General features: G+C 42.6%; 10 protein-coding genes and 1 pseudogene across 33 annotated transcripts; 4 read left to right on the top strand and 7 right to left on the bottom strand.

The window, feature by feature from the left end:
- Window positions 1-889: 889 nt before the first annotated feature.
- LMNB2 (lamin B2) lies at window positions 890-43,355 on the top strand. Its single transcript, XM_030032175.1, has 12 exons — window positions 890-1,236; window positions 13,948-14,084; window positions 25,695-25,851; window positions 26,512-26,637; window positions 29,105-29,275; window positions 32,130-32,255; window positions 32,454-32,674; window positions 33,306-33,594; window positions 34,117-34,224; window positions 35,115-35,234; window positions 36,635-36,736; window positions 37,987-43,355. Exons 1-12 carry the CDS (start codon window positions 1,036-1,038, stop codon window positions 38,026-38,028), a joined length of 1,800 nt encoding a protein of 599 aa, XP_029888035.1. The 5' UTR covers window positions 890-1,035; the 3' UTR covers window positions 38,029-43,355.
- Window positions 25,860-46,252, bottom strand: LOC115348828 (translation initiation factor IF-2-like). Of its 6 annotated transcripts, none has more exons than XR_003925939.2 (3): window positions 45,843-46,252; window positions 35,593-35,743; window positions 33,510-33,613 (listed from the first exon to the last, which is right to left on the bottom strand). XR_003925939.2 is itself a non-coding variant. In XM_030032178.2 (3 exons), the coding sequence occupies exons 1-2, from the start codon at window positions 46,250-46,252 to the stop codon at window positions 42,359-42,361; spliced, it is 435 nt and encodes a 144-aa protein (XP_029888038.1). In that variant the 3' UTR covers window positions 33,569-33,613; window positions 42,322-42,358. The 6 variants fall into 6 exon arrangements, 5 of the variants coding, with proteins under 5 accessions (XP_029888037.1, XP_029888038.1, XP_029888036.1 ...); XM_030032178.2 differs by lacking the exon at window positions 35,593-35,743 and adding an exon at window positions 42,322-42,383 and having other exon boundaries at window positions 33,569-33,613; XM_030032177.2 differs by lacking the exons at window positions 33,510-33,613; window positions 35,593-35,743 and adding an exon at window positions 25,860-26,019.
- TIMM13 (translocase of inner mitochondrial membrane 13) lies at window positions 46,172-48,041 on the top strand. Of its 2 annotated transcripts, XR_003925940.1 has the most exons (4): window positions 46,172-46,388; window positions 46,571-46,639; window positions 46,717-46,876; window positions 46,971-48,041. XR_003925940.1 is itself a non-coding variant. In XM_030032180.2 (3 exons), the coding sequence occupies exons 1-3, from the start codon at window positions 46,251-46,253 to the stop codon at window positions 46,813-46,815; spliced, it is 306 nt and encodes a 101-aa protein (XP_029888040.1). In that variant the 5' UTR covers window positions 46,172-46,250; the 3' UTR covers window positions 46,816-47,487. The 2 variants fall into 2 exon arrangements, 1 of the variants encoding a protein (XP_029888040.1); XM_030032180.2 differs by having other exon boundaries at window positions 46,717-47,487.
- Window positions 48,042-48,489: 448 nt separating this feature from the next.
- On the bottom strand, window positions 48,490-75,671 carry TMPRSS9 (transmembrane serine protease 9). 4 transcript variants are annotated; one of them, XM_041127705.1, is made up of 20 exons: window positions 68,600-68,880; window positions 66,430-68,161; window positions 65,318-65,469; window positions 63,692-63,819; window positions 63,158-63,225; window positions 62,557-62,735; window positions 61,362-61,403; window positions 60,202-60,373; window positions 59,671-59,945; window positions 59,367-59,503; window positions 57,847-58,165; window positions 56,818-56,989; window positions 53,983-54,254; window positions 53,152-53,288; window positions 52,215-52,575; window positions 52,004-52,120; window positions 51,174-51,345; window positions 50,581-50,846; window positions 49,909-50,045; window positions 48,490-49,418 (listed from the first exon to the last, which is right to left on the bottom strand). In XM_041127705.1, the coding sequence occupies exons 3-20, from the start codon at window positions 65,439-65,441 to the stop codon at window positions 49,257-49,259; spliced, it is 3,240 nt and encodes a 1,079-aa protein (XP_040983639.1). In that variant the 5' UTR covers window positions 65,442-65,469; window positions 66,430-68,161; window positions 68,600-68,880; the 3' UTR covers window positions 48,490-49,256. The 4 variants fall into 4 exon arrangements, with proteins under 4 accessions (XP_040983639.1, XP_040983640.1, XP_029888034.1 ...); XM_041127706.1 differs by adding an exon at window positions 60,916-61,029 and having other exon boundaries at window positions 66,430-68,880; XM_030032174.2 differs by lacking the exons at window positions 66,430-68,161; window positions 68,600-68,880 and adding an exon at window positions 74,259-75,671 and having other exon boundaries at window positions 62,557-62,732.
- A 4,084-nt stretch (window positions 75,672-79,755) lies between these two features.
- On the bottom strand, window positions 79,756-115,305 carry SPPL2B (signal peptide peptidase like 2B). Of its 3 annotated transcripts, XR_005933646.1 has the most exons (16): window positions 115,149-115,304; window positions 105,205-105,324; window positions 102,642-102,824; window positions 101,842-101,931; window positions 101,340-101,479; window positions 100,364-100,506; window positions 99,401-99,497; window positions 99,128-99,244; window positions 97,535-97,616; window positions 96,589-96,663; window positions 96,392-96,454; window positions 95,230-95,329; window positions 94,183-94,260; window positions 90,095-90,255; window positions 88,598-89,099; window positions 79,756-88,191 (listed from the first exon to the last, which is right to left on the bottom strand). XR_005933646.1 is itself a non-coding variant. In XM_030031962.2 (15 exons), exons 1-15 carry the CDS (start codon window positions 115,203-115,205, stop codon window positions 88,812-88,814), a joined length of 1,794 nt encoding a protein of 597 aa, XP_029887822.1. In that variant the 5' UTR covers window positions 115,206-115,304; the 3' UTR covers window positions 79,756-88,811. The 3 variants fall into 3 exon arrangements, 2 of the variants coding, with proteins under 2 accessions (XP_029887822.1, XP_029887823.1); XM_030031962.2 differs by having other exon boundaries at window positions 79,756-89,099; XM_030031963.2 differs by lacking the exon at window positions 79,756-88,191 and having other exon boundaries at window positions 88,865-89,099; window positions 90,027-90,255; window positions 115,149-115,305.
- Window positions 115,306-115,307: 2 nt separating this feature from the next.
- LSM7 (LSM7 homolog, U6 small nuclear RNA and mRNA degradation associated) lies at window positions 115,308-120,419 on the top strand. 3 transcript variants are annotated; one of them, XM_030031968.2, is made up of 4 exons: window positions 115,309-115,417; window positions 115,790-115,880; window positions 118,066-118,137; window positions 119,324-120,419. In XM_030031968.2, exons 1-4 carry the CDS (start codon window positions 115,373-115,375, stop codon window positions 119,464-119,466), a joined length of 351 nt encoding a protein of 116 aa, XP_029887828.1. In that variant the 5' UTR covers window positions 115,309-115,372; the 3' UTR covers window positions 119,467-120,419. The 3 variants fall into 3 exon arrangements, with proteins under 3 accessions (XP_040983597.1, XP_029887828.1, XP_029887827.1); XM_030031967.2 differs by having other exon boundaries at window positions 115,358-115,453; XM_041127663.1 differs by lacking the exon at window positions 119,324-120,419 and having other exon boundaries at window positions 115,308-115,453; window positions 117,950-118,137.
- Window positions 120,385-125,690, top strand: LOC115348764 (kelch-like protein 23). Of its 3 annotated transcripts, none has more exons than XM_030031966.1 (4): window positions 120,385-120,513; window positions 123,098-123,722; window positions 124,464-124,875; window positions 125,097-125,690. In XM_030031966.1, exons 1-4 carry the CDS (start codon window positions 120,496-120,498, stop codon window positions 125,407-125,409), a joined length of 1,368 nt encoding a protein of 455 aa, XP_029887826.1. In that variant the 5' UTR covers window positions 120,385-120,495; the 3' UTR covers window positions 125,410-125,690. The 3 variants fall into 3 exon arrangements, with proteins under 3 accessions (XP_029887826.1, XP_029887825.1, XP_029887824.1); XM_030031965.1 differs by lacking the exon at window positions 120,385-120,513 and adding an exon at window positions 121,753-122,890; XM_030031964.1 differs by lacking the exon at window positions 120,385-120,513 and having other exon boundaries at window positions 121,753-123,722.
- A 1,812-nt stretch (window positions 125,691-127,502) lies between these two features.
- On the bottom strand, window positions 127,503-140,397 carry LOC115349211 (annotated as a pseudogene).
- A 3,159-nt stretch (window positions 140,398-143,556) lies between these two features.
- LOC115349332 (ceramide synthase 4-like) lies at window positions 143,557-190,376 on the bottom strand. 7 transcript variants are annotated; one of them, XM_030033440.2, is made up of 12 exons: window positions 190,246-190,376; window positions 186,789-186,843; window positions 172,132-172,305; window positions 163,816-163,933; window positions 161,095-161,213; window positions 159,075-159,132; window positions 156,534-156,584; window positions 152,521-152,613; window positions 151,514-151,642; window positions 151,127-151,233; window positions 150,548-150,704; window positions 143,557-145,543 (listed from the first exon to the last, which is right to left on the bottom strand). In XM_030033440.2, exons 2-12 carry the CDS (start codon window positions 186,806-186,808, stop codon window positions 145,352-145,354), a joined length of 1,218 nt encoding a protein of 405 aa, XP_029889300.1. In that variant the 5' UTR covers window positions 186,809-186,843; window positions 190,246-190,376; the 3' UTR covers window positions 143,557-145,351. The 7 variants fall into 7 exon arrangements, with proteins under 7 accessions (XP_029889300.1, XP_029889301.1, XP_029889303.1 ...); XM_030033441.2 differs by lacking the exon at window positions 190,246-190,376 and adding an exon at window positions 189,686-189,887; XM_030033443.2 differs by lacking the exon at window positions 190,246-190,376 and adding an exon at window positions 173,915-174,060.
- Window positions 190,377-225,737: 35,361 nt separating this feature from the next.
- Window positions 225,738-229,411, bottom strand: RGS1 (regulator of G protein signaling 1). The gene is made up of 5 exons (XM_030034176.2): window positions 229,228-229,411; window positions 228,765-228,848; window positions 228,063-228,124; window positions 227,323-227,486; window positions 225,738-226,621 (listed from the first exon to the last, which is right to left on the bottom strand). The coding sequence occupies exons 1-5, from the start codon at window positions 229,329-229,331 to the stop codon at window positions 226,436-226,438; spliced, it is 600 nt and encodes a 199-aa protein (XP_029890036.1). The 5' UTR covers window positions 229,332-229,411; the 3' UTR covers window positions 225,738-226,435.
- A 37,145-nt stretch (window positions 229,412-266,556) lies between these two features.
- RGS21 (regulator of G protein signaling 21) lies at window positions 266,557-277,894 on the bottom strand. Of its 3 annotated transcripts, none has more exons than XM_030033264.2 (6): window positions 277,258-277,894; window positions 274,405-274,598; window positions 273,211-273,285; window positions 269,729-269,790; window positions 268,301-268,467; window positions 266,557-267,328 (listed from the first exon to the last, which is right to left on the bottom strand). In XM_030033264.2, exons 3-6 carry the CDS (start codon window positions 273,219-273,221, stop codon window positions 267,125-267,127), a joined length of 444 nt encoding a protein of 147 aa, XP_029889124.1. In that variant the 5' UTR covers window positions 273,222-273,285; window positions 274,405-274,598; window positions 277,258-277,894; the 3' UTR covers window positions 266,557-267,124. The 3 variants fall into 3 exon arrangements, with proteins under 3 accessions (XP_029889124.1, XP_040983838.1, XP_040983839.1); XM_041127904.1 differs by having other exon boundaries at window positions 269,729-269,805; XM_041127905.1 differs by lacking the exon at window positions 273,211-273,285 and having other exon boundaries at window positions 269,729-269,805.
- Window positions 277,895-281,521: the final 3,627 nt, after the last annotated feature.

Here is a 281,521-nt window from a genome sequence, read left to right on the forward strand (position 1 = left end):
TTTGGGAAAAATAATAATCCAAACCTTTAGGAAGGGACAACTTCTCAGTGGATTTTAGTTTGTACAAAACTTGGCTGCATTCTCTCGGACTGCAAAAGGATTTCAGGATAAGTTCCTTCTCGAATGGCCTGACTGGAGACTGGGAGGCATTGCAACCTCCCAGTAAAACTTTGAAATTTCTAAAATCTACAAAACAGCACTCCTAAAAATTCACCCTTGGAAATAGCTGTTCAGTATTTTTTCTGAGACTCTCCACCCCCAATTTCATCAAAGAGCAGGTCCCTGGCCTATAAAACTTCAGCGCTAACAGCAAAGCATGGCAAATTCATAAACAGCTCAAAGCAGGGTTATGTAACAATGCCTTAGATAACTAGTGTGGAAATATATCTGGTAAGTGAAATACAACACAGGTTTCAATACAATTGTGGCAATGAGCAGCACAGCATCACTTCTGATCGGCGGGATGGCGGTCGATGTTTCAGGTGGGTTTGGTGAGCGCAGGGCGTGACGGACAGAAGGCCACGGGAGCTCCTGGCAGGGTGGGTGCGTGCTGTGGAGGGGGGACCCGTGGGGTGACCCGCACCCACCAACACCCGAACGGCTGCTGGGGCTGTGAGCAGGACCGGGAGCAGCCGCTGGCAGCTGAGGAGCAGGTGAGGAACAATCCTGGTCAGTAGCTCTGGTCCCTCCAGGTTTTATTGAAGAAAAAAAAAAAATCTTGCCTTCAAGACTGGCCCCTCGCTCCCTGCGCTTTACTCGCTCTCACGGCCGCCTAATTTTGTCTTTTAATACGCGGCACAAGCCACGCTTCTGAACGAAGAGCAGACTCGGGCTCGCCGGGCGTCCCGCAACGCACAAAATGGAGGGCGGCCGGGACTGCACCTCCCAGCGCGCCCTGCGGCGCGGCGCCGAGACTTCATTTCCCAGGCGGCGCGGCGGCGGGGGAGGCGATGTCCGCCATCTTACCGCTCCCTCCTCCCCCGGTGCGGCTGGATTGAATGAGCCCGCTGCCCGCCTGCCCGCGAATTGAGCGCCATGTCAGGCACCCCGAGCCGCGGCACCCCCGGCGGGACCCCGCTGTCGCCGACTCGCATCTCCCGCCTGCAGGAGAAGGAGGAGCTGCGGCAGCTCAATGACCGCCTGGCGATTTATATCGACCGTGTGCGGGCGCTGGAGCTGGAGAATGACCGGCTGCTGCTGAAGATCTCCGAGAAAGAGGAGGTCACCACCCGGGAGGTACGGCCCGAGGCGGCCTGCTGGCCCCCGCCCGCGGCTCTGGGGCGGGAGGGCGAGCGGCGGCGGCCCGTTGGAGGCGTTTGCGCCGCTCCGTCCCGGGCCGAAGGTCCGCGGCCCAGGGGTTCGGCCGACCCGTTCCCGCGCGGCGCCTCCGCCCGCCCAGCGCGGGGCGCGCTGTGGCGGCTCCGCGCGGCCGCGGGCTCGGCGGCGCCATGCGCGTCCCGCCGCGCCGTTCCCGCCCGGCTCTGGCCGCGGGGCGAGGGTCGCCCCGGGGCAGTGGGTTCTGTCAGTGCCCGGCCGTGGGGCTCGGGGCTGAGGGCGAGAGCTGGGGGGGGGGGCGGGCGGAGTTGTGCGTGTGTAGGGGGGGGGGGTGTTGTGGAGATCCAGTTCCCGCCTGTTTCTGTGTGGTCCCTCGGGGGCTTGTCAGGAGCTCTCGGGCCGCGACGTTGGGCAAAGAGGCTGCCGGTAACACGTTAGAGGCGGCTCAGGCCGAGATCGTCACCCAGTGAAAATTCGACACCTGGAAGGACCCCGGTGGCGGGAGCGGGCCGGCGTGGCTGGCGGCGGCCGGCCGTGCCGGGAAGCGGCTCTGGGCGGCGGGGCGGGCGCGGCTCTCCTCTGGCGGTAGGGTGGCGGTTGAAGTCGCACGGTCCCCTTCAAGTTTCCTCCAGGTGGGGCTTGCAGCACTGAATACCGTTCTCGGGCTCCTCTGGGTCTGCGTGTAGGTCTCACCCGCTGCGGGCTGGTTCTTTGCTGGAGTTTGTAGTCTGTCCCCCGTGCAGGCTGAGCCTTCTCGGTGTACTGGACCCCATGCTGAGCACATGCGTCCTGTGAATTGTGCCAACCTGCATGTTACTTTTTCTTTACGGTCCCTATCCTGACGGCTGATGTGATGAGATGAAAAATTTGAAAGGGTTTAGACTAACTTTGCTTCTCACCAGAGGAAATCTTTCTTAGTCCCCGGAAATGCTGGGAATCAAATCATTGTAGTGTGAGCTACTCTGATCTGCCTCCTGTGATCTTGGAGGCAAAACTGATTGATCCTTTTTCCTAAGCCATGTTTTGCTTTTCCCTCTTCTGTCGTATCTGCTTTCCCCCAGGACTCTCCTTCCTATATGGAGGAAGGATGTAGTCAGTGACACAGCTGGGGACAGTCCCACCCATCCTGTACCAGTCCAAACCCCCTTTACTCCATCTGTTGGAGGCAATCTACAAAGGTGTCCCACCTCTGAGATGAAGTTAAACTTATGTGGAAAGCCTGAAGATAACAGCCTTTACTGTAACTTGTGTGATGCAATGGATTGCTATGCCACTGTGTAGGCTCCCCCCACCCCCTTAAGGGTCTGGTTTGAGGATGCTAGGGGTGGTAGGAGGAGGGTTTGAATTAATTTAGTTTAAGCACACCAGATATGATAGTGTCTTGTTTGGGGAGTGGTTGGTCTACCTGCGGTCAGTATACATCTGGGATTGAAGTACCTTTAAAGTCCCTTTGTACCACTTAATGATATAACTTTAATGTTTTCAAAATAACTAGATATTTCTAAACATAAAACATGGCTACATCACTTGTCCTGCGTGAAATCATGCTATAAACAAAATAACCATGTCTGGTTCAGGGAGCTTCTAAGTTGTAGATTGCTGGAGGCTAGAAGGAGTATATGTTTTAAATGTAAGAGGCAGAATGTAATTCTATTGACAGCACACATGTAAAAAGAGTAAGAACAGGACAAGCAGGCAACATAGATATAATCTCATATTTTTTAATATGAACATAAACCAACTCATAATAGCAGTTCTGTGTGTTATCATTTCTGGAAAAATACTCTGATGCAGTAATCGGAAAATAAACTTGAGGATTTTGATACAAATATTTTGCTTACTTTGCTCTTGAGCTTTCCTTCTTAACTTTTCTTCTAGACTTCAAAAAAGTCCTAATTTTTAGGAAAAACTGTCAGGATTCCTCAAGCTGCTCTTTGACACTTCAGAGACAATATAAGATGCTTCAGCTAGTCTCTGGACCACGCTTGTTAAGTGCTTCCTCCATTGCTTTAAGACAGCTTTTTTAATTCTTTACATATGTCCAGAAAAGGAGACTTTGTAGTCTTATTGTTTTGATGCAGGATAGTGGACTGGTTTAGGACTCTGGGAGCAGTAAAACTTAAGATGACTGTCACATTTTCGGTTTACTGGAATGGGAGAATCCTGTCCTTTCACTTTCAGGACCAATCTAGTAAACTGGATTTTCTGCTGACAGTTCAGTTTTCTTGTTACGCTGTTAGAATTTTTGTTCATTAAATGATTAGGCTTAGCATGAAATAAGATATTAATTAAAAATAAACACTTCAAACCCCACAAAAAGCCAAACAAACCCCAAAGCAACTCTAACTTCTGTGTAGAAGCATGGTTAAGTGTAGTCCAGTGATATTGGCTTAACTGTTCTGGCTACATCATCATATCTTTATATTAGCTCTACATGCTTAAAATAGACTATTTTCTTTTCCCTGGGTGTTCAAGATGAAAATTCCCCTTGGTTATCCTCAACTGTTTGTAAATTTGAGACAGATTTTTTTTTTTTAATTTTTTTTTTTTAGCTGTCTATATATTCTAATATTTTTGGCTTATCTCTGGTAGTGGCAGGGAACACCATCTGCCACTGTGGTAGATGGAATGATGCATGTTGTGGGATGGCAAGCAGGAGTGACTGCTCACCAGTGGGCTCTATGTTAACACCTGAGACTTTTGCCTTGAGAGCAGGTGATGGGTCCATAATCTAAGGCAAATGGGAGGTTGAGGATTGCTATGGCAAGCAGTAGACAAGAGTATGTATCATGAGAGAGATGTTTGTCCATTGCTTGTCACTCCAGTATCCCACAGTGACCATGTCTGAGAAAGGGGCTGGGGTGAGACCATTACTGACATCCCCTCCCCTCATCCCTGTATGCGTGGGAACAAAGGGTTGGCATTTCTGATCTTTTCAAAGCTCTGGTTTAGGGGAATATCTTCTAGATGAGAGAAGGTCTGCTGATGCTGTTCAGGCAAGGACCATAGTCACTGTTGTGCCAGAGACTCTTTAATCATTAGCTGATCAGGATGTTCTTTTTTCCTTGTTTTAATCGCCAATCTGCATAAGATAGAAGAAAGCAGCCGCTTTCTCCTCCTCTGTTGGGCAATCTCCTTAGTTTTACAGACCACGGCTGTATCATGGCCTTGGAACAAAATAACTCCCGTAGCTCTTTTTGAGGAACACAGGGCTGCCACCTCTTAACAGTAGAGATAAGGAACTTTGCAGAACTTGAGATTCATCTTTAGCCCTCTACTAATTATAGCCCTTTTCCCTGCTTTTCCTAACCCTGTCCAATGCTGTTCTACCTTTACTTGTTTGCAACAGGCCTCTAGAGAAGTAAAAATGTATACAGTAAGCCCTCAGAAAACTACAAAAAAATATTTTGCCTCTGTAGCTGGGGGAATCTATAATTGTCCTCATTCTTTGTTTGCTGTCTTGCATGAATCCCCTTGTGTAGCTTAGCTTATGACAGAAGAGAAATTTAGCTCATCCCCTTGTTTGTCTGCCTCCCTAGTGTATGACTGATGCTATTCTCACTGTGTTGGGGTCACTACTACAGTAACCTAATTTGTGAGGCTGGGAGGGGGAATACTGGAAGGACTAAGAGTAAGAGAGTCCTAGAGCTCTCCTCAATTCCCTTTCTACTAACTCCCTGCCCTCCCCTGCAGTGCTTATGATTGCAGCCTTCTAGAAAAGATGTTTTGATGGGCATGGGAGGGGTTACTACATTGTTCTAAGGACATCCCACTGTTCTCACCCACAGAAAGAGGTGTGGGGGGGGGGAAGATAAGATCCCTGGGAGCCTCACCCACTGACAGCAATTGCCCTTGTGAGAAAAGCAGTATCTACAAGGAGTACCCTCTTCACCTATGTCTTTCCCAGCTCTGTGGGTGTGATTGCAGGTGGCTGCAATCTCGTATGTCACAGCCATCAGAACTTTCACTGTGGTCTCACCTGGTCTCCACTTACCTGCCAGTACTGCAGCTACTGTGCCCTTCATGTGCACTGTGTGTAGTAACCAGAGCTACTGTTGTGACCAGGGTATGTGGGTCTAGTGTTGCCTAGTTGGCATCTGCAAAATACATGTTCAGATGCTCCTGTGGATGGTGGGTCACTCGAGTTGTAGCCCCCAAGACATGGGGTTAAATGGTCTTCTGGCACTATAGACATCATCTGGGAGGTGATATGCAACACACATCTTCATTGGTCTTGAGAATTTGACCGATGGTCTTGGCAAGTCTGAGCCAAGGCTTACTGGCAGTCCTTCGTCAGTCCACATCTGGTTGAATAAGAACATATTGAGCCACACCTGGTGGGAATACACTTATGTTTTGCACGGTAATGAGATTAACGGTTGTCGTGGTTTAACCATGTGAGCAGCCGCTCACTCACTCCACCCCCCACAGTGGGATGGGAGAGAGAATTGGGGGAAAAAAAAAAGGTAACACTCGTGGGTTGAGATAAGGACAGTTTAATACAACAGAAAGGAAGAAACTAATAATGATAATAATAACAATAATAAAATGACAATAATAATAATAAAAGGATTGGAATATACAAGTGATGCACAATGCAATTGCTCACCACCCACTGACCAATGCCCAGTTAGTCCCTGAGCGGTGATCCCCCCATCCCCACTCCCCCCAGTTTATATACTAGATGTGACATCACATGCTATGGAATATCCCTCTGGCCAGTTTGGGTCAGCTGCCCTGGCTGTGTGCCCTCCCAGCTTCTTGTGCCCCTCCAGCCTTCTTGCTGGCTGGGCATGAGAAGCTGAAAAATCCTTGACTTTAGACGAAACATTACTTAGCAATAACTGAAAACATCAGTGTGTTATCAACATTCTTATAGTACTGAACCCAAAACATAACACTATACCAGCTACTAGGAAGGCAATTGACTATCCCAGCCAAAACCAGGACAATGTTTCATCATCAAATTTGTCTAGATTCACTTGTGGTTGGACAGGCATGCTTCTTGCCTAGCGTGTAGGTTAATTGCCTTCTTGGCGTGTTCCCTGTGTCTTCATTGAGTGAAGTCCTGCAGCTTTTCTCAAGTGATTGCTGTGGGAGGGTCTGTGTTCATGTGTCTATCCTTGAACTGCTGCACAGGGGACTTTGTTGAGTGCTTGTAGCCCAGGTTGGTAGGTTAAAGAGCATCCAGCAGTCCTGCCTGCCTTTCAGACTGTGGTATGGAAACATCTCTGTTTTATTGTTCTCCACATGCTCCCTTTCCTTGTCCCCTGTGTTGCCCAATTACAAACTTGCAGGCTCTTTTGCCAGCACAAGAGGAAAAAAAGTGAAAGCACATTCATAGTGCAATTTGTAGGGTATCCAACTTGGGTCTGTGCAGGAAGAGTTAGGCTTGGGTGCACATTGACATGTAGTGGGTCAGGCTGCAGCCTGTTTTCTGGTTCCTGCTGAACTCCGTTTTGAGGTTTTAGCTTTATTTCTTCCATTGCCTTCAGATGGGGGGAACGATGCACTACGTTTTCAGAGTGGAGGGACCCATTTGCTGGCCTAACTTGTTATCTGGGGAGGTTTGCTGCTTCCCGGGGGCTTCCATCGTGGACATTGTAGAGAGGCTACTGAGGCTTACTTGGCTGTAGGACTATTATCCCTGGTGCTCTTCCATGTAGGCACCAGCAATACTGGCAGGGGTGATCTGAAAAGTATCAAATGTGACTGCATGGCTCTGGATGATTGTTAATGGCATGGGGGCCTAGGGGGTGTGGGGAGGAGGAAGGGTTTGGGGATGGCTGAGCAGGTCCTGCAGAGCAACTCTGGATTGCACAACTGCTGTTGGCAACAGGATTTTGGTTTCTATGGCCATGGAAGCGCCTTTCAGGATTGAAGACTGCTTCAAAGAGACAGGATCCACCTGGCTAAGCAGGGCAAATGTATCTTTGCCAACAGGGCTGATCAACCTGCTAAGGAGAACTTTAAACTGGGAATGATGAGGCAGGGAGAGATTCCTCTCAGGTAAGATCAGGTGAGGAAGTGGTGGATGGGGTAAACAACCAAAAGGCCTGGGGTTCCGTGAACAGAAGAGAAAGCAACAGAAAAAGGATTAACTGGAAACACCCCAAGCATAGGTGCATAAAGAAGGAAGTGCCTACAGGACAGCCTTATGGGGAAGGCCCTCCTGCCCTTCCTGGGGAATCATCATGCTTGGGTGCCTCTCTGAAATGCCTGTAACACTAATATGTGCAGCATGGGGAACAAATGGGGAATGAGAAGTCTGTGGGCAGTTACAGAACTGTGACCTTATTGGGATCAGGGATGGCTCACATGACTAGAGTGGTATGATGGATGGATACAAGCTTTTCAGGAAGGTGAGGAGGGGGAGTTGCTGTTTACATGAGAGAGCAGTGGGAATGCCTGGAGCTCAGCCTAAGGACAGGTTATGAGCTAGCTGAGAGCTTGTTGGTCAGGATTAGTGGGCAGACCAAGATGGGTGACATTGTGGTATTTGTCTGCTACTGACCTGATCAAGAAGAAGAGGTAAACAAGGCCTCCTTTAGTCAACTGGAAGAAGCCTCATATGCCCTTGTCTTTGTGCTCTGCTGGACCTAATACTTAATAAATAAGGAAGAACTGGTCAGGGATGTTAAGGTCAGGGCAGTGACTATGAGGCGGTGGAGTTCGGGATCTTTAGAGGATGGAGCAGAGCAAAAAGCAGGACCACAACCCTGGATATTGGGAGAGTAGACTAGCCTCTTCAGGGCTCTGCTTGGAAGAATCCCATGGGTTACAGCCCTGGAGAGAAAAGGGGTCCATGAGAGCTGAGTTGATATTCAAGGATGACCCCTTCCAAGCTCACGAGTCGTCCATCCCAACAATCAGGAAATGGAACAAAGGTGGCAGGAGACCTGTATGGATGAGCAAGGAGGTCCTGACTAAACTCGGATATAAGGAAGGCTGATGTACTCAATGCCTTCTTGTGGTCAGACCAGCCTTCAGGAATCCCAGGCCCCTGAGACCAGAGGGAAAGTCTGGAGCAAGGAAGACTTACTCTTGGTAGAGGAGGATCAGGATAGGGAACATCTAAACAAACTGGACATAATTCCATGGGACCTGACGGGTTGCACCCGTGAGTGCTGAGGGAACTGGCTGATATAGTTGTGAGGCCACCCTCAGTTATCTTTGAAAGATTGTGATGATTAGGAGAGGTTCCTGAAGACTGGAAGAAAGCTAATGTCATCTTCAGGAGGGGCAAGAAGGAAGATCCAGGGAACTACAGGCCAATCAACCTCACCTCAGTTCCTGGAAGGTGATGTCTCTGTGTCTTTTTTTCTTCTTCATGCCTGCTTGGACTCTGCATGGCCTCTGTAGGGGCCTTTCATGGCGGATGTTGTTCAAACCTTTTGGGAGTCCAGGCAGACTGACTTAGCTCAATCTTCCCTTTCTGAATGCTTGTTGACTTGTCAAACCCTTGTTCATGTGCTTGTTCCCTTGTCCACTGCTTCCCTTTAAAGAAAGCCATACTGTGTGACTGTTTTTTCTCCACTATGTTGTGCTTATACGTGTACCTGCTACTTCTCTTCTTTTGTTTACTGGATCTGTCATGAATACCTGCTCACTGGTTGACTGAGCAAGTCCAGTAGGTTGCAAAACTTTTATTTTACACAAGTAATATTGATTCTTTATCAGTATGACTCTTAGTTGTGTGCCGTGTAATTCTGTTCTTCAGGTCAATCTCTACTGTACTGCCATGGACTTCAGAGTTTAGTGATAAGTAGTTTCTGTTTTAGAAACTTGTATCACATGAGCCATCTTCTAATTTTCTAGTAAAAAGTGAACTCTAAATGAGAGCTTAAATAACATACTGATTGATTTAGTTCAAAAAGTGGGCTTTAGAAAGCTGATAATACTTTCTAAACATGATGGTTTGTTACTGCTTGTTTTGTTGATCTGTTCTATGATACTTTCAACTGATGGTGAAGTGCAGAAATCTCTTGAAGACTTCTCTAGTGCAAATGTAAGTAAAAAAGAAAACACCAGAGGTTATGTTTTCACTGCATTATTTTAGGTGGTGGTTCTACATAAACTAATCGACTTAGGGCCATAGACTCTCATGTATGCCTTTTTCATGAGCAGAGCAAGAGTAATTACTTTCTACACCATTCATGAGTTGTTCTTCAAACTTTATTTTTTGGCTTGCCATGTTGTATTGTGATTAACAGAAGTCACAATCAATTTTATTTTTCTCATCTGTACATGACCAGCTTTTTCAAAAATGCTTTACTATGTCTCATATCCTCCTTGTTTTGACCATTTTAAAATATTTTGTATATGTAGTCTTTTTAGCCTATGATGATGTGTTTATACAATATCTTGCTTTCTAGAAGGATTTTATTAACTGCTTTTTGTACTTGTTTTAACAAATACCTCAGTGTTCCCTAATTGCCATGCTGAAACAATTGCAAGTCTTAGATTTTTTTTTTTATTTTTTTTTTTCTTCTTCTTTTAGCTTCTCTTGCTTCTGCAAGGATGCTGAAACCAAGTCAGCTGAGGTTCTTGAAAATATCTTGGTAAATCTGCTCCTATGTGCTGCTGAGAACCAGGTGAAGAGTTGCTTTCTCTCTTGTGGCTTCCTGGATTAGCCACTCCATGGCACTCACTACTTAGCATATGAAAATATAGCTCAGGTATCACCTCCTGGATTACAGCTTGGGCTAATTGAAACCTGTTAGAATTGCTGCATTTTCTGCCTCTCGGATCTCCTGTAATGTCCCAGTTTTCCTTTGTAGCTGATGGTCAATAATCACTGTGTAAATCAATGCTGTTTCTGTGTTCTGAATACTGCTTGCAGTTCTCTTAACCCATTTTAAAACATCTAGAGCCTGGAAAAATTGTGTAAGCAAAAGATGACAAAGGTAAGCAGAGCAGCAGAATAATTTCTGACCAGGAGCAAATCTGGAAAAGAGGTGAGAAGAAACCTGTGGTCTCGTAAGTCATGAGTCCAAACAAAGACATTTGTTCAGGAAGCAAATATGCAGCACTTCTCACAACACAAAAGTTAAAGGCATGAAATGAAATTATCAAGCAGTAGGTCTTAATCCACCAGTTGTGCTTGTATGATGCTCTCTGATGTTGTGGAAACCAAAAGCTAAAGAGATTTACAAAAGGATTAGACAAATTAACAGTATTTGGTGACTACTGGGTTTTGGTGCCTGGAAGCAATTTTTGGCTCAGGATTTTTTTTTAATTTTTTTTTTTAATTTTCAGAAGCTGGGAGTATATGTGAGTGAAGAATCATTGTATGTTTGCCTCGTTCTCTGTACTTGTTCCCTTCACCATTTGCTACCAGCTGCTCTTCTTACTGCCTTACACTGGAAGGATTGGCATAGGCTTCAAAGATGAGTTTGTATCTTTGTCTCCTGGTCCCCACATCTGAGAATGGGTTGTGGTAACCCAAGCAAAATGATGAGAAACAACAAATGAAGGAAGGAATTTGAATTGATAGATTCTACTGATAGAAGATGGCAAAAAATGGAAGACATAGACAGGTTATCTCTTGCCTCCAGTATTCTTTGGGAGTGTTCAAGGGCAGGTAGACAGTGTCTGGTGGCACTCTGCTCAGAAGTATGATGAGACAAAGAACCAGAGACAGGCTTCACAGTTGTCAGATACATTCGTTCAACTTCTGTTGTTGCTGTGGATACTGGCTGTTGTTCCTATTGACTTTTTTTTTTTTTTTTTTTTTTTTTTTTGTCCAGAAGGGGTATGTTGGCTTATCCCAGGAGGTCCTGCTTTAGTTTAGCAGCATCTTTTTAAGAATGGCTGGAAGTGTCACTGTACTAGAGACCAAACTGAGTAGCAAATGTAAAGTGATTAAAAAAGGGAGTGGGCAGAAGAGTGTCTGTAGAGTCAAAACAAAGCAAAATCATATGTGTACACAGAACAGAGGCACTTTTGGGACTGTACTTCTCTGGAGATTTTCAGAGAGTCAGTAGACTAAGTTAAGACTAAGTTACGTTCCTTCCACCAGAACAGAGTTTGAGGGGTGACGGTTTCAGGGAACAGAAACACTTTCCAGAATTTCTCTCAGTGCTGGGGTAGAAGGGTGCTTTCAATGAGTAACTGTCTTGGGCTAGAGTATTGTCAGGCACATAATACCAGAATAGTTCAGCTGAGCTGGCACTACTTGCTTTCCTTTGAGTCTACTGCTGCATTTGGTTCTCTCTTCTCTGCTTGACCAGTGCTGAAAATAAACAGGATCTTATTTTTTATGATCTAGAAAGACCATCTTGAACTGTCCTCCAGTTCAGTTTGATCATCTAAAACTTTTATCAATGTTAGCATGAATCCATATTCTCTTTGCCTCCTGTTGTTAGAGTTCTGGTGAGGTTGGCTTTTTGTTGGGTTTTAGGGTTTTTGTGTCTGTGGTGGTGTTTGGCTTTTGTGGTGTTTTTTTTTTATTCCCCCCCCCCCCCCCCCCCCCAATTGAAGGTGTTACAGCTCCCAGCTGTCTGCTGCCTCCCTGTGCTGGAATCTGCAGTGTGTCCTTACGTCTCAGTTATTTCTGTCTGCTTAGTGCATTAGCTTAAAATTCTAGTGGAAGTGCTTTTTGACTAACACTTTGGATTGTGAATTGGACCTGTGTGTTTCCTTCTCATGTTTGTTACTGGAGTAAGAGCAGAGAAGAGGTTAACATGCTGCAGGAGAAAAATACATACTAAGCTACCACAACTGGTTATGCCATGAATGAATCTGTCCTTTCTAATTAAGAAGCACAATCTCTGGTTATCTTTTTACCAACAGGTTCTGAAACGGCTTTCATCATGCAATTTATCATGCAATTTTTAGTTCCATCTAGCTATATTCTCTACACAGGAATTGTATTAAGTATTTATTCTCTGTTCAGAATATTGTTGTTTTGGTGGTGTTAAACTCTGTATTGTCTGTAATGCCTCAAAAGCATAAATTATTTTCTGCCTGTTGTATCACACCAGCAACACCTTTTTGTGACAGTATTCGCAAAAACCTAGGGAAAAAGGCTTTCTTCTTTGTACCTTGGCGTGCAATTCCAGTTTATGCCCTGGAATACTGGGAAGGGATTTGTCCTTGTGTCCTGCACTGTGATTTAGTGTGTGTCTCTGAACCTGCAGCTATACAGCCCCAAGTTCCTGGTACATGTCCTAGGGCAAGGTTTTTAGCATATTTAAGAGTTGAAGGGCAGATTGTCTAAAGAAGGGCCAGCATTAGAGAAGGAGTGTTGCAGGTGTAGTACCTGATGGTGCAGAATCAGTGCTTGACCTTTGGGCAATTGTATTTTATATTGCAATTTGCAAATACTGTAGTTTCACTCAAGGATCATCCATGATGAAAGGCTTTACAGACTTAAAGTCTCCAATTTTTTTTCTTGGCATTGTAGAGTGCTGTATGAAAGAGTTTAGCATAGTCATGGTACACTTCTTTGTAGAACTTCCTAAATTTTGTAACTGATAACATAGAGTTGTGTTGGCTTGTCCTGTAGACAGCCTCTGGCTATCGGCTATGGAGAAGAAACAAAACAAGTTGAGTAAAGCTTGAAAGAATTAATTCTATAAAGAAAAGCAGTAAGATTGCATGGATAGACAGCCAAGTTGTTTCTGGTATGTGGTATGCTTGTAAACTAAGGCTTCTCAACCCTCATACTGTCATTTTATTTAATCTCAGAAGTTTTATGAGAATATAGTCTTATCAGGAACTTAATTATATCCTGACTGCTTTTAATCAGTCTTTTTGAAGACCAGATGGTTGAGTCTGTCATTGGTGCTACTCCAATGTTGAAATAGGCGCTCCTAGAAATAGCACAGTTTGCTTTCTTGTTTCTACATTTTACGCTTTCTTAGGAAATTTCTCTTCCTAAAGTTGGTACATTCTGCTTTTGGCTCTTCTCACTCCCTGATTGCTCTGTTTCTGAATTTACATTAGTAATAGTTGTTCTGGTATTCTTTCATAGAAGCAATAGCAGCTATCTTATATGGTCTTGACATTTTAGCTATCTGATATACCTTTCAAATAATCTTGCATTCTAAAAAAAAAATAAAGGTCTGGAAGACGTTGAGGTGCCTTGCTGCAGTCTGAATGGCTGATTATGTAATATATTGAGTTGAGACAGGGAGAGGTCTGTAGATCCTTGTCCTCTGAGGTAGGGGACAGGAGTGGAAGCTCATCTGAGCAGTTCACATTTCTGTAGTTCATCTAGTTTCAGATTCTTTTTAGCTCTTTAGTGCAAGAGCAGCAGAGTCAAATTGGGCTTTGGACCTATATTCCACAAAAGAAGTCTTTAAGTGTTTAAAAAAATCTCCCAAAGCAGCAGTATTGGAAATGAAGGCAAATAATTTAAGATGGGATTGTAGGGCGTACTGATCTGCTTCAGTTTATCTCTTTGGAAGACTTGCACACTTCAAATGTAGTATGTTTTGTTATGTCCTACTGGGAATAAAAATTAAATCTTGTCTTTGAGACTAGATCGTATCTAATTGTACGTGCATATTAATTGAAAATATTCAATATAGAACATTCTTAAACAACAGAAATCATATCATACACCCTTTTTTCAAAGAAAGCTATGTGAAACCTGGTGCTGTGTTTCAGTTCTTTGATAGTTAGTCTTTGGGGTGTTCTTATATCTGAATGCTTTTTTCCCCTTAGGTGAGTGGAATCAAGAGTCTCTACGAGTCTGAACTGGCTGATGCTCGAAGAGTTCTGGATGAAACTGCCAAAGAGAGGGCTAGGTTACAGATTGAAATAGGAAAACTGAGAGCGGAACTTGAGGAGTTCAATAAAAGGTAAGGGAAGTTTATGAGGCTTTTTTTTTTTTTTTTTAATCAGAATGGGCAGTGGGAATGATACTATCGATGCTTCTTAAAAATGCATTTTGGAAGCATTGAGGTCAATGAGAAGATACAGGCTTGTCAGAGGGAAATTCCTCAGCTTTCTGGTACAGCTAGTCAGAGCAGATAATCTGACCAGTATATACACAAATGTATTTGTACATATAACATTAATATACTGTGATTTGAGCAATTCAGACATCTAGAGGCTGAAACGATTGGTTGTGCCTGCTTCTGTCCTGTTGTACCTCTCCTTATGTGAGCATGCACACGTGCAGCTGGTTGGTCAACTAGATTGAGAAACTGATTTAGATTAGAGTTGACCCATCCAAGGAAGGTTAGTTTTTAAACACTATCAGTTTTACTGTCTGGTTCACTGTATTGAATGATGGCAGAAATAAAGGAAAATGAAAAGGGTGGCCCTGAGCAATTTGGGAATATGGAAGCAGTGTTGCCTTGAAAACACATGAAGCTACAATGTAAGTGTGCTGGAAAAAAAACCTTGTATCAACTACATTTTTAAAACTGCTGTTCAGTCTGCATCAAAGAGAATTGGCCTAATAAACTGGCTACTGAAGCCAAGTGTAATTCATTATTTCTGTTCCCACTAGGGAGTTTTTGTAATCAAACACAGTTGAAACTTAATTTTAAAATTAATATATGTGGTGGCAAAATTATTTTATTGCTTCTGATTGAATTTTGGTACCTATTTTAGTAGATAAGATTTGGGAGTTAACAGATTTTTGCTGAGCATGTCAGTATGTACATCACCTGTATATGAACAGTATTGGCCATAAAATTACTTCTAATCCAGCAGTGCCAGTAGAGGCCTACTGTAAGTCTCCCATCTCCCTTCATTTGCATTTAAGTGGTTATAAAAGGAATGAAGTGTTTCTCTCTCTCGTGGTTTTTTTCTGACTAGCTAGTTGATTTATGATGAAGTATTTCTTGTTTTCTCTCTAAACTTTGCTATATCACTGGATCTTAATTTTCTGTGCTGGGCCCTCTTGTTAAAGTCAGCCTTTGGAGGTATTTTGTGGACTTTGCCCCCAAAATAACTGTCCAAATACGAAATAGCTATAGTGTAAGCATCTCTATTTGAGTAAGTCACTGTAAAGCCTATTGAACTTGGTGCACAGTTCATACCAGAAGATATGCCTGCATGTGGTCAGGAAACCTGTGCGCTAAAATTTACGGACTCAGTTATTTTTTTGGTTTTCTGAGGCAAACTAAATATGAGGAAAATGTATCTGGTTTTCTGTCTGTTCTTGCAGAACAGAGAAAGGAGTATACAGGAGTAGAATTGAATTCTTCCTTGGCTCGAAAGTTTCTTCTACCAGATTGCTTCCAGTCCCTTGAGATGCTTGAAATATGTACTTGGAGTGTTCTCAGGGTGCCTGGCTTGGGCCATGTGAAAAGTTATGCTTGTGATGTGGCCAGATTTTAAATGTGATTCTTGCAAATGCAGCTTTTAAAAGTCTGTTTGCCAGGTTTGCATAATGTCCACTTGACACCTAGCTCATGACTGAAGTCCTCCCTGCCCATGCTGACAGTCAGATGGTGCTTCTTGTAGGCCAAGCTTACTTCAGTGCTTTGAGAACTGTGTATAGTGGAAGAGTAGGTTAGTGTGTAATTTTATGTTGACTATGACTACCTCAGTCTCTCTCTCAAGCTCATGACAGAGGGGCTTAAGGATGCCAGCACAGTCTGGCCAGGAGGGATCCCAGACATTGCCACTTCATTGTTTGCTTGGAATAGGTTGGGTTGCTGGGACAGGAGATGTTCTTGAGACATCTCTCCTCTAGTCTCCCGTGTGAGAAGAAAAGGGATAGTTGGAGTAGGCAGAATAGAAGAAAACATTAGCTTGAAAGGATATCTGGGAAATGTTTCCTCAGTATTAGACTGAACTGAATTTTAGATGCTGAGCCACAGGCTAGCAGCGCTTTTTTAGCTATAGGATCCGAATATAGCTAACCTACTGCTTCAAGAGTTGACTTCCCCTTTCTTTTTTCTCCTAAAGCCTGGGTTTGTGACCATGGAAAGCCCTGAAGGCACTGACTATGCTCCAGGGAGGCCAGAGGGTGTGGTTGGGTCTGGTGACATCAGGCCTAGTTTGTGTCCAAAGGAGCCTGAGGCTTACCCTGCTCTTAGTTTGTTCCTGAGGCTGTCTACTTGCACAACTCCAATGGATTTGGGAAGCAGCTGACCAACCTGCAGCAAGACCCTTGGTTGGTACACAAGGATTTGTGATGGGGTCTATGGTTTAGGAAAGAATGTGGTTTGTCTATCAGTGTACCGGACTTCAGAGCAAGCACTTATGCTTAGGTCTTTCTGCAACTTGTTCAGATACTGACAAATGATACTACCCCAGTATTCTGTGTGAGTACAAATTCAACTCTTGGGGTTTGGATCCCCTGGCACATATTTTGGTTATGTTGGATTTTTTTTTTACTTACCACGTTACTGATGTTCTAACATTTTCTGGGTTTTTTAGTGCTTGGGATAATTGGACATTATCTTGCCTAGTAAGTCAACAAGAAGCATCCCAAGGCATTTTCTAGAGCAGTTTGTATTGGATTGGACCAAAGGTCCATCTAGCCTGGTAATCTATCCAGAGGCTTCTAGAGAAGAGTATAAGAACAGAGCATGCATAACAACGCTTCTCTGGAATACTCTTCCAGTCTTCAGCAATTCCCTTCAGCTAAGGGACTTCCTGAGGTCCAGCTGGATGCTGTGTAGTAAGCCTTCATGGGTTTTCATTTCATAGTGTGACCAGTATCCTGAGACCATCTGTAGTGTTCTTAGACTTAGCAAGGGGATTCTGAGCTTACCTACATTTTGCATGAAGAAAAACATGTTTTTGAATGTCCCAGCCCAGTTCTGTTTGTTCATTTGTCTCCTAATTTTTGTATTCTCCTTCTTCATATCTCCTAAGATTTTCTGTTTAATGATGTCCTTTTTCAAGTGGAAACATCTTAGTTGCTGCTTCCACAGTAGCTGCTCTGTGCCTTCAGTCAACACTTCCCTCTCTGTTATTATTCAACCTCCCCTCTCTGTTATTTTTCCCATTTTCGTGTATCTTCTTGGGGACAAAGGCTGCAGAATTGGAAGTTCAGCCAGTATTCAAGATGTGGTTGTACCGTAACAGTGTTCAATGTCTCGTTCTGTATTTTATTTAATAGTAATTTCTTAAATACAGTTGCATTTTGAGTGCTCCTGAGCTGCTGATGTGTGAAGAAGGGTAAGCTCCACGTAGTCTTTTACATCAGACTCGGAGATGTCTCCCAAGGCCCCTCTGAGCTGCATGGGTGCTACAGAACCTAGAGTGTTTTGTGGTAATCAGATCTGCCATGGCCTTTTTGGGCAGAGGCGAGGTAAGGCCCTCAAAGAGCCCTGCTATGAAGGGTTCTTACTCCTGCTTACCCCCCTTACCTTCTCTTTACAAAAGCCAAACTGACTCTGAATCTCCAAATTCTTTTGTGTTTATGCATATGCCCGCTACTTCTCTTCATTGATGCCTTTGTCTAATTCTACCCATACAAATATCAGGGCCTGAGTTCTCCATTTGAAAAATTGGTATTTCGTTCGTCATTTTCCTTCTTTTAACATATTGTCATTCTGGTCAGGTCCTGCTGAAGCTCCCTTATCTCCAGGCCGGTCAGACTTGGTTCTGTCAGCCTCTTTTACAGGGCATGTACTCCAACTTTGACCACCCTGGTGGTCTCTGCTGAACTTGCTCCAATTTATCAACGTCTTTATTGCATGGGGGGGTCCATAACTGGATGCAATAATGGACACGGAACTGATCTGCCGAATGCTGATCAGAAGGGGATAATCGCTTCCTGTGATTTACCAGCCATGTTCCTATTAATACAGTCCAGGATGCCTTTAGCCGCCTTCGCTTCTGTGCCCTGCTGGTTCATAGAATGGTTTGGGTTCAAACGGACTTCTAAAGGTCATCTAGGCCAATGCCCCTGCAATAAGCAGGGACATCTTCAACTAGATCAGGTTGCTCAGAGCCTGTCTAACCTGACCATGAATGTTTCCAGGGATGGGGCAAAAAATTTCTTCCTTATATGTAGCCTGAATCTACCCTCTTTCAGTTTAAAGCCATCACCCCTTGTCCTATTGCTACAGGCCCTACTAAAAAGCGTGTCCCCATCTTTCTTATAAGCTCCCCTTAAGTATTCAAAGGCTGCAATAAAGCCTCCCTGGAGCCTTCTCTTCTCCAAGCTGAACAACCCCAACTCTCTCAGCCTGTCCTCATAGGAGAGGCTCTGATCCATCCCTCTGATCGTTTCTGTGGTCCTCTGCTGGACCCACTCCATGTCTTTCCTGTGCTGAGGGCCCCAGAGCTGGATGCAGTACTCAAGGTGGGGTCACACCAGAGCAGAGTAGAGGGGCAGAATCACCTCCCTCGACCTACTGGCCATGCTTCTTTTTATACAGCTCAGGATACAGACAGCTTTCTGGGCTGCGAGTGCACATTGCCGACTCATGTCCAGCTTTTCATCCACCAGTACCCCCAAGTCCTTCTCCACTGGGCTGCTCTCAACCCTTTCATCCCTCAGCCTGTATTGATACCAGGGGTTGCCCCAACCCAGGTGCAAGACCTTGCACTTGGCCTTGTTGAACCTCATGAAGTTCACATGCGCCCACTTTTTGAGCTTGTCCAGGTCTCTTTGGATGGCATCCTATCCCTCAGGTGTGTCAACCACACCACTCAACATGTTGTCACCTGCAAACTTGCTGAGGGTGTGCTTGATCCCACTGTCTATGTCACTGATGAAGATATTAAACAGTACTGGTCCCAGTACAGACCCCTGAGGGACACCACTTGTCACTGATCTCCATCCAGACACTGAGCCGTTGACCAATTCCTCATCCACCGAACAGTCCATCCATGAAATTAATCTCTCTCCAGTTTAGAGAGAAGGATGTTGCGGGGGACTCTGTCAAAGGCCTTACAGAAGTCCAGACAGATGACATCCATAGCTCTTCCCTTGTCCACTGATGTAGTCACTCCATCATAGAAGGCCACTAGGTTGCTCAGGCAAGACTTGCCCTTGGTGAAGCCATGCTGGCTGTCTTGAATCACCCCCCTGTCCAACATGTGCCTTAGCATAGTTTCTAGGAGGATCTGTTCTGTGATCTTCCCAGGCTCAGAGGTGAGCCTGACAGGTCGGTAGTTCCCAGGGTCCTCCTTTCTACCCTTTTTAAAAATGGGTGCAATGTTTCCGTTTTTCCAGTCACTGGGGACTGCACTTGACTGCCATGACTTTTCAACTATGGTGGAGAGTGGCTTGGCAACTACATTAGCCAGTTCCCTCAGGACTCTGGGATGCATCTCGTCAGGTCCCATAGACTTCTGTATGTTCAGATTCCTCAGGTGGTCATGAACCTGATTTTCTCTTATAGTTCCCACTATAAGACTGTGGGGACTTTGCTTCCCCAGTCGCTGTCTTGCAGTCTATCCAATCCAGAGGTGTCGGAATACAGGTTGCCAGTGAAGACTGAGGCAAAAAAGTTGTTGAGTACCTCAGCCTTCTTGTCTGTTGTTACCAGTTTGCCAGTCGTGTTGATCGGGGGGGTACACTTTCTTTGACCTTCCTTTTCTGGCTGACATACCTGTAGAAGCCCTTCTTATTATTCTTTGTGTCCCTTGCCAAGTTCAGCTCCAGCTGCACCTTGGCCTTCCTGACCCCATCCCTACACAACTGGGCAGTATCCCTATATTCTTCCCAGGACACCTGTCCTTACTTCCACTGCCTGTACATTTCCTTCTTGTCCTTTAGTTTGACCAGCAGGTCTCAACTCATCCATGCCAGTCTCTTGCCTTCATTTCCTGACTTCTTACACCTGGGGATCGAGAGCTCTTGTGCTCTATGGAAAGCATCCTTAAAGATTTGCCAGCTCTGTTCTGCTCCCTTGTCCATGAGGACAGTTTCCCAGCGAGTGCTATTGACTAACTCCTTGAACAGCTGGAAGTTTGCTTTCCTAAAATTCAGGGTCCTGATTTTACTCTACTCTTCACCTGATCCATACCCCTCAAGACTGCAAACTTTACCAGTGCATGATCACTGCAGCCCAGGCTGCCTCTAATCATGACATCACCAATTAGCTCACTTGCATTGGTGACCATCAGGTCCAGTATCGCGTCTCCTCTGATAGGGCTGTCTTTTATCTGGCTTAAGAAGTTATCCCCAATGCACTGCAGGAGTCTCCTGGATTGCCTGCAGCTCACCACGCTACTTTTCCAGCAAATGTCGGGGTGGTTGAAGTCCCCCAGCAGGACAAGAGCCTGCGAGCATGATGCCTCCTGTAGCTGGAGTAAGAAGGCTTCATCAGTAGCTCCCCTTGATCGGGCGGCCTGTAGTAAACACTAACCACAAGGTTCTCTTTGTTGCCTCTGTTTCTAATTCTTACCCATAAGCTTTCAACCTGCTTGTAGTTATTCTTCAGAGACAGCTCTTCACGATCTATCCATTTCTTGATGTAGAGGGCAACCCCTCTGCCCCCTCCTTCCTTGCCTGTCCCTTCTCAACAGCCTGTAGCCATTGATAACTGCACTCCAGACACGGAATTCATCCCACCAAGTTTCAGTAATGGCAACTAGGTTGTAGCTTTCTAGCAGCATGGTGGCTTCCAACTCCTCCTGTTTGTTGCCCACGCTGCGTGCATTGGTGTAGAGGTACTTCAGCTGGGCTGTTGGCCATGTCACCTTCTTAGAGGAACACACCTTAATGCCTTTGAGGTATTTCACCTGTGTTTCCCTGTTGGGTCCTGTTACCTCAGGAGCCCCTGGCTCATCTCCATAAGACTTCCAGAGTGCTCCAGTGTACCCAGCAGGTGTCAGAGCAACAGGCTGAAGGCCCTTGCTGGCACCCCATCCCTCTAACCTTGGTGCGTCATCCCACAGCTTGTTATCGGCAAGCCTGATATTATCTCCTTCCCCCTTAAAGTCTCGTTTAACTTTAAGTCATGTTCAACTGTAATTTCTTTTGAGGGCGCTTTGTCATAGAGTTAAACTAGTTTTGGTTCCAAATTACAGATTCATCTGCAGAAGATAGGGAGGAGTTGTTTGTTAAGATGTTAGCATCCATATACATTTCAATTCAGTTTGCAAATGAATAAAGGGATATATGATTTCCTGACATTACAAGTAGGATTCAGATGGCTGAACAATGTCTCTTGTACTGTAGACAGTACAAGTTATCCTGTGCTATGGTATGAACCTCCCACAGGCCCTTTTTGTGTGATGTGTGCCAGTACAACGTGGATGTTGCAGATATCCCAGTTGAAGCATCTAAATCTTATCTTAACTAAACTTAGAAGGGTTTCCTGTGAGGGACGTCTTCTGGGAAAATATCTTAATTTTTCAATCATTGCCTTCATTGTTGTCATAAAACTGCCTGTGTTTTTTATTTGTTTTGGGGGGGGGGGGGTGTTATTCACAATACACATATTTGTCATTATCCTTTACCATGTTATTTGATCAGCAGTCAAGTTACAATCAAGGATCAGGTTTCAAATGTAAATTAAGAAACAGAAACCACGTTGAGGTAGGGGCCTTCACACTGCTTGGGACAATTATTTTGCAATGAAACCCAGTAGATGGAATTGTATGTGTTTGTTATTTACAGCTTTTACTTTTGTTGCAAGATGCCAGTAAAATAAGAAAGAAACATCCTGAAAAGAAATTGAACATCAGACTTGTTGCGGGGGGGGGGGGGGGGGGTGGTGTGGTGTGTGTGTGTGTGCCTTTTTTGTTTGTTTGTTTCTAATGTGAAAAACCAACCAACCTAAACATGTATGGTGTGATTGATACTCTAGAGGGAAGGGGTGCCATCCAGAAGGACCTTGACAGGCTAGAGAGGTGGGCCTGTGCAAACCTCATGAAGTTCAACAAGGCCAAGTGTAAGGTCCTGCACCTGGGTTGGGGCAATCCCAAACATGGATACAGGCTGGGCAATGAGTGGATTGAGAGCAGCCCTGCAGAGAAGGACTTTGGGGTAGGTATTGGTGGATGAAAAGCTGAATATGAGCTGGCAATATGTGCTAGCAGCCCAGAAAGCTGATCGCATCCTGGGCTGCATCAAAAGAAGTGTAGCCAGCAGGTTGAGGGAGGTGATTCTCCCCCTCAGCTCTGGTGAGACCCCCACCTGCAGTACTGCATTCAGCTCTGGAGCCCCCAGCATAAGAAGGACATGGACCTGTTGGAGCAAGTCCAGAGGAGGGACATGAAGAAGATCAGAGGGCTGGAGAACCTCTCCTATGAGGACAGGCTGAGAGAGTTGGGGTTTTTCAGCCTGGAGTAGAAAAGGCTCTGGGGAGGTCTTATAGCAGCCTTCCAGTACCCTAAAGGGGGCCTACAGGAAAGATGGGGAGGGGACTCTATCAGGGAGTGTAGTGATAGGACAAAGGGTAACAGTTTTAAACTGAAAGAGGGCAGATTTAGATTAGATATTAGGAAGAAATTCTTTACCGTGAGGGTGGTGAGACGCTGGAACAGGTTGCCCAGAGAAGTTGTGGATGCCCCATCCGTGGAAGTGTTCAAGGCCAGGTTGGATGGGGCTTTGAGTAACCTGATCTAGTGGAAGATGTCGCTGCCCATGGGAGAGGTGTTGGAACTAGATGATCTTGAAGGGACCTTCCAACCCAAACCATTCTAGGATTCTATGTATTTTACAACATGTAAAATGCATACATGTATGTACAATTAGTACCTTGAACACAACTCATGAATTTAGAATTTCTTCTATTGAGCCAAGTTTCTAGCTAGGTTCATAAAGCAGTTGGATAGTTTCACTTTATAAAAAGTGAAATATCTTTAGGATATTCTTAACACTGTTTATATGATATAAGGAACAGCTTAACTTTTTAGTTGAAAGATGTTTGTATCAGGAGTAGGGACATATTTTTAGATCTAGGATTAAAATATTGTAAAAATAAACATTCTGATATCATTCTGAAGCAAGTGTGGTTCTTTCCTATATGTTATGGAACAGCTTCCACTGCTTTTGTGCGCATCTTTATCTGCTTGACAAAACTTTTGACTGCTTGACAGAGGGAGGGGATGAGTGGAGGAGGTATAGATGGGAACATTTAATTTACTAGTGAGGTGCACAAGACTGCTGAACCAGACCTGTGTAGTGATCAGGGTGCATTCAGTCATAGCAGAAGTAACTTTGATGGCCTGGTTAAGGAAAGTCTCCTGTCCTGATGTTCATGAAGTGTCTGTTCATATCTTTACTAGTGTCACAGGTCCCCAGGTCAAGCAAAGCCTGGAGGTAGATACATGTAGGCCTCATCCATCTGCTGCTTTTAGCGGTATTCCTGCTCGAGCCGCAAGATCCCAGCTCTGAGTTGTGTGACTGTCTTGCTGCGGCTTCCTCTGCCTGCTACCCCACATGGTCACTGAAATATTTCCCTTGAGCAAACTTGGCTGCTTTCTAGAAAAAAGAGCTCTAGAGGGTTACCCTAACCTGGTGTCTTCAAAGAACATTGGCACACCTCAACAGGCACATTGACTGCTGTTTGTAGCTTCCAGGCATCTCTGAGACCCCCAAAAGCAGGTTGCACCTTTGTAAAAACTTCTGTCAATTTTTTGCACGAAGACAATAAACTGGGCTGAAGTTATACATGCAAATAAAAATGCGAATGAAGGCAGCTTGGAGTGTCTTCCAGTGTCAGTGTTCATGAAGGAGCAGAAGTTACTTAACACTGTCAGGAATTCTTTATGGTGCTTTGTCAAGCTGTACGTTGAACGGTTCTGTTAATTCCCGTCTCCCTGGGAATACTTGCATGCTGCCTGGTTTCTGCAGGTGGGAGGAATCTATGGGCTGTGTAAGCATACACTGCTGATCATACTTGATGTGAAGTGGCATTTGACCTTTAGGTACTGCACAGACAGAAGGTTTCCAGATCTGATTGTCTGTGACACATGCATAATGGCTTGTTTTACTATGCGACACATGTGATGCAGGGGCATGTGTCTGGAGTCTATTTTGAAGACTTTCTAGTTGCTGATAAATAACTGTCTTTTAAGTAGAAGTCATGTTTTGTCTATATGTCTCCTGCAAGCTGCTGAGCTTGAAGACACTGCACATATGTTGCAGAACAGGATTCACAGTGACAGATTGGATAAATGATTAAGAAAAATTGGTTACAGTTAAATGAAAACAAATTCAAAGATCTACACCAAGGAATGCAGAGAAAACGCATGAGCCTCGTAGCTAGAGCATATTACAAAATAAGTGTGTCTATTTATTCTGTAGTTAGAAAAAGATGCACATCATGCTGAAGCATGTAAAGAAATACTGTCTGTAGGGCACACCAATAGCCCATAAAGCAGGATTTTGTAAAATAATTCTGGGCATTGCATTTTGTTAGAGTTATGGGCAAATTTGAAATTCAAGAGGACGGTACAAGTGATCAGAAGTTTGGGAACCAAGACTCAGGATTTGGGCAGGGATGCAAAGTTTGTATAATCTACAGCAGTGGTTTTTAGCTTTATTTTCCTTTGCAAACGTTTTTTCCATGTTTGGAGTTGCAGATGAAATAGAGATCTTTTTTAAGCCTATAGGTAGTGGGACTCCTCTTCAAAGTTATTTCTGTGGGCCCTTAAAAACAGCTCACTTGACGACAGGTTGAAAACTTCAGATTTATGGAAGAGAAGTTTGAGGAAAGGGATGGAGAAAAATGAATTTGAAGATGGTTTAAGAGAAGACGACAAAAAGTCATTCCCTGCATTCTTAGTGGTGTGAGACTAGAGTAGTGAGCTTAAACTGCAGCAAGGAAGGATTACTTCACGTAAAACAGTTTTCTAATAACATAACAACATACACCTAGAGAAGCTGCAGAAAGTCAGTATGTTGGAAGAAAAGGTAGACAAATACTTGGTGGGCAGGAGGAAGATGACCTTGATGATTTCTGTGAATTGGATATAACAGCTGAAATGACCATATTTAAAGTGACGAGAGTTGCTTTGCTCGTAATGAATACTGCTGAAGACATACTGGTTTATTCCTGAAAAGTGACCACATTTCCATGGTGGATTACTTTACTACTTTGTGTGGGAATACATCCTAGACAATGGGCTTGGCCATGTCAAGTACAAAACACTGGGGTTGCTTATGGGCATCTTTGGGAGATGCATATGCTCTGCTTCTCGGGGGCTGTAGTCCAAAGTGATAGATCTCAGCAATTAATGTGCTGTGCAGCAGTGAGATGAACAAATACCCTTTACGCCTTGTGTGTAAAGCAGCTTTATTGACATCTCTTAGCTGTCAGAGTTGCCTTCTTGTTTTTCCCTTGCCTGCCCATGATGTATGTTCTTCTTTATTAGGCAATGCATTTAAAACACATTGGTACAAGCTGTGAGTTTCAAGAAGTGTTTATGATTACTTTTATTAGCTGCATTTGCAGGTTACTCTAGGAGCCACCTAGTGATACACTAATCCTAATAAAATGTGTATAAAACCAAAATATCTGTAGTTGTAACTGGGACATGCTCAAGATGTGTGTGCACCCACGTATAAATATAATTAACTTTTGTTTTTTCAGCTACAAGAAGAAAGATGGAGATTTGTCTGTGGCTCAGGGTCGCATTAAGGATCTTGAAGTGCTGTTCCACAGAAGCGAAGCAGAACTCAATACTGTCCTGAATGAAAAACGCAGTCTGGAAGCAGAGGTGGCCGATTTGCGTGCCCAACTTGCTAAGGTATGGCAGCAAATGCTTCCTTGCTTTAGCACAGGAGAGGCTGCATATTGTGAAACTTGTTATTTTTCTTTGCAATTAGTTTATAGTCTGAACACCATTGATCCAGCTTGCTTACTGCTGAAGCTTTGCTTGCCACTCTTGGATATGAAACTAAATCGTAAGAAATTTCTGTAAAACAACCAAAGCAACATGGTGTTTTAGAAATTTTGCTAGTCAAAAGCTTTTATTTAAACATTTCTGGTAAGTATTTCTATATTCATGAGATACCAGGTTACTAAATGTTGTCCTTTGTAAGGTCCTGCATAATTTTAAACTTATGCTGGAGTACCCAGTGGGGACTATGCTAGCAAGAAAAAGAACATGTAACATATTGTGCTTGAGGAATTAATAATCCTTAGCTCCATTATCATACTGTACTGAAATAATACTATGTTTTAAATAACTGGTGTACAAACATGAAAGCTTGTTTTAAATATTCGTAAGCACACACACACTTTTTTCTTTTTTGTTGTTTTTTTAGGAAAATCAGTGGCTTGACATTAGATTTGTTGTTGTGAACAATTGGTCCAAAGATGTCAAATGAAGACCATAAAGGGATTATGGATGGAAAATAGGGATCCAGACAAAATTAAATCTTTTATCTTTAAAATTCTTTACTAGGCTGAAGATGGTCATGCTGTGGCTAAGAAGCAGTTGGAGAAGGAGACACTTATGCGTGTGGACCTGGAGAATCGGTGCCAGAGCTTGCAAGAGGATCTGGATTTCAGGAAAAATGTGTTTGAGGAGGTATTATCAACCTAGTAATGTTATAGTCTGAGGCTTATGTAGCTTTTATTCAAACTGACTAGAAGCAATTACTAACTAGTCCAGGTAGGGAAAATCAGTATTATCGTTGCTATAAATGGATTGAGTAATAAAATAGTTAAACGTTTTGCAAGAGTTACATGGTAAATCAGTGGCGGAGCTGGCATGAGAGCCGAGTGACAAGGGTATTGTTCTATGGGCAGGTGAGCTAATGTAGCAGCTGACTGCTGTGGGAAAGGAAAAGTCTCGTTCCCTCTCTCTGGACCCGGTTGCATGGCCCTGCTCCTTACTTGAACCAACTTTGGTGATTGTTGGACATGACTGTAACCTGTTTTCATTGACAAGAACAGTATGCAATTACCTTGCTTTTTGGAGGGGTAGTTTTCTGCCTGTTTAGTGAGTTGAGTTGGCTCATGGTGGTTCTAGTAAGGCCCAAAGTTTTTATAAAGTAAATAGTGGGAAAGCACAGGTGGCTATTAGGAAAGGGAAACGTGACCTTCTCTCTGTACCAGATGAAAAGTGTTATGTCAGTTTATTCCATCTTGGGAAAACCAACTTGGACCTTTGGTTCTTCTGCAAGCTCATTCAATTAGTGGCTGCTGAGCAATTGCTACATGCTTCTGCCCTCCATCTCACCTATGCTTGTTGTGATGTTTGGCTCACCATGTGCCAAGCCATATCAGCCTGATTAACTAGTAAAATACTTAAGGTTTTTTTGTTGAGTTTCATTTTTGCTAGCTTAGTGGCTGAGTTATGTCTTACCACGGAATCAAATGAGTGCCCAGGCTGGATTAAGGGATGACGCAGGGCTGTGTGGCTAAGGACAGGGGCTGGACCAGGGCAAAGAAACCAACCAGGTAGGTTACCCTGAGTTGTACTGACCATTGTCTCACTTCCATGCCCTGGAGTAGTTGGATTGCTGCACAGGACTGCAATGACAGACCCTTGCTTGGTTGTAGGGCCTTAAAATAACTTTGCTTCCTGAGGAGAATTGTGTTGCTACTGACTAAAGGTGAAGGTAAATGAGACAGCAGAAGCTAATCTTAAAGCTTGCTATGCTGAAGTGGGGGTGTTCCTTTAGCCATCCCTGTAGCTCTTCAATCCTTGTATGAACCAATTCAACACACGAAGGAAAAAAGGAACTGGTTTCCTTTAGGTTAGTGAATTCATTTGGTTCACTGAAGGATCCAAAGCTCCATTAGAGTTAGAACATCGTGATTGGGAGTGTGGCAAGTGCTTATTCTAGTGGTGTTGAACTGCTCATCCCTTCACCTGATACTTTGTAGTCCCCCATGATATTTTTGTGGCCTAGGGGTGGGGGGTCATTGTCTGCAGTTACTGAGAGACTGCTGCTTGCTAGTTTTCTTGGTGTAAAAATTCACCACAGAAGGGAAAGCTTCTTCCAGATCACATCAGGGCACGTTGCTGTGAGTAGAAGGGCATGTTTCTAAGAGTCTCTTTTTAGATGTATAGCATTTCTGCAAAGCAACTAGTAAAATCACTCTGAATTTGTGTTAGTCTGCTATGACTCTAGTGTAGGCATGCAAAGTGAGCCTTGCTTCACTTGTCTGGTATTCCTTCTCATGGCCTTGCTGCTACCTTCAGGCTTCCTCCCAGTACTCAGAACTGCTCCCTTGTTGTTTGTCCTGCCCTGAAGGGAGAAATGGTTTGTTTCTCATGCCATGCATTCAGACCTGGCCAGGTCTCTGTAGGGCTCAACATGAATAAGTGCATGAGTAAGTCTTACCTCACTAGTTTGGGACCAGTGTTCTAGGCACAGAGGACTCGTACTTCTCTAAAAATGAAAATTTCTTAGTACAAACTCTGACCAGAAAAAATCGTATTTGTGTCTTCAGGATTGCTTGGGTTGCTGCTTTATTACTAACATAATCAAAATCTAATGAGTAGAGGTCATCCAGTATATAGAAAAACAAAGATCTGCATATGTTTAAAAGTGAAATTTGAAGATGCAGTTTTTCTTCTATAATGATTATTTTTTCAATATATATGAAGATCAAAAAGGTGTTCATTTTTATCTGACTCCTTGTAGACTGCTATTGTAATATAGGGATGTATATTGAGAAGGAAAGGGTTTGTAGTGCAGCAGATGGAATCCCTCTTTGCTATGTAAAAATTAATGTTTTCTTCTCTCCCCCGCTTTTGACTTTTGTAGCATAAACCAGGTCCTTACTTAAACTGTATATGGATATTTCTAAACCTGTTTTTTAAGTCAGATCACTTTTAAGAATTGTATCCTGCCAAATGAGAATGGTAACTTGCATCTGTTAGTACGTGCAGCAATTCTTAGGCTTAAATGCCTTTAGTACTGCAGCTCCTATACACTACATAATTAGTACTGAAATAGTTAATTGTTGTCTGAATGTAATTGCTTGTACTGTTTACCCTGAAGTGGGAATTTGTCCCCTTTTTTTCCTCTGTGTGTGTGTAGGAAATAAGGGAAACAAGAAGACGACATGAACATCGTTTGGTTGAGGTGGACACTACTCGCCAACAGGAGTACGAATCCAAAATGACTCAGGCTCTGGAGGATCTGCGAAATCAACATGAGGAGCAAGTCAAACTGTACAAAATGGAGCTTGAGCAGACCTATCAGGCTAAGGTAACGACTGCTATCCACAGCACTGTCTGACAGGAAGTCCAGTTGGTGAGATAAAACCATTTCCATCAGCCCTACTGTCTTTAAGGAGACAAGTAATTATAATTTGAAGAAGCTTTCTCCCAGCGTTCAAATGCTGCCTCTGGTGCTTGTGCGCAGATGCTTTTATAGGGAGGTTACAGCCAGAGGTAATAGCTAGGAACAGCTTTAGCGAAGAAAGGCCAGTTTGTGAGAAAACACAGGGAACTGTTGGTCACTGCAGAGGGGACAGTGGGAATAGTGGATGTCACACAATAGCTGATTAGACAATGTCTTCTGCTCTAAGGGAGTTTTTTTCTACATGTCAGTAGATCCAGTTCTTCCTCCAAAATGGAGATGGTGGAGGAGGCTTGCAATAGGTGCAATATATTGGCTCTAGGAAGCTGGAGGGATGGGTGGGAGAGCTTGGGGAACAGGTGCATTTCAATATGGGCTTTTGCCTGGATGCAGTGAGCTTGCAAACTAGCATGCACATACTGAGAGGGGCTCCATGTCCAAGGTTGCACTGTCATTTTACTCCTACTGTGGCCTTTACAATGTTCTTACTAGCCCCAATACTCTTTGAAATGTGCGTAAGCCTTATCACATTTCAATGATCTAAGTTAGTTCTGGATTGGAAAATTACTAGATGCAGTTGTTGTTTCATTGGTGGCTGGGAAACTTCAGGAAAGGTATTGGACCTTTCCTGACCAGCTTTGGTGATGAAAACCATGGTATATAAATTGGCAACTACAGAATCATGGAATGGTTTGGATTGCATGGGACCTTTCAAGGTCATCTAGTCCAACCCCCCTGCAATGGGCAGGGTCGTCTCCAACTAGATCAGGTTGCTCAGAGCCCGTCTAACCTGACCGTGAATGTTTCCAGGGATGGGGCATTGACCACCTCTCTGGGCAACCCGTGCCCGTGTTTCACCACCCTTGTCGTAAAAAATTTCTTCCTTATATGTAGCCTGACTCTACCCTCTTTCAGTTTAAAGCCATCACCCCTTGTCCTATTGCTACAGGCCCTACTAAAAAGCGTGTCCCCATCTTTCTTATAAGCCCCCTTTAAGTATTCAAAGGCTGCAATAAGGCCTCCCTGGAGCCTTCTCTCCTCCAACCTGAACAACCCCAACTCTCTCAGCCTGTCCTCATAGGAGAGGCTCTGATCCATCCCTCTGATCGTTTCTGTGGTCCTCCTCTGGACCTGCTCCATGTCTTTCCTGTGCTGAGGGCTCCAGAGCTGGACACAGTACTGCAGGTGGGGTCTCACCCCTAGAGCAGAGTAGAGGGGAAATGTGAACATAGGAGTAATTTAATCCAGGAGAATGCTTCTTCAACTTCTTAAAACTATTTGCACTGTTTTGGTCTACCTGCCTGTTGTTGTGGTTGAGTGGAATGCACCTCATCAAAAGAGAGAAGCAGCAACATTGTTTTATTGAGGTAAAGCAATAATTTGACAGAGTTCAGTAAGTTCGATGGAATCTAACAAAGTTTAACAGCGGTTTGACAAGGTTTAGTAAGTTTGATGGCAAGGTTCATCTTATTAATTACTGTATGAAAGGAACATGCAAAGGAAGATTGCATTAGAATGATTCACGCAGAGACTGGAGACTCAAAGAGTAAGGAGAACCCTCCTGTTGAGTCATGAGGTTCAGAGTGGACCCCCTTGCTTTCTAAACTCTTTTTTGGAGCCTAGGTGCGGGTGGATCCGATTTTAGCCTCAGACTTGGTCAACGGTTTATGTCTAATGGAATTATCCATACAATGTTTTTAATAGGATTGAATAGCTACATGAATTAGTAATATTTCATAGTATTAATTCAGCATGCTTTCAGTCACTGGATCTGTCATGTGTAAGGGATCTCTCTGTCTTAGGTAAGGAAGGATCTCTTAGTCTCAGGTAGGGAATCTCTAACCTTGAGAGGCATCCCTGCTCAAGGGGAGAGTCACCTGGTGTGCAGTCCAGCTGCCATTCAGGGAGAGCTCAAATTGGGCCCATCCTGATGGTAATATTTACAGGATGAAGTAGTTGGCTGCTAGTCAGTAGTATAGACAAGATAGATGTCTTCATTTTAGCTCTGATATCCTGTTCTGTACTTTGGTTAGCTTGCACTTTTTGGTTTCGAAACCACCTTTCAAAATTTTTCAAGACACCTTCATTCCCTTGTACGTGAGGCAGGGGCTTTCCAGCTAGCAAGTTCATCCCAAGGATGTGAGGCCTATTGTGCTCCTTAGTCAGCCTGAACCAAAGTACAGCTAGTAGTCAAGTGTATCTATCACACCTGTGCAAACACCGAGTTAGCAAATCCCAGTTCATCCAGCAGTGGAGACATCGGAGGAGTAGCAGCTTTGATAGTAAGCATCAAAATACTGTCTCTGGCTTAGGAAGTCCCCGAGTTGCAGATGGCCAGCTGAGACATAATACCCATGAAATATTTTATTGAGGTTAGTCCCTGGGCATCCAGGGAACTGTTAGACCAGGATGTGAACTAGGTAGCCTTTGCTCTGACCCAGTGTGATTGTTCTTATGACAAACAGGCAGATAGTGTGAACACATGAACCTCCATTTTTGGAAACTATAAGGCTGCTTGTGTAACGGAAAGGCTAATAGACTATTTTTTTTTAATAGCATAAGCAAATCCTGTCGGGATAGGACTGAAATAGATTTCCCTGGTCCTTAGGGCATTTCCTTAATGTTATGGAATTCTTATCATAAACTTACCAGATTTCCATCTAAAATTATTTAACATGAAATAGCTTCTATTTTTTACCAAAAGGATATTTGCAGGATATCTAACTCAATGCAAGTGACTTATATAAAACTTGCCTTCCAGCTGGAGAATGCCAAACTGTCCTCTGACCAAAATGACAAAGCTGCTGGTGCAGCTCGAGAGGAGTTGAAGGAAGCTCGCATGAGAATAGAAGCTCTCAGCTACCAGCTTTCTGGCCTTCAGAAACAGGTAAAGGGACTAAATTTTCTTTCATCTCTAAAACAGAGCACTGTATTGTTTGTATATATTAACATTTCTGTCCCTTCATATTTTCTGAATTTTACGGAGAGAAATCTTTGTGTTCATTTGGGAGGGAGATGAATTTTTAACTTTTTTACTGTACCCACATAGATGCCAACTGGGTTTTCCATTGTGATGTCTACCTAGGCTAGTGCAGCAGAAGATCGCATTCGTGAATTGGAGGAAATGATGGCTGGTGAGCGGGAAAAGTTTAGGAAGATGCTAGATGCAAAGGAGAGGGAAATGACAGAAATGAGGGACCAGATGCAGCAGCAGCTTACAGAATACCAGGAACTGCTTGATGTTAAATTAGCACTGGACATGGAGATCAGTGCTTACCGAAAACTCCTGGAAGGAGAAGAGGAAAGGTATGTACAGATTCCACATTCTTTTCTTAGGACTAGCAGGTGTTATTTTCATTTCTTATCTTTTTTTCTTTTTTTTTTTTTTTTTTTTTTTTTTTTTTTTTTTTTTAAACCATTTGTGCAGGAATGCCCAGATTTTGTTTCACTGAAGTCATACTGGCTTCACACCATAATATGTTGCATGGAACACTTGCAAGTGTTCTCATCTGAACCCTGTCTTTATTTTGGTTTTTATAATGGTCTCAGGGTACAGTGGAATATATCATTCTGTGCTTGACATTCATCTCCTCTTTTTATTTAAGTGCTTATACTTCTGCATTTTCCTGTTTTTAAATGATGTGGCCCAAGAATAGTGTGTTTAGCAGTAGATATACTGGAGGGGAGTGTTAAGTGATCTGTGTTGCTCTCATGAGCACTGCTTTCCATGTCGCATAATCATACTATCAGAAAATTTCTCAGGGATGGGTAGTCCCCCCCACCTTCTGTTCTAAGCAGTCCTCCCGACACACACAGTGAGGCTGCTTTCAGCCTTGGGGCATATTACAGTCTGGTTACTGAGCATATTGTAGCATTATTGCTTTGCGTATAGTTCCTTGGATGAGTTTAATTAAAATGCTTGCTTCATTGTGTTAAGGTTGAAGCTCTCTCCAAGTCCCTCCCGTGTTACAGTCTCTCGGGCTACCTCCAGCAGTAGCAGTAGCAGTACTTCACTTGTTCGCTCTTCCCGAGGCAAGAGAAAACGTATTGAAGCAGAGGAGCTTTCAGGCAGTGGAACAAGTGGAATTGGCACTGGAAGTATTAGCGGCAGCAGTAGTAGCAGTAGCTTCCAAATGTCCCAGCAAGCTTCAGCTACAGGAAGTATCAGCATAGAAGAGATAGACCTGGAGGGCAAATACGTTCAACTGAAGAACAACTCGGAGAAGGTAAGAGTCAGCAGAACTCCTAGAAAACAAGGAGGAGGAGCTAAATTGAAATGTTACACAGCATTTTGTAGCACAAGTAGGTGGAGTCACTTGGAGAGCAGGAGCAACATCTCAAGGTGCAGCATCCTGCAGTAATTAACAGGGGCATTTGAAAGTTGAATGTTACAGTGTGCTAGCATGAGTGTAATGTTTGCTGCAGGAAGAGAACATAGTTTGTGTCCCAAATGTCTAAACAAGTGTGCTGGTACCTTGCTCATGTAAATAGCCTTGCTGGCTCTAGCAAAACTTTTTTGTGTGCAATTTGTATCTTTGTAAATTTTGCTGAATGACCTCATGGGATTTACATTTTAGACTATTCATGGGTCTAGAAAAATACTTTCAGGTTAGAATGCAGATGTCTAACCACCATGTAAATAAATTCATATTCACATTATTTTAATAACAAAGAGACCTAGAGAAAGCTCTGATGCCTGTTTGCTCTGTTTTGCTCACCCTAAATAACTTTATGACTCTCTCCATTAGGATCAGTCTTTGGGTAACTGGAGACTGAAAAGACAAATTGGAGATGGAGAAGAAATTGCTTACAAGTTTACTCCTAAGTATGTCCTCAGAGCTGGGCAGACCGTAACAGTAAGTTATACTTAGAGTATGTCAACAACATACTCTTTTTTTGATGCTGTGGCAGTTGTAAATCTGACGTTTGGTGCAGCCTGATTTGGTGTATAACTTTTGGTTTCTTGGATCTCACTTTAGAGGAGCAGGATTTCAGCTATAAAAATGCAGAACAGAAATTGAATTTCTATATTAGCACTTAAGTATTTAAGACCATTCCAGGCCCAGAGAAAGTTGAAGAAAAAGGTATTTTGGGGGGTGGGTCAAGGGCTGTTTTTTTTCAAACACCTTTGCCCAGGTTTGGAACACTAATCCTGCTCAACCTCTTAATAAAATAAATAATATTTCAGAGCATTTGTTCAGTCTAGTAGACCTGAGTTAAGACTAGACGTTCTCAGCCTTAACTGTAGTAGAACAGCTGCTTTTCTATAATTTTGTATTTTATTTTCCATCTGCAGCAGATGTTATTTCAGAGGAAAAAAATGGCTTTCTTTTAATCAGTTCCAGCTATTTCTACCTAAGTATCAATTGCTCTGATACATATAAAAGATTGAATTGATAAAATACAGCTTGCAGCGTATGTCTTGACTCCATACAGTATAGTCATTGAGACAGTGGTAGGAGAAATATGTATATTTCTCAGAAATAAATTCAGAAAAGAATTGATGACTGCAGTATTAGACAATTTTTTTAATCTTTTGTTTTGTTTTATGGCTAGTGTTACTTTTTGTTGTAGACTGAGAATAATATCTTACTACAGGTAATGGTGTAGGTAAAAGCAGGGTAAAAGTGCCATTGGAATTCAGAAACAACTGGTATGTAGAGAGGAGTAGAAGAATTAGGGGGTTCTGTGTATTTAAAAATAAAATGTGCATAAGTAGCTAATTACAGAATGTCTTTCTCACTAGATTTGGGGTGCAGATGCAGGTGTATCTCACAGCCCCCCTTCTGTTCTCGTGTGGAAGAATCAAGGCAGCTGGGGCACCGGAGGAAATATCCGCACATACCTCGTAAACTCTGAAGGAGAGGTAGGCTGTATCTGTAGAAAAAAGGCTGTGGGCTGGGTTATCTCCCAAACTCTTTAATTTGGGGGGTAGGGAATGGCAATGAAATCCTGATTTTAAGATGTCCCCAACTGTCTTCTAAAATAAGACAGTTTATAACACTGAAATAATTAAATATCTGTATGTATCTCTGAGATTTCTGGGAAATTTTGGAAAACTGTGATGATCATCCTGATTACATCCATAGACTTTTTTTTTTTTCCTATTTTAGAAAAATAACCTGCTAGTAGGATTTTTGTTTGGAATTTGAGTATGTATTTTCAGAAGAGACAAAGAAAATAAATATTGCTGGCAATTCAAAGTTACATTATTTAGTACCTACAATATTCCGGGGTGCAGTGTAGGAAGATAGCTGTCCTTTCAATGTTGGAAGTATATCAGGAGTTTTCATTTGGCACAGGTTCCTGTGTATTCTGCATTGTCCTACATCCGCCCACAAGTGATTTTTTTAAAACTATGCCTGCAGAAAACTCCTGTAAGGGAGGATTGTGCTTTGGCTGTTATTCATAAATATGCCATTATCCCAGTGATCTGATAGAAATAGGAAAGTGAAACAGACCACAGTTGTATCAGTTTTCATGCTGCCTTTCTTGTTGGCAATTCTGTGGAAGCACTTTGTGCAGGAAGAGCAGCACAAGACAAGGTAGGAGGGAGGGTAATTTGTACAAGTAGAAAGCTAAGTGGCTTAGTATTCAAATAGAAACAGTTAAACTAGTGTCTGAAAAAATTTTCAAATCCATGTCTGTTACCACTGTGGTTACCTTAGTATCCCCACTTAGAAGTGTATGTTTAGTGTGACTTTTTCCACAAGTAGAAAGTTGCATATATGATTTCAAGGGTGTAAGTGTACAGAAGAATTTCTTACTACTAAGAAGTGTTAAAAATAATTCAGTAATAAAGGAAGCTTCCTGGGGTTTTAGAATTCTTTTTGGTCCCTGGTTTGGAAGACTGTCCTGAATATGCAATTAATATAGAATATTTAGTAGAAATTAGGAATATTCTTAATGCTATGTAATCATACTGAGAAACTTTAGTTTCTCAGGGTATATCTCAGACAGCTCCTAGCTGAGTCTGCTGTAAGCTTGTATAAAATGGACTAATGACCATGGCTGCTTCCTCTCAGATCCCTAGGTAATGAAAGAAAATTCCTGAAGCTAAATTACATTACCATGCCCTTTAGTGGATAGAAATAGGAATGTTGTTGTGGTTTGCAGGATATTACCAGTATTTGCTTGCATAGCTAATGTTAAATCTAGCGCAAGTTGCTTTAAACCCTCCAAAATTTAATAGGGGTATTATATTGATGGTATAGCAAAAACTTGAGAGAGACTACTGGCCATCTCCTTATTTGTCATTTTGTGTAGGAAGTTGCAGTGAGAAGTGTTACTAAATCAGTAGTCGTGCGAGAGAACGAAGAGGAAGAGGATGAAGCAGAGTTTGGAGAGGAAGACCTTTTCAACCAACAGGTAATAAGATGCGAACCAGATGTTTAACTTGTGCCTCATTGGCTAGATTAATCAGGCATAAGACTTAGGGGGTTGCCTTCAACTTTTGCTAGCTCTGAGCTTCCTGGTCCATTTCTCCAACGGATGCTTGCAGAGGATGATCTCAGAATGGCTTGCAACCCTGCAGCATTGCTACAATGCACAGAGAGTAAAATGTGAGTGATTCTTCCAGGAATTGCTGCTTGAATCAATAGTGGTACAGCTCAAGCAGTGGCCAACGTCAGGTCAGGATGGCAGGGTATCTATGGAAGCATGCAACAGATCACAGATTTACAGCACTGCAATGACATAGACTATTTTTAGGGTTAGTAAGATTAGTTTTAGCAGTCGGTGTTCCTCCCATTCCAGTATTTGCTTCTCTATAAAAAAGAGTCTGTGGGCTTCTTGCTGTAAGCAGAATATAACCATTGGGTATAACCATTGGGAAATACAACCACTAAAAACCAGGAAAGAGGGAGTGCTTCTGTTGCTGCAAGCTTCAGCTTATTGGTTTATTTCTGATAGTATATACCTGCTACATCTGAAATAAACTTGGCTTTTCTTAATAATACCACCTGTATGTTTTCATAACCCTTAGTTAAGTACTGTGAAATAACTGACCAGCAGTCGGCAGAGTGAAATGGAGAAAGATACTTCATATAGGTGATAGCAGAAAATATTTAAAATTTATTTCAAACTCAAGCGATTTGTTCTCCTGATCAGTGACCATTAGTAGCTCTTTTCACAAAGAACTCATTCTGTGCAGGCTTGAAGTTGAGTTCTGAAAGTTTTTTTTGGTCTCCAGGAGATTGAGCAGTGTATTTGTAGTATAAAGCAACTGAAACAGAAACTGTTTTGTTTTTTTTACCCAAAGAAGGAGCTGCGCAGCATAGATCTCTCTCAAATGGAAACATCATTTGAAATGAAGGAAGGAACTTCCTGTTCTAAAGCTAATGACATCATGATTTTAATTTTGTCATCTGCATCAGTGTTGAAAGTATGGAGATTATAACCACTCAACCCACCATAGAAAACCAGAACTAGAGTAGCAGTGTCTTAATCCTGGCAGTGAACTGTGACGTGTGCTATGCTTTCTCTATAGTTTTGATGTTCCCCGAGTATAACTAAACTACAAAAAAAATGCTTTTAACAACTGAGATGATAACTAGAGTCTAGGCTTACAATATGAAAAGCTAGTAAGATTGAGTTCAACTATGTCTGTCTTATTTTAGGGGGATCCCAGAACAACCTCTAGAGGATGCTCAGTGATGTGAAGAAAGAAAAAAGAAACTATTACTTGCTATTTTTTTTTTCATTTATTTCCTTTTATTTTTGCTGTTTTTTTCCCTCCAGAGCCACTGAAAACTATTTTTATATGCATCATCTGATTTCTTTGAAGCTTATTCCTTGGTACCTTTTTATAAAAAAAATTCAAAAAAAAAAACCTTTACTGAACAAAACTGCCAGAATTTTTAATAGATTTCTTTATTTTTCCCTCTTTGTTGAAACACTATATTGGAATACAGTATTTTTCCCCATACAGAGTTTAAAGTCTTATGTACAAACCTGCAGCAGAAAAGAAATTTTTAGCTAAAATGGGATGAGACTCCTTGAGTATATGGTAAATCTGTAATTGCATAAATAACCAGGATAACTTAAAAAAAAAAAGTTTAAGAAGCGTGTTCATCTGCACGTCCCCAGGAGAGACTCACAGTAGTGTTTCTTCCATACTTTTAAGAAACGGTAGTATCTTGCCTGGTATCCTCAGCAGTGCCCAGCTTAGGAAAATTAGACCCCAAGTTCATGAAGAATGCTACTCCACCAATGGAAGTAACAAAGGGAAGCTGCATTTTGGACATTCTTGGCTCAGGACCATGGCATCTTGTCCTACTCCAGGGTTTGACAGCCTAGTGGTAAAAACATCTGAGTCTGTCAACACCTTAGCTCCATATCATTATTTCAGAAGATGGAGAATAATAGGTTCTGCTTACTGAATATATACACCATCTTAAGGTATGGAAGTGTCAAAACCAGAGGTTTAGCTGTTTTGTTTTCAGGGGATTTTGACATTGTTGCAAATGAGACCTTATTAAATCATGGAAGCAAGTTGTGATATACAGTATTTATGATGTTAAACATCATGATTTAATGCTTTTGACATATCTAGCGTTAAACAGAATGATTAAGATTTTAGATGTTAAAAATATTTTCACTTTTGGCAGTGATAAATATTGGGGATTTTAAAGGTTATCCTGTGTAAATGTTGACTTTTAAAATCAGAGCTAGATGCAGCTTGTTCATACTTCTCTTATATTCAAAGGGGTATTGTCAGATATCTTAAGGAGCAGTATTTGCAAAATACTACAGAAATAGTTTAATGGCTTTTTAAAAAAGTTAAAAGGAACTGCTGCTGTTCAGGACATAAGCATTACTTTGCAATGTTCAAATGCTCAAAGTAAAGTCTAAGAGTGAGTGAAGGGAGAATCATGCTTTTTATAAAAAATGCTTTGTATGAGTAGCAGGTGATTTTTATTTCAGTATGATCCATTTCGTACCTGACAATGTCCTTTTAGCTTAAGGTTTCTTCTGCTGCATTTCTGTGAAGGTAACTCTGACTCCCATAAGGCTTAGTATTCATATAGTAGTGCATCTTTAAGCACTAGGAAAAATACTTGACTGCTCCAAAGAATGTATTGGCTACTGTACAAGCAAATGTTTTTTCCACTGATTATTAGTTTGGATACAAAATTTGGATACCGTTTGATGCCAGCATAGAATCCTGTTTTTACCTGCACTCTTGAACTCTGATCTTGTCATTCAAATAGTTTAGACTCATCAAACAAGCTACAAGGTTTGGATGTTTTCGGTGGCTTTTGGACATTATGTTCTCTGAACAGTATTGTGACTGACAGATGTAACCTAGAAAGTCAGTATAGTGGCTTTGACTGATGGCTTTGTAATGCAAGCAGGGTGGGAACAAATGGGGTTTTTTTAGGCTTCTGGATTTATTTTGCCATTTAAAAATAAATCAAAGATGCTACTTTTCTCTATTTGAGTGGGATGTCTGAATTACTGAATAGAAATTTAGAATTATGTTTTTAGTCCATTATCAGAAGATCCATTACAAAAAAGCAGTTTGAAGATTTGGCTATTTGGGCTAATGGGATAACTTTTTTGATGTACTTGGCCGTTTTTCTAACGTAATTTTCCCACTCTGCTTGAGTAGAAGGTTAAATATGTAGTAAATCATGTCTATCTCTCTGTAAAATGTATCTAGTGAAATTATGTTTCTCAGACATACTGTTATCAATTACCTTTTCTAAATTTGTTGTTATGCAAATGAATGCAATCAATGTGAAAGTGTTTTTGCAATGCACCTTCCAACCACTGGATAGCATTTCCCTTTCTGACCCACAGCTTCTATAATATACTTACGTAATGTTTAAGGGCTTTTTGCTTTTTTTCTAAGGATCTGTATTTATTTTTTTTTTTACATTGGCCAGTTTTCAGATTGCTTATTCCTCTTTAAGATTGTCCTGTAAATGTAAGATTGTTCTGTGATCTTAAATACTAAAGTAATGAGTGTGTAGTTAATTTGCATTTTTTCTGTGTTTTTTTTTTTTTTTTTTTTTTTTTTTTCTGTAAAGAATGGGCTAGGAAAGGCAGCTTGAATGAGGAAAAACCTCTTGCTACTTGAGCCATAGTTTTCTTAACAGCTACTGTATGGGGAATGTATCTTCTTGTAGCCTTAAGGACTGGTGCTTGCAGATCTTCTGTGATGAGCATTGTGCCCTTCAGTAAGTCAGCAGAATTTGTCCTTAGATTTGGAACTGTGTCCTTTTAACTTTGGAAACAGTTTATTTTATTCTTCAGTACCAGTTTAGGTATAAACAGGTGTTTATATAAAACAGTGATTGACATAGTGGGAAAAGCTGAATGCCAACAGTCTAAATCTGGGTGATTCTGTTGCCACAGTGCTTCTAAAAGGCTACTAAAAATATGAGAATTCCTAGCTGTAAATTACAAGACACAGAAAAACTACTGTATTCCACTTACCTTCTTCTTGTGTGTGCGTCTTCTCTAGACGCCATCCTTTCCTCTTGCTTTTGCTGCTGAGCTTCAGTGTAACAGCACTATCCCTTTAAAGTTGGTGTTCCATACTGGGAGGATTTTTGGCTTTACCAAACCAAAAAGCATTGTTTCTTTTTTTTTTTTTTTTCCCCTGTCTTTCAAGGATTTTTTTTTTTTCTTCAGGATAATTAAAGCTTTTTGTTTAAATAAAATCCAGTGTCCCCTTGCCCTCTTTTCCTTTTTGATCCTGTATGTGAACCATTCTTGAAGAAACTGGAGGATAGTCAGCATTTCTACTCCAGTGTCTGATATCAGGTGTAGACCTTGAAGGAGAAATAGATTTGACTTGTCAGGAGAAAACTGATTTTAAGGCTTCTCTGATTAGGGAAATTAACCAGTACAGCTTTTATCAAAGTAGTTACTTGAGTGTAACTACCTGTATGGATGTCCTTATTCCAGAAAAATAACCAAGCAACTTTATTCTGGATGAAACAGTAAAAATGATTCATAAATGATTCTCACTGGTTAAGATGGAGAAGGAATAACGGCATAACTGCAGCAGAATACTTAAGCCAATCATTTCATTGTATAGATCATAACATAATTTCATATAAAATATGATGAATGCATACTACCTACTCCTAAGTTTGTACCATGTGAAAATGTGTGTGTCAGACCACGTCCATCCATCTGCAGAAGTGCCAGTAACGTGGCGTCCTGCAGACTGAGATATGGTTACAGAGAGCCTCTGACATTTCATGCCACTTCTTTCTTCCTTGCTTCTGTATTTGTTACTTTTATCTGTTGTGTTGCAGTGACTTATTCCAAGTAATAGAGTGGCTATGATTCCTTTGTTGCTGCACAGCTTTATTTCCCAGTGTGTCTACTTAGGCTAGTTCGGGACTCTAGATTTTCCCTGACAAAAACAATAGTTTACACTGATGGATCGATCACTTGCTTTCAGCACCATTTTGCCATTAGATGGGAGTTGGCTGGCATATTTTGTGTTTGTAGCAGGAACCAAAAGTCTCAGGAAGAAAATAAACATCTGCTTCCCATGACCTGCAATGTAAAAGCCAGACGAGCTTGTCTGCAGCTTGCATTAGTCATGAAAATAGTATTGCAGCGTGAAGCAGACTGTACTGTGAAAGGAGATCACTTAATGTGCATGTTTATCCTTGAGCAACAGGACACCTCATGTTCAGTTCAGGGATCTTACTGTTTTTTATACTCTCTTTTTTCTTCTTTTCAGTGGTCATCCTGTATAAAGGCCCTTTAACTGCAACCTGAACAGAGGTTAGTTAGAAGAGGCTTGTAGAAACCCTCTCTATACCCCAGAACATTTGAGAATCTGTTTCTTTTGTATGCATCAGAAAGATTTTGATGCTGTATGAAAACATGAGTGCTGTTTTATATCTCTTGTAGCCACTTCTCTCACTTCCTCACTGTTAAGCCATTCTGTCTCTTCTTTCTGTATCTTCTTTTGAAAGTCTTACCTCTAAAGAAAGGCATATCCATATTTGATACTGGATTTTATTGCCACTGTTGGGTCCAAACCCTGTGTGAGCAGGAAACAAAGCCTTGTTGTAAACCAGTGAGTGGAAGGTGAGATAGTGATTGCATTTTTCAAAGCATTGTTTTAGCTGAATGTCAAGACAAATTATATTGGAGAGTTTCTTTTCTCACTTAAAATGGCCTGGGAAACAGAATTTTTATTTGCCCTTCAATATGCTTAGCTTTAAACCAGTTTAAAATAATTTAAAAGTGGTTTGTTTTTTTTAATACAAGACCATATTTACATGCAATTATTACTTGTAAACATAATGCCTTTCTTGAAATGCTAAGGTCTAGAGAGTGAAAAGGATGCTTAATATTGAAAGACTCTGTTCAGAGTAGCACAAGCAGTGAATCGACTTGGAGTTCAGGAAAATAAAATGTGTTCTATTGAACTTCCAAATTTTCTAGTTAGCCTTTAATGAAGTGATGATTCCGTGTTGGTAAGATAGATGTTATTGTGTGTTACAGCTACCCAGATCATCATTACACTAAAATTACAAGCAATAAGCTATTTTAAACAAGTTTAAGCCAAAATGCTTTCCATTTGGGCACAAAATACAGTTGAACTCTATTTTCATAACAGTGATGCCTTGTGACTTGAACTGTGATTTATTTTTTTATTTTTCTTTTTTAACACAATCTTTATTTGGATAGCTCTGGTTCTAGGTCACTGGTCAGTTTAACTGACCACCTCCGGTCAGCTGCTGCAGATGAGTTTTTGGAAGGTTGAAGTTTTTAAAATAAGGAATTGTGGAAAAGGTTGCAAATTGAAATACAAAGACAAAGTTATGAAAATGTTCACATGGAACTTATGAAAACTACATAATGATCTAGACTTTATCATTTCAAAGTGGGTTTTTTTCTTTTTAGAATATGCATGCCAAATGTCTTGTCTTTTTCAATGATTTGTAATATACATTTTATGACTGGAAACTTTTTGTACAACACACTCAAATAAATGTTTTGCATTTTGCTTCCTTCTTTCATTTAACCAACACAGAGGCCACATGGGCCGTCTGAGATGATTCATCCCAGGGGACCTTCCTGTGTGTAGAGAGATAGGGGACAATGAGCTATCTGCACTCCTAAAAGAGGTCAGCTGAATTGTGTGGTGTGCTCCAGAAGCAAATGAATGCTTTTCTTTAAACTGTACTCAGACACAGTGCTCACGGAAAGTGCTGTCCCCTCTGATCAATAGCACTGCTAGCAAGAAAGGCAGAGGGAAGAACTTGAGTAGCTGGAGCAGATAAACAAACGTCCCCTTCCTTTCTTGTCACCCCACTTACCTCTACAGCCCCTGCGCTGAAGGGGTTGTTTCCATTTAGCCCACTTGATCCTGACTTGAGAGAACAAGAGCAGATACTGAGCCCTGGCAGTGATTGCTTCTTAGGAACTAGGAAATGGGCAGAAGCATTGCTCCGAGTTGCCATGTTCATTGCTAGTCTAGCTCAATTTTCAGTCCACTTCTTTTCGCTACTCTGTACTCACTATAAAATTGTACCATTGCCAGCTACCACATCTTTAGCACTAGTTGATGATAATTCTGTGAGGTGTAGGAATGGTTTCTTTTTCTAATGGACAGACCCACAGACAGGACAATATGGTTTACAATATTCTGTCTTCTGAGTGTGGGCTCTAGCTAGTGAAGATGAGAGTAGTTTTGGCTCTAGCTCTGATGTAATGTAATCCATTCCTTGTCTCACATAGAGATAAGCACTGATCTCCTTTCTGCACATAACATCTCCTGAAAAAAGCTCCGTAGCTGTGTTGTCTCCCATGTGCTTCTACCAACTCCCACAGCATTCTTACATTTTTACTTAATGGGGGATATACCATCCTGGAATCAATGTGGGCTTTAAAGGTATGAGCCTCTTACTTGAGTCATCTAAGGCAGAGGGAACCATCGTCATATTCTCAAAGAGAAAATTCACTAGGGAGTTGCTCTGTGGAGGGAGCCCATATCATAATGCTTGTATTTCATGTCAGGATGTAGTTATGCAGCATTTTTCTCTGTGGTAAACCCGGTTTAAGTCCCTTCCCGTTGCCTCAGTGTGTGGGGCTGTGCTTAAAACATGATACTCAAATGCTGTGCTGTATTTAACCAGCAAAATACAGACATCACAGGTCTGGCAGACACTCCAGCCCAATGCCCAGCCACCTGCATTCTGGAGGGAGGGGTGGGAGAGCTTGGGGAACGGGTGCATTTCAATATGGGCTTTTGCTTGGATGCAGTGAGCTTGCAAACTAGCATGCACATACTGAGAGGGGCTCCATGTCCAAGGTTGCACTGTCATTTTACTCCTACTGTGGCCTTTACAATGTTCTTACTAGCCCCAATACTCTTTGAAATGTGCATAAGCCTTATCACATTTCAATGATCTAAGTTAGTTCTGGATTAGAAAATTACTAGATGCAGTTGTGGTTTCATTGGTGGCCAGGAAACTTCAGGAAAGGTATTGTGACCTTTCCTGATCAGCTTTGGTGATGAAAACCATGGTATATAAATTGGCAACTACAGAATCATGGAATGGTTTGGATTGCATGGGACCTTTCAAGGTCATCTAGTCCAACCCCCCTGCAATGGGCAGGGTTGTCTCCAACTAGATCAGGTTGCTCAGAGCCCGTCTAACCTGACCGTGAATGTTTCCAGGGATGGGGCATTGACCACCTCTCTGGGCAACCCGTGCCCGTGTTTCACCACCCTTGTCGTAAAAAATTTCTTCCTTATATGTAGCCTGACTCTACCCTCTTTCAGTTTAAAGCCATCACCCCTTGTCCTATTGCTACAGGCCCTACTAAAAAGCGTGTCCCCATCTTTCTTATAAGCCCCCTTTAAGTATTCAAAGGCTGCAATAAGGCCTCCCTGGAGCCTTCTCTCCTCCAACCTGAACAACCCCAACTCTCTCAGCCTGTCCTCATAGGAGAGGCTCTGATCCATCCCTCTGATCGTTTCTGTGGTCCTCCTCTGGACCTGCTCCATGTCTTTCCTGTGCTGAGGGCTCCAGAGCTGGACACAGTACTGCAGGTGGGGTCTCACCCCTAGAGCAGAGTAGAGGGGAAATGTGAACATAGGAGTAATTTAATCCAGGAGAATGCTTCTTCAACTTCTTAAAACTATTTGCACTGTTTTGGTCTACCTGCCTGTTGTTGTGGTTGAGTGGAATGCACCTCATCAAAAGAGAGAAGCAGCAACATTGTTTTATTGAGGTAAAGCAATAATTTGACAGAGTTCAGTAAGTTCGATGGAATCTAACAAAGTTTAACAGCGGTTTGACAAGGTTTAGTAAGTTTGATGGCAAGGTTCGCCCTATTAATTACTGCATGGAAGGAACCATTCGCACTGCTGGGGAAGACGAAGCTGGGGAGTTACTTGGCGGTCCGGGAAACCAGCCCCCCCAAAGCTGCCCCGGTGCACTACCACTGCAAGCCCTGCAGGCGCGTTTCCCGCCCCAGGACTTACCGTTCTTCCTCAGGGCCACCTCCACCACAGCCGCCGGTGACACCAAAACTCATCCCCACACGGGACATCGGCCACTGCCCTCGCCCCGGCGGCGTCCCCGGGCGCCTCAGGTGCAGGCGCGGGGCACCGCGGCGGGCAGGCCGGCCTCCGGGGGCCCCGGCCCGCCCTCGCCGCCCCGGCTGCGGCTCCGCTGAGGCGACACCAGCGGCCCGAGCCCCGCCGCCGCCCGCAGCAGCCGAGCCCCCCGCCCGCAGCTGAGGGGAGCGCGGCGCGGTGCACTCCGGGAGCGGCGAGGCGGGCTGGCGGCCGCGCCGCCCGCCGGGCGTGGTGCACGCCGGGAGCCGTAGTCCCGGCGAGCCGCCATTTCGCCGGCAGCGTGGGGGCCGCCGCCCGCGGTGACTTTGCGGCATGGAGAGCGGCTTCGGCTCCGACTTCGGCTCCGACTTCGCCTCCGGGGGTGGCGGTGGCGGGAAGCTGGACCCGGGGCTCATCATGGAGCAGGTGAAGGTGCAGATCGCCGTGGCCAACGCACAGGAGCTCTTGCAGGTCAGGACGGGCCGAGGCGGGGGGCGGGCGGGGGCTGCCCTGCGGCCCGGGGGAGCCCGGCCCTGCCGCTGCCCCTCAGCAGTGCGGGGACGGGGGGCGCGGTAGCGGCGGGGGCTGCCGGCCCGGCGCGGCGGCTGGCCCCGGCCGGGGCCCGCGGCCCCTCTCACGACCTCTCTCCGCAGCGCATGACGGACAAGTGCTTTCGGAAGTGCATCGGGAAGCCCGGCGGTGCGCTCGACAACTCGGAGCAGGTGAGCGCGGCCGGGGAGACGCGGGGACCCGCGGGCCACCCCGCGGGGCGACCGCTGAGGGCTCTCTTGTCCCGCAGAAGTGCATCGCCATGTGCATGGACCGGTACATGGACGCCTGGAACACGGTTTCCCGAGCCTACAACTCTCGGCTGCAGCGGGAGAGAGCCAACATGTGATGCGCCCCGGCTCCTGGAGCGGGGAGGGACCACGTGGGGAAGAGACGAGCGGCCAGTCCAGGTGGTTGGGGTGAAATCCTGCTGCCTTTCCAGCCCCTGCCGTGGCAGAGCAATAAACCCTCGCTGAACCTTTTGCATCCATTGGCTTTTATTAGCACCAGCCCCAGGAGCGAGTGAATTTTCCAGCCTTGAGAGCCACCGTGAGCTGCTTGGTTTGCTTCATGCCCTTCCCAACGGTCCGGACTGGCCAAGGCATATAGCAGCTTATTAATGCCTGCTGAAAGGGCTGCGAGAGGCAAGGAGCCTTCTGTGGAAAAGGGGGGCCAAGCCAGCAACACAGTCCCCTTGCCCAGGAAGCAAGCATGGACCCAGGCATCAGGTAGTTACCCAGTCCCTTTTCATCAGTGGAAAAGCAGCTGTAAGATGCTCCATGTGCCACTGTGCCACACTTGGCTCTTTCTTCCCTTGTATTTGTATAGCTGTGTGTGGGTCTCACTTTTGGGGTCGCAGGCTTTGACTCAGCTCGAGCGGTGTGTTGGGGGGCGGGGGTGCTCTTACTAGGTTTGCAGCACAGCCTTGCAAATAGTTGTACAAGCACAGCTGGGGATGAAAAGGGTTGGGAAGTACTTAGGTTGATTTCTTTATAGAATAAAACATGTTGTGTGGCTGTGATGTTCTGTAACTTCTGGTTTGGCTCTGGCACAGACGTTCCATCTTGCAGCCTACCTTCTAGGCCTCATTTTTTTGAGGAAGGAGTACTTCTGCAACAGAGGACTTGGGTCTGCTTTGGGGCTGAGCTTTGTATTGTTCTCAGCTTACACACCTCTCCTGGAAAGGTCAGTTTATGCTGTGTCAGCAGTGTACACAGCAGCTGGAAGAGGAGAGTGTTGGAGGTTAAAAGCACCCATGCCCCTCTAGTGAGATTTTTGAAATCCCTTCTTTTGAAGCTCTTCTATGTTTTATAAAATATTTCACTGTTTGCTGGGACAGGGAGAGAGACTGGAAGGACGGTGCCTCCTTACCTGCTAGGACATTCAAAGGGATGTGGGAGAACCTGATTTCATTTAATCTCCCAATGTGGTAGCCTCTATGAAGGGACTAAAGTGTTCTCACACAAGGTAAACTATTAGCAGATAACTGTATATTTGGACTAATTGAAACTGAACTGGAGTTTCCCATCCATATTGGGCAGAATGACTACTTGAAAATAAAGTGCTTTCCAGCCACGTTTTCTTAGGAGCTTTTTTACTTTTCTTTATGGCTGTATGAATTTTGTGGTACTGGCTGTGCAGCAGTCTAGTCTCATTGATGGGAGCATCCTACAAGTGTTCCAGCCATGGATCTGAACCCATCTTGAGCTGAGCCATGCCTGGAAGCAAGTCTTCCACCTTGCTAGTGCTCTAGCTGGAAAAGTGGTGGATCTCACTGCCAGCTGGGTTGGGAAAGAAGAAACCTCTTGCTATACCAAAATGCAGAGCTTAAGTGCCAAAGACTAGGAAGGGGTTTGGGGTACTAGCTGCTGTTCTGTTTTTGTGGTCGAATCTATGAGGAGATGTCTAAGTCTGCTTAAGATTTGACACGTGAGATCTGCAGCAGTTTTTTCTTGTGAACAGAGGTGTCTGTGTGCCTTATGCTGGCTAGTGGGACCTGACTTCCCACTGAAGAAGTTGTATCCTTGGGCCACTATCTCAGCACTTTGAAATTTTCCCACCTAGCTTAACCAGAACAGTGGTCTGTGTGGCTATGCCTTAATCTTTGTCAATTTAACTACCAGTTCCCTTATGCAAAGGGACCTGGGAGCTTGGCGCAGGGGTGAGAAGCCTGTCCTGATTCTCTAATACAGATGAGGGCCTGTGTGGTCTAAGTGTTTTAGTCCTACCTTCTCGTGTGATCAAATGGTGAGCCAGGGGATCATCACTGAGCTTACTAGTACCAAGCATTGAGTGGAAACAGTAGCATACCCTTTCCAAAAGCCATTGCACAACATAACAGCTCCATCAAGGCAGTGAGGTCTGAGGCTTCTGCAAGGGCATAACTCAGCTGGGGCAAAGTTCACTTGTCTCCTGGCTTGGCTTTAGAATGACAGCTCATAGACAGAGGTCAGCCAAACTACATGAATCTCTGGCAGTGCTTCAGGCACCTCTCCAACTAGAAAGGCCACATTTTAATGCGAAGGGTGTTTGGCCAGGTCTTAAGATGGGACAGGCCTCATTTATTTATAGAAAATGTCTAGAATTGTACCTGTCTATGCAAAGCAGTTATCAAATGCCCTGATGTCACAACTGCAGTGGGTCACACAACACTGGCATTTGCTTAATACCTGCAGGCCATCTTCACCACTTTGCAGCAACAAAAAAAATGTACAATAGCTGAGGGGTTAGTGCATCCTCTGGCAATTACTCCTCTCATTCATCGCCTTCCCTGAGTGGTGAAATGCAGCTTCAGAGCTTGAGGTTCTGTGCAATCCAGCCTTGGACAGCTGTGACTTTGGTGTAGACACCAGGGAAGTATGGCCTGGCACAGCCATAGCCCCAGCTTGTGATTCCTGCTAGAAACCACTTTCCTGAGGGTTCTTTACATGCCAGGGGCCCACCTGCATCACCCTGCAGAGAGAGGAAAAGGGTCCTGTATCAAGCCAAAGAGGCAGCCCAGCCCCATCAGCCGTGAGATGTTCTTTCTCTCTGGGACATACATAGGAGCATTTGCTGTCTTGTTCCCCACCTTCCCAGGAGCCTGCTTGCAAGCTGGAGGACTGCTTAGTGATGTACTTGCATGCACAATCTGAGGTTGGGGTTCTAGAACATGGCAGAGTACGTTTGGAGGCACAATAGGGTCATGAAACGCGCTCCATGGTATCCCTGTGGTCTCTTGCTTGGCACTACCTCTCTGCATGTTTCCCTGACCTGTCACAGGTTGGTGGGGCAAGCAGAATGAGGTGTGTGGACTTGGATAAGGGCAACAGCCAGTGGAGATGGATGGACAGACAGCTGAGCTAGGGGAGGCAGGGCAAGGCTGTCCAGAGAGAATATAGCCCGGGGACTTTGCACAAGTTTGCTCTGTCCCAGCCACAGCATTTGCTGCTCTCGCACTCACTGAACAACTGTCGACGGTGCCGTGTGGGAAACCGGCACACACCATCCTGCTGCTGATCTGGACAGGGTAGAACTTTTTGCAGGCCTGGTCTCCGATGATGTTCACTGCTGCTTTTTGCAGATGCTTTGACATGACACCTGAGAAGGCAAGTATCACTGTTAGCTTGGTGCAGAGCACGTGAGAAGCAGCAGCATGAGTAGGGTTTCTGCAGCCTTACTTGCTTGCCAATGGGAGCGACCTGCACTGGGACAGTGAATCAGGCCTGGTTCCTCCCCAGCAGAGCAAGCACAGGAAGGTCCCTTTGGCGTGTTGTTTGTCAGGCAGCTCAGCTGACCAGACAGAAATGGTATCAGGGTGGTCCTTGTACTGCAGGAGCACAGCTGGAGCAGCTGCTACAGGGATGGGGAGCACAGTGGCTGGCATGCAGAAAGCTTGGGAAGGCTGCAAGAGGGCAGAGGTGTAACCAAATGGAGGAGGAGTACAGTGCATGACTGCTGGGGAGGAAATTGTGGTGACACCAGGCCTTGCCCAGGTTGGTATCCCCTGCAGGGTCCAGCCTGGCATGGGGAGTGCTAGGGGCAGTGGAGTGGGAATTGTGTATGTTTGGGCTCACAGGGTAGGCGGCACTTAGCTTGGCCAACATGGATGTGAGGGAGCCCTCTCAGCCAGTACCTCCTTCCTTCGTGGAGCCCCAGCCTGTGATGAAGCATCTGGCTCCTTCGTGGAAGATGTGTGAATTGTCTGGGAGACATATAGGTTTGATCGTGTTGCTGAACTTGATGGGCATGTTCAGCTCTAGCAGTGCCACATCGTAGTCCAGGCTATAGACGTTGTAAAAAGGGTGCTTGTAGATACGGAATATTTTCTCCATTTTGCCATCGATGCCACTCAGGAAGAGTGTTCCTAGAAAGGCCACCCACATTTTGGGGTCACTGTAACTGCAGAAAGAGAGCAAACCTGGCTGTTAGGAGCATGGCCCCACAAGGAGGGCTGTTCCTCCAGTTGTGGGGCTGGGATGCACTATGGCCACACCTTGTGAGGCCAGGACCCCTGTCTCCATCACACTGTGGACATGCCCAGGCTTTGCTCCACTCCTTCCTCTTCATGCTTACCTGTAGGGGCACATCTGTAGCAGGGAGTGCGTGCTTCCAGTGAGGCACAGCATCCCAGCCATGGTGCCGGACTGCGAGGAAGCAGAAGGGCTGGTGGGCTGACGGGAGTGAGGCCAAGAGCCGGCTGGCTTCACTAGCCCATCTCAGACTTACATATCGAAGCAGTGAGCCGCAGAGAGCAGCCATCGGTCAGCAATGAGGACAGCCCCACACTTGTGCTCCTTCTGCCGAAGCCAGAGACTGACTTGCCAGGGCCATTCTCCTCGAGCCGCAGTGCTGCCACCCACGATCTTGCTGAAGGCCAGAGCAGTTGTTAAGCCACAGTCTGGGACAGAAGAAGAGGCACCACGGTTTTAAGTAACCATAAGTGAAAGGGATATCTGCCCTCCTTCCATAGCCCGTGCCATGGGGCAGCCTTCTGGGGAGACATACACAGGGCAGTAGGATGTGATGAATTTCATTCACCAATCTGAGATGAGGCTGGGCAGACATGGTAAGGTTTGGGAACTTTTACTTGTTACCGCAGATCACACCTTCCCTTCTAGGGATGTGATATGTGAGGAGGGGATGTTTGGATGGACTGGCTGAGCTGTCACACAGCAAGGAATGTGCAGTCCAAGGAGCAGTCCCAGAGATGACAGGACATCTGGGCTGCCCTGTTGTGCAGAGCTGTCTTGCCATCTTGTACTAGCAGACTGACTGGCCGGAAGGCCTGTGTGCTGGGAAATGTGTTCTAATGTTTATAGCAGAGGAGAAGAGGCCACATTTTCTGGCAGAAAATTTGGACCCTGCTCATCCAGCTTCATCTTGTTATAGACTCTGGCAGACCAAGTAGGACCTGGTCCACAAGGGGCTGGCCCAGACCCCCAATGTACAACGTGGGGCCCAAGACAGCCCATGTGAAGTTGGTGGGTTGCATTGGAGAGTCTGGGTAATGTAGAATAAGGCTGGGCGGCAGTCACAGGCTGCAAAGCAGTACTCACCGCAGTTGTGCTCATCAAAGCCGTTGCTGCAGTCAACAATGCCATCACATTCAGGATTTTCTTTTCCAATACAGACCTTGCTGGAACACTTGAAGGTGAGGCTAGTACAAGGCACCACTGGAAGGCAATAAGCCATGGCCTGCTCAGTACCCTCTATTCTGGGGCTGGAGTTCTCCCACCAACATGTCAATAAATCTGTCATCAATTTTACCTGGGGTTTGGGTGGGCTTGGCAGGCTCAGTGGTTTCCAGAGCTGTGGAGGTTTCTTTCATGGTTGTGATTGTCTTCATCCCCAGGGTGGTTCTGTTGATTGGACTTGCAGGTGTTGTGCTGGGCTGGCGAGTAAGGATGGCTGCAGTAGAAGTTCTCATGATGGCTGAACTGGAAGGGGTGCCTGTGCCAGGACTGGGCAACTGTGAGATGGTATCCAGGATCCAGTCTTTGAGTTTGGTAATTCTGGAGTACACACCAGGTTTCGTAGCCTGGGCGCAACCAATTCCCCAGCTCACGATGCCAGCCAGATAAAACACTCCCGGGGTCATCTCACAGGCCAAGGGTCCACCTGAATCTCCCTGAGGAGGAAGCAAGGCAATGGCTGCTCAGCCCAGTCTCCCCAAGACAGGTCTACATGGAGCTGCCCCTCAGCCACATTGGGATGACTTAGCTGGCCCCAAACTCTTCTTTCTCCAGCCCTGTAGGGCTGTCTGCTGCTATGCAGTGTGTGTGCAAGATATGAGAGTGCAGAGGCTGAAACTGGGGTCAATGGCTCAACCTGGCTGCACACATACAAGTAGCATTTGTCATGAAAGTTAATAGCTCCTGACAATACCTTTCCACAAATGAAGGACAGCCACCACCACCTACCACTGTCTCGCTGCCACAGGAGGAGACCTGCTTCATCCAGGACTCCACTCTGGCCAGACAGAGCAGTGGGATATTGGTTTAAGTCATGCTCAACTTGATGGAGCTGTATTTACTTTTCTAAAGCTCCAAGGCAGTGGGGTGGGTTTTTTGAGCTAAGGGTACATGTGGATTACAGCCTGGCCACAGCAGCTCGGTAAATATATCCCAAGGATGTGCTGAGGCTGTGAGTTAGCCCAGCTTTCTGGAGCAATCCACAGAGGAGCAGAGAAATCCCAGACTCTTACCTGGCATGAGTCTATCTTCCCCTCTAGGAAGCCAGCACAGATCATTCGGTCAGTGAGGGAGAAGTTGTAGAGGAAGTTGCAGGTCTTCTGGTCTATAATGCCCACAGAGGCTTTCTGTAGGATCTCAGGCTTGGTGACTGCATGAAAACCATGGCATTAGTGAGTCCAGCAAGGGGAACTGGGAACTAATGGCTTTTAGACTGACCCAACACATATTTCAGGAAAACAGGCTCTAATCCCACACAGGAGTTGAATCCCATATGAGCTACTCTCAGCAACCTTGAAGCTCCTGGCTCACCCCAGGGTGTAGTTTCATACCTGTGGAAAGGCTACTGCACACAGGCAGCAAGTTTCTGTTGTCCTGACAGCTTGTGGGCTCTTGGTCAACTGTTACAGGGACAGTAGGGCTTTGGTAGCACATGTGCCACCCTCAGGGCTTCTCCCTACAATGGGATCTTTGCTTTTTCTAATTGCTTGGAACATCTTTGCAACTGAGCGTGGTTGCTGAGGCTGACATACTGTCCTGCCAGAGCTACAGCAGATCACTGAGGCAATGCCCTACTCTTGCTTAACATGGGAGAACTCCCGAGGGGACCCCAGCTGGTTTCTACTGGTTCCTGCCAAGCTGCTCTCTCCATTTTCTTGTTTGCTGCTGGCTCCTAAATAACTACATTTTAAGGTAGCGCCTTATGTGCCCTTATTCTTGCGTTTCTGTCAGTTCTGACTGTCCGTTACACTCCCAGGACTGTCTGGGTGGCAGTGGCACAGGCTTTACTGCTGAGTCTTGTCAGTGCTCCAGAGCAAATCAACTGGTAATGCATTACTACTTACCGTTCCCTTCTTGGAGGTTACCCCACCCAGAAATTATGCATTTCTTGCCAACAGGAAACTTCTGCACAGCAAGTGGGAGACAGACAGGCTGGATGTATTTGCTGAAGACAAGAGGTCTTGCCAGCTCAAGTATAGCCACATCAAAGTCCAGAATAATAGGGTCGAAGAGGGGATGCTGGATCACTCTTGTTACATTGACTTTCACTGCATTCCCGTCTGTTCCATTTAGTGATGTTGTTCCCACATAGGCTTCGATCTCTTCTGGATTTGTCCTGCAAATACATAATCCTAAACATGCATGCTCACACACATATGCCTAGCATGAATTCTGACATTTAAATTGCAGACAACTTTAAATGATCAGTGTTTGAAACCTTACTTTACCAAAGGAGACCCCAGCACACAGAAGAGTAGCTCTGCTAAGTCAGGCCCAAAGAACTGTTTCCAGCAGTGGCACCTGTTTGATGTCTCCTGAAGAGCAGGTACACATGTAGTAATCCTCTCCTCACCTCCAGAAATTTGTTATTTCAGGATTGTTCTGGCACACAGATGGTGTCTCTATATTCAGTAGGTCTTGATGGATATGGGGTTTTGTTTGGATTTTTCTAGAGCTGTGTTTTATTCTTTTTTTTTTTTAAACCCCGTATGAATTTTAAACATTCGGTTTAATGACATGTATGAACTGCTTCCTTTTGATTGTTTTCCACCTGCTCTTGGTGGTTATTTGATAACTCAGAGAAACAGTAAGAAGGCATTCCCTAAACACTTCCTCTGTACCCTTCATAATTGTGTAGTCCTTATCACACGCTCCCTTCCCACCCAGTTGTCTCTTTACCCAAGTCTAGTCTGATCTATTTTGTCATGCTTGTTATGGATGCTGTTCCACACCCAGTTCATCCTTGTGTCGTCTTGTGTTAGCCTTTTTACAATGTTATTCTAGCACTGCATGCAATGTTTGAGAAGTCGGAATGCTGTGGATTACCAGCAACATACCGGTAATCTCAGTTGTTTTTCTAATAATTACTAGCATTCACTTGCTCTTTAATTGCCACTGCCCACAGAACTGCTGTTCTCATGGCAATATCCACAGTATTTCTGACCTCTTTTTCTGAATGGTAAAAGCTGATGGACACCCATCATCATCTGCAGACAGACAGCACTGCTTTTTTGCTATGTACATCACTTATCATAGAATCATTTGGGTTGGAAAAGACCTTTAAAAGATCATCGAGTCCAACCGTCAACAATGCCTACTAAACCATGTCCTGAAGTGCCTTGTCTACATGTTTTTGAACACCTTCAGGGATGGTGACTCAAGCACTTCCCTGGGCAGCCTGTTCCAATGCCTGACAACCCTTTCAGTAAAGAAATTTTTTCTAATATCCAATCTAAACCTCCCCTGGTGCAGCTTGAGGCCATTTCCTCTTGTCCTATCACTAGTTACTTGATAGAAGAGACCAGCACCCGCCTCACTACAACCTCCCTTCAGGCAGTTGTAGAGAGCGATAAGGTCTCCCCTCAGCCTCCTTTTCTCCAGACTAAACAGCCCCAGTCCCCTCAGCCGCTCCTCGTAAGACTTGTGCTCCAGGCCCCTCACCAGCTCGGTTGCCCTTCTCTGGACACGCTCCAGCACCTCAACGTCTTTCCCATAGCGAGGGGCCCAAAACTGAACACGGCGTTCAAGGTGCGGCCTCACCAGTGCCCAGTACAGGGGGACGATCACCTCCCTGCTCCTGCTGGCCACACTATTTCTGATACGGGCCAGGATGCCGTTGGCCTTCTCGGCCACCTGGGCACACTGCTGGCTCATATCCAGCCGGCTGCCAACCAGCACCCCCAGGTCCTTTTCCACCGGGCAGCTTTCCAGTCACTCTTCCCCAAGCCTGTAGCGCTGCATGGGGTTGCTGTGACCCAAGTGCAGGACCTGGTACTTGGCCTTGTACAGCCTCATACGATTGGCCTCGGCCCATCGATCCAGCCTGTCCAGATCCCTCCGTAGAGACTTTCTACCTTTGAGCAGATCGACCCTTCCCCCCAACTTGGTGTCATCTGCAAACTTGCTGAGGGTGCACTTGATCCCCTCATCCAGATCATTAATAAAGATATTAAACAGAACTGGCCTCAATACTGAGCCCTGGGGAACGCCACTTGTGACGCACTGCCAACTAGATTTAACTCCATTCACCACAACTCTCTGGGCTTGTCCATCCAGCCAGCTTTTTACCCACACTTTTTTTTTTACTTCACGCTTGTCTACCTTGCATTTCACTTGCTGCTTTATTGCCTAGCTAAACACATAAGGTTGTCTTGAAACTCTTCATAGTTAGTCCTCCACCTTTTCTGCCTTCAGGAATTTTTATTCTTGACAAACATTATCCTCTTGCTACTCATTTCTTTATCTGGGTTATTTATAAATCTGGGCTTGGGCTCTTGCTGTTTAACAGAACTATGCAGGATTGAAACTGACCGTCCTCCCTTTAACAGCTGACCATGTGTCTCTATTTCCTATATTATAGCCAAATTTTAAGGTTAAATTTCTTGAAGAAACTCTCTTGTGGCACCTGTCCTTTTCCACCCCTGTTGCATGTGTTGTCCTTGCTCCCTGCCCAGGCTACTTTAACCTTTCCCTGCCTCATCTCAGCCTCCCCACAACACCCTTTTACTATGAATCTCTAGCTATAACAAAAATTAATGTCCAGTGTCTGTTCTTGTTTTTCCCCAGTGACTCCAGTGCCACAGCTATGGGTTTGGCTACACGGCTATGTAAAGCTGCACAGCTTTATGCTGGTGAGCAGGTGAGCTGGAACAGCAGTGCTAGCAGGGATAGACTCTTACTCATTGAAGCAGTGAGCTGCTGACAGCAGCCAGCGGTCCCCAATGATGGTGCCTCCACAGAAATGGCTTGAGTCTTCTTTCAGGCTGACTTGCCAGGGGATCTCTCCTCTGGAAGCATCTGTTCCTCCCACGATCTTGCTGGGTTTAGAGAACCCAGGTCGTCCTCCACACTCTGAACAAAAGCCAAAGCATGACTTGTGAGTACGCCTAGCAGAAGACAAGCGAGGAGAGAATTTTGCTCTCTCTAACCAGTAAGCGTGAGCAGGGACAGGTCAGGGCTGAAGCGTGAGGCATCTGCCCAAGCCCTGCCTGCTGATCGTGGCGGTCCCTGATGGTGGCCGTGCACAGCTATACATGGGCTTTCACCCTAACTGCTGCTTTGCATCTTGCCCTTGGCAAGTCCTTAATCCTGTGCCTTTCTCAAAGGCAGAGTAACCAGCAGCTCTGTGCCTCTTAGCCTTGCCATTCCAGATAAAAAGTTAATCCTAAATTTAGAAAAATACCCTACATCTGTATCTCCCTGCAGATCTGCTGGGAGGGCTCCTTGGAGCTGACAGGTCATCCTAGAGACACCTGCCCTCCTTCCCTTCAGGGAGAAGATGCCTGCTGCTGTGAAGTTGCAGCCATCAATTTTGAACTACTGGAAGATCCTTAAGTGGCAAACAAAAGTGAGCGGTTGACAGGTTAAACAGTGTCAGACGCTGCTGTGTCTCAGTACCCTGTCCTGGGCCTGCTGGTGCAGACCAGTTACACAGACAGCAGACAAAATTACACATTCAGTTGCATAATCAAAGGAGGAACTCATGGAACTCATGTGCACAGGTACTGAGTGACTCTGCCAGGCTGCTCTGGGTGAGCCGGGGTAGCCAGATAATGTAACTTGTGCCTTGGCCCTTAGCAGTTAGGCAAGGGTTGTGTGGGTCACCCTACTGAAGGTCATTTCAGCTCAGCAGAAAAACAAACCTGACATTTGGACCTGTACCAGCCATTCTTCCTGCCAAGGTGCACCCACCCTGTAGGTGCTCATACCTTGTGGTCTTGATGCAGTCACTGGGTTGCTGGCAGCTGGGTCTGGTGAAGTGGTGGGGATTGCTCCGGTAGTGGTGGTGTTTATCTTTTCAGAGCTGACCATGTTACTATTAGTACTGGTGTGTTTTAGAGGGACAGTATGGGCTATGGAGCTGGGGAAGGCAGAAATAGCATCCAAGATCCAGTTTCTGAGTTTGGTAACACGTGTGTAAACCCCGGGCCGCCTGGCTTCAGCACATCCAATTCCCCAACTCACAATTCCTGCCAGGAAAAACTTGCCAGATGGTTCTTGGCAAACCAGGGGCCCACCGGAGTCACCCTGCAAGAGAAGCCAGATGGTGAGCTTTCACTGGGGACGCTCCAAGCTTGCCCTGGCCACCCTCAGCATACCTCTGCCAGACTGGGTCTCTCTGTCCCTGTGTATCCCAGCTCACCTCTGCTTATTTGCTCCAGCCTAGCGGTGAGTGAAGCATCTCCTGTGCTGGCCTTTGGATGCTCCTCTGTGTCCTCTATTAAGCAGTAGCATTGTGCCCTTGATATGCCAAAAGAGCACAAGGCCATCCTCCATAAAATCTAGGGTAAGCATTTCTACTGGTTTAATCATTTGTTAAACTGCTGCTCTTAAAGGTTAATCCCAGCAGCTCCTAAACAGCCAGATGATGGGTGTTCATTGCATGATATGCAACCCAGGGAGACCGTGCTAATCTTTGCATGTTTTCTTGATTTGGCCTATGGTTTCCTGGTCAATTCTTTGGTGTTGGGGGGCCATGAGTGTTGCTGATGTAGGACATGTGGTGTCTGTGATGCTGGCAGTGCCTTCTGGGGGTTGGATTGCTATAGGTGAGTAATGAATAACCAGATGGGTCACGTTCATCATCCAACCTTGAATCTTCCATTCTTGGCCCCTTCTCTGGTGTTTGTGCTGCATTTGGTGCAGAAATGTGAAGCACTACCACCAAAGAAGTGCAGTTTTGCTCAGCTGGTGGCTGTGGCTATGAAGGGCCCTGCCAAATCACAGGGACAGCCATGGAAATCACAGTCCTCCTCTCACAACACATTGTGAAAGGCAGGATTTTCTCCAGCTGGCCACTTGCAATTCTAGGCTGGATAAAAGCTAACTAGGGATAACACCAAGTTGTTCACCAACAACTGTTGTGTATGTTTTAGTTTTCACTGCTGCCCTTTGCCATCTGGATTTTGATCTGAGGACCTGCCAGGTACATTGGTAGTGCCAGCCCTGATTACAGCTCAGGAAGTAGAGAAAAGTAGTTAAATAGCCGAAAGAGCACTTTAAACAGCTGTGCCCTGCTCTAAGCACTAGGGAACATATCCTCATTTTTGTCTTCTGCAGTCCCTGCAGATCCATGCTTGGTTCCAAGGCATGGCCTCAAACCTTGCAGGGGGAACCATGACCATGGTGTCAGATCCTGCCTCTTGAAGTGCTGCTTGGTGCATACTGGGAGGGAAAAGACTCATGCAGGGAGCAGGGAGATGTGCCGGCTTCCCTGGGCAAAGCTTACCTGGCAGGAGTCGATTTTCCCCTCCAGGTAGCCAGCACACAGCATCCTGTCTGTGAGGACATGGCTGTAGAGGCTGGAGCACAGTGTCTGGTCCAGCAGCTCCACTGTTGCTTTCTGCAGGAACTCAGGTTTCACTACTAAACGAGAAAGATGCAACTGTGAGCTCACCACAGGGACCCTTGCACGGGACCAGTTGCCCATGCTAGAGCTCACCCCAGCTGGCCAGAACACGGCCTGAGTTCCCTTCCCTGATGCCTCCTGCACCGCTCACACCCCACCATGCCGCCTGCCATGCTTTGCTTACAGAAATCCTCCTTGAGGTAGCCCCAGCCAGAGATAAGGCACTTCTTGCTGGTGGGGAAGTGATGCCCAGCATCTGGCAGGCACACGGGCTGGATGTACGTAGTGAAGGTCACAGGTCTCTTCAGCTCCAGCACGGCCACATCATAGTCAGCTGTGTCAGGATTGTAGGAGGGGTGTGGGATGATGCGTGCGATGTCCATTTTCACTGTGCTGCTGTCTGAGCCTCTGAGGGAGGTGGTCCCCGTGTAAGCTGCCCACATGGCTGGATCCTGAAACCTGGAAGAGAGACAGCAGGGACCGTGTGACCCTGCAGCCACAGCATCGCCCTGCAAACCAGAGCCGCCAGTTGCGGGTGATGCTGCCTCCTGACCGTCCTGCCATCCCTGTGGACGAGAGCTCCCCGTGGCTTAATCTGATAGGGGAAGGAAACCAGGCGTGATGGGGCAGTGTGGTACAGCGGGAGCTTCAGCCAGAAGATACGGCAGCTTTTGGAAACAGGGCGGGGGGGCAAGCTAGCGTGGCTAGAGCTTACTCAGTAAAGCAGTGAGCGGCAGACACCAGCCACTTCTCTGCGAGGATTGCAGCACCGCAGAAGTGCTCGTTGTTCTCTCGCAGGCTGACTTGCCACGGGAACTCCCCTCTGGATGCCTCTGAGCCTCCAACTATCCTGCTGGCAGTCTGCATGGCAGGGCGGCTCCCGCAGTCTGAAAGGGAGGAGAGAGCCAGTGCATCAGGATCCTGCCGGCTATGCCCCACCAAAGTGCTCTTGGGGACAAGTGGGAAAAGTTGCTTCAGCTTTGTGCGTGCTCCCAGCACATGCTCAAGCAGCAGGACTTTGCCAGGGATGTCACAGGGCAGACTTTAACCGGCAGGCTTGGAAAAGAGTGCTGCAAAGCACTGGCCCATCACAGCATCCTCCCTGAAACTTCTAAAGCAAGAAATTCTGGAGATATCTTGGCTAGTTCCACAAGCTCAGCCACTGCCTCATGGTCTGCTCCCAGCAGGTCGTGGGCATGCGGGACTTTCCCAGCATGCCAGCCCACCAGGAAGGTAGGCCTTGTCATGACTCTTTGAAGTTGGTGGTGGGACCAAGGTGTTTCTAGGGTACAATTCTGCTCATCCTGATGCACACATCTACTATTGGCCTATGTCTTTGGCTCTCTTCAGTGCCCAGAAGCCCAGTGGTCTGCAACAGTGGGTTGTGGCCTGTCCCCCATGTCCAGGAGACATGCTGCAAGAGACTCACCACAGCCCCTTTCATCAGGGGCATCGGCACAGTCTTTTTGGCCATCGCATTCAGGGTTTTCTTTCCACACACACTGGGTATTGCAGCAAGTGAACGTGTCTCCAGGGCAGCTCCCTGGGGCCAGCAAGGCTTGAGTCACTTGTGTCTTCTGCAGCCCTCCCAGCAATGAACCCCCGGCTTCCCTAGGGGCAGCCACCACAGTGTCCTTGTCCCTCTGCTCCCTGGCAGTGCCGGAGTCCCTGCGGGATGGAGCCGGGAGCAGAGCTGCAGCCCTTGTTCCAGCAAAGTGGTGCAGGGCCCTGGACCACCAGGTTATGAACAAGATGGGGTACAAACACCTCTTGTATCTGCAGCCAGGCCACTGGTGAGGAGGAGGCTACAGCCCAGCTGCAGAGTGCAGCCGAGGGAGCTGGGGCAGGTGGCTCTTCCTGCTGCCTGGCTCTTACCTGATTTCAGTCCAGGTCTGTAGGGAGAAACCTCACTGGGACCTGTGACAAAGTGGAAAGAATGGGGATCAGTGAGGGCGTCCCAGCCGGGCGCACAGGAGCTGCATGTTCCCATGGACTGTGCTGCTCCCACGCCAGGGCTGGCAGAGGCTTTGCTTCATCTTTTCCTCTTGCCTGGCCATCACTTTTCCTGCCCCACGGCCAGCAGTGAGCTCCTGGCCTTGAGCTCACCGGGACCCTTCTTCAGTTTGCTCCACCATGGGCACAGTGCGCAGTGGAGGAACAGCTGTCTACAGCCCTGCAGGCTTTTGGGGTGATCCCAGGTGCAGGGAGAAATTCCCAAGAGCTGTGGCACTGAGCTGCCTCCCAGGAGCAGGCTCCGAGGCTGAAGCTATGCAGGGCTGTTGCCTAAACCCAAGGGGTGTCTGTGCACCCTCCAGTTGGGCTGCACAAGGCTCCCAAAGGTCCAGGGACCATCATTGCAGGGAGTGCAGAGGGAGCTGCAGAGGAACCCACACCTTTGTGTTTTCCAGGCATATGGTTTTTTTAATCCCCTGGACCTGGAGTCCTACGGTCACATGCAACTCCACAGTCACTGATGGAAAGAATTTCTAGTCAGGTGGTTTCAGAGAATAATTAAAATATGAGAAATATCTACCTAAGCAGGAATTATTGCTACAACTCTGAGGACTGCCTAAGGGCTGCTGTGCACCTGTAGGTACAGTCAACCCAGCAATTAACCTCCTGAAGCTTGATCTCTTGTCCCTCAAGCTGGTTCCAGGTGCTGCAAGAAAAGCCAAAGAAGCTGTTGTTTATGCTTTAGGCTCTGTTGGTGCAGGGCAGAGCGGAACAGGACAGCATTAGCATTGGAGGTGGACCTGGGGACTCCCCCACAAATGTCTGTTGAGCAACCGCCAAGATCTAGGCATGTTTCTGCTGCTGTCTTGTGAAGCTGGTAGCACCTGGGAGCCAGGCAGAGCATCTTTTGTTGGTTTGCTTGGGTGCCTGGCAGCACCTCCATTTCTAACAGTGCTGCTGGGCACGAAGCCTTGACTGGACATCCAGAGCTAAAGCCTTGTGGCAGTTCGGCTATCTGAGACACAGTTTGTGGTTTTGCTAGTGTGACCTTCGGTGCTAGCAGCACCAGCACAAGGCACCTTGCTCTGGCTGCCCAGCAGTTGCAGGAGGAGCATACCTGTAAGAGAAGCTGAGGATATCGTCCCATAGGCAGCCAGGGAGAGACCCTGCTTGTGCAGGGCAGCTGCCAGCCCGTGCCTGAGCGCTTCCTTCTCCATGGTAGAGCTCAGGGGCTGGGAATCCTGGGGGGCAAAGCGGAGGCGAAAGTGGACGATGACACTTGAGTTTCCATTCCTGCTGGAAGACAGAGAAGTAATGGGTACATTGGCTCTGTGGTCAGTACAAGGGACAGGCTCTTGTGCTAGCTGCCTACAGGGAACTCGAGGGAAACAAAACTAATTCTTAATAATTTAAGGTGCAAGTTTCTCTGGAGATGTGCTCTGGTTGAAATGGTCATTTGCATTTTTGTCTTTGGCCCAGAGTTCAGCTTTGGTTGAACAAAGCTGTTTTCCTCTGCCTTTCTGACTGCATTTCCAAATAGAAGAATCCAGAACATTGGTGCGAACCCAGAAGAAAATCCAGCCTTGACCAAAAAGCACTTTCTCTTTGTACTAGTTTTGAACAAGAACACAGGTGTGAGCTCACCTTCTTGGTGGAGTTTGTCAGAATGCCCTGAAACATGAGCTGCACAGTCTGCAGAGAGAGCTGCCTACACTCACCTGTAGCCCAGGATGGTGCAACCAGTGCAGCTCCAGTCCAGCTGGGAGTCCTGGAAACTGGACAGAAACTGCAAAGCAAAGAACGATGATCACACACTTACTGGGCAGAAGATCCCAGGGAGGTGGGACTAGATGATGCATGGGATTTTGCAGGAAACTGGAGCTAGCTGAAGCATCATCTCTTGTCTCTAGGCAGCAGGAGCACCTGTGTCCAGCTCCTGTGAAACCCTTTTCCCACCCTGGCTCAGGGCACAAGGCAGCACATCCTTTCTTTATGCCTTCCTACCAGCTCTCTTGTGAAAGGAACAGACCTGAGCACACATTTCCCACTCTGCAAATGTCTCTTAGGGCCCTGATGGGGCCTCTCAAAGTGCAGCTCAGCCCTGTGGTATACCCTGCTGATGTTTAAGAAATTCCTGTTTTCCCCCTGCCCTTGGCATCCAGATTCTCCTGAATAAGGACTGTTGAGCTGGGCCCTGGGGAGCCGCCACAGTCTTTCCCAAGTCTTCTCCTGCCAAGCCCAGATCAACTCACCAGCCTCTCAAGAGCAGGCGTCAGCACCCTGTAGTAATCCGAGTTCTCCATCTGTAAGCTGCTATTGAATGCGATTCCTTGCAGCTCCACTGTGTGCTCAAAGCTGGTCTCTCCCGCAGGATGACAGGCTGCCAGAGAGGGAAGGTGTCTGTCAGGGGCACAAAGGACACACGGAGGTTTGGGGCCATGGCTGGACCCAGCTTTCCTCGCTGTTCACTTTGGAACATGGGTCTCATCATGTCCTTTAGACCCCCCTGGTCTGAACAGCTTGACTGTCCCTGACCACCCCTGGCTGCCTTGGGGGTGCCCCATGGCCGTGCTGGGCTACCCTGCACACATGCAATAGGAAAATCTAATTTGAACTTGAAAAAGGTGGATTTTTGTCAAGCCTGAGACAAAAGTTCATGGTCAGATGGGTACAACCTGGCAGTGCAATCCCAGATTGGCCCCATCCTTGCAGGAACAGGCTGGGGAAGGGCATGCTGGGTACCAAAGCCAGCTTAGAAAGTGGTACTGTACAGTAGAGCTGTGCTGGTGGGATGTCAGTCATGTCAGCCTGGGGTCCACACCAGGGGGCTGGCCTGAGGTGGCGTCTAGCCATGGGACACCAGAGGCAGCAGGAGGAAGGTGGGAGAGGCAATGAGACAGTGGTCATGCTCTTGAGTGGGACAGTAAAACAGGCAATGGTCAGTGGCTACTAGAGGTTGTGACAGGAGGTGGCTGGGGCGGCAAGGTACAGCGACACAAAATTTGAGAGTCACAGGGAGAGATTAGAGGAGAGGAATAGAGGATACATGTCATGCGACACTGAAGATAAAGTGCTTTAAAGTCAGACATTCAGAACATGAGTTGTCTAGAGCCCTTGCAGTTTGTGTGTATATATGGGGAGAGCTGACCGCATTTTGTCCTCAGCAGAAGGCTTTTGAGGGGATTTGCTGTGAGGACTGTGAGCTGTTGTCATGGTGTAACCCCAGCAGGTAACTAAGCACCACGCAGCTGCTCACTCACTCTCCCCCACCACCCCCCACAGTGGGTTAGGGTTAGGGTTAGGGGAGAGAATCAGGAAAAAAAAGTAAAACTCATGGGTTGAGATAAGAACAGTTTAACAGAACAGAAAGGAAGACACTAATAATGATAATAATAACAATAACAAAATGACAATAATAATAAAAGGATTGGAATATACAAAACAAGTGATGCACAAAGCAGTTGCTCACCACTTGCTGACCGATGCCCAGTTAGTTCCCAAGCCGCGATCCCCCCCAGGCCAGCTCCCCCCAGTTTATATACTAGACATGACATCACATGCTATGGAATATCCCTCAGGCCAGTTTGGGTCAGCTGCCCTGGCTGTGTCCCCTCCCAACTTCTTGTGCCCCTCCAGCCTTCTCGCTGGCTGGGCATGAGAAGCTGAAAAATCCTTGACTTAGTATAAACACTACTTAGCAACAACTAAAACCATCAGTGTGTTATCAACATTCTTCTCATACTGAACCCAAAACATAACACTATACCAGCAACTAGAAGGAAAATTAACTCTATCTCAGCTGAAACCAGGACAGCTTTGCAAGCCATTTCTTTTCTGGAGCAGATAAACTGAAAGAACGTACCCAGCTTCGCACTTACCCAGCAGGATCCCCAGGTAGAGAGCTGTCACGCTGCCCACCACGGCAGCAGCAATGGTTACCTTCCAGCAGCTGGCCCTCAGTCCTCTTCTCTGGGTGCCTAGCACTGCCTTTATCTGGTCCATGGTTTCTGAGCAGCTCTACAGATGGCCTCTGTGATTAAAAAGAAGAGGAGGAAAGGGACAAGACTGGGATGAAATGTGACATGCCAGCTATGGTTACCCCAGGAGCTCCAAGCAGCGCCTTATCACAAGAAGTAAAAGGATGGATACACAGTCCGTCCCCTGAATATGCCTTAGGCTACAGTCAGGAGATTTTACTAATACGTCCAGGTTGTAGGACCTGAACACATCAACCATGGTGGCCCCTCCCTGCCTAGTTCCCCTTCCCTTTCTTCCTAGGAGGCTACCACTGAGCATGGCCGTGTCCGTTGTGAGTACAAACCAGCCTGATGCCTCCATCTCCATGCTCCGCACGGGCGCTTTTGGTGACACAAGCTCTGGGGGAGCGCTGAACCAGTGTCCCAGCATCACAGGCCCTGCCTCGGGGTCCAACCGGGACAGCACACAGTACCTGCTCTTCAGCAGGCAGTCCCCCAGGTTTGCTTTAGCAGCAGGGTTTCAAGGTCCTACCGCCTATGATGCCAGGGTGAACTGATACACCAGCTCATAGCAAGGGGTGAGTATGGACCGGGCTTGGCATCTTGGCTTGCTCTTTCTGCCTCAGACATCACCCTTAGTAAAGATCCTAAAACTGACCAGTGTCACTAGCAAATGCTTTGGTGCTGCTCAGGAGTCACAGAGCTGCAGTAGTAGGTGGAACAGTTAAGTTGGAAAGTACAACATTTATCTCAGAGTAATCTTATAGGCCTGCAAATAACAAGACTAGACTGCAGTCATATCCTTAAATATGAAACTCTGCAGTCTGAATAGGCAGCTATGGAGAGAGACCTGCCTGGGAAATGTACCAAAGCCAATTGGTATTGGAAACCCTTAAGAATCATTGGCTGCTTCTACTGGACCATTCTGACCTGACTACTGAAATCCTGACACTAGGCTACTTATATCCCTGTAGTATACGTTACGTGGATTAAAACTGGCTAATAAACCTCACCCTGTAGTTGTTTATGAGGCAGGTTCCAGGGTGAGGTTTCATATATAGCCCAATGCTATTCCATATTTTTGCAAGAATTGTGAAGGAAATACAAAATTACCATCAGTAAATTCAGTGGATGACAAAACTCACCACAGTGTTTAGCAGAGAGCTCCCAGTGCCTAGTGATGCAGAGCAATTAAAACGTGCTTTAATTACAGCTATGCTACTATCCTGATGAGTGGTTTCTCCTTTCCTGTGGTCACCACTGGCACTGGTGCTTCCAGTATTTTGCTTCAAGTGGTACAACCATCCTGCACTGGAACCAAAGCCCTTTCATATGATCTTTCCTGCCTCCTGAGGTCAACTCAGTGGCCTCTGCTGGACTTGTTTCAGTATGTCAATGCTTTTCATGCACTGAAGATACTCAGACGGGATACGGTACTCTGAATGTGATCTCAAAAATGCCAAAAATAGGGCACTTACCTTGTTTTTCTGTCTGCACTCTTGCTAGTACAAGCCAGCCTGTGGTTGTCCTTCTTTTGCACATCATCAACAGCTGGATATCGGTAGGAATGAAACAGCCTGGAATATCCTGCTTTATCTACAGTCATTCGATCAGCCATACTTCAGTCATGTTAGTTTTTGCAAGAAGCCTAACAAGACAAGAAGGGGCACTGATTTCCTCTGGCCCTAAAATGTATTACTGGATTAATATTCCTCCCTCACAGGTAGGAAGAAGACACACAACCCTTCCCTTCAGACTGGCACACAGAAGTCTGTCTAAGACAATTTGGTTGGTCAGAGTTGAAATACATGGAAGTCCAACCTTCTTGGCCAAAGGTCCAAAGTTCCTCAGCTTCAGAATGAGTTTTCTGAGGACACAACCTCTAGCTGCTGGGAAACTTCAGATCTACGGGTCACACCAGAAGAGTCTTGGCAAGGCAAATGAATCCCTCAAACTTACTCTGCCTAGATATTGACAGCTTCAAGAACATGAAACCCACTCAGCTTTTCCTTCCTCAGTCCCAAATTCTGTCCTGCTGAGGGACATCTTGTCCGGTCACTTCTGCACTGGCCATCCTACCAGTTCAGAAGATGCTGTGAGTGGTTGGGCTGCAACAACAGCTATTTACTGATGCTATAAATCAGGCTGTGACTTCAGCAAACGAGAAGCTGCAGACAAACTGCCTTTTCTAATGCAAATGTATCTAGCAATGAAAGAGAAAGAGGGAAGAAAGGGACCCAGGACACAGGGAGCAGCAGCACTGTTTCAGAAGAGCTTTTCAGTGTTTTCCAAGAGACGTCAGCAGCTCTTTAAACTGAAGCTTCTAGATAAGAAATTTTAAAAGGTCACTTCTTTGTGAGGTGACAGAGAGAAAGGGGAGAGGAAGAGAGAGTCTGTCCAAGATGCCTCTTTTTTTCTAACAGACCTCCCAATATTCTTTTCCAGCTGTAACTGAGCCTGGCAGAGATAGGCACTTTGGGCCCCTGTGTTTTGCTAACAGTATCTCCATTTGACAATCCAGCTCTGGCTAAGAGGAGACAGGTAGGAAACATTTTTTTCCAGTGGTCCTAGTGACCTGAATACATACAGATGAGCGATCCCTCCTCAGCTCTTTCAATAGGTTTTGGAGTCACCAGCTTTCTTGCAGTATGCTGAATGTGGAAGCTCAAAAATCTAGTCCAGATATGCTGACCAGTGCAACAGTGGTCTTACTACCAATGGACTTCAAAGGTAGGACAACCACATCTGAGAAAAAAATTAACAACACAGACAAAATTGGCTATGGCTGGGTGTTATTTTGACAATAGAAGTTAGATTGAACTAATCTTGGCTGCATATAAAAAGTCATACTAGAATAACAGGTACCTGGGACCCTAGAAAGAAGTTAATATTATTGATTGCACTGGCATTTGAACTGGAAAAAATAGAGTATTTAGAGACAGATAGAGAAGCCTTCTACATCCCAAAACAATCAAAAGTTGTCTTCTTTGCTCTCCCTTTTAGCATAAGGAAAGTTTATTTTCTTTTGGTGTGCGTGGTGCAAGTTAAAAATGAATTAAAAACACATGTAAATGGAAGGCCCATCTTGCAAGAGCAAAATAGAGATTGGAATTTTTTTTAGTGAAAGAAGATAAGGACCGTCTATAAATACATAATGGAGATGAGTAGCAAGGAGCTATATACATTGAAAAACATCGTTGCATAAAATCAGATGAGTGAAAAGTAAATTTTGTTCGTGGGGGCAGAAATTAGGAGAGTATTAACAGTCAGAGGAGCATGAGTTTCCGGTAGAAATGTTGAGAAGAAAAAGCACATTTATGTTTTTTTGACAGATTATAAATTGTAAGCGGTTGTAAAACATGATGCCTCTGATAGCAGGTTGGGGGGGAACTTGGTGATCTAAGAGTATTTCCAGTCCTATCTTAGTGGGGTTTCTTCTCACTGCTCCATTTTAGCAGAGAAGGCATGTTAGATGTGCTACAGAGAAAGTCAACAAGAGCTGTCCTGTGAAAATAACCGTCTCTGGCTGTCCCTAAGGATCTGCTGAGATTCCTGGGAGATGGCCACCATCTCTGCTCCTCTGCTTCTTGGCAGCTCACGGTTTGTTTTCTCCATGGGAATCTGGATTTTGCTCCAGGGCAACCTTGCGTCATTCCATCGGATTTCCTTGGAAGAGGTATTTTATTTCTCAACTGGTTCAGATAGGGAAATTTCAAAATGTAAAGTGGAATGGTACAAATATCCATTTATCCGTAATATTTCTTTTAATTAGCCAAACTGTCATTAACACCCGCTCTTCTCGTCAAGGAGGACAAGAAAGTAGCACGTGTGTGTGTGAGCACACGTGTGCATGTGTGAGCACATGTGTGAGCACGTGTGAGCACTCGTGCAGCACGTCAGGGGCACATCACGTGCCGGAGCAATGAGGGGACAAGGCAGGGCCACAGGAGGGAGATCCTGGGTGTCTGTCCATCCGTTGGGCACAGATCCCAGTCTGCCCGTGGCAGGGGTCTCTGTTTCAGTCTGGTGAGCCCCGTGGCACGCACACCTGTAAGACTGGTCCGGAGCACACAACTGTTCAGCACAAATTGTGGTGGTTCCTGTTTTTAGGTAGAAACTGGCTTCTTGCAAAACATGACAGCACCTGAGATTGAAGAGCGATGGTGACCTCGCAGCACTCTGCTGATGGCTACCCAGCAAAAGGGCTTGTTTTTTCTTCGTTTACCTCCATGTTCCCCAGTCTCTTGTCTACCGCTACTTGGTATTTCTCTTCCTTTGCTTCTGCTGTGTCTTTCCCTTCCTGTTTTCACCTCCTGAGGCCTTCCCTTCTGCCTTCCCAGCCCTCTCCAGCTCTTCATGCTTAGTCTCTCTCCCTTCAGAACAGGAATGCACACACCCGTCTCACACTGCTTTGCCCCAGGCTCCCTCCTGCTCTTCTGCAGCTTCTCCTGTTCCCAGTCTGCCAGCTCCTAGCAGCAGCCCTCCACCACGAGGACACGAGCCAAGCCTCTCCTCTGATCTGTTGACCAGAGGAAAGAAACAGGGAAAGAAACACAGGGAAGAAACAGTGGTACCTGTGTCTTCAAAAGTCAACTTCATTTACAGATAACAAATGCAAGAAAACCCTAATGTCCCCAGATGGCAGAGTTCAGGCTGCTCTGGAGCCTTCGTGCTGCATTTCTGTATTCTAGTTTGGATGGTTTTCTCCAACACTATGATTATAAAGGGCAGCCGATATGCAGCAACCATTTGAATAACCAAGCATTAATAAAACATTTGCTTTATCCCACGTTAAGTTGGTACCACTACAGGGTAGTCTGGCTCTCAGCACAGCAATACAGTGTCTGCTGAGCCTTCAGACATAAGGGTTGTAAAACTGCCTCATGGTCTAAGGTCATGCCTGTAAGCCCTCACCCAGACAGAGCCTTTGCAAAATGCTGGCATTGGTATGAAAAATATGTGACTTGCTCAAGGCAGACAACAAGATCAGCAGCAGATCCACCTGCAACCTCAGGAAGTAATGAGCATTTGGTCAAAGGTGGGTGAAGGACTAATGATTTTATCCCCGAGATAAGACTTGTGGCACTTCAGAGGAGGAATGCAGCGGAAGGAGAATCAGCTTTCTCCAGAGGGAGAACGCCCAAAATGAAAAAAGCAGACTCCAACTTGCCTCACTTAGTGGGTTCACCATTCAAATCACAGGCACCAGAACCACAAACCACATCCGAGCCACCAAACCATGAGCTTGAACAGAAGAGAGAAAATGGTCACTTGCGGTAAGTGAAAGCAGAAGCATGACCAGATGAGATGAAGAGATATGGGTGTGCAAACAGGTCTGCTGGCAGAGCCTGGTGGCGAGAACAGCAAAACTCAAATATCTCAGTTAAAATGGGGTCAAGCCTTGTGATTTTTTCCTTACAGTTGGGAATTTAATTGTATGCAAATGGGGCTCAGCAATTTGTGGCAGCAGCTACTGATAGACGGTAGAATATTTTCCTCAGGGAGCGGATTTATAACCAGAGGTATCTGTTGGGTGGTGGTGTGATGCCAGGACGTGTCAGCCTGGAAAGGCCAAGAACCGTGTGCCAGTTCCCCCTTATGGCTTGAGGGCACCCCAGGGCTGCACCGTGAGTGGGGGTCCAGAGAAGGAAGGGAGTATGGAATAAAACTTGCTTCCTAGTGAGCCCATATGTCTTCCCTTAAATCTTCTGATGACATGATGATATGCCATGAAAAAAAGCCTATGCCGAAACAGCAGCCAGCTGGTAGAACACATAAAGAAAGGACAGAGCTGCTCAGCATCACACTAGCTGGAGCAGACGGTACCTTCATAAGCAAGACAAACCGCCCACATCATCAGCAGACACAGTCAAGCCAGGTTTGGCTAACATGGCCTTTTTGTTTCAGGTGGCATGAGCATCTCCTGCCACCAGACTGGTTCCTTGAACCACTCAACACCGTATTTCTCTAATCCTTTTGCTTTAACCCATGTCCAACTTCTGTAACTGGACATGTGGAGCTGTGCAGGTCCCCCACCTCTCTGTAGGTTAACATTTAGTGGGGTTGTGCTGCATTTGAAAGGCTATACCCTACTTCCAAGCAGAAAGAAACACTGTCATCTAAGAGGCTGCAGACCCTGGGCTGAGGACACATCTTTCCTATTGAGGTAAGTGAGCAAAGACCCCCCCAGAACTGTCAGCCTCCAGGCCACAAGGAGCCTGCAAGTGAACAAATCTGTTCTGGGTGTTACCAGTCCCCGCCATTCAGTTCAGTAAATGATCCCAAATGCCTGCTCCCTTGCAGCACTCCTCTTGGAGGTTCATCTGGTTCAGCTGTAGTCCTGCTCTCAGCAAGCCCAATGACATTGTGCAGGCCTTGTTTATTTTCCCTCTTGGATTTCAAATGTCTCTCAATTTACAAGTAAGAAGATCCTCTCCCTGCCTGCCAGCTCTGCAGTCTCAGCTGGGACATGACAGACAGGCTGAGCTCCCTGGTGCTTGTATTATCACCGGTAACAAAGGCTCTAACATCATTTCCACCTTGGAAACACTCAGCTCCAAGCTCTCCCTTTGGTAACAGAGTACGGGGCAGATTTGTACCTGCAATTACTTTTTAAACTTCTAGCCATGGATTACACAGTAAATAAAGGCTGCCTTCCTTCCCCCCAACTGTGCTGGCTTGACAACTCGGTACAGATAGTAAATACTGAATACACATGGGGAGTATCCAGTAAGCAAGGAAGTGCAATTTTTGTCCAGTTACTTTTCACAATAGGAGCACTATATAATTTGATACTTTTCAGCTCATGAATGGCCAAGAAAAACTCACATGCTTAACTCTGGCATTTCCTTTAGTGACAATCATCCTCCTCCCTTGGACACCGTGTCTGGCCCATTGCAAAGGCTGTGGGAGAAATCTTGGTCCTGATGAAGTTGGTGGACATAGTGGGACCAGAGGTTCTTGGAGGAACAGGGGCTAAAGTAGGTGTCTTCATTTTGCAGATAATCACATTTTATTCTTTCTTACCAACTTACATACATTAGAAGCAATGTGTAAATTACATTTTTTTGTACCTAGCTTCAGCCATTATTACAGTTTGACAGGTAGGCATTAACGTTCATGGGCACGAAACCCCCATGCCACCCTGAAACCAGTCATCTGCAATGCATGCTCCCTCAAAGGAAGAATTCACATAGAGAAACCAGCCAGTGATGAAAGCTATCAGCCAAGCAGAGAAATCGCAGCATCCGAGTCAATGGGATTTTTGTCATTGACTTCAGAGGCTGCAGAATAAAACTCGACACATATCGATACGGGATAGTGTCATCTGCTAAACTCGTGCTGAGGCTGTGTGACCATGTACAGCTTCGGTCAGCCCCTCCTGCCGGAGGAGACCATCCCCAAGCACAGGCCACAGGATGCTGGCACACACCGACTGCTCAAATCCTGCACTGCCCTGTGCTACCTTGCTTGGCACCTTCACCCACAGGGACCCCCCTTGAGCGGGATACAGGGGGATATGCCTGAAATCTCTGCAGGGCAGCCTCAGGACTGGAAGGCAAGTGGGTGCAAAGCAGCGTGACAGCACTCTCAAGCCCTTTCCTTCATTTGTGGGAACAAAGCACCATCCAGCTGCAGAAACGTTTCCTTTAGCTCAAATGATGCTGCTATTCCAAGCCCATGGAGGTTGCTACAAGATTTGTCTCATGCCAAGGTCAAAACTGCTCACAGCCATGGCTGTGCCACAAGCATATTTCATACAGTGATAATATTGCTTATTTTAGCATTTAGGTCTGCATTATTGCTAAAGCTGTGCTTTTTATTTCCCATTAAGTACCCTCAACTTTCTTTCTAGAATATTTCATAATTCGCTATAACATTTAAATAATGTAGAGAATTCTCTGCGTTTGGTTTCCAGAATGTTAAAGAAACTAAGACATTCGTTCTTAACCAGTACTTTCAGAGAAGAGGGTCCAGAGATCACTTTCCACCAAGGCTCATCCATTAGATCACACATTTGGTGTAACTGAAGATTCGCTGGTTAACAGACAAAAGATGAAGTGTCCTACAGAAATACAACCTGCAGGGCACAACTGGCAGAAGTGTCAAACTTCCACAGACATTCAACGGAGAGCCCATTTCTGTTACCAGTGTTGGTTCCTTTGGTCTGAGGAGCAGAACAAATCCCCTCCAGCATCACCAATTCATTTGTGCAAAGTGCTCCCGACCTCCCTCGAATCATTTTAGAGTCACATGGACTCGAAAAACACTTAAAAAGCACTCCAGAATCACATAAGGGAAATTATTTAGCCATAAGGGACTAAAAAGGAAGCCCTGAAGTTATTTGCATCTATTAGTTGAAATAAAAGGTTAGATGTTTCCTCTAACAGGCAATAAATTCATAAACAAGCAGTTTCCTTAGAGCCAGCAAAGCAAGAGGAATTTCCCCAAGCACGGAGGGGAAATTCAGCCGGGAGGACCACTTTCAAATTCCCACTTGGCTGGAAATCGAGTGCAGGCAGCAAACCCTGCCCGGCGCCGCTGGAGAAGCGAGGAGGGACTGCCCGAGCCCTCCGGCCAGCCGTCCCCAAAGCGGGCTGCAGGAGGGATGGATCGCTGTGCCTGCGCTGCCCACCTTTGCCGCGCTGTAAATTTGGGTTGGGTGCTATGTGCAGGCGTGGGACCACGGCGGGGGCAAGAAACACCCGTGGTGGTGATGGTGGGACCACGGGTGGGTGCAGTTATCAGAGCAGCTGCAGGTTTTTCTCTTCCCACCCGAGCCAAGAGAGCCCGACTCCTTGAAGGAAATGAAAAGGACTGTTAAGAAAGAGCAGGAACTCACCTGATTTGCTTTTCCCGTTGCCACCAAGGTGTTTTTCCCTAGAAACCTTCTCCCCCCGGAGCCGTGCCTGCCGTGAGCTCGCTTCCCGCAGGGACTGCCCGGCCACACCGGCCGCGGGAGAGGGAGGGAGGGAGGCACACGGGGAGTTTGCATACGGAGCTTAAAGGCACAGGCTGAGAAGCAGAAACGATTCACCCTGAAAAGCTGGTTTGGTTCTTCACTGGGCGTTGGGTTTAAGCACTTCCCCCCCCCCCCCCCTCCAGCTGCCTGCGTTGGAAACTCGAGCAGGGATGCCCCAGCTCTCGCCTCTCCCCAGCCCGTAGTACAGTTTCTGCAGTTCACTGTACAACTCCCGTTCACTTCAGTAGCGTTCCACCAGCAGGACAGACAGCAAAACCGCTGCCTGAAGTGCTGGTGATTCGTGCCAGCTGCACTGAATTCACTCCACTCACCAGAACTTGTCAGTCATGCCCCCGCCAGTAAAACCGTGTGGGTGAGCGGTTAACAAGCACTGTCCCATGCACACAGAAAACAGTCAAGTGAAGCACTTTTACATAAAAACCCACTCATTTTCTCAGTCAGACACCCATAGCCCTTACAGTCCATCCTCTGTTTGTCATCATAACAATATCCGCATGAGGAAAATGGCCTAACTGCTGCACAGGGACAGGCAGGGATTATCTAGCATCACACACCCCTACAGCAGAGGCCAAAACTGGACAGGGTTCTTTGTGCTGGAGTTGATGTTTGAGCCCACAAATGAGCCTTCTGCCATCTCGAAAAGATGAAAAACACATGAAAAACTGAGAACTCATTTTGCTTTAATCTGAATTTTTGCCTGCTGCTTGACAGTCAGCTTTCACCCAATGGCCAATTCTGATCCCAAGTAGCTTCAACATTAATGGCAAACTTTAGCAGTTAGCGTGTTTAAAGAGCAAAGCAAGGAAAGAATGCAACATTTTTGAATTATAAAATGATCTTAGAGACTTCTCTGAAGTTGGTTTTGATAAGAGCTCATTCTTTCATTCCTAACATCTACTATTCCCACAGATCTCTCCAGACCGAGCAGCAACCACTGAAAACTGTTTTAGGTTTCCTCCTGAGCATCAGTAATGAAGACTTGGCTGGTTAAAATTCCTCCTGCAGGTTGAAAGAACCAGGAAAATGCACCAGTCTCTGACTATAAACACATTTGGCTGTAAGTGAGCCAGTGAATGCCACAAATAGCTCCTGTCCTTACTGACAGACTGCATGTACCGTACGTACATCCCCATGAAAGAGCTGAGCAGAAGACTGATATGCTCCTAAAAGTTCAGCAGATAAAGAACAACCTGCACATATCTTTGTGGGTCTGGGGAAGACAAAACTGCTTGACCAAACCCCAAAAGCAATAAGGGGAGGAGGGGAGATATGGCTGCAATAAGAGAAGAAACCAGCAAAATCTAGTAGGTGCATTAGTGGTAGAATAGGTTAAAAATGAGGAGTGGCAGGAGCAAACACACAAACATTAAACAAGGCGGCAATCGCTATGAATGTGGTCACTGGCAACCAAACTCAACGGGGGCAGTTGGATCCACTCTGCTCATTGCAGGTTTGCTGCACACACTATGACAGTGTACAGATAAAATAAACACTGCACTAAGGCAACATAATACTCAAAATTCAACACAACCATTGGGAAAACATCATGATGCACCAGGAGGATTTAAACACCTTTAACAGTATTTAGCTGGTTTGCCACATTACACGTTGGAGTGCTGAGAAATGCTTTGCACAGGATACATAATTATTTCAATGGCCAAAAATTTCTGGGTGCAAAGTACACAGCAAGGAGGGATTTACATGACAGGATTTCAAAGATCATTTGTTTCATTCTGCTTCCTGGGAAAGGCTTTTTACTGAGGGCATGGGAAAAACGAAGGTGAGATTCAATGGTTGTGTCTCCTGGTTCTCTTCCTGTGATACAACAGCTAAGAAATGGAACAGGGACAGAAACTAACAGCTTATGGCAACTTATCAGAAATTAAGAGTTATTTTATCATCAGAATCCCATTCTGATACATCAAGGATGGGCATCACACACTCTGCAGCACCAGCCCCAAGCCACATTTTCAGTGCAGATTTCCTTTTTTCATGTTCTTTTTCTGCACTGGGAAGAGACATTTCTTAGACCTGAAGGGAACAACAAAAGTATCCATTGATTTAATTTCATTTTAAATCTTGATTTCAGAGCAATAAACCAATCCAAATAGAAAACAGTATAGGAAAGGAAGAAATACTCATATATAACTTTATGAGGAAATTTGAGAAGAAAAACTTTTTTTTTCCATAAAATCCAATTCTGCAGTAGTGATTTTTAGAAATACAAAAAACTGATGGTTATACAGCTTTTTCCTGCTAGAAGTTTCCCCTTCTTTTTTTCCACAGAAATATTATAGAAATACTGATTGACTTGTTTACTTCTTATTAATGAAAGTTATTTGAACTTTTATAGAATTGTTTTTAGTGTATGGCAGCTACTGAACAACTCTGTAATGGCCATAGCTTTGTGTCCCTTTGCTAACCTCCATCCTAGGTAAGGTACAAAATAAATATACTCTTGATATGGACTTCTGGAGGTCTCTAAACCAACTTCCCACTTGGAATAGGACTATCACCCTAGTCACTGTAGTAGGTACTGTGGATCTTTTTGCCAGCTTTAAAGAGCTACTGCCTATGGCTAACATGACAGTAATAAGGAAATAGAGTGCAGTAGGCAGGACAAAAGAAACCTCCTGAAGTTCAACAAGACAAAAATTCTGCCCCTGGGATGGGCTAACCCCATGCCAGACAGCCCATGCAGCTCCTTAATGCTCTCTGCCTTACTAGTCCATCCCCATGTTGGGAGGCAAACAGATCTAGGAAGAGGCACCAGGCCAAGGCTTGCTGCTTAGGTGGTATTTCCTTGTATCCTCCAGGGAAAAGAGGATTTCCCCTGCCCCACACAGAGGAAAACATGGAACATTTGAACAGCTGGACTAAACGGCTATGCGCTAGCGGAGGACGCGTACATACTTGACCATGATGAGGCTAAAGACCATAAGAACATTTTGATGGATACCTGGGAGGCCATTTGCGCTCCTAACTTTTTTTTCCCTAAAGCATCTAGATTTTTTATGGAAACCTTTTATGCAAGAACTAGTGACAGCTGTCCTGATCTGATGCATCAACCCCAAAATAAGATATAACAGTAGATTACTGCTTCTGCTCCACTGCAGTTAACCAGTGAGGTGAAAGTGAAAAAAGCAGTCCTTTAAAAATATCTGAGAAGATTGGAAGGTTCCCCTGGGCTAGAGCCAGGGGTTGTTTTGGACTTGCTCAGGAGCACCTGCTGGGAACAGGATGATTCCTAGGAGCTACTGGAGACCCATAGCACACCTCATCCCAAAGCTGCATCTCTCTCCAAGGAACTCTTTTACTGAAAGCAGTATGCAAAGGTGATGTAGAGAGTCAAGTCTGTCTTGGAGGTGATACTGAAGAGAAGGAATGTAGAGACTGACAACCCATGAATAAGCAAATTGTATTTAAACAGAAAAGCCTGAGATCAAAATTCAAAATACTGCATTTGCCTGAATACAGTTCCCACAAAAAGAAAAATACCACAGATTCATACCTAATATTATGCTTAAAGGCTAAAGAAGTTCAGGGCTTTGCATTTTCACTCATCATCGCTATTTTTCTGTTCCAGTAATTTTCTTCCACCTCCTACTACACAACAGCACTGGGCCTGTGAATGCTGGAAATCTGGGCTGCTGCAGTTAATTATGGTGAGTGAAAAGCTCTCTCTTATTTGATATGTATGATATGCAATCTTCATTCCCTTCTAAAACAGAAAAAAAAAATTAAAATAATTTGGGATACGTGGCAAGAGCTATGGAACTTGTTACCCGTGACCTGTGAGTATACAACTCAAGTGTGTCTTTCAGTTGGGGTATAGCTGGGGATCAAGGTTGTCCCTGTGTGCACAGCCAGTGCAGCTAAGTCATCAAGTCCCTAGGTGGTCCAGGAACTCCCCACTTAATCATCTGCACAGGTGAGATAATGAACTAATCTGAGACAAGGAACTGACTTGAAACTAGGCAATTGACTGAAAATCTTCACGAGAAAGTATTTGAGCAATTGGTGCAGGACGTCTCCAGGTGGGAATTTCGGTGTGCCCTGAAGACAACCTTCAGGCAGTACCTGTGCATAGACCAATTCCTGTGCTTAATGAGCCATCATCCTGGGTGGAGAATCCAGCCTTCCCTTCCAGAGACTCTGCCAGGGGCTTCCTGCTGCAAAACTGAGCAAGTTGTACATAGGTAAGATGCTTGTAAATAGTTGTTCCTGTAGATGCAGAAATGGTCACGTAGGACAGACCTTTAGTAAATATGTGAGATAGTTGGGAGATGCTTTGAATGTAATTAAGATAATCAATAGTGATAGATCATGCAGGTGTGGTACTAGTGGTAGAACCAATTCAGCAGAACAGCACTTTAGGGTCTCACCTGATTTAAATCCCCCCCATTAGAGCATTAGTCTGTGCCAAGACCAGTAATTTAGGTTTGGGTTGGGTTTTTTGTTTTAAGACAAATGCTGTGTCCATGTCTATGCAATGGATATAGTAATATAGAAGTCACACAACTTGTTCATTATGCTAATTTTGTTCTACTACACAGGTGTATGTTTAAATCTAGAATACTAGTTACTGTTTCAACTAATATAGGATGAGGTTTAGGATGAGCTTTGTGGCCAGACTGTATTTTACTATTTACTACCCTTTATTTAACACAAAACCAGTCTTTCTGGTTTTGAACCTTCTTTGTTTGAATGGAAGTAGCTGTCTCTTGATTCCCCAGCAACAGCCCAAAGAGAAAGGCTGTCTCGCTGCTGCAACTTTTTTTTTTTTTTTTTCCAAAGCCAGGCAACAGGAGAAATTTCTCAATTTTTGTCTTCCTGGCTGTATTTGCATATCTAAAAGTGATATGCAGGGCATACTGAAAACCATGGGCACAAAACCAGGGTGGAAACACACCTGTTTTCAGTTTGTACCATTCTTGGATACATCCATGACTTCCCCTGTAATTCAATAGAAATTTACTATTTTTTAAAAAGAGGGACTGTTAGTAACCACCTTCCTTCCCAAGCAATAGCACTACAACAGGCAACAGATTTGTCAAAACTGATTGTATCAGTACAACCATCACATCAGGGTTATAAAAGCAGGGAAAAGAGATGACTTGCATGGACTGCTTGGTGACGTGAAACACTGTTTCTTGTATTGAGTCTTGTGCATTAACCGAAAACTTGAAAAGCCATGGGGAAGTTTTAAGAATTTTGTGTGGAATCCAGCCCAAGATGGAAGCTGTGCACAGCGATCTTTTAAATCACAAAAGATATTTTATCGCATCCTGGTGCAAACAATAAAAAGAAGTAAACAACTGGATTTCAAATGTAAAGGTGATACAAAATAGCAAAATTCTGTTCAAAAATTAAGTATCTTTATTTTACAGTTTTAGAAAACTTTTACAGCTTTGGACTAAAACAGGTTAAAAGAAAGTAAATTCCAGTGTTTTTTGAAAGCAAAACAGAAGAAAAAAAAACCCACTGCAATTTCAGTTGACCGGTCATTTTCAATTTTGTTTTGTTTCAACGTATCTATGTATGCCTTAAATAGGCTTAATTACTCCATGGAAAATTCACTCTGCAGAAACCCTTCGGATATTTCTCATCTCTTGTCCTAAGATTCTGTTCCCCCCACAGTTAATTTTGAAGTACGATTTTTCCCATGTTACATCACAGAAGGAAGAAGCAAATCTACATTTGGTCACTGGAAATGCTATGTATTACAATGTATTTACAAATATAAAAATATATATATTATGATATGCTGTGCAATTGGATACAAGACTGTAATTCAGTCAGGGGAGGGCTGATATCAAAACCATGAAGAGCTATATAGACATAGGGTGGAAAGAACCCACCCAGACTGAATTGAAAATCTGATGCACGTATTACAATAAGACCTACAGTTTTGGAAAAACAGAAATGTTTACCAAAAAGGTCTTTTACTACTTGGAAGTGACATTGCTTTTTCTCTTGGTCTTCGCAATGGCTCTATCCTATTGTGAGCACAGGAAGATGCAAGTAAGGTGATATATTCAGTTGTTATTACTTGCAAAAAATAACAACAAAAAAATCTTGCTTGTACCATAGATATAAGATACTTATATCATAGATAAAAGTCACAAAATCACTGATTTATCTATCCTTGTAGATACCATGCGCCAATTTTGCAAGTCATCACCTAGCAAATACTACACTTTCTACAGTCTGTGTGAAAGGAGAGTTACCCTCTTCACACAAGGGTTTCTACAATTCAGCAATCCAGTGAACTAGAACTATGAAAACTAATAGTGTATATGATTAACTGACTAACTGACAAGGTAAATGAAATGCAAGATAAAAATCAGGAGAGGATATTCATTTTATCAGCATCCCTGACACAGCTGTTGATGACTAACTAGGTCCTTACAGAGAACTAAATCCCTCATTCTTTACATCCCAGCTGCACTTCATTTCCACAGCTTCAGTTTGTTTGGCAATAGTAGCCCCTGTGCAGGAAAAATACTTGAATTGAGTTTTCACACAAGTCTTCCTACATCGGCCAACTTTCTTAGCTGGTTTTTTTGAGTTGTTGTCTTTTGGTGGTTTGGTTGTGTGTTGATGTTTGGGTTGGTTTTGGTTTGGGTTTGGTTTTTTTTTGTTGTTGTTGTTGTTGGTTTTTTTTTTGTTTTGTTTTTTTTTTTAAATTAAGGGGCCAAACTGCATAGAAGATCTTAATAGCAAAAATATATCATAGGCTTTGGATCACAAGAAAATCCTTCCTTCAGCACCATATGAAATGAGCTTAAATTTTATTCCTCACGTGTACATATGCAGAGTTAAACGTATGCATTTGCAAGCGCTAAAATTAACAACCTTTAGAGTTTGCACTCTCCATAACACTAGCCTATATACTATTATTTGAACATTACAAAGTCCTTCCACAGACATCAGATATTTAAAACTGTTCTACTTATAATGTTACCTCCCAAGAATAAACTTCCTCACTAAAAGCAGCTACTATCAAGCATCCAAGAAACTAGCATTAAGCAAATAGGTATCTTAATAAAGTAACACTAGCATCATTCAAACGGGAATTGCACATTGCTAGGATGTTATTAGAGCCCCAGTTCCTCCAGCACTGGATGGAGAAACTGAAGGAACATGGTTAAAAATAATGAGCAGACCATCCATGGTCAGGGCTGTAAATCCTATTTTTCTTTAAACAGTTAGGTTTTGCTTTCATATGTTGCCAGACTGAAAGTACTGGAGCTCATATTTACTGTCAGTGACTTCTAGGATCAGAAAAGATTACTTTTTAGTGTTAAAAAGTGACACCCACCCTGTGATGAATGCAACACACAATCCAGGCATCAGGCTGGGCTATGGTGACCAGTTCCCAGTTGCACACTTTTCAGACAGCGCTAGAGTGCACTATGAAACAGAGATTTCTTTTTGCTCTCCCACAGCCTGTGCTGGCTCTATGAAAGTTTGAGAATCAAAAGGTTGTCGAAGAGGACAAGTGACAAAGCATGAGTTGAAGACAAACAGGCAATAGATGTTCACACCAGCACATGCAGACCATTGCCATTAACTGAAAATTAGAGAGAAATAAGGCTACCTTCCTAACACAGGCTTGCTGCCATGTTAGAGTCTGTGGTAACATCTGTGACACACTCAATTTTTTTAAGTCTCTACTGCCAGCTATGAAAAAACCAGATTCTGACCCAAACCATATTGAACTGCACCACTGCGGGTTTTTTTGGCAAGCTAAACCTGAACCACTGTTCTGAAGTTTTTGTTCAATGTGAAACGGAACAGTCAGAGCAGAATAATAAAAAAAAAGAAATGTACTGGTTTATTGCTGTGGAAAATTCATGCCAAGGATCATGCTCCTCCCAAAACATCATCATCTTCCTACCATCCCAGCCATTTAAAGCTTGGATCCGCAATGGAGAAGTGGCAGGTTTATGGCATTTTCCTGACTACAGCTATACCTTTAAGATGAAAAGAGCTATATCTAGCCTTAACAAACTTCCAGCTTAAGGAAAAAGTTATTGGATAGGAAACAGTATCAGCTATGACTCTTGTGTACAATCCAAAACTGAAGGGCTGGTCCCCTGGAAGGACCACTGAACTAACTGCACAGACTGAATAAGGTATTGCTGTTCATAAAGAGCATCACAGTCTCAGTACTGGAAATCTTTCAGTAGTTCATGACTATCAGGTGTTGTTTATCTGCTACTGCAAGGCACCCTACCAGCTCAAGTCACTAATTTTTTTTACGAGCTAGGATGAACTTGTTTACTTCGAGACCATGTCTCTGCATATTTTCAGCTAACCAACATTTACATTATACACCCAAAGAAAGTTCACAACATACAGTGCATGTGCATCAGCAGTAAGCAGTCCTCAACCTAAAATTTCTAGTCTACAGATCATCTCAAAGATTTCTCAGAGATAAACACCTGGATGAAATTTGCCATCTGGATCTAAACTTGCATGCTAACATGCAGGAAAATATTGTGAGAAACTTGATAAACTGTAATGCCGCTTTCAGCAAAGGAAGGTGGCTCCAAATTACGCCAGGAGCATGTGCACTTGTAACCCTTGGCTACCAACAGATCGACAACAGGACCAACAGTTGCAATATTCCCAACAGCTGCTGGGAAAACAGAACCGAAACTGAGCCACTGCATCACACGAAGTTAAGTCCTCTACTAGTTCCTGAATTTACAGATGACTCTGTGCACAATATACTAGTTCCCAATTGAAGAAAATCCAATTTAAGCACATTATTTATCATCTATCACTAACCTACAAATGGCAAAACCTCATCTTTACTCCACATAATTTGAATATTTACCTGCAAAACTGGAAGAGGAAAAGGTAAAGGTGAACCACTCACAGAAGAGCACATAATTGATAAATGCAGAAGATACAGAGGATCAGTGAAGAGACAATACTCTTGTGCCAGTGCCAAAGGAAGCTTCTGGTAGCACACAAGGCTGTCCTGTTCCAAAAACGTTCCAGGGTGCCAGAAACAGTCAATGCAATTCACCAAATCAAATGTACATTTAAAAAAAATAGAAAGAGCAGTAGAAAGCGCACTGCATCCATTTAACGTGTGCTTTGATGTTGTTTCTTTCCAGAGGATTTATCATCTTTAAATTAGCAAAACAAAACCAAAAGTCTTTGTAATACAAGATCTGAATTGTCAGTCACAATGCTTGCAAAACTCCATTACAGCACTCATAAAATGACTGCTACGTGATAAAGTTCATGCTATGATGGCATTAAATTATAAAAAGCCTGACCCTCAGACTACATGAGGACTAAAGCGGGCCAGGGCTTGTTCAGCGGCCCCTAACGCAAGTGGAATGACATGGCTCTTGTCTATGTGGTTAAATTCTTTACTCTCAGAACAAGAGAACAAGATGAGCTCAGCAATAGTATGCATTGGAAATAGCCCTACCCCAGAGAGGTTTACATATGCTTCCCATGGGTAACCACTTAAGTTGTTAGCCATTCTTAGAGATTTTTCTACCACCAGCCCCAAAATTCCCTTACTATAATTTAAGTCTATTAATTCTAATGCCACCCCTACTTGAAAAAGAAAAAAAAAATTTGTTTGTTTTTCCACTTTGCAGTAGCATTTCAGATTTTTCGATATTTGTCATATATGCCCTTAGGTCTTCTCTTTGTAGTAGTTGTTTTGGACATCTCTGGAGTAAATTCTTCCACTGGCATTCTTTTTCAGTGTCTCCTCATGCTTTCTGAGCCACCTTCACTTTTTTTCTTATCCTTTCCCTCTCCATCCTACCTAGCACCATTGGCCTAGAGCCTAAACTGAAAAGGCAAAGAGCTTGGTAGTGCAACTCTGTGCTTCACGTCCTGCCAGCCAGCTGGGAAGCCACACTCTAGATAAAATACCTGAAGATTAATCTTGCCTTGTTGCTGATGTTTTCTGGACCTCTGATCATAGTTCCTGTTCTCTTCTGGACTCTCTAATAATAATGTCCTAATTTTCCTGAAGATGCAGCCCTTACAGATTTTATTTTAAAAAGTCAGAGATTATATTTGTCATGGAAACAGGCACCATCTCTGCAGGCTTTGGACAAATATTTGGATCTGCTGGTATGTCTATATTTCAAGCACTTACTTGTGTCAATGTGATGCGTGTCAAGTGTCAATATGCACTAGTTGCACATTACTGCTTAGCCAGCTTATTTACCTATGAATGTACTACAAATAACATGTCAAACGATGAAAGCATATACAAAATACTGTTTTGTTAATTGATACTCCACAAAGTTGCCATTAAAAAGAAATATTACAGGGCTTTACATCCTAAACAGCCAGCGTAGTGCAAGAGACCAGAAATATATGCACTACCCAACCATGGGGCTAAAGAGAAGACAAGAACAAAACTGCAGGATCTTGCACAAAAATAGCAGCATGTAAGAATTTACTTCAAGGCAACACTGTTACTGAACACTTTTTTTTTTTTTTTTTTTTTTTTAATTGCCTAGCCAGGAAAAGTTCTACGAACTGTAGGGTGAGATATCCTGGAGATACTGAGCATATATATGGACCAGAGTATTGCATTTTGAAAGAGCTTTCAAAGCAAGAACCTACAGGAGAACATCAAGACTCACAAGGCATTCTTAACAAAAGGCATACTGAGAGCTACTGTAAGAAAAGAACAGCTTCTGAAGGAAAAGCTTGACTGATTATCTGAGATCAAGACATCCCATAAAGAGTTCAAGAAATTTGGTATGGTCAATATAAAAGAAGGAGGAAAAAAGAAATCAACAGTTTTCTAAATGAAGCTTTCTATTAGACATGTTAATAAACCTATTGGAAAATATGCTGTGCTGCAGATTTTGTGTCTTCTGGCATTTGTCCAAGTTTAGAGAAAACATTAAATATTTTCACAAGTATAATTCTTACATATGTGGATGTGCTCTTTTTTACTGCCACTGGTAAAAACAGAATATGTTTTTGAATATTTTTTTTCTGTTTCTTTTTTATATATTTCATTTAAAATGCTCTTCATTTGTGACAAGAAAAAAAACATCCCCAAAATTAAGAGGGTTTGAGATACTTCTCCCTTACTCATCACACTTAAAGTCTTTCAGGTTGCATTCTACCTTCAGCTGCATTTGTGCAGCCCTTCAGGAGGACGCATTCAAAACCAAACACTTGGTCCAACACACTGATATTTAGTAATTTCAGACCCCGAAAAGAATCTGATCCTCACTACTGTGATCCAAAGAGTTTTTTGGGTTGTGGGTTGTTTTTTTTTTTTTTTTTCCATTTTTTTTTTAGTGGGGTTGGTTATTGTTGTTTTGATTTTTGGTTTTGTTTGGTGTTTTGTTTTTTTTTTTACTAAAACAACTGCTTCCGCTGAACATATACAAATTTTCAGAAATAGAATCCTTATTATTGGTTTTTTAGATAGCTAGCTAATGGCTTAGTATGTGAAACATGTAAACAAGAAGCACATCAACATTACTTTTAACATTACTTTCATTACTTTGAGCATTTTAACTCAAGTTTGGTGTGGGATGTATATCTGCAATCATCAAATAAAATCAGAGTCAGCTACACTGAACATATCTTCACATTTTCCTATACAACATTAAGTTTTACATTAAGCTGGTCAGGGAGGTTTTTGAAAGACAAAAAGCCAGAGCCTTGGTTTTTGATGGAAGTGATTGAACTGCCCAAGATCAGGGTCCGAACAGTCACAGCCAAACTGGTGCACCAGGGTCACCTGATTTGTACAGTACTGGAATAGTCAAAGTATGTAACTCATTGCCAGTTTACATACTTTAACTGAAGATATTGCATTGAGTAGCTATTCGTTTTTTTTTTCCTGCATTGATCTTTGTAGTTTGGAGAAAAAAACCACACAAAACCAAACCACACCACACTTAAAAATAGAGGGAAAGCCTCCAGAAACATAAGGTGAAGCACGTGCTCCAAGCAGACCTATCTAGAATACAATGTGAGCAAAGCAACTGTTAAATGCCTACAAGTTAAGTGTTATGAATTCTTCCATTTTAATTGAGTTATAAACAATTTGAGAAATAAACTGTTTCCTAACCCACAACATGAGAACAAATGTTAAAATACACTTTCAAGTAGATGATAAAACTTAATGCTTCATCATCAGAAAGCTACTGGCTTTTAAGTATATACAAAGCTATTCTAAATAACATTATGACTGAAAGACAATCAAGGCAAAAAAACATAGAACTTTGAGTCAGTCTCCAAACTTGTTTTCTTGCTATTTGTCAAGTTCATTATTTAAACACAAGATTGTTTTCTTAATTTAATATACGTACTTATACAATGGCTTAAATTAAGGCATAATCCAGCTGGCTGAAGTTTTCAATAAAATGTCTCTGTTGCTTTTTATTAGTAGTAATTGGTTCTGATTACTGCTGGCAAAAGTAACATAGTCCATTAAAGAGGAGGTTAAAAAACAGTTCTCTTTAGTACTACTATCTTCCATTAGGGTGATTTGTAAATTAAAGGTAGTGCAGGCCTTTGGACTCAGGAAGCCTTTCAAGAAACTCACCATTAAATCAACTTACCAGACAGTGCTTGAGGCTTTAAGCAGAAGCTGGTAAAACTCTGAAGCCATAGTGTGGTTTTACAGAAAGCCTTTCACATTCTAGAGAAAGAATACCATCCACCCAATGTGAAACAGATTAAAACAGAAGTTATCATCGAAAAAGCACAGGGCAAACTTTTGGAAGACCTAGCCAAAAAGACAGTGGCTGAAATTTAAGAGACAGACAGACATTAAAAGAGAGAGCTTCAGAATTCAACTCAACATGCCAACTGGAGACTCTTAATTTAAAAGCATTGCCTCTGATCGCGTCACTGTGATGATACTTTTGTAAATGACATTTCAGGCTCTCAAATACTCTTAAGAGTATTTCTTCCGTGCAATTTGGAACCATATTCTAGGATCCTAGAATACTTCCATTTTCTATTTCAGTTTTAATGGGAAGTGTTTGAGGCTTTCTGGGATTGTCATTTAAGTGTAAAACAGACAACTTTGATAAAACCAAATGTTCTTAGATGGAATAAATAATATGCAAATCACATCATCCCTCTATGTGTACTAAAGTTGATACATAAAAGACTCAATCGTGTTATACAGGAAAACACACAATTTCAGGAATACTAAGTAAGACCAGCTGCACCCCAAAGAGTTTTAAATTCATACATTTAGTCCTCACAATGTCATGTAGCAAGGGGTGCAAAATAATAGACTAGATCACAGCCTCATTCCAGAACCTGACAGGCCATGCTTTGGCTCCTCTTGTGACAAAGACAAAACATGACTGAGGCAGTTGATTAGTTACTGAGCAGCAAGTAGCTTTAAACCACAACTGACTATAGCACCATATGTGCTCCCTTGGGAATGAAAACAGCAGATTACTTTCTTCAGAATTAGAAATCACAAGTATATTCCTTAAACGAATAACAAGTAGAAGCTCAAAACCACAAACATATGAACTTTTACTGCTTTACTTTGACATTTTCCCAATGAAAATACTGCCTATTAAGCTTAGCATAGTGCTACTACCTATTTTCTTACTTATTTGGCTTGTATTTTATTTCTAAAACATTAAACATTCTTAATATGCTTTTGCTTCCAGACAGTGTTGTGTGACAAACACTGTTTATCTTCAAAGACAGCCCCTAGAGTTCATATGAGTGCTTAGAAAGCTTCCTGTAGCTCTGTTCATCCTGCCTTTTAAACTAGACTAGTAGCCAACCCAGGTACCTGGAAGTAAAAACAAAGACAAAAAAGTTAAGAGATGCATTTAATGCACCACGGTAGTATAAATCCTTTCAGAGGCTGGTAATTTAACCATTCTCTGCATTTCCTGAATGTCAGTTTATACTAAAGCATTCCCTTGTATCAATGGCTTTGACAAGTAGGGAAAAGTAAAGTAAAAGGTGACAATAGGGAAAGTGCTAAAAAAACCTATGATGTTTCTCTCAACTAAGCATTGTAGCAGACTTGTTCAATGCTTTTCCTCCACATTAACCTACACTATGCTAAAGCAGCAAAATAGCCACACAAGCACAGAGTACTGTGTAAATAAACACTCTTAATACTACCCCGGTAAAATGAAAATGGAATGGTCAAAGGCATTCACTATTAAAATGATCATTGAAATCCATACATCAGAACCCTTGTAGAGCACCATATTTCAGAAAGATGTTTGAAGTGTATAGCTGTACCAAAGCTGGAGGCAGAACATTCATTGTTGGATTTGATGATCAGACTCCCAGTGAGGTTCCTCAGTGAATGCAAACACTACTAAACCAGTCCTAAATACATACTGGTTTTATATGGATATGTTTGTGAGGGGAAATAAGGAGTTCTTATCACATCATTTATTCCAGCTGTTTTTGCTCTCCATTGAGGCATTTGCTTTCAAGGTCATCCTTATTCTGACCAGCTGGTTCCTCGCTCTGCGTGACCGAAATCTCTGACTGGTCCATCTTTGTGTCAGTATCAGCCAGCTCCTCTGCAGCTGAGGTGGGGCCATGCAGCTCCTTCACATGGAGGGTAGGATTGGTCATTTGCTCTGTGTCTTGTTGAGAGGCTGGCACATTGCTCTCTTTGGGAAGCTCAGGGCAGCTGACAGGAGCTATCACCAAGGGAGGCTGAGGTAGGTCTTTCTGTAAATAGAAGATCACAGTCAGAATGATGGAAAGCAAGAACTACCATGTCCAGTTATTAGGAGTGATGGTCATGCAAGATGAAGATTAAAGGTCCACCATCTCTATTCTTCTCCAGTACGGGACACATGCATACATCCTGTCTGTGTTTTATAGTACACTAGGGGATTTTTCTTCCAGAAATGTGTTTAATTGCTTTCTGCCTGATTGTTCCTTGTCGATTTTAGATGTGCTCTGCTGATTACGCAGCAACAGGCAAACAGCACTTTGGCACTTCATCATTCTCTGGTTTTGCCCACCTTTACTATCAGTGTACAACAACTGGCAACTTTTCCATCACATTTCAGATGATCTCAAATATTTTTCCAACAATTAAATTCAGTTCTCTAGCGGAAAGTTGTGAAGGTTATCACAAATAGTTGAATAACAAAACTCACGGGGAGAACCTCTAGCTTGATAGATTTGCCCTTCAAGTAATTATTCAAATCTATAATCATGCATCATGATAGAAATTATTCCTTTTGGAACCAAATTGATTTCACTTCTACCACAGTGAAACAAAGTAATAATTTACTATATTGAGCTAGATTTCTAACTTCATAAGCTGTAGGCTATTGAAAAAATATGAAGAAAAATATTTTTAAGGATATATTTTATGTAATACTATAAAACATTACATTTTATATACTATTTTAATATTTTACCCATAATAAATAATAATACTTTCAACAGAGATCAAAAGAGTAAAATTATGGCAGAATCAAGAAGGACAGACAAGGTCTACTTTACTTTTCATTAGCCAGTTTAAGTGGCCATAGACATTAAAAAAAGAAAATGTTACTGAGGCAAAAAAGTATGTAAAAAAAGCAAACAAGCAAAACAAAAATCTTTGGTTTTGTTTGATAATACTGCAATATTTTACTCAACTTTAATTCTAGTTAGGTTTTTATAATATTAGTATTTCTTGAAGACACTCATATCAAACTGGTATTCACCGCAAAGCCGCTGCCCGTCCAGAACATTGCAAGCTCCTTTCTCCAAAGAGCCACAGCAAAGCTTGTGAGAAGAGTACAGGGCACCAAGTAGAGGAGAGCGGGCTGGCCCATCTGCATCAATGCCAAGGCAACAAAGGTCACAAGAAGGCCTATGCCATATGCTGGAAGGAAACAAAACGAGCAAAACCCAGTTATTCAGATACAGCTCTGCTCAAGAACAACTAAATAATTAGCTAGATGAGCATTCTAACAGGAACTTTTTTCAAGTAGTATGTAAAACAACATCTCCGGAATTTTTTCATGCTTCTTTAGACACAATGTATTATATACACAATGTAAGCTTGGAATAGTGCTTTACTTAGAGATACTACGGACTTTCTACCTATAATAACATGTTGTGAAAGTAGTGCGATCGGCCTAGTCCACACTGTGCAATTAAATCATTACCTTAAGCAGTTTGAGAAAGGCAAAACAAACAAGTGAAATATTGTGCTGCGTATTTACGAATTCAAATACAGACAATTATTTTGACCATTATAACATGTGCTTCTTGTTTTTTTGCAGGTTTTTTAGGGGTGCTGCAGGATAGTAAGAAACAGCCAAAGCCAAGCCAAACAACAATCCAGCTGTATGTTATAATTTGTTATTACTTTCTATTTAATTTCTGCATATATTCTGCAAAAATTATTACATCAAACAGAAGCAGCTAGGATCTCATAATGTAATTAATTTCAATTACTTTCAGAACAATGAAGCTAAAACCAACTGATTTTTATTCAGGAACCAGATGAAGAAGGATATTGAGGTGCTGGAGAGCGTCCAAAGAAGAGCAACGAAGCTGGTGAAGGGTCTACAGAACAAGATTTATGAGGAGCGGCTGAGGGAACTGGGGTCATTTAGCCTGGAGAAAAGGAAGCTTGGGAGAGTCCTCATCGCTCTCTACAACTACCTGAAAGGAGGTTGTAGCGAGGTGGGGGTCGGTCTCTTTTCCTTGGTAACAAGCGATAGGACAAGAGGAAACAGCCTCAAGTTGCACCAGGGGAGGTTTGGATTGGAAAAATTTCTTCACTGAAAGGTTCATCAAGCATTGGAACAGGCTGCCCAGGGAAGTGGCTGAGTCACCATCCCTGGAGGTGTTTAAAAGATACAGATGTGGTGCTTAGGGACATGGTTTAGTGGGGGACTTGTGTGACAGATGCACTCCCTGCCCCCCCTCCCCTTAACCAAACTAGCAGTAGTTTGGTACAGGCTCCAAAGGAGGTAAAGGCCTGAGCCGTAGCCAGGCAAGTCCTCTAGGAAATCCACAAAAGGAGCAGAGAGACACAGTGAGCACTGATCATGCAATTAACACATGAATAGCAGGTGGTTTTTCCAAGCCTCATTTATTGAGGAACAAAGAAAATTGTGGGTACAAGGAGTCTCGCGCATACCTCTCCCATGGTATGCAATTTGACTACGAGCCAACCAACTGCTTTATCCCATACATATGGCAGCCTAAGTGAGCCTTCTTTGAGCTCTCCCTGCTAGACAGCATGGCTACATGCTGGTGATCTCCCCTTGAGTTCAGACACCTCGTGGGGTTACTCCTCAAAGCAATGAGATCCTTTTACCAATGACAGATTGCTGGATGAGCCCACTTTGAGTTCTCCCTGGACATCAACTGGACTGCATGCCAGGCAACTCTCCCCTTGAGCAGGGACACCTCTCAGTGTTAGGAGATATTAGTTGTTTAGCTTAAATAAGTAAGTTTTAAAATAGAATGAACCACTTAAAGGTATAACATTGTGTGATTTAGTATGCTGTTTGCTTAGCTTTACTTAGCATGAGTAGCTAGATTTGCTGAAGCCTTAGGCCTCAAGCTGTAAACTTTCACCTAGATTTGCTGAACTTACTGAACTTGTACCTACTCAAGCAAAACAAGGTCTCCAGAGCCAGCGCAAACCAGGAGATAAGGAGGCTACAACTGTCAACAGCACCTGCAACCTGACAAGATAACAGCCTGTCTGGAGACAGTGAAGGAATCCAATAAGGGGTCAGAAGATCTCAGACCAGAATCACTATTGGAGTGTGAAGAATGCGTGAGGGGCAGGTGAATAGTCTGTAAGGGTATAATTGCCCAGGGATTTCTTTGTTCAGGTCCCACCCTGGAGGCACCCAGCTCAAGCCGATCCTGCTGCTGTACCACTCTATAAAATTATTTATTTTTTTAAAATTCGATGCTTGAGTCTGCTTCAGGAAACCTAGGGTTCTATGGAGCAAACTAACATCAGACTCCTGGATGGAAGGTGCTTCTTTAACATCAAGGTTTGAGATTACTTACTTGAGACTAAGAGACCCCTTATTTGCAACAGATTCTCGGTAAGTGACTGATAGCATGCTGAATGAATGTCTAATGAAATCCATGTAGCTAATTCCATTAGCCATAAACTGTTAACCAAGTCTGGGACTAAGTCTGGATCCAGCCGCACCTAGACTCCTCTCTGAAATGGAGTTTAGAAAGCAAGGGGGTCCACTCTGAACCTCATGACTCAATGGGAGGGTCTCCCTTACCTTTTTGCATCTCTGGTCTCTGTGTAAATCATCCTAAATCAATTCTAACTTGATTTTCCTTTGTATGTTTCTTCCATGTAGTAAGTAATAGTGAATCTTGCCATCAAATTCTGTTAAGTTGCACTTTTACAAATTTATGTTAAAATCACCTTTGTTAATACCTTTGACAGTGATTCTTTAAGTGATCTAAAACACTTGTCTGTGACAACTTGGTAGTGTTAGCTTTACAGTTGGACTTGATGATCTTAAGGGTCTTTTCCAACCTAAATGATTCTGTGATTAGAATACTTGATAACTTTTTGCAATTCTTCAAAAGTGTTTTTTTCAGGGCACATTATGTTATTACTGAGAGTTCCTTATATCTAGTTGAAATATTTCTTCTTGTGACTTAAGTCCATTGCCTCACATCTTATCCTTGTGCACCCGTAAGAAAAGTCTGTCTTTCTTCTCTGCATCCTCACATGAGGTAGCTGTGGACAACAACAGAATGTCCTCTTTGCCTTCTCTTCTTTTAAAATCATGTGCTCCAGCCCTCAGCCATCTTGATGGCCTCCACCGGATTTACTCCCGTATGTCAGTCTGTCTTGCACCAGGGATCCTGGTTAAGACTCAGTCTTAACTGCCAAATTGAGAGGAATAATCACTTCTCTCATACTGCTGACTCAATCTTGCTAACACAACCCTGTACGTGGTTAGTGTTCATTGCTGCAATAGTACACTGCTGACTCTTCATCGATGCAATATTTTTCTATCAATTTCTGTAAATGTGTTTTGAAAGTACCAGGTAAGACAACAGTTTCATTTAAGTATATATGAGAGGAAATTATGTAAGATTTGGTACATTGAAATAAAAGCATCTCTCTAACCCTGCTATAAGTCTCCAAGAACCCAGCTATTTTTTCAAAAGAATTTCTAAAGCAGATTTTCATGAAAATTTTTCGTGACATTAACTGCAAGCATCTTAAGTCTAGCTAGCATAAATACTTTGTAACAAAGCCAACAGAAATCTGTAGGATCCTATTCATCAGTTGTCTTTTAAGTCCATGGCGTGTAACTCTGTGGATTCTACAAACTAAAGGAAAACTAATTTAGAGGTGTTACAGCCACCATAATACAACTCGTTGCATCATAGGTCACAGAGTTTTAGAATACACAAAAAGTTAAGAACAAAGTCAAAGGAAGACATGCCTAACCTGAATTCTCATATGCAATAAACTCAAAGATTCATGAATCAAGAAACCAGAATGAGTAGCTAAGCATGTATAAAGATAGTGTAAATGTAAGGGTTATAGTGAGACAAGCCATGGTAACAAGAAGCTCCCCTTATATATGGCAGACAAAACAGCTCAGGAAAATAACATCAGATAACTTGGTGATGGAACATCTAGCCTCAAAAGTACTTAGCTAAAATATTTGTTTAATAATGAAAGGAGGAGAAGAATAAAAACACCCAAACTACATAATAGAAGATCAATGGTACGCTTTTAAAGGGAGCAACCCCTGTAGGTATTGTGTTCAGGTTTCACACTTATACGTACCTATTGTGCAGGCTACAAAATAGACTCTGGATGACTGCACCTGAATATCAAATCTATGGCAATAGGCTACTAGTAAGCCTAGGAAAGGAAAGAACAATTACAACATGCTTTCAACCATTCACACATTAAAATACTCAAGTTCCTAGATAATTTGATGGGTTTAAGATTTTTTTTTTTTTTCCCCCTCAACATTTACTTAAACACAGGGTTGCCCAAGTACTATGACAGCATCACTCAGGAGGCTGCACAGCTTACAAAACAGTTACATGATAACACAAGCCCAGTACAACAGAATCACTCCAATAATAAAATTAACATCTACAAATACACAGATCCTAGATACAAAACGTCATCCCATCCCTAATAAACAGCTGTAAAAATACAGTGTTCACCACAAGAATAAGAGTAAGTTCATCCCTTCCAGCTCCTAGTAAAGACAGTAGAAATTTATTGTTAATAACTATGCCTATTATAGGTCGCCGGGAGGAGGGGACATGGACAGGGATGACACAGTTCCTAGTTCCCAAAATATAAGAAAATACACAAATGATTTCTCAGAAGAAATCTGACAATCAGAAGATGCATACTTGTTTTCACCTGCAGTGGTGCCAGGCATACTTTCACATACTATCTAAAGTCAAATTTGAGAGAAGTTGTGGCAGAAACACTGGATGTTGCATGACTGACAAAATTAGGAAGTTTTGAATGGTCAGGTACACGTGTACTCAAATAATGTGCAAATGGACAAATAATTTCCTCTATTAAAGATGTTTTATACTATAAAATTAGTTGCTAAATCAACTCTTGAGATTTCTCTACATTTGACATTACTGCATGTGAAACTGAACTGTAAGATTAATTTAATGCATTTAATTTCTTATGGAAAAAGTGAATAGTGCAGAAAAAAAACCCATAAAAGATAAATTTATACGTATATCAGCTTTATAGTAGTCAAATCAAACTTCCCACTTGAAGCAGAAGTCCAAGCAGAATAAACTAATATGAGTGTGCAACAAGTAAAATTCTTAACATGCTAAACAAAAATACCTGGAACTAAAATGTCTCCAAATCCTAGGAGAGAAAAAGGCCTGTCACACAGAGCCAACGGTGAAGAGTTCAGTCGTGGAACCTTCAGGACCATTGGGAGCTTGGAATGAGAGAGACACATGCCTTATGAAAAGCTGTTTTCTCTACATACTGACACCATCTACCAGAACTTGTTCCTGTTGTACTGAAACTGTAGACTTCAAATACAGCAAATGTATCTTTTTTAATATTATAGATCCTTAAAATCTTTCATTAATATTACTGACAACAAAATGTATTTGAGATAGGAGTGATGAAATACTTTCTAAATCAAACAGCCAAGACAACTCCCTGTGACAGACATCTCAAAACACTATATTAATTTCAAAGTCCTCACATGCAACTGGGTACACCAACTCTCCTTTAACTGCAGGAACGTAAAAAAATTAGGTAAACTGCTACATGCGTAAGAAATAACCATTTCTATTTCAATCTACTGGTTGCAATGAAAGTCTCAAAAGAGTAAAGACTTGAATAATTTTAAAGACTTTCCCCCCGCCAAGCTTTCCTATTTATTACATAATTTGCAACGTTGAGGGACTGTACGGCAAAGTTCATTGCAAACATGTAATCTCTTTAATACAGTACATTAAAGAATCACATCATGTTGTACAGCTCTGTGCATACAGCTGGCTCGTGTCAAACAGTACAGAACTATACCAACTTCTGTTTTCTTTCTGTCTCCAATTCGTGTTTCTCTCCTTTGCCTATAGCCTCAGCTTTTCATAAAGCAATTATCAAAACAGGGAAGGAGGGGGAAGAGACAGACTGATCATGTAAGTTTTATCTCTTTAGGTAAAAATGGATATGCTTCATTAGCAATAAAAGTTCTATTTACCAACGTGGTCATGTTTTTGCAAAGCTGAGCTAATGAGCTGCCTTGTACTCAAACCCTCTTAAAGCAAGATAAGATAAGACCAAAGCTCTTGTGATGAACCACTAAAAGTCTGCCTTGCCCCCCATGTTTGGTGTGGTTTTCCAGAGAGCTAAGGAGTGCTTATTTCCACATTAAATTCTTTTCGGACTGGCATCCCCATTTCAGCTTTGTGGTCTTTGAATTTTAGAGAAGTTGAAAATGTAATAGCTGGAAGTTAGTGCCGTATTTTCAGACTGCATACAGTACCTTTTCATGAGTGGCAGAATCAGACGGGCCTGCAGCCACCTCTACCATTATACTCTCCCCAGTCTAAAGAAAAAAGGGGAAAATTTGTAAGTCAGCACTTCACTCACCGGGTCTGGGATCATTTAGGAACACACAGAGAAACAGGTCATTACAGTTTGCTCTGTGACCAGCAGGCGCTAGAGAAGTACTTTACTTACCTTTGTTAGAAAAGGTGTGATAAATACAAAGAATACATCATACACAAAAAGAACCAGGAGGAGCAAGGTACAACCCTGAAGGAAGAGACAATATACTTGGTATTTACATACTGTGCATTAGGAAACAGCAAAGAATTAATAATTAGCAACTTAAGACTATGCAAGGCAAAAGCTAACAAGGACTAAAACAAGTCACCACGTATTTTTCTTAACTCCTAAATATTTTAGATGGAGGAATCGGGTCTTACATGCACCATATAAAAGAAAGTAATTCTTGGGCACAAAATTACATGTTAGTCCCTAAAATTTTTTATCATGTAAAATCTGGAAATGGTGCTGTTTCAATTTGTTAGGAAATATTAAGAAGATCTGCATTTCCTCTGGAGGATGCTAGGTATAGCTTGAAACAGTATCCACATTATTTTGGCCAGTCTGTACAAGGAAACAAATTTATAGGTGAAGATAACTTTAAGCAGAGTTTGAAGAGCTGCCTAAGGGGCAACTAAATGACTGATACTGATTTTCATCTTAGGGTACTGAATAAGTTCTGGAAGATTTGAAAAAAACACCAGAATGATGCATCAATTGTGTGTCAAATTTGAAAACAAAACAAAACCAAACCCAACAACCCCCCCCCTCAAAACCAAACCACAACAAAAAAAACCCAAAACACAAACCAATCCCCCCCCGCCCCAAACCCACAAGTGAGTGTGTGGTGTGCGATTTACTAGTAGTCAACACTCCACAGAACTTCAAGTTACCAAACACCATGCATAACAATCACATGCCACTTCTTGGTCTACAGTATACTCATTACATCACTCTCTTCCAAGCTACGTATGAACACAAGCGCATTTCCAAGCCAATGTACTCCATTAGAAGTGGCTCCTTTGTTCAGCTATATACAGGCAAACATCCTCTTTTTAGATCTGTTTAACTTTTATACCTTGAATGTAGGCAGGCGAATTGTTTTCAACATGTAAAGACAGAAAGCGATTCCTAAAGCATCTTGCAGAACCCAGGCCCACCTAAAGAAAGAGGAGAGCAACTTTTTCACAGGAAACAATAGGAAAGCCAGATCAAGCCTTGTCCTCAGTAAGGACCCGCTTGGGACAAAAAAACTTTGTTAAAAGTACTTGCTTGAAATCAACATTGCTGTCGGCATGGATTCGCAAATGGGAAGTTGTGCTTGATCAACTGAAAACCTCCTACAATGAAATGACTGGTTTGGTAGATGAGAGAAGAGCAGTGGGAATATTGTCTATCTAGACTTCAGTAAGGTTTTCCCACTGAGAATCTCCCATAAGATCCTCATAGAGAAACTGATGAAGTGTAGGCTGGATAAGCAGACACTGAGGTGGATTGAAAACTGGCTGAATGAGGTCAGTGGGTACCAAAATAGGAAGTGCTGGGGTCCTTTAGCCTGTGTATATGTGTACACCCTTGTGTGCTGAGGGAAGCCTACAGTTGGGGCTATTTCTTGATTGTGTTTTGCAAGTTATGTATAGAAGCACCAATGCTCTTTGCTTTATTCTCGATTGCTAGGATCAAAGAAGTAGGATTTGAGATACGAAACACTAAGGCTTCCCCAAAATCGCTAAAGTGTAGATGCAAATAAGAGATTATGCTGTTGTGATCAATACCTGAGCACTTGCTGATGGAGCTTTGTGCAGGAGACACTCAGGTCCACTCCATCTTTGAGGTAGAAAATGGATTTCCTAGTCCTAAATATCCCAGGTTGGAATAGCTCTATAGTACTTCCGTACTCCTCAGTCTGACACTTATTTCTCTAAAAGGTGTTTCAAAGTTGATGCTTCCTGGATTTATGAGTTCTGTCAGTGAATGATCCACAAACTTAACACAGAAAACTGACCCCACAAAGGCAGTAACAGGCATCCAAGGCACAAACAAGACATCTTTGGTACCATCAGCAGAAACACAAGCCAGCATTTCAGTTCCAACACAGAATCCCTGACAGAGGGACTAAGATGATGAACACATGTACATATATGGGGAAACCTGAGCATCTGGGAGTGAGGTAAGGGGTAACAAAAAAACCAAACAAAAACAAACCACCACAACAAAAAACTAACTAAAGTGATAAGAACATGCTATAATGAGGTACTGCAGCAATACTGGATATGGAATTATTTACTCATACCAGTCAGCTGAGAGAAACTAAAGATCTGACAAGCTTCACAGCTCTTACTCTCTCTGAGAAAACACACATGCAGACCATGAAGTAGTAAGTTAGACAACTTGTGTCCAACTTTCTATACCACTTCTGAAAAAGCTGTCTTAAGCCAAAGATCAGAATATGGACTGGGACTCAAAAATTCAAGCTTAACAAGAGACAGTTTTCTGTAACTTAAACCAACAAGACTAAGATGAAGTACATAAGGAACAACTTCTGCCCAGGTCTCTAGTTTCTTTCCTGTCACTCCTAAATTCAGGATAAGTTTAGGCTTCTACAGATGTCAGTTATTTATACTATAAAGCATATTACATTTCTAGCACAGAAAATAAAGCGTACACTTACTGATCTTCGTTTCTGAAGATTCCCCAGACTATGCTGACAGAGATACAAAATATTGCCAATAGCAACATCCGGACTTGTGGACGCTTGTGAAAATAAGGCAAGTTGTTGTCTGGGATTCTGAAAATGAAACACAACAAAGCTACCGTTGTCTATGCAGTTACACTCCTCCTTTATAAATGTTTTTAAGTATGAAATCACCTTGTAAATCCCACACCTACCCAACATTATAAAAACTTAATTTTGCCTATTAAAGATTTAGAACTTGCCACGTACCTACACTTTCCCAAAGGGAATCTTCTTACAAAGGGAGACAGACAACTGTAAAGACCAATTGAGGCAGCCAGGCAGAATATTCCTATGATAACATAGACTGAGAAAGAAAAAGCAGTAAGTCCAAGTAGGATAAGTTAAGAGATGCTTTTTTTCATATCCTGGCTGAATAAAGAACAGGCAATCAAAAAACCTGAATGAGAAACAAGGCTTACATTTCACCAGTAAACATTAAATTCAGAGACTTCAAATGACTGTTAATTAAAATTATGCTCTTTAAGTATCTAATTCTAGCTCATTTTACTCAGGTGTACTTTATGCAATAGCTACTTCAACAAATCAAAACCTCTGTGCTAATATTTTAAAAATCATTAAATCATAAGCCTAAAAAGGCAATTTATGGTGAAGTGTTTATCTTCTCATTATGAGTATACATAAGCATTATAAGGGAACTCACTTAGCAGCAAAATGAATTAATACAGATGGGATGCGTCTTTCATAACTTCCTCAGAAATATGAGGACTGAAGTTCCATTGCATTAGGCTCTCATGTTCTTCTGTCAATCAATTTGATAAGTGATCAGTAGAAACTTATAATCTTTATAAAGATAAAAAAATTGATCCTGGATCCCATAACTTAACTTCAAATTGAAGAATAATAGAAAGACAAATATAGGTTTGAGAACACCTTTGACAAAAAATAAAAGGTGGAAGACATTAAGTCTGTATCTACTTAATAGGGTTTAATATTTGAAAAGCTCTATGATCCCCTAATCCAACCTCACTAAAAGCAGGTATAGAAATCTACTTGGTGGGTTTTCTTACAGGGTTTTGAATCATGTTGGGATGAAGAAACATGGCAGAAGACAGCCATTTCATAATTATTTTCACAGTAAAAATGTTCTTTAAACTATGGCAGCCTTGTGATATTGAAGATGTATCAATACAAATACAACTTTAAGAGTACCTAAGTGGTCATAGAAGAAATAAAGGAGGACCAGCATTGAGCAGCACATCACTACAAATACACAGATCATTATCGGAGTCACATCAACCGTTTCATCATCATGTTTCTCTGCCCCATCATCACGTTTGTGCTTCATGTACCGCCTGAAAGAGTAACATGGCTATAATCAGTCCATTCCTTCTGCAACAAAGTATATAAAGGGCACTGAATCTTCAGGGAGAACTACATGGGGTTGGAAAACATGACAACACCAATGCCTGCATTGATTTCCACTCAAGTCAGTGGAACTCCACATTTTGCATGGATGTATGAACATCAGACATAACACAATTCATAAAACAATAACTACTGCATTAGTTTATCAAGAGTACTATTCTTCATTCACTAGGAACTCAACAGAATCCTGAAAATTACTGCAGAATAATTTGCTGACTTCCAAAGAAATCCTGAAGTCAGGTTGTATATATAAAGTAAATGTTAAAAATAAGTGTGGCACAGACAACCTCCTCTACCCAACTCCACCTACTGGCAAAAAGTAACCATAAAATTTCAATAAAAGATTCATAATAAACATAGTATATGTTAGCCACCTACTCAGTTTGTTTTGCACTATACTAGTAAAAACATCTTTTTTTTTTTTTTTTTAAATATTTTTATGGTGGATTTTTGCAAAAGCCCAAATAGGAAGCTTATTACTATCCAATTTTCCTTCTGAACTTTTCAAATGCTTGGCTTTTTGACAAGGCAAAACACTAAACTGCTACATGCAAATTACACTCTAATAATTTCATACAGTGACAAAGCCAATACCAGGCTCAGGGCCTTTCAAATGTCACATCAGCATTTTTCCATTCTGGTTATATAGACAGTCTCTAAATCTCATTAGGAGAGCTACCAGGTGATCTTTAGATAAATACCATTTTTTTTTCCTGTGAGAAATACAAGAAAACTGACATATTGCATTCCAGTTACTCACTTTTTCACATCTCTGCTTCCTGCCCAGTAGCCTCCAATTGCAACAGTCCCCACAGCCATGACAAATATAATCACCATGTTATAGTCTAGCACAGGCTCATTTGGTGCATACATTGCTCCTTTCACCGAGCTGCCGAAACTCTGCGGAGGTAATTACAAGTTATGAAGAGCTTCCAAAAAGCTACCTTAGCAATGGTTCAGTTATTTAGTTTTCACTAAGCAACCTCAGAATCAAACTTTATTATAAATACTTAAGAGCAATCTATTGGCTCTACTATTAGTGATATTTATTTCCAGCCCCAGACTCCATTTTGATTTTATTCTGAAAATGAGAAAAAACCTCCCAAGAGATTCACATTTTTTTTTTCAAAACATAATAATGTAATCTTCATGAATACAACTCTCTACAAATTCAAAGCTCTTAAGATGGACTTCAAATACTGTTGAGCAGTGACTCATTTAAAGGAGATAATATAAATCGGAGCATTTAGTATCAAGTTTACCTTGCCAATATCTAACATATCAGTATAGCTGAGCAGAGCCACAGGAATATCAATCTCTTCATATTGACTCCTGTTACCCCCAGGAGGAACCTGAAAGACAGTTCAGACCAGGTAAGAATATCCATTTCTGCAAATACTTCTACTACTTCAAAAGGGCTGAAGTTGCAAGTTCTGCTTCTGTTAACTTGGAAAATATTCTAGAAAGGAACGTAATGACAGCAAAAACTCAAAGTCAAAATGTATGCCTGTTTCCAGTAAAATATAAGTCATTAACGACTGTAACAGCAAAATGCAGCAACCAAACTTCAAGCAGTATCTTTTGCACATCAGGGTCATGGTTTTATGACTGATGTGTGCCTCTAGTATTGACTACAGTATTCAAAACTACTAATTTTACAAAACATACACTGGTGATGCTCCAGCTGAATCTAAAGCACTAGATTAACTGTGCTCTAAATCTCACTGAAGGTAGTAGTACAAGTCAAGAAACCAACCTCCTTCTTTGATTCCATTATTTCATATGACATAAGGATAATTCTGAGCCCTTGACTTGAAAGTTACATGGGCTTTACGCAGCACTCCTCCTACTTAAATGAGCACCTCCTCCTGTTTCATTAATCCTTCCTTCAGATTTATTATTTCCACACACCGCTATGCAATGTACATATATACATAAACACACACGCATATATATTATTTATTTTAAAGAGGAGCATCAGTCACCAGCAATGAGCACTGAAGACAAGACAATATCTAACATCAGAGGAGTACCAGCAATATAGAAAGACAGAAAGACTTACCAGTCTCTCTCTACTAACGATCAGCAGCCCACGAGCTCCATTTATCTGAGCAAGCCTCACTTTCTCATAGAAGGTGCAATTCCCTCGCATCACCATGGGGATTTGGTTATTAAATCCCCCATCAGGTACATCAGAAGGAGAGCACAAAACAGATGCTGTCTGATCCTGCAGTTGCAAGAGTGACTGAAAAGAAAGAAAATAGTTAAATACATATATATAAAATAAAATTATAAAAGAAATCAAGAGCAGAAACCACAGAGTATCTAAAGGGTAATTGAGAACTTTCAAGTAATGGAGTGATATTCTTAGAGAAACTTGAAAGCTGGAACAGTGCATCACTCTATTACGTAGAGTCCTGCCTTGCTTCACCTTTTAGTACAAAATTCTGCTGGTAATAAAATTTGGGTTATGATCTGCACTTGCAGGGTTTTCTTCAGCACTGTTGCTATTCTGATGCACGTATCCAGGATGTAGGAAGAGTACAGCAAAGTCTTATAATTGCTAGGGTGGCACAGAGTGGAAGGCTGAGATTACATAGGATATGAACAGCTAGAAACACAAACCCAGGCTAAGGTAAAGTACAAAAGCACAGGCAACAAAAATAAACTCCATTTTGAAACCAAGCACATGCAGTTAGCTGAGATTTTGGATCCTAAGCACCTGGATACTGGATTCTAAGCTGCTTCTCTCACTGCTTGCAATTCAGAGATGTTGCAGGCCTGCCTCAGCTCCTTAGTTTTGGCCCTCCTCAGACCCAAAGACATCTACTCTGGTATGTTTACACAGGAACAGCCCAAAGACACTTCAAGGTTTTAGAAATAACACCATCACAAATTGTTCGTTGCAAAACCTAAACAGCAATGAGCATCTTTGCCCAGTTTTATTTGCAAGTCACCTGAAAAATGCAATTACCTACCAAATAACTGATTCTTGGTGTGAACTGTGCTAACAGAAGCAGGTCACAGCCCCAGTCTTGCTAGGAGTTGAGCTGTTAGGTTTGAGAAATGTTACAGTAAAGTTTTAACCTGAAAAGCTGACACAAGTAACACTTTGTATTAGAAATCCACAGGTACATGATACAATATCAGATACCTGTATAACTGACTCTACTGTTTTAGGAGGGAAAGCTAAGGGTCAAGCTGTCAGTAGCTCCGAGCTTATTCAGAAAAGTGCCGTCTCCAACCTGGCTCCTACTACAGAGATAGTAAAATGTCTCTACGCACACTTCCTGGTTGTCCAGGTTTCAGGAAAGCTCTATCAGAGCACAACACAATCAGAGTGAGCTCAGGCTGGTGGACTGCATCACCTCAGTTAATAAATTGTGTACTGCTGGAGTACTGGAGGGGGGGAGGAGGAGGAGGGAGAATGTGAAAGAAGGGAAAGGCAGAGGCAGATCTGAGGAAGGAAACAGGCATAGGCAAGGGACATAGCATAGGCAACCCAAGTGCTCTGTGGAAGGCAGATCAGAACCTGTTCAATGCTTTAGTTTCAGTTCAGAGCAAGCTATTCTGGACGACATTAGCTCCTGCAGAGCTACTGAAATGTGTCTCCAGTGAATTTTTATGAGACTAGTTGAAACAAGATGTCTATAGTACAGTCCCCAACTCACAAATCCTAGAGTCTAGAATGCTAGAGACTGTGGGAAGTCTGCCTGGATCCAGTCGAACAAGACCCTAAGCCTCTCAAACCAGCTTCATGCACTTCTGTGTTCCCTCTTCTGCTGTTGAAGCAAAGGGATACAGTGTGTACATGTGCTGACTTCACGTTACACAGAGTCAGGTCAACTGTAAGAGTTTGTTAGCTGGGTCTACACAAGGCAAAGGCAGCTGCAGCATCTGAGCTATTTACGTACCTAGGGAGCAATCGGCAGTTGTGATAAACCTACCATGGGTTATTAAAAGTTGATTATACATTGATAAGGAACATTAATAATTCTGTGTAGCACTCAACTGGTAGATTAAGGAATACAATGAATAAAATGAACAGAGTATCAGTCAGCTACTCCACATCTTCGCCTATTAGTAGCTCATTCAAAGTGTACTTGCTGATTTCATCATTCAGTGACAGTAACTTTTTCTCACAGAATAGAGTGAAGAATTGACTCAACTGTCAGCTCATACAGCTTTGGATAATGCAGCAAAAGCTCGACACAGTTTGTGACTACTTATTCTTACACTTGACAGGACTGTGAACCACTGAGAAAGCACTAAAGGTCACAGTTCAGTATATCAGCAAGGCCACGTGGTATCTTTTTGTATCATACTGACATACAAAAACTCCTTTCCAAACACAGGTGAGTGCCATTTTCATTTAATTGATCACATTGTGCAAAAGGAAGATTTTTGTTTTGAACCAGAAATAGTCATTACCTCTGTATGCTGCCTGGAAAAGAATATTGCCATCATAGCACTGCCTAGGGTGATCTTAAAAGATAAAAATATTTTCTAAGTAGAGCAAAGTAGTTGCTTCAAATTCTACTAATCCAAGTTAGAAATTAAAAGTTTCCCTGTAACAAAGGCATTTTTGAATACATTCTTCTGTCATTGCTTGGCTAGGTACTTACAGCTTTACCCAGATCATGTGGCAAATGAGCCCACTGAGAGTTGAAGAGGATACAGTAGTCTTTTCCTTTGCTGCTCCCCTTCTCTGACAGGACATGTACCATCCCATACTCACAGTACACCTGAAAACATAAGAAAAATTTCACTACAAGAATTTTAGGTCACATGAAATAGCAGAAGTGATGGGCATAACTTGCTGTTGACTAGCCTCCTTTGTATTTTAAAGAAAAATAAAAGATTCTACAAAGTTTCAGTATCTGTGCAGGGAGTACAGTGGAATTTGTTATTATTTCCACCATACTTCAGACAAAGGCTTCAGATGCATTAGGCAGATTCCCTCCTACACAGCAACTGGTCAAAGAATCAAATGAAGCCTCACTAAATGTTATTGGATGTGTTTTAAAAAAATGAACAACAACGACCCTAAACAACACAGCTAGAATGGTGCATATATGTATACAACCAGAGCAATAGAAAGAAGCTGGACTACTGCAGAACAGATAAGAGAGTTAGAATAAGAGGCCTGGCCCCTACCACCTCCTGAAAGTACAGCCTGAAGCAATGATCAATTCCAGATTCACACTGCTCCAAAACTCAGCCTTGGACACCTTTGCTGTAGGTCTGACATGACCCCACAGCATCATCAGCTCTCTTTTTATGTCCTAGGTAGCACACGTAGATTTTGAAGACTATATACTGCATATACTTTTCACTGCTTCAGTGACTAGCAGTTGAAACTCAAAACTATATTTGCTGTCAAAACTCCCAACTATATTTGCTACAAGTAGTGAAGATTACGTATCTAAGAGTCATAATGACAGGCCTGTACTGGGTCTGGCTAGGATGGAGTTAATTTTCTTCATAGCGGCTGGTATGGTGCTGTGTTTTAGATCTGTGACCAAAACAATGCTGACAAACAAATGTTTTAACTATTGCTGAACAGTGTTTGCAGGTATCAAGGCTTTCTCTGTTTCTCGCTCTGTGCCGCCAGTGAGCAGACTCGGGGGTGCACAAGAGGTTAGGACACAACCAGGCAGATGACTAAACAAAGAGATATTCCATGCCATATAATGCTATGCTCAGCAACAAGTGAAAAGAGGGGTTTTTTTTAAGGACGTTAGCCATCTTTTGCTCAGGAGCTGGCTGGGCATTGGTCTACCTGTGGGAGGTGGTGAGTGATTGCCTTTGCATCACTTGTTTTCTTTCTTCTTCTACTTCTCCTTTGCTTATTAAACAATTTTTATCCCAAGCCACAAGTTTTCTGGCTTTTACTCTTCCTTTCTTCTTTCCTGTCTCACTGAGGGTGGGAGGTGAAGTGAGTGAGCAGCTGTGTAGTGCTTAGCTGCCTACCAGGGTTAACCCACAACAAGGCCATAGAGGCAGAACATGACAGTTTCGCTCCAGTTGCTTATAGGTAAAATCCCTTAACTTGAATAATGAATCATGAGCTTTGGCCACCTTTAACTTGATGGTCAGCCTCTGCAACAGAGCTGAGTTGCAGTGGAAGGACCATCTGAATTCTACACCCAAGTACAGCCCAGGCTACCTACAGTCCTGAGCTGAAGAACTAGGAACACTACACTCAAAGCTCTGAGTGCACCTCATGCACAGGTAGTCACAGACAAGTTTTCAAACATAACCTGGTGTACCATTCTTCACATAAAGCTCTCTTAAAACTATTACTAATTCCTCAAAGCTTCAAAAGGTACAAAAAAAAAAAAAAAAAAGACTCCACATGAAGCTCAAGTCTTCACCTAGTCAAGGCATGCTTGTGGTATAAGTTATTTCCAGTTGACATGCAGCCTGGCTTCAGTTTGGAGCTACATCAGCTTTTACGGGAGCTGCCACTGGGAGCAGCCCATGGTGGCAAGAATAATCCTAGTTGGCTTAATCATGGAAACATCACAATTCTCCTGAAGAACTCCAGGAAACTGAAGTAACAAGCCAGATACTGTAGGAATTTGGAGAAAGAGAACAAGGACTGCAGAGAAAAGTAAACACAGTAACATGCACCAAATACACCAGTTTAAGGCATCTTCTCAATTGTGATACACACAGTGTAAGTAGTCTGTTTATTCAGCTAAGCGTTCTAACCACATCTAAGGGCAAAAAGTGCTCCTTTTAACACAAATATTTTCAGCTTCCCATCCCTGCAAAATATTACATAGCAAACATAGTCATTTCCTCACTATTTTGGTTATGTCAGATGTTATCAGGCTATCCTCCAGCTAAACTGAAAGACCTAGGGACTAGCATAGGGTGACTGGTCATCACAAGCAGGTACTAGCAAACACTTCCTTATTACAGAGTTATTCACCCATCTTCTTCACTATGACCTCTATTCTTTTAAATGTTTCTTCCCCTCCTTCTCTGCGTATAGTGACACAATTTTGTGAGTACCAGATACAATCCTCATTTCCACCCAAAAAGCCAGACCAAAACCACCTATAAGACCATACATAGACCCTGCAAAAGTAACTATTTTTGTGGAGTTGATGCACTTGTCTGCTTGTACACCAAGTCCTAGTAGATATTCACCCAGGCAATCAGAAATCAGGAAGACAAACAAAGCAACTGTGGAAGTATAGGCAACTTCCCTACCACTAGTGGTGGTTTTATTTAACTTTAATTAGTTAATTAATTAATTAATTCTCATATTAACTGAACCAAAATAACTGTAAATCCTCCCCACCCTCAGAAATGATTGAAGAAACACAAAGTATATCATGAACTGTTACTGTTCTTGCAGTCTAAAGGCTCTGATACAAATCCTCCTTCCCATTTCTAAGTGGCAAATAGGTACCTTGTGTTGTTTCACTCTCTAACAATATGGTCTTTGCCTTGCTGGAACGAGAAGGCATGCAGAATTTAATTTTAACATCATCCAAGTCACCATTAAGTTCTATGGGACACTTCTATGCTCTTCAGGGCAGCAACAATGGGGTTGCAGGCACTGTCTTGGGAGTAGTGTCAGGCACCATCTCCACTAGTTGTAAAAGTGTAAGTTTAAGAACCCTTTCCTTCATGCAAAATACTGAACATCAGCTCCTTGGTACCAAGCCTGCTCACACGCATTCTGTGACCCATCTGATCAAGTTTGAATACCACCACATTAAGAATTCAATTATTCAATTTAAGATTAAGATCTGACCATTGCACAGCTGCTGCAGAAAGCTTTAAATGCTTCAGATAAAAAAAAAAATCCAGATACAAAAGAAATGCTCAGAAAGCAGGACAAAAAATAACTTTTGAGGTTGTTTTGGTTTTGGTTTTTTTTCCCCCTCTTTAAATTCAATTATACAAGTTCAGATCAATGCTTCTTTTTGAAGAAGGAGAGTCTTGCTGATCTTTAAATATCACTTCAGAGCCTCACAGTCCTCTTACAGAGCAACTTCAATGTTTAAGTCGTGCTGTCTGTTAATAGACTATAAAAAGACAATGCTGATTATATCTGTACTTTGGCTTCATATGAGCTATTAGATAGTCAGGAAAAAATTGACCACATATTAAATGTAGCATTCTCAAAACGCTATTTTAGCCCAGTGATTTGGAAATCCAGTGCTTAGGAATACTAAACATTGTTAATGTAACTGGATTCTTCCTATTATCACTTCTGTGTTCCAAGAGCATTTGCTTCGTATTGTAAGGGGAAGTTTCTCCATTCTATTGGCATTTTAATGAGAACTCTCAATAACCCTTACTAACACTTAGCACTTTGTTTTTAAAAAAAAAATCTGAAACACGTACAATAACTGACCTGGCTCTCACCTTTAGTCACACATTTTGTTTCTGGTGGAACACCGCCCATTCATTAGTGACCCCAGGACACAGGATGAGCAGACACCATCAGTTCAGCACCACCAACAGCAGCAGGTTCAGAAAAAAACCCCAAATAACCGTGTCCGTCGTCCCCCCCCCAAACACCACCCCCCCAACTATCTTATCTTCCTACCACCCCCCTTACTGTCCTCTACCCACACACCCAACCCCTTCCTTCCCATTCTTTGTTGCCTCTTTCTCCTGTCCAGCACTCTTAAACAAAACTGAAGGCATTGACTGAAGACATGTTTAATTGCTCTATTGCTCAGATTTAGTCTTCCCCAAGCAAATCACTTGGTGCCTACCAGAACTGATGAAACCTTGCTCTGGCGAGAAACACAAGGTAATATCCCTAACCATCACTGCTACTGAATTAGACAGAAAGTTGTGACAGACTGACCTGTACATCTAGCTTAACAATCATAAACTAAACAGACTAATGATTTGATAATTATACAGTTACACTCTTACAAATACATCTTACACATTTGTTTCTCCAGGTAGCAGCTGAGAAACAAGATGCTAAAGATGACTGGAGGCAGCAGCGAAGTTGTGCCTTAACATGTTTGTTCATAAATCCACTAAAAGAATCCATCATTCTCATTTCTCCCTCTTTACTTCAAACCCCACTACACAGAAGTTACCCTGCACCCCCAGGAGACACTCAGGGTAAAAAGATGCTTTTTGGAACACTTCAAAGAATCGTCCTTTAAATATAAACAATCTCCACACTGTCTGGAGGATAAATGATGCCATTCTACTGCAAGATGTCAGCAAAGCAGTAAAGAAACATCATCCTAAAAATACACAGGAGGTAGAGATTTTTATATTTAGCCCTTTTGTATATAATTGGTCTTCGATAACTCATGCAGCAACTTTTTACTTTTTTTTTTTTTTTTTTTTTGTTAATAACATCAGTGTTCATTAAGTGCTCTAAAATCTATTACATTTGTCCTGAAGTGTGCTGGGCATGGCAGGTTACACTGTTTATTTCAGTGCAGATTAAAGCATCTTCAGCAAAGTGCAAGTTTACAAGATACAGCTATTTGTGGAGGAAGGGAGACACTATTGTGCATATGCAGTGAGGAAAAAATGTGTTTAGCAAAAACCCCAACTATTTGTCATGGTGGACTTTAACTCGTATCTCAGCTATCCAACCATAGCACCTAAAACCCTTTCAACAAAAGGAAGAAGTATTGAAAAATAATCCATTATTATTACCTTGAATTTTACTCTCAAGAGTAACAAGCCACAGAGATCCAAACACAGACAAAAAGACCAGTACAAAAGTGTTTCCTGCTTATTGTTATAGGATCTGACTGGGCTTAAAAAAAAAAAATAAATTTAGTAGCGCAGTTTTGAATATTACGTGTACAACTGCCTCCAAAATCTTCAGGCAGTTTTGCAGGAGCTAGCTACCTGTAATTGAACAGCTTTACGCATTTGAGAAACAATCAACCTCTACAGTTAAAAGTTTTACATTTATAAAATATATTCTATACATCTTTAAAACAAGAGAATAAATATAGGATGTATTGCTACATTTCCATTTAGATAACCATTACTGGAACTCAGTAATAATCCCCAATGGCACACTGAAGACAGTAATACACAATTATGCTTTCTGAGCAACTTAATAGATGTTCTTTAAAGAAATATTAAGGGAGTAAAAGGTTCCTAATGCAAAGTGCTCAAAACATTTTGGAAGCTATGTGTGTTTTTGTGCTAAAAGCCAAGTAAAAAAAATCTAGGATGAGAGGAATTAAATGGAACATGAGCAGGGCTAAAAGCAAAAGAGGGTGTACAGAGTTTTAGAAAGTCCATACAGAATGTGGATTAACAAACATTTTTACAAAGCAATTATCACTTAGCATCAAAGCATAGTTCTGAAGTCTGTTAACAGCCATTACAAGTTTGTTCTTATCCTCCCACCTAAGTAGAGCCGTAGGCATCAGAGTTTCTTGTTTCAGTACCATAAGGCTTTGATGCTTCCAGTTTTGTTTTTATGACATTAGGTATCAGACAACAGAAGTAAGTTCGAAGCAGTGCAGCTGATACACTGGGATGGTGGCAACATTTATGATGGTTCTTACTTCCTAGAGATCACTCTATATCCTAGATTAACCCATGAGAAAATGCAATCTCCTGTGCAGATCCTATACAATGCTCCTACAATGCCCAAGGGCTGTTTTCCAAGTGTTTGGATATCAAGCCCAGCCTTTTTCAAACACTGACAGAAAAACAACAGCTGTTGTGACAATAAGTGTTTTATGGTACTTGCTTCTTACAGTACATATGATTTAGAAAGCACTACAACAAGCTTCAATAGGAATGGGCTTCTGGGCCTCAAAAAGCAGAAGTAGCTTCTCCCAGTTCAGTAGGGAATTATCTATTTTCCCTATATGAATAAGGAGAGAGTATTTGTATTTAAACATTGTTACCAATCAGGCATCCATATTCAACAACAGTGCCAGGTCACAAGCAAGACCTCTGCAAAGCTGGAAATCTGTTAGAATCACAGCTTTATGAAGACTGTTGTACAATTAACACAAAGCAAAGTGTTTTATATAAAGCTGCAAAACAAGGAAAAGGTTTTCACACAACAGAAGCATAAAGTCTGACAGTACAACTTAACAGGCAACTGAGCCAATCTAATTGTGGCATTAGAAGAACATGCTTGTTTGCTTTGAACCTCATCAGACCCATGGTTTATTTAACGCATTAAAAGAACAGAACACTGCCCATTTTTTTCTAAGTGAGTTTTTTTTGTTATGCTGGTGAATTAATGCAGCTCAGAGACAAGCGCTGGGGCTTGCAAGTTAAATGATGAAAGAAGGTGGAGAGGAGGAATTCAGCTCACCTGTATTTCAAGAAACTGCAATGTGAGTGATTGAGCCAACCTAGTGGCTCATTCTTGTTTGTTCCTCCCTGCCTCTGTCCCAAAACTCACCTGGATACCCCATACACTTTTTCCAGTTTCATTAGCTCTATCAGCTGATTTGGTCACCTGAATCTCAGGGAGATTTATCAGACACCAGGAGCTGTGTTCCTTGAAGAAGGAATGAATGAGCTATGCCCACTCTTACAGCACGTATCCTGCAAGACACATAGTGGAGTTCCCAAGAGCTGGAGTATGCTCTTTCCCATGAACTGCACCAATCAATTTGGAGACCATCAATAGCAGACAGCAAAACTGCACACAAAGAAAACATCCCTTCAACAAGCACCGTACAGTGGAGAGAGTTTCATATTCACAATGCAACAATTCCATGAGACTAAATTTTCAACCACTACCTTAATCCAGAATTTCAGACAGTCTTTTCAACTCTTCAGACCTACGTCATAGAGCACTCTGATTTTAAATACAGTTTCTGTATCACGTCAATTCAATATTCTGCTGAAAGCTAGTATAGTGAAGACCAGCTAGATCCAACATGCTCACTGCAGATCATGTTACTATATTCTTCATTAGACAAAGGCTCATGTATATCTGCTATTGTTACAGGACAACTGAGAGGTAGCAATGCCATGAAGGAATGGTTAGAATGAGAGGGAAGTTAAATGAAAAGTGAGGACTTGGATACCAAAGCAAGGTCTAAGTGCAGACTGTACTTGGATCTATAAGATCACATCCCTCTTTAGGTGTTCCCAGATGAGGGCCCAGATTTGGGAGAGCCATACTTCACTAGCCAAGTGTCATGGTTTAACCCCAGCCAGCAACTAAGCACCACGCAGCCGCTCACTCACTTCCCCCCCACCCAGCAGGATGGAGGAGAAAATCAGGAAAAGAAGTAAAACTCATGGGTTGAGATAAGAACAGCTTAACAGAACAGAAAAGAAGAAACTAATAACGATAATACTAATAAAATGACAACAGTAATAATAAAAGGCTTGGAATATACAAATGATGCACAGTGCAATTGCTCACCACCTGCCGATCGACACCCAGTTAGTCCCCAAGCAGTGATCCCCCTGCCCCCAGTTCATGTATTAGATGTTACATCACATGGTATGGAATACCCCGTTGGCCACTTTGGGTCAGCTGCCCCGGCTGTGTGCCCTCCCAACTTCTTGTGCCCCTCCAGCTTTCTTGCTGGCTAGGCATCAGAAGCTGAAAAATCCTTGACTTTAGACTAAACATTACTTAGCAGCAACTGAAAACATCAGTGTGTTATCAACATTCTTCTCATATCTAACTCAAAAACATAGCACTATACCAGCTACTAGGAAGACAATTAACTCTATCCCAGCTGAAACCAGGACACCAAGCTGTTCCTTCTCCCTATATAAATCAGAGTTTAGAAGCAAATGTGGACACTACCTCCCCCTGCCCAGGGGGAAAAAAAAAATATCCTATTATCCTATCTCAAGGAGGGAGATAAAGATATATTCCAAATAAGCCCAAAAGCACTAAGACAAGAGTAATTCACTGATAATGAGTACAGCTGGTGCACAGCAAACGCACACAACAGCTCATTATGAGAGCTGCCAGCTTTGTTCCCCAGAATAACCCCATCCATCAGTCACTGGTGTAACATGGTAGTACAAGTGCATCAAAGCACTCCTCTCTGCCTCAAGATGAGGATGATGTACTACCTAAAACCATACCGACAAATGCAAGTACAAGAAATGTAAAAGTATTGCAAAACAGCGTACAGCAAATTCACTTTTTTGCGGCAGCAGAAGGACTGTTTCAGCACTCTGGCCAGCCTGTTCAAAGCTTGCTCAAGCATGTTAGCACTGTTCCACTGCACAGACATATTAAATGACTTGCTTACACAAGGGAAGTATGCTGCGATGCATGGAGCTGAAGCCAAGATCTCCCAAGTATCCACTTAGACTATCTCACCTGCTGTCCTTTCACACTGTGATGTGCTCACCATTTCTCAGCTGATGGTTCAAACTGACTCCATGCTAGTTCTTGACCCATTCTTATATCTTATTAATTTGTGGGGCCTACGCTGGCACTACCAGTCCACTTGAAGCATTAACAGAGATGCCAAAATGCACAGGGCATGTGTGGAATAAGGAAGGGATGATGCAGGAAAAGATGATGGAGGAAAAGAAAAAAGGGGATGATGCAGTAATAAAAAAGAACTTAAGTGGCAGCCAGAGCATTCTGTAACTGAAGATCACTGGCAAGGAATCAGTAAGGAGACAAGTATGGGAAAAGTGAAAAATTAGACTGTCGCGTTAAGATGTTACATCAGTAATACCCAAGAAGACATACATTACCTAACAAACCATTAAGAACTTTAAATGACACTTCAACATTTTCAGAACACAAAACACCTGAACTTAAAATACAAAAGCTATGTACCATGCAATGCAATACCTAAAAATCCACTCCCTCCCGTATCAGGATTACAAGCCTAGTTTGTCGCACCCTTAAAAATGTATCCCACAAAACTTATTAGTACTCTAAGTAATGAGAATGCAAGACTCAAGACAGGCTATGGGGTCAGGTTCAGCACAAATCCCGTTTCTTTCCTGCTAACTGCTTTCTCAGAGTGACTTTGTCAGTCTGGATGAACCCAAAGCCAAGAGCCATCCCTGCTGTGAAGATCCCAGCCCCAACCCCAACTGTTGGCCTGCACACCCTTCCCAAAGGGCTGCCTGGAGAAGGCTGCTGGCCCAACAGGGACCCAACTATGGGGAATACGCTGTTAACTACAAAAAGAAGAAAAATAAACCACCGCAAACCCAAAACAAACCCAAACATACATAAATACTGCTAAATCACGAAGGACACACAACATAGACGTGGGGAGGTGGCCTGGGGTACGAATGATGCCGTCTTCTTTCCTCCAGAAAAAGCGGGCCGCAACTTGTTCATTAACACTCTACAGCCCCCCCCCCCCCCCGCCAGGGAGGGCTGCGGCACCCTCCTCCTGCTGCCGGGCAGCCCAGGTTCTGCTCTGGGCCGCTACTAGCCACGAAAGGCGACTCTCAGACCAAGAAACACCGTCCGACCAGGCGAGGCCACCAGCATCACAGACCCCGCCAGGGCCCTCGGACCAGCTTTGCCCGTCACCGCTCTCTGCCCGGCCGCTGCCCCCCATCCCAGCAGGGCTCCCCGCCAGGGCGCGGGGCCCAAGGAGCTCCCAGGGCCGGTGCAGCCCCTCACCTGCGGCAGAAAACACAAGAGCAGCCAGACGCGGAGCCAGGCCCGCCGCGCCGCCATCCCGGTCCAGCTGCGCCGCCGCCCGCTTTGTTTCCGAGGGGGGCCGGGTCGGACCCCTTCCGCACCGGGTAACCTAGCAACTCCGCCCCGGAAGTCCCGCCCCGCGCCCGTGAGCTGCTAATGGGCTTCGCCGAGGTCCAACGTCACTTCTGGCAGCGGCGAATGAAATGGCGAGCGTCGGCGGAGGTGGCGGCGGCGCGGGCAAGATGGCGGTGAGAAGCGGGGTTTCTGCGGGTGCGCGGCCTCATGTGAGGAGACGAGCGGGGCCCGGAGCGTCTCTCGCTGATCGTTGGCGGCCCAGGGGTGGGCCCGGCCCGGCCCCTGGGGGCCGGTTTATGGCCGCGTGTGCCGCGGCGGTGCCGTAGAGGCCCGCCCGTCCTGTGCCGCCGGCCCGCTGCCGTGCCGGTCGGCTCTGTCCTCTTGCTCTTCCTTCGCGTGGAGCTCTGTCTTGGGGCGGTTTCCGTAGCCGTGTTACAAGCAGCGCAATAAAAAGAAATGTTATGTAGGATATATGTAACCGGGGGGAAGGGTGGGGCAGGGGAGGGTTCTTTCTAATTCAAATTGTCTTTGCTCCTCGCCTTTAGGACAAGGAGAAGAAGAAGAAGGAGAGTATTTTGGACCTCTCCAAGTACATCGACAAAACAATCCGAGTGAAATTCCAAGGTGGGAGAGAAGGTAAGCCAGCGCTCGGACCCGGACCCGGGATGAGGCATGCGCCTCTGCATGAAGCTTCCTTTGCGTTTTGGTGTTTTGACTCGGTCTTTGCTTGTCGGCTTTTGTCTCCTGTGTTGCTTGCTTTCTAGGAAAGACGATGAGTAGCAGGTGCTTTTATTTGTTCCTGTTTGCAGTTACTAGTGTGACGCTTATTTCCTTTAATTTTTCCATTAATCCCCTGGCTGCAGTTTTATCTTTGTTTCATCCGTACACCTTTTTTTCATCTTCTTTTATTAGTTGTCTTCTACTGTCTTGTTTCTTCTGGCTGGTTTTTTCACATTGTAAGGGTGCACTTAAAGCAGCAAAGAAGCATTTATGGGTGTTACTGTTGTCCAAAAAGCAGATTTATCACCTGGTGTGTGACGAGCCAATAATCATACGCTCAGGAGAGGCATTATTTATTTAATATTTGTGCAAAGATGGGTGCTATGTGGTAATTCCACAAAGCTAGCATACCCTGCAGTTAAGCAAGCAATTTATACAGTTTTAGATTCACCCACTTAGTTTCCAAAATCCTTCCCCAAAAGCATTATTGGTAGTTGCTTATCTGCCACCATTTCTATTCGGCTAAGGTTTTTCTCTGCTTCAAGTTAAAAGTACAGTGTTCTTTTATCCTACAGCACATGCTCAAGGAGGTGGGGTGGGGGTAAGTTTTAGGTCTTGAATTGAGTCGGTGGTCTTGATCTTCCACCTGCTGCCTTTACTTTTCCCCTAGTTCATGCTGCTTTGGCAATCATCTGGCCTTCGGTGCCTTCTGGAGCAGGATGTTTCCTTTTCAGCAGCCTTTAGTTCCTTCTTCAAGGGTATACTTGCTGGCAAAGCCTGCATCGTTTATACAAAGTAACCAGGCCTACATAGTGAAACTACTGAGTAATGGTCCTCCTTAAAGGACAATGCATCGTGTTTAACCCTAAATTGAGCTGTATCACCATAGTTAGGCCATAACATTTGACTACATTACGATTAATACACCTGTCATCCCTTTCATCTCTTAACATACTAAATGTGCCTGGAGTTCACTGATTGTTTCAATATATTTCACCATGTCTTTTCATCACTTTCGAGGGTTTTACATTGTTGTTCCCTGCTCCCCCTTACTTGCTCCCTCACCGTATCTACAGCTATCCATCCCAATGCAGCTGATAGTGCCACCTGCAGACTACTTGTTTGTCTGAAAGTTAACAGCATGCTGCGTGGGAGATCCTCAGCAGAAGCTTTTGCAAAGCAAACTTGGTTTGCTTTTAAAAATGTCTTTTAAAACTCCACTGGGACCTGCTGCTTGAGAGGTTTTGGAAGTTACTTGGATGCCTTACTGATAAGTGTGGGTTTTGGGGGGGGTTGGGGTTTTTTTTGTAGTTTTTCGGCAGTTGACAATTCCATTGAATCTATTGGTTTAGATTTTCTTCTCAAAAAATTCATGCCAAGTTCCTTTATGATCTTCATAGAACACCTGGGATTGTAAGAGTCTCTTCTTTGATTTGGGCTGTTAGCAATGATAGTAATGGTGGTAATCAACAAGTATTTGTCAGCTTGGGAGATCATTCTGTGTAGTCTTGCGATTTATTTAGTGACCAGTCTTGTGGAATCGTACTCTTTTGGGACAAAGTGCTTGTCTGTCTGCAGTGCATTCCTATGAAGGCAGTGCTTATGCTAAAGGGATTATATTCTAGGAGGGCACCCAGAAGATGGGTTTTCTGAGGAAAACAGGAAAACACTTCAAAATTTTATCTTGCCTCATTTTTTGCCATATCCCTTCGCTAAGGGTATTTATTTTGTTTTGGGGTTGTTTTTTTTGTTTGGGGGTTGTTTTTTTTGTCATGTGACTTGTATTTATTTGTTATGCTGAAGTCTTCTTAAAATGCCTCTGAAATTGCCTGAAAACAAAAATGTTAGTGTCTTGAAGAGCATTTTGAAGAATTGGTTGAAAAACTTGTAAGTTTCAATTGGTACAAAGCAAATGGGGTTCTTGTGCATTTGCACTTTGATAAAGAAGGCACTGTTTAATCTCTCTGGTCTCATTTGCTTGATAGCCTTGCTTGAAGGAGGGAACAGAGCTGGAGAACTGAATCTGACCTTCATGAAGTCATGTGTTGCTGTATACCTGGTTTTGGTCTCTAATCATTGTTTTGTGTGTGGTCTTCAATAGCAAGTGGTGTCTTGAAAGGATTTGACCCTCTTCTGAACCTTGTGCTAGACGGTACCATTGAATATATGCGAGGTAAGTAATACGCTATCTGTGTAAAGCCTTTTTTCTGCTCGCGCCTCCCCCCCCACCCCCGCATAATTTTCTTAACAGAAATCTTACAGCTCTGTGAGTGAATAACCATAAACTGTGGGTTGACATCAAACTGAGACACATTCATGATAAGTTTTAAAGAAAGGGATAACAGAAGTTAGATTAAGCATATTCGCTGTATTAGAACATTCTTGGTAGTCCTTGCTTGAGCTCCTCTATAACTCATTTGCTGTTTTTGTCCTCTAAAGCTTGAATGAAGTAGTGTGTCTCTCTTCAGATAAGGCAATTGCCTTTGCCTTTATTTATACTGCTGGAGGATTGCTGTTTTGCTCAAAGGAGGAAAAGCATCTCAGCAAGAACTAGTATCTTACTGTCTTAAACTCTACTGTAAATGCACTCTTTGCATTTCTGTGGAACTAAAGCCTTCTATAGCTTCTTAGATCTAATAGAGCTGTAGGGCTTTTTTTTCTTATTATTTGTTTCTTTTTCCCATCCAAGGATAAATATTCCCATTTCCCTTTCTCCTCTCTGAAACAAAACTTATCATATGATAGGTCAGTGTTTTTGAAGAGTATTCTCTTGCCTGCTTACAAGGAAGCACCTGAAGCTTTAATTTTGTTCTCAGAAGGTAGTTTTAAAAGATGAGTGTAGTGCACTTTTGTCAAATATATTGACTTCTCGAGGAGGGTAGAATTGGCTATTGTTAAGTGTTTGTCTGTCCCCATCCACAGCCTTGTTTGGCTTGGTCTGGGAATGGACCAGTGCATTCTGAAGTCGGGGTCTTTTTCTGATTTGCATTGATCCCAAAATGTTTGTCTATAATGGCATTTGAAATAGGGTCAGGAGCTTTTTTAATCACTTGTATGTTTGCTTTTGGTTAGATGAATGAAAGGACCTTTGAATTCTTTAAAAGATATGTGTTCTGCTTTGCATACAAAGCGAAGTTCTTTATTGCTCACTGTAGCATGTGCTACTTTTGAAAATTAGTAAATCAGTAATGTCTTGGAAGACATCAGGTATTACTGCTGCATCACTTTTATAGTCCATGTGTTCAATAAAACAGTGCAGAGATGCCTGGAAAAAACCTGTATGTCTGTGCCTTTTGAAGTTGATGGAATTTGGCTTCTATTCCTTATGTTGCCATTGTAACTGTGGGTCTCTTTTTCAGATCCAGATGATCAATACAAATTAACAGAAGACACACGTCAGCTGGGACTTGTGGTCTGCAGAGGGACTTCTGTCGTTCTTATTTGTCCTCAGGATGGAATGGAAGCTATTCCAAACCCTTTCATTCAGCAGCAAGATGGCTAATGCTTTCTTTGGATTGTCTCTGAAGACTTCAAGGGTGCAAATCATTGGAGAAAACTATCAGTGTGTGAGAAGCTTCCTGTTTTGGGGGAGGAGTTTGAATGTGTATATGTTAGTGTGAAAGAATGGTCAACTTTTATTTTTGTGGCTTTTCATAAATGATGAGAGGATGGGGCACGGTGTGTAAGAAGTAAGTTCTGATACTTTTTTTTTTTTTTTTCCCCTCCTGCAAATAAGTGTGTAACTACATTGTTTAGAGCTGACAGGAGAGAATATATTGTCATGGTATTGTCTGAGACCCTCTTGATCTTGTGAGTTTTCAAACCACCACATAAAATTAGTAAAGAATGCCCTGAATATTGGTTATATTATTTACATTTTTAAATACATTAAAAATGTACTTAATCTAAATTAATCTAAAGCCTAAATACATTAGAACCTGTTTTTCTTCCTCTTAGATGTCAGTACTCAGCTGGGAAGCATTGTGTTGTAGTCTTCCCCGCTGTTGAGTTCAGTCTCTTTTGCCTGCTTGCTCCAGCGCATGCAGGAAAATTACTTTCCTTGTATAGTACCTTGTCATCACCTTTACAAGCTGTGTTGCTAAGATCTTTTCTAGCACTTGTTCCAGATCTTGTGGGCTGTGATCTGTGTATCAGAAGGTTCACATATTTCTACTGAAGGACTGGACTAACTTCTAGGATGATTCTTGGCTCAGTGACATGAACCTTACAGAAGTATCTATTTGATACTTGGGATTTTAGGGGAAGAATATTTAAGATCCTAATGTTCAATTGTAGGCAGTATCTGGAAATACTGCATATTTTTATATTGTAGCTATCTACTTGTGGTTCTGCTTGTTATAACTTGATTTGTAAGTAAACATTTTTATTTCTTTTATACTGCAGAAACAGCAAGATTTGAGGAGTTTTGAGTGAATAAATACAAATTAATCTGTTCCTGAATGTCTGGTTTTTTAGTCTGGAAAAAGTGCTCTACAGCTGACATTGCAGTTTTCCACAGCTGTAAATCTAAATGAAATTTGTTCAGGAGGTATGTAAACACAGCAAAATCAGGAGGGACCAGATCAGAAGCTGTGCTCTGCTCTGAGACAGGAAATCAATGAGAAATGATTAAGAGCATCTGGTCCCTTAGAAAAGGGACTTGTGCATTTCTGTTAGGCATTTTAAAGACTGTCTAGTAGAGGTTATGTGCCTGTAAGCTGTATGTAACCTGCTTCTGCCACCTGCTTTTCCTGAGGACCCTTTATGAGGAGGATGTGGCAGAGTAAATTGTTTTGGTGGCAGCAGCAGTCTTATTCCTAGAGGTCGTCAAGAAAACATGCCAAGGACAGGTTGTGTTGGCTGTTCATTTTGGCAACAGCACCGTACTCCCATTCATAACCTTTCCTGCATCAGCTCTGAAATGGATGGGAACTTGAAGAAAACAAATTCCAGTTCACTGTGTCGGACTTCTCCAGGAGGCTATGAAACTGGGGACTAGTTGTCTTGTGTGGCATATTGCCTGTGTAAACTTCAGTGCTTCTGGATTTTAATGTCCTAGGAGCTCACTCTTTGAGTGCTTCACAGAGCTGTGTGTAGAGTCATTCTCCTTCCAACATAATTTTTTTCTAACACCACAAAGCTTGTTCTTCATGCAATTGCACAATTCAAAAGAGTCTCTTTATTTAGAGTGTTTGGAGCAGAATTTGCTCACCATCAGCCCGAGTAGAGTCTTGAACCATCCCTTAGGTGGGAGAGAGATTGCTGGTTGTTGATACCAATAACATGCTGCACCATCTCTGCACTCTCTTGTTTTCTGAGTGTAGTGTCAGAAACAGACCTGTTGAAGCTCTCTTCAGTAGATTGCAGGCTCTAGATGCAGACAGTACAGAGATCTGCCTAAAGTCATGTGTCAAGTGCCTAAACTCTGTCAATGGGCATGTTTCCAGCATTTCCTGCTCAGTTAATAGGTTGCTCAGTCTTCATTGCAAGATACGTGGCTGTCCTTTTCTGCAGTGCAGACTTCTGGGTTATATTTGGGAGTCAAGTACCTGAAAATAAGAATATAAAAATGATAGGGGACAAACTTTTTAGCAGGGCCTGTTGTGGTAGGACAACGGGTAATGTTTTTAAACTAAAAGAGGGTAGATTCAGGCTAGATGTAAGGAAGAAATTTTTTTACAATGAGGGTGGTTGCCCAGAGAGGTGATACATGCCCCATCCCTGGAAATGTTCAAGGTCAGGTTGGATGTGGCTCTGGGCAACCTGATCTAGTTGAAGGTGTCCCTGTTCATTGCAGGGGGCTTGGACTAGACCTATAAAGGTCCCTTCCAACCCAAACTATTCTGTGATTCTATAGCTGAATTTTAAATGTGTATATGCTTTTCTATTGGATTAATTCTTAAATGTGACTGTTTATAAAGCCATTTGTAACAGCAGTTTTGCAGAAGCCTCTTCCAGAAATGCAGGGGAGAACCTCCAGGGAAAAAAGGTGCTCAGATAGCACTATTCTGCTTGCTGAACTCCACCAAGAAATGGGACTGAGTCTTGCTGGGATGGGCTCTTTGGGATAAGGGGCCCTAGTTCAAGGTCAATATGCAAATCTCTCCACCTAATAGCTTGGTCTAAACACTTTGGAGGAATTCACTGTGTGGAATCAGTGAGCTGTTGCTTGTACTATGACTATATCTGTTCAGTGCATTGAGATTGAGGATGACCAAATATGTGACAGCCATCTGGGTCTGAATGGGGGCTCATTCCTTCCCCCATCTCTTACTAAAGTGTAAAGTTAAATATATACTAAATACTGCAAACAATCTGGAATTTGATACTAAACTTGAACTGATGAAGGATATGGCTTTGGGGAAATCAGTGTTTTTTCCCAGAAGTCTCAAGCTTTCCTCTGTTTTTGATTTGCAAAAGTGAAAAGTATTGTAATGGATACTTTTTTCCAAATGGGTTCAATGTTATTCTACAACTTCTTGATATTTAGTCAGTGCTTAGGAAGGCTTTGGTTGTTTCTCCTCTTTCCTCCTCATACTCCAGGCTCTTTGCTTGGCTAACAGCTCCGCTAATTCGCTATCATCTTACCTGGCTAAGGTAGATGCCAATTAAATCTGCGTGTTTTGGTTATACAGCTTTCCTGCTATTGCTGCTGTGAAAGCAGCAGGAAAGACTGAAGAGCAAAGTGGGAGGGTAGAAAACATACTCTATTTTTAGGACAAGATTGGCTTAGCTTGTATTTATACTAGCTAGGGGGATAATGTTTCCAGAGACCTCACATGAGTAAAGGCTGCATAAGGATTGAGTTAATTTTAACTGCCTGGCAGTCAACAAGCATGGAGCCTGCACAAGAACCAGAGGAGCTGGGACCTCAGACAGAAATGATTGCAGACACAATTCTTGAGGTTGGAGAGAGACTCTTTCAGGTCAGCCGTAGGGTGCTTTCAGTACACAGTCGTTATTTTGAAGCCATGTTTTTTGGGGGAGCAAGAGAGAGCTGTGAACACCACATAGTGATCAGAGGGATTGATGCAGTGCCTTTTCAGGCACTACTTGAGTTCACTCACACAGCCCAAGTGCTTATAGGTCAAGAAAATGTGACCAGCTTACTGGAAACAGCTGATTTTTTTCAGTTTGACAGGGTGAAACTGTTGTGTGAGAAATTTCTGGAGAGAGAGCTGCATGTTTCCAACTGCCTGGGCCTGATGACCTACTCGCAGCAATTTGCCTTTATGGAGTTGTATGCGTCTGCTATGAACGTGGCTCTCACTCACTGGGGGGATGTGATGTGCCAGGAAGAATTTAAGGCACTACCCAAAGAAATGCTGATGCAGCTCCTAAAAAGCGATGACCTCTTCGTTTCGCGAGAAGATGTGGTTTTTGACAGTGTTATGAGGTGGATAATGGAGGACCCAGCAACGAGAGAAGAAGACTTTCTGGATTTGGTGGGCGAAGTCAGGGTCACTTTCCTGAGTTTGTCCTTCCTTGATACCTTGGTGAAACGCAGCAAGTACCCTGGAGAGATGGATACCTTTTCCAGAATAATAAAGAAGTTAGACAGCTGTCCTCCACCCAGCTGGCAAAATACAGAACTGTGTCCTTATGCTGGTCGGAGCTATGACACCTTATATGTCCTGGGAGGAAAGCATGACAAGGAACAGCAAGAATTATTTCTCTTTCAACCTAAAACGGGGACCTGGCAGGCTTGTTCTCCACTGCAGCGCAGGAACCTCACCCAATATGCAGTGGCAGCAGTAGGTAACTTACAGAGAAGTGGGACTGAGCAAATGCAAACAGAAGTTGAGGCTTAGAGACCCAAATGCAGGGAGTTCAGCTGCTTCTCCTGTAAAACTGCGTTGTTCAGTGTTGCCAAAACCTCATTCATATTTGTGCTCATATTCGTTCAAAGAGTGATTTTGTTTTCCTTAGTCCTGGGAGAATGTTAGACAAGGCTGAATATTTCTTTTCATATAGCAGAAACTATTGAACTCCTTACATTAGCTCTATGTGGAGCGAGTCTAATGACTTCACTGTAAGCAGTGTATTTTTTTGGCCTTCTCTTCCATGGTGGTTTTGACAGATGGTGACTTCTGATTTATAGTTCCCATTAAGTTAAACTTACCCATGGATGTTGTGAAATCTTCATGCTTGGAGACTTTCAAGACGGCTCAGTACCATGGCTTCCCTTATTTAGTGTTGGTGATAGTCCCATTTCAAGTGGGAGTTTGGATGCGAGATCCCCAGAGGTTCTCTCCAAACAGTGTTTCCATAATTCTGCTCAAGAGCGGGAGCAGACTTGGAAGGACTTACCACATCCTGTAGGCGCAGCATATCTGTGCAGATGAGGAATCAAATGCTGCAAACTGATACAAAGAGCAGTAATTTTCTCTGCTCATCTTGCACCTCATTGGTACAGCCCAGGAAGAAATGGGAACCCTAGTTCTCAGGAGCAATTTTCAGCCTTCATGTAACTGATCCTTTTCTCTGCTGTCTTTCCAGGGAGCTTCCTTTTTGTGACAGGAGGGTATTTTCGGGATGAGTTTGTGTGGTATAGTGTGGATTGGGTGCTTATCTACAATTGCTTGGACAATAGCTGGCTGGAAGGGCCTGCCATGAAGAAGTCCCGCAATAGCCATTGTGCAGTAGGAGCAGGGCTCTACCTGTATGTACTTGGAGGGAGCACAGATGAAGGGATAATCCCAGCAGTGGAGCGCATGGCTTTGACGGAGTCAGAGTGGGAAAGCATGAGTCCTATGGCTCAACCTGTGGAGAGAGGAGATGCGGTCAGTGTGGGAACCAGGATCTATGTGGTCTGTGGCCTGGATGAAAATGGACACGTATATGATGGAGTGCAAAGGCTGAACACAGAGACGGACAGCTGGGATGTCATCTCATTCTCCCCACTTCCAAGGTAAGAAATAATCTTCTGGGACCTAGAAGGAGAAGAAAGGTTCTAGCTTTGGTCTTGCCCCAAGAAGAGGTTGGACTGGAGAAATCCAGAAGTCCTGTCCACCAACATTTCTGTGATTCTCTGTTTAAATGGGACTCTTGATATGAGGACCAAGGTCACACTGAATATTTCAGGGGCCAGATCTTTCTATTGATTCTGATCAAGAGTTTCTTCCCTCCTAGGTATGACCTCTGCATCACATCACTGAATGGTGCTCTGTACACCATAGGAGGGGGAGCTTTTCGATTTGATGTGGAGACAGATGAATGGACCCAGGTGGATGAGGAATGCTTGACCCAGAAGTTCTTCATGGGATGCAGCACTGTGAATGGGCGAATTTATCTCCTTGGACAGAGGAAGGGGAACAGTGCCCTCCCCATTGTAGTCCTCTTTGATCCCTACATTGATATGTGCCAGGTCATAGATAACAAACTCCCTTGCCCCCTTCCTATTCATGGATGTGTGTCTGTGCGAAGATTTGATACGTGGGCATGAGCGATGCCAGATCCAGCATATCCAGAAAGTCATGTGCTTTACAGCTGATGGGAATTAGATTGTATCAAATCTGGTCTGTGAAATTTTTTAGTTTTGAAAATCTGTTCCTTCATAACTTTGTCTTTTTTTTCTACCTGGCAACTGAACTTGAAGCAAAAGCCAGTGAAACCTTTGTGTCTACACAAAGGTTGCAGGTCGTTATTGGAAATAGTGGTCAGCATTGTTATGGTACATAAACTCCTCGGGGTTGATGCTAAATAAAGGGCTGCCTTGACCTTTAACCTCTGTGTCTCTCTGTTCTTTGAACAGCTGGGAGAGACAGGAAAGTCATTGCATCAGTGTTAGAAAAATTGTAGGAGTAAAATAATAAATCAAATCTGTGACAAGGGAATCTTCAGCAGGATGTATGAGCTCTTAGTGCTGTAGGACAGAGCAAAAAAAAAAACCCAACAACCAACCACTGCGGTCAAGCCATACCCAGTATCAGTATCATTTTAGCCTGAAATAAGCAAGTTTCCCAGGTTATGTAATTATGCCTAAAATTACCTTTATTCCAGGCTGGAGAGCACCACAGAAGGAGAGAAGCTGTTCTGGATTTATGTATTCAGGAATATGATGATAACCATTTGCAAACTGGGGCACTTACTTAAGGAGTCTTGCTTCAGTTTCCCTAGTCCCCTTTGGGTTCATTGCTGTAAGGACCCAGAATAAAAATCCCCATCTCAAAGCACTGAAATGAGAGTGCAAGGAGCAGGGACCTGCACGTAGCCTTAATTAAAGACTGCATATGAGGAAGAGGGTTTGATGGGCAGGACTAGGGACTTGGTGCCGCAGGAGGGGATAGATCTCCAAGGGCGCTCAGGCGTCCCAAGGATGGAGCAGCTGAGAGAATGGCTGCCATGTGAGTCTGCTTGACTGGGCAAGAAGGGGAGAGTGCAACCAGCAGCGACCTGGGAGGTTGCACTACAAGCATTACTGTCACCTGTTGGTTCTTTGATGTGATGCAGCAACATGGAAAGGAAGATGTACTTAAGAGAGTTCCTGAGCTGAATGATTATCATCTCCAGAGAATGGGAGAGGCCTTAAAAACCCAAAGGTGTTGGTTAAAAGCAACCCTACCACTGAGAATTACGTCAGGGTGCCAGGAGCTACTCTAGGCCTGCAAACGTGGAGCCCTCTCAATCCAGGCTGGCTTGGCTCTAGTCCATCTGTCAGAGTCCAGCCAGGCTGCGGCATTGCCAGCTCCATGAGGTGAGAGCAGAATTGGTGCTTCCCCTGTGATGGAGCTGGCAGCAATAAAGAGCGGGGCCTGTTCTTTGAGTCCAATGGCCAGTTGTACTCTTGTGCCCTGGAGGCTATATAAATCTTTTAAAAGCTGAGATTAACCTGTATGATTTGGGGCTTTAAAAGCAAGCATCATCCTTGAGGGACAGGGTGAAATAATTCATGGGCAAACCCTTACACCAGGTATCCTAATGAAGGGTCTTGCACTCCCAGCAAAGTACAGCTAGTCAGGGCTAGGCAACAGGCATCCTTCTCAAGGCTGGCGTCCCACAGAGGTAGGTTGCTGGCTGCCTTTCAGCATTGCTTCCTGCAGATCTGAATGTCAAAGTCCTTCAAGGGAATGCTGGCTCAGTTCCTTCTGCCTTTCTCTCGCACGTCTTTCCTGCCTTTTTTTATATTTTGCCTTGCATAGGTCAGATGTGGGAGATGGACCATGGAGTTGCACCATCCTTCGTTCTCCACCTCTTTGCATTTTTCAGAAAGTTTCCCCTAATATTTGTGTAAAATGTGTCAGATCCCTTGGAAGCATACTCAAAGCCTGAGTAGAAAAGGTGTTTTAAAGACAGTGTTTTCAGGTTTCTGTGTATTGTTTACAGACATAAATATATGTAGATTTGTCTCTCCTCTGCATTTCCTGAGCTTTTGAGTTGGCAGTGATGTCAGACCGCCAGCAAGTTTCTAAGAAGATTTTCCTACTGACATAAGACCTGATATTCTAAAGAACTTCAGTATCATGCAAAATCTAGGTGAAACAGACTCTTTGGTTTAGGTGTAATCCATTTTTACATCAACTTTAAATTTTATGTTCTACTACAAATTCTGAAAATGACATCAGATACAATATATTACAAGGTGAGAAGTCACCCAACCCCTAAACTATCCCATTAAAATGTTAGTATTGTAACACTCTTATTTTCTGATTTTGAAAATGAAACCTCAACAAAATGAATATATCCCTATGGGAAGTTTCCATTTAGACTAAATTATAATTTCTGGTGGAAAAGTGTGCATTTGGAAGCATGTCAGTTGCTTTCAATTTTAGGAGCCTTCTCCCAGAGTAGACATTCAGTTAGCAAAATCTTTTAGACACAGGAGCTATTTCGTATAATTCATACAGCAAACACAGCCTGTATCAGTTGGCCAGGACTTACTTGTAGAAATGGTTTATCCTTCCCCAAAGCCCGACCATTTTATACTATACAACTGAAAACTTATTTGCCACTTACTTAAGCTAGTGTCTTTCACATTCAAGTCCTTTCATGAGATGGCTGGCAACGACTGCCAGTATCTTCTGAAATTGCAAGTCAGTTAAATCTTCAGCAGTTGTAACTTATGATCTCATGAACCTTTGGGAAGGTTTTGAGATAACCACAGTTAGGTGTCATAACTTCAGCAGCTTGTTCAACCCCTCTTCTCCTGTTTACAGTGAGACTTTGGCTGGTAGGCCTTTTTTTTTCCTGGATAAATCATAGAGTAGTAGTAAAAGAATGGTCCAAACGGGAGAAGTGAAGAAAACATCTCCTGAAGTGACTTAACTGCCTGTAAACACTATAATGAAATTATTTGCATCTAGACATTGGATGATGCCTCAGGCAGACCACTGTGAAGCCATCTGTGAGCCTGTCTGGCCTCTCCCCCCAGGGTCCCATTCAGCCTCCCTGCTTTTAAGAGTCTGCCCAGCTCTTGGTGTTTTGCAGCAAGACCTGCATTACTCTTTGTTATTTGCCAGATCCTCTGCTTCACTCCTGTCACTTTCCTCGGTGTGACTTCTGGCATCTTTTATTTTCTGTAGGAAAGACACACAATTTAAATGAGCTGTAAAACCTATATCGTGGTATATATTAGAGGGGACTAGTCCTGTTTTCTTGCACAGCACTGGTGTGTGAACCTGACGGCTAAAATAAAATAACAGGTGTGATCATGTCCTTAAAGCCAGTGTTGAAATTGGCCCTGCATTATTGGGAGGTTGATGTGAACTGCCAGAGGTTGACTTTGTTACAGTTTCACCTAACTTTTGAATGCCTTTTTTTGTCACCCTAATAATGTTCTTGTAATGTAACCTTCTGAAAATTAGTTCGTATTTATTCTATTATATAGTTATTCTGCCTGTTTTCCTGAGCAGTTTATTACTGTCGAAGCTCTGAAAGTCAGCACGTATTTGTCCAGTGAGCATATTGACTGATCTCCTCATTTTCAATCATCTACACGCTTGATGAGAGTCTGCTCCATCATTTCCTCCAGAAAACCTGTTTTTTCTTTTAATTTAGCTTCAGTGAAGGGGTAGTTCAAGGTAAGCTGAAGACATAACACCAACACTGTTGTGGGTTTTTTTCTGGCCACAGATCCCCAAAGCCTTCACAAATCTGCTCAGAGGCTACCAAGATGCCATCTGCTTAAGTTAGCAAGGCAAGCCAGGGAACTGGCATCTCTCATGACAAGGTTTCTTCCAGTGATCCCTATACAAACTCTGGCATGCATCAAAAGCCTTTGGAATGCACCCAAAACTCAGAGGTGCAAATACACAGCGTGCTATCTACCAGGCTTACCTGATTGCTCCTTCCTTACTCCACTTTGGACATACCAACAGGTTCCTATTCTCCCAAACTGCATACTGAGAAGCTGTTAGGAAGTGAGGAGAAAGGACCGTGGATAGTCCCATGTCACTAGGACACAGCTGCAAACTAGAAGTGAGCTGCTGCTCTGATCTGTGAGCAAAGGTATCCACACAACTCCCAATGCGTGACTTCAGAAGAGCTCAGGCTGTTTGTTGGGCAGTCCTATTTCTCCAACCCCTTCCCTGCAGCCATGCAGGAGTCGCCAGGGAGCTCATGGTCTCTCGAGTAGTGGTGGCACAGAGGACCCAAAGATTTTTCGTACCACACCATGGAGGATGACACCGAAGATCACCTGGATGATTAGATAGGACCAGAAGATGTGTAACAACTGCAGGACCATCAGGAAAGCATTTATCAGACAGCTTATGAGGAAAAACTGAAATTTTGTCACAAAGCAATAGCATGTGCTGTGGGAAAGAGAGAGGGAGAGACAAATCAGCAGACACAAGAGGCCAAGCATCTTCAGACTTACAAGGATCAAGTGTCTTTCTGGGCAACTACTTGGCTCCTGTGTCCCCAGCGCAGAGCTGAGCTGTGCTAGGACTGCACCATCAGGCTTCACACTCTGCCCAGCTCTCGCAAAGAATGTCCCAGGTCCCAGAGGACCTGCAGAAACTCTGTATTAAAATCACCAACAATGCAATAGTCTTTGCAGACAGATTGGTTATTGGCAACCTGCAATGCTTCCCAGAAGAAGCAGGAACTAACAGCATTTCTCCTAAAATAAGTCTGGAGAGAAGCAATGGACAAAAATTAAACCATAAGGGGACCTGGCCACTGGCACTTAAATAAGATTATAAATGAATTTTTTAACTGAAGTTAGGGGAGAGTTGACAGTACAGATAAGCAGTTGGGCAGGTCATTATTTTTGGCAGAAGTCACAGAAATCTCTTATCAGTTACAGGGACAGAAAGGAGGAAAGCACTGGTTTGGAAATGGAGAGCAGACAGAACAGAGAGCAGTTCAGCACAGGAGAGAAATGATGAACGCTAGTATGTGTCCTCCTCCGCAAGTTATCTAAGACATGAAATCTAAGACATATTGGAAGCTAGGAAACACTGTGGGATATAGTGTGTATTTGCTCTGCTCTTGCCTTCCTAGACATCTGCTTCTTGCTGCTGATGCAGACAGGTGCTGATCTACATGGACGCCTGGTCTGACCTGGGACATCTGTTATCTTCTTTGTCCTTATGTTATGATACAGCAGGTTGAGATGCTGGGGCTTGACTTTTCGCTGTGGAGACAACTGAAGTCATGGTTATTCTAGTTTCTTTCTCAGGAAAGTTGCCTCAAGCTTTTATTGCTTTTCTCTCTAAGGGAGCCATTTCACCACTTTTGCTATGCAAAGTCAGCCTCACAGGCATCCAAACTAAAAGGCAGCAGGACCAAAATTCAAAACTCAGCATCTTTAGTGCTGCTAGGGAGCCAGGGCAGGAACAGAGGACAGCAATGCAGACTTGTCCCTATGTGTGTGTAACATGTCAGATTTAAAAAATTCTTCTGGGTTTAATAAACGAAATGTTTGGTTTTGAAAGAAAACAGAAACCTTAGACTATAATGCAAGTGTTGTGGAATGACATTCTGGGAAGTTAACTAGGATCAGCTTTTCCAGGCGACTTGGCAGTGGTAAAAAAAAGGGAACAATTTCAGCATAGTTAAAGGGCTGGGAGTGTGGTTAGGTGTGTGGAGGCAAAAGCCCTTCTCCAAGACTGGTGCCTCTGCATGGCTTCTGGAGGTATCATTGCTGATACTCTCCCAGAACGCTGAGTATCCTACCTCCTGAATCCTTATCTTGTACTCATGATTTTCTTGTTTTATTTCAAATAGATGGTGGGTCACCTTAAATTACTATGCCATTCTTTCTATATTAATTTTATCTTAATAGAGTTATAAGCAGGCCTTTCTTAGTCTGCTAAGAAAATCTTGGGAAATTCTAACCAGTACAGTTTGCACCTGCATTCTCTTGTAGGACCCAGTGTTTGCAACAGGAGGCCACTTTTTACACACTGGAAGAGTCACACCAGGTCTTGAGCAGGAGTAGAGGAGAAGAAGGATTACCCTCAGACTGTGGTGGGGATGGCATTAAGAGGATGGAGAAAGACAGTCCTAAAACACTTCCAGTGCCACAATAGCTCATGAGAAGTCAGCTGCTGTGGCTGCATGTAAGCATGTCATCACAGCATGAGAGAGCTCCAGGTGGGAGAAGCAGTGAGTGTGTGGGTATAGAGGGGCAGAGGCTGTGACTCTAGATTAATTAATACAGTTAATTAATTAATATAGTTAAAACCCTGGGGTTTTTTTCCTTGGGTTCCTCAGTTCCAGTTGGATTAATCTTTGAGCCTACCTGTAGCGTCCTTTTCCCTGCCTTTCCTCTCCTCAGCATGGAGGGTCATCTCTCCAGAAGCTCAAATAGTGCGTAACACCCATGTTCAGAGAACATTAAAATGTAACTCACATTAACGGGAAAATGGCAAGCCAGGAGATGATGAAAACCACTAAAGACACAGACCCACTTCCATTTCATGTAATGGAGTATCTTGGCAAGCTGTAGAGAGACAAATTGCCATATGTCCTGTGTTCTCCTTCGAGGGGGCTGAAGGATTTCGCATACCCTACAAGGGTTACCAGGCTTGTGGGGCTGTGTGCCAGTCCCCATGCACTAGATTACTTTTCCCCAGGAGGAGTAAATCTGATACTTCCTAAATGCAGGCACTCTAGTACAGGTGTGGCCCACTTGCGTGGACCACCGCATCCACATACTTCGTGTAGTAAGGCACACAGTTCCCAGTGCTACCCACAGACACAAGCACAGATCTGCATTTCTGGGTGAGGGTAACGCACCTCTAAAATATAATATCGGAGGCATCATGACCAGCATGACTATCGTCCCAAACCGTGTAAGATTGGCACAGTAGGAGAGAAAGATCAGAGTGATGGTGGCAATGTGGTAGATGATCTGTTCTTTAAAGTCCTGGCATGAGAAGAGGGATTGCGTGTCAGTCTTACCTTGGCCTGGCGCATCTGTACTCCCCACCGTGCTACAGCTCTCTGAGGTCCTGCACAATCCCAAGAAGAATGAATATCTTTGTGCCCAGTTTATGGAAACCTGGATAAATACCAGTGAGGTACACAGAGGTGCAAACATGCTAGAAAAGAGGTTTTATAAATTTTCCATGATTCAATCTGCCCTTACAAAGTTCATTTCGTAACACCCCATATTTTCTTCCCAGATCCCTCCACTGCATATAGAAGAGCTTTTTGTAATGACAGTAGATTGCCCTTGGCCTGCGGCAGGTCCTATCCACTAGCCATAACAGAGGCAGCTCTTCAACCTCCCTATACTGCCCATGGAGAGGGACCAATGGAGATGGGCTGGAGATACAGCAGGAGAGGGGGGAACATGCCTTCTCACATGCTTTATGCAAAGAGAGGACCTTGCTGGGTGGTTCATGCCTGCATGGACAAATCTGTATGTGCAAAAAAGGCAATGCTTTGGGGTGTGAGAGGATGACTCCTGAGTGCTCTGTGGCAACTCTGGCCCTCGCCCAGGGAGGCTCACTGCCAGGCAGTGGGTTCCTGCTTCTTCTGGGAAGCATTGCAGGTGTCCAATAACAGACCTGTCTACAAAGACTATTGCAGTGTTGGTAATTTTAATACAGTTTCTGCAGGTCCTCTGGGACCTGGGACATGCTTTGCAAGAGCTGGGCAGAGTTCATCTCTGGGGAAAAGCATGAATTCTCTGAAGAGAGATGTGATCATCAAATTAAACAATCAAATGAAGCTGAGGTTGAAGCGCACAGCTCTGTGCAGTCTCCACTGCAGAATGAGGCGAGGGCAACAGTGGATGCTGGATCCACGGGGCCCAGGAGGTCACCTCATCCCGTACTGCAAAAGCCACATGTGCATCTACAGGACCCTCATCACAACCACCCAGCTCCCTCCCATCAGGAGGACACAGCCCTCCAGTTCAGGCAGCACCTGAGACCAGAGCTGGGAAGGGCCATGATGCCGTGTCCCCCCCGGCGGCTGTCCCTTGGCCAGGCGTGGGGACCCCACGTCAACCCCCAGCACTTCCCCAGCCTAGCAGGCAGGAAGACCACACCGCACATGAGTGGGACCCAGCATAAGGTGCAATGGTGGGATACAAGAGCTGCAGGGAGCTCGTGTTCTCAGGGGTCTTCACAGCAGCATGCACGCCTTGTCCTTTGCACCCCTGGGGAGCTAACAGCAGGAGGGGAGAGCCTCACGGCGGGCGCCGACGAAGCCAGCGGATTGCGGTCGCGCTGCTGTCACTCACCTTCCTCTTTTGTCAAAGGGCAGGGTGGCCACCGGTGAGCAGTAGAAGGAGAGGCTCCAGCAGGTAGAACCAGCCCAATGCAGGCAGGAGAGGCTGCAAGACAAGCGAGAGGCAGCGCAACACCTCTACCTAGCCTGGGGAATGGGAGAGGGGAAAGGTCTTCCTGGGCAAAGCCCCTTCATTCAACCCGTGTTTGGGACAACAGGGCTTGGTCATGCCTAAAGTTTCACGTTCCCTGTGACTGAACTGTTTGCTGATGCACTGTCAAGCCTGGTCCAAAGCCAGGACCAGCCTTGGCCAGTCTGCAGAGGAGCTGGGGTGTCCCCTCTGCAGGGGGTTGGACATCTCATCTCCATGCCTGGTCTGAGAGATTGAGGGATGTCCTGATCACCTGGTCCCTTTTGTGGCCACACACATGGAGCTGCTTCCAGCCAGGCTTGGGTTACAGAGAAACTCATTGAGGAGAGGTGCCTGTTCAGGGCGGAGACTCTCTGTCCGCTGTCATATGGAGCACCTATGAGGAGCTTGTCAAGAAGACAGAGTCAAGCTGTTTGCCATGGTGCGAGGATGAGAGACAGCAGGCATAAGTTGAAACAAGAGAGGTGGATGTAAGGAGAAACTTTTTCATCATGAGGGCAGTCAAACAGTGGAATAGGTTGTCCAGAGAGGTTGTGCTGTCTCCATCGTTGAAGGTTTTCAAAACTAGATTGGAGAAAGCCCTGGGTAACCTGACCTGATCTCACAGGAGGTTGGACAAGAGACCTCCTGGTCCCCCTTCCAATATGAGTTATTCTGTGATTCCATGTACTTACTGCTCACCTGTTGTGGAAATCTCAGCCAGCACACGGTGTGGTCCCAAAACCCGGGCTTCTGTGCAGAGAGAAGGCAGCAGGAAGAACCCATAGCCTTTTAATGACATGTAATGACCACATGAAGAAGTACTTCAAGAAGTCAGTGTGCCCACGCTAGATCCAATCTGCCTTTGAGCTTTGGAAAAAGTGGTTGGCAAAATGCATTTATCGTTAGTGAATGCACAGGATTTCACACAGAGGGTCTCGATACACAGTGGGCAGCAGTCACAGTCAGGACAGGGTCTGCTCTTGGCTGAGATGCAAGGGCTGTGTGTGGGTATTAGAGGGGAATCACTTACATAACGATCTAAGACAAGGAGAAAACCATGATAACATCACTGCCACCTAGCCACGTCCCCCCAGGGAAAGGGGGACTGTTCTGCTGAATGAGGATTGGGGATGGTTCTGCTCCATGCCTCTGAATTTGTCCTTCTTTGGCTTTGGACCCATAGTCATGGCCACACATGATCTTTGGATGGGCTCTTTGAAATGGCCCAGCACCATCAGCCTCATTTGCCACGAATGAGGAACCCTTGAAAGGTGTCGCTCCACAGCATCACCCTGCTCATGTACTTACGTCACACAGGAGAGCCATCCCAGGGAAGAATGAGGTGAAATAGAATGTAAATCTCTAGCTAAAACAGAAAAAACAAGGAATTAAGACTTCCTCTAGAGTTGGAATAGCTCCCCAGGCTGTCCCCAGGATGCTGCAAAGCCCACAGGAGAACCTGTGCTTGTTTGGACGGGGATTTGCAGAACCTCAGCTCTGTTTGCACATGCATGCATGTGCTGTTAAGGCAACAAACAGGGTATCCACAGCCTACCCAGGCTCTGCCGTGGTCCACACTATGCCCAGATTCCTGGTGTACTCCATCAGCATTAAACAGGATGCAGCATGGCTACCAAGACGCCTCTATCTCCTTTTGTTACGTAGGTGTTTGTAGATCACCTAAGCAAATGCTTATATACTACAGCCTGTGGAAGGCACCTAATTTTTTCCCAGTGATGGCACAGAAATACCAGGGGTTTTATTAGTTTCCTCAGAAATGCTGCAGTGTGGAGCACTGAATAATTTATTTTTCATGGGGGGAGGGAGACTAGATCTCATACCTGATGGGGACCTTTGTGTACATGCAGCATTAAACCTCAAGCTGAGAACCAGAGATAACCTGATTCTTTGGCTTGAGACACTCGGTGACTCCTCTCTCCATTCTGACTCCATGTATTACTGAGATATGCAGGGAGTTTTCATATCAGAGAGCAAATATCTTGAGGAAAAGGAATGCTATGAAGATTTCAGTGCTTTCTGGTGTTTTTCAGTTTTTATCTCCCTCTGTTCATGGCTTGCACTGCCTACTAACTGTACTCCATGGATTTATTTTATGCCCGACAATCCATGCTGAGAATATTTAAAAATTTAATTTTGTATCACGATAATCTTGAAAAGAAGTTTGACGCATTTTGCAAATGGCATTGGCGCTCAAAAATCCCTCCAGCATCTGAGATTTAAACCTAATCTCCATCAAGGTCAGTGGACCCTTTTGAGGCAACTTTAACTTTTTTTAAAGTGGAAAGGAAGGAAGGATGAAGCTGGCAGTACTGCATGGTGGCTCTGTCACCAGGGCGTGCAGTGGTGGGACCCAGCCTCCTGGTACAAAGCCTCCTTTCACAGCCACAGCTGGCAGCGGGCTCCTCTGGGAGTGTTTGGGGCTAAGGACAGGGCAGGGGATGGCGATAGTGTGCAGACCTTGTCTGAGGTCTCCATCACCAAAAGCCTCTGCTGGCCCACCTACCTGGCCTCACAGAACTTCTTCAGCAGCCTGGGCCGCTTCTGGGCCCACCGGTGCCAGAACCAGGTCTTCACCTTTTTGACCAGCAGGTCACTTTGCTTGGCCAGTGAAATCAGGTCCCCCCAGAAAAAACAGCAGGGAAGCAGGACTTAGCCTTCCTAAGGCTGTCTGTCCCCACGTGGGTGGAAGAGCTCTCCTCCTGCAGGCTGCCGCTGTGGGGCCATGTTTTGCCAAAGAACACCTTTCTCTGGAAAAAAATCATATCAGTGCTATTTGCGTTTGTGAACTCTGAACTCCCAAATAATTTTGGCCATTTTAAAACTCCCATTCAGCTGTATCTAAGTGCAGATTCAGAAATAAGCACAGGCTCTCCCTGGTTAAATTTGGCCAGCTGTACACAACGGGATTCAATGTCTTTGCTATAAGAGTCTAAATACATTTTTTTTCCACCTCTGATGCAATTTTGACTGATAATTATCAGCTACAGATAGCAAACTTGAAGATAAAAGAAGGTGATAAAGAAACAAGCACATAGTTCACTCAGTAATGGTCAAAAAAACCATCCAGCTGTTTGAGTGACTGCACATTCACAGGCTAAAAAGCATCATTTCCAACATGCTCTATTTTATGCATGAATTCCAAATAAAACTACCTAGCCTTAAGATTTATAAACTGTGATTAAAATGAATGTAAAGATGAGCTCATGAGCATTTTTAAATTAATCTGCCCAAACTTCATACAAATTTAAGTAAAAAATTATTTTTAAAAACCATGCATCAGTGTGAGTCATAATCCAGGCCCAAAGAATTGTGGTGAATGGAGTTAAATCCAGTTGGCAGCCAGTCACAAGTGGTGCTCCCCAGGGCTCAGTGTTGGGACTGGTTCTGTTTAATATTTTTGTCAATGATCTGGATCAGGGGATTGAGTGCACCCTCAGTCAGTTTGGAGACAACACCAAGTAGGGTGGAAGTCTTGATCTGCTTGAGGGTAAGAAGGCTCTACAGAGGGATCTGGACAGGCTGGATCGATGGGCTGAGGTCGATTGTATGAGGTTGTACAAGGCTCAGTGCTGGGTCCTGCATGTGCATCACAACCCCACGCAGCGCTACAGGCTTGGGGAAAGAGTGCCTGGGAAGCTGCCCAGCAGAAAAGGACCTGGGGGTGCTGGTTGGCAGCCGGCTGGATATGAGCCAGCAGTGTGCCCAGGTGGCCAAGAAGGCCAACGGCATCCTGGCCCGTATCAGAAATAGTGTGGCCAGCAGGAGCAGGGAGGTGATCGTCCCCCTGTACTGGGCACTGGTGAGGCCGCACCTCGAGTGCTGTGTTCAGTTTTGGGCCCCTCGCTATGGGAAAGACATTGAGGTGCTGGAGCGTGTCCAGAGAAGGGCAACCGAGCTGGTGAGGGGCCTGGAGCACAAGTCTTATGAGGAGCGGCTGAGGGAGCCGGGGCTGTTCAGTCTAGAGAAGAGGAGGCTGAGGGGAGACCTTATCGCTCTCTACAACTACCTGAAAGGAGGTTGTAGTGAGGTGGTGGTACTGGTCTCTTCTGTCAAGTAACTAGTGACAGGATGAGAGGAAATGGCCTCAAGTTGTGCCAGAGGAGGTTTAGACTGGACATTAGGAAAAATTTCTTCGCTGAAAGGTTTATCAAGCATTGGAACAGGCTGCCCAGGGAAGCGGTGGAGTCACCATCCCTGGAGGTATTTAAAAGACATGTAGACGTGGAGCTTAGGGATGTGGTTTAGTGGTGGACTTGGCAGTGTTAGGTTTATGGTTGGACTCAATGACTTTCAGAGTCTCCTCCAACTTAGATGATTCTATGATTCTGAAGGACTTGTAGTTCTGCTAAAAATAATGAACCTTATCCATAGACAAAGGGGATAATGGCTGCCTCCTTACCAGAGCCAGCAGTTCTTGTACTGCCTGCTGTATTCAATACGCAGCAGGTCAGGGGGTGCTGGAATTGCAGCTGTTGAACACATTGGAAGATGCTTAAATATCTGCTTACATATCTTCTTCCACAGAAAGGCGGTTAGCAGCAACTGCCTTGCCTGTGAGGCTGGTTTGGTTGGACTGGGGTACCCGGAGAGAAGGTGTCGCTTGTCTGAGCTCTCCGGACACTGGGACACTCACCTCCTTTGGGGTCCTGCCCAGCAGAATGTAGAAGCCTTCCAGCATGGCATTGGGCTGAACTTTGGGCCTCAGCTTGTCACTCACACCCAACCTCCTGCCCAAGGGCAGAGCTATGGTTCTGCAAGAGGAAAGAGAGTTCAGCCAGGAGAGGATGTGTGTGCCCGTGCTGCGAGCCAGGGTCAGCCAACAGCAAGATCCTACCAGTGCTGTATCCTGTGCATGGATGCACTGCACCAGGGGTCCAGCACTGCCCCGGGTGCTCACACACCCAGCCCAAGGGGTCCAGCACTACCCCAGCTACACATGCACAGCCCAAGGGAACCAGTACTGCTCCAGGGGTACACACGAGGCCCAGTGCCTCTCTCAGGTCAATGCTCTTTCTGGAGAGGCACAACAGCACCAAAGCAAAGGTGCAGCGGAGACAACAATAACAGCTACAAAGTAAGCAATAATTAATTCTTCTGCCGAGGCTCCGAGATGCCTTGCATTCCTCTGTGTTGGGGTGCATGCTGGTCCCCTTTACAACGTTCCCAAGCTGTCCAGACCGCGTCATGAAACCAGTCTGCAAGTGTCTGTGTGTCGCATGTGCTCTGTGCCAAGGGTACCCAACCGCTGGCTGCAGCAGGAGACAAGGACAGAGCACATGGCGATATGCTGATTCCTGCAGGAAACCCCAGCAAGGCTCTGGTGGGAGGCACCGGTTTCTAAAATCTCATTGTTTCTAGGAAGCCAAGCAAGCGCAACATCTTTCAGAGAAGACCCGATGACCCTGGAATTAATTCTGGCTCTTCCTACAGCACGTGTCTGGCCACAGCTTCTCACATGGCTGCGCACAGGAGGCACGAGCCAGCTGTGCAGGGACATGGGCCAGTGCTCCCCCAGCTCTCTAGGCCACCAGAGGAGGCCTATGTCCCAGCTGAGGGCGGGTTTCCTGAGCACAGCCTTGTTGCTTCATGCCCCCCCTGCCCAAAATCCTGCTCTGCCTGGCAGGGAAGCATCTCGGCAGGTTTGCCCACACTAGCACACTGCCCCACTTTAACTCATCAGCTCCCCAGTTTCCTGGGTTGGTGAGGGTTGGTCTGTACCTCCCCACGTGTCAGTCTCTGAGTTCCTGGAAAAGGGCCGCAAAGCTCAGCCTAAATCCATCTCCTGTGCTGAGCCTTGCATACCTGCCTCGTTTCCAGCCGGGGGTCCTGGGGAGATGCCAGTCGGCCCCCAGGCTCCCCTGGGGAGTACCATTTCCCTCAGCCAGGTGAATGCCCACAGCTAGGGCATTGGAGTATCCCTGACTGAACTGGGGATTTCGTGCTGGGAGGAGAGAGCAGGGCAAAGCTGGGCAAGGAGGAGCGGTATGAGCAAAGCGGTCCCACAATGAGCTCCAGGAGCCATGGTCATCCCCTCCTTCTGCCTCTGTGCTGAGAGTGGGGGCTCACATCGCACCTTTGGGAGCATCCTCTAGGATCAGGCTGAGCCCTGGCTCAGCTGGGCGCTCCCAACACTGACGTACCCAGCAAATCCCTTATCTGTGTTGCAAGTTCCCACTTGGACTTTCTCCAGAGGGGACCCTCCACCCACAGTTGAGGTGTGACTGAGTGACGGGCTTGTCTTTTCACGCTGCTGGTACAGGTTTTGCTACAGGCACAGGAGAGAGGGAGGGCAGAGCAAAGAGCTGCCACACAAATACCATATGCCACAAAAAGCAGAGATTCACTACTCTTGGGGACAATTCCCTGCCCACTTTGTAGCGGTCAGGAAGCAGGTAAGGATTAGTCTGGAGCAACCCTGCAAGACATTGGTGGCAACCAGCACAGGAGAAACCAGATTTGCTGCACTCACCTTTCAAAGATGCATCGGACGATGGTCAGGAGCAGGGCACCAGGGATGCAGAGCAAGAGATCCTGAGGCTGTGGGTACTGTATGTCTGCAGACTTCTTCATGTCTTCCCAGGTAGCTCCAGGTGGCAGCCAGTATTCATGGTGCCAGAACCCCTCTGACAGTCCCATCCTGGTCAAGGTGGTGGGCAAAGAAAGCAGATGCTCCAGGATTCAGCGAGCAGATAGCAGCAAGTCATAAAACTCAGGACTCCTAAATCAGGATTCCAGCTCAATAGCTCATCATTCAGACTCCCCACCTCTCACTCAATCCCGTGAACATGACTTCAGACTAGTTGAAATAGCATCACTTGTTCTGACCTGCCCGTGAGCTTGGAGGTGGGGTAAGATGTCCTAGTACAAGAAAGTAATTTAGTAGGTGTCGAGGGGGTGGCTAACTTCAATTACACTCTGCTGCACAGATGACTGAAGTGCCTACCTGGTGACAATAACAGCAGGGGCTTTTCTCTTGCCCCCTCTTTCTACCAGCCTTTTCCTTCTCAGGCTGCAAAACCCTTACCTATTAATCAGCTCCGATACCTGGCAGAAAGTGTGGATGGAGGTCCCAGGTGAGACTGGCCACAGCCATTAAGATCTTCTGGCACCCTCAGGGCCCCAACAGTCACAATTTTGGTTCCTCCATCTTGCCCAGCAACATCCCATATCCTATTTGCATTTTGAACCATCACATACTGAGCACTAAGTTGATATACCGCTCCCCAAAACTATTCTGAAGTGCTAACACTCAGCCCAGCAATTCAGGAGACCTTCTCACATGCACCACATTGCTCTCCTCCATATTCAGTTTCAGCTGTGTTTTATCACTCAGTCCCTCAGTACCATAAACCCTTCTGCAACCGATTGCAATCAGTCTGCATCATCATCATCATGAGTAACTTTCATTATCAGCCAATTTTGCCATCTGCCTTTCCCTCCCCCTTTTTGGGGCACCTGCAACAATACATAGCTGCAAAAAACCCCTATTGTCTCTCACGGCAACCTCAGGTGGATTTCTCAGGTGGTGAGGGACCTTTCTGAATGCCTTTGCAAAGCTGGGTAGGTAACAGGTTCTCTCATCTGCATGTGCCCACTGACTCTTTGGGATAACTCCAGCAGAGTGAGACATAATTTCCTCATATACAACCCACAGGGACTCTTTCCTACACTATTATGTTCATATGCGTTTCCACAAATTCCATAATTTATTATACTTTCTACCAGTCTGACCAGACTGGATGTCAGACTACAGGTGACTGTAGCTCCTCACATTCGCACTTGGAACCTTCTTAAATTTTTCTGATAACAAGCTGATTTGAAACAAAAAATGGCATTCCACAGTTCAACTCCTAGTATGAGTTTCCTCTTGACATTTGAGTGAATGCCACCCAGGTTTGAAAGTTTGTTATTATTCAGTTAGTCTGTTTGCTATGTAACATCTTCTCACCCATCAGCTTGAGATGGATCCTCTTGGGAAGTAGCCTCAGCAAGATGTCAGGTATTGGACCCCCTCTGATCTTCTAAGCAGGGAAGTCATATGTAAGGCACCTCATTGAATTTTTTGGCTCTAGCCTGATCTTGTCTCAGTGTTCTTACTATATGCTTTGATTATCTATGACTCCTGCAGTCTTTCCAATGTTTCAGAGATCGGTATTGCCTTTCAAGTTGTTTCTCAAGATATTTCTTGGCTGGCTTTATTTCATGTTCACATTTATTTGCCAACGTTACAGGTCCTTTCCACCTTCCTTGTTTAGACACGACTTCAGCTTTTTGAACAATGCCTTGCTGTTTCTTAGGGACGCCCTTACCTGCAGGCAGTGCCTGTTATAAGTGTGTGTGAATGAGAAAAGCAATGTCTTTCAAAGTGTGGCCATCCAAGTAAACGTTCCCTTGGGCGTACATGTCTAAATGAAAAAGTGTGGTGGATGCACATCCCTGATGTTTCCCGAGTGTGTGCAGGGGGAAGGGAACAACTGTGCCAAACTGCTCTTAAAACAAGATCCAAAAGAGCACTAGATGTCCACATCTACTGGAGTCAGCAGATTCATGTCAGCCATAATTTTGGGCTAGGATGGCCAGATGCTAGCCTGGGGACCTTGTTTTGCCAGTCCTCAATTCGTCCACCACACAGCAGCCTGGGAGCACCAGTAAATGTTCTTTTTTTCATAGCTCACCTGGAGCTGGACACCTCATCTCCCACAGTTGCTTGATAACATTACGTGATGCACACACTGTGTGATGCACGCCTCTTCTGTGCACATGGGGTGATAAAGATACAGGGGAAATGATAGATTCAGATTATGTTGTGCTACCCAGTGCTTCATCTGCTCTGCTGGGCTTTTCAGCAGACAAATGACAGTCTTGCTGCAGGTTTTCTACAACAGCTTCTCTGTGCTGGGGGCTGTGATGCCCTTAGTGTGGAGGGAGTTGATACACTAAATTAATAAATATTATCATAGCGCTCATAAGCTTTCCAACACTGGAGCAGACGTACAGAGAGAAGGTGGAGGAGGAGGGGAGGAGGCTGATTACACACAGAGCTTCTTAAAGAAGCTGCCTTAGCAAGCTGATGGCAAGAAAACGAATTTGGCAGTTGATCTGCCCCAGTGACTCATCACTGTCATGCTCAGTTCCTCAGCTAAAAGCAGCACTCAGTAGTTCTTAATTGTCCAACAGCTCTCCTGAATGCTTGATGTATCCTTTCACAAGAACCACATTTGCCTCCTAATGAGCTTATCTCAATCTTCAGGACTACAGCAAAGCCCTGAGGATAAAATTCAGCAGGCATCAACATATGTCTGCACTGGCTCCACAGTGAATTGTGCAGTCTCTGGGAGGCATTCTGCTTCTCAGGCGAGAGGTGCTGTGATTCTACAACAGGGATCTTTCCTAGCCTTCTAAAACCTCATGAAAAAGAATAGTCATTAATTTCTCTCCTCCTATCCTTGCAAGTCCAAAGCATCTCCCCGGTGCTGCAATCTTGGACTTGCCACTGCCCTGGCAGTACCAAGTAACCTGGTCTACCCCTAGGTCTAATGCAGGGGTGCCCCAAAGTGTCCCTTGTTCTAGGGCCAAACCCAGGGCCTTTACCTAGTAGGAGACAAATCAGGCAGCTGCAGTTGTCTACTGGCATGGCCAAGTACAGCTGCATGTCCTGGGTATGCAACATCCTCTCATGCACACTGCATGTGTATCAACCTTGGCAATGGCACCCATACGTGTCTCCCTCATCACACATCCACCTATAAGGTGCAATTAGTCAGGTTACCTCCTGCTAGTTAAAGAAGTAGAAAAGAGCCCAGACAATCAAACCTTTCAAAAGTATTTTATAAAGAACGTTTACATTCAGTAGTACAAAATGATATATAACCACCGCACCTGAACACATCACCTGCAGAGGAGTGGCAAGATCGTAGATTCAGATTAAAGGAACATGACAGTAGACAGAACATATACTTCCATCTTCAAAATAGCTCAAGGTTTCAGAGACAAACTATCTTCAGCAAATACAAATTTAAATGATGATGCAAGAACAGATGCTCTCCTCCCAGAGCATGTTACTGCCATGGAATCACCCACGCTGGAACCACTCTTTCCCATCTGAAATTATGCAATGTATATTGACTGAAACCTAAGATAAGCACATACAAGCTCAGACCAAAGCGCTCTCAGTCACATCTCAGGTCAACTGAGTGGATTGCTGAAAACCGTCTTGTCCTTCTATGCTGTCACTTGCCTTTTAATTTTAAACATGTGCACCACCTCTTCAAAGGCATTTCCTTGGTCTATGTACCCCCCCAGTTAGCATTGGCCCTTATTGGGCACATATAGGGAAGTGTCTGCATGGCCTTGGCAGTCTAAGTCCCTGCACTCATTACAGTGAATTTGTTAATACTTCAGTTTCATAGATTAATTGACCTGTAAAACAGAAATTTATGTCATACTAATTTAACTCTTTTAAGGGATTACAGAATCCAAAGTCTAAGACTACACAGGGTATAAGATACAGGACACCTAAACAAACTGAATCAGAACTGCATCATGACTTCATGGACTACTGCTTTAAACTTGCTATTATTGATACATCTAGGCAAAGGCCCTAGAGTTAGAAGGCCACATTAAAGCATTATTCCATAAGGTTCAGCAGATCTTCTCTGGGTGCTTTTTCCTCTGAGGATAGGGGAAATGTATTCCCTTCTTGCCACAAGCTGACTCTGTAAACATCTCCCACTGTGCCAACCACACTAAGTGAAAACATGAGCACTTAATCAGTGTTGTCTTCTAGATTATCTAGTTTCTTGCCACTTTTCTTCTGACTGTGTTTCCTTCCAAGACAGGTTTAAAGGATTACCTGACAGTTGAGACACAGCTGTCTGGATTTTCCAGCTCTTCCAACTATGATTTGGGTGGGTACTCTCTCTCCAGTCTGGGCTTTGGAGTTCCCACCTTTGTGGCAATAATGCTGACAACAGAAGGGACTGAGATCCATACCATTACAAAACTGGTCATGTGGTGCACAGCAGCATTTCCTTTGAGAAGAAAATGTTTTCTCCTGTGTCTTTCCAAAGCTCTCATTCCACTCTGCTTAATTTTAACTTTCTGAGCGTGTATGGGGCACCTGTCTTCTCAAAAGAGGTGTCCCCGTATTAAGATTTAGAGTCTCACACTTACTCATTAGCCATAATCATTAGTGGCAATGGGCCAGGGCCTCCAGAGGTTGATCAAGGCTAAACAGATTCCTATCAAACAACATTAGGTGGTTAAGACTTGACATTGCCAGAGTTTATCCACCTTTTTTTTTTTTTTAAGTATGTTTCAAGATTAACACATTTAACAACAAGTATGGTACAGTCTAATACAAGTCAAATCACTTTGATCCCTTTCTATCTGTTTCAAGGCTACAACCTATAGTAAGCTTTTATTGAAGAAAGACCAAAAACTTCCTTCAAATATCACTGACTATCAACACTTTGTTTACGGGAAGCAGGAATTCAGCTATGATACTGCAATTGCACTCCATTTTATCTACACAATGAGCAAAACTGTTTCTAAAGACGGTGGACTGGGTTCATTAAAGACCATATCAGAAGCACATGAACAGTAGCTATCTTTCCTTGACATGGCCATTGGTGAGATGGGTTCTGTTTTTCAGTGGCTCAGACCCATTCCTCTGGATATAATTGTTGCTTGTGACGTTGCTGAAATATGTGATCCCATTTTGCTCCTTTTCCCTAATCTTTTCTCTTTCTTCATCCTTGTCACTTTCTTCTGTGTCACTTCTCATGTCCTTTTCCATCTACGGAAACATGTAAATGAGAAGGAATACAAACACAGAAGTCTGCACAAGAAGCAGTGCTAGCTGAGCCACAGGCTAAATATTCATCTGCTACTTCAGCCACCTGCCTTTGGCACACAGTTCTACTGTGTCCTTTCAGCTTTTACATCACCTTTGGAAACAGATTCTCTCCGTCTCTTTGATTTCAGTCTCAGTAGAATCCTACCTGTGATCCTGATAAAAATTAGGAATTACTGTACAGGTTGAGAAGCAGCAGCAAACTACAGATGCCCAGGACTGAGGGCAACCGTGTAAGACTGAGGAGATCCATGTTGCTGCTTTGGGCGTCAGCGTGTGGAAGAAGGATGAGGGGAGGCAGTTAATCAAGCTCTTTTACATTTTCCAAAAGGGACAAGGAGATAGCTTCTGACCACACTTGGCCTGGGTGGCTGTAGGTTGAGCAGACTGCTTTGGACAGTTTGAAAGCATATGCTTTCAAACAAACCAATAGCTTAACACAAAACCACTCAATTCTGACTACATTCAGTTTTATGTTCAGGTTTTTCCTCTTGCTATTGACAGAGAGATCTGTACTCCACTTTTCTAAATATTTAATTCATGGCCTTAAAAGGAAGACAAAGAAGAAACAATGTGATAAAATGACAGTTTAGAAAAGCAGCCTAGCACTTGCTGGCTTCCCAGGCTGTTTCTACTCTGCAAAACAAGATGCCAAAACTGGGGACAAATCGATGGTGTCACACTCCTTGTTGGAAAGAGTGCTCTGAGGGAAAGCAGCAAACCCATTCTGTGACCTGAGCTTTGGAAACTGCTCAGGGGCATGTCAGTTGCTGCATAAACACCTGTAGACTCCATTTACTCTGTTCTTCTGGGGATATCTCTTGGATCATATTAAGAAGTCTATTTGATCTGATGCTCTTTCTAGAGATCACTACACCCAAATGCAGACAGGATTTGTTAGAATCTAAACTTGCACTGAATTCAAACTGCCTCCAAGGACAATATGGGTAGCTGCATGAATTACAATGATGTATCTCAGGCTGCCTGTATGAGGGAATGAAACTTGTACTTCAGGATCTAGGCTGAGTTCTAATTACTGGGCATTAGGGGACATCATGTGAGAAGGTGGTGCAGATGATCCTGTAGCCCGAGAGGAAAGCTGGAGATCAGAAAGGCCTATGAGAAGAATGTGAACTGACTGGAGCAAGAATTTCATGGCTCTCAAGAAGGGGAGAATGTCCTGTATTCTTGCTGATACTGCTTTGGGCTACTAAATATTACTGAAACAGATCGCTCAGGATGATTTTTCTTTGCTATTCACTGCTCAATATGGAAAGCTCTCAAATATATTTTTGCATCAAATGTGGCAGATGATTTTTAGATAAAATAGGAAAAATTCTGGATACGCTTCAGTATTTTTCTCCCTGATCGTTCATTTCTTTCTAATAAGGCTATTTATTACCTCATCATTTTACACTGTAATAACTGCAATGGTAATTCAGCCCACACTAGAATTAGGAAAACAATAAAAGGGTGTCTTCAGTTGCGTCTTCATTTTCTGCCCTGTGAAGTTTCTGTTTCCTAATTTGCAAGAAAGTTGCTCTGTGCTACCTTAAGGGAAGGCAGATAAAGAAAATGGGGACAATATGGATGAAGACAAGCCTTTAATGCTTGTTCTCAGTTCCCGTTAAGACAGAATTCCCCAGTTGGATACTAATAAAACAATTCACCCTGGGCGATGAGGTCAACTCCCACAAGGCACTGACTTGTTACTCCTGGACTGTGTCCTTGGCGTGTGGCCAATCTAATGCCATTAGGTCATGTCTTTGATTTTGTTTATACAGCTGCATCTCAGACATTTATCTAGGGTTGCTCTACAACTGACTGAGATGAACAGCACTACCTGGGTGCAATCTTGAATGGATTATGCTTTGGGCATGCCTGTTTACCACTGCTGCTATGAAGAGTCCAGACAGCTAGTTTAGACAGAAATATCTACTCTGTAGACATCTACAGCACTGTAAGACAATCCATACAAAACATGTCTCCCGGGCAGGGACTGGGAGAATGAAGAACCATCCACTGTAGGAGAAGATCAGGTTCAAGTCCATCTAAGGAACCTGAAGGTGCACAAATCCATGAGACCTGATGAGATGCATCTGCGGGTCCTGAGAGAACTGGCGGGTGAAGTGGCTAAGCCACTATCTATCATATTTGAGAAGTCATGGCAGTCTGGGGAAGTTCCCACTGACTGGAAAAGGGGAAACATAACCCCCATTTTTAAAAAGGGGAAAAAAAGGAAGACCTGGGGAGCTACGGGCCAGTCAGTCTCCCCTCTGTGCCCAGCAAGATCATGGAGCAGATCCTCCTGGAAACTATGCTAAGGCACATGGAAAACAAGGAGGTGAGTGGTGACAGCCAACATGGCTTCACTAAGGGCAAATCATGCCTGACAAATTTGGTGGCCACCTACGATGGGGTTACAGCATTGGTGGATAAGGGAAGAGCAATGGATGTCATCTACCTGGACTTGTCCAAAGCATTTGACACTGTCCTGCACAAAATCCTTGTCTCTAAATTGGAGAGACATGGATTTGACAGATGGACCACTTGATGCATAAGGAATTGGATGGATGGTCACACTCAAAGAGTTGCAGTCAATGGCTCAATGTCCAGGTGGAGAGCAGTGATGAGTGGTGTTCCTCAGGGGTCAGTATTGGGACAGGCGCTGTTTAACATCTTTGTCAGAGACATGGACAGTGGGATTGAGTGCACCCTCAGGAGGTTTGCCGACAACACCAAGCTGTGTGGTGCGGTCAACATGCTGGAGGGAAGGGATGCCATCCAGAGGAACCTTGACAGGCTTGAGAAGTGGGCCTGTGGGAACCTCATGAAGTTCAACAAGGTCAAGTGCAAGGTCCTGCACATGGATCAGGGCAATCTCAAGCACAAATACAGGCTGGGCGATGAGTAGATTGAGAGCAGCCCTGTGAAGGTGGTGGTGTTGGCTGACGAGAAGCTCAACATGACCTGGCAATGTGCGTTTGTAGCCCAGAAAGCCAACCGTATCCTGGGCTGCATCAAGAGAAGCATGACCAGCAGGTCGAGGGAGGTGATTCTCCCCCTCTACTCTGCTCTTGTGAGACCCCACCTGGAGTCCTGCGTTCAGCTCTGAGGCCCCCAAGATAAGAAGGACACGGACCTGTTGGAGCAAGTCCAGAGTGGGGCCACGAAGATGATCAGAGGGCTGGAGAACCTCTCCTATGAAGACAGGCTGAGAGACTTGAGGTTGTTCAGCCTGGAGAAGGCTCTGGAGAGACCTTAGAGCAGCCTTCCGTACTTAAAGGGGGCCTACAAGAAAGCTGGAGAGGGACTTTTTTATATAAGGTCATGTAGTGATAGGACGGGAGGTAATGGCTTTAAACTGAAGGAGGGCACATTTAGATTAGATGTAAGGAAGATGTTCTTCACTGTGAGGGTGGTGAGGCACTGGAACAGGTTGCCCAGAGAGGCTGTGGGTGCTCCATCCCTGGAAGTGTTCCAAGTCCAGGTTGGATGGGGCTTTGAGCAACCTGGTCTAGTGGAAACTGACCCTGCCCATGGCAAGGGGGTTGGAACTAGATGATCTTTAAGGTCCCTTCCAACCCAAACCATTCTATGATTCTGTGATTAATGATCTGGATGATAGGGCAGAGTGCACCCTAAGCAAGTTTGCTGAAGACACAAAACTGGGAGGAGTGGCTGATATGCCAGAGGTTTGTGCTGCCATCCAGAGGGACCTTGACAGGCTGGAGAAGTGGGCTGACAGGAACCTTGTGAAGTTCAACACAGGGAAGTGTGAAGTTGTGCACCTGTGGAGGAACAACCCTAGGCACCAGTAAATGCTGGGGGCTGACCAGCTTTTCTAAGAAAAACCTGGAGGTCCTGGCAGACACCAAGTTGAACATGAGCCAGCAATGTGCCCTTGCCCTTCCGGGCCTGCATTAGGAGTACTGTTGCCAGCAGGTTGAGGGAGGTGATCCTTCACCTCTACTCAGCACTGGTAAGGCCACACCTGGAGTGCTCTGTCCAGTTCTGGGCTTCTCAGTACAAGAGAGACATGGACATACTGGAGACAGTCCAGTGAAGCACTGCAAAGACGATGAAAGGACTGGAGCACCTCACATAGGAGGAAAGGCTGAGAGAGCTGGGACTGTTCAGCCTGGAGAAGGGAAGGCTCAGGGAGATGTTATCAGTGTATATTAATACCTGAAGGGAAGGTGTAGAGAACACAGAGCCAGGCTCTTCTCAGTAGTGCCCAGTGACAGGACAAGTGGCAATGGGCACAAACTGAAACACAGGAGGCTCCCTCTGAACATCAGGAAACACTTTTTTACTGAGGGTGACCAAGCACTGGCACAGGGTGACCAGAGAGATTGTGGAGTCTCCATCCTTGGAGATATTCTAAAGCTGTCTGGACGTGGTCCTGGGCAACCTACTCTAGGTGACCTTGCTTGAGCCTGGGAATATGGACAAGACTTCCAGAGGTACCTTCCAACCTCAGCCATTCTGTGATTCTGTGATCTCAGTAACATTGTAATTAAAAATCCTGTACTATAACGGAAGCGCTTTTGCACTGGCCTCACCAATCATGACAACTTTCCCTGCCTTGATATCTTAGTTTTGTTACAAATGCAAAGCATACTGGCCTAAGTGTTGGGATCCTTACTCAGATGTCATTGGCTTTGTTCATGGAAATCTTCCCTGGAGTCCAATCCACATTTTTCTTGAATACAAGCATCAGAAGTGGACCCAATATTGTAGTGACTCATAAAAACTTTACCTATTTTTGGTCAACTTTCCCTAATAATATTGAGTGTTCCTTTCAACCCACTGCTAGGAATGTATATGTATAATTTCACTAGGGCAAGAAGGAATCCATCCCAGATGAACTCCTGTGCTCCCAAGTGGCCTAAGTGGACCCTCCCTCCCCATGTGATGTACAGGGGAATAAAAACTGATCCATACCGTGCCCTGGAGGATGAACTTGTAGACCATGTGAATAATCAGGCAGGACCAGAAGACATGGAGCAGCTGCAGAATTATCAGGAGACCATTCATGAAGTAGTATCCAAAGAAAGGCTGGAATATCTCCATGGAGTAATAGTAGGTGTTATAGAGCACTCTGCAAGAGACAGGGAATTGCAGTGGAGGGAAAGCTTGTTGTTAGTAGGGCTGTAATTAAGCCCCAGAAAGCTCTAGTCATAGAGGAAGCTTCAGGTCAGTCACCTCCTCCTTATATATAATACATGTGAGCCAACTCTCAGGTCCCCAACAGAAATAAGCAGGATAGAGCCACAGGCTGAGGACTTCTCCTCTGCAGTATACTTCAGGACTTTAAAACTACTCTATGAACTCCAAGGCAGACCACCTCAGTTTAGCACAAGGCAGGTGCAACAGCCATGTGGCACTGTAGCCTATGCAAAGGGCTGGGACATATGCTCAAGGATTGAAAAGCAAAGGCTGCAGCAAAAGATTCAGCACCCAGCTGAATTATCCTGTCTCAGACAGCAGCTTTTCCATTTCCCTTGACTGCAGCAGACTCACGTGTACGGGAAAATGACCAGGCGGCTGATGAGGAAAACAGCTGAGAAGATCATAAAGAGGCTGTCACAAGTTTTTTTCCACTTCATGTAATTGAATATCTTAGTTGGCTGGAAGGAGAAAGAACAATAAAACAGCAGGCCAAGACAGTGCATCTGCACATGCTCCAGGAGGCTAATGAGCCAGACACAATACAATCTGCATGCAGGTAATCATGCCTCTTCCTGGCTCTCTGCAGGGCACCCTGGGCTGGGTCAGGAGATCAGTACTGAGTTATCTGTGAAACACCATAATGCTTGGCCCATAACGTGCTAGATCAAAAGACACCCTTTGGCTGAAGAGCACCATTGCTAACTAGGCTTTGCCTGGCATTTAAGTTGTGGAGCTCACCTCTAGGAAGCAATCAGAAGCATCGTGAATCACCATCACCAGTGTCCCAATGCGGATGTAATTGGCACAGTAGGAGAAACTGATCAGGAAGATGGTTGCAGCATGATGGACTATCTGCTCCTTGAAATCCTGATGAGAAAGGGGACAGCAGAGAATAAAATACATAATGCACCTTCTGCCCTGGTTAAAGCATGCCTCCTGCAGGTAGCAATGAAATCTCTCTGCCCAACGACTTAAGAAACCTCCCCACTATAAGGTCTTACCCATATAACTGTTTTATCAAACACATTCTAGAAATGCAGGCAACCAAGAGAAGCTGGAATGAAGAGTTTATAGTGTAAACTGAGGATCTCACAACAAAGAACACTCTTTCCCTCCAGTCCACCAGTAATGGTCCGATGATGGTGCAAATCAGAAGACAGAATAATAAAAGCCAATGATTCAGTACAGACAAATTCAACATAAAGAGTGCTTCCTTTCTGTCACAAAGCAGTGCCCACATCCATCTCTGCTCTGTGCCCCTGTGCATGCCTACCTGTTTGCACAACCATCTCATACCCCCAGGCTTGCTGATGGAGACTCACAACCACCCTTTCCTTGCAAGGATATATTTGCAGCCTCAATGCATGTGTATGCCTATGTAATCACGCAGCACCCTGTCTGTCGGGGCACTGGCACCTAGGAACACATGCAGCTTAACTGGCAGAGAATCATCTCTTTTCCCATCTCTATGATCAGTGCAGCTTAGAAGAGTCCCAGAAGTGCAATTTTGAAGTCTGGATTGAGAACTCTGCAGTAGTTTCCACCTTTCTGTCAGGGTTTGTGTTCTCCACTTCCCAGAGGAGAGGGAAGCCAGTGGTTGGGAATGGAAATTCCTGGGAATGAGCAAGGGCAGAATCCCCCAAAACCTCAGACTAGCACTACACACATGCTCTCGGAGATCACTCTCCTGAGCAATCAGCCTGGGTCCTGTTTGTGCTTGATTCTTCTCTGAGGCTGCCACTCACCTTCCTCTTCACATCAAAAGGCAGGGTGAAGACCAGTGACCAGTAGAAGGAGAGCTCCAGCAGGTAGTACCAGAACAGGGAGGGTTGGAGAGGCTGTGAGAGGGGGAGAGACAGTGAAATACCCATCAGATAAAGCAGAGCAAGGGCTGGAAGTGAAGACTGCTTCCTAGGCAAAAGAATACCAGACAACCAAACCAACAAAACTGGTTCTTGGAGCTTCAGGAGGAAATACTTCCATTGAACTATATGGTTACTTATTAAATCTCATCTGTGCTGAAGCAAATGCAAATAGCAGGGGAAATTCCACTTTGATGCACCATGTGGAACATTTAGGGAATCACCCAGAAGATCCAGAATATTTTCAGCATTTCTTCAGCACTGTGCAGATTCCTGAGCAGTCAGTATAGAGCTTTAAAAGTTATGTAAACCATTCCATTATGGTGAAATAGCTAAGTAGTAGCTGAATAAATCATTCCCTTTTTAGGATTCAAGGAGATGCTTCAGACACATTGTACCCTTCACAGATTTTTCAGTTGAATCAAACTAATGGGGGGAAAGTGCAATCTCAGTGTGAACAGTAATTTGCATTCTTCTGGGTAATTTTTCTGGGGTTTTACAGCTGGAAAACTAAAAGCTTAGACCCACTTAGCAAGATATGTGCTATTTAACAAGTAATTTTTCACTGTTGTGGCACTATATGGCCTCCTTAAACCTGAAACTATTCAATTAAAAAAAAATCCTATGACTAAAGGGGCTTTGCAACTAGCGTTTCCAAAGAATCATGGAGTATGGTGCTCCCAAATACCAATTTATTTGGGCTTTCTCTACCCAAAGTGTTGATTTATGGCCTTCATAGATTTTAGTTTGTTTTCCTTTGTGGCACCAGTGATTGGCCACAAGAGGAAGCACAGCTGGATGCACTGGTGCTACCAGGGGAGATAGTAACATCTCCCAGGCTGGTACATGCTGTTCAGACTCTGCAGGTTATCCAAACAGGAGCTCTGGATCAGAAGGGATTTTTTTTCCCCAAAGATCAGATTATCTGGGAGAACTGGCATTTCTTTTGTCATTGTCTTTAGCACAGGACATGGTCTGTTTAGTAGAAATTGTATTTAATACATTCTTTGTTCCTGCCAATACACAGGTTTGTCCTTGACCTTTCTTGCTCTTTGCCAGTGGGACATGACTAGGTCTGGTTTTGGTCTTTTCTGTTTGTTACAGATGTGGCAAAGTGTGTGTATCGGGTTTATGTCGCAAGGTTTTGGTAGGGGGGGGGGGGTGGGCTGCTGCAGGGGTGGCTTCTGTGAGAAGATGCCAGAAGCTGCCCCACGCCTGACAGAGCCAGCTCCAGCCAGCTCCAAGATGGACCTGCCGCTGACCAAAGCTGAGCCCATCAGCGATGGTGGTAGCACCTCTGTGATAACATATTTAAGAAGGGGTAAAAACCACTGCACACCAGCAGCTGGTAGACAGGAGTGAGAATATGTGAGAGAAACAAATCTGTAGACTGCCAGGTCAGTGACGAAGGAGGGGGATGAGGTGCTCCAGGTGCTGGAGCAGATTCCCCTGCAGCCCGTGGAGGACCTGACGCTGGAGCAGGTTGATGTGCCCGAAGAAGGCTGTGACCCCATGGAGAGCCCAGACTGGAGCAGGCTCCTAGCAGGACCTGTGGCCCCATGGGGGGGACCCATGCCAGAGCAGTCTGTTCCTGAAGGACTGTTCCCTATGGGAAGGACCCATGGTGGAGAAGTTCATGGAGGACTGTCTCCTGTGGGTGGGACCCCATGCTGGAGCAGGGGAAGAGTGTGAGGAGGAAGGACTGGCAGAGACAACGTGTGATGAACTGACCGCAACCCCTGTTCCCCGTCCCCCTGTGCGGCTCGGGGCGAGGAAGTGGACAAGTCAGGAGTGAAGCTGAGCCCAGGAAGAAGGGAGGGATGGGGGAAAGGTGTTTTTAGATTTGTTCTTATTTCTCACAATCCTACTCCGATTTGATTGGCAATAAATTAAATTAATTTCCCCAAGACAAGCCTGGTTTGCCCGTGATGGCAATTGGTAAGTGATCTTCCCGTCCTTATCTCGACCCACAAGTCTTTCGTTGTATTTTCTCTCCCCTGTCCAGTTGAGGAGAGGGGAGACAGAGCAGGTTGGTGGGCACCTGGTGGCCAGCCAGGGTAAACCCACCCCAGTGTGCTGTTATGATGACTTGGATTGTTTTTGAAAAGACATGGACTCCAAATGTACAGAATGGGAGGAGGCAAGGACCCACGTGATCCTTTTAGTCTTACATAGGAATGTATTCAAGCACCACCTGTTTGTATGGTTTGGCTTTCACACTGAACTACAGATTTGCCCCTAAATTTCTGCCTTTGAGTGACAGTGAATTGTTTGGAGACTTGGCTTGAAAGATACTACCTTATTCGTCACTCATTTGTTCCATTACGTTTCCTGTGGCTCACACTGTTAAAATTGTGCATTACATTTCCCTTTATGGGTCTGCAACCTCAATATACAGTCATGAGGTCTTGCTCTAACTTTGACTGCCAGACCAAAAAGTCCTGGAACATAGGCGGTCTTCACTTTGTCTTGGTACTGGGATCAAGTTTCCTTCAGCCTCCTCTTCAGTTAATGAAAGATTTTATTTCCTACCCAGGAAAGTCTACTGGGTAGAAATGCTGTAAAATCCTGTGCATGGTAGCTCCCTGCATGATAATACAGATTACTATCCTGCTAGAAACATTTACCAGCTGCTCTCATAGGATAGAGGAACCTCTTCCAAAGTTGGAATCAGATTTTTCACTTTAATGAAATTTAGCTCTCTTTACTATGTCTGCTCTGGCATCCACAGCAGTGTGATATAGGAAGGCTCCTGCTACAGAACAGGCAATAGTCATCTTCTCTAGAGAATTCAGAGTACATAAAAACATAAGGGGAAAGGCAAAGCAGGCAATAGCTCCTGTACTCAGTGGGTGAAGCTCCTTTCTAACTCTTCCAACTTCTCAAGTTATGGGAGTAGGCATAACAAGGGAGGCAGCTGGTCAAAAAAGTACCTGGCTTTTGGTTGCTACCTTTGCTCCTTGTGTTGAGGAACAAAGAGCAAATTTTGTGCCTAGCTGGCAACTTTCATTGAGGTAATTCTGGTCTGGGCTATCTTTGCTCCTTGTGTTGAGGAACAAAGAGCAAATTTTGTGCCTAGCTGGCAACTTTCATTGAGGTAATTCTGGTCTGGGCTATCTTTGCTCCTTGTGTTGAGGAACAAGGAGCAAATTTTCTGCCTAGCTGGCAATTTTCATTGAGGTAATTCTGGTCTGGGCTATCTTTGCTCCTTGTGTTGAGGAACAAGGAGCAAATTTTCTGCCTAGCTGGCAATTTTCATCGAGGTTATTCTGGTCTGGGCTGATAAGAGATGTAGGCTTTCCAACCCACTGGACAACTTCTCGCAGTACTGTGTGAAAAAACTCAGAATATACAGTTTTACAATGTAAGACAACATCCTCTGAACTTAACAGGAATGATGTTGTATTGGTACTGGCTATACTGTCAGTTCCACTGGGAAACTCCTTGGGGAGCACCGTGGACATGATTCTTCAGTAAAGCTGAAAGTACACAGCATACCATTCAGAGCATGTCCTCTGCTCTACATACTCTCCACTGAAGTCTTCACTTCCCCTCGGGCAACACATTCTTCTCTGGCCTCAGTCTCTTCTACAAACTAAACAACCTTGGAGCATTCCCATTTTTCAGTTTCTCAGCTCAGCTGGTCAGAACTCTCACTTTCCCTTTATTTCTGCAGTCTCCTCCTGCTTTCCTGACTCATCCTCTATTGGGCTTGGATTACACCAGATACAAAGACATTCTTCCTTGACAAGGGTCTGGCTTTGAATTCTTAGGGCTCGTGAGTCTGAATTTAATTCAGTGCCCTCTCTTTTGTCACTAATATAACCTGATTTTCCAAAGATATTGAAAGACAATGCATGATTTATAACAGCAATTTTCCCTCTTGCATGACTCACCTGTTGTGGATATCCTGTCCAGCACTCTCTGTGGTCCCAAAGCCAAGGCTTCTGGAAAGAACATGCAACACGAATGTGAGAGGAATTCTTCTCTTACCAACTAACTCCTTTAGTTTGTTACTACTACAGATTTTGTTGTGCTTTATTGCAAGCAGAGCTGGTCGCAGTGTCTGGAATTCAGTTGCCAAGAGATTTCCACTGCAAGAACTTGCAGTTGCTTGTGACATTGTCAATTTGTGGCTACTGCACTGAAATTTCACATGCTGTTTAGCCCATTTCTAAATAAAATAGCTCATGGAAGATTTCTACCAACTTGCTGCAGCCTTCTACAAGTTTGGGTGGTGGTGGTTATGTTTTGAATATATTAAAATAGTCTTACAACTATTTCATTAAGAATATCTGTGGTTTGGACAACAACAATTAAACGTGGTAAGGCAGCTGAAAACTTGCGTGTCAGGAACATGGTTTGTCCTCTAATGGTGAGGATCATGCCGCAGCCTGTTAAATAATGAACCTCTGAAAAGATCCTACTTCATTTATACTTCACAGAAAATCGGTAGTTTAGAACTTGGCAGCTTAGAAACTTTCATAGAAACATGGCAACTGAAGTCCCCAAAAGTTCGTCCTGCATGGAGCATGCTCTGACCCTTCGCTGTGCCCAGATTTGATCAGAGCAAGCACGTCCTAGACATACAGTGATGGAACATACTCTATGCCACATCTGCAAGGGTGATTTTCTGTAACAGTTCTACAAGGCTCCAGATATCAGAGCTAAGAGCAAGAAGGCAACATTTCTTCTTCTCTCATTGAGCAACTGCTGGTGCATGGGCAATCTGGAAGGGAAGCAGGAAGCAGTGTTTATTTACGAGCAGTGCTAATTACGAGTAGACACAGCCTTCTGTTGCCAGGGTTTGGGGCTGGGAGTAGGATTTACAGCAAATACAGAGGTACAGAACCAGGAGAGAAGTGTGATATAGAATCAGAGAGGACAAAGCAAAAACTCTGAAACAACTATGGCACACCATGTTACCTAAACTACAAAGGAATCCCAGATCCCTGAATTTCATCATTCCTCTACTCCCAGCAAATAAAGCTGTTTTCTGGTGGCCTACTGTGAGATAACTTTCTATTGCTACCTACTATTTCACTGACTCATGGGGCAGAGGTTTTTGCCATAAGTCTAAAGCTACTAATATAGAATTTAAACACTTGCTTTTTTTCTAAAGAAAGAAGGGTGTTTCACAAAAACAAATGCATATTAAAATACTACTCAAATTACAAAGTAAACATGCAAAAGTCAGGAAATGTCCCATGCAAATACGCCCTGTCACATTAATTCTTTGTCCTTCTTTTTAACGCAGTCATTTCTGTACAATTTTAGATAACAGAATAACATGCTATTTGCTATGGGATCTAGAGGTGCTGTCCATAGGATAGATACCTCCTTTTTTTGTGAAAATTGCAAGATGTGTACCGAATAAAGAAAAGACTTTCACAAAAAGTTAAGATGATCTTTCATTCCAAGAATGGTCAGATAACATGCAGAAGAACAGGATTTTGCCTGTTCTGTTACCACAGGACTCTTGTACTATGCTAAGCAGGCCATCCATACCAAACTTTCATAGCCGGCCTCAAAGAATAGCCTTCTATTTTGATGTACAGGTCCACAAAACACTGCAGTTGGGATTTAGATACCTTCACTCCTCTGCTAGCTCATCCTGTAATACTCATACTGCTAGAGTACCTTAAATTCTGACTTGAAAGTCAGCGTAAGTTCAAAAGTTCTCCACTTGTTACAATAATGAGAAGTGACAAGCATAGTTTGTGCCTGCTGTCTTGGGATCTGCAGGTTTTTCATTACTTAACCCCTCAGGAGGTGCCAGTGTGGAAGACTTTTGCAAAGCTCACCTAGGGAACTGGATTCAGCAAAAAAGCCAGGGTAACCTTTAAAACACAGCCAGAGGATGACCAGTGCCCCTAGTCCCAGCTTAGTGAAGACAGCTCAGTGCTTAAAGCATACGCACGGCTTCTATTACCTCCTCTGCCTGTTGAGGCAGTTCAATTCGTACCAAGAGAACACATTATTTAACAAATCAGGGAAAAGGCAGAGCCATGAGCCTGAACCAATCCACCTTGGGTAAGGAAAAGAAAATTAAAAAAGAAAATTATTAAACTGCAGTCCATGCTCCAAAGGAAGCCTGAGTTTTTTTACCTTAAACAGGTATTGGATACAACACACAAACAGGCCCTGCAGCCTCCATGTGTTCCATCTCCTACCCCACAGAAATGTATTTTTACACAATCCCCATTGTCTTCTGCTCTGCCAGAAGATGAAACCTCTTGGGTTTGAGTTTGAGTTTTTAAAATAAGCATGGTCCAATATGTTTGTGGTCTCATAAGTGTGCTGTGCAGAGGACACAGACTGGTGTGGTGGGAAAACCTCTATAAGAAGGTCTGAAAGTACATGTTTGACAACAAACCCTGCCATTCTTGCAGGCACTGGCTAGGTAGAACAGCAAGCGGCACTGCTTGGATACTCACATCGTACAGGACAGCAAGTCCAGTGAAGAAAGAAATGATGTAAAATGTAAACCTCCAGCTACAAACAAATAAAAAAAAGTACGTTAGAATCCCATTCATTAAACACCAAACTGCAATTCTGCCTCTCAATCACACCCACTCAAAGAATGACACTATTAAGGCAAAGTCATACATTAATACGTTCAAAGTTTGCCCAGGTCATAACAGGAGTGGCTCTTTGCACATCACTAGCATATTCAACAGACTTCACAAAGAGCAATTCTGCTGCGTTAGAGACAGCAGAAAGTACAAGAATCCCATTGATTAAGATCACCCAGATAATCATCCCAAACCTTCCCCGCACTAGCAGATGCATGGGTAAAAGTCAAACAATGCCAATCTCTCTCCTAGGCTTTTGGAGATTAGGCATGCTAAATTCATTATCATGTAAAATAAGTAATTACTGTCATGTTTGGTCTCAGTCAGGAGCTGGTAATGATTTACCCACACTAAACCCACACAGAAGTACATATAAAATGTTTGCCAAGTTCACTGGACAGAGGCAGGTCACACTGAATATACACACATACAGGAAGGAATGAGGGAAATTTCACCCCAACAGAATAAACAAGCTGTTAATAAACTAAACACAGGAAATCTTCAAAGGAGTAAAACTGTCTAAACCAGTCCTTTAATTTCCAAAAATCTCCATAACAAATCAGAAGTAACTACATTTTGAGAGGGACTCCACCTGGAACTCCAAGACAGACATGAACTGTACAAAGCTACTACGTCACATTGGAAGGACATTCTTTTTACAGACTGCAAATGGTGACAGCAGGCAGATGGAAGGACACCATCCTCAGTGAGTTGAGTCAGAAAAGAATTTACTGTTGAGTGTTACTATTTACTGCAAGTAAGCTGAGTGTAGGGAGTGTAGGGAGGACTTAGATTTCATCTTGATGGTAGCAGATTAAGCATGGTTGCTTTACAACTTTTTGTCCACAGATTTTGTAAATAGTTCTAACTGCAACTATCTGAAATATTATAAATAAATAATACACATCCTTTTCTTATTTTTTCTTTTCCAATTAGGGTTTTTAGACAGGGTTTTTGAATTAGAGGTTAAGTACTAAATGGAGCACGAGGTGATTAGCTCAAAGTTGATGTCTACCCTATGGATACGCACTTTTAGACAGATGAATAGCACTGCAGGTATTTAATGATTTCTTTCATCTCTGTGGCTTTCCTGGGAGAACCTACTTCCTTACACAAACAGCAAAGCAGCCACTCATAAGTAAAGCATTTCAACCAAGCTTAGGAGAATCCTCCTTTACTGTGGAAAGCTTAGCCAGGACTAACATTCACAGAACTGGCTGACGTGAGATTTATTTTGTGCCTCCACATAATAAGGAGGATTTCCACACAGCTGTTTCCAAGAAGAGTTTTGCTCTTTGGAAAACACAAGCTTGCACATAGGCCCCTTTTTATGCCACTATAAAAGGGTGCTGGTTTTTGACTCTCAGGATGCTCAAGTCAACCGACAGCAGAATACAATCTAGCCCACTGCCTGTGACTTTAGAAAGCAACAGCGCGCAGAACAGTTGCAGAAAAGATGCAGCAGAAGGAATCAGCCTGCAGCGAGGCAAAGGGAAGTCACGGGAAAGGCAACAGAAAGGCTGACTATGCTGGAGGCACTGTAACAGCAGCAAAGCAGCAAGAAGCAGTAAGATGCAAAACAGTAGGGAGTTTTTCAGGTACAACTGTGTTTTAAAGCAGAATGCCAGTCTTACAAAGTCAGAAACAGAGGCCCTGTAAGGAATAAAGGTGAGACAGAAGTAAAAGGAGACTTAGGAGTGAAAAGCAAGGAATGTTTCAGTAACAGAGAAGGAGCAGATTTGCAGAAGAACCAGGTGAGGCAGGGAAGACCCAGGATGCTCTCTGTGTAGGGGCGGAGGGCAGGCTGGGAGGCAGTGAGCTGCCTGCGGAGCTCAGCACCCGTGAAAGGCCCCTGCTGCTCACGACTTGTGCTCCCACTCACCAGGCCTCGCAAAACTTCTTCGACAGGCTGGGTCGGTCTGTGTTCCTCCGGCACCGGAACCACCTCTCCACCTTCCTCACTGGCAGGTCGCACTGTTTGGCTAAACTCATCAGCTCACCCTGGAAAAGAGGTGAGGAAGCAGGGTTCAGATCCAGGTTCAAAGGTCAGAAGGGGCAATATGGGCATCTTGTCTGACCCACCACAGAGCCCAGCTGGAGGCTCCTGGCAAGCCCAAATCTGTTCAGGCTAAAGCATCTTTCAGAAAGCTGTCCATTCTTAGTGTAAAGACCTCAGATTGTGGAAAATCTTTCCATTCCCCCCCATAAGCAACTGGTTATTAATGCTAAACGTTGAAACTTTACATTTTTTATGTGAACTTCTACAGTTTCACCTTTCAAACACTGGTCTCGCCTCCTTACAGGAGTTTGTTGTTGAATCACTTCCTCACCCAGTCTTCAGGGACGAAGTCCCTTAAATCTGTCACTCCAAGAAAGATTTATTGCAGTTAAATAAAGTTCTGCACCAAATCTTGTCATGCCTTTCAGCATTCTGGTGCAGTATCAGCCCATAACCTGACTGACGTCGTGAGCAGAGGCAACACCATTTTCCTACTGGCTATTTTCCTGTTGTGGTAAACCTGTTAGGGATAATTTTTCAACAGATTACCCACAGAAATCCTGCAATTACCCTTCTTCCTGTCCTTAGGCTCTTAAAGAGTTTGGCATGTGACGTGAAAAAAGTTTGTCATGTTTTATATTCCTTCTGGAAGTGTCACCATGGATAGCCTTATTTTTTAAGTAAAGCAATGATTTTTCATGGAATGCATTTACCTTAATGGTATCATGTGAATGACTTACATAGTTCGAGCATGTTGTACAGAAGTACGTTCATTACCAATTTTCAGATGTTATTTTTTCCACTCTTACTTAGTGACTTCCGTTCTTGAGGTGGAGAGAAATGGAGATATTGACTTATATTCTCCAGCTGCTCCATAATGTGGCATTCCTCTCAAGGAGAAGGCTGCTGAGAACAGCAAAATCTCACCTTGTATTGGACAAGTAAAAGCTGACTCATAAGCAGGTGTCTGACAGCTCATGGGAGAGGGAGGAGGCTAGAAGACTGGCTGAGGTGTAACTGGTGAACAGAGAGAGCAAGGCAGCAGCCAGCTACACTGTTCTGGCTCCACATCACACTGCTGTCAGGAGTCTCATGGTGAGGATATGCTCCGGTATCACAGATTCTCTGGGATAAAAGTGCTGGCTTCAATGCAGTGTGGGTGCAGGGAGAGCTGTGGGGAAAACCCGCTTGCAAAGCTGCACCTTAAGTTAGATCTCTGTGACAGGAGTAGTTTTACTGAGAAATGTGCAGATTTCACAGACAGACAGGCAGGAGGAAGGTCGGGGACCACCATACTGGCAAGTGTTCCTGACAACACTCCTTCCCACTGCTGGGAAGAAAGGCTGGCTGCACAACCCTGATGAATGCCTGCATTTTTATTTTAGCCTCCATTCTTTTTTTAACCTGGTACTGAATGCCCTGGGGCTTCACATGCCCCACTGCAGCATGAACCATGCAGCAACAGTCTTGTCAAGGCAGCAACGTGTTCATGCTAGGACTACCCCTTGGGACTGGAACCCCAGCCCCCTGCTCATACATCCTTGGTAAGGGTTAATAGCTACTGCTTCAAGGCCAAGAAAGCCTGCAAAAAGGAGCTGAAAGAAAATCTGATTCCTTTGCCTATCACAGGGGTCACATGCAGGGACTTCACTGACAAGGTTAAATCCTAATACTGCCTGACAATTCACAATCCTGCCAATGCTTTTTCCCCTCACCAGCAGCTGTTATAACTGTGGATTATCCTGCCAAGTTCTTCGAGAACACTCTTTTTATCTCTCATGGGAAAACTACCCACCATTTGTGTTTGCAGCTTTCTGACGCTCCTTACCATCACTGTGATGACGGCCAAGACTTTAGCTGGCTTCCTGAAAGGCCAATCTCAAACTCATGGATTGCACAGCAACAGAATGACCCACCCCAGAACTAGGAGCATGAAGCAATGCACACCTGCTGAGCTGCAAGGACTAGCAATGTGGGAGTCAGTTCAACGCAGCTGATGTGACATGGATTTGCTAATATATGAAAAGAAGCCATCACAGAATGGCTGGGGTTGGAAGGGACCTCTGGAGGTCATCTGGTCCAACCCCCTGCTCAAATAGAGCTATGCAGAGTTGGTTGCCCAGGACCATGTCCAGACGGCTTTTGAGTATCCCCAAGGATGGAGATGCCACAACCTCTTTGGGCAACCTGTTCCAGTGCTTGGTCACCCTCACAGTAAGACAGTGTTTCCTGATGTTCAGACACAGCATCCTGTGTTTCAGTTTGTGCCATGTATAAGGCAAACACAAGAGGGGACAGGAATTGTCATTATTTCCTTTGGGAGAACAGTTTCCCATCCATAGAAGTTTGGGATTTAAATTTTTTGAACGCTACTTATAGAAAACTGCTACTTGCACATGTTCAGAAGCAGAGTTGATAGCTGATGGCATTTGCAGAATGACCCCTGTGACTGGCTGGTGTCAGGTGGCCAGTGCTGTAGGGGTTCCTGCTGCTTTGTTGAGCTTCCAAATATGAGTGGCATTACCAAACTTCAGGATTCCAAATGGGATTTTATTTGGCTAAGGACACAAAAGCCAGACTAAAGCAAAGCAAGAAAGGACCCACCTCTTCAGGGTTCTTGCAGCGTGTACTGTAGAATGTTTCCAGCATGGGGTTGGGCTGAGCTTTTGATCTCTGCTTGTCTCTCACACCCAGTTTGCTACTGAGGGGCAGGGCTATGGCTCTGCAGAAGAAAAGATAAAGGTCCAGCCAAAAATAGAACAGCAATTTCTGATATTGCAGCACTGTTAAAACATGATGTAGTACTGTTGTGGTTTAACCCCAGCCGGCAACTAAGCACCACACAGCCCTCCCTCACTCCCTCCTGGTGGGATGGATGAGGGAATCAGGAGAGTAAAAGTGAGAAAACTCGTGGGTTGAGATAAAGACAGTTTAATAAGTAAAGCAAAAGCCGCGCACGCAAGCAAAGCAAAGCAAAACAAGGAATTCGTTCACCACTTCCCATCAGCAGGCAGGTGTTCAGCCATCTCCAGGAAAGCAGGGCTCCATCACGTGTAACGGTTACTTGGGACGACAAATGCCATTACTCTGAACGTCCCTCCCTCCTTCTTCTTCCCCCAGCTTTATATGCTGAGCATGACATCATATGGTATGGAACATCCCTTGGGTCAGCTGGGGTCAGCTGTACCAGCTATATCGCCTCCCAACTTCTTGTGCACGCCCAGCCTCCTCGCTGGTGGGGTGGGGTGGGGTGAGAAGCAGAAAAGGCCTTGACACTGTGTAAGCACTGCTCAGCAATAACCAAAACATCTCTGTATCATCAACACTGTTCTCAGCACAAATCTAAAACATAGCGCCATACTAGCTACTATGAAGAAAATTAACTCTATCCAAGCCAAAACCAGCACAAGCACATAACAGCTGCCTCCCACATTTTGAATCTAAGCACAAGTATTGTGTCAAGCAGGTAAGATAGACAAAGAAACTGAGAAGAAAAAAACCCAAACTTACAGCAGAAACAGTGGGACTTGTATTCTACTGTCCCGAGCTCTGTGCTGCAATATCCAAAACTACATGAGGTTGGGAATGCTATATCCTGCTTTGTCAGCTTCTGAATCCACTCTGCTTGGGTGTCCAGGATTATGGCACAAAGCCCAGGCTTGCAGAGACAGCCACGATACCTATCATTGGTCTTTGGCTTGCTTGCAGCTTATGCGGAGTACCACATCGATGGTAAGGCCTATATGTTGTTCACTGCTTGATCTAGAATACTGAACACACATGGCATCCACTTGAACTAAGGACTTGGCTCAGGATCAAGAGGGAGGCTCTACTGGATGTGTGGCATTAATGCAGAAGAAATGTCCTGCTGAAACAGGAGGCCACTTGGTCTTTACTGGAGTAACTTACCTCTGTTTTTCCTAATGCAAGTCAAACACCGGTTGTAAAATGAGGACATAGCAACTAGAAACCTAGTCACAAGGAATGGATGCTTATGCTAGCTGTGCATCTTCAGTTTTTCACAGTGAAACAACGCAAATAAAAAAATCTGCATAAACAGAAAAAAGTTACCAAGAGGTAACAAAACAGCACAGAATTGCTGTGCTCAACAATTCAACTCCTCCACTACAAACACTCTTCTCTCCCTCGGCAGTAGGAAACAGACTCATCAATGGTGTGAAGCAAGGTCCTGCACAAACAGGAAACTTGGCAAATCAATTTTTAAAAAAACTGCCCAAATTAACCGCATTCTCCTTGAATTTCTGGAGAATTAGTTGTTCCTTATTAATCACTACCTTTTACACACTGCCACTGGCATGCAGTTAGTCTCATTAGAAAACTGAGCAGACTGTCTGCGTAGAAGCACTTTTCAGCACTGTTGCCGAACACCAGACAGGCAAAATCTCTGGAAAACCTTATCTCTGTATTTTGGAGTAAAAGTTGTTTGCTTAAGGTGCTAACAGCTTCCCTGAACAGTTATTGGGTTACCAGCTGTAAATCGGTGTTGAGGGTGGTTACAAGCTGATGAATACCATGCAGAGGAAGCAGGCGCTGAGACCCAAGCCTGCTCTGCCTGGTCAGTCTTCATGCTGTTCAGGCAGGTCCTCTGATCAGTTGTCCCTAATGATTCAGACACAGAACAGGATTTCTTTTTTTTTTTTTCCTTTTTTTTTCACTTTGCAGCAAAAAAAGCTGCAAAGTGGAAACTACTTCACTATGTAGGTGTTTAAAGATGTTTTACTTAAAAATAGTATGGGACATATTTATGACTGTGATTATATGGTGGTGTTGCCTGTGGTCTCTTCTAACCATACAGCCTATACTCCATATGTGCATGTGCTTAGGGACTATTCTAGATAAAGCATCCTTCCAGAAGAGTCCTTTGGAAGTTTTCTTTTCAAGAACCTGTTTCTTAATTTAATTAACAGGTATCAAAAGCAATTTTATAAACAGACCACCTATCTAAGGAATGTTGTAACTTCTCTTATATTAAGGCATAAAACACAGAATGGTTATACATTTTGTAAGGCATAAAACACAGAATGGTTATACATTTTGTCCACTCGTGTAACAGCTGATTTCCACCTTTCTTTTGCACAGCCAGCCCACGAGCCTGTATATCAGTTGTCCTTTTTCACCATCTCTGGGAAATACCTTTGGCATCACTGGCTACAGGAACATTCAAAGATGTACCAAGGCAAATGACAAAGATATGTTTCTACCGTAAGAGAAGGGCCAGGGGTAAATGTGCTTGCTAGCTACCTTCCAACAAGACACATAGTTATTGCAAAAGCTATGCGTAAGCTTTGATTAGTTTCAGGGAAATTCAGCACCACCCTGGCATTGCTGCAACCAGCAGACTGCTGGATGGCAGAGCAATATAGCCATCACTGGGAATTTTGTTTTTCAGCTCTGATTGCTCTTAAGAAATGTTTCAGTTGTATCTTATGATTTGTTTAATATCAAAGGGGTTAACAGTGATATTGGACCGGCAGGTCCTGTGCTAAGAACAATGACACAGTATTTCAATGATATCTGTAACTATACAGAAATTGAGGAAACATTTACCCTAAGCTCTGCACTAGCTCTTGGTTCTTATATTAAGCAATTCCTTGAAGTGGGCCTGATCTTTCTTTTCCAAAGGTAAGTCATTTGATACAAGCTCCTCTGAAGAGGAAGATGTAATCAAGTTCTGTTGTTGAAGAACCACCTTATTGCAGCTTCTTATCAGTCCACATTGGGAACTGAAAGGTCTGAAATTTTCCAGACACATTAAAAGGAAAGGGAATGTTTCTGCCAGGTGTCAGGGCAGCTTGCCAACAAGTTTTTTACTGAAAAACTATTGAAATTATCCTAACTGATTTCTTAATTTTGTTTAATCCCTGTCTTCTCTCTCTTTCCTGCTGGTTTGTCATGGTCATGGCCTAAAATTTCACTATAACAGAAACAAGCCAGCTGCAGTTAATGAAGACAGGGTGTAATTAACCAAAGTTACAATTACTTTGTTGTTGAGGTTTTGAGTTTAACCATGAATTATGGGACCAATCCTACTTTTATGAACATCATTGGGAAATCAAGGCCTGAAATTCTTCCTAAGGGACGTTTGTACATGTTGGATGTATGCTCTGACTCAGTTTTCAGTTAAATCTTGTTCCAAGCATAACCCTAAGAGGATGATGCTTGTACTGATTTCAACATCACAGATTCATCGTCTTAGTTGTAGGGATGGTCTCATCATGGCAGTTTATCAGCTCTCTGGAAGACAGAAGGAGAAAGTCTGAGGACTAAACTGTACCACTCACCACGCTACGTAACGCAAGACGCAGTCAGTGAGATGATTCTTATCTCAAGCCTACTTCTTCATCAGTGAGCGAGCCTCTCTCACTTCATGGTTTACACGGGAAAGTCCATACTAAGGCATTTTATTCAGTAATCACCAAAGAACAAACTGTCTTGTGTGAAACCTGCTGAAGTTGAAACTAAATGGATTAATCATGAAGGGGCATAAATTGATACTCCTCCACCTTGCAAAAGTGGGCTACACGCCTTCTGCAGAGGCTTTCAGAGTTAGCGTGAGATACAAGAAATAGGTTAACTTTGGGGGTGGTGTGGTGGTTTTTGGTTTGTTTTTTTAAAGTTTTTTTAATTTATAAGGGTGCCACTCTGCAAGTATCTTCTAGCACTAAGAAATGCAGAACCACTGACAGCAGCAACCAGAACTTCTATTCTTTGAACTGCACGATCTCTTCTAGCCTCATGCTTTCCTTTGGCAGAGGGTTATCCCTGTGCTCCTGGAATAGTCTCTACCTTCTCTTGCTTACAGGAGAATGCTTCACATTGAAGTTAAACTGACTGTTTTGTTTGATACAAGATCTCAAGTCACTACAGTGCTACTGTCCAAACTGAGTCAAGTCAGCTCCCAGTTTTCAATTAAATAATACAACGTGTTCCACACCTTTGCATAAAAAGCCTGCCTATAGGACCTAACAGGAAGCTGTTTTCAGATCCTTCCTGATTATTGATCAACAACAAAAGTCTCTGTGCAAAATGAATTTCAGAAAGGTACATTTAAAAATAAAATATCTGAAAAGGGTGCCCTCTTCTATCTTTCTTCTGGTTCTCAGTTCAAGTGTCTGTTCCCTGCAGATCAACAGCAGCCCTTTGTTTTAACGTACAACACATGGCTCACATACTGTCACAACCCTCCTAAGAAAAGACCTAATCTTTCTGACTAAAATTCTCCTCTAGTGCAATTTGGCAACTATTTGGATTCAAATTCACTGACATTGGCTTTCAGTTCCCCAGCATCCAAAAATCACTGGTCAAGTCCAAAATCAGACAATTAAATTGTATGTAAATTCTGTTTTTCAACTTTCTGCTTTACTATCCCTCAAAGCAGTTCAAATTTCCACATTTTTCCTAACCATACAGGCAAGAAACACTTTGCAATAGAAGCTGTGATTCCTTCAGAATCATAAAACTCCAAGAATTTGATTTTTATGGAAAAGGGTCTCAAACATTATAGAACTAAAAGAGAAACCAACATCCCTGCTTGCAGGCATATGTCCAAGGAAAAGTTCTGCTAAGGTACAGAGGTCCTTAAAATCAGGCTCCAAGTTATGGGTGCAGGACATATCTCCTACTCACAAGTACAATCTGGAAACATCAAAGGAAGGGGAGAGGTTCCCAGCTTCTGGGTCCTCTCTTTTGTCAGGACATCATTACCTATCTCTCCCAGCACCTGCTTCAGTATTGTGGCAAAGACTAGGAGCACTGCAGCGATAACAAGCTTCCTGCTCTCCAGCACTGAACACCCCATTTTCCCACCTTCCCCAGAGCAAACTGGCTCACTGAAGAGTTGCTTCACCGAAGTGTGAGCTGTTTCTTCTCCCCCAGGGCTGCACCCACAACCTCCTCAGCTCTCCCAGGCCCCACCCAGCTACTGCATGTCCTCTTCCCACAGCCACCACCTAATCCACAGAGTAACTGGTTGTTAAAAGGATGTCGCTGTCTCAGTTTTGCCCAGTTCAGCCAGCAGGTTCCAAGGAGTGGAAAACCCGTGCTCGAGGAAGCGGGGTCTTTCCCAGGTTTAATCTCCAAACCAAGAAGATGGAACCATTGGCCAAGCACGGTGGCTGATGTAGTTGCTGAATGAGGGATTGCAGAAAATCCTCTGCGCTTCTCCTGCCTCTTAGTATTTTCCTGGAGTTCTGACACAGATAAATGACATGAACATATTACAGCATTTCTGAAATCCCAGAGCAGTCACCACCAGGAACACAGAGCATATCTAGAGGAAAAAAATGCTTTGCGCCTGATGCACAGTTGCAAGTAATAGGCGAGGGTAGAATAAACTGCCAGAGGCCAAGCTAAAGCCACCAAAACCAAACTTGTACACTAGCTACACTCATTTTGACCCACAGACCAGATGTACAAAGCTACAAAGTCAAGGCCATCTACACGGAGAATGAGAAATAACACATGCATCCTTTCAGTCTGCAATTCTCAAACTTTGTGCAAATTATTTTAAACAGGGCTAGCGCCACTGTACATACAAGGTAACGGAGCAACAGAAGACTTGATTCATACCTCCCATTCACTAGGGGAAGCTTTCTTCTCCAGGATGAACTGAGTGTGAAAGAGTAATGATTGAGAATGAGAAAATGTCATGCTGAAATAAATGACTGCAGATAGTAAGGACAAACAATAATACAGCTCAGAACAGTGGCTTGTAATTTGCACAGGTAAGATAGTGGTATGATTATAGGTTTCCTGGAGCAGTAAAATGGGCTTGTGATATTATCTTTTTTCAAGGGTGTGACAAGAAGCTTTTATCTAATGAAGTTTGTGAATCAAAACAGTTTTAAAATTAATGAGTAGGACCAGGCCTGTGGAAACTCTCCCAGCTGAGGCAGTGTTTGGATGGGAAAGCAAAAAGTCTTTTTACCTGGCCATCCGCATCTTAAAGCAGATCGAAAAGATATTTAGATTGACTAGGAGCTGCGTGGCAGGAGGAATGGGGATAAAGGGACAGAGTCACAGCAGCACAGAATCCATGCTGAAAGGGACCTCTGGAAATCATCCAGCCCACCTCGGCTGCTCAATCAGGGTTAGCTACAGCAGGCTGTGGAAGGCTGTGTCCAGATGGGTTTCAAGTATCTCCACAGATGGAGACTCCATTCCCCCTCTGTGGAACCTGTTCCAATGTTTGACCGCTCTCACAGTAAGAAAAACATTTTCTTATATTCAGATGGAGTATCACATGTTTCCATTTGTGCCCACTGCCTCTTGTCCTGTCACTGGGCACCACTGAGAAGAGTTCGGCTCCTTCTTCTTCCTGTTCATGTCTTGAACTGGGGAGCCTAGAATTGTACAGTTCTAGTCAATGCAGGACACAGGGGCTAATCTCCAGCTTCACATTGCAAATGTGTCCAAGTCACTGACTGACAGTGCCTGCCCGAAGGAGTACTGTATCCAGCCATGTCTTGCAGATCAGCAAGGAAGAAATGCGAGTCACTTGTGTTTTAATGGTTACCTACAATACCTTGGTTCCCACATCAGCAGAGGTAACCGAGACACCTGTGTCCCCAGGAAAGTGCAGGATAAAATCCATGGAATTTATGGAACGCATACTAAACGTATTGTTTACAAAGAAGAGATTTGGATTCCAATTTTGTAGCTTCATAGAATGATTATTTGAAGAATCATTCATGGATTTGTGTTAATGTAAAAATACTGGCTATAATGATTTTATTTTTTTATTAGAAACATTCTCACAGCAGAGCTCTGAATCATTTCAACTTCTATAAACTTTTCCAAGCTGTCCTTGTATCACAGAGAATCTGGAGAAGAAACATCTTTCTAGCTTACAGAGGTCTGCTTCCTTTTCTCGTGCAGCCACTTTTTAAAAAAAAGATGACAAAACCACTTTAAAAGTCTTTTTTCCCCTCTTTCTAAGCTTAAAGCCACTCTAGACTTGACTATTTCAAAAGATTACCTCTTCGATCAGCAACTAGGAATAGGGATTTTTCAATCCAGTGAAGACAACTTTGAAGAGTATTCAAAATCATGAAAGGGGACTTTGCAGTCTTGACAATGGCTGACACTATGGTAAATCTCAGTTATCTACCGGCAAATTATACTGTATTGCAGACCACACTAACTATTGACTAAACTGCACAAAGCAACAACACCAGCTCAGGACCGTTATGAAACTCAGAGTCAATGAACCCTGCAGGATTTCTAGCTGTGCCTTTGCCATAACTCCCAAATTTTCTGCAGTGAAGAGTAATAGGCAAAACACTCAAATGGCTCTGGCCAGAAAGAAGCAGCTACAAATGTCTCTACATGGCACTCCCAAGGAAATGACATTCCTGAACCCTGAGCAGTGGTCAGTGACATGCACATGTTTGTATGGCTATGTGGTGCTGAGTCTGAGGTCAGATGACTCAGCCCCATCTAATGCATGTTATTCAGGCTTGTCTGTCAGGTGCGATACCCCAGATCCCCATTACCCAAGATAAAGGAGACATAACTGTATTTGCGTAGTCTAAACATGATTTCTGCTGCACTTGACCCAGAAACAGCAAGTAATGTGCAACAGAATACAAAACTGCACGTCTGCCTTCTAAAACACAAGTATAAACCTCATCTAGGGCCTACCTGTATTAAGTGTAGGAAGTCACATTGCTTACAATTATACCTTAAGGGTAGGGTTTATGTTCTATATTCAACACACTTCTTTAGCCAGCACACAGGGCTGGAAAGAAAGAGCTGGAAAATGTACCTCAGCAGACTTTATGACCTGGAGTATCTGTGGACCTCTGCAGTTATACATTGGCACAGACAATAAAGGCAGCTTTTGGACCCAAACTGCCAACATTATCCCTAAAAAACCCCAAACACTACTAAATAACTTACCTTTCAAAGGCACATCGAATGACAACCAAGATTAAAGCAAAAGGGATACTGAGCAGGAGATCCCGAGGCTGAGGGTAATGGACGTCTTCAGACTCTTGCATGTCCTGCCAGGTGATTCCTGGGGGCAGCCAGAACTCATGCTGCCACAGCCACTCATTCAGAGAGCGCGCCATTCTGGAAGGAAGAGAGACCAGAAGAACTGAGGACAGCCTCGTACACAGCAAACCTGTCAGCACAAGCCAGTGAAGCAGAGGAAGGATTACACCCTCACTGAGGTTGCATCTGGCTGTGAAAGCAGAAGAGGTGGGGAACGCATCAGTGCCCAAGGAACTGGTAATCTGCTCGCAGATTTTTATCAGGAGCTAGGTGACTGCTGCCTCCTGGCACAGAACCAAAAAAGGGCTAAAATGGAGATAAGTGCCTCAGAATTCAACAGAACATTAGTGTCATTCTCAGCAAGATGTATTGGAAAGTTTCAAGTTTAATACTGCAGCTTCTCAAGTTCATAGGTTCCTTTCTACATGACTGACAGCTTGGTATCACAAGGATGCAGCAAGTCTGCTCCAGGGCTGGCTGCCAGCTGTTCTTTTATATGTACCTATCCTTATTTTTTAGTCTTTGATCTTTGGTATTTATTTGTTTCTACTTACACATTGCAATTCCACTGTATGCATGTGTGCGTATGCATGCAATATAATTAGTATTATTCTGAGATTTCTCCTTTAAAAAAAAAAAAGATATATCTTCTGCTTTAAATGATTAAGGAAAGTACTTTCAGGTAAGAATTTTTGTGTTAAGTGGTAAGCTGGATTCTTAATGTAATTTTAAAGACCATGCCTGAAGGTGGGATTTACATACATGATCAGAGAATTTAGCAGCATAAAAGACAGTGGAATGGGTGTAATGAAGCATTCAACACAAAAATACTGTTGCTAGATAATTCTACCTTGTACACAGATATGAGCTGCACTGCCCTCCAATATAGGCTGCTCATTCTAGCTGGTAACAACAAATATCCCAAACACAGGCTCTGAACAGAAGTCAAACAGACTCTGTGCAGGCACAGAATAAGGAAAGGGGAAGCATGGGAATGAGATGCCCATTGAGATCATCTGAACAGCACATAGGAAACACCATCTTACGAAACCAGGGGAAAAAGCATATAATTCAAGCATCTGACCCGAGCGTCATAAAGCATCTCACCCAGCAGAGGCCTCTACTGAATTATACATTTGACTTTGAAGATACCTCTAATTCAGAAGTAGTTTCTTTGTTAGTTAAACTGAAGATCTGCCTTATTCCAGAATTTTGCAGAGTCTGAGGGATATCATCTGAATCATAACGTCTTTTCTTGAATTGGACTTTATTATTCATCTCAATGTGCCTTTTGATCTGACTACATCAGGGAAGAACAGGACCGTATTTCTTCAAATTTGACTCTCATTTCTCCTGGAGCATGCACAGCCAATTCAGTATGATGACAAAGCTGATTACAAATATATGTGTAATTGATACCAAGTGGATGCAAACTTTCTGACCTTTTAAGATATACAAAGCAGAAACACACTTTCCCCTTTTCCCCAAAGAAAAACTATCTTACTAAAAATGCATTCTTTTCCTCCCTGCATTCCCTGATTTCAGCTTTTGATAACAAAACCCACAACATAAAAATACGTCCTAAAAATCAAAAGCCTGATATACTGCAGAACTGCAACCAAAAGAAGTGGCAGTAAGTCTAATATCCAACTTCACTAGCATCAAAAAGAACATCTGGGTCTTTTACCAGCTTTCAGTTTGACAATAATCACAGTATTTTCTTTCTGGTGCAGCTTCTGGGACTCTGGAAACTGTGGGTTTGCTCTCACTTCTAGGCTGTTCTCCATTCCTTCTGCTAGCTCTCCTTCCAGTGCAATGCCTGGACAAAAATCACTGGAACATAAAATAAACATAGACTCTTCAAATTCTGTTTTAAGAGCCTGACAATCAAGATGCAACAGTTTTTAAGTTGCCTGCCAAATCTCGAGTCTCTACAACTCTCTGGGGCCTAAAGTATAACTTAACTTTCCCTGTCAAGGCTGTTTTAAGGTGGCAACATCTGCTACCCACTATCTGTCCCCTTTTCCTCTGGCAGGGATGTAGGATCCTTTAGCGCTAGTTCCCTTTCTGTCTGGCCTTTGGTGATTCAGCAAAGGCACCTGAAGCCAGGACCACAGGAGAGTGGTGACAGGGCTTGTTGTGCATTAAAAAGAGAGAAGCTAGCTGAAGCACACATACATACATGCTAGAGGAAGCTTTTCAGACTACTCAATAAACATGCTATTAACCAGTATAGCTCCGTTTGGGTGACACAGACATAAGCCCAGGGGACAGGCTGGCTACTGTGCTGAACCTCAGAGCCTTGGTGAACCATGTTTTCAGGATGTTCCTGAGTCTCCTGTAGACTGTGTGAACACAAGTTTCTGCACAAAACTCTACAGTTATAGAGCAGAGCAGAAAGTGTCTATGTAGAAGCAAACTGTATGAGTAGGGGCTTAGCCTATAATGAATTCAACACACTGTCACTCTGAAGTGAGGTGACAGTGTTCCAAAACAGCTTGTGCACTTCAGATAGGTACTGGATACCAGCTTAGAAAAGTCAGATAACCCAAGTGAGGTGTCTGAATTACAAAGAACTTTAAAAGGCATGAAAGACACCAACCTCAAAAGTGTTGGTAAACTTTCTTAGGTGTTAAAAACCTCAGGTCTAGTCAGGAAAAGCATCAGGATATCAGGAATAACTCAGGAGAACTATAGAGGGAAAATATACTTCCTCCCTGCCTCAGCTCATCAGAAAACATTGCTTCAGTACGACAGGGTTATCACACAGTGCAGAGACAGCAGGCACACTACGGAAAGCTGCCATAATAGCTAGCTTTGCAATTATACAAATAAGGATTCTCCCTCCAGAACTCTCTCTATCTGGCAGCAACACAAAAAGATGCAACACACACTTGGTAGGGGACAGCAGCTGAACTCTGCTGAGGGCTCTCTGGGGAGTATATAAAATAAGTCTTCCAATTTGCTTAGGGGGAACATTTTTAGATTCAAAGCACTAAGGAAGTAAACAGTCATTACCTAATCTACTCTCATGTGCAAACTATATGTAGTCAGGATCACCTTCTTGGAAGATATCTTTACACATCACAAAAAATATAGAAAAGGGTACAGTATGAAGCAACATATTTATCTTCTGCAATTTACACAGTCGAAGTTCCCAAGTCGAAGCAGCTGGAAAGCTGAAGACAATGGTGTGTCTAAAATGCCATTTGAGCACCCACAGAAAAGCATAAACAGGCCCATTTCTTTCTCAAAAGTTCTTTATGCCTCACAGAGCACCCTGTGCTATTAGTTGTAGCTAGTAATAATATACAGGACGAAGCCCTCCAGCTCTCAATACAAGTGTAACAGAGAGACAGCCTCTTGCACAACAAGTTCAGCAAGAACAAAGGAAAAAACCAACACTGCAAAACACTCTCCCATACCTGACACTAAACAGATCAGCATTAGGATTTCACAAACAGTGAGCAAAATAGTAAATGCTGGAAGAACAGCATTAAGTTTGTCATAGAATATACATGTAAGGATGAAATCAAGAATAGAGAAGTATCACAGCTATGCCATGGGGACAGGGAGGACAAGGCTTTTGCACTTACTGACCCTATACTGTGACAAGATCAGGCACTCAATATATTAATCCAACAAAGCTCCTTTAAGTTGACACAGCTAGAAGGTGTTGAAGCAACTGGATGTTGTGCAGCCCTGCAGCCCTGTGCACTGTATTTACTTTGTTAAATCTTGCCTTTCTTGATTTTTTTTTTTTTTTTTTTTTAAACTTGGTGGTTTTATCTGAATCCTTAGAGTTACAAAGGTCTCTGCTGTCAGGCTGCACTAAGCTGCTCCAAGGAAAGCAGAAACTGCTGTGCTGGCATGCAGGAATGCACCTGCAGTATCTGCATGCTGCAGCAGAGAGCAGCACTGCAAGGCTCCCTGAACCCTAAGCCATAGATCAGGAACACTACTACACTTAAACCCCTTAGGGACATATTTATATACAGTTTCACTTTCAAAGCAGAACTGTTTGAGAAGAAGCACAGCATCTAGCTAGAAAGGTTACTCCTTGTCTCACAAGTAAAATGGCTAAGCAGGTTTAGCGAGAAAATGAACTGTTGCTTACATCTTCAAAGAGTTACTCTGCTGCTTCACTTACAGAACCTATTCCCAAGGTAAACATTAATATATAGGTACATTAATACTCATGTAAATTTACATACGTGAATATAAGAGATAAGGGTGGAGGAAAACCAGAGAGAAAAGACTTACGAATCTTTGTGAAGAACTCTCACTGTGAAGAAGACTAGGTGTAGGTATCTGCCCTGCAGTTTACATCTGCAGTGTTAGACTAGACATTACTGCATTAGTCAGTGTTCACTGCTTATACTGTTAAGATTAAGATCCATAATAAAAGAAAAGGTTACACTGGAGCTTTCAAGTTGCTTTTAAAACAAGAAAAAAGTCCGTAATTTTTTTTTTAAAAGGCTTACACTGGAGTTTTTAATTTGCTTTTTGACTAATATTCCTTCCCCCAACCCTCCTCTCCCTGCCTTAATCTCAGAGCAGCAGATCCTGGTAACATTGATGTGACAGTAATTTTGGTCTTTGCTGTAGAAATTCTGAACCCAATAGCACAGAACTCCCAACTTCTTTCCAAAATCCAACATAGAACTCACTAAGTTGTCTCCTCCTCCTCCTCTCTACCTCAGGAAGCTGTTAGTTTTAGGAATAGCCAAGACTTCACTGGGCCATTTTCAGCTTTTTGCTATGACAGGCAACAATAATCCGTTCAATAAGGGTACCAAGCTGTATTAGAGGTGTCTCAATGTTTTTGCATCAATTGCTCATACTAGAAATGCCAATTCCTAAACCCTCTGGTGGGTACAAAATAACCACAATAAAAAATTTTAATGCCATTTGTTTTTGCATTAACATTGGGTTTCACCACAAACCAGTTGTTCTTACTGTTTATAGAACGATACTTTTCTCTCATAGTTCACTGTCTAGGCTAAACAAGTCCATTGCTTCTAAACTGCTCTATATTGTATATAGCTAATACAGCTCGCTATAGCCAGAGAAACAGAAAACCTTTCTTTGCACATTCCTCCATTTCTGACTAGATTCTGTTTCTGAACAGGATTTCTGAGAGAAGTGTCTAGTATTAGTATGCTAACATCAGCATTTTTTAATACAAATTAGTCCCCAAATACACAACTCTGCGCACTGTGCTATTCAAGGTCACCTCAATCCTCTTACTCTGGCTATGAAGGCTTTCCAGTTCTCAATTATACCAGAGATGGTCCATTGTCTGCAGGTAGATTATACAGGTTTGTGGGTGGACAATGCCACAGGTACAAACATCCCTGAAGTGGCTCTGGGCCAAGCTGTTTAGGTCTGCCAAGCCTTATTAGCTTAAGTGCAGCATCATGCTAACAACATTGCTGCCAGAACCAGCACAAGTATTCCTGCAGAAGCTTTCCTGGTATAGCTAGTTTTCCCAGGGCTTAATTAACCACCAGCAGCACAGTACTGCCCCAGGGGAAATTATTAGTTAATGTGGAAGTACACCACCATAAGGATGCAGTTACATTGTTCTTGGTTCAAGTTGCTTTATTTCTTCCATGGGGCTATGGCTGAAATAATTAAAACCAGAAAAGCCTCTTAAATCTTGACATGCTGGAGAGCAAAATGGAGAGGCTTGTCCTATCTTTCTAAGAAGCAGCTGGGGTCAAGAAACAGTCATCTCTATATTTATAAAGGTTACTACTGTTATTTCAAATTGGAAGAGCCATTGTGTTCTAGTCCTACTCTGGTCCATACTTCCTCAATTTGGGTTACCACTGCATATTATGCATTTTAACCTTTAACTAACTTTGCTAAGAAATCAATTATTTAATAATTCCATGGGTAAATTCTCTCCTGATAGCTCTTTCAGGCACTTTCTCACCTATTTGATACTTCCCATAATCCTAGTGTCTTCCACTTTAAATAAAACTACCTGTTACAGCTACACAAGAGAAGTTACAAGTTTAGACATGGAGTTTACTGCACCTCTCTTATGCAGAAATAAAGAATTTTAAAAAAGAAAGCTCAGATTAACATGACATAGGCTATCTTTGGAATGCCCATATTATATTTAATATCTCTTAATCTCAAATCTCCAGGTTTTTTTTGTCCTCTTGCTTTTTGTAAAAACTTCACACTAAAGATCACAATACTGGGATTATAGTTGCTGGCATAATTTTTTCTTCATGTATTTCTTCTAACATTTTTCATACTTTTTTTCTAATGTATATCAAGTATTGTCACTAAAGACTTGGTAAAATTTATAGATAAAAAGCTTTGCTCCAAAATTCTTAATTACATGTACCATTACTTTCAGCATGCTGAGATGGAGATTAGCTAGTTCCAGTCTCCTGTCTGAAGGGAATACATTAACCTTTTCAAATTTCACTTCAGCTTTGATATGTTCATTTCCATTTCCTCATCCCTGTTAGCTGTCCTGGCGTGATACCTGTTTTCTGATCTGGCCTTATCCATAACAACATTTCCTTTGCCTGAGATCCCTCTCTTTCCCTATCCCTCTGTTGGTTCTTCACCACTTTAAGGATTTTCTTATCAACAAGTGAATTTAACCACGGATTGATAGTGTCCAAGGGACTCCGCTGAAATTTATCAATTAAAAAAAAAATGCCTCTCTAAGAATGTCCTCCCATGGGGGAAAAAAAAAAAAACAAACCCAAAACAAATCAAAATCTTCCCTTACAGTTCCAGTCCATGAACCACCTATTAACCCTCACTCTCTTGGCCTGCTTTCTCCTCACTCTCTTTGTCAAAGTAACTTTCCTACAGAACCCACCACTCTCTACACCTCCATTTCTTTGAACTTCTTTTGCAGATTATTATAAGCCTGCTTGCTCTGGCCATAACTGATGCAGAATCTCCAACCACACAAATAGATTCTGGTACAAATCTTGGTTATGAATCTCTTTTTACCTGCAGCTAATTCTGCTTTATTTCTCCCCTTTCTCCAGCTTTCTCATCTCTTTCTCTTGTGATTCTGAATGCCCTTGTCTTTTCCCTAAAACCACAACTTCTGGCAGAATGTCCCCTTTGTTTTTGCATGAAATAAGACTGTTTTTCAACTCTGACTAGTAGTAAAAGAAACAAAACCACAATCTCCTTCCCTTTGTAATCATCAACACTATGTTCTCCAGGCTCACTCTCCTCACCCAGACTTCGTTCTTCACATCCTCTTCTTGGAAGCTGGCTGAATATTTGAAATTATGTGTGCAGCCTTGTTTCTCCATCAATTACCAGTTTATCCTCAACTTCCTGGCTTTCAGATGTTCTCCTCACTTAGGTCTATCAGCTGACATTTCCTATCATATTATTTCATGTCTCCTGCCCACCCAAGAATAAATTAAGTTTGCAATTTTTCAACTTTTTCAAGGACCTTTTCACAGTTTGTTTACTTCCACTACTAGTTCAACACAAGCTTGATTCTTCACTCCTAACTTTAAAAGCAGAAAGGCAAAATTTGCCTCCACAACCCCCTGACTAAGATAACACCTCTTTTCAGCCCACTGAGAGAACTAGGTTGCTTTGCCTTGGCTCCTAGACTTTTCAGCTTTTCACCGCCATTAACCCCAGCCTCATGGTGCAGGCTCGTCATGTGCTGCTCTGTTCAAAGGCAATAATTTTCATATACACCCTCTCTTGGGAGACTTCTGTACCAGAAAAAAGCATAAAATGCCCAAACAAACATTAGAAGCTGCAAATAAAAGTCCAGCAAGCAGACAAACTTGCCTACCTAGATCTCCAGCGAACATCTTCCTCACCCAGCATAAATTACTTACTAACTTCCATACCTTGTGCTCCGCTTGCCAGCTCCTTTGCTGCTAGGCTGCTCTGACTGCCGAGTGTTTGGCTCCCAAGCAGACTGCCAGGTATGACCGACAGCACAGCTTTCAGGCTGATGCCACTCATCCACGTCAGAATGCAAATCAGACAGTTCTTCTCACTTGATCATCCCTCACTGAGGTGGATGAGTACAACTCCTAGGTTTTGCTCAGTAAAAAACAAGTACTGGCTAAACCAGTTAAAAACAAGGCCAGAAAAGGCACTGAGTACCTCTGGCTTCACCATGTCTTTGGTCAGGAGGGCCCAGTGGGCCCAAATTTTTCTTATCCTTCCTCTTGCTGCCAGTGTACGTACAGAAGCCCTTGTGGTTGCCCTTCACATCCCTCACTCCAGCTGAGCTTTGGCTTTCCTATCTCTATTCTTGTATGCTCAGGCAACACTTTTGTATTCCTCCTGGACATCCATCCCCTCTTCCACCTTTCTGATACTTCCATTCTGTGTCTGAGCTCAATCAACAGTTCCATGTTCATCCCTGCTGGCCTCCTACCATTTTTGTTTGCCTTCTTGCGTTTCGGGATGAACTACACTTGTGCTTGGAGGAGATTGTCCTGAAAGATCAACCAGCTGTCTGGGCTCCTTTGCCTGTCAGGACAGTCTCCCATGAGATCCTGCCAAGCAGATCCCTGAACAAGCCAAAACCTACCCTCCTGAAATTTAAGAAAAACCCAAGAATTATATGCACATTTTGAAATACCATGGCTGTTTCTGCCATATTCCTCCTCCAGGAACCTGGACATGCTTCCCTACTAAGGCTTAAGAAACCTGGCTTGAACTGCAGCACCCATTGTCAAACTAGTTTCAAAAACAAAGTGCTAAGTTACCAGTGTAAAAAGCAGCAGAGACAAAAACTGAAGACCTTTGCAGGCTCTGTCTGGCACTTACCCCATGGCTGTATTATTAAATGAAGCAACATTCCTTTATTACTTCCAGGGCAGGGTGAGGTAACATAAACCTTGTTGTCCTGACACTTGGGAACAATCAGTATTCTACTACTGAACACAAACTCTACAAAAAAAAAAAATTTCAACAAAAACCACTGGAGAGCACATGCTGATTGTTTTGGTGAGGCACAAGAACACCATGTTCTACCATCACTGCATAAAAAAACTACAGACCATACTACATCTTAGTATGAACATCAGACATGACTAGTGTCCAAGTAAGGCAGCTGAGGCATCTAAAGTACCAGCAAATACATAAAGACATGTATTCCCAGATCTACGTGTGTTTCTTGAGAAAGTACAAATGTAAAATGCAAGAAGACGGCACCTATAAAATCCAAATGAGCTACTCAGCAATTTCTTTGGATTTTTTTCCTTCATTCTTTCTTCTAATGCCTGCTATTTCCTCCAGTCTCTACAGAAATAGTAGTCACTGGCTGACATCACTTGATAGAACTGAGGAAGAAAATTAAGTTAGTGGCCTCAGGCCACAGTGAGCTAAGAATTCAGGTTGGGAGATCACACAAAGAAATCACAAGGGAGCTTACTTCCACCTGAACTGCTCATCTCTCCTTTCTCTGAATTCATCAGTACCAAACAAAGCAAGAGTCAGGCAGTCTTAGTGAGACCTTCTCCTTCAAAGTGAGTCAAAACACAGTAAAAACTGCCAAAAAGCCCTCTAAGCAGATATGCTATTTATCCCCAAAGGCTGTACCAACAAGCAGACTGTACACCAATAGAAGCATTTTCACAGATTTTGGAAGGAGAAAAGGACAAGAAGGAATCATGCACTGTGAGAATACACACTGAATAAGGCTCAAAACTTTAAGCATGAGCAGCAATAACTTTGTGAGATCCTCAAAACTCTTCCAAAGGCAAATTCTGGCCTTATAACCCAGGTCCTGTGCATGGAGGTTGAGGTGGTGGAGAAACAGAAAATACTTGCCTAGAGTTTTCAATACGGTACGTACTCCAGACATCTTTCCTACTGCCAACTGAAATTTTTCAACTGATTATCTCTGCCTCTGTTACTCAACAATCACATATCAGGCCTCAAAAAGGGCTTCAAAAAGTTTAATTCTAACTTAAAAACTGGGAAAAATAAAGAGCAGGTAGTAGGTTCAAGTTTCCAAGCCATACTCAAGTCACATTAAAATATTGCACAGCTCTCAATAAAGCCTCTTTCCCAGAAGCTCATGGGACAGTGCAACGCTTGTCCAATGCATTACCTGATTCTTCAGTCCTTTCAAAGCATAAATATTCCTAAATAGGCGTACGGTTCTGGTCTGATGGCCCTCTCCTAATCTGTCCTCTAAGAAACACCCTTGGCAAGTCTTTCTGTTCCCTTCCAGGAGAGCTCTTCCTCTTCTGCCCTGCCACCTCTGGCCACATGCTTAACTCTACAGTTTGTAGCAGCCCTCAGAAGCTCTTCATCCCTAGTTTCATCTAGAGTTCTTCCGACTTCCCTGCAGTCCAAAGCTTCACCATTGCTCCTTATTTGTACAGTCAACCCCTTCCAGTGAGTCAAGCACTTGGTTATCCTGCTCTCTCCCACAAATGGGCCATTTCCCCAAAGACATGTTTTCTAGTTCATCACACCAGCAGCTGTGAGCATTCAGCTAAGCAAAGCACTGAACTCCTGAACTGCTAATCTTAGGTCAAAATGAGAGAATCAGTTGTGATAAGTAAGGAAGACAAAGGGACAGATGTGCATGACTTCTCTGCCACAGACCTAGCAAAGATAAAACGTCAAAGTGGAATTGGATCATCTTGAACGCCAACGCAGATTGGGAAAGTGCTTATCTATCAGTTGGGATGAATTTGTATGAAGTTGAGGGAGGTATCCGTATTACAACCTAGTACACCTACAAGATGCAGAGCATGACTTTTTACACAATGCTTGTTCTCCCTCGTGCAGGAAACATACAGGCTTTAATTAGTTTGTGTGAGCTGGCTTTGAATTTCAGTATCAACAGTTCCATCAGCTTCCCAGGTATTTGTTCCAACAAACTCTCCAGGCTGTTCCAAAGATTAGAGAAAAAAAAAAAGAAATTTAATTAGTCTAAAATTAAGATTTTTTAAAACAACACTCTTATACTAGTACATGTTTTCATTATTTTTCATTTTGAAACACAAAACTTAAATCCTTATCTGAGAATAACATCTACATTCCCAACATTACCGCAAAAGCAAAATACATTAAAAACACTGAGAAAGAAATGGCAACCGGCAGAAAGATTTTCCTTTCTCCAGATTAAAACAATTGTGAATCACTTTTCACAATCATCACTGCTTAATGAGTAATGCAATCTACCATATGATGGTTATTTAAAAAAAATTTGAATATGAATTATTCGTGATTAGCACAGATAACTTAAAAGCCCTGTAATATGGATAACTTATAAAGCAGAATGTAAAACTCAAGTTCTTTCAACAGGCACTATCCTTTTTGCTGGAATAGTATCTAACATCAAGAGAACCTCTCTCCAACTGAGCTTTACCTATGATGTAAACAAATCATTATAAGACAGTATATTAACTGTCATGATACTGAAGGCTGCAACCACACCATGTTATTTATCCAGCAATTTTGACGTTACAGGATGGTTTCTGAATTTCATGTACAATGGGACCATTTTAATAAGCGATCCTGCCAAATGCAGATAAAACGTTTATTTCAGATTGCTTAGCCTAGGTTGTCTTCTCTTATTAACATGGTCACTCCTTAAGCTGCAGATTCCATCTCCTGCTCTGCTAATGAGGAGTCCCTGCGTTATGCTGCAGGCATGAAGGGACTGTGACAGGTAATTCAAACACCACATTTATTCCACACTGAGACAATCTCTCTACAATACATATATTAATTTATCTTCACTGCAGCCAGTTGTTCTGCCCTGCCTGAGCTGAGACAATCACGCCTACACCAGCTGCAGAGGGGGAATACGCCAGCCCTGAGCAGCACAGGCCAGAGTGACAGCCACAGCCATTTGGATCCTCCTGCACAAAGTCAGCACCTCTGGCTCTCGCAGCACAGCCCTGATTCATGCTGGCTGAGCTCAGGGTTTATTTTTAAAATGCAGATACTAAGGGTCACTTTCTCCTTACTTCAATTCACCACAAGTGACTTTACAAGAAAAATCGCATAGAAATTATTATTTTGGGAATTCTGCCTTCATGCTTTTACTTCAGCATCATCTCTAAACAGAAAAATTCCTCTGATCTTTTCTTTGAAAACATTAAAGACAAACTCTGACATAACAACTTTCAAGTCCTCCAGAAGGAAGCCATCTTTCATATATGTATGAAGAAAGACAGATGGACAATAAGGAAGAAGTTGCCCCAAAAGCTCTGATAGTACCCCAGGGCTCAAAATAACACTGCTTATTACAAAAAAATAACCTGAACACAGCCTGTAGTTTACCTCTTTCAAGTTGTTTTTTTTTGCCTTATCTATTTTGATTCAAAGTCTTGGCACTTGTTGGGTTGGAAGGCATAGGCCATACCTGTTTCTGTGGCCATCTGTGCAACAACCTCACAAAGCAAAATATTTGAAGAATTTCTTGATTTTTGGAACTGACTTTTAAAACAAAGAAACCAGTTGTTATCACAACCAATTTTGGTAAAAGCTGAATCAATCTTGAAGGTAATGGAATTACTGCACTTGGTCGTCTTTGAGCATATTCACTATTTTTTCAAATGAAAGCTACCCTTGAATTAATTAGAATTAAAGCATATTTGAAAAAGGAGTGGGGAACATGCACTAGATACTTGACACTGCTGTGTAATTATGGACAAACATGCTGAGGTGTACTTCTCAGTAAACATGAATATACCACAAAAATTATCCCTAACAGAACAAACAGCCTTCAGTGGATTTTCAAAACTGGGAAAACAACATTTGATTTCTCTTTACTTAAGAAGAACCTGCCGTGAAATGCCAGTGGAATTAAATATTAAACCTTCAATACAGATATACTAAAGCTTAATACATGCATACGATAGAGACCCACAATAAAATTAAAGCCTTTATTTAAAAGAGGAGGTCAGTCAAGGACATGGAATGAAGACTTGCAATATATTTCAGCAATCTGTAGAAAACAGCCTACAGCTAGAAGGTCAGTGTGAGAGACCAGAACCACCGCTGAGTCACATCATGACTGCATAGCAAGACCAAGGAGAGTAGCTCTGTCTCATTCCTTTGATGGCAAGGATGCAACTGGTGGAGAGCAACATTTGTGCACCTAAGCCCTTTATGGTAGCTTTGCACCAGACATCAGTCTGGGCTGGATAATGGCTCCTGGAACTGATCTACCCAATATAACAAGACAAGAACCTGCATTGTGTATGCTAGGGCTTTATAACCTGCTGGGCAAGGATGCAGTGCCCCAGCTCTTGGCAGAGTTTCCTATACATCTCTTTAACAGATGTACTCCAGGTCTAAAGACTCTGTTAGCTGGAGCTTTTACAACACAACCTGCAGTGTGTTGCACTGCAATGAAAATGGTGGTATAAATTCTAAACCTGTGACATACTCCATTGAAGGGTTCAATTACTCTATTAATATTAACTAAAATAAGGATAATTAATTTTACTAGTAGGAAATCATTACACAATTTTGGCTTTCTAAAGAGTAATCTATTTTTAAGCAAGTTCTGGTATTACATTAAGGGAAAGGGGAAGCCAAGATTCTTTAGGTGAAAGCATGGGTTTTCTCCTACAGGGAAGAAATCTGGAACAGCCATTAGAAATACAAGTAGGAGATAAAACACAGAGCACAATAAGCAATCCTGACCCTGGAAATCTTACTACACTTCTGTTCTTATCAACAGGCTCTAAATTCACAGCTAAAGTAGAATCGATTCAAAACTGTACTCCCTACTTTACACTGGATTTTAGTGTGTACTTGTTATGGCATAGCAATGTTTGGATGCATCCAAAGAGTTCAAATTTAAAAAAATGTGATTTTCCAGATAGTGCTGTGAGATACTGACTCAATTTTCAGCATTTCAGAGAACAAGTACATGTTAGTTACAGCCCACAGTACAGAAAATCAAGACAGACTGTTTGTTTTGACTTGTGGATGTTAGTCCTTTGAGATTCTATAATCTCATTTCTTCTAAGTTTGCTTTCACCGAACAAAGCCAAAGACTGGAGCACAGGCGACCACAGCGAGGGAAGAAACAGATGCGTTTCCTTTAAGATTATATCAATGGGTGGAGAGATCCACCACAATCCTTAAAATGAAACTGCTGCTCTTTCCAGCGTGAAAAGATTCCCCTGCTGAGACAGGTTCCTTGTAACTTAGAGCCAGTGTAAACCAACACTGCCATCAAAGACTAGACCCTGGCCTCCACCCGTTCCTGACCAGCACTCCCAGTTTACCACCACTACCTCCCTGTACTCAATACAAGAATTTATGAGGCTTCGCAGAGAACCAGGCTGAGAAGATTTGGGTTAAAACTTAAACTTTTTTCTTTTTATTTGGGGTTGATTTTACCCTACGCTGGTTCCTCAGTGCAATTCACCACCTGGCTTCAAAATCATTTGTGCAGGCTCAATGCAAGGTACAAGAGAAAAGCACAAGTGGCTTGGGGCAGGCCAAGGTGTTACTTTTCTCTACAGAAATGCAGCTCAAGCTGATCAAGCTGTACTGTTGCAGAAAACGCCTCCATTGAGCTCCAAATGTCCAAATGCTACCCATACCTGGAAATATCTGGATTCATGTCATCAAGTCCTTACTGGCCTCTGCAAAAAGAACCTGAAAAAAAAAAACCCAAACACAAAATTAAGCCTGAATATATCATATACGCAGCCCAAAGCAATTTCTGAGTGTACACATGGGGAACTAACTTGCAGGGACCCTCAGCATCACATCACATAAGATACTATGTCTGTGTTTCTCCCATATTTCTCTTACAGGTGAGTAGCAAGCTTATAAAACTTTCCCCTGCTCATCTTAGACCTGAAAAAGTAGTGTACGATAACATTCTAGCTGCATTTTACTCTCTTGCAGAGAAATTGGCTATGAATTAAGGTCTGAAGATTCCTTGAGAGATCTTTCATTTAAAACAACTGCTTCCAAAGCCTTGATAAATCATCATAACCTGGATACATGGCAACCCAGCTGCTACAGAACAGATGTTAGATCACTTGATCTGCTGCAAGCAGTGGTCACAAACCAAACTCTTCTATAGTAGTTCTGTGTGCAGTGCCCTCCAGAAAGAGAAGTGTCCAATGGTTGTAACTACCTTGGAAGAAAATGAGGCAAAGCTCAGAAGTATGCCTAGATAGCTACAGCCTTACCACCTGCAGCTGTACTGACTAAACACTCATTTACCATAATCACTATTCGCAAGGAGAAAAAACTGGTTTGCAGTTTGATTTTTGTGTATCGAGCCCACATATGCTGCTTCCTAGAATCAGAGAATACTAAAATGCATGATCTACAGAGGCTTTCAGTTCCTTCCCTGGCCTGTGAAGTATTGTTCTCTGCCGTAAACATTTCAGAAAAGAAAAATTTGTCTCACTCTATGAACCCAAAAGCAGGTTTTTTCCCAAAAAGCTCTGCAGGGAAGAGCTTAGAATATTATAGAAGCTGGTGTTATAATACAGAATAAAAATTTAGAAAAACAGTATTAATTTTCCTCATATATATCTCAAAGGACAGAGAGCAGTCAGACTTCCTTGACACCTTTTAGTTTCTTGAGTTCTCTTGGGGACATGAATATAATCAAAGATCCTCATCAGCTCCCTTTCAGAAAAATTCTCAATTGCAGGAATGACTGATATAATTGTTTTTGCATTTACTGAACACTGCTAGGTCTATAAAAAATTGGCTGTTGTGATATTGACTCTTCGGAGCTCATGCTCTCCTTCAGACTGGACACCATTGAAGTTCTGCACTCAAAAGGATGTCAGGAAACTGTAAGTAGCCTTCAAAACTACAATAAAAATGCCTTCCATCAAGCTGGTGGCCTCATGAAGAGAAGAAAAGGAACTCCCTCAAGTGGACAAGTTTTAAAAAGAAGCTTGCTTTAGCTCTATTTCTGCCCAAAAAGTGCATACTAGAAAACTGAATTTTTAAGTCTGTGATGATGTCTGCACGAAAACACAACGTCAGAGCTTCAGAGTTCAGACAGGTCGGTGTCCCTACATAGGCTTGGGAGGTAAGAGCAGTAGCTTAGACATCCCCAAGCACCACCATTCATCTGTCTTTCTTGGTAGAATAGGGTCTCCCCAGACACTAAGAACATGGGAAAAGGGCACCAACTCAGAAGACACATTTTTATTTTGATTAGAGCTGAGATACAGCATTAGTTCCTCAAGCGCAGCCTGTAGAGTTGGCAGCAGGAATCTAATCTTTGCCACATGTGAACAGAAAAGCCGAGTCTCTCTGAATTACCTGTGTGGCAGACTGCAAAAGTAAATCCAGTTTCTGTGCATTTAGGTGGACTATAACAGAAGGACAATGTAATAATCATTTTTAATTGCAGGTATTTGCCTTCCTTCTTGCCTGGAAGCAGCTATCAAGTGGAGAAATCTCTACTCTCTGCTTTATCTCCTTAATAACTCTAACATGACATTGGAATTAGATTAAGAAAATTAATATTTTATATGAATTTCACCAGTTTGTAACAGCTAATAACCCAGAACAGGTATTCCTCACTCAGCAGCATTGATTCTAGATAAAAAGCACTTTTGGCTTAACATCAGATGCACTTTTCAATTTTGCCAGCTTCTTTGCTACTCTGAACACAAGCAACTCGCAAAGTCCTTATCTTCCAACATACAACCTTAGGTTAACAACATAAAAGCTTTTTCCTTTTATTTTATTTTTTAATTATTAAACAGAAATGATGAAAAAGCTCCCTTGCATTTTTAAGTCTCCTGACTCCTGGAAGTCTCCTGACTATCTTGATAAACTTGAGCTTGGCGATAAATCAATCACCAGCAGAGTCTCACATCTCACAACCAGTTGTCCCTGTTGGCCGAAGGAGAGATTGGCTCCTTTGGAGGACAAACATCACCACGTTTGTTCTCTCAAACACACCTTCCACCTGACTTTGGCAAAACTTAGCTCATAAAACTTCACATTACACTTGCAAAAGAAGGAATTGCCTTTAGATGCTGATAAATGATGTAGATAAATAAGCAAGCATTTTCAAATGTGACTAGCTACAATTCAGATGTCTGACTTCACATTAAGCACCATTATCTATCCTGGAAACACCTCATGCTCTGACACCTGACTTATCAGTCTTAGTCAACTGCCAGTGCTTCCTAAAACCTACCATCTGATCGGGCTTTGAACGATTCCAGAAGTGGAATTCACCATCAAGCATATGGTTTGGGTTTTCTGGCAACTTTAACCCAAGACGATTTTTTTTTTCCTTGCACTACTTGAATTTTGACCATTACACAAATCTTTTCAAAAAGAATCATAATCACAAACATATTCTTTCAGTCTCGTGGCCAGCTTTGCCATCCTTTTCTCTGGGAACAGTTTCCACTGCCAGCAAGAAAATCCTCCCTCGATTTCACAGTTTTTCATACAAAGGGTTAAGAGTGAAGTACTGAAGACTCAACTAAGAGCTACTTACAGGAGGACAGAATGGCTCCTCAAAAAGTACCACTACGATCGCCTTCTCTGACCTTCCTCACCGCAAAGACAGCTCGATATAACCCTTTAGTTCTGTATTGATTTCATACGATCTGGCTGCGCTGTACCAGCGGCGCGAAAACTCCCCCGAGAGCTGCGCGAAGGACTCTTCTCTCCTCCAGGTGGTCGCGGCCACCAAGAGCCCACCCGGCCTCTTCCCCGCCCCGCCGGGTGCCCCTCGGCAGGTGGGCGCCAGGTCCTCGCAGCTCTCCCCTCACAACACGTCTCCGCCGGGCCGGGACCGGCATGAGGAGCTGGCTCCCGAAAAGCCCCTTCCCACCGGGGTTTCTGCAGACCGAGGGGGAGCCCGTGCCCCTCGGCAGCGCTCACAGCCCTGGCGCCGCTACCCCCTCCCTCCTCAGTCACTGCCGCCTCCCCCGTTACCCTTTCGGGCAGCCCCCGCCCCGCCCGCGCCCCCGGACTCCCCCCCCCGACCCTCCCGGCACCGCCAGCTCGACGGGCTGCCGCCGTCACTTTACCCACCGCCTGCCGCCCTCTCACCTTCAGCTTCCCCCGCCGGGGCGGCGCCGACCCGGTCTCCCCGGAGACCCGCGCCGCGTCCGGCCCCTGCGCGCCCCGGGCGGAGCGAGGAGGCGGTGGCGGCCGCGGGGCGGGGCGGCGCCGGCCCGGGCGCAGCTCTGTTCCCCCCCTCCGGCGCCGGCCAGGCCGGGCCTTTCCTCGCTCAGCTCTGCCCGGGCCCCCCCGGCTTCAGGGCGGCCGCCGCGGGGAGGTCTCGGCGCGGGTGGGAGAGTCCTGAGCCGAGGGCCCTGCGGCCCCCCCGGGGCGGGGTCTCCCTCAGGCGGGAGGGCTTTGGTGGGCACCCGAAGCCAGGGGTCCATAAGCAGGGGCACCCAGGCCTGCTGGGGACGGGGCACAGAGGGGGCTTGGGAGAACAGGCAGGTGCTGGTGACCCCGGAGTGCTTCGCCCTGTCTGAGCCTTGCCAGGAGCAACCCACCCGGGAGGTGACGGGTGGTTACAGGGAAGGCCCGGGTGTGTTACCACATCATCAAAGGGAAACTTGGCCTGTTCATCTTCCCCCAGAGGGTAGGACCGTCTCCGGGAAGAGAAGGGCTGGACGGGACAACCATGCTAGGACATGTATGAGGTGACATAAATGACACGGCAGGCCTAATACAGGTGGAGTCCTGGCACAACAACGTCACCAAAGACCCCATGTTCTGTCACATGTCACGGCAACGTAATACTGCCATTTGCACGGTGCCATTTATAGCTGTCAGAGTGAAATGCTAATGAACTAGCCTAAGGGTTATTTTATATGCACCTTTCATGGCTGCAGATAAAAAGATAAGGTGAATCTTCTTCATGAGGCCCTTGCTCCTGTTGCAGTCTGATGGAAGAGACTGCCATCCTGCCACTGCCCTGCTGAACCAACTTCCGCTCCTCTTCTTGTCGTGCATGCTTCCCCCCTTTTCTTTTGCCTGAAACCTCTTCTTTTACCTTCATTACTATCCTAAAGCTCTTTATAACAAATCTGCTAATTTCATGCCCGAGCACCTGCTCTATCCCTTGTATAAAAATACATTTTAAATACACGTATGAATACATGCACACACAATTATGTTCTAAAATCCAAACTTCGTGCATAAAGCAGGACATATAGCAGCCTATAAACACCTGAGTGGGTGATGCTAGAATCCATTTCTGCAGTTACACATTTCATCTTTTGCCAACAATGAATGTGTTTAGTTTAACCCAGCGTTTTCTTTGCAAGTGGAGAAAAAAAAAAAAAGGCCCTTCAGCAAATTGCAGCTGCTCTTTATGTTGAAAACCAGTGGTTAAAGTACATATTATTTCAGTCAAAACAAGGAGAAAGCGCTAATACTGTGGACCACAGCTTTGGAATCACTGTGGTACAGCTGTGTAGATTTTAAGGCCAGAAAAAAAATCCTTAAGATGATCTATTCTGTCCTCCTGTGTTACATCGGCCAAAAAAAATTCCACCCCATCATTCTTGCTTTCAAGTCTTGGGAGTACAGATCATGTGTACTGTTATTGTTTGCCAGCGTGCTATAATGCATTCTTGGAGCACTTAAGAATGTTCTCTCTCATCTTACTAAAATGCTGTTCATCAGCTCTTCGTTTCCAGACTTTTCTAAAGCTGTAGTCAGCATGGTTATGATAAGCATGGTTATAAATACCTGTGCAGATAGAAATGTTAACAATTTTAAAACAAATACAGTGACTTGTTGTAGTTTTCTTGCTTACACATTTTAGTCTACGTGCTCCGTTCCAATCAAGCAATACACAGTCAAGCTTGTACCAGACAGATGGCTTGAAAACAGTTTCTGCTCCAGTAGCCAGGTTGCCAGGAACAGATTAGTATCTGGGCAAATGTGTCGGTGAAGATACTTGCATGAGGTAGTAGGGCCCTGGAGTTACAATCATGTCAGGAATCTCTGGCCATATCATAGTCCCTCAGGGGGACCCCAGTGCTCCTACGTGTAGCTAGTGGTCCTGTAGCTCATCATGTGGCATCACTGAAACCAACTTAAAACGGTGCTTGACCTGCAGCATCTGTATTTATAAAGCCAGCTTTTCTGGGTCTGATCCAAAGCCCACTGACGTCAATGAAAAACTCCCACTGACTTCCAAAGGATTGGGATTGGGCCTTCCGTGAGCAAAAATCTGCTCATTTCAGTGTATGCACAGGGTGAAACAAAAACATCTAAGAACACTGGAGCAAAGAAAGGGGCTGTGTTCAGGGCGTTATGTGTCTTTTTTTCTTGGGTTAGCTGTGACTCGGTTACAGAGGTGTAATATGAGTCCTGCCACTTGGGAGGAGCAGTCTCTGCATAATCCCCAGCACACAGACCCGCAGCATCGCCAAAGCACAGCACAAACCTACAAGGCTCCACACAGCAAAGCACCTCAGAACACAAAGCCTTGGTGAGGAGCCCTGAACTGGTGCACAGGGATATAACCCGTCCATGCCTCATCAGCTGTATAAATCATGGTGAATTTTGAACCATGATTGTGAGTGCTGAATGCTGCCCCTCACTCCCACTGTAGAGAGTGTTCCCTTGAAGCTGTAAAAGGTACCAGTCTTTTGGGTATATGTACCTCAAGTCATCTAAAGGGGTCTGAAACACAAAGATGGACACACAGTCTCTAAATATCAGGCTTCTTCAAGTTGTTTCATGAAATAATTAGGAACTGAGGTACTTAACAATCACTTATCATTTTAGAACACAGGCTGCTCAACCTCTGATGGGTTAGTATTTATATTACAATATATTTATGAATAAGAAAAACAGGTTTTTTAAAATGTAATCATTTATCCACCAGCTGCCCACTGTGAGTGGGATGATATTGTGTTGACATCTGAACAAGTCCTCGAGTTATAGTCTATGAAAGAGTCACCCTCTGAAATCCTGTTCGACAAGTCCAAATAAAGCTCTGACCGGGCCTGGTGCTCAGTTTGCCTGTGATGTCTCTGGTGCAGGGCTGAGTTACGATGTGCGCTCCTGGAGAACCTGAAGTGTGGCCTTTGCCAATGTGGACAGCACCCTCGTGTGGAAAACCAGGGTCCCTGCACACCCAGCCTGACTTCGTATAACCGAACTTTAAAGAGAAAGGAGTGCTGGTAAGCGTACAGCTGCTGGCTGTGCGCCAGGGTCGGTGATAGCGAGGGGAGTGCTCCTGCGTGAAGTGGCACACGGTGTTGGGCAGAGCTGTTGGGGACTGCAGCTTCACTAGTCCATCCTCCCACCAACAAATCTCACCTCGCTTATAGCGTGGAAAATAGTTGGATTCTGACATTCAAGTTCAAGTCACTCTGAGTCATGACACCTCATCCTACCATCTTCATGCACGTCTCAATCCTAAGGATCCCAAAGCCATTATAATTCAAGATGAGGATACAGCACATCCATGGGATTAGTTCGTCTACTCCTGAAATACATCCTGTTTATGAAGAAAGAAGGAGGTTGTCTTCAGTAGATATTGCAATTCCTCAGGTCTTAAGAGAGGATGCTGTGAGACAGTGTCTGACTGGAACTGCATAGATAGTTCAGGGAAGAGCATGCCATTATTTACACCTGAAATCTGACAAGATACTGTTGCTAACATGACTGTCCTTTTGAACCGGCCTTTCTGATTATCACTTTGCGTTTCTTTGTCAAAGCAGAGTGGAATTTGGAAGGAGTCGTCAGTAGCAGACAAACTCAAAAATCTACTTTCCTGTAGATTATGTTTAGGCATGTGGTTATGGTCAGGCAATGAGGGTGACAGTGGATAGATACTATGGCTAACACTTCATTTTTGCTTCTCAAGAGGAGGCCCAGCCATTATTAACTGCACCAAACCTCCCTTTCTTCTAGAAATGCTCTTGTTCTAAATTGGTGACATTACTCATGCCAACACTCCTAACCCTAACCGGCTAAGGAGTCTTAAAGTCTTTATGTCATCAGCTAGCTATGTCATGCAAAATAAATCCTCACATGTCTTCACAGAAAGCAGATAACTCTGTTCCAAGTGTGCTGGCCACCCCTTCTTTAGAGACTATGAATTCTAGCTCCACTTGGGCACCTCCACATCTGCCTGCTCGCTTCACCTGACTTGGCACAGTTTCAGCATTGGCCAGGGTCAATAGGGTAATGGGCATTTACATGATTGAGGCGTACCAGAAGGAGTCCGGCTCCATTTGCAGTTCGACAAAATATAATGCAATAATCTAATGCACTGCACATGTGAATGTCTCCTGTCCTGTTTCTCTGAAGGCCATCGGAGCCTGCACATTACAACAGCAAGAGCTTCGTTTTACTTACAGCAGCTTTACAAATGACAACACACAGGTCGTTCTGACAGTGCAGCAGTTGGTTTCACCAGCTACTGTCTTACACTGGAAGCACTGACATATGTAGCAGATGTTCTGGTTACATTGAAAAATCTTTAATTCAGCAACTTATACCTAGATCCTTGACTTATTTTTATATTCTCACAAAGTATAATAAGCAACATGAACACACCAAGAAAAACTCTTTCATACACCCTCCTAGGCATAATGCACTCAGAGTGCTTTGAGCAGGTCTCTGCCATCTTAGTTACCCTGAAATGCAGAATAGCTAGTGGGATGTAAAGAATGTCTTGATTAGGAAGAGATTATATACATTTGCAAACTTTCTAGGTCCCTTTCTCTCTCCATCCACCAATGGCTATCCTTGTAAAAGAGATTCCAATATTATTGATCACACTATTCCCTAGGAAGATAATGTGCAGCTCCCTGTTAACACCATTGTAGGGATATTTTTGTTAAGCTGTTTTCCTTTTTCCCACTTAGGTCATCCTCAACTGTTGGTGCTGTTCAGTTTCTTCACTTGTTTCAAGGATTTTTTATTCAGGGACATTGGGTCCCTCCCCCTTATCTGTCTCTCAGCAGCTATCTGCTGCCTGGACTCTGCCCAAAATCCTGCAGGTGACAGATGATGGCCCACTGATACAGCTCCACTTCCTCTCTTTCCCAGTGCCATCTCCACTCCAATCCTCTGACACAGGTGTCTGCCCTTATAGTCCCGTTTGGTTTCTAAACTCTAATGAGCGGCCTCAGACGCACCGTGCAGAGACAGCATGTCCCAGTGCTTACTGCAGTCCACTTACCCACTTCTGCTGCCAGCATCCACTGCACTGCCTCATTCACACATTTTTCTTGCTGTCTATCAGCCCAACTTGGTTGTCCTTGGGTATCCTTCCAACCTCGAGTATCCAGAGAAGGTGGCCTATTGCCTGGTGCCAAAGTTCAGTAGCTTGAGCCAAAGTTACGGCTTTGTGAATGTAATAGAAAAAAGAGAGATGCAGACACCATGAGCGCTCTTGGATGCCGTGCACCCCCCTCCCCCCAATCCCAGGCTCTGTGGGGAGCCACATGGGAGCAGCTTTGTTCCTATTTTAAGTACAGACCAAAGTAGCCAAGAGCCATTTTGTCTCCCCTGTGCAGCGTGGCAGGATTTGTGTTACAGACCTCAAAGGACTGCTACTGAGTGTGCTGCTCCAGGGGATTACAGACAGGAAAGGTGTCCCTGGATCTCTGTCCTTCTTGAAAGGACTTCTAAAGTATACGACCTGTGGCTAATATTAGACACTGCAACTTCAGCAAGCAATCCAATGCCCTTTCTGTACTTCTTGGCTCTGCCCACTCCTGCTGCGATCTCAGCCTGCTGCACCATTTCCAGGGTGAATGTCAGGACCCCAGGACTCACGTCACTGGGCACTTGGTCGCTTGTTGAGGTCCCTGCTCCTTCAGCCTCCTGCTCCGCACACCTTGAAGAGGGAATTGTCCTGAGAAAGCCCAGAAGAGTGTCAGAGCACCCCCCCGTCCCCTAGCACAGCCTGTGCAGCAAACCTCAGGGTGATATACTGAATAGGTGATTTTATTTTAAACAAAACTGATTTTATTCACTGGTTCTTTGATACTCACACACAAGTACTGTGATGGATGCGTGCAAGTGGTTCGGCCAGGGTCACTTGCAATAACACTGAGTATAGGCAACACATCTCTCAGTTCTTTATGGCCATGTGCTGTATTTTGCATACACCTTTCACACCCATGATGAGGCTCTTCCTCCAGAGAGCACTAGGGCTTTCACCAGGCTTTGCCATGGCCCAGGTGGGACCCTGCTGTCCTCCAGAGAGCCCCTGGACTTCTGCTGGGCTTTGCCAGGGCCTGGACAGTGCCCTGCTACCTCCCAGAGACCCTCGGGACTTCCACCAGGCTTTGCCGAAGCCCTGGCAGGGCCGTGCTGCCCTCCAGAGTACCCCAGGGCCTTTGCTGGGGATTGCCAGGGCTGTCAAAGAGTAGTCTGGGTAATTTATATAGTTTAGCATTAAGAGTATTTTATGTGGAAATGCTTCTGAATAGTTGTACAATATGAATTTGCAATCTGATTTTAGCTAAAATGTAGACTAAGTGAAGCCATATGTTGGTTAATGCCTAGGTCATAGTGGCACTGCTTAATTTAGGATGACCATTAATCAGTAGCTTCATTGTGTAGGCCTGGTTACTTTGTATAAACAATGCATGCTTTGCTAACAACTATACCCTTGAACAGGAACTAAAGACTAAAAAAGAGGAAACATCTTGCTCCAGAAGGTGCCAAAAGCCAGATGATTGCCAAAGAAGCATGAACTGGGGGAAAGGTAAAGTCGGCAGGGGGGGATCACGACCACTGACTCAATTCAAGACTGCAAAGACTTGCCCCCCACAGCTGCAAGGAGCATGCTTGCTAATTTACATCGCAAGTGACGCTGATTTAAATATAACTAACCAATAATAGATGAGATGGTGACTACTAAGCAATGAATGTAAATTTAGGTGGGTTTTTACTAATCATGTAGCAGGATAAATACGTTGTAGTTCTTTGGTGCGGTGTGCTAGCTTTGTGGAATCATCGCCTAGCACCCATCTTTGTGCAAACATGAAATAAGTAAGTATCTCAGCTCTGTGTGTAAGATCGGCTTATTGCACACCGGGTATCGAACCCTGCTTGTGGGACAACAAAAGGGTCATGCCACTGTCCAGAGTGTTCCAGGGCTTTTGCCAGGCTTTGCAGGGGCCCGTGCAGAGTTCTGCCACCCTCCAAGGGTAGGCTGCAGGACCTTCAGCAGGCTTTGCCATGGCCTGGGTGGGGCCCTGCTGCCTTCCAGAGAGTTCCAGGACCTGAATAGACTAGAATATTTCAGTTGGAAGGGACCTATAATGATCATGTAGTCCAGCTCCCTGACCACTTCAGGGCTGACCAAAGGTTAAAGCTTGTTATTAAGGGAATTGTCCAAATGCCTCTCAAACACTGACAGGCATGGGGCATCAACCACCTCTCAAGGAAGCCTGTTTCGGTGTTTGAACACCCTCTCAGTAAAGAAATGCTCCCTAATGTCAAGTCTGAACCTCCCCGGATGCAGCTTTCAACCATTCCCAGGTGTCCTACCACTGCATCCCGGGGAGAAGGGACCAGCACCTCCCTCTCCATGTCCCCTCCTCAGGAAGCCGCAGAGAGCAACGAGGTTGCCCCTCAGCTTTCTTTTCTCCAAATGAGACAAACACAGGGTGCTCAGCTGCTCCTCTGCGGACATGCCTTCCAGCCCTTCACCAGCTTTGTTGCCCTCCTCTGTATGCCTTCAAGTACCTTCACACCCTTTTTAAATTGTGGGGCCCAATTTACGGGATTGCATTCCCACACTGTATTCCCCCACAGTACAGGAATGCAGTTAGTACAGGTATAGCTAATTGTTTCAGGATGTGCAATGTCAGCATTCATTCGCCTTGCGTGGCCCTTTGCAGAAAGGAAAGCATGGTCTTAAAATGCACTGGCTACCAGTTAGTTTTCAAGTGCAACTCAAAGCATAGGGTTTAGTTCATAAATTCCATGTTGTTTGAAATCCTTGCTACTTAAAGACTGGGGGCACTCATAGCAAGGGAATTTGTATCTAGCCTTGCTCTGCCTGCTGATCTATCAGATCCACATTTGGACACATGCAAGGGCCTGTCTCATCACACTGAGCCTTCGTGAAAATTTTGAGATTCTTTAACTGGATAGACATACCTCAGGCTTCAGATTTTGAGCCCAACCCAAAGGACTGCATAACCTGTCTCTGGCCACTTGGCTGACTGCAGTATTGCACATCCCCGGGCTTCTCAAGCTGTTCCCCAGCAGTCTCCTTCTGGCCACTCCACTATAGGCCACTGTCTGTTCTCTGGGAACCATATTCTGGATCTGCTCTGGCATCTCCCATCAATGAGCATACAGAGATGCTCTCCCAGCACACTGTGCTCCTCTCACCTATTCTGGTCTCTCTGCATTGTCCTTTCCTCATCTCCATCCACTGGTTTTGACCTTCTGTCAGATCTCCACTGCTTGTAAAATTCCTGTGTCCTGGTTTCAGCTGGGATAGAGTTAATTTTCTTCCTAATAGCTGGTATAATGTTGTACTTTGGATTTAGTATGATAATAATGTTGATAACACACTGATGGTTTTAGTTGTTGCTAAGTAGTGTTTATACTAAGTCAAGGATATTTCAGCTTCTCATGCCCTGCCAGCAAGCAGGCTGGAGGGGCACAAGAAGTTGGGAGGGGACACAGCCAGGGCAGCTGACCCAAAGTGGCCAAAGGGATATTCCATACTATATGATGTCATGTCCAGTATATAAACTGGGGGGGGGTTGCCGGCAGGGGTGGATTGCTGCTTGGGGATTGGCTGAGCGTTGTTCAGTGGGTGGTGAGCAATTGCATTGTGCATCACTTGTCTTTCTTGGGTTATATTTCACTCTCTTTGTGTTATTTTCCTTTTCATAATAATAATAATTATTATTATTATTATTATTTCATATTTCATTTCGATTATTGAACTGTTCTTATCTCAACCAATGCGTTTTACTTGTTTTCAGTTCTCCTCCCCATCCCACTGGGGATGGGAGAGGAGGGAGTGAGTGGCTCTGTGATGCTTAGCTGCTTGCTGGGGTTAAACCACAACATTCCATTTCAAGGAAGTTAACAAGATGACCACGTCCTCCAGATCCTTGTTGCTGATGGGAACTCTGGTCTAGCAACCAATATAGAAAATGGCAGTGTCATCACAAAACATCCAGGCTTGCCCCAGGTGTAGGCAGGATGAGTTTCGTTTTTGTTCCTGATGCTTCTGCAGGGAAGCACAGCACAAAGAAAACCTGGTGAGGTTTACTTGGGTTCATCAAGCATTAACTACTGGGCTTTTGCTGCCTTCTGCAAACCTCTCGACTGTTAACACGCCAAACTTCCAAGCTCCCTGGGTTTCCAGAAGGCTTATTTTGGCCTGGACTAGAGTATCGGTGAACACCTGCACTGCTGAACACTTGTAAACCTGAGCGCATTCCTCATAGCTCTGTAACACTGTACCCTGTGGGAAGTGAAGCTCAGGGTGAGCTGTGCTGCACAGGTATGTGCTGAAAGGCAGCACGCTGGGAATATATATATGGGGCTGGTGGGGGAAAGGTCGAGTATCGACACTGGGAAACATGATGCCAGTTCAATATCTACAACAGGATCAGGGCAGCCTCAGTACTGAGAAGCAACACTCTTTGGAGACTGTGAAGCAACAGGCACCTTCACTCCTGTGGTGGGTTGACCCTGGCTGGACGCCAGGTGCCCACCAAAGCCACTGTACCACTCCCTCCCTCAACTGGACAGGGGAGAGAAGATAAAACAAAGGGCTCATGGGTTGAGATAAGGATAGGGAGACATCACCCAACCAATTACTGTCACGGGCAAAACAGACTCGACTTGGGGAAAATTAACTTAATTTATTGCAAATCAACCACAGTAGGGTAATAAGAAATAAAACGAAATCTCAAAACATGTTGTCTCCACCCCTTCCTTCTTCCCAGGCACAGCTTCACTCCTGGATTCTCTACCTACCCCCCTCCCCCAGCAGCACAGGGGGACAGGGAATAGGGGTTACGATCAGTTCATCACATGTTGTCTCTGCCACTTCACCCTCTTCAGGGGCAGGACTCATCACACTCTTCCCCTGCTCCAGCCTGGGGTCCCTCCCATGGGAGACAGTCCTCCACGAACTTCTCCAACGTGGGTCCTTCCCACGGGCTGCAGTTCTTCAGAAACTGCTCCAGCATGGGTCCCTTCCACAGTGTGCAGTCCTTCAGGAGCACACTGCTCCACCGTGGGTCACCCACGGGGTCACAAGTCCTGCCAGAAAACCTGCTCCGTGGGCTCCTCTCTCCACAGATTCGCAGGTCCTGCCAGGAGCCTACTCCAGCACGGGCTTCCCACGGGGTCACAGCCTCCTTCGGGCACCCACCTGCTCCGGCGTGGGGTCCTCCCTGGGCTGCAGGTGGAGATCTGCTCCACCGTGGACCTCCATGGGCTGCAGGGGGACAGCCTGCCTCACCATGGTCTTCCCCACGGGCTGCAGGGGAATCTCTGCTCCGGCGCCTGGAGCATGTCCTCCCCCTCCTTCTTCACTGACCTGGGGGTCTGCAGGGTTGTTTCTCTTACATGTTCTCACTCCTCTCTCCGGCTGCCGTTTCTGCGCCCGCTGCAACTTTTTTTTCCCTTCTTAAATATGTTATCACAGAGGCGCTACCACTGTCACTGATTGGCTCAGCCTTGGCCGGCGGTGGGTCCATCTTAGAGCCAGCTGGCATTGGCTCTGTTGGACATAGAGGAAGCTTCCAGCAGCTTCTCACAGAAGCCACCCCTGTAACACCCCCCCACTACCAAAACCTCGCCACACAAACCCAATACACTCCCGTAACCTGCTCTAGATGACATCCCACTTCTCACATCCTTGTTCCCCCTCTCCCCTCCAGCTTTCCACAGACTGTGGGAGTCGTCCTCTGAGGGTAAGACTGGAGAAAGTGCCCCTTGCTCAACCACAACCATTTCCTCCACTGAAACCACCCTGGGTTTCCACTCAAGGACATGTGGCAATGGCAGCAGTTCACTCCCGTTCTCCTCCCTGCATACCCCCTTGATGACTTGAATGAAAACTGCTCCTGGGATCTTCCTTGTGCCCACACCAGCCTCCTTGAAGAAGTCGACCATGGGCCACTTCTGTTTGTGCAGGAGGTTATGCAGTGTGACGAGATCCTAGGGGTATAGTGCACAAAGAAGGGAGGTGCTACCCTTCCTCCAGGGCTGGTGGCTCTCTGGTGGTAAGCAGTGAAAAAGGTTAGAAAACACCCTTACCCAGAGTCACCATGCCAGGAGGTGTGACACCATCTGAGGTAAAGCAGCATAACTCTACTGATCTGTTCTTCCCTCTCTAGTCTTCCCTTTCAAGGGTTTCCCTCAGCAGGGTTTGCTCCTGAGTTCTTGCAGATGCAAACAGAAACCCGTCTGTTATGGCCAACAAACTAACTCACCCATGAACTATTTTTCAGAAAGTGCTACAGTCACTTGTCTGACATAAACAATGCCCAAACAGAGTTTCTAATGTGCCTCTTGAGCAGAGGGATGCAAACAAGCGATTGCTATAGGCTCAGAGTAACTCACATCAGTTAAGAACCTGCAACTGAATGTGAAAATGAGCACAGAGAAAGGGGTCTTTTCAGAATCACTGTCTATTTCTTTTTCATGTCCATATTTTCCTCACCACAGGGAGGAAACACAGGCTCTACAGCCCCTGCAGTCAAATACGGTTCTGTGGGACAGGCAGGAGGAGAAAGTAGAGATATCTGAACAGGGAATTTCCAGATCTGTGAAGAATCAAGTAGAAACAGTTGCAAAGCGTAGCATCAATTTACAGAAGTTTAAACCTGATGGAGCTGAGTAGTAGAAGCATTACAGAGAGCTAGAGGGGAGCACTGCAGTCAAAAGGGTAAGCAACCCAGACAGCTCTAACCCCACATTTTCACCTGATTGCCTTAAACAAAACAGCCTTGGGATCCCAATTGCTCACTTCACCTTGGAATAGGCCTGGAATAGGAATTTTTTCCTGTCTGTGCTGTACCTCATTGCTTTTAAAATTTTCTTTCCATGACCACTTTTATCAACAGGTCTATCCTTAGTTTTTAATTCTTTCCTGTCTGTCATTTAATGCGTCACTTTTGAATTTTCTTTCTAGGTCTGCTTTTATCCAGTTCACTGTCTTTACTTTTTATTATTTCTTGCATTTCCTTAGTGCCCTCACTTTTCAAATCTTCTGTCTATGTCTTCGTTTATTTAGTTTGCTGTCCCTATTTTTAATTTTTTTCCTCTCTTAATCTCATGGCTTTAAATTTTTTTTTTATGTGTACTTTTACTTAGTTTTGTGTGTCTATTTTTTAATCTTTTCTTCTTTAAATCTCCGCCACTTAAAAAATTTACTTTCTATGTTTCTGTTTATTTAGTTTGCTGTCCTTATTTTTTAGTTTATTTCCTTTTTTCCGTAATCCCCCTTGCTTTTAATATTTTGTCTCCTTTTATCCACTGTTTGTATTTTTAAATTTTATTCTTGTCTGTCCTATATGCCTTTGCTTTTAAATTTTTCTTTCTATGTCTGCATTTTAGGTCATTGTCCTTATTTTTAAATGTTTTTCCTTTTTCCTAATCCTTTCTGTGTTTACTTTTATCCCATTCACTGTCTTAATTTGTTAATTGTTTCTTGTCTTTCCTTAGTGCGGTTGCTTTTTCAATTTTCTTTCTACGTCTACTTTTATCAAGCTCCTACCCCTACTTTTTAATTCTTTCTTGTCTGTCATGTACCCTGTTGGTTTTTAAAATTTACTTCATATGTCTCCATTTTAGTTTGCTGTCCCTATTTTTAAAATTTTTTCCCTAATCCTGTCACTTTTAAAATGTTCTATGTCTACTTTTATCCAGTTCTGTTTCTATATTTTAATTCTTTCCTGTCATGAACCACATTGCTTTTTCAATTTTCTTTCTATGTCTACTTTTATCTAGTTCACTGTCCCTATTTTTCAATTTTTTACTCTCAATTATTTTCATTTTGAAATTTTGTTTCTAGGTGTAATTCTATTTCATTTTCTGTCCCTACTTGTTAATTTTTTCCTGCTTCCTGTATCCTGTTGCTTTAAAAATTTTTGTTCTACGTCTACTTTTATCAAGACATCTCTTCCTGGTTTTTGTTTCCTGTCTGTCCTGTACCCTGTTGCTTTTATATTTTCTTTCCTTGTCTATTTTTATCCAGTTTGCTGTCTTTATTTTTCAATTCATTATAATCTGTCCTGTACCCAGTCACTTTTAAAATTTTCTCTCTCCATCTATCTAGGTTTTTTTCACTATTTTTAAATTTTTTCCTGTCTTAATGTCTTCACTTTTGAAGTTTTGTTTCTATGTTCACTTTTATGTATTTTTCTGTCTCTATTATTTACTTTTTTTCCTATCTGTCCTTCATGTTGTCACTTTAAAAATTTTCTTTCTATGTCTACTTTTATCAAGATGTCTAACCCTATTTTTTTATTGTTTTCTCTGTCCTGTGTCACACTGCTTTTAAATTTGTTTTCTCTATCTACTTTTACCCAGTTCACTGTCTTCATTTCTTTCTAGTCTGTGCTGTACCCTGTCGCTTTTTAAATTTTGTTTTTATGTCTTTATTTAGTTTGCTGTTCCTGTTTTTTATTTTTTTCCTTTATTTCTTTAATCTTGTTGCTTTTTAAAGTTTTTTTTCTACATCTGCTTTTACCTAGATCCTGTCCCTATTTTTTAATTCTTTCTTGTCTGTTGGGTACTCTCAATTTTTCGATTTTGTCTCCATTTATTTAGTTTGCTGTCCCTATTTTTTAATTTTTTCCTCCTTTATGCCTTCATTTTTCGATTTTTTTATGTCTACTTTTATCTAGGTTTTTTGTCCCTATTTTTTTTCTCCTCTCCCTTGTACCCTTTTAAATTTTCTTTCTATGTGTATTTTTATCAAGCTGTCTACCGCTATTTTTTAATTCTTTCTTGTTTGTCACATACCCTGTTGCTTTTTAAATGTTGCGTCCATTAATTTTTTTCTCTTCTCTCAGTTCATTCTGAGGCTTTAGAAGGGTCTCCTTGGAACACTTTTATCTCTGGCGTGTAATTTGTACCCCTCTGGGTTTGTCAGAGCATCGCCTCAGGTCATCCCTCTTCCTCAGAGCAGTCTTTTTGTCCTCTCCGCCATCTCGCTTGCCTCCAACGGGTCAGTGTCTCCCTCAGGACATCTGTACTCCGTTCAAGTCCCCTCCCCAGCACCTCTGTGCCCTCGAGCTCCCATCTGTCTCTCTGGCCACCTCAGCACCCCTCTACTTCTGTCACTGCTTCCTGCAAGCGTCCTTGTGTTCCATCGCTATCCTTTAGTTCTGTAGCACGCTCTGTATCTTTCTTATTCAGAGACAACTCTTCCTCAGGCTTTCATTGTGCCCCAGAGCACTCTTATCTTCCCCTCTGCCATGTTGGATGCCTCTGTTTGGTTGACAGTCCCCTGAGGACATCTGTACTCTCTTCAGATCCCCTCCTGGAGAGTAACTCATTGTGTCAGCAATCCTTTGTTTGTCTCTATGTCCACATTCCCCTGCCCCCTGGAGCCCTCTCGTTCCTGTCACAACACCTCCTGAGAATGTCCTTGTGCCCCGTGGTACCCTTTGAGCTCTGCAGCCCTCTTTGTGTCTTTCTTACTCAGATGGAACCCTTCCTCGGGCTTTCTCTGTGCCCCAGAGCTCTCTTACCTTATTCACTGCCATCTAGGATGTCTCCATCCGGTTGCTTGTCCCCCAAGGACATCTGTACATTGCTAGAACACCTTGAGTTTTGCATTGTGTCCCAGAGCCTTCTGTCTCTCTCTCACTCTCAGCACCCTTCTCCCATGATCCCACCTCCTGAGGCCATCCTTGTGCCCCACAGCCCTCTTTTGGCTCTGTAGCACACTTTGCACTCTTCTTGCTCCCTGAGGACCTTTCCTGATGCCATCTTTCATCTCCAGACCACTCATGTTGTCCTCTATGCTAGCTAGGATACCTCTGTTCAGTCCCTGGTCCCCTGAGGATATCTAGTCTGTTCAAATCCCCTCTGGACTTCATCATGTCCTCGAGCCTTCTTTTGTCTGTCCCTCTCAGAACCTCTCTGCTACTTGTCACGATACCTCCTGAGGTCTTCAATGTTCCCTGCAGCACACTTACCTCTGTAAGCCCCCTTTGGACTCGTGTTGTTGCAGTCGCACCTTTCCTAAGATCTCTGTTCCCAATAAAGGAGCATTCTTTTTCTTCTCTATGCCATCTAGGATGCCCCCTGAGACCTTCCTTGTGCTCCACAGCATTTTGGTAGCACCTTACCTCCCTTTCAATTCCCCTTATCCCTCTGAGCCTTTCATGACCCCTCTACTCCCAGTCACCGTGCCTCCCGAGACCTTCTTTGTGTACCACAGCCCTGGTTTAGCTCTGTAGTGGGCTTTGATCCTCTCTCATTTCCTCAGAAACCCATCCTTGGGTTTGTTTGCACCTCAGAACACTGTTATCGTCCTCTCTGCCATCTAGGGTGCCTCCATTTCGTCCCCGGCCTCCTGAGGGCATCTGTATTCTGTTCAGATGCTCTCCAGAATTCCTCCTTGTGTCCCTGAGCCTTCTTTGGTGTCCTCTAATCGTGTCACAATGCCTACCGATGCCTTCGAGGTTGCCTTTAGCACACTTTCAGCTTTGTAGCAGACCTCACATCCCTCTCATTCCGCCAGAAGACTTTCTAAGTCTGTTATCTGTGAGCCAGCCCAGTCATTCTGGTCTCTCTTCCCTCTCGCTGTGTGTCGTGGTTTAACCCCAGCCAGCAACTAAGCACCATGCAGCTGCTCCCTCGCTTCCCCCCCACCCAGTGGAGTGGGGGAGACAATGGGGAAAAAAAAGGTAAAACTCTTGGGTTGAGATAAGAACAGTTTAATAGAATGGAAAGGAAGAAAATAATAATTAAAATAATAACAATAATGAAATTACAATAATAACAATAAAATAATAGGAATATACAAAACAAGTGATGCACAATGCAACTGCTCAGCACTCACCGACTGATGCCCAGTTAGTTCCCAAGCAGCGATCCTCCCACCCCCACCAACTCCCCCCTGTTTATATACTAGGCATGATGTCACATGGTATGGAATATCCCTTTGGCCAGTTTTGGTCAGCTGTCCCAGCTGTGTCCCCTCCCAACTTCTTGTGCCCCTCCAGCCTTCTTGCTGGCAGGGCATGAGAGGCTGAAAAATCCTTGACTTAGTATAAACACTGCTTAGCAACAACTGAAAGTGTCAGTGTGTTATCAACATTATTCTCATACTAAATGCAAAAGATAACACTACACCAGCTACTAGAAAGAAAATTAACTCTATCCCAGCTGAAACCAGGACCCTGTGCCTCTATTTGTTCCCTGGCCCCCTGGTGACATGTTTGCTTGGTTCAGATCCCCTGTGGATTTAATCACCATGTCCCCAACCCTTTTTCTGTCTCTATGGCTCCCTCAGGACATTTCTTCTCCCAGTCACGATGCCTCCCAAGACCTTCCTTGTGCTCCACACCCATCTTGTAGCACTTTAGGTGGGGTCATCTTTGAGCTACAGAACACTCATTTCTTCCTCTACGCTATCTAAGATTCCTGTGTTCAGTCTCTGGCCACCCAAGACCATCTGTACTCTGCTCAGATGATCACCCGAGTTCCTCCCCTCCTTGTTGTCCCCAAGCCTTCTTTTGTCCATCAGCCCTGTTCAACATGGCTCTCCTCACAGTCTCGATGCCTCCCAAGGCTTCCTCGATCTCCACAGCACCTTGTAGCACTTTATCTCCCTTTCTATCTCTCGTTCCATCACAGCCTCCCTTCTTTCTTTGCTATGTAGTGCTCATTTATCTTTCTCTCTGCCATTAAGGATGTCCACATTTGGTTCCCCTCTCAGTCATCTGCAGTTTGCCTAGATGCCCTCCTGAGACTCCAGTGCCCTCACTGTGTCTCCAAGCCTTCTTTTCTTACCCTGCCCCCTCATAATTCCTCCACTCTCTATAGCAATGTCTTCTGAGTCCTTTCTTGTACTCCACAGCACTCTTGTATCACCTCAGCTCCCTTCCAATTTTATTTTTTTGTGCTCTTCAGAGCACTCTTATCTTACTCTTTGCTGTTTAGCATCCATAACAGATGCCTCCATTCAACCCCAGCCCCCCTGACAACATCTGTACTTTGTTGAAATGCCCTTCAGAGTTCCTCATTGTTATCTCTGAGGCTTCTTTGTTCTCTCAGGTGCCCTCAATACTCCTCCGCTCCCTTTGCCAAGCTCTCATGAGACATCCCTTATGCCCTGGAATCCTGTTTTAGCTCAAGAGGGCCCTTTGCACCCCTCTTTCCCCCTCACAACCCTTCCTGAGTCTGCATCTGGTTGGTCCTTCTGTCCTCTCATCTGTTCAGTGCACGTCCATTTGGTCCCTGGTCCCCTGAGGACATCTGTACTTTGTGCACTGCCCTTTTGAGCTCATTGCATCCCCAAGACTTCTTTATCTCTCTGGCTCCTTTGGGACCTCTCTAATCCCTGTGATGATGCCTCTGGTTCTGTCAGAACCTTTTCCAAAGCCATCTTTGTACTCCAGAGCAGTCTTTTTGTTTTCCATCTTATTGTATGTTTCTATTTGTTATCTGGTACCCCAAAGATGTCTATCATCAGCTCAGATCTCCTCTGAGTTTTTCAGAGAAGGCAATAGCCTTCAACTATTTTTATCAATACATCTCCTGGGGGTTTTTTGTTGTGCTTTGCAGTTTATTTTTGTTCTAGCTACTTAGGTGTTAATTAGGCTGCTTCGTACAGTTTCTGATACAATTCTTGTATTTCCATGTTTTTTTGGTGTTTTCTGTTCTTTGGGACTCATCTAGTTCTGCTAAGGGAGTCATTCGGAGAGACCATCAAGGTGACTCTGAATCGTCAACCATTTACAGCAAATAATTTACATTGCAACCAGAGATATTTTTGAGAAAGGATTCTTACCGGATCGAATTCTGCTTTGCCATTCAGTCCTATCCAGAATGTAGTGCTGGTACAAGTTAGGTAGTACACACGGTCTTGCTAGAAATAAAGCATAACACCATAGCGTTTTAGTTTTTTTTATAGGAAACTAAAGCACATCATTCTCGATAACAATACTGTTATTCTATTTAATGAACTACTTTCTCACACAGCTTAGTAGGACATCTATCTTCTTCTATCTACGCCCCAGAAAAATTAAGTTTAATTCCCTACCCATTCATGTTGCTGGTGCAGTAGATGCAGTTGCAATAGAAGAGCAGGTATCATTGCTGCCAGTAAGGGTCGCTTTCTCTGTTCAGTGCTTTGCACCCCACGTACTTAAGGTGGATGAGAAAACACACCACTGCTCGTCTGTCTGCCTTTATGCCTTCTGGTGGTTCACCCCTCCCCTTTCCCAGATGCCTGTGGGAAGGGTGGCGGGTGGGGGTGGGGGTATATGAGGCACAGCCTCTTCTCAGGGAACTTGTTGTGCTCCTGGGCTGCTTGGGTGTTGGTGCTTAGCTGTTCCTTCAGTCCTTTGCAGCTTTTAAACTGGCTCAGGTGTTTGGGCAGAAGCGTTTTGGTGTTTAGAGAAGTAGAGGTGTCTGTTTGAGGCAAGGACTTCAGGACTGGTCAAGGTTCAGCAGCATATATAGTAAAAAGTACACTTGTATGCAGCTTTCTTTTTTTCAGGTCAGTAATTTTGTATTGAGTGTTCAGAGGTGGCAAAATGGTTTAATAATAATGTTTTTCTTCTCCTGTTAGTTGTCCTTATTCTCCTGTTCATCCTGTTGTTCATCCTCTTCTTGTTTCTTCTCCTCTTTCTCCCACGCTGCCTTCACCACCCCCTCTTTGTTCTGTTCTTCATCATTCTTCTCTTCCTTCTTTTCTTCTTCTTCCTCTTCATTCTCCTTCTCCTTCCTTCTCCTCCTCCTGCCTCTCTACCTCCTATTCTTCCTTCTCATCCTACTCATCTTCCTCCCTTTTTCTTCTTTCTCATGTTTGTCCTCCTGTATCTTGTTCCCCTATCTTCTGTTCCTCCTCGTGCTCATCCTTCTTCTCTTCCTATCCTTCCTCCTATTCCTGTGCCACCTGTTCATCTTCTGGCTGTTCCTGATGGGATCATCACAACCTGGTGGTTTGGGTGCCTGGGACTTGGTGATAAAGGGGTTCCCCATTTAGAAGTGGGTTTCCATATACCCTTTTCTCATGTCAATATGAGAAAAATGACAGGCTGACTGTGGGTTTGTGACTTGGAGAGAGCAGGAAAATAAGCTCATTCCACTGGGCATCTGGGGGGTACCTGCCCATTATTAAAGTGTCATTATTGAAGTGCTGTTAGTTTGGGGTCTGTAAGGCAGGTGGAAGACCGAGACGACTCCATGAGGTTCACACCATTCCTGTATAATTTGATGTGTTGTCTCAAGGCAGAAAACCTCTGCCCTGCAGGAGGGGAAGGTATTATTTGTCACTTCCACAAATTAGCCCTTGGAGGAGAAGAGGGAAGAAGTGCTGCTGGACTTTATAGATGGTGCTCTGGGTGCTGCTGAACTTCCCTATTCTGTGACAGGGTCATCACAACCTGGTTGGCTGGGTGCCTGGCACCTTCAAGGCCCATAAAGAGGGAAGAAGTCACCCTGGTGCCTGGGAACCTTGAGGCCAATAGGGAGGGGAGAAGTAGTCTGCCTGGTGCATGGGACCTTCAGTAACTCTACCTACGTATGTCGTGCAATCCATGTAGCCCACTACAGAGTGGTTGCTCTCCAAGCACACCCAGGGGTCTCCTTTCAGACTAATGACAAACCTTTCTTTGTGGAAGAGCAGTATGCTTCCTTTATTCAATGAGATTTTATAGTGCAGATGCCCATCCTTGTACCACTGAGAATTCAATGGGACAGATGCCCAGGAGAGTTGATTTCTGGTAGAGGATGGGCTTTTGGTGCGTATCCAACATTTGGGTTTATCTGCCTCTGCTGCTGTAGTTTGGACTGGCTGTGGCCAAATTATGGTATGAATATGTATAATCCATATTCCACCACAGGCTTATAAGCAAGGCTACCATATTAAAACCTAGGCTTCCAAATCACTATTAATAGGAAAAACAAACAAACAGGCAGAAATAGCAAAAATAACTATCCCTTGGATGTAGAGGGCAGCACTGAAATCAAAAGGGCTTCCTGACTCTGGCAACCCAAAAGGCACTTAAAGATCTAAACCAAGCAGTCCTGGAAGCTTCCTCATTAGCCCTGCCAGACTACAACAAGCCTTTTATATTATATTTACATGAACAGAAAGGAATAGCCAGCTGGCCCCAGATGTCTGCAAGCCATAGCATATTACTCAGCAGAACTAGACCTCTAAATTCAAGGCACGATTTCATGCACTGGGGCTATTGCAGCAGCGGCTGTGCTGATTGAGAAAGCAAGAAATATTGTCCTGGGGCACCTCCCAAGGCTTAATGGTTCATTCCTTACTTTTTAGTCTTCCTCTCCAGATTTCAGGCAACTGTGGATGTGCCACAGTTGGGAAGTACATTGGTTTATGGCAATAAACATAAATGGCCATTGGCTTCTTTGACAGAACTTTCCATAAATGCACAAAGATACATGCAAACACCCTGCGACGTCCCTTCCCTTCGCTGGCCCTGCGGTTCAGGCAACCGAGTGCCAGATGGCAAAGCCTGCTGTGTTTTTCCCCAGGTTGTCTTGCCCTGCCTGGGGGCTGACAGGAGGGGACACTGGGCGGTAACAGCCTGGGAGGTGACAGGACGCACACCAGGTGGTGACAGGGCGCCGGGTGGTGATGGGCCCAGGGCTGTTGGGAGAGCCTCCAAAGGCCCAGGGGCTGGTGGGAGGTGATGCTGGCGGGTAACAGGAGGGACACCAGGCAGTCACAGGCCCGAGGGGTGACAGGATATTGGGAGGTGACAGGCTGGGGGGACAGCAGTGACCCGGGGTGGTGACAGGCCTGGGGCTGACAGACCCCCCCACTCCCGTAGGGCGCTTGGCGTTAGGACATGGAGGGCGAGGCCGCTGCACCGATGACGTGGGCCTTTTGTCATAACGCGCTGCGTCACGGGAGATGCCGGGGGCGGGTGCGGTGTGCCGTTGCGTGTGTGCAGCGACGTGCTTGCGGCGGCCAGGAAACCCTTCGGCGGAACGCCGAGGCAGGGACGCCCCGATAGCCACAGGGAGCGGTTTGGGCCCGGGAGCGCTGTGTGTGAGAGGGAGCGGAGGCGAAGCTGGGGCTGTGGGGGCTTCTCCCCGTCATCCACCCGCCTGCCCGGGCTCAGCCTGCGCCGCTTGCCCCAGCCCCCTCGGTGGGCCCTTCCCTGCACCACTGTGAGCCCTAACCCAGCCTGGAGGCCGCGATGCCATCTGCCATGGTAGATGCCGTTGTGAAGCAGGCACCGCCTGGCCCCGAGCACGTCGTGCATCCACTACAAGTTCTCCTCTATGCTGAACTGAACTATGCTACAGCCACCTTCAATGGCTTCCACATCTCCCTGCATGACCTCAAGCGTCAGATCGTGGGCCGCGAGAAGCTGAAGGTGGCCAGCTGGGACCTGCAGATCGCCAATGCCCAGACCAAAGAAGGTGGGTGGGGGTGGCGGGTGCAGGGCCTCGGGGACGGCCCAGCTGGCAGCGTTGAAGAGTGCCCTGCGGCAGCTGCGGCCTGCAGGAGCTGCGCTCTGCTCTTTGTGGCTCGTCCCCATGTAGCGTGAGTCGGCCTGGGGCCCATCCTGCCAGCGTGTGGGGAGACTGGGAGGGCAAGTGGCGGTGGGGATTAAGCAGGGTGGGAAGCGACAATGCGATTTGGCCACAATCGGTAGGTGTCACTTGTGCTTGGGGCCTCACAGAGCTGTTCTTTCATTGCTGCTGTTCTGACAACTACATTCAGATCTGTCTTTTAGATGCGGAGCTAGATGTAGAAGAACACATGGTTTATGTGGGACATACAGTGCTTACAAAAGTCTTGGTTTCCTGGAATTCTTCTAGGTAAAATGATAAGGAAATGTGGGAGGATCTTACAACAAGAAACTTGCCAGATTTCTTTGAAATCTGGTGGAGGAAGCTGGAAGTAATAGAAATAGAACAGATGGCTAATTTGAAGGAAAAAAAGTGAGTTTGGTGACATAATTTTGTCTTCAGCTTGTTTTACTTCACTGCATTGGAAAACTGGTTTTGTGGCAATTGCAGAAACTGCTCACTAGCAACATTTTGCATCAAGAGTGTATCTGTGAGTTATAATCTATGCAGACCCTTTAAAGCCATCTTGCACATGAGTGTTCTCTGTATCTAAATTAGACTTTGGAATTTCTTGTTTATATGACTTCCTTTCTACACCAAAGACGCTGTCATTCGGATGCTCTTGAGCATCATTTCATCATTTGTTTCTGTGGGTTTTTTTCCTGGTACTACATTTTAACCATATCAGGGCAGAACTGAAGTTTTATGGCAGAACATTTATGGTGAATATACATCAGAAATATTCTTTGAGAAGTCATAAATTCTTCTAAGTCTAATAAATGGTGCTTGATTGTCTTAGATGATAATGGGTTTGTATTGCTTATTATGATATTTTAGTTTGGTAATCTTCCATCTTAATAAGTTTGAGTGCGATTAAAGACTTTGGGATGTGACTTTTCAGAAATAAAAGGACTTGAAAAGTGTTTTCATTCTTTAAACTTTAAATTTCTTTCTGTTTTTTCCTGTGGTTCTGTGACACTCTTACAACAGTCTTTTCTTTAACATGTGTACAAGTGTTTATTTTCCTCTTCCTGTTTGATGTATTAAACTTAAACAGAATAATACGTATGCTGTGGTAACTGTAACTACAGCCCTAGCCTTTCAAGTGGTTGGACCTAAAGCTCGCTGCTTATCTACAGATATTTAAACTATTTTCAGGAGAATGTCTGTGAAGAGACTTAACAGCACAATGTGAGGGGTCTTAGGGATGCCATTGGATTGCATGACATACATAGGTAGAGATACATTTCAGAAGTCTTGAATTTTTTCCAGTAGCATTGAATAAAATTGTCAAGAGCTTTTGAAAAATGTTCAATTTGCTTTAAGAGCTTTGCTGCAGAAGGGCCTCTGAATTTTGTCTTCAGTTGCTAAGGCACTTTCAGCTTCACAAATGCTAGCAGGCTGAATGGCCAACTGGCTAATGTCACTCCTGTAACGGCTGGGTGTGTGTAAAACTTTTCTATTGGAGCTCTGCTTGGACAAGTGTGAAAGGTAGCCTTGTTGAGCATGTCACTGGTCACTTTGCAGATGTTGAGTCATGTGGTGAGGCAGGGTGACACTGCTTTGCAGGTCCTAGCAGTTGCCAAGTCTCTGCTAGGGGATGTTGCTGCCTGTGGGTACATGTTCCCGCTGGGAGATGCCACTTTTGTCTGAGAGCTGTTGGACTAAGCTGGCATCTGTTAAATTCAAAGGAAGCAAACAACAATTTCCAGAGGCTTCAGGAATAGTGCTTTTGTCCTTTCCTATTTAAAAAGAAAAAGTTAACTTTTTAGTCTACATTGTTTGACTTCACCTTTAACATAATTTCGTCACCAAAAGGAATTCAATTAACTGAGGTGAAGGAAAAATAAATATTTTAAAGCCAACTGGTATCAGTTCCCTTCACAGAACTAACTCAGCAATGTACTCTGCTGTACTCTTCCATAAATTCTCTGACATGGTGACCAAGCTAGTGGGGTACTTCAAGTACCAACTGCAAATATGTGCTATGATAAATGTCCTATACAAATAAAGCCTTTACTTCAGCAAGCTATTGGCACCCTTCAGTTGATCCATTTAAATGTGTACTGATTGACTTTTAAGGTGAATTCATTTTTGTATCAGTCTATTATTAGATGGCTGGAGCTCTCTTCACTGTGCACTTAACAAGAAGATTGAAAACAAGCATGTATCTATCTCTGTATCTATACATGCAAGGATGGTTTATTCAAATGGCGGATGTCAATGCTTCTTTTCTAATGGTCAATGAATTGGCACATAATACTAAAAGAGGACTTATTCCTCTTTTTGCATCATACACCTGTTGTGTGTGTTCAAATTGACCTGTGCAGGTTTGCATAATTTGTGAATAAATGCATTGGTTGCTGTACTTATATATACAGTCTCTTTCTAGGAGAGACTTGTAATCTTTTGCAGAACTACCACAATCCTCAGTTTGGCACAGGCGTTGTGAACTCCTGCCTTTTTGTGGAGCCAGTGTTGCTTATCCTCTACCTCTGAAATCTTAATCCAGTGATCTGTGATCTGGACCAGAAAGAATCCCCTGTATGACTCCGTTCAGCAGGTAGAAACAGCTGCTTTGGGCTTCTAGAACTGCAGCGGGCATGATCTCCCTGTTGTTGGTCTGGGCCTTGGTACTGTTTGAGCTCCTTCTCCATCAAAAAGTCCCAGTGCTGGCCTCTCTTGACAGGTGGGGGTGTAAGGGTTAGTTTTTTCCTTTTGAGAAGAGCTCTAGGGGTTGGTTCTGGGATGTGACTTCTGTAATAGCTTCTGGTTTTGTCATTAGTAGTCCTTTCTCCTACAATATGAAACTATTCTGAAGTCCAGAGGAAGCTTGCTGTTAGGTTCCTGAGAGAGGGAAGATCAGGAATTAGTTTCAGCTAAATGATTTCTCAGTTTTCTAAAGAAGCATTCTGTCATTTGGAAATAGAAGTAAAATTTTCATTTCATTGTTTAAATAATGTCTTCTGGAAGGTATGTTTTGGTCTAAGAGAGGTTCCTGCCTGTAGGAATAATATACTGAAAAATGGAGCATTAACTGTGAAATATTCCTAATTTGTGTGTGATCACCGAGCAAAACAACCCTGACAGAGCTTTACTAGATATACAGCATCTTTGGTTTTCAGACCATCAGTCTGCAAAGGTAAGGGCTTTTAATATTTAAAACTGTCAACAGACTACAGGGAATGGCTGCTGATAGTGCTTTAAAATATTTAGTCATATCTAGCTTGTGTAAGTACAATATCAAAACCATTCTCATGGAGAGACCTGTGCATTTTAAGCTTACTCAGTCAAAGTGTCTCAGGTAGTTGGGTTTTTTTGTTTGGGCCTTATGTAAAAGGTCAGAAGGCTTTCATCCTCTTCAAAAGACTAAGCTGGTGTAAGCCAAGGCAAAGCATGGATAGCTTCAGGCACACGCTGTTTTTGAAAGGATTTTCAAGGCTGTCTTCCTAAGTAATTTCTTTTGAGTCTCTCTGCTCTACAGAAAGTGAATTGAAAGAATGCACGTCCTTGTGGTTAATTCAAACTAGATGATCAGCTTAAGAGGGGAGATACCACTTTAGTTTGAGCCAATTCTGCCCTACTTGTGATAGCAAGCTCAACCCCCCCCCCAACATTTCTGTGATCCAAATCCTAGCACTACCAGTTTTGTTTCCATTTAAATGTAAAGCACTGAGCAGCTGAGAAGTGACGTTGTTGATGGCTTAAGCTCCAAGAAATAGACAGCGATGGCAGGCTCACTTCTGTAGTCTCTCAGTCTTGAGCACTAGCAGCATAGGTGAACCATTTTTAGGTAACAGCTCTGAAAGCAATGGCACAGAGTTGTCATGCTTTAGCTAAGTGCCTGTTTTGTTGCAGGACAAGATAGTCAAACTTTAGAATCTGGTTTATGCAGATGAGACTTTGCTGTGGTTTGGTTTTCTCCAAAGATCTGTCGGTTTTGTAGCCTAACAGAAGCAAAAGCAACTGAAGCTAGATCAGGAAAGGACCTCATGCATTAGCAGACTCTCCTCTAGTGACCTGTGAGACCATTTTGCTGTTGGCATTCAAACTATTCTAAAAAAATGAAAAATGTTTTGCTGCTTGTGTTGATCAAACCTGAAGATTTCTTGAAAGGTACTGTTACTGTATTGAGACGATAAAAGCACCATGTTACATATAAAATTTTGCTTTTCTATCTGTAAAGGGATTCTCTGAAGTGCTGTTTAATTACATATTAATATATATTCTTAGGAAGTGACTAATTGTTTTTTCTGTGTTTGTGTTTGTTGCATTAAAGGGTAAAGGAATTTGGCAGAAAATAAACCCCCTTGCATTCCAGCTTATCCTCAGATGTCAGAGGGGCTGGGGGCGGCTAGGTTTAGTTTCAGAGTAATGTCCAATTCAGCACTATAAGCCTGGTTGTGTAACTATCACGATGACGGATGCACTTATAGCACACTGCACTCTCGGCTTAGCCGCGTTCAACGCACGAGAATTACCAGACTTAGGGAGTTTTGTTGTGTTAAGATAAAAAACTATCATGACTAGCTTAATGAGCGGCACAGTTTATTAAAGCAACAGTACAGGTTCTTTTGTATTGCTAGTGATAAATACACTGTCTGCAAAGCACGTGCAAATGATAATACAGTCGACTACAAGCACATTGAATTATGAAAGAAAAGAGTTCTAAAGAATTCTAAGTTTCCCAGGGAAGCACTCACTACAGCCGAGTGTTCAAATCTTACCCAACAGGCATCCCTATGGGGTGGAAGAGAGGTTCAGGCTGTTGATTGATCCCAGAAGTCAGCGATGTCCTCCTGGTTTGTCTGTGATGGTATCTTCCCTAATACTCTTCCTCTGTTTGGGTCTTTTTATCCTATTTTTCCTTTTAGGTGGAGCTTGAGTGACTGTAGTCATACATACCTTTACTTTGATTGGTATAAAGTTCTCTCACTTTGCTTTTAAAGGTATACACTAGAAAAAATTCAGAGCGTGTGCTCTGTGGGGTGGTGGTTGCACCAAAAAGGTGGGTAACTTTTGGGATGGAGGTGTGGTTTGGTATTATAATGATATTATAATGAGCAAAGTTCACCCAAAGGACATGGTGTTGCATGTCAGTACCTCAGAACTGGGCATGTGTGATATAAATCAGAAGTAGGGCATTAGGTTGACAGAACCCCCATTATTTTACTTCCTTGCTTCAGTGGATTCAATGCAGGGACCAACCGTTCTTGCTCCTATCATTCCAGTTCCTTATCCCTGCAATCACAGAGCCTGGCTGCAGCGCCTCCACTCCACTCCACCCTCTGTGTTACTTTTCAGAGTCAGCATACCAAGCTCCCCTTGTGTTGCTAACATCTAAAGTTGCAGGTTATGTTGCTTAGAGAACTACCACGGAACTGATTCTTTTCGTGTCCACTGCATTTCACCCTGGAGGTTCACCTTCCCTTGAGGGGGGTGTGTCATATTGATAAGTCACCTCCAGCAATCATTCCATAGCGTTGTTTTCGGAATACACAGATGATAATGCCCTGATTCCGAAGAACACATTGGTAATTGTTAGGAGAAACATATGTTATGTAAGTATCCATGAAGCATTGTTTTCTTTGTGAGGGGTTTCAGTGTGTTAACTATTTTAATGGATATTAGTTTACAGAGGCATTCAGATTGTATCTTTCTTTTTAAAGTTGCTGTTAATGCTTGTTGTCATGGGGTAGATTTTAATGTATCTGTCCCAAAGCAGAGTTACATTTTTAGGCCTGCTGGGACATGGGGTTCAGACTCCAACAAGGGTAGCTTTTAAGGTGATTCTATTGGTTTTTTTCTTGGGGTTGATTTTTCTGAGACCCAAATTGTAGATGCTGCTTCGTCTATGTGGAGAGATTCCTTATTATATGTGTTTGCTTTTATAGTAAAGACAGATAGGCATTGTAGTGTAAACTTATGATTTGTTCCCATCTCAGAAGAGTCTGATTCTCAGTGTTTGACTATTTCTTGGAGGAGGGAGGGCGGGATATGGCAGGTATTTTTACACCCCAAATCTGGAGTTTTTGCATTCTAGCTATAGAGGAAAGACCAAGGGTTGCCAGCTGGTGAACACTGCAAACAAGAAGTTTCATTCATAAGTGATTCCTATTAGTTTCCTAATGACAATGACCCTTTCAGGCAAAAGAAAAAGTACAATATCCTAAAGCATATTGCCTTTTGTGCAAGTACAATGAAAGAATAGTTAATCCTTTCCAAACCTGAAACTTGGTAAGCAGTTTAGCACACTAACAAATGTTACTAGCTACCTTTCTTAGGTAAAAACAAATTTAGCTGATATCTGTGCTCCAGGTTTTAATTCTGTATTCCTAAGATTTACAGAGGATAATCAGGTGTATTGATTAAAATTACAGATATTCAAATGCAATCCTGACTACAGGATTATTGCTGTTATTTATGTGTTCATACATTCCAGTTCTATATCAGCTACATTAGCATTGTTCAAATGGTCACATTTTCCAGCCTTCTTAAAGAGATGCCTCTTCACCACAATTAGTAGATATTGTTAGCTTGTGGTTTTGCCATGTCTTTCTAGTGTTGGTTCTCAATAAATAAAGTATGCTGATGATTTAAAGTGTGTCTCGAACAAACAGTACAGCAGCATCCTGGTACCCATGAAGCATTGGCAAGCAAAGAACCCTGAATTTATGTGGCTCTGCACGTAAACTTTGGGCATATCACCGCGGGAGTTGTTGCAGTGCTTTCAGGCACTACCTAGTAATTCTGCATGCCACAGCATTGTGAAAGGAAAGGGAGGCAAACAGAGGAGGAGGAGGAGGAGGAGAAGGGAACAGGAAGCAACAGGAGGACAAGGAGGAAAAAGGAGGTAACTGCAGGAGGAGAAAGAAGGAGGTAAGAGAAAGCAACAGAAGGATGAAGAAGATGAGCAGTTAAAGTAGGAGGCAATATATGAGGAAGAGGAGAAGGAGGCAAGAGTACAAAACTGGAGGAGGTAGAGGAGCACAGAACAACTTTACTGTTGTGAGGGCATGTGCTATGTAGGAATCAATTATTGCTTGGTTCATTCAGCGATTGATCTGGACATGCTTTTCAGAAAAAAAATGGTGAGGAATATTGAAAAGCCAAAGTATCAAAGCGGAGAAAATGGCTATATCATATCAAAGCTGCTGAATTTGTCAGTTGTTCTGGCCTGTTCTTTTTCTAGGGATTAACTATCATTTGCCAGGTAGTTTAAACAATATATGTTGACCATCTTGATTGCAACAATTTCTTCTTATCAGTGAGGATAATGCTCCCAGATGAGTTCTTGCCCATAGTCTGGTATTTCCTTTTCTGTTTTCTTGTGTTCACTTGCCTAGTAGCATCTTTGTTAATTTTTATGCCTTCTCTTTAATTTTTTCTCTTGCCCTTATATTCATTCTTTCCTATTTGTGTTTCTATTTTAATGCTCTTCTGCTCAACAAATATCTCGCCCACCTACATCTGTTTCACACTAGTGAACATGGAAGTGCTGTCTGTCTCATTTTCTGTGTTGTACCCATTCTTTCCATCTACCCACACGCTCCCTTGGTTGCACATTGCTACCCTTTCTCCTGCAGTACACCCACACACTGGCATTCATGAATGTAGGAACACTGCTTGCTGGGGCTTGCCTGGTACTCTCATTCCTGATGCAGTGTCTTATAAGGACATGTTAAATAGCACAGAGGATGTGCCTACAGATCTAGGACCAAGCACAGGAAAAGCAATAAAATATTAAGAGGCCTTTGTTAACCTTGAGGAGAGCACAAAGTGGATATTCTGATCTAGGTGCTACTCATCCTCATTGCTGTTTGAGTGGGCATAGTATAGAAATAATGGATCAAGGTTCTTGCTTTTCAGTTAGTACAGCCATTGATGTTTCCAGCAGACAGTCCTGTTTCTCTGGTTGCATCTTACTTGGTGGCTTTGGTCAGGTTCTGTTGGGAACTTTCTTGCTATAGAATTGAAAATAGCCTCAAGAAAAGTTAGGTTCAGTGTGCAACAAAGATCTGCTCACAGGGCAACACGGAACAGCGTTCACAAGTTCAGCTCTTTACTGTAGGCCACAACAACCAAGAAACTGGCTGCAGCTATACAGATGATGAAGTGGTTTCTGTTTCTGGGTGGAAGTAGGCACAGCCTGCTAGTAGCCACTGACTTCAAAAATTTGAATAGTTTCTATATTTATGGCTTCAGGTTTTATCGATAATGTTGGACAAATCTTACATTGCAACCAGTCTCTGCAAACTCTTTTAACAATCACCTGCTGAGTGAAAACAGGCTGAAGTCTAGATAGCACTTCTGAAAACCTTACCTCAGTTGTACACTATGACCTTTCTCTTTCCTTTTTCTTCCTGAAAACCATGATGTCATTGTGTGAGCCTGATATTCTGCAACCATCAAAGTAGAAAAGGAAATCATGTGACCGGAAGCTTGGAATAGTTTTTACATGAACTTTCAACCCTCCCATTCAATCAGGCTTCAGAGAAGTGGGTACTGTGGTTTGGGTACGAAGCACTGTGTGCCCTTAGCTCTCGTGTCAAACTCTGCATACACACTTGCACAAAAACTCAGCAGTAAACAAGGCTACTTACACTTCCTTCAAGTGTACTCATTTTGAAGATGCCAGTTGTTCATCTCGCAGTTGTTTTAGTGTAAAGTTATTGATTACGGTTTGGTCCAAGTTAGTCAGAATATCTGACCATGTTAGTCCAGGGCCGCCTGTCCTCCAGATGTTTGTTCCAGCACATGAACAATTCCGTTGGACTTTGGGCTTTGTTTGAACATCCTGACTGTGTTCACTCAGACTGGCATGAACAAGCATGTTGTCTTGCTCAAAATTCATGGCTGGTCAAATTCTGTTCAATAGCAAGTCTCTTCCCTACCTCTAAAGCTGGCTTCTTGACCTTCATGGCTGACAAACCATTTGCTACAGTAAATATAGTACTGACTTTTTCCGTAAGTGGTATGAAATTCATGGGTTACCAAGTTATTACTATTATGCAAAGAGTGTTTATTTTATTTTTAAAGGTTGTCCTCTAATAGCAGAAGCCCTCTGACCACAGTAACTTGGAAAAAAAACACCAAAACCCCTTGTGACTTGAGTGATGTCAAGTTTGTAGGCAGTTGCACTGTCACTTTAGTACTTTAGCTGCGTGTAACAAGCTTTGAAGAGAAGCATTGCTAATCTGCTCTGTTTCTCTCTGCACGCAAGTCTAGAGTGATCCTGAAAGATTTACATTTCTGCATTTCATTTTTTACTCAAGGTATTTTTAGTTTTATTAGTGAAAGGGACCATGTGAAAGCTGGTCATTGAACTAATTTAGATAAGTGCTTTAAGGCTGTTTGGTGCTTACGCTCTTTGAAGAAATTGAAGGGAAGTGCTCAGCAGAATTTAAATGTTGATCATCTTTGGGGTCTTTCAAGAGAGTACTTTCTGGAGCTGTTTTGAGAAATGAGGGGGAATGAGTTTATTTCCAAAATAAGCACATCAGTTCTTGATTGATGTAAATCTCCTTTTTGTGACTAAAACCTTTGAGGCTGTATTTATCCAAACAAAGCCAGGGGATAACCTTAACTCCTCTCTGACTTTGTTTCTGAGCATCCAAGACAAATCTAAATCGTCTAATGAATATTAAGCAAGAACTTGTTTTGCAATTTCTGCCTGTGTTTAATGACTAAAAATTTAATTTTAAAAAGCTTCATTTGTAGACATTACAGTCTGTGATACAATCAACCCATGCCTCTGAATGAAAGATGAGAACATCTAATTTTTCCACCTATTGTCATCTATTTTTGCTTTTCAAACTCATTTCACAACAATAAAGGAGATGACATCCGGAAAGCCTGTTACTTCATAGTGTGGGCAGGGATGAGTGGCACTTAAGAGTCTAAGGTGATGAATGTGTACTATTCATCACCGTCTTGGCTTTAATTTCCTTCCTGCTTCACTGCGCATCACGATAGGATGTCTCTACTAACAGGCTTCCATGGATGGCCTTTTCAATATATTGGAGAGAATGATACTGTGTTGTACCATATTTTTAGTTATATTTGAGATAATATTAAAAATGCCTATTTCATGGAATACATTTAGAGAAGGTTTTCCAAATTTGAGAGGTTAGTCTTCCAAATTCACATTCAGGGTCTGTTGGACTCTTGAGGCCTCCTATAAAGAAAACTCTCTGCAGCAGGGAGAAGTTTATTCACTTCAAAAGTATACCCAAAGATGGTACAATGATTGATTTTTATACTGAAACACTGACAAACAATGAAAATGTTTCCTTCAGGGGAAGGAAAGGGATGTTTCTTTCCTTAAAGAAAGGTCTGAGTCGCTACCGTCAAATCTTAAAGCTTCTCCATGTACTGCATCCTGTTTTCCTATACTGATCCATAGCTGATGGCCAATCTGATTGAACTGTTTTTCTTAGAGACCATGAATGGAACAGCAAATTTCCATTCTCTTACAGTATATTTTTTCCAAAAAGGGAAAGCTAAATCTAGTCAAAAAATCAAATAAGCTGTTTGACATACACATTTAATATTTTAATAAGTGTTGGATCACAGTCAGAGCCTGATTATTCTGGAAAGTTTTAACAGCTAACTGATAGTTCACTCAGTCTAGCATACGTTGAAAAAGGACCGTTTCCCCCAGTTGCCTACTAACTTATTTACAAGATAGTAAATAGAGCTTGTGTTCACAAGTTTCTTCTTTGAGTATGGGAAGTTTCCAGGGAGGCATGCTTTCCGTATTTGATGTGTAACATGTCCCGTTTTGGAAGAGTCTGCCATGCTGGGCAGGGCACAACCCACAGCTGTGAAACCACTCTGCAGTACTGAGGCTGTGTGCATGGGTGGGGGAAGGAGATGAGAAGGAAATCGCAAATGAACGTGATATGGTGCTTGCACCTTGTAAATGAACCAAGGGTCACAGAAAATATTGAGTCCTTAATCTCTTTGATCTGTATGTTCCACTGTTTTTCTGAGTCCAAAGAACCTCCATTTAGGTGATATTTCAAAAAAAGAATTCACTGCAAAATAAGCATTGTGTACAGCATTTTGAAAAAGCTATTTTGAAGAAATCATAAAAATACCTATCTCTGGACTATTTTAAAGCATATACATATTGTGAAGTGTCTTAAAATACTGTAAAAATTGTTTCAGTTGTACCATTGAACTATTACTTATAGCTTCTTCCTTTTATAAAGTAGATTAGTATGGATGGCACTATAAATTACCATAAAATACTTCCAGATGTCTTGGACCTTGTTTAAACAACCAGCTTTGTATAGCCCTGCTATAGCAACAGATATATAATACTAGGCTTACAACAGCATCCTAGAGACAGCTCTGAATTTGTGCTATGCTGTTTATTGCTTGGTGAAACATGGTCATGTTGCCAGGGACACTGGAGTGGGCTGGAATATCTCTGGAATTAACAACCTGGGTGATTGACCTTTGTAGTTGTTTTCAGGTTCCTACTGTAAATAAGGCAAAAGACTTAGAAATGTACCAAGGTTGGGCTGTAAAGAGCAGAATAGTTTCTTTTTGGGGAAAAAAAAACCCAAAACAACAAACTTTCTGTTCTCACACTGTACCAAATCATGAACCAGGGAGAGATGCTTGTGGAAAAAGAGTGAAGCGTCCCTTCTTCCCTCCTGAAATATTCTGGTCTATACTAACTCTGGGTAATACAAGTGGTTGGTGTGTTCCCCGAGACCTATGTTAGTCTCTTCTATGGATAGGTTCAGCTTATTTTTAGAGGGCTCTAACCAGCATGTTACACTGTCACTTTCCCACCCTTTCCTGTTAGGACAGACCCAGTGACTCTTTGCAGGAGGTCGGGGTGCCAGGCAGCATCTGTGAATACCTGAGCAGCTGTGGTAGTTGCACTCAGTCTTTAGTGAAAAGACTTGCTCTGTCTGATGCAAAGTCATAAGGCAGTGGACACAGGCGGCAATGTTGGCCATCTCTTGAAGTGAGCAGTGGCTGCTGCAGCACCCAAAACCATGGCACGACTCCAGAGTCTACCTTCTCCTTTTCATTATACCTGCCTCTGAGACCTATGTTGAGTTGGAAACATGTATCCACCCATTACCCCACCCAGCAGTCTCCCCAACAGTAGATGAAATGTTTCTGATGAACAGTCTTCTCTGGCAGCAACAAGCCATTAAAAAAAAAAAAATCCTAACTAGCCATACTATGAAATATGATTTTAGTCAGAAATTTCATACATACATACAGGTGTTTGGCTAAATCATGGCAAAATTGTGAAACTGCAGGGGGAATAAATGAAGACTGGGCCCATGCTAATTTAAGGGATTTACAGTCTAAAGAATAATGTTACTTGAAGACAGTGTCTGTTTAGAGGGTAGCTGATACTTCATAGTTCTCTTTTGTCTTCTGTGAGGTTAAAGCTATGCCAACGGTGACATTTGGTCCATGTTAACTGTGTCAGAACAAACATGAAGATGCCCCTTGTGTGGGAGGCACAGTTGTTATTCCTACTTCACAGGAATTAGATTTATTCCTACTGATCCTGGAAGATTAATTCATGTAAGAGAGAGACAACTGGAGACTGGTTTACATTATTTCAGAGGCATTCCGGTTTTACAGTCAGACTCCCTCAGGTATATATATTTAACAAAAGGAAAATAATACTGCAAGACCAGATTCTTTTTTTCTGCATTTACTGGCCTTGAAAGTAGGAAGATGTGATTTGCAGTGGCTTCCAGCCACAACGGTAGGTGATGGTGGAAGTTGGCAGCAACTGCCACTTAGCTGTGTTCCTTCCAGCAGAGTTTTGCTTGTAACGCTGAAGATTTTGTCCTCCCTTGGAGATCCCCAAAGGGTGGCAGTATGAACACGGTGTGCTCTCCCCATGAGGTGACGTCTGTGGGTTTACAGCTTCTCCATTTGGTACGGAATAACAGAGTGTGCCTGACTAAGCTCATGTTATTTTGGAAAATGGAAAATCTGCAAGGGTGAGAGAAAATCTTGTATTCCCACCCATGTGATAGCTGTGTCTGATGATGGTAACTCATTAAGACCAGGGCACGCTTTGATTTATTTTCGTTATGAACTCTAATGTCACAAGGTCTTAAACACTTCAGATTTGATAGTGCCTGTGTTCGTAGTTACATAGTTCAAGCTTAATTGCAACTTTTCTTCTTTTACTTTAGTTCTCATCACTACCCACTGTGACATAGGCTACTTGTAACATTGCATTTTTTAGAGTAATTTTAATACAACATTTGCAGTGAAATTAAATTACGTTTGATGCTAGTGTTGGTATTGTAAATTTGAGCCTGGATCTTGCCAAGATTAGGTTCAGTAGTACTAATATCACAAGGAATGTGACTGCTAGTGAGTCTCACCAGTTACTGCCTCTCTATGTAAGCAAGTGTGGGTGATCTGATGATGTGTGGAGCACAGCAGTATTGAAACAGATTGAACTGTGGGGTCAGTGATTAAATGTTTTCTATATTTGAGATTTGACTTGGGTGCTGGTAGCTGGGGAAGTATGAAAAAGAGGAAGGAAATTAAGACCTGCTTCTCTCTCTGTTTTGTTTTGTTTTGTTTTGTTTTCTCTGGGAGTCATGAGGATGGGTCTATGTAGGTCAGGATCACCTACTCCAGATAACTAAGATTATGGTTGTGTAAAATGGGTAAAAAAAAGAGAAAAGGTGGTGTGGGGAAAACTAATATTTGGATAAGGAGTTGGGAAGTAGTGGCATAGTGGGACAGAAGGGAACCATGTGTTTCAATAGTTCAGTAATTATGATGGAAAGATCACTTAAAATAATAAGTAAAATGACCACAAAACTTTATTTTTTAAGTAGATTCAATTGACGAGTTGCTTATTATTTTGTAATAAATTAAACAGAAAAGATGCTACATACCTGCCTGTTGAATACTAACTTAGTAAAAGTACAGCTTATGTAATTCTTATATAATTTAAAATATATCAATTTTAAGACATGTCAACTTATAAAATATTTACATAGCACAATAGCATCATGGAGCTGCACTCACACTTATTAACACTTCACAGATTAAAAACCAGCCATTAATCAGTCTTCTCTGGGCATTTTCTTGTTATGCACAAAATTGTCAGTCATCCTTATTTTTCTTCTGAACTTGATAATCTTTTCCCAACACTCAGCTTGCTAGTCTTGCACTTTCTAATAATTAGCAGTTCTTTGGGATGTAAGACTTGGTTCAGTGTTCACAGCGTAGCTCAAACAATAAATAGTACCCATATCCTGTCTTGACTCCATGGCATATGGGAGGAGAGGATTTTCTCCCCTCTGTGCTGCTCTCAGCCTTGTAACATTCTTGCCAGCTTTCATCATGCGTTCTCTTGGCCATGGAGCTGTTTGCATCTCCCTCATACCTCTGCTCCCAAGGCGGGGGTTCTCCTTGCCGAGATCCAACCACCCTGGAAGGATCTCTCCACAGTATATTTGACGCAAACTCTACTTGGCTCTTCACTGCCTCAAACACTTCATTTTGAAGTGTTGGTTTGCAGCTGGTTCAAAAGGTTCAGGTAGGCTTTGGATTTCAAAAATCTGGGATATGAATCCCTTTCCATAAGGATGTACACAGTTTTCTGGGCTTCATCAAAACTTGTGTGAGTTGGGGCTTGAGCCCTTTTGGCTGTTGCTTCCCTCATCTGATAGTCAATATTGATCTGGAAAGTGAAAAACAAATGCCATTGACATCTTAAAAATGTATTCTCTTTCTATATCTATCACTTTTTTGTCAATAAACAAATCCACAACCTTAGAACTCAGTGTGATAGTTCGATATCAGAACAGCAAAATGAGGGAATTTTAATGCATGTCTCCGTTATGCACAAAGATTGCTACTCACTATAGAAATGCAGTTTCTTATGGAGTCAAAAGTAATACAACTCAACAATGGAGTAAGTAGAGAAACAACCTCCAATTAAACCTCCTATTAAAACAACAGGAGAAATCTTGTGTAGAATGAGATTCTCCAGTTTGAAATATGATCAACATACGTAACTTTTAATTCTCCAAAATGTCCACATATTTTAAAGGACAAGAAATATTCCATGGCTCTCCTACTAGCAAAGCTCTCTCTAAGTATATAACTCCAAACACCAGAAACAATTCAAACTGGCCTGACTCAAACAGCATCATGTGCTGAGCTGCTGGTGCCTCTGCTGAGCTTCTGCTAGTGGTGCTCCCAAGTACTGGCCTGTATCGTGTGACCCTGCTTATGCAAGTACACTCATAAAAACATGTCTGTGTCTTTGTCCTATGTAACTGAATGAACGTATGAGCATCTCAGTGAAGCTACACTTCTATCTTCTGATTTTTCAGAATCCTTGTACTGTAACACTACACAGATTAACTTTGTACATACCTGTTTAATAGCATCTGACTGAACAAACTCCTCATAAATCCTCTCTGCTTTGCCATGTAAGTGATCAGACTTGGTTTTCTTGTAATCCTCACAAGCCAACCAGAACTCAATGTTTTCCTCGCTGAACTCTGACTTCAGGAACTCCCGAAAGACACCTTGACCACCTAAAGCCAACACAAATACATTATCATTTATAGCACGATATTTGTGACCAGGGAGGATAAAATAAAGAGCAGGAGTTGTATTCAAGTATCTGTTATAAAATCTTGCCAAAATACACTGTCCTTCCCTTCTTCAGCATGCTACAGATACTGTAATATTAAGGGTGATAGGAGTCTTCCTAATTATGTTCAGTGTTTTTAGATCTAGATGCTGGGTACCAAAATACATCGCTGTATTCTAGTCCTTCCTAACTGGATTGTGTTAGGGTACCAGTGGAGAGAAAATTCCAAATCAAACTGATGTGTTATGTAAGGACAGAATACTGGTCAAAAAGCACTGAATTGAGTTATTTGGGGTTTATTTGCTATATTGGGAGTAGGAAATGGAAGGAAAAAAACCAAAGTTGGAAGCAAAGCTGTAACAGTAGCCATGTTACACTGGAGCTGTAAATAACTGAAATGCAACTGGCCATTCTCTGGCAGTGTTTGCAGAATGCTACAGCTTTGCCTATTTGGCAAGATTAGATAAAATTTTGTCTTCAGAATAAGAACGAAGTCATACTGAAGTAATAGACTTACTTTGGCTGGCCAAGAGCTTTTCCAAAGACTGGGACCACTGTATTACCTCCTCTGCAGAAAGCCTACAATGACAAGAAAAAGAAAGGACTTTAGGCAAGAAACCATATGGGTTTGTTTGAATGTTTAAAGGAGACAAATTTTATAATTTACAATTCTATTCTAGGAATATGTACCAGATATTTATTAAACATATGGCTTTCTCATAATCTGAGACCCTGGAGGCAAGCCCACATTAAGAAAAATAACCAGAGAGATGGAAAAACAAGGAACTGTGAAGTTATCCCAAATTCTGTTCCCCAAAAGATAAGCTTTTACTGTAACTATGACCAAATGATTTTGTATCTATACTTCTGTTTCCATATTCCTGAAATAAGAATGGTAATACCCCTGCTCTTAAGTGTGTAGCATCATTTCTTGTAAATCTTTAGAGAAGGGATACAATGTCCCTCTGAAGAAAATAAATTTAACTGAGGTGTCTTCTTCCTCACTGTTTGATGCAAACATATCACATCACTAAGAAAAAATCCTTAACTCCATGAATAGCTTCTACTTCCTATCGTTCACCTCTTTTGTATTTTGGAAATTCTAGGCATTATTATAATTTTGTTCTAGAAGTAGTTTAGAAATTAATATAATAGTTTACTATATAGTAATCTAGATGTAGTTATATTTTGTTATAACTTAGTGTATCACAGTACTTACCTGACGTTTCTGGAGTTAGAAGTCTTGATCCCTGATTCGATATGTGGTACCATGCACTTCAAATAATTTTTGAGATCTGCACCACTGAAACCAATGAACAAACATTTTTGTAATCCATTAAAATTGTGGTTGCATTTCAATTCTACTTAAATCTCTTAAAATTTTAAACAGAGGCAGATGGCTCCATCCTATGACTGAAGTCTGGGAAGTTACATGTCCAAGTAATTTTTTTTAAAAGACTAAGAGGCTCCCAGTGTATCCAAATCTACTCCTGATTACTTAAGGGAATCAATTCATTGGTATGCATCACTCAAGCCATTTTTAATGATGCCATAGTCCTGGGCTTTGAGCAGACTTTGCAGTCATTTAGCCTGAAACACAGTGATAGTTCTTAATCTCCAAGATTCTAGTATTATTTTCACTTCTAATACATTAGAGTTTATACTAAGATGTATATACTTACAAAGGCTTTTGCTTCTTTTTATAGATTCTGCCTTCTGCAAGCTTGCAGTCTTCTTTTCCGTTTAATTCAGCCATGTTGTTGTGGGAGAAAAAAAATCCTGGCATTTTACTTTAACTTTAATGTGAAGTGACTTCTGCAACGATAATCCTCCAAGCACCAAATGTCAGTTCACTGACTCTGCTACTGCCTTTTATTGACGCAGGCAGCCCTGCTAGTTGGTGTGAACAGATCTGTTTATCGTGTATCCACACCACAAACTGTGGAAGTTCCCTTTTTTCAGTGCGCAGTGACGTGAGTCATTTGAGAAAGAAAACAGACAGCGGTGTCTCGTGGTTGAGGTTAAACCGGATGAGACTGAATTACTTTGGGTTTGTTTTGTGTGTCTGTGTTACAAAAAAAAAAAAAAAAAATTCCCCCCTAGAACTTTGAATTCTTGTCCCTTTCTGATTGGTACTTTCAAATTAGAAGTACTTCTTAGTTTTATCAAATGGGCTGCAAATACTGCAGTTTTGTCTTGACAGAATTCACCTGCTACATGCCTATGTTCTGAAATTTCATATTTTACAATTGATCAGATGGGCTCAATGGAATATTAGTAAAATGTACTTTAAGATATGCCAGTATTAAGCTTCCATATGCAACAAACTATTTACAAGTCACCAGTTGCTCTTCAAACTAGAATATTATGTTAGATAGAGGTATCTGATTTGTCTAGACACGTGCTGTGAAAATATTTAAAAGTGATTTTCATAGGAAAGGGTTTTGAAGCAGCAAGAACTTATTTAACTTGGTTTAATTTTTCCAAGTCAGATTATTTAGAAGCACATTGCCATATTTCAGGAGTGCCACCATAATTTTAACTGATTTGGCATGTATAAAGATTGATTAAAGCTAAAGAGCTGTTTTTTTGTAAAGACAATGCTAACATTACAACATGTTTGAGGGAGGTGTGTGTTCTTTGTACATATGGAGTTCCACTGCAAAGAAGAAACCATGGACACAAAGCAAGATGAGGAATTAATTGTTACCCTCTATTTGTCTGTCTGTGTTGATGATTTAGAGGTTTAAGTACTTAATCTGGTCCCTGGGCATCCCAATTTCTGCTTGTTTGTTGGGTTTTTTTTGTGGGAAGTTTCAAAGATTTTGTTTTATTGAATAATGCATACAACTTTGCATGACTTATAAATAGCTCATGAGTGATTTGTACAGGGCTGCATATGATCATGGTAACTGAGAACTTGCTCACATATCTACAGTTTTGTAGCGGACTGTGATGCAAAGGAATCAGATTGAAAGTTGCCTGCAGACAGATGTGCATGCAAGGACAGACGGTCTGCATCAGTGTGGTTTTAACCACAGAAGGCTACTGATCCTCTGAATATTAGCAGTGACATCAATGTGTCTGCATAGGTTGTACTGCAGGAAACATTTATCTCCACACTATCAGGTAAACACTGACCTTTGTAAGGTAGAGGTGTTTACTAATTGCTCTTAACCCCCCTGAAAAAGGCTAAAAAGGAAGAGATGTTATCAGTACCGTATTTGTTTTCATACCTAGTGTGCTGGTTTTTGACATTCAGCCCCCTCAGTGTCTCATTGTGTTTCTTCAGTTAGTAGCTGTCCTCAGTGTATTACTGGGAGAGTTATAGAGATGCTGTATCCAAACCCTTCTCAGAAGGGTACAATAAGAGGGCAAAAGGCAACAGACAAAAGTTACATCAAGGGAAAATCCCTATTCCCTACCACATCTCTGTACTTTGTAGCCTTAGGCTAAAAGAGGGGCAATGTCTTGAACTTATAATAAGTAGGCCACAAGTTAGGTTCTGTGAGTCTAAGAGGGGCTAGATGGAATTGCTCCCCTGAAGAATAAGACAGTTTGCTTGTTTGTGCCTATTATCAATGCAGGACTGTTGACAGTTCGTTTACCAGACAAGGAATGTGTGTTCTCCATTTAAAATGAAGTTATTGTCTTTACCTTTGTGCTTTGTTAAACATGTCAATGCATGTTACAGGTGTAGCTTCAGACCTTCCTCTAGAAAGGGCTTATAAGGTGGTACTGCATAGACTTTGTACTTCACCTTCTTGCAAGAAATATTCTCCTGAGTAAATGAAGAATAGTGTTCTTGTCACTTACATCAAGGTAATGCTGCTGTCACACAGTATTTGAATTGTTTTCCAGGTACTTTATTTGGTAGAGGAGATCAGTTATGTTAGTATTACATAACAGTGTAGTTTGTAGGGTGAAATACATTCATTTCACTGTGCGCTTTGGCCTTGCTCTCTTGAAGGATTCTGAAATGAGGCCTCTGCAGAGGCCAAAAGCTTGTTTCTGGCACATTGCGTGAATTACCTTGGCTTATATCTGACAAACTTCTGTGAGTCTGAAGTCCTTTCCAGCTTCATCTCAGTACAGCCTATTCTACTCTTGACGTTTTTGTTGGAAGATCAATAGGAGATGCTATTACTTTTCTTGATAATGTTGCACTGAATGCACTCAAGAATATTTTGATGTTAACAGATGCCAACAGAAATAAATGCAGATTTTTTTCTGGCTTCATTTGCTAATGGTTGGAGGAAGTTTGGAATAGGTGGGAGGTAAAGTACATTCAAGAAAAATGCCTACTAGTGGAAAGACTGTATGTAGCCCCTTGGAAGATAATACACCACTGGGCTCTGGGGTCTGTGGTAGCCTTTGCTTTTAGGATCCTGGTGCTACTGGACTTGAAGGTAGTCAAAAGGGCAAGAGGAGTAGGTGGAGTACTGTACTGTAAAGGAAGAAAAAGTTGTGGTTACCAAGCAGACCACCTGGCACTAGCTGATGTTCTTATGTTCTGCTGTTCTCATGTTCTGAATATATAATGCTCTTAATATACTAATCTTATGTCCTGACCCTTTAAGCTGTCATCTGAGAGTCCTCTCCAGTCTTCCAAATCAGTTAAGCCCCAATCTCTGGATTATTACTGCTGCTCTTTATATCTGTACAAAGAAAATCAATGCTGCCTCTCTAGTTCACTCTAAGCCACGTCTTTGTCAACACGTGTAAAGATTCATGTAAGATTGGCAAAAGTAGAAAGAAGACTGGGAGTTATGAGTATCTGATTTGGAGAAGGGATGAACAATGTGTATCTAGGGAGAAGTGTGGCACCTGAACTTCTAGCTTAGGGTAGTAGGAGGTGTAAAGACAATGTAAAGCAACAATATCCTCACATTCTCATGTAAGCCTTGTTCAAACTCTGCAAAATCAAAGCCTACTGCATTCAGGAGCAGGTATCTCAACATGGGAGTTTGATTATTATTCACATTTCTTTTTTTTTTTTTCCACTGTGGACAATTACTTTCTTCTTCTGAGTAACTCTGATCTTCAAGGCATCTTTTTTTCTCTTGATGGAATATTTCACTGACTCTGATTCACTCTTTCTATGCAAGCCTACTCATCTTTAAGATTTTATTTGTTGAGCCCAATGCGAGTTACCTGATTTCAAGAATGGGAAAAATGTCTGCAAGACTTAAGTATGTGTAGAATTAAAGTGAAAAAGAATTAAAGGAAAAAGAGAAACTATAAGATTAATAGGGATGACAAGAATTTTTCTCTTACTTGAGATACATTCTGCTTCTGTAGACCACAGGAAACCAGAAAACCACCTGCATGGAATTTCCTAAATTGAAAATATTTTGCTAACTATGAATATGGTTATTGTAGAGGATCCTGCTTTGAGCAGGAGTTGGACTAGATCCCACAAATGGACTACATGTTGGTCCCTTCCAGCTTGCATGAGTCTATTGTTCTGAATACCCTGACTTGACATTTGTGGTGTCAAAAGTGCTGCTTGTTTTTAACATAACTTTAAAAATATAATACTTCAAAATCTTATGCGTTCATCCATATTCAGGTTCACTATCCTTGTTTCCTGTAGACAGAAGTGTAGTCCAGGCTCTGGTGGGATTTAACATGATACCATGAGGAATAGGCCTGACCCAGTGGAAAGCTTTTCACATAATTTCTGTCCTCCTAATTTGCTGTGGTTTTTTCAGTTTCATGATAAGATGGTTGGTAACAGACCTGTCTCTTTCATCTCCCACCATCTTAATCTACCTATATAATACTTTGCTCTATTTCATGCAGAGCATGATGGCTAATTGCTGCTTGAAATATTTTCTTGTTTAATAATTAGTCTCCTTTTCTTCTATTATTACTACTACAGAAAATTGCAAAAAGTATATTTTGAGCCTTACAGTTTTAGGGCTTATTAGAATAACCCCATCATTTGATACAGAACCCTCTTTGCCTTAAGGTTGGCATTGCCTCATTTGACTCTGTCCAATAAAAGGACAGGGGAACATTTTTTGCAGCAACAGTAGCACAGTTGCTTTTTACTGTTTTTTACAGTTTTTTACTGTTTTCCAGACCTCTTGTAGGTTTGTGATAAGTAATTCATCTAACTTCTTAATGTGCACAGAAGAAACTTGCAAATACTTGCTAGTATTCAGCCTGTTTCCATGCATTCTTTTCCATTCTTTCTGGTGACCTCTTGGTAGAGTGCAAGAGAGAAAAAAGTGAGAGAATTTCCAAGATTTCAACACTGGACAAGTTTAGTTAAAGCAAAGAGGATAAAAAGCCCCAGTCCCACTAGCTGGTGTAAACAATTTCAAGCTTCTCCTTCTGACTTCTGCTTTAGGTTTCTTTTTGTTCACTCTTAACTGGCCTTACGCTCATTTATTCTCCATTTCAGCCCTGTTTTGTTTCTGAATGTTATGTTTTGGCTTAGGCAAGCTGTTGGCTTCCATGTACGGCCACTTTTTAGCTTTACTGTACTCTTGCTGGTCATCACACACTTCTCCAGAGTTAGCTGGCCAAATCTGTGCTGGGCTGGAGGGCTGAGCTTGAGTGGCCAGTCAAGCAATGGTGCCCTATTGCAGAACATCCACTTGCCGGTCACATAGCTGAGCTTTAACTTAACTATGAAAACAAGTGATTTCTTTGAAATGCTTCTGTCTTTTGTATGACCTAAAGAGGTAAACTACTGATAATCCATCTCTCAAGTAAAAGAGGCATTTAACGGAAATAGAAACTAGTTTCTATGTGAGAGGAAATAGTGTTCATTTTAAAAAAAAGGGGGGGGGGGGGCACTTTTGACCTGCAGGGATAATATTTTGGAACACTAAAATTTTCTCTAATATCATGCGGTTGGTCCATAATGGAGTGATGGTATCCGTTATCAATTTTCTTTTAGATCTAATTTCTGCTACAAGCAAATATCTTCTGGAATGAAATCCTGAAGCCAGTGAGATTAAAATCTTGCTACTGGTTTTAGTGGTCTCATTCTTGGTGTTGAACTCATTTGATTGAGAATGGGGATTTTTAGAGAGCTATTACTTTGGTTTGAACTTTCAGATGTTCCCAATGTTAGCTTTTATTCCTGATTAATTCAATGGTAGTTCAATTTTTTGCAACCAGTAAGGCATAACCAGGGCTGAATGGGATCAGACTTGTCAAAATACAAGAGGACTTTTATATTTGAAAAATATCTGAAGTCTAATACCAACCTAGAGCAAGGACTGCCACAAGTTAAACTTTGGGTAATGATGTTCCACTTGAAAAAGTCTTGATGCATTTGTTCTGTGGGCAGCATGAAACAAGTAAAGGACATACCTAGCTCAATGTTTCAGCTCATGCATGGACAGAGCCGGACACTTGACTCTGGAGGACAAGTGACCAGAGATTTCCTGAATTCTGTTTTAGCTCTTTCACTTCCTCAGTATAAAATGGCTTCACAGAAACACTCCTGCAAACTGCCAGTTGTGTCCAAAGTTGCCCTGCCTACTTCTGAAGTATCTGCAGAATACTTTTAGGGGATTTTTTTTTAGGGGTTCCCCTAGCTACTGTAGAGGACCTTGTGGAGTTTTTTTACCATGACAGTGAAGGGGAGACCTGGCAGGAACTCTTGAAATGGCTATGGAGAGCCTACAAGTGAAATGTTCCCTGTTTTTATGGCTCATACGGAGATTAAAATACAGTCCATTCCCCACATCCATTTTGGTATGCCTGCTAGCTCTGTAAGGAGATTACGACAGGTTTTTCCTTTGTCTGTCTCAACCTCTAAATGTTTCCATGAGCACTGAGCTCCCAGCTTGTGTGACTTTAGTCATGTTACTAACTTCTCTGGCTACTTTGTGTGGTTCTTGTGAGTCACTGTTACCTATTGGAAGTCTCCAGTAAAAAACATTGCTGAATATAAGTTGTTCTTACAGTTGCTGTTTTCTCTATGACATCTTTGCAAACTTTTATGATTTATCTTTACAGAAAAAAATTAACAATATTTTATGATAAATGCTGTTAGCATTAACAATGCTGTTTATACTACAGAGTCAGTGCAAGGAATTACTTGTATATTTCTTCATCATACTGAAGCACATTTCACTATAAGACACGCATACCCAGTAACTCTCTTTTTTCTTATGACCATTTCTTAATTAGAGTGTAATAAGCTTATACAGTTTATCAGAAATCAGATCCTTTTCATTCTGGGGCTTTCCCTCTGAAGTAAATTAACTGTTTTATTTCTGTGAAATCAGGGTACTTTTGATTCTCAGCCATACTGACTGACACCTGGATTAGAAAAAAAAAAAAAACAGAGAGAAAAATGCAGTACAGTGACTTTTGGGTACTGATGGTGATGCTTCCTGTGTCTGATGTTTGGTAGCGCAGGAAATGTGTTCATCATGCACCCTCTGGGAAACGGACACATTTCTGATTACCTACTCACATTTTTATTCAGTCACACACTGATGCACTGAACTAGTGCATTGTTTCTTGTGAGTTATTAAGCAAAAAAATGTGAGAACAGGGACTGAGGTGGTGGGGTGTGAAGCAGAGTTTGCTGAGTGTTTTCACTCTCAACATGGAAATGTGATATGTGTGCACAATACCAGTTTAGCTTTTGAAATTTGCAGGCTTCAGTTCACCTGAATCTTAATGGAGAAAAATCAGATGCTTTTTCTCTCTTACTGCTCTAATAGATGGTAAAATTCTGTATCCTTCACTTTTAAAATAACAAATAATTTTATGGAACACAGACAGCAAGGTAAAACTCTTGGTTTCCATTTTGAAAATGTTTTTAGACACTTTTAAACAGGAAAAATATTACCGAAGCATTAAGTGGAGTTATTCTGATAAAGACTTTTCTGTAGAATTACAGTCTATTTTATACTTGGTGTTAAAAATTTCCTAGCTGAATTATCACATCAGTGCAGGCTCAGATATGGCTTTCACATTGACCAAAAAAAACCCTCAAAGGGGTGGGTTCATCCAAAGATTGCCTTGTTACCGCAAGCCACTCCAGATACAAGAAGGGTTTGTCCTGACATTCAGGAAAACAAGCAGATATGTCAGGAGACTACCTTGGCTAAGCAGGGAACTCGCGACAGATCTCAGATTCAAAAAAGCAGCATATGGGGGGTGGAAGAATAGACAGGCTACAAAGGAGGAATTTAGAAAAGTTGTCCAGGTATATAGGGATGCTGTTGGGAAAGATTCTTATAGGGTGGTTATCAAGAAGATGAAACCAGGCTCTCACAACAGTGTGTGGTAGGAGGATGAGAGACAATGGGTGCAAGTTGGCACAAGAGCAGTTCATGGGTGTACACAAAATCTTTTTCCCCCTTAAAGGCAGTCAAGCAGTGGAGCAGGCTACCCAGGGGGCTGGGCCATCTCCGTCCTTGAAGATTTTCCAGACCAGATTGGATAAAGCCCTGAGCAACCTGGTCTAAACTCATAGCTGATCCTGCTTGGAGCAGGGAGTTGGACTAGAAACCTCCTCAATTCCTTTCCAACCTGATTTATCCTGAGATCCTGTCTATAACTAATGAATGAAAGCCACGCTATAGAAGTCTAATTCAGTTAGAAGAGTCCTGATTAGAAAACAACGGTAATTGTAGAAATTAATACAGGTCTCCAATTTGACTTTTTTGAATGAGAACTGCATACCGAAAGTGCATCATTCAAATTACCATTTCCTCCATCTCCCTCCGAAAATACTTGCCTAGTATACAGGTGAAGTAGCAGAAAGTTACTTCAAGAAATGGGAAAATTGAAGATAGCTATGTAGTCTCAATTTAAATACATAAAGATTTAAAAGCTAGATGTTTTCTGTGATGTTCTTTTAGAACCGGCTCTGCTTGTGATGAACCAGGGAAGGAAGAGTTTAGTTCCGTTTCCTGTCATTTACTTTGAATCTTACCTGCTGTCTACTTTGAATTATCAGGTATTAGAATGTGTGCAACAGAAAGACTTGAATTTCCTCGTACTTATCATACTTGTTGTTTTATGTGGGAACTCAGCACTTTACAAGCAGTGCCACAGTGACAGACCCCATCCATCCTATTAGTCTACCTCCCTTTCCTTCCATATGACTTGCACCTGACATATCATGATAGTACAGCTGAATCTTTGATTTCCCTGATGTTCAAGAAGGTTGTTTCATGTCAACCATGCTGCCTCCCTCAATCCACTTGACCTCTAAGGCAAAGCCAGTGCTGCTGCTGATCGCACAGTGAAACAAAAGCTGCTGCAGTGCCTTACAAGTTTGCACACTCATCCCTGAAGAGCTTGGGCTGCCTGCGAAAGAGCTGATATGCTGCTAGTATTTAAATAGTTGCTGCTGCATGCACAGCAGCTGCAAAGAAAGCACTGAAAGGGAGGAGGATGAAATGAGGAGAAGAGGGATCTGAGGATTTGGGGAATCTCCAGATGCTTGAGGCAGATGAAGCTAACCCTGGACAATGAAAATGCTAGGAAGTTCTAATTTAGTCTGCGGAAGGGTTTTGACTTGCTAGCAGGCTGATTAGTGTCAATTTAGTTTAATGAGGAAGAAGCCTGTAGTAAATCGCATCCAGAGAGTAGTGTTCAATGGCTCAATGTCCAGATAGAGATCAGTGATGAGTGGTGTCCCTCAGGGGTCTGTGTTGAGATTGTCTTCATCCATGACACAGACGGTGGGATTGAGTGCATCCTCGGCAGATTTGCAGATGACACCAAGCTGAGTGGTGTGGCTGATGTGCCTGAGGGACAGGATGCCATTCAGAGGGACCTGGACAAGCTTGAGAAGTGGGCCCATGTGAGCCTCATGAGATTCAACAAGGCCAAGTGCAAGGTGCTGCACCTGGGTTGGGGCAACCTCTGGTATCAATACAAGCTGGGGCATGAAGGCATTGAGAGCAGCCCTGCAGAAAAGGACTTGGGCATAGTGGTGGAGGAAAAGCTGGACATGAGCTGACAATGTGTGCTCGCAGCCCAGAAGGCCAACCATATGCTGGGCTGCATCAAAAGAAGCATGGCCAGCAGGTCGAGGGAGAGGATTCTGCCCCTATGCTCTGGTGAGACCCCACCTGGAGTACTGTATCCAGCTCTGGGGTCCCAGGTACAGGAAAGACATGGACCTGTTGGAGCAGGTCCAGAGGAGGGCCACAGAAGTGATCAGAGGGATGGAGCACCTCTCCTATGAGGACAGGCTGGGAGAGTTGGGGTTGTTCAGCCTGGAGAAGAAAAGGTTCTGGGGAGGCCTTATTGCAGCCTTTCAGTACTTAAAGGGGGCTTATAAGAAAGATGGGGACAGACTTTTAGTAGGGCCTGTAGTGATAGGACAAGGGGTAATGGTTTTAAACTAAAAGAGGGTAGATTCAGACTAGATATAAGGAGGAAATTTTCTACAATGAGAGTGGTGAAACACTGGAACAGGTTGCCCAGAGAGGTGGTAGATGCCCCATCCCTGGGAACAGTCAAGGTCATGGAAACATTCAAGGTCAGGATGGATGAGGCTCTGAGCAACCCGATCTAGTTGAAGATGTCCCTGCTCATTGCAGGAGGGTTGAACTAGATGACCTTTAAAGGTTCCTTCCGACACAAACCATCCTATGATTCTATGAAATGTCTTTACTAGAGTGGCTGCTACTTGTGACCTGCTGGCACCTCTGTGCATTTGGGGAAATCCAGCTACCAGCAGTTAACATATCATTCCTGGGAAGAATGTGGGCAAAGGCACTATTACAATGCAAGTCTACTATGTTTCTTTGAAAACTGAGATCCTCTTTGATCATATACTTCTTAGTTAAAAGAAGTTATTTGTAACAAACAAGTGGGTTTATGTTCTACATGACAAATATTCCTGAATGTATTCACCGATGTTAGCAGTGCCTGTGCTTGGCACCTGTTTTCAGGCATGCATCATTCAGGATGCCAGTCTGAATGCTTAGCAAAGTCTTTGGTGCATGAGTTTGATTAAGAACAACCTAATCCTTCACATACCTTCTCCTTGCAGAGTTAGGAACAGAGCTTAGGTAGGTGCCCATGGTTTTCCTAAAATGCATATCTGACTCTTTGGGTCCATAAGTATGTGCCTCCTCTCGAAAGTGTGTGGGAAATGACTCTAATTCACATCTAAATTACAGGACATAGAAAGATAGGCCCTTGTCATTAAACCCCACTGTACAGTTCCTTGCTAATTATCTCTCTGGGTGTCTACAGACCTTGGCTGATATGAGTACTGAACATAATCTTTGTTCAAAAGAGGAGTTGTCACACCCTTAGAATGGATTTTCCTAATACATGTCATTATTAAAAGACAAAGTAACTACCATGTCCCACCAGTGGTGAAAACTAATTATTTCAGCCTTGTTTCTGTGACTTCCACAGACGATTAAAACTGCCGTTTCTGCAGTGTGGGCTATATGCTGGCAGGTCTGGAATTCCCCATTGACTGTGTGCTGTACGTGTCAGTACTGCAGTACTGTAAACCAGGTGAGTTTTAATATATGTGACCATTTCCCTTTAATTCTGAAATGAATTTGAACACAAGAAAATTCAGTGTGCAAACCAAGATAACCAAATCTGGAGGGAAGGTTTCATGAGCAGCAGGAAATGGAACCCGCTGAGTTTCATGACAATAATAGTTTTGCTATTAAGTGCTGAGCTTTTTTGTGCTGCTCTGAGTTGCTCTGAAAGCAGTCATCAAAGCTTGATATATTTTCTTCTAACCTCAGCCTAAGAAATGGGGTCTAGAAACCACAGGATAATAACTCCCTTATAAAGATAGCTTTTCTGTTGGTTGGCACTGCCTAGGCAAGTGCTGAAAGGAAGAAAAAAAAATACTTTTTTTTAATCTTTTCTGTCTTAAAAGCGTAAGATATTTGTAAAAACATGTGTGGATACATATGTGTATATATAACTTTACACTATCTCTAATATCCCTTTAAACAGAATGGCTCTTTTCTTTCCATGCATGATATATAACATCAGAATGTTTGCAGCAGATCTTATGAAAACATAGCTGTTAGGAAATATTTGTAGATCTTTATGTGTGTTTTATTATTAGCGTTACTTAAAAGCAGCTTTGCAACTTTCAAGTCCTCTCAAACACAGTTTATTCTTGGTTTTCATTTAAACCTTGGGTGTCATGTTTAACACTCAAGCAATGTGTTGGAACATGCCGTGTTCAGTGACAGACAGAAGCACCAAAACTAATGTTGGTGTTACAAATAGAAAATAAAATAGTAATATAGTAGAATATTATTCTGTGTAGAAGCACAGGAGTAATTTTCTTAGAATTGTTTAGAATCTGATTACACCCTTCAAATTTACCATATACTCAGTTAATGTAGGAATATCCACAGTAAGTGAAGGAAATGGAAGATGGCTTAGATTTTCAGGTATAACTTTCTCATTTTTTCATGTTTATTAATGCCCTTGAAATGCTAATGCTTGCTGTATTTGTTTTTCTGAAAACCACAGAATAGCCCCCCCAACTATTTACTCTTAATGAAAACAATCAAGCCAGGTAATAATGCAGTTGGAATTAAAGTCAGTGGAGCTAGACTGATCGATGACAAAGTCTCCCCCTTAATTGTAATGGTAAGAGACACTTCCCTCAGCTTGGAAGCTTTTTCTTTCTTTTTAGTTGTCACTTCCTTCCTCTCATTGCTGTTATTCAGAAGGAGGAAACTCAGTAACAAATTTACGGTGGGTTTTTTTGCTCTGTTAAAAGGAAAAAGTGTGTGGAATAAAGGTGTCCTGGACTTTTTAATATAAAAGTTGGGACCTAGGACCAAAATAAGTAAAGACAACAATTCAGCAAATGAGAAAGCTAACTTCTGAGCTGAATAATAAATAGCAGTCTTCACCTGCACCAGAAGGACACAGATAAATAGTGGAAGATTATTGATAAAATTTCTCTTACCACTGGAAGATGGCAGGATTTTTCCTACTTTATGTTTGTCTTCCTCTAGTGAATTGCCATGTCATGCCACTTATTTTTCAGATGATTATTGGTTATGAATAATTTTTTTCATGGATTCTTTCCCATGGGAAAACTTTTCCCATTGTAATGATTTTGTTTGGTTACATTTTCCTTAAGACCTTGAATGTGGCAGATTCCCCCTTGCATAAACAAATATTGCTGCTTTGAAAATGACAAAATAAGAATGTCTCACTACTGCTGGGTGGAAAAAAAAGTGTAAAGTGACATTCTGTTTGACATGGCCACTCTAACTCAGCCATCAAGGATGGTATAAACAGAATATACTAAACAGAAAGTTACAATGAACCTTGATGAATATTTAATACATCCTTACTGTATTCTCATGTTTCATGCAAATCAACCTCTAAAGTCAGGTCATAATAAAAGAGAGAGACCTAACAACGTTTACTTGCGTCATTTGAAGTTCAGAATGCTGTTTGCATATTGTTCTCTTTTTAACTTGATTTTGTCTCCTATTGTAGCAAGATTTATTTTTTACAAGCCAACCTCTTTCTTTTTGATTCCTCTTATGTTGATTGAATAACCAGGACCACTTTCACTTGTCATCTGGTTTAGTCTCACTGTGTGTTGCTATGGAACATTCCAAATATTAGGGAGCTGTGGTATAACAAAGCCCAAGGCTGCATGTGGTTTCCAGTCACAGAGCAAAACAATTGGAAAAATATGATCTCTGAACCCAAGAGACTATCACAGACCTCAGAACATTACAAGACATGGAATACATAGTTTACAAAGCTTATGGTTGTATTATTGAATAAGAATGCTGTTTACCTGATCGATAAGTTGACAGGCTTGATTCAAGACCAGACATGTTTTCAGACTATTCTGCTATTTCTGCAAATGTTATTTCTGCGAATTTTACTTTCTTGCTTTCACTGGCTCATACTCACACCTGTTTCCTTTTTGCCTAACTTCTGTTATACCTTGTATTCATAAAGAAGTAAGAGCACTGGCAATCTAAAAGAATCTCTTTAGGGATTTCTTTTCCAAAGACAGAAAACCACAAGACTTAACTCAGTACTGTATATGCTGCTTGCATTTTTGAGAAATGAAGTGAGGGCTAATGCTAAGACAAAGAAGCAAATAACACAATTGTCTAAAAAAAATATTTTTATGTATATATCACCCTGGACCTGTAGTTTATCTTGATTTCTTTCCTTTATGATCATCAACTCTTGCTTTTCATCCTCTTTTTTCTATGAGGCATCTCTGTCAGTGCTAGAGAGACTGTTTAGCTCAGCATTTCCATCATGTTATTACTGCATGTGAACTTCAAGAAGACAGCAGTGTGCAGGACTGTGGGTGAGGTAATGGTAATAGGTGACTGAAACAAAGGAGCTGGTAAGAAAGAAAAAACAAAGGAATAAAAGAGTGAGAGGGCACTTTTCCCATACAACCTGCAGCTGTGCTGTGGAATGAGTCCAAACCCTGTACTTTCTCAGGTCAATAGACTTCAGTGAGATGAGGAAGAAGCTGTTACATTTATTTTCTCTCTAAACTTCATAGCAGAGTTTAGCTTGAAATTTCCTCCTGTTCACAGAAGGTTTCCATGAAAATAACAACGAAAGGCCAGTACTGTCCCAAATGCAAAACTTGCCAAGGATATGTAAAGAGGTTTTAGAAAAAAATGACTTGGTTTTAAACTTCTCAGTCTTTTGATGGTGGTAGTGAGATCTACTTGTTACCATAAATCGGCTCCAGGAGTGATACAGAAAACCCAGCCTCCACAAACCTATTTGTTCTGGAGTTAATACCAAAGCTGTAAGGCATTCCTCTCTCCTTTTTCATGTGATCTGAGGCACGGTGCTTGACTCTCAAAAACACCTGAAGCAGTTGTGGCCACCAGTGCATCTGCAGCTGTTATCCCTAGGGGTTGGCAAAAGGAAACCACTTCAGAATGAGTGGTTTTCTGCTGTCTATGCAATGTTAATCAGCCTTTTTCAAAAGGTAACTGATTCCTTTTCACTGTTATAATAGGCAACAAGATGTGGTAGGGAGGGCATACCTGAGATTTAGGACAAACCCAAAGCCATGATTCTTTGGAATAAAATTGGAAATCTGTCACTTACTGCTATGCAAATCCTCTGTATGTCTTGCTGATTCACATTCCCCTTCTCTACTTCCTTCTACATAAATAAGTCCAACTGCCTTTGTTGGGATCTCTGCTGAGCAGCCAGCTTATTGCAGAATATATTTGGCAAGGGGCAGATGAGGAAGTTTTATGCAGCACTCACAGAACTGTAGGATGCTCTACAAATACAAATTAGCGACTGTTAAGAGCTCACCCTGACAGTGAAAAGCACTGATCTTAATTTTGAAAGCAGATGAAAGGAAGTCACTTGGACGAGTGCTCTAAGAAATCTGTGGCACTGCTAAAGTAGTGTTATGAAGCTTATTCATCATTCTTAGTAGACAGACTTGAATTTTTCAGTGTAGGTTTTCATTAGAAAATTCTGATTAAAAAACAATACTTCACAGAATTGCACCTATATTAATGAGAAAACCCTCTCAACATCATTTTTAAGTTGAGAAAAGTTTTCTGGTTCATTATTAAAGATCCAGCTCAGTCAATGGCCTTTCACTTCAGGCTCACCACAGACCTCTGCAAGGTTCATCCTCATGCCCCTCCTCGATTCTTTTAATTTTCTAGCTGTGTTTCCTACCAGTTGTTCTGGGAAAATCTCTCTTGTCTCCTTTTTTTATTTTTATTTTTTTTAATTCCCTTAACAATGCAGATGTGCATTACAAGCACACATCCCCCTTCTCAGGTGTGGTTTTCCCTGTTTGCACACACCTCCTGTTGGAGCTGTGGGTACCCCTGCTCCTCCCTACGCCTCCGCGTGCTGGTGAAAAAACCACCAAGGTCACATCCAGACACCCAGGTGTGGGTCCCTGCTGCTGCACCCCACACCGTCACTGCCACAGCTGCACGCAGGCTGCTTGTGACACCAACAGGGAGGATGCTCTGCCTGGCCTTGGCAGACGTCATAGTGTCAGTGGAGTGATGTTGGTGTCAACCAGGTTTTGATTGCTGCTGTTTACACTCAAAGGTCTCTTTCCTTCCAGTGACAAATTTTCATGCTTTTTTTTCAGGACAACTCCTCCTTTGTTTCAGAAGTCTCTTTGTAATTCCCTAGTCACTGTTGAACCTGGCTGATGGTTGTTTTTCTCTTTAACATGATCAATTTTGAGCAAATACCATGCAAACATTCTTATTTTAACATGCTATCCAGACCATTTGCCCAGGGTGGACCATGCAGATACCCCTACAAGGAACACCAAATAATATCATGTTTGTCCTCGAGTAGAATGGGAAAGTATTTGGAAGCTATTTTGCACAGAAAAGGCAGAATGGCACCCTCTGAGACCCACTACATTAAAAAGCTTTCCTGAATTACAGAGGATAAGTTCACTAAGGACTTGTAGACAGTAAAGAATTTCAGAAGCCAGTGTGAGTGCAGAGATTACATGCTTTTTTGTTAAGCTCCTTGCCACACCGATATGGTCATGTTGTTTTAGCTCAAAGCATGAACACGAGGAAATTGCAAACATCTGTGAGAGAAGAGGTAAATGTGCTCAGTTTGGCTGCCTCTATTGTCATAAAACCTGGGACACAGGCTTTGATCCCATACTGTCAGGCACAGTGGTAGCTACTGCCGTTAACACACATAAGTAAGTGAAGGTGAATGTACAAAAACCTCTTGCGATCTCTTTCTCTGTTCCAATATGCTGGTCATGGGTACTCCTGGGTCCTTAAGGTCTGGGAATAACTGGAGTTAGTTTCCACACTAGAGACCTGGAGAACGGGGCAGTAAGTTCTGGACAGCCATAAACTATTCATGTAATCTATTTAACATAGAGTTCTGGTTAGCTGTTGACAATGATTTATATACATGTATATATTACATAACGGAAAGAGAAAGGAAAAACCTCTTTTCTTATTCTTGAGTAGAACTTAGGTGAAATATTAAGGGAATCACAGCAAAGAGGTTTGGACATTATGTTCTGGGGCATTTTGATCTTAAGTCCCAACATATACCAGTCTACATTTGCAATGCAAAAAGGTAGCTTGTGAATTGCCGGAACAACTGTTAACTTGATAACATGGGACACTCCTAGTGTGAATGCTACAGGTTTAAAAACAAAACAAACCCCCCAAATGCTAGATGATGCTATATTCTTTGGGCTTTGGACCTGCAGAAGTTGAACTCAGTTGCTTTTTGATCAAGTTTCTCTCTGAATCGTAATACCTTTGAAGTTTTGTGAAGAAACAAGTATCCAAAAGTGGAGATTCTTGCACAAACAGGGTCATAGATTGTACGTATAGTAGTAGTAGTCTCAAACTGGCTAGGCTTTGTGGGTCCCGTTGTCACATGTGGGGTTGCAACATCATCTCAGTTCCCAAACTGTTTTCCAAGAGATTTTGTCAAATGCTTTGCGTAGCCCTAAACTTTATTGACTCTTTGGAAAATATTTTAACATTAACATAATTAAAGGAAAATGACATGACCCTACTTATAGAAACCTACAGATAGATGCTTGCCAACCTTTGCAAAACATCATCACATGACATCTGACTTTGTCTACTTCCAGTTTTGAGCAGAAGTGTTGAAGGATGTTACTTGCTCTTTGTAAGATGAGGTTTTGATCCTAACTGGCACCTTTCAGCATGGAATAGCCTCCGAAATCTGGTAATGTGCTCCCTAACATGTGACTTTTAGTCCTCCTTTATATTCTGCCTTTTTTTTTTTTTTTTTTGCTTTGTCACAAAGAGTTGTCTGCTGTTCCTGTGGCTTCTCCTTTGACTTACAGAAGACACCAACCAGTTCACTCTCCTAACAGTTCACTAGATGCAGCCATGCTACCTGACTAAATACCAAAGCAGATTAAATACATTTGGAATTTGTGAAAACATGGCCCTGTGAAGACATGAAAGAGGAAAGCAGATCAGCTTGCCACCTCAAAACAAATAGAGGAATTCGAACTTGTACATTTTGTATTCAAATACATTTTGTCTGTTTTTATTTGGCTCATGACTATTGTGCTATAGATAAAGTTTCATTATGTCAGCTAGACACAATTTCACGTCCAAAGAGCACACTGCATGTATGATACTAGAATATTAGATTGGCAGATATGCAGCTTAGTGCTTCAATGGATCTTAATCTGTATGTTGGTCACATATCAGCAGTATTTATTGCTACAGCAGTGAGAACAGTACACATCAGAAAACAGGAGAAGGAAGTAGATCAAATGTTAGGGACAAAAATAGCTGAGAAGTCATGTCAGAGTGATTGGAAGATAGAGCATGGGGTTTTTTGCTGTTGAAGGATTATAAAAAGAAGGCAGTTTCCCACCACTAACAAGTGGTGATCTGTTTAAATAAGTTTAATTGCCACCATTATCAGGGGTCTTGTGGTTATGGGATGACACTTAAATGAACTGGGTCTAATTTCTGTGTCTGCCATGGGTTTCCTGTGTGAGTTAGAGCAAAACTTAGTCTTTCTGGTTTCATATCAGTCGCCCAGGCATAGGTGTCTACTCCCATATGAGATGTAGTAGGGCATCTGGAAAGTCTAGGCAGCGCTGGCAAGTATGACACAGGACCTGTGGGAGCCCTGTGGTCTTCTGAGGTGATGAATGAAGATCAGGTGATCCATGAGAGGATGTCAGATGGCATTATATCACTGTGTGTGGGCAACTGAATTGAATCATCTGTCTTTTTTGACACCTGTAAAATGAGGGAAGGAGTAGTTGCTTCTTGCTCCATTTCATTTCTGTCCTCCCTACTGTGATTGTAAAAGAAGCTTTCCAGAGACTATACATGATATAAAGAGACTGTGTGACCTTAACATTCCAGCAGTCTTTTCCTGAGCATTCACAAAAATAATTCAGTCTCTTAAGTAATAGCAGAGAGAAAAAACAAACCTGCCAACCTTGTTATTGTTAATAGAGGATTGACAGACAGAATAGTAATGTTATATTTGAGAAAAATTAAATTTACAGTGGCCGGGTGTGAACATGGGCTGTCACTTTATTCACTTAAAGCGGAGATTATTTTTTTTTAAGTTGTTTAATAATTATCAATTTAAGCTTTATTAGTACCATAAAAACAAATCCTTTCTTTTCTAAATTAGAGAGTCACTATTTGCCATCCTTGGTCAGTACGGTGAGAGGTTTTGTCCTGTTTCCATCTGCTTTAGATACTGGAAGGCTCCAGTGCTGAGTGCTGCCTTTTACAAGCATTGAACGCCTCTTCTGCGAACTACTGCGAAGCCTTTCTTCCCACCTTCAGTCTGGGGCATAGTGAGGGAATGGAGTCAGAGCCCTAGATCTTGTAAATCATTGCAAGGAAGGCAGAACCTGTAATCTTTCATATACGTGAATGAAAAAGTAGAAAATACTTCCACCTGTTTTTTTGGCACAGTTTCATGTGAGCAAAGACTAATTTTGAGTTTTATCATCAGAATGTTGGGATTTCTGCATTTCACATAGCCCTGAGCTAAGAGCTAGTGTTTACAGGGAAGTTTTGTTCAGTTTAGATGATGTCCAGCCTGGGACAGGAAAGCTGAATTCAAAAGATTACTAGTCCACCCTAATGTGGATCTGAAGTGAATTGATAAGTTTTATGAAGCTGTCAAAGGTACTTGGCCTGGATTTTTCTAAGTGGTTTGCTCAGAGTATGAATAGGCAAAGCACATAGATTTCTGGCAGCTTCAGACAGACTGACACTGCATCACAGTTAACAATGGACTAGTTTATCTTTCTTTTGGGGGACACCTTTTAAAAAGTGTTTTCTCTTTTTGTTTTATTGCTCCTTAGATAATTAAAAACAGAAAAGTATTTTTTTTCTTCCTTGTTTCCTTTTCTACAGCTTTACACATATGTAACACGACTACATCTACTGCTTTCCTTATTTACACTCTCTACTGTTTCACTTAAAAGGTGAATGTAGGGAAACTATGCTTCCTCCATACTCTTACAATGTCCCATCATTAAAATAGAATATCAGATAGGTCCTGAATGTTTTCTGCCTACACAGCTTTTTTTTTTTTAATCTCACCATGAGATTACAAATATTGAGTGAAATGAGTAACACAGGTCCCGACTGATTAGTCAATCTTTTAAAACGGAAGCGTATGACTTCCACCCAGAACCACGCTACAGAGGAGACCAAACAAAAAAAGGAAACTGGGGACAAGTAGTCTGAAAAACTGCGTTCGAGACATACGTCCCACATAACCACATGCTCTTGCCAGACAGACCCAAATCTGGTCTTACGCACTGTCTCCCCATATGAATAAATAAAAATATTTAATAGATCTTCATTACATCTTCTCATACTATTTTTTAAACTACATTATATGTCATTTTCTAAAAAGAAAAGGATATTCTTCTGTTTACTTATAGTGTGATGGGTTGTAGTTCATGCTAGATATTAAAGCAGTTAGACTGTGTAATTTCAGTATACATAATTCAATTTTTAATGAAAATACTATTCCCTGACTGACTTAACAAATATTACAACAGTTAATCCTGAGAAAAAATGCTCTGACATATATTAAAGACATGGTCAAATGAATTTTTAACTCAGTTATTCTAGCATTTGGATCTAAGGATGAAATAGATTTTAAGCCTGACATTGAAAGAAACGTTTTCAATATACTTAAATGGCATTTCTCTAAAATGGATCCATTATGGTTTTATTATTATAAGCCCAAGCTCAATCATGTAATTGTGATTCATGAACACAAAAGGTAGTATCTAAAAGAAAGCATAACTGACCAATTTTTAAACTTCTGTACTTCCAATTTGAAATTATTTGTATGTGACGCTTAGTTGTGCAGTAAGATGTAACTTGTGTCTGTTTAGAGCATGGAGAGGGTGAGGATGTTTGGAGTTTTTGTTTTGGTTTGGTTTTTTGCCAGACTAAAGTTTGCAAAAATTCATTAAGTCCCCCTAACACCACTTCAATGTGGGAAAAATGTTTTGCTTAAATGAAATATTTTGATAAAAATAGTTAATGAAAAAGCAAAGAAAATTTGAAGAAAAAGGATAATAGGGATTATACTCCCATCACAAAATGAAGCAAATATTTGCCAATGCCCCATCAAGCCTTCCATCTACAGAGCCCCATCTACTTCCATCTACGCTTTTTTCTGGAAAAGGTGAGATCTTTTGGGGAATAGTCATACAAGGCTATAAAAGGAAAGATTTTAGACTGATAGATATATTTTGAGTCTCCATACAAAGCAATAATTTCAAGAAAAAGATAAAGAGACACCAAATACACTGCAGTATCAGTTCTTGGACTTGAAATTTAATGCCTCCTTCCTAAGTTTCTCCTATCTCCTTCCCAACAGAAGTATTGAAAGGTTAAAAGATAGATTTTTCACCAGGTCACAAAGGCCTTGGATTTGCTCTCTTTTCTCTCTCAATATAATATTTGCCATGTACCAAACCTCTGTGCTACCTAGGGAAGGGTATAAAGCGTTTCCTACAGGTACAGTTGCACGTGCAGACTTGCAGAAGTACCTGTGAGCACTTACCTCTGATAACACAAATGGCTAAGAAAAGACAAAAGATGGTCAGTATACTAAACTGATACAGGCTTTAATCTTACGAACATGTCTATAGACTCTAAGTTTACTAACTTTTGCCTTGGACGAGACTACATAAAGGCTTAAAGAGAATGTCAAACAGTCGTCATTGGTGGGTTTTTTTTAATTAGGCACAATGAGGACAAGACTGTCCTGATTAATAAACCATGACTCCATTTGTAGGTGAACTTATAATTATGTGTATGCATTCATATGCATTCCCTTCCATATTAAATGCACCATAACCTGGACATCTTTACACAGTTTTATACTAAACCTATAGTTTAATTTCTCACCTCAGATAATAAGGGGAAGATAAAGTCTCTAACAAATAAAATACCTTGGTAATATGACTTAGTTATGTTCCCGTAGTTGTTCAGCCCTCAGACCTTCAACTGACTTCACTGGGATCTGCAAAAATGTAACTGTAGGAATGCTCCTTAGTCAAGTTCATTAATCATTGGTATGATTTTCAAGTTCTTGCAAATCCTGTTGACAATGAAACAATACAACTGCCAGAAGCTTAAGACTGTTTATAGCTGTTAATAGCAACCAGTGTATATCATAGAATAAATGTCCAACAGCCAGGGTGTTCTGCATTTTCTCTTTTTGAGCGTTATTTGATTAATGTTTGTACACTCAGCTTGCATTAAAAAAGATCTATTGATGGAAAAACAGGTAACAGGCACAATCCTACAACTTCATGTAACTCATGAACAGCAATAAAACAACTGATTCTGCTGATTCTGAAGTCCACGTGAGTAGCTATGAGGTTCGTGAGGTTAATAGTATGCCCTACAGTAACTTTAGATGTCAGATCACAGAGGTAATGGTAAGATTATAAAGGGCTTAAAGAATACTTGCAAAAGAAATTCATACAACAGAATCAGAGATTTTAAACCCCCCAAAGACCTTGATGACCTAGTTTGACCTGCTGCAAAATAAAGGCTTTAGAATCTTGTGTAAGTAAAACATTCTTTAGAATGCTATCCATTTGGATTTAAAGTCTCAATATAAATCTAACATGCCTTAACATGGTGTTGTCATTAAAAAGTGTCTCACTCTAGTTTGGACTTGTCTTGCTTTTGTATTTTTATTTCGATTATAGGCTGTGATGAAGTTATTTGTTGATTTGTTCCTTGACAAATTAAACAGATTGAATTTCTTTGTTCTTTTACTAGTAAGGAGGTTGCTGGACTCCAACCCTGGTTCTTTTTATAAGCCCTTTAAATTTGGAAATGGTAGTTTTTAGACATGGAAATCAAAATTAGGTATGGGATGGTATTTTATGACCCCCTTTGTATGCAAGGACATTAATACCTCTCTGTATGAATAATCAAAATACAAAAATGAACTTCCTAATCACATTTGGAATGCAGAAAATATGCATATGTGTGTATAAAACATATAGTTTTAATATAATATAGATCTTCAGGTTATGGTCTATTGGTCTGGTACCCGCTTGCTATGGGTGGTGTGTGAACAGCTCCTGAATTAGAAAGAATGCAGTTTTGTACATGAAGAGCAGGAATAGCTTTCCTTTTTTTAATTCTGCAGACTTCTTTTCAAAGGCAACTGCAGTTCAATTATCCACAGCACATGCATACATTGATAGCTATTTGGAGATGGTCCCATTCATTTTTCAGTATTTGGAGATTTTTACAGGATAGTGCATGTTTTTCAAAATATTTTTAACAAACTGAAAATGTCTTACTGATATTTTTTTAAAAAGGACACTTTTTCTTATATGCCAAAGTTGAAAAGAAGAATTCTCAATTTTCACTAGTCCTTTAAATAAGAAATTCCTTGTCCTGATTTTTAAGACACATAGTCAGTGCAGGCTTTTGTTAGTTTGTGATGGGGGACTGCATAAATGTTGTCATTCCTTGGTGATAAAAGTGTCATCAAGTGTTGTGAAATATGAAATCATGGAAAGACAGCTATGATCAGAAATTATTATACGCATTTCGAAACATCTCCCCTATCCAAAGAACCACAGATCATGAGCCAGGCGCCTAAATATAGGTGTATACTGTCACTGTAGATGCCCTAAAATATTGAAGATATAGGGCTGTCAGCTATGACATTGAACATGCAGATCTCTGCCCTTCTGAAATAGCAGGGCAATAATAAGGGCAAGTAGGATCCCATTCAGCATGTAAAATAGTACTAAATATCTTTATTTAAAAACTTAAATCTCTCCCTGGATATTTTGGTAAGTAGAATAGGGTGGTGGTCATTGTATTTTTAATCTAAGATTGAGCCTTGAGATTAGTGCTCCGGGTCTTTACTATTATTATCCTACAGTTCTGGCTGAATTTGAGCACTCGTGACTCTTCCTTTTTGGAAGCCTTCAGTCTCTTTTATCAGAGCAGAAAAGCAGATAATCTCTGTGTATGTCTAACGCCTTGCTGTCCCCTGCTGGTAACTAATGTAAACTTTAATTTTTTGAAACACCTTTTAGAGAGTCTTGTCTGAGCCCACTTTCCTGCAAACTACTGTTCTTTTTGTCCCTTTAAACCTTTGAAGTTTTTGTTTGTTTGTTTTATTTTTTGTGCCTGTTCTTGAGTGATTTGGGTCATTGAGGCAGAGTCCTCAAAGCCAGTGGTTCTGCCAGTGCCTGCTGCTGTATGTAACTGGGTAAACAGGACTGAAACCAGGTAAGAAACCAGGTTCTATTCCTGGATGACGTATTTTTCATAAAGAGTGAGATTAATGAATTATCAAACTTGTTTCCTAAGGAAATGAAGCCTAGTTATCATTGTTGTCTATCTGCCTGGCTACCTTGCACAGTTTAAGCTTTCAGCCAATTGTAACTGAACTTGACGGAGGGGTGCAGGTATGGTCCTTCTGGACCATGATATTTGATGAAACTGGTGACTGGGTAGAGGTGGCTGGGTTTGATACACTGCTCACAAACAGCACATGGTGTCTCCAAACTGCCTGCTGTTCCTGCTGTTCCTTGCCTTTGCCACAGGTCTACAGGCAGTGGGAGAGAGAAGGCATGAAAAGTAAGGGTTGTGGGTGTAAGAAATGGAGTCTTAGGTCAGGGTGAGGTGGTAGGTGACAGCAGGGCAAGACTTTGTGATATTGAGAGTAGAAGACACGAGTTTCCATAGGGAAGACAGGCTTCGCTAGTTCCAGTGTTCTCACCACAACTTGTTAAAAAGATGCAGTTGCAAATGCCATAGCTAGGTTTTTCCTTCTCAGCCTAAGAAAGAGACGTCTTTGAGCGGAAAAGGGGATTGTGTACCAGACTTGGTCAGGATGGGCAATTCAGAGTGGCAAGGAAGAGAATACAGTGGGCTGACTCAGGCATGCATTAATCGGTGGGCATGTTGGCAGATAATTTCCATGCTAGTCACCACCTTCTTTCTGGTTTTTGAGACAGCTCTTAAAACCTGCAGTTGTGGAAATATCACATCTATACATCTATATATAGATGAAGAGGCTCAAATGTGGGCCAGAGTGCTATCTCTACCCTCTTCCCACAAGTCAGACAAACCAAAAAAAGCACGCAAGGCCACAAAGTCCACCCCCATGCTGAGTAGCATTTAGCTTTCTGTGGGTAGAGAGGCAGGGGATAATATCATCAGGACCTCAAAAACCAAAATAGCCCAAATCAAGAAAAAAGTTAAGAGGGGGAATGCAAAGTGGGGACAAAGGGTCTGGCTTAAAAAAAAAAAAAAAAAAAAAAGTCTGTAACAACTTCACTATGGAAGAACTGAAACTCCTGCTTTTACAGAAGAAGCTACACCAGTCAGACAGACACCCCTTAGTCACAAGATAAGCAGCATCTGGAGTGAGGGAGGCTTGAGATATGTGTCCTGTACTCTGCATGTGCCTCCAGACCTCCCAACTTAGCTTGTAAATCACTGTTTATTTTCTAGAGAGAGAGGAAGTGTTATGGTGATGAAGAAAATAGATTTTTTTTTTTTTCTTCTTTCCCCTCCAACCTTGTCCTGAGAAAATTTCCTGACAACCCTTTTGAAACATATATTTTTCTTTAGAAAGTCTGGGGGTTCACTCAGAATTTTCCCATCAGAAAGCTTTTGTTGAAAAATCCTGGCCAGATTTAATCACTTGACATATAGAAACAGAGATTTGCAGGCTATTAATTTGTATATTGATTACAAGATCTGAACTTCAAAGGATCCTGCATACAAAGCTGAGGAATGAGGTACAAATAAGTTGAGAGCAAAAATGTTCACTGTTACAGGTGCATCTGATAAGCCTCCTCCAGCTTTGTGTCTCTGCCAGCTTTCTATGCTCTGTTTTGCAGATGGTTTGTGTACGGCACTTTGCAGCTTCCTTATCCAGTCTACTGGGGCATTAGTCAGCCTGTATTGTAGCAAAAAATTTTTTTTTTAAAAAAGCACAAGGAAGTATACAATGGCTGTATCAGAGTTTGAAGACTCTCACTGAGCCTTCACAGTTTTCAATTCCAGTTCTGTGTATACAAGTGAATACATACAACTTTGTGATCGTACTCTTACCACTAATCCTATAACTGCAGGAGCACAAATGAAAGAAATGGAGTTTTCACCTATCTTCTTGCATAAATCTAAACTGATTTCTAAGATGGTTTCAGAAGAAATCTGTGTTTCTGTTGTGCTTCATTATGTTGCTGCTCTCATTAGGCAGTCATGCCTGTTTTCTTATAATGTTCCTTCTCCTCCTCAGACTTCTTCACAGTGAGGCGCTTGACTCTCTGCTCACCAGCTGAGGTGAGCATGTGTTTAAATACTTTCTGAATTGCCCTTCTTTCCTGAGGAGATGACATGTTATGTGGTCTATTACAAGCATACAGCGTAAAATGATAAATGGGAGCTTAGTGTGTTAAGGTTAAAGAAACTGTTTAAGAAACCTTCCTTTAATTAGCTTGATATATCTTCCCTTTCTGCTTCTTCTCTTGTCATGAGTTACAACTTATTTAATACAACATCAAGGCATGGGCTTATAGCTACCATAAATGATGGATATTTGCAAAGATTATTTGACAGGTTACAATCAACATTGCCTTATAGAGTATGCATGAGAAAGTTTGGAAAACAAATGTCCCAGGTACTTAAGTGCCTACTTAGTGGAAAAATGTTTTACTATAGTAACAGGCTGTGACACTCGCTAGTAACACAGTTATGTGTGCTTTTAAAGGGTAGCTTTTAAAAATGAAGAAAATAGTAAAAAGTACCTATCTGATTATTCTATCAGACACTAGTATCCATCAGACTGCTTCAGGAGAAAGTGTTCTTACTCCTCTAATCACCAGGCAGGCAGTCTTTTGTGATTTTTTAAAATCTGAGTCTGAGGTAGAGAGGTAACACAGGCATCTGTTTGGAGAGATTAGAAAGTGTGATAGGAAGATATCTAAACAGAGAGTGTTCTTGAGAGGGTGTAAGAGCCTTGGTTTACATTTTCTATTGCTTTATATTTTAGCCTTATGCTTTCTCTTCAGCTTGACCCAAACATCTGATCTTTTGGCATTTTCATATGTCATTGCCATACTTAATCAATAGGCATAATACATAATCCCAATGCTTTTCAGCTGGAAACTAGAAAGCAGGATGCTGGAGGAGAACTAGACCTTGCAGAGCCATAAGCCTTTGCTTCAAATTGGCTCATTCATGCCTCATTTCTGTGCCAGATTTTAATTTTTATTACACTAAACTGATGCTTGTAGTTAGTGAACAAAACAGGAGCACATATGAGTTCAGGCTGGAATGTGGCAAGCTGCTTCAAATTTGAAGCATTAATTTGAAGAAACCCAGAGCTTCCTTGTACACACAATCAACAGCCTGTTAACTACCATTTTCAAACAAGAGAAGTTCTCCTTCCTGCTCTGTGTTTTCAAATTAGTCAAAGCTGTAAGAGATAAATTTGTACCTAAACTTCAATACCCTGAGATGGACCGAAACCAAAGCACAAAGTCTAAACAGATGGTACGTCTTGTTTAAGAGCAGAATCCTCACTTCCTGCAGTGATGTGGAAAGGAGGATGAAGATGGCTGTGGGAGAAGCAGACTAAAAGGTCCTTAAAACAGTACTGTTTGTTATACTTTGGTGTCTCTAAAAAGATTCAAACCCAGAAGAGTACAGAGGTGCTAATTAGTTACTGGCCCAGCCAGGTCACCTAAAATAAATGCTTTTTCGGTCTGATGTCTCCAGTCCACTTAGCAGGATCTGGATTTCTGTGTTTTTCTTTCCAAAAGCTCATCTTTACCATGGCAGCTCAGTTACATGCCTGTTTGCCTTCTGGAGTTTTCCATGCCTTCCTCTAATCTTAACACCATGACAGCGGAAGCTGCTGTCTTCCCTGCATCACGTCTCCGTATCTCCTTCTCTTTGCAGATCTGTGAGACAGCAGGGACAACCTGGGCTCTTCCATGTCTGTTAGTTCCCTCTTCTGTTGCTGATGCCGGCCTGCTCTCAGCAGCCTCCAGGGCTTGCACAGACAGGGATGCGGTCACAGGACCTGTCAGTCCTACCTGACAGATCTACGTGGTGGCTTCTGCCATCGCTGTGCCTCAAAAGAGGTTTGGTTTTGTTTCTGGAGCGCAGAGTTGGAGACACTGTCGCTGATCTGTCAGCCTCAATGGAGGCAGGAAATTCCCTCGTTGTGTCTTTTTGCTTCGCAGCTGTGACAGTATTTGAGTACGTGTGTAACTCCAGGCTCAGAAGATTCAACAGGTGAGTTCTTATATATATATATATATATATATATATGTATAAAGTAATTTTCTAATAGTGTTGGAACACTGATATCCAGCTTTCACTGAAACACATTTTATAAGAGACCCATAAATCCATAAAGTATTCTAATTGCTAGGAGGATGCAGACAGTTCTGAACGTAACTCAAAACTCTAATCAGAGCAAATGCTAGTTGTTCTAGTTTCATTTTTAACACATTGTCTTAATGCCAACAGTGCTATCTAAAAAGCTGCCACAGGGTGGTACCACAGTATTTCATAAGATACTGAAATTACCACATCAAAAGAACTATTTTCTTAATATAGGTATAATGTAAAATAGATGTGGATACAAAACTTGCCTTTATTTTAAGATAATGCCCCTTAGTGCTGCAGAAGTACTCTCTGCAGAACTTTGAATTGCTCCTATAAATACACTAGTACTTGTGTCTGTTGGTCTGCCAACACTGATTCAACAGGACACCAAGGTTTGCAATGTGCTTTCCTGCCATAATTACTCAAGATAGATTGCTTAGGTGCTGAAAGTTAAGCAGCTTAAATATTTTCCTAAATTACTGCCTAAATAAGCAAATTAAACTTGACATCTGTCTTGATTTTTCACCTTTCTTCTCCCATATGTTAGCCACTGTACCATTTTCCAGTTCTTTGGTAAGGACAGTTGTGCCTGAATTGTATAAAGACATTTCTCTGAAAATGCCAGGATACATAGGAGTCAAGGCAATAAAAAACTTGGGCAGTTTTGCTGTATGGGAATTGAGCACCAACTTTGTGTTCAGTGTCTGCTGTAGTGGTGGGTCAGTGTCCGGCTGCGGTGAACTATGGGCAGAAAAGAATTATTTAGTGGTGAAGCCCATCTGCTGTGCCAGTGAGGTTTTCTTCTCTGGTCGATTATCTATTTATTATTCCAGTGAGTATCCCGTCTCATGGGAATTCTGTCCTTTCCCTCAGGATAAACACAGAAAAATTCCTAATAAAGCCTCAATCTGTATTGTGTAGCTGTAATCCCATCACTCTGGTTCCTTGAATCACACATGCTTTAACACACATGGTTCACATCTCCTTGACTGAGACACTGTATTTATGCTCTTCTCTTTAATGTTTCTTCATAAATCAAACATCTGTTGCCCTAATTTCCTAGTCACTGCATTCTTGCCAAGTCACTAATATCTTTCAGATAAATGAGGTACCTCCAATTTCAAAAAGCCAAATTATGAAAATTTTGGCGAAGAACAGTTCTCTGCCGTGTGAATACTAATAGTATTTTGAAAAAGAAATGAGCCCTAAATAGTTCCAGACTGTAATGTTCAAGACGCGTGCTGAATTCTAGGACTGCATTTGGACCTGTACATTCAGATCCGTATGTACTGCTTTCAATCCTTGAAGCAAAGCTCAGTGGAGCGGGTTGTCCTTAATGCAAGGCCATGCCCCTGGAATTCAATTTCTATACTCCCCATTGTAGCCAAAGCCTAATGTTGTATAAATATTATCTATTGGTTCAGATCTTTGAAATGTGTTTTTGATAGGAGTTAATACAGACATCTGAATAACAAGCTCTTATACTAAGGTGCACAATGTCCTTCAACAATATTACTAGATATCACCTGCCCAATGGGCTGCATTTCAAGCTGTCTTCCCTTAAATATATTAGATTAACATTTATGAAGGTGAACCTCATTACGTTTTTTTCTGTCATTATTCTGCTGCCTCTGTGCAGTTTCTCTGCAATTACATTGTACTACCTCCCTTTTTAATGTCTGCAGATTTCATTTGCATATGAATTTCCCTCACTTTTATATAATTGAAGAACTTAAAGGAGGTCTCTAATGGGCTGTAATTCCTTTTGTCATTTCTCTTTTTTCATATGGGCTGCCAACAAAAGATCAATTCCTGGGATAATTTTAAATACATAATTAACGTTAAAATGAATAATAACACAAAAATAATATTGACATTTATTACAAAAGTAAGATGTGAGATACAATTTCCTTAAAAAATAAAAGCAGATAATTTTGTGGCATAGACTGAAATGCTTCCATAAGCACTTTGGTAAGCAACAATTCATAGGAATTGTCTGATGGACTTCAATTACCAATGCATAAAAACCTGTTCTCACAGAGTACAGTAAAGTATGAATTAATTCATATTTCCATCCATTCTAAAAGGAAACAAAACAAAACCCCCCTTTGTTTAAGAAACAAAAGGTTTTATTTTCATAATTATTAAATCCATAGATACAGTTGACCTGAAACTGCGTTTTTAGGGGATAAAGTACCTAATGGTGGTAAGCATTCTTTTTTATTAATTCACTTCACAGAAACCTGTGGAGATTTTTAGGGGACCAGATGAACATTTTTTAAAACTGCAATCCTCCATTTGTGTCCCTCGTTACCGTTCCTCCAATTCTAATTTCAGTTCAGAATACAGATTTATTACCTAGTCATGCATGGCAAATAAAAGTGTTTATCCTAATAAAAATGTTAGAAAAGGCTTGGAGAGTTACCATTAAAAAATGACTGCAAACAGCAAGCATATTTTTCAAATATCCAATTTACCTGTTTTAAAATCTAGGCAAAAATGCAATTTTGCTGAGAAAACCAATGTATTCCTGGCAACAGAATTCAGCTCCAATGTGGCATGTCATTGTTACTGCAAAGAGATCTACATAAAGTGTAAGAATAACTGAAAAATGGCATAAATATCAGAAAATATGAAGTATGATCCAAGTACAGTTTATTCTAATAATTCCTGTCTCAGAATATAGAATTTCCAATACTGACTCACTATCAACAGTGAAAAACATTTGAGACTGTAAAAGGTGTCAGTATTAATGAGTCTGTCTAGTCTGGAATAGGTTGCACTTACCATTTGACATGAAAAGATACCATGTCACAAAAACCCCTTTTATGCCATTTAACAAGCCACATTTTTCATTTTATTCTCCTAAAAGGCTCAGCTCTGGTAAGAAATTCAATAAATACAAGGGCTTTTCACTACTGCTATTTTATCTCATTACAACAGGCAAAATGATTGCTTTTAGATCAAAATCCAGTCCATTTGTTCTGGAAATTAAATTCAAATCAATTTGAAACTATTCATATTGTATAGTTGCTGGTGGCGCTAGTGCTTCAAGACAAGTGATAGCACTGTACAAATTTAGAATGGACTTGAAGCAAGAGACGCGCCTTCATGGTGAGGAGCTTGGGTAAAAGACCAGGCAGATGGAGTGCAGAACTTAGAAAAATATTAGCAATACAAGCAGCAGTGTCATAGTGTCAGTCCATGGCATTTTATCTGGTATCTCCTAGTTTATGTAGTGTCATTTTACAGTGTCAAGAGCATTTCAGAGGTTTTCTGTTGTCAGCCCATTGAAGCCTGAATTTGCCTATGCATCTTCTGTATTGAATATAATGTTTTAAATAACAAACTAGTTCAACCTTTCGAAGGAGCTTCCCCTGTTATATTATGTGAGGAATGAGCTTTCTTGAGTTTGCAGTATTTATACTTCTTTGCATTCTTTAGCTTTTATCTGTTTAGAAGCAAACTCCCCCTGAGCCCTGGATGTTGGGTATTTGCTTAGGTTAGTGGCAGAAGTATCTATAACTAGATCGGAAGAACTATTAATAACACTATTTATGTGTGGTGGTAGTTTAGAGACTCTGTAGCCTGTAGTTAACATAATACACTTATTCTACATTTCAGAGGGAGAAAAAGGTAATACATTTTTAATAAGAGGGGATTTTGCCACTGGAATTTGGTAAAGAATTGAAAGGTGAGTACAGTGCAGCTCACCGAAGAAGCTTCAACCTAGGGATGATTGACCAGTGTGAGAGACTGAGTTGGATAATCTCTCTGTATCCTGCCTTGCTATATTCCCCATGCTGTGCAGGCATGAAAATGTTCCTGCCAACACAGATAAGAATAAGAAGCTTTTTATGCAAAATACTAAATCATACGTCTTCATGATTTCTTCTCTTCCTGCCCTCTTTTCTCTGCTAAAACATGATATTTAGAAGACAGCATAGTACATTTGAAATAATTCAAGAAACATAACTTATTTAAGGCTTCTCCCCCCCCCCCCCCTTTCTCTTCTGGTTTATGAGCCTTCAAGTTATAACCACTGTATTAAGAAAAACTGGTTTCCCTAGAGTTTTTACTGAGTACATGCTTTTGTTTGCCTTTCCAGGACTGTTATGCATAGTAGGGAAACTATTCATAGAACTAAAAATAACCTACATGCAAACCTAAATGGAAACAGATATGGATTGAGAGACAAATCTAGCTCTACTCATTTTATATGCAAATAACTAAGCCTATCCAATGTAGAAAAAAAAATACAAGGCAATGTCTCATTTAGGACAGAGAAATGATAACATGGCAGATAGAAACCATAGTAACAATATAAAAAAAATAAGGCAGGGAATCGTTTGCTCTAGTATCGTCTCATTTTTCTCACTAAAGATCGAAGCATCCAGGGCCTCCTCTGAAATGTGTAAGAATACATTGAGTCTAATTTCCAAGGCCTAATGTTACAGAAGTTGAAAAGCTGGGAAAAAAATGGAAAAGAAACTCTTCTGGGAGGTGTTTTCTCTCAAAATGAACAGCTTAAGAATACTTAAAGTAGAGCTTTTAGTGATAATTTTAGTGTCACTTGTCACTTCTTCAAAATACTTTCCATTACTAAATGTGTATTTCAAATTAAGTTTTCAAAATTACAGTATCAATCATTTAAAGTTCCTAGGCAGTGCATAGACAGCATATCATGCTGTATTTACTGAATGAAGGTGAATATGCACGGGGATCTTGTTTTCATTACTCAATTTCATTTTTCCTTAGCAAACGTGGGCTGCTTCTTGAGCTACATGAGACCTTTAACTCGTGTCAACGAATGTGACAGTATCTCTTTTCATGGGTTTTTTTCAGCCTTGTTTTTCTGTATACTCAAAGGCAGAAAGTATGCTTCATTTTTCAGATCCATACTGTCCTCTGAAGTTCCACCAGCAATACAAAGTGTAACTGTCTTTCAGAAATAAAGATGTTATACTGATTTCATTAATTTGATCTACCTGCCCATTCTTTGCAAGAGCCAAATTATATATGGTAGGTTTCCCTTTCTTAGACATAGCAGTAAAGTCCAGATGTAACAGGTAGTCTTCTGCAAAATTCAGGGAGTCTTTCTGGAAAAAACCAGCTATTTTTGGCCTCTAGTCTTCAGAACTTCTGGTTATTTTATATTTCTAGTTCAGATAGATTGTTTTATCTTGCATCTGATCTAACACCCACATAGGTGAGCCGGGACCCTTCCACTGGCTTACGTGCCTTCATTCACACGATTCCACACAAGCTGGAACATTGCTAAAGATGTGTGGTGTAAAGAGAAGACAAAAATCAAAAATGTAATGAGTCAGTTCTGATGTGCATATGAGGGGAAGTTGTCAAACTGAATGTTTTCTAGCTGCTGCTTGCTGGAATAGTTTGCCCACACTGGTATCGTTCAGGTTTGGATAAATCGCAGCAATTGTTAAAGCTGTTACTGCCTCTTTCCATGACTGAATTTTGTTTCCAAAGCTGTATCCTCTAAAACAGCTGAACTGGGTCAAGACGGGAATCTCCCATAGACATCTCATCAAGAGGGAAATCTTATATCTAGAAAATAAGGCTAGTTTAAGAAGGGCACTGCTGGCCCAGTGGCTGGAGAGAGTTCAGGGAGGAGAGGACGAGCAGGTTGTCAGTGTGCCACAGGGACAGGTCTCAGCTCTGACGTCAATCAAAATGCCTTAGGAAAGCCCTGCACTGAAAACTGCTAATTGAAAATCCACTTCGACAGCTCTGTAACCAGAGATGAGTATTAGGCTTATGTATTTGGGTACATGAGCAAAACTGTTATTCAGCATGGATTAATGGGTGCAAAACTCTTCTCAAATTATGTAGGTTCTTAGCGTGATGGTTGTCTTGTTTAGCAGCAGACACTGCTTCAGGGATTCTGTGTTCTGAACTTTATTGTTTGGATGAAGAGTCAAAATGAAAGTCTAGGAGATTCTTGTGCAAAGCCTGTGATTATGTGTGTCTGTTCGAGTACGTTTTTACATTATAGTCTGACAAAACAGAAAATACAGAGTCTCCATCTCCCACATTTACAGAAGCATGCTGAATTTAACAAACCTTTGACAAGACATAGGTAGGAGTATCACAGAGTCCTGTCTGCCACTGGAAATATACCTGGCTGCCTATAATTTGGGATCTTGTTCTTCAGAACAATCCTGATGTCAGTCCTGTGTTGAGGACTAACTATGCATATATTATATTTATGTATATGCTTATTATTTTTATATTTAGGTATTCTAGAAAAATACATAAATATATTATTTATTACTGTATTATTATCCCTTGAATTTTAATTCTGGGACAGTCCTGTCGTGATGTGAGCATGATGGATCTGATGCGGTCTGTGAGTCTAGATGCTATTGGAGCTTTAGGATTGGTACTGCATGCAGGAATTGGGGGGCAGGGGTGGTTGGGTGGTTGTTTTTTTTAAGAAATGTGGTGTTCACTTTGCATTTATTTCGACCATTTCTATTTCGTAGGATTTTTTTGTACATCTACTTTTTTGTGCTGAAAGAGATTGAATCCTTTAAAAAAAAAAATTCTTCTCAGAATTGAGATTTTTGCCTGGCTTGGACTTGTAAACAGAGTGGGGAAAAGACCAAATAGTCACTTTTATTTTTCAATGAAAGCAAGTGGGAGGCTTGGAGTGCAAACGTAGTTTCTAATTCAACTTTTTAGGAGTGCTTTCTATTTAGCTACAACAGTATTTTCTTCCTCTTTTTATTATGGGCTAGCAAAAAAACCCACACCAAAACGTCCCTAAAAATTCCACCGTAACTTCTGTAAGATAATTATTGAACGTGTATTATTCAGTATTAACAACAGTGTAGTCTTCTCTTTTCCCATCGTAACCCAGACCTGTTATTGGGATAAATAATTCTGGTAATGTGTTAGCGCTTGAGATTCTACAGGAGTAGGTGATGTGCAAAGTTATGAAAATAGTTGTGACCCCTCTCCACAAAATTTATATCCAGGTTTTTCAAACTTTAGTGGCTTTGACAATGAAGAAACTACTCTGATATTAAGTGGCTTTGCTCTGAAAGATCACTCTGAAGCCTGAACATAGAACCTGCCTTCCTGGAGTGCCTGCATGCTCCCCAGATATTAAAGGACATAAATATATTACATTTTGATGGAAGATGGAGGTAACTTCTCAATTTCATAACTGCTGCACAACAGGTTATACAGTTGGGCCAAGCTCATGCTGGAAGTCCTTGGTAAAGCCCTGGGATTTTGGCAAAGTTCAGTCTAAATCTTCTAAATCACACTTCGGTGCCTGGCCTTTTCGTATGTCAAATTATCAGAGCTCAGATGCTAGGCTGTGACCTTTTTTTGGTGTTGTAGAAGTATGAAGCATCAGCTTTAGACCTAGAAAATAAAGAGAAATAAAGACTACTGGCTCCCATCTTTCACATTTGAGTGTTTTCAGATACTTTCCGAAAGGGACCTTTAATAATGCTTTAATAATAAGATATATTATAGAAGTTTTCAGAAATTTGATTCTTAAACTCCAAAACACTTCAATATGCTGTAGATTCTTTTGTTTAATTGCATATGATATAGCCAGATAGTGCTCTGAGGATTTAAAAATTAATTGTGAATGTACATCCAGTTATCGTTGGATATATATGGATTTATAGTGACCATTTTTTTAAACTTTGCACAGTTTAATCTCATTTAAGCATCTGAAATAGATTAATTAATAAAAATGTTGAAAGGCTTGGTCAACAACAAAAGTTTAATTAACTTTGCTAGTTAATTAAAACTAGCATAGTTTTAATTAGGGGGTTATAAAAGGATTACTACTGCTACTTTACACTTGAGTCTGTAATAACCCCTAAAAGTGCAATTACTGTGCCTTTCTCTTAAAACATTCTAAATTAATTCAAAGTGTGTTAAAACCATTCATGACGCTTTATGTAATTATTAAAATGAATGTCAAATGCTAAAATGTTAAGAATGAGCTACTCTTTTGACAATAATTATGCTGCTGATCATAGAGAATCGGCCAGACCATGTGGATATGATGCTTCCTACTAATGTTTTTATATAGTTACCAGAATAATAACACGCATTATTTTTATCAAGTTTAACTATTTTATATATATTTTTAACTTCTTATGCTTAACTTCAAGCATTCAGGAATTAGAGATCCCTGGCAGCCATCTTTCTACCACTTCCTAGCTCTGTTTGTGATGGGGTAAAGTCAGAAGCGTGCAAGTTTTAAAGGAGCACGGCGAGTTGTGAGATTTCATGATCACACATCTATTTTCCTGGTACTTTTTTATCCTTAGTTCCCAAACAATTGATAGAGCAGAACTTTTTGGCTTTCTACGTGCCCCACTAAGAAAGGTGACGTGATCCCACTTCTTCCTACATGTGGGAATTTCCTCTTCTGAAAATGAGAATTGGATTTGTAAGAAGGGAAAATGACTTGCTATATTTTTGAGTAAATGATGTAATTTCAGCAATCCTGACTGCTGTCTTTACTGTGACTTTAACCAGCAGAAATCCCCTGGCGCAGAAAGGATGCCAATGCTGCGCTGCAGGCGGAAGTTGCAATTTTCCACTGAAGTTTCATTGCAAAATGAATGGTAGCTGTGGGACTGCAAAACAAACCCACATCCTCCTTGTAGCTCAACCTCAGTGATCATGTTCATTTCTCTGTTAACCATTAGTACCGGGGAGGAAAGAAAACAAAAAGAAATACAGAGGGCAAGAAGAAAAACTAGGTGATAGAATAGATCATGGGTATCAAAGAACAGATATTTTACACCCTACCTAACTACCTACCTACCTAAGCTGTGGCAGGACGTTAACCTAAGTACATAACCGAAGGCAATGTATTGGGGCTTTCAGACTACTTAATACCCTTTATTGTCTAAATGAATTAGTTCCTTAGTGTAGTTTGATAAAATAGGATCTTTTGCGTAGAGGATGTGATGGTGTGTAGAAGGCATGAACAGAGTTCCAAACAGGGAGAGATTCCTGGAGATTTAGAGCAGCTCAAAACGAAAAGAATCAAAAGGATCAAATTCATATGAAAATGAAAGATTTTTCTTTTCTTAGAAAAATCTTATTGTTGTCTCTTGTATTTAGAATTATTTTCCATAGTGAAGATTCTTCCTGCCCCACATGGTTTAAAATATTTTTTTTTCAATATTATGCCACAGCTCCGTCCTTCACCTAAATATATGCAATCAACCCTCTAACAGTAATGAACGAGATCAGTGTGTGTATTTGGAGACACCTGAAGATTGCACTAGAATCCTATCTCATCTTGCTTGTTTGAAAAATAACACCATGACTAAATGCTGATTTACATGCTTACTTGCCTAAAACCGTTTCTCTGATGCCTACTGTTCTGCGTATCTGTATTTCATTGAAAAATGGTCATAATTATTGACATTACTACTTCATGAGTGCATGGGGACAGTATCACTGATACATTTGGAAAAGCAAAGAAAATGAATTATTTATTGAAAATGTACAGGGAATATTTCCTCAGTTTTTCCAAAATGCCTACACAATTAATAAATGAGACTTTTCAACAAAAATTTAAATGAAATAAACACAAAGAAAAATTGAATAGACTCATCATGAAGACAGCTGTATTATGAAATATTTATTTGCTCTGAATGCCAGGAACATTTGTTATAAAGCAGGTGCCTATTTATTAAATATTATCATAGTGTGTTATCTACCATATTTCTACTTCTTCTGTTTTGAATTGGTATAAAACATGTTTAAAAGAGGATTTAAAATTTTTTTACAAGTTATAAATAAGATGATGAATGAATGAGTAACTGTATTCAAGTCCCCTGAAAGGAATTTATTTTTGAGGCCGTACTTCTAAAGAAAAATCAACGGCAAACCTGAAAACCAAAACATTCTGCTTAAAAATGTGAAAACACTGTGACAAATAAAGCAAGCATTGGAAAAATTATCAATGGCAAACATCTTTACTGAAAAGGTAGCTCAAATGTCTTGGCATATTCCATCCTGTTTCTTGAATATTTCTCTGCTGCTATTAGAAAGTATCGTGTGCATACTGTACTTAAAAACAAGCTGGCAAAGGCAATTCTTAGATCTGGTTTGTACAATCACTTTAATAAAATATTATCTGTACTGAGTTGCAATGGGAGACATTTACAAATTCATAATCCCTCAGGTATTTTCTTCACAAAAATGGGAGCCATCTCTTCTGATTTCCATGCTGTTGCTTCTTTACTAGTTCCTTGTACATTTCTGACCTTAGAAACCTGGGAAAAGAGTCCTTTGCCATGAGACTATAGATTGACCTCTGAGCATCGTCAAAGCAGCTGAGGGTGGGCTCGGAGATATTCTGAGAGATGTGGGTTTTGGTATGGAAGTCAATATTAATCTGTAGGAAGAAAGGAGACATAAAACCAACGTCAGTTTGATCGGAAAGCTGAGGTCTGTTCGTGTACAGGCCACAGTTTGCGTTTGAATTTCCTCCCAAATACCCTGGCTGATGCAAATAAGCAGAAGGTCATCCCTTCATTTTCTAACATACTGAATTCTTAATTTTATTTGGCTTTTAAAAAGATGGCATCACTGAAAAAAAGAAGGGAAAAACTTGCTTCTGATTATCGCATCTTTTTGCCAAACTAAATCCTATGAAGTACCAATCACCAAAGAGTAAATCTCTTCATTAGAGATGAAGGTACTTAGCATCATTTTAGGTTTCGGCCCTGTATATTTTGTAAGGATTTTTTGTTTTTATTAATAATGAAATGGATTTCAATCGTATGTAAGACATGGGGACATTCAGAGCACACTCACTATCAAACACAAAAACATCAGTGTAAAAGTTTTTTAGGGAGTAGAATGTGAACAATAATTAATTAGCAATTTGTTCCTTCACAGTAAGCATTTTTTAAATAATGATAAAATTTAAGGCTGTGATGGAAATTTTTGCAAGTTTGCATTTTGATTTTCATCATGTCAAAAATACCTGTACAAAAGAACAAACAGTCATTGACATTTGAATATACTGGTACCTAAAATATGGAGGAAATGGTGGTTATTGCATTATAAAAATGGTTAGAGAAAACCAGTGATATTTAACATAAATTTCCTTAAATCTTAAAGTAGAAATTTCAGAAGGTGAGATAAACCTGTGTGAAAAATGTATTTAAAGTATAAAGCATAAGAGGTCTTTGTTTGGTTCATGGAGTTCCACACACTGTTTTCTACCTGCTAAATAATTGACATGAAAATGGAAGTACGGCCATGTTGAATTGTATTTTCTGTCATTCCTGGAAGTTTGGATCTGAACTTTCCGCTTGATTCCCATCCTCAGTACCCAAAGTACACGCAAAAAACTATTTACCTCCTTTGGAGCATCGGCTTCTATAAAGTCAGAATAAATCTTTTGGGCTTTTGAGGTGATCTTAGTGGAGGATTTGGTTTTCTTGAAATCCTCGCACGCCAGCCAGAACTCCACATTCTCCTCACTGAACTCTGACTTCAAAAATGTCCTAAAAGCTGCCAAACCATCTGCGGAAAAATGCATAAGATGATGGGCAGAGGAAAACTAATGCCGTTTATATGTATGTATATACACACGTGTGTGTGCATGTGTGTATGTATAGATATATATGTGGTATATATAGTGTAACTTATGTGTCTGATATTGTTTTGCCTGTCAGCCAGCCGTTAGTCTTAAGAGGCTGTTGTGGGAGAAGTAAATATGAGATGAAACTATAGCAATGATAAGGTGACTAAGAGAATTCTTTCAGAGAGTTACTAACTGAGGTACGTTCCCAATTCCTGCCTGCTGTGGTTTGGTCTCTCTAGCACTGATACGCTAGTCAAAAGTGGATCCCGGAGATTTTGGTCTTCAAGAGGATTTGTTGTGACTAGGAAATTAGGGATTTGAGGCTGACCCCTGGTCTAACAAGCAAGTAGGAAATTAAGTCATATTGTGGTAGTGTGCTCCACTCAGAGCTGAGGTTAGCCTGCCTAAATAGCGCTTCCATCTCCTTTCAATTAATGATTAAGACTTGGATGAAGAGATGGGCTCTTCATTACTTCTTTGTTCGGCATTTTTTTTCACTTTTAAGAGAAAAAAATGAAACAAAGGTTTGTTTGGAAGAAATTGGTTTAAAATTAATCCAAATCACAACCTCTTAGAAAAGAAAGGTGGCAGCACCCAAACTTAGTTGTGTTAGTCAAGTTAATACTATTCAGAAACCGTGTGAAGGCACCCCAGGGTCCAGGCCACAATGTTAGTGCAGGAAAATGGGGCAGGAGCAAGGGAATTTTGTAAGTTACATGTGGTTTGGGGTTTCAGGTCAGTCAGAATGGGATCTCTTGGAGAAGTGACTTCGGATGTATTAGAAATAATCATTTTTTGTTTGACTGAAAGTCAATGCACAACATGGATATTTCTTTGTAACAGGAATACCTAAGAAAAGGTTTGTGCGTTATTTATTTTTAAAAATAGGAAAAACAGAACCGTCACACGGAGAGTTTTAACAACCGTTATCTTCATAAAACAAACCTCTTGCAGAGCACTTCTGCCTTCTTAAGCATTGGCCAGAAGGTATCTTGTGTTTGCAGCTTGGAGAAACATGCCCCCTCTGCCTTTCAGCCCAGCAGCTCACATGCCTCCAGCAGTAGCGCTGGTGTGGAGAACACCACTTAAAGCACGTGGAGAGTTGAACTGGAGAGCAGCGTGAAAACCTGACAAGCAACGTTTGTGCACTGGGTTGACAGGCATTTTAAAAAAAAATTTTTTTTTTCACTTACTTCTTACCTTTATTAGCTAGTAGTGTATCCACAGACTCAGACCAGGCCATTGTTTCCCCAGCGTCTGACCTGTGGAAACAACATCTATCCTTGAAAATAGCATTGTGATCTTTTGTGTGTGCAGTCTGTGGTAGCTAGTCTGTTATTTGGCTATCTCCTTGAGGGAGCAGGGTGAGTAATTCATGTTACTCTATGCACTGAATAACATAAAGTCAACAAAAAGTGTGACACTTTTTTTTAGTGTAGGGAACAATATAGACTCATAAAGTACGGTGTTATTTGACATTGGCAACTTGATTATCCATCCAGGTGATAGTAGTAATGCTTGGAATTGGTTGAACTATAGTAAAAGTATAGGAGGGCTATTAACGTTCTAGAGTGCGTACTGAATTTCTTCTTGAGTTCAAATGGATTAACCATTAATTTATAGGACACTTTTTGCTTGGAATGAGTAGAATTATCTAAAACATTCTCATGGTAACAGTGGTAGGATAAATGGGCATTATTTCAGTTTCTCAGTTGAGTAAATTCACAGGTTTGTCTCTTCCTTTGTAACTTGCTGTAGGCCTCTCTTAGAAATGAGACACGGAACTAAATGGACCCTTGTTCTTACAAAGCCTGGGTGCTCTGAAGTTGTTCAAGCTGGTTCAGAAGCAAGGCTCAGCGTGCAGGCTAACGAGGACAGCCGCGTGATCTGACAGGCAAAAGGATGTCAGATAAGGGAACTGCATGCTAAGTGTGTGGAATGTTTTTTTTCCTGTAACTTGGGAAGGATGGTCACATTCAATTTAGTCCAGGAGTACATAGATAAAATAAACCTGTCTTTTATTCCTGCAAAATCATGTTTTGATTAAAATCGCCATTGTATGAGTTTTAATTTAAACATCTAGCAGAGAAAAAGAAACTCCTTTACCAGCATTATTGTTATTGCTTGCATTTTTTGTCACAAAACCTTGGAAGAATATGATTTCTTGAAAATGAAACATTTTGTGGAAACGTCAGACACACATGTGGAGATGTCAGCATGTGCCTGCCTGCTTTCCTGCATGCCAGTTTTTCTATTAGATTTTGTCAGTTTTTTGGTGGTCGGTTAATTTGCAGCCTCAGGCATCCCCAGATGAACGTTAGTCTCATATCTCGTTCAGCGATAAGCAGGAATAAATCTGTTTGGCCATCTAGCTTGTATTTTGTTTTAGAACAAGGAGCATACTTCTTCAATAAATCTCGGTTCAGTGGTTTGTAACTGAAATTTTTTCAAAATAGGGTTTTTTTTAAGGAAAATTTTGGAAAAAAAAAATTATATCTTACAAATGTCCTCAGCCAAAATTTTTGAGCTAGAAATTTCAACTGTTAATCGGTTCTTCTTGTAACCTCTAAAGACAGGCAGTAAAAGATGAAGAATTTCATTGAGCTGATACTCTATTATCTACCCAGAACAGACTCAGTAGAAGGTTTTATCCAACTTTTTTTAAATTTTAGTAAAATTAATGCATATTAATTTTTTTAAAAAAGAAACATAAAAGTTTAAAGGGAATGAAGAATGTTTTACTAGCATTTTGCACTTGTGAAAGATCTTGACATAAACCAAATAGTTCAAAGTGCAAGGCCAGAGCAGAGTAATTGATTCCCCCCACCCCCATTTTGGATACGGATTTTTTTATAAGGAGACAAGGAGACAGGACAACTCTAGAATACTTGCAAGAATATCCGGAGAGGTGGGTAATAATTAAATAGATCAGTATCTCATGTTGCTTTTGTTGAAACTGTTACATTTTATACAAATAATAGAGATGTATTAACCACACAAAAAGAGAAGAAACCAACTTTCTAATTCTCTGGTTATGTATCTTGTATAGGTTACAGTAGGCAGGAGGATTTGAAACTGAATTTACATTCTACGTGAATATAGTAGTCGTTTGACATCTTGGCAGCTCTGGAATGATTTGTGTGCATCTTCTCTCTCATTTGGTGGTAAGAAAGGGGAAATTGGAAAACTTGGAAACATTTTGTTATGTTTCAGTGTAAAATCAAAACAAATTCCAAAACTTTTGATGGAAACAGAAATCTTATTTTCTGACTAGACCCTGTTTCCATTCAAAAAACCTTACAGATTAATTGTCATGGAGGTTAGTCATTCTGTACTGAAAGGTTTTTTTCATTTGGTTTTTCTGGTTTCAGACATGCAAACTCATGGGATGTAGAGCAGGTCATCCTTGGCTCAGCAAAGCATCACAAGCCACAGACACTGTCCACAATACTGAGGGGTGGGAAATGTGGGTGAGTGGAAAACGGTGGGAAAAACTCTGCTAAAACACAGCACCTGCCTGTACATGCTGTGCTGCTCTTTCCTCTGGGCTAGCATTATAAGAGCACGTATTCTCAAGGCTGACAAGATGCCCATCCATCAGGAGAGCATTTTAAAGTAACCTTTGAAGTGAAGTTCACTACGCTTTTGTCTGTCTGACCAACTGGTATCTGAAATCACCTATGGAAAGACCTTTATGCTGACTATTGACTTTCTGCTACTGTATATACTAACGTAAAAAATAGGTGTTTTAGGAGCTAAAAGGCTCTGGAGTCTGATAAATGCACCCAACTCTTTGTTCTGGATAAAATATTACAGGTTTTCTTAATTTAAAAAAAAACACCCACCCTAGAATTCTGTAAAAAATGTTTGATATTCATAAGGGGACAAAACCCTGCTCTGAAGTATACAGGTTACTTTGAGAGCTGTAGTCCACAGCCACTTCTCAGCATCACCAGTAACGGTATTTTCTAATTGTAAATTTATAAAGAGATTATATGATAGTGTCACCCTATTATGTAGCTGTAGTTATAATTATTACAATAGATTGTGGCACTGACACCTTTAACAAGCAAGCCTTCTTTACAGCTGTCGGTTTACTTACATCCAGACTGCACAAAATTATATTTAAACAAAAATAATAGCATTATGCATATTTATATGTATGTTTGCACACATACATGAGGGAAATTGGAGTGCAAATATAGTCAGCCCGTACTGAAAACACAAATGAAAACTAAACATAGCATTATGTAGTACTGTGAGACATCATGTGCTGATGGAATTAATCAGCAGAGAATTTGTTTTAGTAACTGTAACAAACTTTTATCAAATATGTAACAATTTTTCAGGTTGTTCAGTAAATATTTACTAGCTTTCTTGTCAAACAAAAAAGCAAAATGAAAGACCAGGATAAAACAGACAGCATGAACATAATTCTGCTTCTCTTCCTTATGTGTAATAATATTTGTTTCAATATTTACTTATCACTCTGAGAATTATCTCACTGACCTCATGGGATTTAGCTGAGTGGGAATGGCAAGCAGAACTGGCAACAAGGAATCAAAATAATCATATACATTTTAAAGGGAGAAGGAAAATAAAAGCTGTTCAGATTATTCAAAAGTTGATCATCCCATCCCATAAATCTGCTATGATTAAAATAGCCATAAACAACAACTCACTTCACTGGCATTTTTTGTTCCACTGTCTGACTGTCACAGGTAGGGCAGAATTTCTTTTTCTGACTGATCTTCAAGCTGAAGGTAATGTGACAGCAGGAACAATACAATTAGCATGTGAATAATCAAACAGTACAATGCAAATTGACAAACTGTTTTTAACACTTCCTCTAAAATTATTTCTTTCAGAAACATGGCTTATTTTTTAACAGTGGCTGTTCTAGCTTAATCTACCAAAAGTAATTTTAATTAAAAACAATTTATATGCAATTATCTCTCAAGACATATTTATGTTCTGAACAACACCTTAACAGAGAAATCATGTTGTGATTTTTCTCATTGACCACTTGGCTTACTGACGGTGGAAAAGAAAAAAGGAAAATGGGTTCACTGCACGTAACTAGAAATTTCTTCACTATAATTCTGTACTCTCATATCTGTAAAGCTTACCCATCACTTTATGTGTCTTAAAGGTCAAGGCCCCCTGAGCCATTGTCCCTTTTGTTTATACATACAAGGCTTATCACAATGGGACCAAAGAGTGTTGGGATGGCCATCATTTGCACATTGATGCTGTTACGAATAATGGGATCACACAGTATTTGATACTTTAAATGCAGTGATTTTTTTTCTGCTCTTACTGATATTTCATTCTATGTGCCATCTTCTAGCAGCATCACTCATCCCCCAAAACATTTTCATATAATTTTGTCTTTTGCTCTTGATAATTATTCTTTCCTCCCCAGCTCTTTTCTTTCTCTGTCCGTTCCTTGCTGTCCCTCGCTCTCCTGAACAAGCAGGCTTACTGACTGGCTTCTTGCCTTCCTCCAAATCTTGTCCTGCTGCCTAATCCTTTGCTCACCCTACCCAGCTTCCTGCTTCTCAATGTCTCCACTTGATATAAACAAACTTCCAGTCGTCCAGGAACTGGAATACAGCTGTCCCAACCTGCAGAATAAGGGATTTTTGTCTTCTCAGTTAAAATATTTTACACCAAGTAGAGCAGCCTCAAGAGTTTAGGTCCCACTTGATTTTCCTGTATGGTATAGTCACATACAAAGCTGCCTTCTGCCTGACTGAGGACACAGTCTTTCTTATTGTAGCTATTTCTGTCTTCTAAGGTAAGAAAGAAAAACCCAAGCACTGCATGCCACATTTTGACCTTAGCAATGTTAAGGGGTTATTCCTTATCCTCACCTTTTGTGGATCTGTAAAAGAAGTTTCAGGCCAAACTATTTGATGAACTTCACATGGGACAGAAGTAGTGAATCCGGTCAACAGTGCTCCAGAAAGTTGAAAGCAGATGGGAACAGATACAGAAAGGTGGGTTACTTGGATGATCGGGAGAATTGAACTGTCTTGCAGGAGAAGAATAAAAGACTTCAGTTTGTCTGTAAAATGAAAGCAAAGAGGAGCTGTGATTGCTCTCTGTGAATATGGAGGGGTAATCCAGAGAGAAAAAAGGAATTATTTTAGCTCAATAATCATATTGGCAAAAGAAAAAATGTGTATAAACAGCCAGTGAATAAATTTAGGCAGGAAATCAGAAGGCGGCTTCAGAAAAAGTGTTGTTTTTAACAGCCTCACAGTGGAATTTTTCTCCTCTCTACTCTGTACTTCAAAGATAGAACTTCATATATTTATGAAAGAGATTATTTTAAACTGTTGCCTTTGGTAATAGGAAACTAGAAATGATGATCCAAGATGCCCCTTTCAGTCTTATATAATACTAAAAAAGATTCCTGGCAGCAAAATACAAATCCTTTCTACAATTTCTTACCTTTACATCCACTTGCTTCTGAAAGTTCTAACAGAAGGAGAGCAATATGAATTATCATCCTGATACTCTGCAGCGCTGCTTATTTTCCTTAATCAGTAATTTTCACTTTTCTCCACAGAGTATGTACTGTGGACTGTGACACTGTGCCAGACAGGACCAAAAGCCTTCCACGCATTGTGCTGGTAAGACTAATTCACCATCTTACAGGTGGAGAGAAAACCTTCAGCACCCGCATTTACAGTAAATCCTTTGTGACTGATTTGGTCCCAGGTTTTAGCTTTGGTAAAAGAGGATAAACATAATACAAAATCCAAACAGTATTTATTTGTAGAGTTTCTGGCCTGGCAGACTATAAATAGCTACAACTTGAATTTTCTAACAGTGAGATTGTCTCTTTGTCAATTATTGTTGAAATAGTACTTTTTTTTTTTTCTAATGTTATGTTTTGTGATTGCTGGGCTACCTTTCTCATGTAGCAAACAGGAGGTTCTTCTGCAAATATGTACAGGCATCTACATGCATTACTATGTCTTGTTATTTTCAGGACGGGACTTTGCTTTTAAGTGCCCTAGGGTCTGACTGAAAAGTAGCCAAGACTTAGGAGCAGTTCAAAATAGGTGTTGAATTTTCAGCCAAGTAACAAAATTCTAGATGAAGGCCTGATGCAAGTTTCCTCCAGATTCCTTGGTGTAATGCCAGTAAAGTCAGTGCGGTTATGAGGACAGAGATGACACCAAATTAAGCAACACATCATTCTTGGATGACTCCATTCATTTCTCGATGTTTGCCCTGTGTCTAATCCCAACGATTATACTATTCACCCACCTTAGAACTGTGATTATAAATTGACTTCTTTTACATTTTTTAAGAGGTAATACCATTCTTGTTATATAATAGTCCCATTAACTCCTGTGAGACTATTTATGAGAGAGAGGGTGCCTATTTTTTTTATAATCACCTGATGATACACTTTTTAAAAAAAAACAAAGCTCCAAACAGCATAACAGATGCATTTTTAAAAATTTCTATCTAATTGCCTGATGTCTGAATGATACAGACATGACCATCTCCTGAAGATTTTCAGTGCTGATATTTTAAAGTCAGTCTTAGCAGCCACAGAAGGATGCTAAACACCACGAGTATTCTGACTAGCACAGAGAATAACTAGATGGATGCATTCCGATTGCTCTTGCATTTTATGGGGTACTGATCACAATTCACAAAAACATGAAGCTATGAGGGATTTTCACCATTGTGTAACATGCTGTTCAGTGACTGCTTAGTCTATGTAAGCTGATTGTATTTCAGGTACACAGCAGGTAATAGGGTTGTTATTATTATTATTATTAACCTAGTACAAATATCACAAGTACACTAACCAAGGTTAGGCACAATCACCTCTTCCCATAAAAAGTAGCTGGTAGTATTGTCATATACTTCCTCTGTTTGGAACTTAATAATTTCTGGAAAGAAACTCTAATATTTTACTGAAATTTCATAAGGAGAAGAAATTATCTTAGTATTAAAACAAATGCATCAGCTGCTTGTGCAAATGTGTTAGCTATTCATCATAAACAGTATCAAGCAAACAAAAAGAAATATGAATGTGTACTAGAGACAGGCTGGAAATTGCACATAGAATTATTTCTAAACTTTTTGGAAGCCTGGATCCAGCCGACACTGCTGATGTTTGCAGCTTCAGTTCGCTAATAACCTGGACTGGGCTTGCAGAGTAGCTCAGGCTCTTATCTGCTCAGCTAATTTCAGTGTATTTTAAAAACTTGATCTGTGAGGCCTCTGGCTTAACATTTCTGTAATTCTGAGAACGGTGCTATGGATTTTTGTTTTTAGTTCCCTGCCTTTGACAGGCCATAGGAGAGCTAGAACTGTAGGAAAGGGAATGTGGATCTATTGATTGAATGTTTGCTCTCCTCCTTTGCCAATATTACTTGCTAAGGACTACTGATTTATTAAATATTTAAATCCCCTGAAATTCTAGACTTACTGGTTGACTTTTTACTGACACTCATCTTTTATTCTTCACCTATCTTTAGGTATTAGTTTCACTGAGTTATCTTCCTTTATGAAAAGCTATTGGCTCTTTAGGGGAATAAGGCATGTCATTTTTTGTTCCTCTGACCCACATCTGAGCTAGATACTAATCTCAGCAGACAGTATTAAACAGCTCTTCATGTTCAAACTATTGGTGTATTAACCTAAGAAATCACTTTCATTTATTTATGTTCCTTAAAGGGCTGCCTTGTACTCACCTGAGTGCAATGTGAGAAAAGGTTATGCTCTCCAATAGCTGTTTTGGTGTGCTGGTGTTTCCCCTGGATCAGGGTCAATATGTTATTGCCCTTCAGCACTTGGCCCCTGTTAAATCCATTCCATACCCAGGTTTGCTTGGATAGTGTTGTCTTGCACAGTGTAACGTCAGCAGAAAAAAAAGTTAATGTTCTGCTGGTCCATGCAATTCAAGCAAATAGAGACTTGACTGCATTTCTTATGTTGGGAGAAGCCAAGATGATCTGAGCACTGCTGGCATCCTAGTAACATGGAAACGCCTGTCATATGGGATGCAAATACATTTTAATCACAGCACTATGTAAATGCCTACCTTCCAATAGCACTGCACAGCATGGTCAACTCACAAAATTTTTTTTTTCCATATGAATAATTCCATGTGTCTTCAGTATGCCACAGAGTTGTTTTGCATAAGAAAATGAGCTGTTATTTTCCACCCAAGCAAAGTATGCCCGTCAGGTAAAATGTTTTGATTTTTAAAACAATCTGTCAAAATGTTTTACAGCATTCTGGGCTCCTCATGTACAGGATTTCCAAGCACTACACAAACACAAACCTACATTAGAAGAGAACTGGAATCAATTCTCAAGATAATGTGCAACCTTGAAGATTCTCATTTTGTACTAATTAGCAGATTATTTGGCACAGCTCATGTCCTGGATGAATACGCTGTTATTTACATGGCATCAGACTTCACAAAACTACCTAAAAGCAGCCTACATAGCACAAGCATACAGGATCATATTATGACCTTGTGCTTGGAGACAGGTATAAATTGCACCAATGCGAGAAAATATGAAAGGTAGGCATTATGCCTCAGAAAGCTCTTGAACCATAGTTCTCCGTAGCAGTTGTCTCTTGAGGAGTGCCTCGTAGGTGGTCTGTCCCAAGCCAAGATGTGCTAGGAATGAAGAAAGGGAAAACCAATATACTGATGTTCTTTGTTACCTCTTTTTGTAAATGACTGCTAGACTCTGACTTCTCCAAGTAATCTGGGCAAAGTGTGTGTATGATGTAGGAGAGCTCCTACAGAGTCCCCCACAGGGGGACAGTCCACGTGAGGATTTAATCCTTAGAAGCCTTCTCTTCCTTAAGGAAAAACTGGAGTAGCATTAACTGCAGGAATTTAAAATTAGTCTGGAAAGTTGGGAAGAAATAAGAGTTTCTAAAATACAAGCAAATTGCATGGTGCAGAAACAACAGCTCAGGTTTGTCCTTATGTTAGGCTTCAGCTTAATCTTCTGTCCTGTTTGAAAACTCTAAATTGAGTTCCATCGGATTGTATTTCCTGCTACTTAATTTTAGTTACATTTCATAGAGAAGGCAACAACAGAGGCTAGATGGTAAATCTTGTAAATCTCCTTAGGAGGAGGTTACGCAAACAGATGCCATTTAGGAAAGGAGAGAGAAAAGCTTTGGTGTAAAACCAGAGGGAGCTTTTATGAGACCAGCCCTAAATGATCAGAGTACAAAAAATGGATGATGACAACAAGACATTAGCAAGAAAAAAGTAGGAACGGAAGCGAGCTGGATGGTGCATAGGGGAAATACATTTTTATCTGTGGCACAGAGCCACACAGGAGCTTAAAGGGCATTTGACTGAGGCATTTGACTAAAATGCAAAAACCAGAGTGGGATCTAGGACAGGCATCTGAGCAAGGCATAAGTTTATGAGCATATGAATCACTGAAGAGAGGAAGATGATTTTATGCAATTTTTTTTCTCAGTTGAGGTCTTTTGGCAGTATGTGTGGAAAGGAGAGGGAACTGCATTCAAAGCAGTAGTTAATTAAGGCAGGCTGAGCAGCTGGGGACAAAAAGGAGAGAAAAATGATCTGCCTTTTGTGAGTCACTTACAAGTTGTAGCATGTAAGAGCGATATCACCAATCACCTACTTTAGTGGAAGATGGAAATCTATGTTTTTCTTTGAGATTCATCTTAGATTTCATTCCTCTTGTTTCTTGTCAGTTCAAAAATTAATCAAGGGGTCTTTTTCAAAATAACAAATCCCAAAAGCCAAAGAAGATACATGTATATGTGTATTTCCACCTCTCTCAAGTTAAACAAGAACAGCAGATAATAATTCAGCTAATTTAAAGCATCTAAGTAGACCTAAGTATTGAAAGAGGAGACAAACCTTTGTGCTATACAAGGCAGCAGATTATTTCCCTTGTACCTTGGGTCTGGAGACTTCATGTAAGGAGTAAAGTGAAGTGTTTATGTAGGGTAAATTATTGTGTCGGTAAGAGGAGTATTTTGAGAGCTCTTACTGAATGGCACATACAAATCTAAAAAGCTGCTACATAAAATAATCCTCAATAAAAATACTTGCCTGATAGGCCTTGTATATGTATTATTTGCACTAGGTCAGCTAAACAAGAGGATTTACATAACTATGGCATTGATTCTGCCAAAACTAGAGAAGTCCAACTATGTTCTCTGGCACTGCTCTAAGGTGCAGGGCTAGCCCTTAGTCTGATCAATCCTGTCTAACTCAATCCTGGAACAGCATCACAGACTTGTACAAAATCTATGCTTAGTTCATCTTCCAGGATTACAGTAGAGCACTAAGTAGTAGAGCACTCATTTTCTTTCACTAAAGGGAGCCTCTTCTAGACAAAACCCTTTGCCAGATAATTATGTCATTTTAGTTTATCTTTGTGCCCTTTGCCTTCCTTTCTCTGAATTTATCTTGGCTTTCTTTTTGCAGTAGTTCCCATGGCATTAGTCTGCTGTAAATTCAGCTACGGTTCATAATTATCTTTGAAAAACATACATGCATAAATAGCTACCAGGAATATCTTATTTGTTTTGTTTTCATTAAAAAACTCATAAGAGGGACTAGCACTGTCAGTACCACAGACTGATAGTTTTGAGGAATGCCTCCCTGGAGATAAGGAAAACTTTCCATGTGTCTGTGAAATGAAACAAAGGGCGCCTGCTGACTTGTATTTATCATTTACAGACCCTTTGACTAACAGCTGGTTTTTTGCTAAGAAGAAAAAGTCTTACTCAAAGTACTACATTTGTCATTAGTTTGGATTTTGGAACAGTATTAAATATACGTATTTTTTTCATTTATTTCATCCATGGCAAGAGTAAAGGTGCAGATTCTCAGCTGGTATGAAGGAACATAATCACACCAGGGGAGAATCCAGCTGCAAATGTGTAGGTCTTATGCCTGTGTTGCAACAGACCCACTGTTAACGCTCTGGTGGGTCTGTTCTCAAATCTGTTCTCTTTCTCTAACACAGTTAGCAATACACATCATAGGAACATGTGTATTTTAAATATCTGAGAACTCTGGCATCCAGACATTGTTGGTGATACTAGAGATTCCCTAATCAGAAACAGGATCGTTTCTGGCAGAATTGATTCATGTTTAAGGGATAGACAGTCAAAGAGCAAGGGTAAATAATCTATCCAGAAAAACAGAATCATAGAATCATAGAATGTTTTAGGTTGGAAGGGACCTTAAAGATCATCTATTTCCAACTCCCCTGCCACGGGCAGGAACACCTTCCATTAGACCAGGTTGCTCAAAGCCCCATCCGACCTGGCCTTGAACACTTCCAAGGATGGGGCATCCACAACCTCTCTGGGCAACCTGTTCCAGTGCCTCACCACCCTCATGGTAAAGAATTTCTTCCTTACATCTAATCTAAATCTACCGTCTTTCAGTTTGAAGCCATTACCCCTTGTCCTATCACTACACGCCCTTGTAAAAAGCCCCTCTCCAGCTTTCCTGTAGGCCCCCTTTAGGTACTGGAAGGCTGCTCTAAGGTCTCCCCAGAGCCTTCTCCTCTCCAGGCTGAACAACCCCAACTCTCTCAGCCTGTCTTCATAGGAGAGGTGCTCCAGCCACTCTCTGATCATCTTTGTGGCCCCCCTCTGGACTTGCTCCAACAGGTCCATGTCCTTCTTATGTTGGGGGCCCCAGAGCTGAACACAATACTGCAGGTGGGGTCTCATGAGAGTGGAGTAGAGGGGGAGAATCCCCTCCCTCGACCTGCTAGCCACACTTCTTTCGATGCAGCCCAGAATGCAACTGGCTTTCTGGGCTGCGAGCGCACATTGCTGGCTCATACTTGGTTTTTCATCCACTAATACCCCCAAGTCCTTCTCTGCAGGGCTGCTCTCAATCCATCGCCCAGTCTGTATTCGTGCTTGGGATTGCCCCGACCCATGCGCAGGACTTTGCAGTTGGCCTTGTTGAACTTTGTGAGG

This window comes from Aquila chrysaetos, chromosome 12 (genome assembly GCF_900496995.4).
Source record: "Aquila chrysaetos chrysaetos chromosome 12, bAquChr1.4, whole genome shotgun sequence".
NCBI lineage: Eukaryota > Metazoa > Chordata > Aves > Accipitriformes > Accipitridae > Aquila > Aquila chrysaetos.

Bases quoted from the DNA above. Each gene is read 5' to 3' on its own strand.
- LMNB2 (XM_030032175.1), top strand. From the start codon at position 1,036: ATGTCAGGCACCCCGAGCCGCGGCACCCCCGGCGGGACCCCGCTGTCG. The intron at 25,852-26,511 runs GTATGGCAGCAA...ATTCTTTACTAG, and splicing joins TGCGTGCCCAACTTGCTAAG to GCTGAAGATGGTCATGCTGT. The intron at 34,225-35,114 runs GTAAGTTATACT...CTTTCTCACTAG, and splicing joins GAGCTGGGCAGACCGTAACA to ATTTGGGGTGCAGATGCAGG.
- TIMM13 (XM_030032180.2), top strand. From the start codon at position 46,251: ATGGAGAGCGGCTTCGGCTCCGACTTCGGCTCCGACTTCGCCTCCGGG. The intron at 46,389-46,570 runs GTCAGGACGGGC...CTCTCTCCGCAG, and splicing joins ACGCACAGGAGCTCTTGCAG to CGCATGACGGACAAGTGCTT. The intron at 46,640-46,716 runs GTGAGCGCGGCC...CTTGTCCCGCAG, and splicing joins CGCTCGACAACTCGGAGCAG to AAGTGCATCGCCATGTGCAT.
- LOC115348828 (XM_041127707.1), bottom strand. From the start codon at position 46,252: ATGCCGCAAAGTCACCGCGGGCGGCGGCCCCCACGCTGCCGGCGAAAT. The intron at 45,422-45,842 runs GTAAGTCCTGGG...ACTCTGCTCTAG, and splicing joins GGTGGCCCTGAGGAAGAACG to GGGTGAGACCCCACCTGCAG.
- TMPRSS9 (XM_041127706.1), bottom strand. From the start codon at position 65,441: ATGGACCAGATAAAGGCAGTGCTAGGCACCCAGAGAAGAGGACTGAGG. The intron at 52,121-52,214 runs GTAAAATTGATG...ATTGCCTTCCAG, and splicing joins CAAGCCCACCCAAACCCCAG to TGGTGCCTTGTACTAGCCTC. The intron at 49,419-49,908 runs GTGAGTGCGAGA...CTCTCTCTGCAG, and splicing joins GCACCGTCGACAGTTGTTCA to GGTGATGCAGGTGGGCCCCT.
- SPPL2B (XM_030031962.2), bottom strand. From the start codon at position 115,205: ATGGCGGCGCGGCGGGCCTGGCTCCGCGTCTGGCTGCTCTTGTGTTTT. The intron at 101,932-102,641 runs GTAAGTCTTTCT...ACTGTCTTTCAG, and splicing joins TCGTTAGTAGAGAGAGACTG to GTTCCTCCTGGGGGTAACAG. The intron at 96,664-97,534 runs GTATAAAAGTTA...CTCTTCCTTCAG, and splicing joins TTCGCCTGCCTACATTCAAG to GGTTGTACCTTGCTCCTCCT.
- LSM7 (XM_030031967.2), top strand. From the start codon at position 115,373: ATGGCGAGCGTCGGCGGAGGTGGCGGCGGCGCGGGCAAGATGGCGGTG. The intron at 115,454-115,789 runs GTGAGGAGACGA...CCTCGCCTTTAG, and splicing joins CTGCGGGTGCGCGGCCTCAT to GACAAGGAGAAGAAGAAGAA. The intron at 115,881-118,065 runs GTAAGCCAGCGC...GGTCTTCAATAG, and splicing joins ATTCCAAGGTGGGAGAGAAG to CAAGTGGTGTCTTGAAAGGA.
- LOC115348764 (XM_030031964.1), top strand. From the start codon at position 122,744: ATGAGTAAAGGCTGCATAAGGATTGAGTTAATTTTAACTGCCTGGCAG. The intron at 123,723-124,463 runs GTAACTTACAGA...CTGTCTTTCCAG, and splicing joins ATATGCAGTGGCAGCAGTAG to GGAGCTTCCTTTTTGTGACA. The intron at 124,876-125,096 runs GTAAGAAATAAT...CTTCCCTCCTAG, and splicing joins TCATTCTCCCCACTTCCAAG to GTATGACCTCTGCATCACAT.
- LOC115349332 (XM_030033439.2), bottom strand. From the start codon at position 180,069: ATGCTGGGTGAGGAAGATGTTCGCTGGAGATCTAG. The intron at 152,614-156,533 runs GTGAGTCATGCA...CCCCTCTCACAG, and splicing joins GGACAGGATATCCACAACAG to CCTCTCCAACCCTCCCTGTT. The intron at 151,643-152,520 runs GTGAGTGGCAGC...CTTTCTCATCAG, and splicing joins CTTTTGATGTGAAGAGGAAG to GATTTCAAGGAGCAGATAGT.
- RGS1 (XM_030034176.2), bottom strand. From the start codon at position 229,331: ATGCCAGGATTTTTTTTCTCCCACAACAACATGGCTGAATTAAACGGA. The intron at 228,849-229,227 runs GTAAGTATATAC...CATTGGTTTCAG, and splicing joins AAAAAGAAGCAAAAGCCTTT to TGGTGCAGATCTCAAAAATT. The intron at 228,125-228,764 runs GTAAGTACTGTG...TTGTCATTGTAG, and splicing joins TCTAACTCCAGAAACGTCAG to GCTTTCTGCAGAGGAGGTAA.
- RGS21 (XM_041127904.1), bottom strand. The intron at 268,468-269,728 runs GTAAGAAGTAAG...ATTTTTCCGCAG, and splicing joins TACACTACTAGCTAATAAAG to ATGGTTTGGCAGCTTTTAGG. The intron at 267,329-268,300 runs GTAAATAGTTTT...TTCTTCCTACAG, and splicing joins AAGCCGATGCTCCAAAGGAG to ATTAATATTGACTTCCATAC.